Source organism: Mobula birostris, chromosome 15, assembly GCF_030028105.1.
Source record: "Mobula birostris isolate sMobBir1 chromosome 15, sMobBir1.hap1, whole genome shotgun sequence".
NCBI classification, from domain to species: domain Eukaryota; kingdom Metazoa; phylum Chordata; class Chondrichthyes; order Myliobatiformes; family Myliobatidae; genus Mobula; species Mobula birostris.
The window spans coordinates 23060471-23325039 of NC_092384.1; the positions used below are offsets into that span (position 1 = coordinate 23060471).

General features: G+C 41.3%; 1 protein-coding gene across 1 annotated transcript; it reads right to left on the reverse strand.

Moving 5' to 3' along the window:
- Nucleotides 1-56311: 56311 nt before the first annotated feature.
- slc9a5 (solute carrier family 9 member A5) lies at nt 56312-237514 on the reverse strand. Its single transcript, XM_072279421.1, has 16 exons — nt 237471-237514; nt 198300-198602; nt 194406-194569; nt 179347-179425; nt 175016-175193; nt 158626-158846; nt 157465-157667; nt 142973-143062; nt 136217-136287; nt 116514-116643; nt 89724-89809; nt 87961-88087; nt 87030-87210; nt 81423-81482; nt 67529-67666; nt 56312-56853 (listed from the first exon to the last, which is right to left on the reverse strand). The coding sequence occupies exons 1-16, from the start codon at nt 237478-237480 to the stop codon at nt 56312-56314; spliced, it is 2583 nt and encodes an 860-aa protein (XP_072135522.1). The 5' UTR covers nt 237481-237514.
- Nucleotides 237515-264569: the final 27055 nt, after the last annotated feature.

Sequence of the window (264569 nt, forward strand, 5' to 3'; positions counted from 1 at the left end):
GTGAAAGTTGGAGGCAAAGTTAATAAAGTCAACGAGCTCTGCATGCGTGCAGGAAGCAGCGCCAATGCAGTCGTCGATGTAGCGAAGGAAAAGTGGGGGACAGATACCAGAATAGGCACGGAACATAGATTGTTCCACAAAGCCAACAAAAAGGCAGGCATAGCTAGGACCCATACGGGTGCCCATAGCTACACCTTTAGTTTGGAGGAAGTGGGAGGATTTTTAAAATAGCATTAGTTGTGTGTGTTTGTGTTCAAATAGCCAATGAAAAAGATGATCTGAAGGATGCAATTGTCAAACTTATTGTTTGAAGTCAGTCCATTATCTGCACGAGGTGTTTGTGCTGATTTTGTTCATTTACAGTCAGTGAAAAGAACACGGCAGCATACACTGGATAAATTCTTCCATTGATAACTATTAGGAACTGATACATAGTTTTATTGTACCATAATAGTGTCTAACTATTGGTAGTGTTCTAATTTATTCTGTCTTTCACTTAAATACATAATTTGTTATTCGGTTAAACAGTAGTCTGTTTTTTTTTTAACCTTCTCAATTATTTCCATGAAACTTCAGCTAATTGGGTCAGCTGCTTAATTGGACCAAAATGTACTGGTCCCGATGTGTCCCAATTGACCAGGTTACAATAATATGCTCATAAATTCTACACAATATACTGCAAGTTTTAAAGTAACCTAATTAATGCACTATTATCCTGTATATAAAGTGCACATCTCCAATTTCCAACAACTACTGGAAAGAGGAGGTGCTGGATCTAAAAACATTAGGGTAGCTAAATCCCCAGGACCAACTGGGAAATACTCCAGATGACTATGGGAAATGAGGGAAAAGGCTACTACACCTCTGGCAGTGATCATTGCATCCTCACTGGACACAGGAGTGGTACCAGATAATTGGAGGGTGGCAAATGTTATTCCATTGTTCAAGAAAGGACATAGGGATAAACTTGGGAATTAGACTTGTGGATTTAACTTCAGATGTGAGCAAATTATTGGAAAGATTTTGAGAGACAGGATTTATGGCAAAGCGTAGTCTGATCAAGGAAAGTCAGCATTATAAAATCCTCGTTAGTCCATTCTTGGAATAATGTGTTCAGTTCTTATCATCACATTATAGGAAGGTTGCAGAGAGACTTCCAGGACACTGCCTGGATTTGGTACCTTAGGTACCAAAAAGCTTTTCTCTTTGGAATGAAGGAAGATGAGAGGCGACTTGATAGAAGCGTACAAGATGATAAGAGGCATGGACCGAGTAGATAGTCAGACTTCTTCACAGGGCAAAAATGTGTAATACCAGGTGACATAAGGAAGAAAGTCATTGGAAGAAAGTATAGGAGGGATATCAGAAATAATATTTTCTACACCGAGAGTGGTAGGGACGTTTAAGAAACTCTTAGATAAGCATATAGATCAAAAATAAATTGAGAGTTCTGTGGGAGGGAAGGGTTAGATTTATCTTCAAGTAGATTAAAAGGTCGCCACAACAACATGGGCTTGTACTGTGCTATAGTTCTCTATGTTCTACCACATAACTTTGCTTCACTGGTACTGAAAACGTTAACAGAATTCAGAGTCATTGCTGACTGAAGAATTGTTCTTGCTCTGACTGACAAACAACATAACACAATGGTAATTGTATATATATTCCAATGTAGTTGACACCTTCACAATTTCAACTCACAATATTGTTATGCACAAACATATCTATGAATGATTGCTAATAAAGCAGATCTGCTCCACTGTTTCTACATAACAGAGGAATATGATCTACTTTTAATCCCACTTTGTCTTCATTCAATTCAGGTTGAACAATGCAGTGGGAAAACAAAGACTGAATCAAATTCAATAATAATTCTTGGAAGATTGGGTTGTCATTTTCGGTGTTTTGTCTTTACAATTTTATCTGGCTAGTTTTATAACTAAAAATATAGAAAAAATAATTATATACAAAAAATTTTTTGCTTCATTGCAGGTAGAAGGATCAAGTCACAGAGATATGCAAGCCACATTAGCAATTACAATGGAATTCAAATGTAGGGCTTGGCTTATAGAACAGCTTAGTTCAGCTAGTTAGTTGGCAATCATTCCAATCCTCTCAACAATAGAGAATTAGAGGATTAAACAAGTAGAACATCAGACTGACTTTTTCAGCATTCAGAACAGTTAGGACACATACCGCATTCCATCTGTAAAATTTTCATTAGGTTAACTGAGCAAATTTATTTTTGTTTGATTCAGCTTTTTTCACAACTAAGGAAACGTTAACTCTTGATTGTCTCTCCACAGATACAGCCTGACTGGTGAGCATTTCCAGCATGTTCCATTTCACATTTCTAAATTCTGCAGTATTTTGTATTTTCATGATCTTTTTGATTACAGCTTCAGGCCCAGTTTAATTACTCCCAGCAGATAAGAAAGAGTTACAAAACTTCCTTTTATGAAAGCGAACATTTTCACACTAAAGAACTAATTTCTAAATAATTTCTATACTCCATTCTTCAAAAATTGAAAACTACCCATTTTCAAAATACAGAATACATTTCCTCAACACAATATTATTCTAAAGAAATGATGCAGTCTTATGCATAGCGCACTTGATATTGTACAAAGAGAAAGCACTTTCCCTTTAACAGGAAAATGCTAGTAACATTGCAGAAACACCACTATTGAAGGCACTTTCAAGTCACAATCACAAAATGCTGGAGGAACCCAAAGAATCAGGCAGCATCTATGGAAATTAATAAACAGTCAACGTTTCAAGCCGAGACAAAGCCTGGCCTGCTGAGTTCCTCCAGCATTTTGTCTGTGTTGCTCTGGATTTCCAGATTCTGCAGAAACTCCTGTTTATTGTCACAATTAGTCATATTTTGCAAATATAATGTTATTACTTTAAGGTAACTTGGTCACAGAACTATATACTACAGATATATCATCAGCACAGGAACTGGGAATGGTTCAAATGGAAGGCCTGCATCCATCTTTTCAGAGCAACAACGAGCAGAGAGTTATCATAATTGTAAGACAAGACAAAGGAGAAGTCAGCCATTCGGCCCATCGAGTCTGCTCCACCATTTTTATCATGAGCTGATCCATTCTCCCATTTAGTCCCACTCCCCCGCCTTCTCACCTTAACCTTTGATGCCCTGGCTACTCAGATACCTATCAATCTCTGCCTTAAATACACCCAATGACTTGGCCTCCACTGCTGCAAATGGCAACAAATTCCATAGATTCACCACCCTCTGACTAAAAAAATTTCTTCGCATTTCTGTTCTGAATGGGCGCCCTTCAATCCTTAAGTCATGCCCTCTCGTACTAGACTTCCCCATCACAGGAAACAACTTTGCCACATCCACTCTGGCCATGCCTTTCAACATTCAAAATGTTTCTATGAGGTCTCCCCTCATTCTTCTAAACTCCAAGGAATACAGTCCAAGAGCAGACAAATGTTCCTCATATATTAACCCTCTCATTCCCGGAATCATTCTAGTGAATCTTCTCTGTACCCTCTCCAACAGCAACACATCCTTTCTTAAATAAGGAGACCAAAACTACCCACAGTACTCCAAGTGAGGCCTCACCAGCACCTTATAGAGCCTCAACATCACATCTCTGCTCCTATACTCTATTCCTCTAGAAATGAATGCCAACATTGTATTCGCCTTCTTCACTACCGACTCAACCTGGAGGTTAACCTTAAGGGTATCCTGTACAAGGACTCTCAAGTCCCGTTGCATCTCAGAACTTTGAATTCTTTCCCTATTTAAATAATAGTCTGCCCGTTTACTTCTTCTGCCAAAGTGCATAACCATACACTTTCCAACATTGTATTTCATATGCTGTCCAAGTTGCATGCCATCTTGGACAATGTCTCCCATCCACTACATAATGTACTGGTCGGGCACAGGAGTACATTCAGCCAGAGACTCATTCCACCGAGATGCAACACAGAGTGTCATAGGAAGTCATTCCTGCCTGTGGCCATCAAACTTTACAACTCCTCCCTTGGAGGGTCAGACACCCCGAGCCAATAGGCTGGTCCTGGACTTATTTCCTGGCATAATTTACATATTACTATTTATGTTTTAATTACTATTATTTATGGTGCAACTGTAACAAAAACCAATTTCCCCCAGGATCAATAAAGTATGACTATGACCATGACTATTTGCCACTTCTTTGCCCATTCTTCCAATCTATCCAAGTCTCTCTGCAGACTCTCCGTTTCCTCAGCACTACTGGCCCCTCCACCTATCTTCGTATTGTCAGCAAACTGAGCCACAAAGCCATCTATTCCATAATCCAAATCGTTGATGTACAATGTGAAAAGAAGCAGCCCCAACACAGACCCCTGTGGAACACCACTGGTAACCGGCAGCCAACCAGAATAGGATCCCTTTATTCCCACTCTGTTTCCTGCCAATCAGCCAACACTCTATCCATGTATGTAACTTTCCCATAATTCCATGAGCTCTCATCTTGTTAAGTAGCCTCATGTGTGGCACCTTGTCAAAGGCCTTCTGAAAATTCAAATATACAACATCCACTGCATCTCCCTTGCCTAGCCTACTAGTAATTTCCTCAAAAAATTGTAATAGGTTTGTCAGGCAGGATTTTCCTTTAAGGAATCCATGCTGAGTTCTGCCTATCTTGTCATATGCCTCCAGGTACTCTGTAACCCCATCCTTGACAATCGACTCCAATAACTTCCCAACCACCGCTGTCAAGCTAACAGGTCTATAATTTCCTTTTTGCTTCCTTGCCCCCTTCTTAAATAGCAGTGACATTTGCAATCTTCCAGTCCTCCAGAACCATGCCAGAATCTATCAACTTTTGAAAGATCATCGTTAATGCCTCCGCAATCTCCACAGCTACTTCCTTCAGAACATGCAGGTGCATTCCATCTGGTCCGGGAGATTTATCTACCTTTAGACTATTCAGCTTCCTGAGTACCTTCTCTGTCATAATTGTGACTGTGCACACTTCTCTTCCCTGCCACCCTTGAGTGTCCGGTATACTGCTGATATCTTCCTCAGTGAAGATTGATGCAAAATACTCAATCAGTTCCTCCACCATCTCCTTATCTTCCATTACAATTTCTCCAGCATCATTTTCTATCAGTCCTATATCTACTCTCACCTGTCTTTTACTCTTTATATACTTGAAAAAGCTTTTAATATCCTCTTTGATAATTATTTGCTAGCTTCCTTTCATAGTTAATCTTTTCCCTCTTAATGATCTTCTTAGTTTCCTTTTGTAAGGTTTTAAAAACTTCCCAATTCTCTGTCTTCCCACTAATCTTTGCTTCTTTGTATGCCCTCTCCTTTGCTTTAACTTTGGCTTTGACTTCTCTTGTCAACCACTGTTGCATCCTTTTCCATTCGAAAAATTTCTTTTATGCCAGCATTATCCACATCTCAAATACAACTAAAACAAAATAAACATTTTGACAATAACAGTAATGTTCCATAGATACATGATTATAAATGAGCTAAGGGTTTAACAAGTGTTTTTCTTCCTATCTTACAATTAGATGTAAGACACTGCATAAAACACGAAGGTGAAATTCCTTTCTTTTTTTTCGATCCTGGGAATCATATCCTATATGAAATGGACAACACATACAAAATGCTGGAGAAACTCAACAAGTCAGGCAGCATCTATGGAGGTGAATGAACAGTTGACATTTTGGAAAGGAAATAGGCAGCCAGTGCAGAGTACCTCTGTGGCTGTCCCCTCAATAATAAATATACCATTTTGGATGCTGGTTGAGGGAGACAAACTACCAGAAAGGAGCCGCAACAACTTGGTCTCTGGAACTGAGCATACGTTGTGGCTCAGAAGGAACGGGAGAGCAGTAGTGATAGGAGATTCCATAGCAGACAGGGGATTCTGTGGATGTGGAAGAGACACACAGGTAGTATATTGCTTCCCAGGTGCCAGTGGCAGGGATACTGAAATCAAATCCATGGTATTCTAAAGAGAGAGTAGGAACAGCTAGAAGTCTGGATACATATTGGCACCAATTGACATACTGTAGGTAGGAAAAGGGAGAGGTCCTCAAGGCAGAATTTAGGGAATTAGGTAGAAAGCTGAAAAGTGGGACCTCAAGGGTAGTAATCTTTGGATTGTTGCCTATGCCATGTGCCAGTAAGGTTAAGAATAGGATGATTTGCAGATGAATGCGTGGCTGAAGAACTGGTGCAGGAGGAAGGGTTTCAGATTTCTGGATCATTGGGATCTCTTCTGGATAACGCATGACTGGTACAAAAGGAACGAGTTATACCTGAACTCAAGGGGGACTAATATTCTTGTGGACAAGTTTGCTGGAGCTGTTGGGGTGGGTTTAAATTGATCTGGCAGGGGTATGGGAGTGATAAGGCTGAGGGTGGGGCACTGTAAGCACATACAGTGTGTAGTGAGACTGTCAAGAAGGACAAGCAGATGATAGGGCAAAATTGCAGTCAGTGGAATGAGTTGCAGTTTTAATTCAGTGACAAGATCAAAACGGGTGACAAATGCAGGACTGAAAGTGTTATATTTCCATTCATGCAGTATACCGAATAGGTAGATGATTTTGTAGCACAGTTATTGATTTTGTTGGAGCTGGCCACGGTTGACTGGAAGAGGTTACTAGCAGGGATGACAGCAGAACAGTAATGGCTGGAGTTTCTGGAAACAATTCAGAAGGCAAAGAAGAAGCAATATTCTAAAGGCATGATGACATAATAGTGGCTGACAAGGAAAGTCAGAGACAACATAAAAGCAAAAGAGAGAGCATATAATAGAGGCAAAAATTAGTGAGAAGTTAGGGGATTGGGAAGTTTTTAAAAAGACAACAGAAGGCAACTGAAAAACCCATGAGGGAAAAGACGAAATAGGAACGTAAGCTAGCCAATAATATCAAAGAGGATACCAACATTTTTTTCAGATATATAAAGATTAAAAGAGTAGATATAAAGATTAAAAGAGTAGATATCAAAACTGCTGGAAAAGGACACTAAACAGATAGTAATGGGGGACAAGGAAATAGCTGATGAATGAAAAAGTACATTGCATCAGTCTTCACTTTGATAGACACTAGCAGTATGCCAGAAGTTCAAGGGGCAGAAGTGAGTGCAGTTGCTATTACTAAAGTGAAGGTGTTTGGGAAGCTGAAAGACCTGAAGGTAGATAAGTCACCTGGACCAGATGGACTACATCCAGCAGTCAGAAGGAGTTGGCTGAAGAGATTCTCTTTCAAGAATCAATAGATTCTGCCATGGTGCCAGAGGACTGGAAAATTGCAAATGTCACTCCAGTCTTAAAGAAAATTATAGGTCAGTTAGCCTGACCTCAGTAGTTGGGAAGATGTTGGAGTCAATTGTTAAGGATAAGGTCTCAAGGTACTTGGAGGCACAAGACAAAATAGTCCAAAGTCAGCATGGTTTCCTTAAGGGAAAGTCTGTTGGAATTCTTTGAGGAAATAACACACATGATAAATAAGGGACCGAAATAAATAAATTAGTGGATGTTCTATACTTGGATTTTCAGAATGCCTTTGACAAGGTACCACACATGGAGCTGCATAACAAGGTAAGAACCAATGGTATTGCAAGAAAGATACTAACATGGAGAGAGTATTGGCTGACTGGCAGGAGGAAAAGAGTGTGAATAAAGTGAGTCTCTTCTGCTAAGAACTGGTAACTAATGGTGTCTGCAGGGGTTGGTGCTGGGACCGCTTCTTTTTATGTTATATGTCAATTATTTGGATGACAGAATTAATGGCTTTGTGGCCAAGTTTACAGACGATACGAAGATAGGTGGAGGGACAGGTAGTGTTGAGGAAGCAGGGAGGCTACAGAAAGGCTTAGACCGATTAAGAGACTGGACAAAGAAGTGACAGTTGGAACATTGGCAGGAAGCGTATGATCATGCACTTTAGTATATGGAATAAAAGCATAGGCCATTTTCTAAATGGGGAGAAAATTCTAAATTCCAAGGTACAAACAGACTTGGGGGTCCTCACGGTGGATTCCCTAAAAGTTCATTCGCAGGTTAAATCAGTGACGACGTGGGCATCAATGAAGGTAAATTCAATGTTAGCATTCATTTCAAGAGATTTAGAATATAAAAGCAAGGATTTAATACTGAGGCTTTATAAGGCACTGATGAGGCCTTACTTGGGAATATTGTGAGCAGTTTTGGGCCCCTTATCTAAGAAAGGATGTTCTGACATTGGAGGGGGAGGTTCAAAGAATGATGCTGGGAATGAAAAGGTTATTGTATTTGACAGCTGTGGGCCAATACATGCTGGAATTTTGAAGAATGAGGGGTGTATCTCGTTGAGCCCTATCGAATGTTAAAAGGCCTATATAGAGTGGACGAGTAGAGGATGTTTCCCCATAGTGGGAGAATCCAGGACCAGGGAGCACAACCTCAGAATAGAGGGACATTCATTTAGATAAGAAATGAGATTTTTTTTTTGCCAGAGGATGCTGAATCTGTGGAATTCACTGCCACATGTAGCTGTGGAGCCAGGTTATTGGGTGTATTTAAAGTGGAAGTTGATAGGTTCTTGATTGGTGAAGGTATAAAAGGTTACAGGGAGAAGGCAGAAGGATAGGGTTGAGAGGGAAGATGGATCAGGCATGTTGAAATGGCAGAGCAGACTCAATGGGCTGAATGGCCTAATATTGCTCTTACTTCTTATAGTGTTACGATGAGGGATCTTGGCCCAAAACATTGACTGTTCCTTCCACTCCATAGGTGCTTCCTGACTTGTTGAATTCCTCCACAACTTTGTGTGCTGTTCATGAGTTTCAGCAACTGCAGAATCTTTTGCATGTACATACAATGGGCTGCCCGAACTCTGCACTGTGCTCCTTGGGCCAATAACTATTTTACATACATTTCCCCCCCCCATTGTATTTGTTACTTGTAAAACAAAAAATGTTGTTATATCTTCAGAGACTTACATTATTTTGTATTTGACTTTTCCCTTCACCTTGTACATCTTTCCATTGAATATCTACTTTAAAATTATTTATCCTGCAACTTAACACTTTCTCATGATCAAAAATCACACTAATAACTTTTTTCTATAGGAGCAATTTTGCTGAAATCAAGTTGATGAAACACTTGTCACTAACCCACCTGTGTCTTCTCCATTTCCCACACATCTGCCTTCATCCCATCCACTCACCATTAAAAAAAAAGGGATAGAGCTTCCCTTATCCTTACCTACCACCCCACCAGCCTCCATATCCAGCACATCATTCTCTGCAACGTCCATAATCTCCATAAGATCCTACCTCTAGGCACATCTTCACCTCCTCCCCCAACCCCACTTTCCATAGGGACCACACTTTTAGGGACTCCCTTGTCCATTCGTCCCTCCTTACTGATCTCCCTCCTGGCACTTATCCCTACAAATATGACAAGTGCTACAACTGCCCCTACACCTCTTCCCTCACTACCATTCAGGACCCCAAAATGTCCTTCCAGGCGAGATGAATTTCACCTGTTAGTCTGTTGGGATTATCTATTCTTTCCAGTGTTCCCAGTAAAGCCTCCTCCACATCAGTAAGACCTGAAGCAAATTGGAATCCACTTTGTCGATCACCTTCACTCTGTCCTCAGCAAAAGCCAGGATTTCCCAGTGACCACCCATTTCAATCTGACTTCCCTTTTCCTGGCCCTGTCTGTCAATGGTCACCTCTACCGCCACAATGAGGCCAAACTCATGCTGGAGGGGCAACACCTCATATCCTGACTGGGTAGCATTCAACCTGATAGTGTGAACTTTGATTTCTCTAACTTCCTGCCAGATAATACTCCTCTGGCACCGTTTATGATGTTGAAGACACAAGCTACTTGTCATGGATGAAGAAACTGGCTTAGAAGAATTTGGATCAACAGAAGACTACAGAGTCAAGTGCATTGAACACTGCCAATTGTACAAAAGACTACCAGACACAATCCTTTGGCAGGATATACATTAAATATTTATTATTCACTTTTGATTTTGCCCAGGGCAAAACAAAACAGGAATGTATAAACATGTGAAAGTCTTCAGGTGCTGGAAATCCAAAGCAGCACACAAAATACTGGAGGAACTCAGCAGGCCAGACAGCATCTATGGAAATGAATAAACAGTTGACATGTCAGGCCGAGACCCTTCTTCAGGACTGAGAAGGAAGGGGGAAAAAACCAGAATAAAAAGTTTAGGGGTGGGAAGGAGGTTAGCTGGAAGGTGATAGTGAAGCCAGGTGGGTGGGAAAAGTCAAGGGTTGGAGAAGAAGGAATCTGATGAGAGAATAGTGGACCACAGGAGAAAGAGAAGGAGGAGGGGGATGTAATAGGCAGGTGAGAAGAGGTAAAAGCTCAGAGTAGGGCATAAGGGGAGGGGGAAGATGTTGAAAGCTACCCAGATGGAATATAAGGTGTTGCTCCTCCACCCCAAGGGTGGCCTCATCTTGGCACAAGAAGTGGCCATGGACCAACACATCAGAATGGGAATAGGAATTAAACTGTTTGGCTACCAGGAAATCTTGCTTGTGGCAGATGGTGCAGAGGTGCTCCACGAAGCAGTCCCTTAGTTTACAAAAGGTCTCACCTCAGGTGGACCGTACACAATAGACAACCCCAACAGATTCGCAGGTGAAATGTTGCCTCACCTGGAAGGATTGCCTGGAGCCCTGAATGGAGGTGAGGGAGGAGGTGTATGGGCAGGCGTAATTTTCAGGCTGCTTGCAGGGATAAATGCCAGGAGGGAGAGGTAAAAATATGTTTAGTGGTAGGATCCCTTTGGAGATGGCGGAAGTTACGGAGGATAATATGTTGGATGCGGAGGCTCACAAACATGAGAAAATCTGCAGATGCTGGAAATCCAAAGCAACACACACACAAAATGCTGGAGGAATCCAATAAGCCAGGCAGCATCTATGGAACAGAGTGAAAGTCAATGTTTTGGGTCGAGACCCTTCATTTGTCCTGATGAAGGGTCTCAGCCACAAATATCAACTGTTCCTTCTTTTCCATTGGATATAGAGGCTGATGGTGTGGTAAGGAAGGCCAAGAGGAACTCTGTCACTATTAAGGAGGGAAGATGGGGTGAGCACAGATGTTTGGGAAATGGAGGAGATATGGGCGAGGCCAGCATCAATAATGGAGGGAGGGAAACCCCATTCTTCATAGGAGGTAAACATTTTTGATATTCTGGAATTGAAAGCCGGGAACAGATGTGGCAAAAGCAAAGAAACTGAGAAAAGGGAGCATTTCTACAGGAGATAGGGTGGGAAAGGGTATAGTTGAGATAACCATGGGAATCAGTAGGTTACTGAGCCAATAGAAATTTATATTTTTCTTTAAATCTGTGTTCAACTATTCTTACAGCACCATATTTACTCAACATTATTGTTAGGGCAACATCTCTCCTCATATGTTATCAGAAATGAGAAAGAAGGTGACCAAGTTGGGTAATTCTGCAAAAAGCAGTGGGAACTTCTGAAGTGACAGTTTCCCACTACCATTTGCAGAATTAACCACCAGAATACTAAAATTAAGGACCAGTAAGCATAGAGAGTGAGAAAAATAAACCAGAAAACGAGTAAATACAATCTTATGAACTGGTCCTCCTGCTTCTTCTGATCCTTGTCCTTCTAAGGGTATTAAAACTTTTCTGCCACTTCTTCTTGACTAGTGTCTCTATTTACCAAGATCTCTCCAATCTTTTCAGGAATAGCTTGTGCAGCCTCTCTGGCATAGGTGACAGAAACAGGCCTGGCTTACTTCTGACTGGAACGGTGCTTGTGCCCATCCCCTGGTTTATAAGATCTTCAATGAAAAGCGCAGCCATGCCATGTAGAATCTCAATCTGTAGAATCTCAGAAGTGATTAGTTCTTTTGTTCTGCTCTATAGATAAGTTGCAAAGGCTTGATTATGCCTTCAAGTATCTTCATTCATTTAAAGAGACTGATGTTTCTAACTAGTCTTGGGATTACTGCAGAACAACGCAAGCCTAAAGAACCAATGTCTATCATTCTCTCTTTCCCTACTCCGCATCCAAATCCTTGAAAGACCTTCAAGATGTGCAGACAATATAATTAACTTTATAGCAAGTACATATCCTTTACAATTTAAAATATAAGAAAAATTTATTCCCCAAACAGTAGATTAAAAGATTATACAAAGACATGATTTAGTGTAATATCAACTGTTATGCTTCGCTTATAGTGGTCACACCTGATCTGAAAATAATCAGTGGACTACTGTATGTAAATAGGACAGAAACTGAAAACTTCTACATTTGTCTTTTCATGATTTCTGCCCTCAGATTTCCATGAGGTCTATTGAACTGCAAGGTTACCAATTTCAACATAAAAACTATTTGCTGAAGACATTTCAGAATGTTTAATATCAAAACAGCATTTGTAATCAACTTAAATTCATATTTAAAGATCTCAAATGGTTTTATTAAACTTTCATGAATTAATAGTTTGTAACCATGGAGAATAATATTTCTACGTGAACTGTCAAATGAAACCAACTTTGATACTTATTATTTAATAATCTATAATTGTATATCATCTTACCTCAATGCCAAATTATTCTGCATCACATCAGCCCTGTCATAAATTGAAATACTACACCTGCTAGCAAACATCAAAGAGTTGGTACATTTCAACATGGTAGGGGATTAGTTAATCTATCCAAAGGAAGGAATGTTTCAGTAATGCCTCAACCCATCTACCATTCTGAAACTCAGAAATTGTTCGGAACCTTCAGATTCTCAATAGCCTTCCATCTTCCAACATTCATAAGTCTGAAATAAGACTGCAAAGCCTCCAGAAATTTACAATTATGGTCTAGAAGCATGCTATAAGCACACAAGGACAAAATGTGGCATAACAAAAATAATGTTTATTTTCAATTTTCTTTAGATGCTTTAGTATAAATTTTAAACCTATTGCGAATAGTGAGTAAAGACTATTTGACTGAAAGCATCATCTGTCCAGATACCATAGAATCTATTCAATTTTTATTTGGAATGAGAAGGTGGAACCTTATGGGAATGGGCAGACTCCATATAGCATTAAAACATCTGAGCAGATGTTTCAATATACCTTGATAAACATACTTTTCTCATTTCTGGCATTGTAGTGGTGAATATTTTGGAACTACCTTCAATGCTTCAATACCCTTGTTAAAATACAGAGAACAAAATAACACATTATCCCACTATGGTTCAATCAAGGTCCTAAATATGTTTGTGATTTTTCTAATTAATTTCATAGGGAAGGAGTGAAAGCTGTGAGTCCTAAAGTGATAAGAAAATATATACCTGTTGGAATGAAAAAATTAACATAAAGTATAATATTTTGTACTTCTTAAAAGTGACTTCAGCAACTTGCTGTCATATTTTTCACTCGGACCTCTGCCATCCGTTCACTTGAGTAAAACAAGGTGCAAGAGTATGCTATAGGGAGATACTGAGCTGAGAATGTCAGGGTTTTACCACTCGGAAAAAAAACATATCAAAAGTCAAACATGCATGGAGTTCCCCAGTGCATATTTTCCAAATGAATACTGTGCTCTTAAAAATATGCAGAACCACATATTTTGATCCTGCCATAAATTTTCCACTATTTCAAACAACATTTATGTATGAAACATCAAACTTGTAATTGTTATGATTTTGAAATAATATAGATTCTATTTTCAGTATATGGTGTAAATTAATATATTAACACATTCATTCTGTAACATCTTAATAAATGAGTTATGCAGTAAATGAGCTCAGAACGTCAAAAAAGGTTTTAATTTTTAACTACCAGAAAAGATCTAGTGTTTTCTTGCTGTATATGACAAATAAACCACTTCTCAGGCTGGGTACAGGTATCGATTATAACCAATGTTTTGATGACAAACTCTGCCATCTTCTTCAGGGATGATGTCTAGACACATCTAGTCCAGTGGTATTTATACTCCCATAGTCCGTCCCTCCTGATTGGTTGAGGATGAATCAGTCAGGTTTCCACTCTCCCATCTTGTTTACATGTGGCGTTTAAGTGGTTAGGACATTGGACTAGCGATCTGAAGGTCGTGGGTTCAAGCCTCGGCTGCGGCAGCGTGCGTGTCCTTGAGCAAGGCACTTAACCACACAATGCTCCAGTCTACCCAGCTGAGAATGGGTACTGGCAAAAATGCTGGGGATTAACCTCGCGATAGACTGGCGTCCTATCTGGGGGGGGGGGGGGGGGAGAGGCTCGTACTCCCAGTTGCTTCACGCCACGGAAACTGGCATAAGCACCGGCCTGCTGGGCCACAAGGCTCGTGACAGACTTCTTAAAAAAAAAAAAATCTTGTTTACAATCAAATTCTAGTTCTTACTCAGAGTGAGACCTTTGCCTTCATTAAAATTTCTTTTATTTCATTGGCTTCCTTTACCAGGCAGTACCAAAAGCCTATTGGTGCGGCACAGTAGTTTTGTGCCATTGAAGTCAATCCTATGATCACTGCGAATGCAGTATTCTGCTACTACCGATTTCTCTGGGTAACCATGGATGGCTTCCAGACCGTTCCAGCTGACCGGAAGTGCACTGCAAGTGGTAAGCGTAAAGGAGTTGGGTGCTTACTGTTCTGGCTAACAACAGATGGTACAATCCGGGTCACATTACGATCGAGGAACGTGTTTGTAGACCAAATATTGAACTTTTTAAACTGCTGGACTTCGGCCACATTCCACCGAGATACAACACTGGGTGGCACGGGAGGTCATTCCTGCCTATGGCCATTGAACTTGCCGCTCCTCCCGTGGAGGGTCAGACACCCTGAGCCAATTGACTGGTCCTGAGCTTATTTTCCATCTGGCATAGTTCACTTTTTGTTGATTGTTTGCGGTTTTTGTATTGCTATATTTACGCTCTATTCTTGGTTGGTGCAGCTGTAACGAAACCCAATTTCCCTCAGGATCAATAAAGTATATAGAAAACATAGAAAATAGGTGCAGGAGTAGGCCTTTCCGCCCTTCGAGCCTGCACCGCCATTCATTACGATCATGGCTGATCATCCAACTCAGAACCCTATACCTGCCTTCCCTCCATACCCCCGATCCCTTTAGCCACAAGGGCCTTATCTAACTCCCTCTTAACTATAGCCAATGAACTGGCCTCAACTGTTTCCTGTGGCAGAGAATTCCACAGATTCACCACTCTGTGTGAAGAAGCTTTTCCTCATCTCGGTCCTAAAAGGCTTCCCCTTTATCCTCAAACTGTGACCCCTCGTTCTGGACTTCCCCAACATCGGGAACAATCTTCCTGCATCTAGCCTGTCCAATCCCTTTAGAACTTTATACGTTTCAATCAGATCCCCCCCCTAAATTCCAGTGAGTATAAGCCTAGTCGATCCAGTCTCTCATCATATGAAAGTCCTGCCATCCCAGGAATCAATCTGGTGAACCTTCTTTGTACCCCCTCTATGGCAAGAATGTCTTTCCTCAGATTAGGGGACCAAAACTGCACACAATACTCCAGGAGTGGTCTCACCAAGGCCTTGTACAACTGCAGTAGAACCTCCCTGCTCCTGTACTCGAATCCTCTTGCTAGGAATGCCAGAATGCTATCACCTACCAGCTTGTACTTCTTCCCCTTCTCCCACCTTCTTGTTCCAGCTTTTGCCTCCTTTTCTAGAACTAAAGAAGTGTCTTGGCCTGATACGTTGACTGCTTATTACCCTCCATAGATTCTGCCTGACTTGCTGAGTTCCTTCAGCACATTGTCTGTGTTGCTCAAGATTTCCAGCATCTGCAGAATCCCTTGTTGATTGCTGCCAGCAGCCTTACACTGCCTCGTCTGATGTTAAAATTGTGTGTAAAACCCAGATAGATATCTATCTATTGAACCCAAACGGATACACCTCCTGTGCTCCTTGATGGGAGTTTCCACCATGCGTCACATCTGGTCGACATACACTGTTCTACATTCACAGAGAATCTTGTAATTGCCAGGCGACCAGAGCCCAGGGTCATCTATAACCTGCATGATCTATGATTTGAGCTTCATTATAGGTTTTTGGATGGTATTAATCCAGTATTTCTGCAGGATCCTGGCGATCCTTCCCAAAACCATGGAAATATAGGGAAGACAGGTGGTAGCGATGGGTTCCTCCTCATTGTGAGATTCCCTATTTTATTCATTGGCCCTTTTAAGGGCCCGATTGATTTCCTTCACCTAGTAGCCATTCTGTGAGAAAGTGAGTGTAATCATTTTATTTCCTCAGGGGGACTCTCCAGCTCCAAAATAGTTTTTGCACAGTTAATCAAGTAGAAAGAACTGGAATTCAAATGTAAACAAGGTGGGAGAGCAGAAACCCGATTGAATGAGAACTAACCAATCAGAAGGGACAGACTATGGGGGTATGAGTACTACCGGACTAGACATGCCAGGCATCATCCCTGATGAAAATGGCAGAGTTGTCATCAAAACATCAGCTATAATCGAAACTTGTACCTGGATGGAAGCCAGAGAAGGGTTTATTCGTTTAATGACCAAGTTAAATTTTTAGCAGATGAAACATTGTACACATTCAACTTGTCCATCTTCTGAAAAGAAAAATTTAGAGATACAGCACATTAATAGGTCCAACCAGCCAAACAAGTCAGCACCACTCAATTACACCCATGTACCGAATTAACCTAACCCATATATCTTTGGAACGTGGGAGTACCCACAAAGCACCCAGAGGAAACCCAAGGAGAACATACAAATTCCTTACAGACAAGTGAATTGAATCAGGTCCCTGGCACTGTAGTAACATGATGCTAACCACGACATCACCATGCTTCCCCCCCCCCCCCCCCACCAAGAATTCAGAATCATAAATTTATGAATATACCAGATATCTCAAAAAGCTGGGAATCACTACTAGGCCAGTGTACTATATGCAATTAGGATATTATTATTTTTTTTAAATGGGCTTTTACAAAACAGCATGAAACTTACAGACAAGCCGACAAAAATGAACCCAGCAGCTTCTGAGTGTGGCCTCTGCTACAGTAAGCCACAGTATAACAGAACTACTGTTAGCACATACCTTGTTTGGATTAGCTACAGACACCCTTTCAATTTTGTCAACAGCAAAGAACTATTTAACTATTAAACAGAATTAAATGTTTAACTGCGTCACTTTTCCATCGCTTTTATTTTAATATGGGTAGAAGACGTGGGCTAATTCACTCTTTACGTGAAGTTTCCTATGAAGGCAGGAATTAAATACATCAGAATCCTTAAGTCATCTAGTGTGGCTTACTGAGGTGGGGGCCAATCCCTCCATTTTCCTCCACTTCTGGAAAATGGAAATTTGCACAACAGCCAATTTTTTCCACCAAGGAAACTAAATACTGTACCTTCTATTGAAAGTGCAGTCAAATTTAGACACTGAGTCAGAAGTTGGAACGAAACAATTTGAATTTAGTCCTGAAGAAGGGTCTCAGCCCAAAACATCGACTGGTTCTTCATTTCCATAGATGCTGCCTGACCTGCTGAGATCCTCCAGCATTTTGTGTCTATTGCTTTGGATTTCCAGCATCTGCAGAATTTCTCACGATTATAACTTTGAATCTGTACAGCATTACTAATGTCAAAAAATTGTACTGAAGTGCTTAAGGTAACTGTATCATTTGAAACTTAACCAGATTAGAAAGCTGAATATAGATCTAGAGATGGGTTTAAATGAAGTCTTACAAAAGAGCTGAAGTAATGTGGATTTAGAATCTAAATGGTTGCAGTGAAGGAGTTTTCAGAGGTTTTAGGATTGGATGCTTGCAGAGATGAGAGTGAATTGCAATTGTATCTGATGTTTGGCCAAGAATCAAATGGGGAGTACAGGGCAAGAATATTCTGATAAGTAAATGAAATAGAAAGGAAATGGAACTGGTGTTCAGAGAAAGGAAGTCAAAGTACTACTGCTTTTATCACACTGCTGAAATATAGTATACTTGTAACTATAAGTATTAACCACCAAAAGGTCCACAACCTCGTTGTTGGGTTTGGAGGTTTGTGTGCCTCAATGTCCCAGACATGTTCCAGCCACATTGGCTGGAGTCAAGGCTTTATTCTTTGGTAGGGTCATCCATGCCAAACAGGTCAAAGGGTAGATGCCAGACTAAGAGTGGCCCACCAGTGCTTCAGGTTTGAGGGTTCATCTCAGCGCTAACAACCTTGACTGGTATAACAAAATTGTTACAGAAACAGCATGTGACAGTATTCCTGAGCCTCCAGCCCGGACTTGCGTGACTGGCAGCAGTGAAAGCAGAGAGGAAGCTACTGACATGATGAAGGAAGCCCTAAACACCATCGGAGATGGAGGACCTTCATCGCTGCCCTAAACGCCAGTGGCGTAATGGGAAGTATAGATACTAAACTTTGTAAAAAGGGAATTGGTATTTCATTGCATGAAAGCAAAGTCCGAATTCATTTAGTATCATCAGTACTTATAAATTTAAATATAAACAAAATCTAGAAGAATTAAAACATTTTCAGTATTTCTCATTCTGCCCTGTAGGGCATCTTCAAGAAATCAGCACAACTTACTAAAATTTGAAGATTTCCTTTGTTCATTGAAACCACTTACTTATCGGGAAAATGCATGCACGGTCAAGAAAGCTCACCAACAACTCTACTTTCTGAGGAGGCTGAACAGAGCTGGACTTTGTACATTCATCATTAGTAGAGAGCATCCTAACAATCTGCATAACTGCTTGGTACAGAAAGTACACTGCAATGGACAGGAAGGCTCTGCAATGGGTAGTCAAAACTGCTCAATGCATCACTGGCACCAGCACAGCTGCCAGTAAGGATGAAAAATAAGTAGTAACATCATGAAGGAAAGCACCTACACTCCATCCACTGGAAAAAGCAGGATCTCCCAATGGCCAACAATTTAATTCCACTTCCCATTCCAATACTGTATGTCTATCCATGGCTGCCCGCCTCCTCCCTCATGATGAGACCACACTTAGGTTGGAGGAACAACGCCTTATATTCCTTTTGGATAGCCTCCAACCCGATGCCATGAACATCGATTTCTCAAACTTCCAGTAATTCCCCTCCCCTCACCAATCCCCTTATCTCCGTGCCCACCTATTGCCTCTTTCTGGTGCTCCTCCCCCCCCCCTTTTTTTTTCCTTCCCTGGCCTTCAGTCTCTTTCACCAATCAACTTCCCAGCTCTTTACTTCATCCTTCCCCCTCCAGGTTTCATCTATCACCTTGTGTATCTCTCTTCCCCCTTCCCCACCTTTTAAATCTACTAGCTTTCATCTCCCATCCTGCTGAAGGGTTTCGGCCCAAACCCTTCCTAGATGCTGCCTGGCCTGCTGAGTTCCTCCAGCATTTGTGTGTGTTGCTTGGATTTCCAGCATCTGCAGATTTTATCTTGTTTGTGAAACTTAAGCCATATATGCCCATTGTAAAGCATGCACAAGAGTGCGGCTGACAATGGTGGTAATTGGTTGATGACCTGCATTGGCTGTGGTAGGCAAATGGCCAGCAATGGTAGTGATGGCTAAAGAAAAAACAGATCAAAATAAAATTGGACACATTTGCTTATCTGCAATCAAATCATAAAGGAAACCATCTATACTAATTCAGTGCAGTAGCTCCATTCTCTGGTTCTAAGTTTTTGGTAGGTTTATGAAAATAATGGACTGCAATGTTTTTATTTTATCATTAATATAAATACTTACAATACACTTATATATAACGTTAGAAACTAGTAGAAGTGAAATCAGTTCAGACTTTACTTTCCAAAATCTCAGTACTATGTAATATGCCAAAGGAAGAACCAGTGTGGAATTATCTCCTGCAATGGATATTAATACAAGTTTGTAGAAATTTTTACAAACATACAAGATTGATTTCATCATGACCTTGAAATAGCCTGTTCAAGAAATGATTTTATAGCAGAGAAACAAAGTATTTAGTTAAAATGCACATAATTTTTTTGAGATTATCTGTTGCTATTTTAAGTCAGTTTTAACATTGCCATAAGCCATTCTCATTGTTTAGTAAGCTTTCACCATTAAAACTACAAAAGAACAGCAAAAGAATTCAACCGCCACTATTCCCCTTGAGACTATCACTAAACTTTATTTCACTTTTATACCATTATTACTCCTCAAATCACAGGCACAGATATTACTTAAGTAAGGCAACCATTTAATTCTATTTTGAGCAAGTTCATTATAAACTAATTGAATTCATTCTCTACTTGCTACTATTCTGCATTCAGAAGCCAAAAAATTGTACCTTAAATACTTTGGAAATGCTGCACACACTCTGCATAAAATGCATAAACTTACTTGCCATTGTGTAACCCGTGTATACTCCTCTTGGGTCTGAAAATAATCTTTTCCCTCGCCCCACCTCTCCAGCTAAAAAAGGCTGAATATCAAACTGCTGAAGTTGAAAATGTTTTTCAATGCAATGCTAAGAAACTTAATTATCAGAAGTCCAACAAATAAATTTCCAGATGTACTTCAGCAAAAAGTCATAACCATGGCATATAATAAAGATTCAATAAATGACTAGAAACACCGATAAACTATAACCATTTTATGTACTCTTCAGCAATGAAAAAGTAAAACAGACATTCTAGTTTACAATATACTTGAACCAATTCACAACAACAACAACTAGCTTTTGTGCCAACTTTGCACCTCTAAAGAAACAAAAACCTATTTCATACCCAAGTTATGAGGGCAGTAATATCACATTCCCAAACTCTACAGTAAATTTACCATAAGAAATTATTCACTTGTAAACACATTCAGAATAATAAACTTTGAACAATACATGCATAATTAAGAGTATAGGTAAGTTAGAGGGTGAAAGTTAGTTTGCATGCTATAAAGAATATCCTCAACTATGCAATCCAAAAATTCAAACATTTCTTATTTAATAAAATGATGCATCCTTTAATGCAATTACAGTAGTTTAAAATAACACTTCTTAAAACAAAGCTCCTTTTTGTTAAGCAGTACACTGTTGTGCAGAAAGAAAACAAGAATAGAACAGCAAAGTATACTATCAGCTGTTGTTGGAAATTTATAATCCCAAAAATAACAGAACCAAAGTAGCTTAGTTAATAGCAGCAAAGCTTAGCAGCAAAATAGTACAAGTATAACAGGTACAGCCATACTTACAAAAAACAAAGTTCAAATTCCACTCCACTGATTTGTCTTCCTATCCAAGCAACAACATATATTTAGTTGAAGCTGAGGTATAGCAAAAGTACTGCTACAGCTCGTAATTGCACTTTGTTCCTGGCTTTGGGACCATAACAAAAAAAAAACACAAGGAAGGATAATTACAATCAGAGCTCTGAGATCGAATTTACTCTTGTCAGTCTTGGGCTCTTTTAATGCTGAGTTATATATGCCTGTCAATAGACTTGAGAAGTTAAAATAGACATTTGGCTAAAATCCTTTAACTACTTAAAAATTTAAAGTAGTTATTCTGTTAAGGTACTTCAGAATTCAAGCTAATGTAGTTAAGTTCAGTGCACAATTGCTAAAGTCAGGATCTGAATTTTCCCAGAGTAATGACTACTCTCTACTCTCATCTACTCAGGAGCAATTAAAAAAAAACTCCAAGTTTATTGATAGTGGCTTAAGCTTCCTTCACAGGAAGCACTGTATGCATCCTTCCAAAAGGTATCGAAACAAAAGACTTTATGTGCCAGAAATCTGAAACAAAAAAAGTGCTGGAAACACTCAGCAAGTCAAATTGCATCTGTGAGAGGAAAATAGTTAACATTTCAATTCAATATCCTTCAAAAGAACCTGGCTTGATGCATTTCACTATGTCTAGCATTTAAAGGTGGCACTGTGTCATCTTTATGAATGGTCAAGTCCTTGCAAAGAAAATGCTTCCACATTGCTTGTAAACTTAGAATTCCAGCACCAAACAATAATATTATGGCAAATAACTTGAAGAAGAACATACAGAGGTGATAGTGATTGCAGCTTTTGGAGAAGCTGTTGAAGAAGTCTTTACATAGCCGATCCAGTTAGGTTTCTGTTCAATATAACTTTGGAACATTTACATCAGAGAATGTGACAACCATAATGCTACGGAATACCAAGGGAGGTGATTAAACTTTCTCTTGTTGGAATAGGTCACTGTTCAACAATTAAGTGTCACAAAAGCTATAGTCACTTATCGGCCATGCCTAGCAGCCTGGAAGAATAAGCCATTTTATTATCTTGTGAATTAATAATAACATCGAACACTGAGCACTCAATGATGAACTGGATGACACCTGATGAAACAATTGAAAGGTCAACTATCTGAGTAATTCCTACAACTGTATTAGGGTCAAGATCACTGGCCTCCAAAAGACACAATCATCTTCCTTTGTGCTTTGTAAATCCCCAGCTAACAGTGAGTTTTACTTTCATTCACATTGATGTCACCTTTATAAGAGCACTTTCCTAGCACTTCCTGTTAAAGTTTGCCTTGAAATTAGTCAATCCCATCTCACTTTTGAAAATTATCTCCTTTAGTACATCTGGACAAATGGCAGAAACCAAACTATGAGTGAGTGATTAGTTTTTTAGCAAGTAGGTATCTTTGTGGAATATATGGATCAACTTTTGTTTCTGGATTTGTCTTTCTCAGGAGATAAGCGAACCACAAACATCCATGCTGAGTAAAGAGTAAATGTTAGTTAATAATAAAGGCTAGGGCTGAAAAGGTGTAAGTAAAGAGACAAGAATTAGAAGTAGCCATAGTGCATTTCAACCTTTATTTGCTCCTCAATTCATCAAGATCTTTCTTGATCTTTTCCCTCACTATCACTTTCCTGCACTACTCCTTATTCCATTTCTATTTAGAATGAACCCAATAGCTAACACTCCACAGCCTTCTGAGATAGAGAACTGGAATGAAGAAATTTCTCTTCTAAGTCCCTGATGGTCCTTATTCTGAAACAGTGAACTGTAGTTCTGTATCGGTCAGCCAGAGGAAATATTCTCTCTACATCTATCCCTTCAAGGCCTGTAAGAATTTTGTAAGAATCTCTACACAACTTCAATAGGGCCCCTTCACTACTCTGTCCAAAGATTTTCACAATAAACATACCATTTGCCCTCCTAACTGCTAGCTGTACATAGATACAAATTTCAGTGACTTGAGTAAAGTGTACCCAGGCCCCTCCAAATATCAACATGTCACAATTCAATGATATTTCTGCTTGTTCCTTACTTTACAATATTTTTCTTTTGTGACCTCACATTTCTTCCACATTATATTCATCTCCCATGTTCCTACCCATTCACTTAGCCTTCTATATACTTTTGAAGCCTTACATGTGTAAATCTTGGCTCTCAATGCACCTTTTGTATCACTGAATGCAATCATTTCCAAGTTTTCCAAAGACATATCGAATACACCAAAACATAAAAATAGAAGTCTATATGAAAATTGGCAGATTACCCCTGATTATTCTTGAAATATAATAATCAGATTCAAATGATACACTTCTCCGATTGCTCATTGTACAACGTGCTGCAGTGCTAAAGGAAAAGGAAAAATAAGCGGAGCCAAACCTGAGAGAAATAATTTAGGGAGTAAGAAAGGGAAGGAAGGAGGAAGTTATAAGGAGAAATGGTACCAATGATGAGGAAAAAGGTTACTGAAATAAGTGAAGGGAAGGGAAACACAGACAAACAGGAGCACTGAGAAAGGAGAGACAGAAAACAGAACTTAACATGGACAAAATGCATTTAAAGAAATAAAGAAACAGACACAAAGAAGAAATTTTAAAAAATCATGAGTGCAGGAGAATAAGAGGAAGAAAAGCAGCAGGGATGATGCAAGATGAATCTCAAATCTGAAGTAGAGAAGTATTAAAGCTGTAGTATGGTCATTTTTGGTTGGGTACGGAGATTATAGTCGATATTTTGAAAAGCTCAATAATGGCTCCAAGAAGCACATACACAACTCTAATGAATGAATTAACAATCTTCTTTATTTCATGTAGACTAGAAGAGGAAATGGCAATAAGATTGGGGGTGGCAAAAGCAAAGATACAAAAACAATTTTTAGAAAATGCACATAAAGAACAGGAAACAAATACCTAGAAACAGGGCTAAGTTATTCAGGACTGAGATGAGAAATTACACAGGTGGTAAAATAACTGGAGGCTCAGTTATTGAATTTATTCAAAACAATGATTGATAGATTTCTAGATCTTAAGAGAATCAAGGGATATGGCGATAGTTCACCAAAATAGCACTGAGGTTGAAAGATCTACCAAGATCTTTATGAACAGTGGAGCTAGCTCAAAATGCCACCTAGTCTATTCCTGCTCCCATTTCTTAAGTTCTTGCAGGTTAAAAGCAGTTCAATGACTCGTGTATAAATCTAAAATCCTAGAAACTTAAGGTTCCCTCCACTGTTTCCTGAATAGGATGCAGACAGTCGATGAGAGAGAATACCAACGACGAACTTTTATTACACAATCTAACAAACACTTTTTTGGCAAACAAGTAATTTGGTAGGTTTTAACCTCTAGGGAAAAAAATACAGAAATAGTTATAAAGATTAATGGCAGAGAACACAAACTACAAGAGAGAAAATGTTAAAAGATCATGCAAGGAAAACCAGGTTTCAAGCCAATTTTCAACCAGCCAGGACTTTGTTTCCCATATAATCATACAGAATGTATTAGAGAATTGCTAGCAAAGAAAGTTGCAAAAATTGTCTTGATTTAAGGTCTGTAGTACAGAAATAAGTTTTAATAGCTGCAGAGGATCCTTCTTGGGTACCTGAAGCTTCCACCATCTCAGAAGGCATTCTTCAACCAACAGAATTCTGTGCATGTCATTATTAATAAATAGCTAATGAACTTGCCATTCTGCCATTAATGGATATCATATGCTCCCTGCTAAGGACTTTGACAGACACAGTACACTGCCAGAGTAAATTCAAAGTATAACAATATTTCAATTTACAAGGAGCTAATCAATGAATCAGATCATTTTAGGCATATGGAAGTTGAAAATCGATTTGCTCAGAGACTTATGTGCATGGTTGAAAGCAGATTAGGTTCAGGTTTCTTTTTTTGGATGAACCACCAGATGTATTTCTGGGTCTGGCAGAAGCTAGATTACAAAAATTGATCAATATTGCTGTATTATGCAAGAATCAGGAAAGTAAGAGGCAGGCTTCTTGGATTTTCATCTAACAATTCCTTTATTCCCAACGTCATTTTTTTTCCTTGACTCTTTACCTGCGATGTGTCAAGGCACTTAGCTAATAAACAAAAATATTCTTGATTTGAACAATGACCAATACAAGGAATAAAATCCCACATAGAACATAATGACAGAATATTGGAATAATTTCAGCAATAATTGGATTTTGTAATGGAGGGACTGTGTTTGCTATTAGATGGATGAATTAATTTTGGTTGGATGACCTGATCAACTATTATCTTGTAATCTTATATACAAGACGAGCTATGTATGACATTGGATACAGGATAAGATCTGAACTGTAAACCATTGTATTGCACAGGATGTTCAGATGATGTAATAAAACAGTCAGCTAAAGTATTTATTCCTTTCAAACCTTTGTAATACATTCAATACATCTTTGCTGTAGTGAGTTATTCTCAGAAATATCAGGTTAGCAACATAAAATGATTCAGTACCTCATCACATTCCTCTTCCTACTTTGCCTCTTTTCAGCATTACAAAGGAAACAACCTTCTATGTTTTATTGTAATATAAATCTTTCTGCAAATACATCGACTGGTTGGGTACATCCCACCAAACAAAAGAGGATGGATGGGGAGGTGCTTTGTAGAGGTAAAACCCAGCTCACTATGGGCGGGCACTATACCCAACAATTTCCATTGTTCAAGAATCTAGAAACCCTGCATTTTGTGAAACATTCCTACTATGACTCAAGGCACGACAGAAGGGGAAAATACTGACAAAATATTATAAAATTGCAAGATAGCCATATGTAAATTACTTCAAAGATCAGCTGGTTTTGCCTTAAAGGTCGATTCATTGGGTATGCAATAATGCTTTATCTCCCTCAATTTCTTTTCAATTCTTTTGTTACATACAAGTGAAGCAATATAGATTATGTTCATTCAATATTTTATTTGGTTATTGATTTCAGTTCAGCAAAGATGAAAATTATCACTTAGCTGTATTGGAACAGTGAAAGCAAACTTCTCACAACATACTAGCACAGTGATTAAGTGAAAACAGACTTTTTAAATCCCTTCAAAATCCCTTTAAATCATGGAATGACAGCTTGTTGCAGCCATGCAACATCACTTGAAAAACAACATCAATAACTTACAGTTTAAACTTAAATGCATTCCATATAGAATACACCAGAATTTGGATCAACTAATATTCTGCATGAGTTGGGATTATTAATTAAATGTCAGCAATATCCAACGACCAAAATCTAAATCCCACTGCTGGATCTATATACCCCACTTTTGCTGTAACTGGGGACAAATGTTTCATTTTACAAACTCACTAATTTTACATCTGAACAACATTGCCCATATCTATACATGTAGAATTCTACAATTACACGATACAGTATATCATTTCTAAAAGTTAAAAGTTAACAGGCATAGGGAACCTTGGTTTTCAAGGGATATTGGCAATCTGGTTAAGAAAAAGAGAGGTGTATAGCAGGTATAGGCAACAAGGAACAAATGAGGTACTTAAAGAGTATAGAAAATGCAAGAAAATACTAAAGGAAGAAATTAGGAAGGCAAAAAGACATGAGGTTGCTTTGGCAGATAATGTGAAAGTAAACCCGAAGGGTTTCTACAAGTATATTAAAAGTAAAAGGACAGTAAGGGACAAAATTGGTCCCCTAGAAGATCAAAGTGGTCATCTATGTGTGGAGCCTCATGAGATGGGGGAGATTTTTAAAAAGGCTCCAAAAGTAAACCAGGTAATTACAGGCCAGTGAGCCTGACATCAGTAGCACATAAATTATTGGAATGTGTTCTGAGAGATCGGATATACAAGTATTTGGACAGCCAAGGGCTGATTAAGGATAGTCAGCATGGCTCTCTGCGTGGTAGATTGTGTTTAACGAATCTTGTAGAGTTTTTCGAGGAGGTTACCAAGAAAATAGACAAAGGAAAGGCTGTGGATGGTGTAAGGCCTTTGACAAGGTCCCACATGGGAGGTTAGTTCAGAAGGTTCAGACACTAGGTATCAATGGAGAGGTTGTAAACTGGATTCGAAATTGGCTGTGTGGGAGAAGGCAGAGATTGGTAGTGGATGATTGCTTATCAGACTGGAGGCCTGTGACTAGTGGTGTGCCTTGAGGATCTGTGCTGGGACCATTGTTGTTTGTTGTCTATATCAATGATCTAGATAATAACGTAGTAAATTGGATCAGCAAGTTCGCTGAATAGACTAAGATTGGAGGCAATGTGGGCAGCGAGTAAGGCTTTCAAAGCTTGCAGAGGGATCTGGACCAACTGGAGGGGTAGGCCAGAAAGTGGTAGATGGAATTTAATGCAAACAAGTGTGAGATGTTGCATTTTGGAAGGACAAATCAAGGTAGGACATACACAGTAAACGGTAGGGCACTGAGGAGTGCGGAGGAACAAAGATCTGGGAGTTCAGATACATAATTCCCTGAAAGTGGCATCACAGGTAGACAGAGTTGTAAAGAAGGCTTTTGGCATCCTGGCATTCATAAATCAAAGTACTGAGTATAGGAGTTGGGATGTTATGGGGAGGTTGTACAAGACATTGGTGAGGCCAAATTTGGAGTATTGTGTACAGTTCTGGTCACCTAACTATAGGAAGGATATCAGTAAGACTGAAAAAGTGCAGAGAAGATTTACTAGGATGTTGCCAGGTCTTCAGGAGTTGAGTTACATGGAAAGATTGAACAGGTTAGGACTTTATTCCTTGGAGCATAGAAGAATGAGGGGAGATTTGATAGAGGTTTACAAAATCATGAGGGGTATAGAGAGAGTAAATGTGAATAGGCTCTTTCCACTTAGATTAGGAGAGATAAATGCAAGAGGACATGGCTTTAGGGTGAAAGGGGAAAGGTTTAGGGGGAACTTCTTCACTCAGAGTGGTGGGACTGTGGAACCAGCTGCCACCTGACATGGTAAATGCAGGCTCACTCTTAAGTTTTAAGAATAAATTGGACAGGTACATGGATGGGAGAGGTCTGGAGGGTTATGGACTGGGTGCAGGTCAATGGGACTAGCAGAATAATGTTTCAGCACAGACTAGAAGGGCTGAATGGCCTGTTTTCTGTGTTGTAGTGTTCTACGATTCTAATAACATACTGTTTCCTCCTCTAACCTGGTCTGAGATCAGCAAATATCTAAATACATTATCTGCATATTATACTTTCTACTTTGATCGCAGTCTCCTAAATGTATAATCCCTGCTTAGTAGATGTCAAAATACAACTATCTGCCATCTCCCACCCATCCTACACTAATTTTAACTTTTCATTTTGCATATCCCTTTACTTATAAGAAAGTTAATTAGTAATGTCCCCAGACCTTCTCAAATACGTTTGGTAAAACCACCACGAAAAGTTTCAAGCTGTTGTTTGGATATGACAGGAATCTTGGAAGAAGTAACATCGGTTTAAGAAAAATTGTGATGCTCAGAAACATCTCCCCTCTTTGCTTTCAAATACAAAATGCGTTCTCATCAGAACACAGCAATGATTTCAACTCAAGAACCTATATTTATCTTCTGATATAAAATTGAACTTAAAACTGAAGTGCACTGTACAAACGCCAACGATGGAAGGGTATTGATCTAAGTCCCAGGGAGTCAGCAGCGGGGTCGAATCGTGCATGTTTGCGGTTGGACCGGCCTCAAACGGGCAATGGTGGGATTTGAAGGACATTAATCCAAAATGAACGACGGGTGAGCGACAAAAAGTGTGTTAGTGTAGGCACGCCACGTCCAATATTAAAGGTGTTTAAGGTAAGAAGTGAAAGTAAGATTTCATTTTGATTAAAACTGCACCGAGATGCATTAACGGAGGCTTATCCCGCAGCCCGAATTTCATCAGCTGCCAAGTCATTACTGAAAACCACCGAGGCGAGGCATTTTCCAACGAGCGCCAGACCGCGTGGCTCCAACACATATAGACATCGGGCCAGACGACACCTTCCCGGCCAAACCCAAGTGCTACTTTAACCGGTTTTATTCGGAAGAAAGCACACCTACCTAGGGTAGATCCGCCATTCCCGGACGACGACACCAACCGCCTCAGGACGGACAGACTCCCTTCCCCGCGTCACGTGGCAAACAAGCGGGAAAAGTGAGCGAGCTCTTACCTCAGGTGCTCAGGCTCAGGGCTTGCTTGTTGGACAGAGTGTACCTCATCCTTGGGTTCTTCTACTATAGACTTACTTAAGTAACTGCATACTTAAAATACTTTATATCTGATAGTTACAGACATCCCACCCTGCAAAAACTCATTTCAGGGAGGTAGCACCATCAATTTATGGAGAGGTGGGATGTTTGCAATAGAGTAGATCCTTAGCAGCTAGCCAGCTAGTTTAAATAGCGTTAGCTATGCTAATGAACGAATGACACCTGTTAAATTCACCTCAACATGTCTTTTACAGTCTTAACCCACCATGGGCAATAGAAAAGTCATTGTTGCAAACAGTGCTGCAAACATTGTCATTATTTTTGACCCCTATTAGGCAGGGGTGCACTTTAGTGTAGTCTGGGGTGCAGTACATCTTATATTTTCTTTTTTTTTGGAACACTCTGCCATGGTGCGCGCTCTCTCGCTCTCTTTCTTTCTCTTTCTCTCTCTCCCCCTTCCCTCTCTCCCTCCCTCAAAAAAAAATCTATTTCTGGGCACGGGCATCAGGGAGCCACTATCAATATGCGGGAGACTCCAGGAACTTCCGCGAGAGGTGGGATATCTGTAGTTAATTTTCAAACATCTTCTCCACATGGCAAGCTATTGGACCAATTGACAGGGAATGTGAATTTTATTTTTGGTGTATTAATCCAAGTAGGGCCGTGGCATCTAATCAGGTAACCCCTCAAAATTAGGAAAACTGCAAAAAAAAATTTGGCAGGCTGTATTTTCTCCTGAAGTACGTGCAAAAACTTCACCTGTGTTTTCTTCACTACCAGATTTATAGCATGACTATGTTTATTTCATAGCAGCAAGACAAGGAAAAAGTAATTTTAATGACTTACATGGTACACAGGCATAAAAGTATGCAGTGAGATTGAGAAAAGGGGTAGGATGGGGAGACACTGTGCATTTCTGTGTGACTGGACAGAGACATTTCTGTGTGAACCCCCTTCATTCCATGGCCAAGCCTGAGCAAACTTCACAATATTTGTGAGATGTAAGCTCAAAAATGTGATCACAACATCACACACTAGGGTACAATCTGAGGAACATTGTAATCATTTTCTGTGATGCCAATGGACAAAATACAACACAGGCAGATGAATCTGGCAGAAGCAGTAGTCTGATATTTATCTCTTTTACTTTTCATTACTTCGCTGATTTATATTCTGCCTGTTCCTTATTTTATTGTGAGTAAGAGAAAATGGGTCATGGCTCACATGCTGAAGGTGCATTTTCTGTCTCGAATTGGGCACTGGACATGGGAGATGTTAGCAGCTACACCACTAGCACCAGACAATGTCAGCTGTGTTAGTGTGGATCACATCTGGAAGTGTCCTGCCTAATTTCATGATGCCTGGGAATTCAAGAGGAACAGCTTACTTGTATGCCAACCATAAGACATAGGAGCAGAATTAGGCCATTTGGCAATCAAGTTTGCTCCGCTGTTTGATCATAGCTGATTTATTTTCCCTCTCAAAGCCATCTTCCTGACTTCTCCCTGTAGCCTTTGATGCCCTGACTAATCAAGAACCTATAAACATCTGCTTTAAATATCCCAAATAACTTGGCTTCCACAACCATCTGTGGCAATGAATTCCATAAGATCACCACCTTCTGGATAAAGAAATTCCTTCTTATCTCTGTTCTAAAGGGATGTCCTTTTATTTTGCAGCTGTGCCCTCTGGTCCCCAACAGTTTCCACAATAGAAAACATTCTCTCCATGCCCACACTATTTAGGCCTTTCGATATTCGGTAAGTTTCAATGAGGTTTCCCCCCTCGTTCTTCTAAACTCCAGTGAGTACAGGCCCAGAGCCATCAAAAGCTCCTCAAACATGGATCCTTTAATTGCCAGAATCATCAGGCCAGGCAGCATCTATGGAGAAGACTAAACAGTCAATGTTTCAGGCCAAGACCCTTCATCAGGACTGGAACAAAGTGATGAGAAGGTAGACTAAGAAGTTGGAGGGAGGAGAGGGTGAAGTACAAAGTGGTAGGTGATAGGTGAAACCAGGTGAGGGGAGGAGTGAAATAAAGAGCTGGGAAATTGATAGGTGAAAGAAATAAAAGGCTGGAGAAGGAGGAATCTGATAGGAGAGGGCAGAAGTGCATACTAGAAAGGGAAGGAGGAGAAGCACCAGAGAAAGTTGGTAGGCAGGTAAGGAGATAAGATGAGAGAGCTAAATGGGAATGGGGAATGATGAAGGGAGGGGGTGCAGTTATCAGAAGTTCAAGAAATCGATATTCATACCATCAGGTTGGAGGCTACCCAGGTGAAATATAAGGTGTTGCTCCTCCAACCTGATTGTGGTCTCATTGCAGCAGCAGAGGAGGCTATTGACTGACGTGTCAGAATGGGAATGGGATGTGGAATTGATATGGGTGGCTACCAGGAGATCCCACTTTTTCTGATGGACGCCACATAGGTGCTTGGCAAAGCAATACCTCCCTTCCCTTTCTCGATCTCTCTGTCTCTATCTCTGGAGACAGTTTATCTACTTATATCTTTTATATACACACTGATTTTCACAGCTACCTGGACAATATCTGTTCCCACCCTGTTACTTGTAAAAATGCCATTCCTCCTTCTCTCGATTCCTCCATCTCTGCCGTATCTGCTCTCAGGATGAGGTTTTTCATTCTAGAACAAGTGAGGTGTCCTCCTTCAAGAAGCTTTCCTTCCTCCACCATCAGGATCAATAAAGTACGACTATCAATGCTGCCTTCACCTGCACCTCTTCCATTTCACGCAAGTCTGCCCTCACCCCATCCACCTGCTACCCTACCAGGGATAGGGTTCCTCTTGTCATCACCTACCACCCCTCCAGCCTCCGAATCCAGTGCATAATTTTCCATAACTTCCGCCATCTCCAATGGGATCCCACCAGCAACCTTTCCCTCCCCCCTACTTTCCACTTTCCGCAGGGATTGCCCCCTTTGGGACTCCCCTGTCTATTCATCCCTCCCTGCTGATCTCCTTCCTGGTACTTATCCTTGCAAACTGAAGAAGTTCCACACCTGTCCCTTCATTTCTTCCCTCACTACCTTTCAGAGCCCTAAACAGGTGAGGCGACGCTTCACCTGCAAAACTGTTAATATCATCTACTGTATCCAGTGCTCCTAGTGTGGCCTCCTGTGTATCAGTGAGATCAGTAGATTGTGAGACCACTTTGTCGTGCACCTACGCTCCATCTGCCAGAAAAAGTGGGATCTCCCGGTGGCCGCCCATTTCAATTCGACTTCCTGTTCCCATTCTGACATCTCAGTCCATTCCCTCCTCTACTGCTACAATGAGGCTACACTCTGGTTGGAGGAGCAACACCTTGTATTCCATCTGGGTGGCCTCCAACCTGATGGCATGAACATCAATATCTCAATCTTCCCATAACTGCCCCCCACCCTTTAAATATTCCCCATTCCCATTTCCCTCTCTCACTTTATCTCTTTACCTGCCTATTACCTTCTTCTGGTGCTCTTTCCCGTTCTCTTTCTTCCATGGCCTTTTGTCATCTCCGATCAGATTCTCCATTCTCCAGCCCTTTATCTCTTTCACCTATCAGCTTCCCATCTCTTTACTTCACTGCTCCCTCTCTCCCAGTGTTACCTAGTACCTTGTACTTCTTCCTCCCCTACCCCCCCCTCCACTGACTTCTCATCTCCTTTATTCCAGTACTGAAGAAGGAACTCAGCCCGAAACATTGACTGTTTTCTCTTTTCCATGTATGCTGCCTGGGCTGCTGTTCCTCCAGCAATTTGTATGTATTTGATTTCCACATCTGCAGATTTTCTCTTGTTTGTGATTGTCGTAATCATTCTTGTGAACCTCCTCCAGACTCTTTCCAATGCCAGCATATCTTTTCTTAATTATGGGGCTCAAAACTGCTCAAAATACTCCGAATGTGGTTTGCTGGGCTTAGTAGCTAAGCCACACATGAACACCAGGAGCTAGACTTCGTTGTCAGAGGCTGTTTGAGACTCAGGCTATTGAGAGCATTTAATGGGTAGTGGGATCTTATCCCCACTTTCTTCCCCGCTATGACAACCTTAATCATAGGGCCAGTCCAAACAAAAATATTCTTACACAAATGTAGCTGCAAAGATCAGTATGCAATTATGTAATTGCATCTAAGAAACATTATCGCATTCCAAAATACCGTTATTCAATTACATGATAAAGGCTGTCTAGTCCATTTGCCCCATATGGTACCTGTTCTGTGCCAGGAAGTATCAAGAGAGCAGGAATCAAGAAGAGAATTAATCTTTTGGTTGCGAGTTCAAGGATGATAGGTAAAACTTGGAAGATAAACCACATTGTCATCTTCATCAGGAGATAAAGAACCATGGAGGTTCTCTACTTAAAAATTATTTTCATATAAATTGTTAATGTGTAGATTTGTTAATTTCTGTTTGCAAGTAAAACCACTTAATAGGTGATAATTACAATTTATTTAATGTGACAAATCATATTTCATTGTTAGATTAATACATTTGTATGTTCATAGGATTTGACAATGACGATGTGAGAAATCAATTGTGAAGTTTATTGAAAATCCAAAGTTACATAAAACACTTTATAGATATGACATCTGTTGTTAATAAGATAAAAATATAAAGTGTTTAAAATACGTATCAGGTCAGAGTAAATATTTCAGGTCAATGACCTTTCATTTGATGCAGCCTGACCAGGTGAGTTTTTATTTTAGATTTCCAGCAATGCAGTTTTATTTATCAAAACTTAGCATGCCCATTTTCAAAAGTTATTAGAATGCTGTTTGATGTAGTAATGGGGAATTCCTTTTACCATTTAATATATTCCAAATGTGCAAGTAGTGGCACAGTAGCGTAGTGGTTAGCACAAAATTTCACCATACAGGCGACCCGTGTTCAAATCCAACTCAGCCTGTAAGGAGTTTGCACCTCCTCCCTGAGACTGTGTGAGTTTCCTCCAGGTGCTCCGGGAAAACTGTAAGAACTAAGTTAGAGTTTCAGAAAGTGGAATCAGCTCCATAAGGGAATTCACATTTGCTGGGGGGGGGGGGAGCGTGGGTGAGTAAGGGATTGGGGGATTGTGACCAGGTGAATGGATTGTAACAGTCTGGAGGCATGTGGCAGACCTCTTCCTTAAAATCCACCTACCCAAAGCCATTTCTCAGTGCTTAACCCCTTGGGCTGAGCACTCCCCTTTTAATTATGCCTTGTCAGGCCTTTCATGTTGCTAAGTCCCTCATGAGCATATACATACGTCAATTAAAATTGTGGATGTGGCTTTCAGCCATGCACCCAATTGGTGATCAAACTTATAACAAGGATTCATAAGCAAAACTGCAACTGAAATATTGCGTTACACAATAGAACTTTGAAACAATTGTAAAATTAATTGTTTACCAAATAATCTGCTTTTCATTCCCATTTTACTGGTGGATCATTTCTCAAATTATATACATGGTTCAAAAAATTGAGTTGACTTATATTTTTCATTTATTTCATACAATTTACAAAGAGGTCATTAATCCCATTTTGAGGCTATTTTGGTTTTCAAAGCATCCCCAATAGTCCTATTTCCCTACTTAGTTCTCTATAACCTATTCTCTTTCACATGCCTGTTAATCCCTTCCTGATTCTCCTGCTGACTTCTTACGCTCCAGTAATTTACAGTAATTAACTTACCAGCATTTCATCAGGAAATGGAAGAAATGAGAGCACATAGACCACCTACCCTGACAGTCAAAAGATCTAAAACAAAGTGTATGGAAATGAAAGGGCTTTCATTCTTGTCTCTGTATCCTGAAAATCTGTTCAAAAGCACCTTATAACCAATATAGTGCTCTTTTTGATATATTCATTGTTATAAAGTGAAGCATATTATAGAATTTTATTATAAATGTATTCTTCATCTCCTCGGTGCACTGACAGAATTACTTTAGAGAATGAGAATGGACAATTAATAATAGGAATCCTGTTAGTGTGCTTTCTCGATCTTTAAAGGAATTGCTGCAGAGATGGATGTGTTGAGTGTAATCTACCAATATTCCCTAGATTCTGGAGATGTTTTACTGCAGGTTATTGGAAAACCACAGTACCTGCAAAAGAATATGGATAGGAAGCAGATCATAGATGGAATATAGGAAAACTAAATTTGAATACAAGGGTTAAGAAGAGCAAATTTCTGTTTCGAGTAAAACTGCAAAATGTTATAGTTTCACTCCCTTTAAACAGAATTACAGATTCTGGAGGTCCCACGTAATGAAGGAACTGGAAGTAATTAAGAAGGATAATGAAATGTTGGCCTTTATTGCAAGAGGTCAGTAAAATAAAAGTAGGGAAATCTTGATGCGATTTTACAGAATGCTAGTATGTTGGTGAGATAGCACCTGGAGTACCGTGCACACTTTTAGTCTTCATCTGGTACGGAGAGGCCACTGCACAGGACTGGAAAAAGCTGCAGGGGTTTGCAAACTCAGTTCTGTCATGGCACGAGCCTCCCTAGCATCGAGGACATCTTCCAAAGATGATAGCTCAAAAAACCGGCAATCTGATTCTTCATACTGATGGAATGATATATTTTCATATGAGGCAGTTTGGAGAAGGTTCACTGAATGATGTATGAAGATATTGAAGACTTCATATCTTTATTCACTGGGCTTCATAAGAGTTTAGAAAAACAGGTGAGCTTATTGAAGACAGAAAATTCTCAGAGGTATTGATGCTGGGTGGATGCTTCCATTATTGGGGTATCCAGAAGTTGGGGCATAGTTTCAAAATAAGTAAACTCCCAGGTAAGATGGAGATGAAAGTGAATTTCTTTGGAGGCTGTTAATGTTTGTAACATTCACCCACTGAGAGGTGTGAGAAATCCTTGAATGTCAATAATGAGAGACCAACAGATGGTTTAAATTTAGGGGATTAAGGGTTTTTGGGAGAGAGTGCGAAGTGATGTTGAAGGCAAAACTGAATAACCCATGATCTCAATGATGGTTCAAGTCGTCAAACAGCTGACTCCTATTCCTTATATTCTTGTTTTGTTCTTTATTAAAAAGCTGCAGTTGTAATTTGTGATTGAATTAATTGCCCAAAGTTACCAATTTTCTCAAGAATGGAATAAACATCCTCAGATAATATCAAAGAAAAGCAATAAAACGATAAATGAAGTTCTGCTTTATTTATATAATGGCATTAAGAACAGCCCTCCAGATAGACTGTTGACACTTAAATTTTATATTAAGTGTTGTGATATAATCTTTTCTAATGTTGAATAATATAAACATACAGCGTACAACATCAAATCTCCAGAAAAGATGTCCTCACTACTACATATGAGACACTTTAATCTAGTTTATTAGTGCCTTTTTATAATATTAACAGCATAATGAAATTACTCATTAATAGCATAAACAAGCAACACCTACTTGTTGATAAACTGTTCAGTAATTCCCATTTCAAGTACTGTCCGAAGTGAGATCTCATTACAGCCTAGATCCATGATCTAAATACCCGAGAAATGAAGGAAACTGCCTTCAAGGCAGATCAATGTTCAGCCAAGAACCTTTTAACTGTTTTGTAATGTGTTCTTGGGAATATTTATGGAGAATCTTTAAATTTTAACATGAGTAAAGCTTTGACTTTTTTCTCAGAGTAATTTCCCTCCCCTTTGAGTGATCCAGATTCCTTCCTCCTAGACAGAATTTTTGTTTTTGCCTAATTCTGTAATTTGGTCTCCTTCCAACCATAACTCAATTTCGCATTCACAAAAGCTTTAATCAAATTTATTGACAACTTTAGTAAAACATATACAAATTATGTACTAGTTTGTCTGTGCAAACTATACAATATTTTACACTTTATCCTGGACTTACCCAAGCCGCCTCCTATCTGAGTGTCAAATAATTATCCTAGTGCTGTTTGTATGGCTTTGATCTGCTACGTCAGCTGTGAGTCCTGTTTTCAAACCACACAAGGTCTCTATGTTAACTAATGGCAATAGGGTCTCTGTGATAACACAGCCTGCAGCTACTCTAAACTCCAAACTTTGGCATCAGTCTGGAGGAGAACTTAAAGCCTCCAAAAAGTACGAATAGTTACATGAAGGATATTATTTATTTTGATCACATATAAACACTAGATAACTAAATCTTAATTCAATGATAATGATATCACTATTGAGTCAAGATTATAAGTCCAATTCCTACTGTACACATTATTTAAACTGTCAGTTTAGTGTATAAAATGGGCAATGAATTGTTAGTGTATCATCTTTCAGCTGTAATGTTAAACCAAGGTTATGTTTGCCTTCCCATGGGGATGTGGCTTTGGCCATTGAAGAACAGTATTCAGAGATTTGTGGAATACCTGTTGGCATAATCCCGGTAGTGGTGACATACCAGCTATACGAGGCACCCCAGAGTACTGGAGGGGTGTCACTTTTATCTGCGCAAAATTCTGTAAACCCACTAGAAGGATACGTGAACCAGACTTCGAAAACAGGCACTCTACTCTGAATTCTGCTCAAGATAAGAGCTTGTAAGATGGGGAAAATGATTCAAGAATGTTCTTCAAATCACCCTGAGAAAACATGGCAACAACTGAGAGGACTTGCCCTCTCTCATACCATCAACCCATCTTGTCGAACAGCTCCTGCTCCGTTAGTATTTTCCACAATGGCCTTATCTGCCAACACGGAACTAGTGTAGTACCAAATCATCCTCAAACCCAAGGGACTGGTTAAAAAGAAGTGGGAGAATTCTCCAGTGAATTGTATAGATTTTACCCCAATAAACCAGAGAAACATATTACATTGCATTTGCAGGGAACTTCCCGCACACAAATTAGCTATCAACATAGCATCTCTAAGCAATTCATCAGCTGTGAGAATATCCCTAGAACATGAAAACCACTACAAAAATTAGGGCACCTTTTTTTCTCATCACAAAAGAAAGGTCATTTGAGAATCACTATAAGTTTCTAAGTACAGAGATCAAATACTGGTAAGATGTCATTTGATTCAACTTTTTATTTTGGCTGGTGGCCTACTCTGCTCTACAGCACAAAGCATACTCAGTGCTTTATAAAGATAAAGGGTGTTCCTTGAAGCCATTGAATAAGTCAAAGATTAATAAAACTTTCAAAGCTAATAGTGATGCAAATGTTTTATCACATAGCCAGTGACAAGCATAGCCTATCTGCTTATTTAATGTTAAGGTTCTAAAAGGGTTCTAAAAATCCTCATACTCTTACCTACCTGCCTGCTTTTCTTATATGTAGTGTTTTTTTTAGGGATATAATACTGATAGTTGAAATGTTAACAACTCTCCCTGCTTTATATGACGAAAAGGCGTATCAATTAGACTAGTTATGCAGTACATTTATCTTTTAGGTCACTGTCACAGAGAATGGCTCTGTTTTAAGTAGCAGAAGCATATATTGGTGCACTGTAGGAAAGATTCAGATGCTCGCAAATAATTAATATGTTTTTAACCTGCAGCGTCAGATTGCATCTGGATGGAAGATGGCTACAAATACCCTATATTACTAGTCATCTACTAGATACCTTGTGACTGGATTTACTTAGGAAGTCTTTCTCAAGCTTTTTTTTTCCTGCATTTGCTTTCAGTTGTTCTACATGCTGAGGTAAAATTCACGCCGTTACTTACTTCCAGATGTATTTTATTCAGAGTGCAGATTGTCCTCTTCAGAAAATTGTGATGATTTATTCTTTAGGGCAGCATTTTCTTTGCTGCACTGCCAAAAAATAAAGCCCTTGAAGTTCAAATTAGAATAAAAGTGCATATGTGTCACTATATACTAGCCTGAGATTTATTTTCTTGCACGCATTCACAGTAGAAATGCAATAGAGTCAATGAAAAACTGTACACAAAGACTAAACAAACAGCCATGTCCAAAAGAAGACAAACTGTAAATACAAAGAAAAATAGTAGTAATAAATAATACTGAGAACATGGCTTGTAGAGCCCTTGAAAGTGAGTCCATAGGTTGTGGAATCACCTCAGCGTTGAGGTGAATGAAGTTATCCATGCTGGTAACTTGTTAAGCATTCACCACAAACTTCTTAGGACATACACATTTTATCCTGCCTCTACTACATGTGCTATTCACTAAGTTTCACATATCACACAATCCAAGACAGAGGCTTGTCACAAATGATTGAATGGACCCATTAGAGGAGATTCACAGAATTAGGAGTGTAAATTTACTGAGTGGTATATTTTCTACTTCAATGTTCTGTTCTATTATTGCTAAAACTGGAAAATCTATGTAATTACTAATACAAATAGATGACTTGTCATAAATGACAAGTTCAAGAGAGTTAGATAAGTGCCTGGAGAAGGTATGATAAAAGACAAATGCAGTATAGTAGAAGATGGGTTACAGTGTTTTTTTTCATCTGCCTTGTCTATATATTAATATGATGTATCAAATGACTAAAAGTAAAAAGATTCCAGGAATTAAAAATGCAGAACATAAATGTTAATTGTATGTAACTATTGAAAGAGGTTGGGGTAATTCTTTGAATTAATCATGAAGTCAAGCAGAAATTTGATACTTCATACGTATTAAAATGAAGTACAAAGTACTTGAGAGCAACTCACAAGATATAATTAGATGTATTTCTTCAGGTCCTATAAAAAAGACAAATGTATTAATCAATTTTAGTTATAGTGCTTAACTCAGGTACTATTTTCCAAGGTAGAGTTCACAACACAATTTAATCGTGTTTCATAATATTTTTGCAGTGTTGTGTGAATTTGGTGGTGGCAGAGATGTTACTTCTAAGAGGAAGGATGAGTCACAAATTATTCTCCAGGATCCAAAGGCATGCATCATGTGACAGGAAACTATTCATTTCAAGGCACGGTGCAAATGCTTCACTGCATTTCACATCACTGAGTTATGGGTCGCAATGTTCTATTCGCAAGCAACTGTATAGTTCTGTGTAATAATTTTAGCTTCATAACACACGATCTGATGATTGATATAGTAAGTGAAGGACTGAAAATAATGGAATTCTGATTTCACCAAAACCACAAGGTTCGTATGTTCTATATCAGGCAGAGTGCAAAGTATTATTTCTCGTATTTCATATTTTCGTATGATGTAGAAGACTATTCATCCCTCTGAGATTCGCCAGCCCTAGAGCAATCTCAACAATCCCATTTATTTCCTTGCAATCCAACCTCATTCACATACCCATCAGCTCCACCTTGATTTCTTCTTCACCCATGTACACCAGGGACAAGTTACACTAACTAATTAGCCCATCAACCAGGATGTGAGTAGAAATTGGAGCTCCGGACGAAACCCTCGTGGTCACAGGGAGAATGGGCAAACTCTTCACTGACAACAGCAAGTTTGAACCAGAGTTGTTTCAGCTGTGAAGTGGCAGCCTTACCTGCTATATTATCGCTGTCCATCTTACCTCTGGTTTCTGAAGTATTTGTGCTTCACTAATCTAAGTTTTTTTTGTTAGGGGTAAGTTCTTTTTAAAACGCAGAGTGGTGAGTACGTGGAATGAGCTGCTGGCGACGGTGGTGGAGGCGGATATGACAGGGTCTTTTAAGAGACTCCTGGGTAGGTATACGGAGCTTAGAAAAATAGAGGGCTATGGGTAACCCTAGGTAATTTCCAAGGTAAGGACATGTTCGGCACAGCTTTGTGGGCTGAAGGGCCCGTATTGTGCTGTAGGTTTTCTATGTTTCTATCTCACAAAGGGACATTTCCCAATACAACCTGGTCACTGATGAGAACTGCCCCTGAATGCTGCACTGATGAAAGAAAGGACGGAATTGGTCCTAAACATTCAGAGTACTGGAACAGGCTTTTGAAAAATAACGGCCACAAGAAGCATATTCTTTGTTTTAGAAGAATCTTGGAGGCCCACCAGGGCTGTAATTATGTTCTCCTGGCAGCAGTTCCCTATGGGTGGAGACAACCTACGTCTCCCGGACATGAGTGCAGTCTTTGAAAGCTTACATTTTGGAGCAGTCATGGACCGAAGGATAGGTTGATGAAGCCTGTCGTATGTAAATATGAGGGTTGGGTACCTCCATAATACAGCAGTGAGCAACAAACAGATGTGGCAGAAATCAGCAGCAGCAGGTTGGACTGATCCTGAGGTTAGCAAGCTGAGTGTGATCACGGACCCCCAATTCCCACAGGCAAAATAATAAAAAACAAATATGAAACTGTATTGAAGATGTTGCAGGTTACAGTCTCCAGCGAGGACAAAATAAAAGTTTGCCTGTTGACCCGTCATGTAACTTTGTTTTCAGGAGAAATGTGATTAGCAAAACCCCATAATTCTTCAAATAAATAAGAACCTTTGTTTGCAGGACTAGTGAGTTTGAAAATTTAAGTGATTAATTTTGCGTGTTGCACTACTGTTGACTTCCACCCAGTTAGAAATGGTAGTCAGGCAATAAAAAAATCCACTGAAAAGTCAGTGGTTGAATTTCAGAATAAAACAAGAAAACCCAGAATGTGTGCATTGTTCCAATATTCGATAGCACAGTACCAGCTTTTGGCATTATGTGAAAGAATTAAGGCCAACCAGTTAAGAGTTTGAGGTGACATTATAAGGACTGTCCACCAAGGGAAGCAGATTTCATTTCCTGAAGGGTACTAGTTGTGTTTTTGCAGCAATCTGGTAGTTTTTCTGTCACCATTACAATACTGTTTAATACCAATTTAGTTAATTAATTGTACTTGGCATTCTCTATCTAACATGATGTCTATAAATGATCAGTCAAAATTTCTGGATTACTGGTCGAATGATACAAGGATAATTTTACCATAGCATGCCTGCAGTACAGTTTGTATGTTCCTCTAACCAATGAACTATTGTTGATTTAGTGCAATATTCTTTTATCTTTAATGACTGTATAGTTTAGACACAAGACAACTATGTCCTACAGCGAATAAAAATCACACCTACTTCAACACCATTATGGAAAACATTTTAGCCCCATTTTGCAGTGGTAATGAGCTTGACCAATCATACATTTTCCCATTTATATACAATAGTTTTACCTGACATTTCTGGAAACTTTGATTTAAAAAAAGGAAAATATAATGACAGAACAGAGATTCAACAAATAATTATTTTGTCTCTAAATCCTGGATTTAAGCGTACCCTCAGCTTGGAATGGGAGCCCCATTTTGTTTCACAAAGGGAAGAATCTTTGCTTAAACATCAGATGTCTCGCGTTTTAGTGCACTAATCATATGCTGTGTATAGCAAAACTGCTTAATCAATATTCACACAACAATGTGTAATTGTCTAAAAGACTTTTTAAATAATACTAGGATGCCCAACACAGGTTTAAAAAGGACTGATCCAGTCCTCAGTGAAACCTAAGCCAATTTAGCACGGCTAGAAATAGTTTGCTGCACAGCAAACACAAATCATCAACTCTATAAACAGACTGCAACGACACACAATAATAAATATGAGGGATAAGAAAAACAATGCATGTGGGAGAGAGCTCCAGAACTTTGTGCCATGAACATTGTTGGAATGTGTATATTTAAACTCATTTTTGCCACTTTTCTGAAGTCAAGAATTCCACTGTGATGATAATGTAAAGGTTACTTAATTTCCTCCAGTTAGAACTTCAATCTAATATTGTGGGGGCACGGGCAAGGAGATCAGGCATGTAGGAAGAATATCAAAGGGAGACACACTGAGCACTGGAGGGCTGCAGTCTATCAACAAGTAAAGGGGCTTGGAGTGGAGATGCATCAAAATTATCCTGTAAAATTGTTCACAAAATGGTGTGAAGTTGCCAAGATAGGCTGGTACATTGGAGCTTTTGTTTTGATTTGGATTAAATATTGCAGTAGATAGGTTAGATGAGATTTACTCCCTGCAAACTGCTTCATAGTTAAAACAGTAGCAAATATTCATCCAGTCAGCGTAGATAGAAGTCATAGGGAAATACGGCACAGAAACAGGCCCTTTGGCCCATCAAGTCCATGCCAAACCATTTAATCTGCCTACTCCCATCAATGTGCACCAAGACCATAGCCATCCATATCCCTACTATCCATGTACCTATTCAAACTTCTCTTATGCATGGAAATCGAGCTCCAATGCAGCACTTGATCTGACAGCTCATTCCACACTACCACGACTCTCTGAATGAAGTTTCCCCTCATGTTTCCTTTAAACTGCTCACCTTTCACCCTTAACCCATGACCACTTGTTATAGTCCCAGCCAACCTCCGTGGAAAAAGCCTGCTTGCATTGATCCTATCTATACCCCTCATAATTGAATATACATCTATCAAATCTCCTCTCAATCTTCTATGTTCTAAACACTACAGTCCTAAGCTATTCAACCTTTCCTTAAAACTCAAATCCCACAGTCCTGACAACATAATTGCAAATTTTCTCTGCACTCTTTCAGCCTTGTTTATATCTATCCTGCAAGCACGTGACCAAAACTGCAAACCAGATTCAACCTCAACGTAACATCCCATCTCCTGTACTCAGTACATGGATTTATGAAGGCCAATGTGCCAAAAGCTTTCTTTACAACCCTATCTACCTGTGACACCACTTTCAATGAATTATGTACCTGTATTCCCAGATCCCTTTGTTCTACCACACTCCTCAATGCCCTACCATTCATGGTGTAAGACCTACCCTGGTTGGTCCCACTGAAGTGCCAAACCTTGTCGCACTTGTCTGCATTAAATTCAATCTGTCATTTTTCAGCCAGTTTTTCCAGCTGACACAGATCCCTTTGTAAGCCATGATAGACTTCCTCACTTTCCACTACACCCCTATCTTGGTGTCATCCACAGATTTGCTGATCTAGTTAACCACATTATCATTCAGATCATTGACAGAGATGACAAACAACAAAGGACCCAGCAACAATCCCTGCGGCATTTCACTAGTCACAGGCCTCCAGATAGAGAGTCAACCCTGTACCACTACCCTCTGGCTTCTCCCACAAAGCCAATGTCTACTCCAGTTTACTACCTGATCCTGTAAGGCCAAGCGACAAACTTCTTGGCAACTCTCCCATGCAGGACCTTGTCAACTGCCTTACTAAAGCTGTGGTATATCCAGGGCTGGTTTAACTCTTGAAAAATCTCACACAAATTAAGAGTCACACACAAATAAATTTTCCTTCTGAGTAAAGCATAATCAATGTGATTAGTCCTGACGAAGGGTCTCGGCCTGAAACGTCGACTGCACCTCTTCCTAGAGATGCTGCCTGGCCTGCTGCGTTCACCAGCAACTTTGATGTGTGTTGCTTGTATTTCCAGCATCTGCAGAATTCCTGTTGTTTGCGTTATCAATGTGATCAGGGCAGGTTTCATAACTTGTGCTGATTTGAAGACATATACATAAATATTTATTCTGTTAATGCATTATGCCTCAACATTTTTGGGTGTGTTTCCATTTATTGGAATTAGAACTATAATGCACATCACATTTAAGATTAAATCAACTGAGACAATATGCCATTCCTGGGAAGGTTTAATAATGTTCAGATATTGGTATCTGTAGGAAGCAAAGTATTGTTTAAATTCATTATTGCAAATAAGTGCTTTTACAATGCTAATCATATTTATTTAGTAATTATTACAAGATGATATCATGCGTTGCTAACATTTAGTTTTCCATTAAAACAGTTCACATCCACATTTGTTTGCAATGCTCTTCAGATATAGTACAATTAGATAAGCAAGTATTAGCTTGAATAGAATCCAATGAGAAAAATCTGATATAGGTTTTTATAGCTGGAAGTAATAAATCCTATAAAAGATCTACAGTTATAGTACATTGCTTTGGAATAAAAATTGGAGAATAGTATCTGGAATTCAGAAAGATCTTTGTAATACGGTGTCTTCATGCACTTGCTCCCCCAATAACAACCTGTAGTAATTGGCAATATTGCGTTCTGCAACAGAGGTAGTTGTTAACAATGAGCCTATTGAGTTTAAGAATGGGTTTAATACTTGTATCAGGAATTGTTGCTCATTATTCTATCATTTCTTATTATCACATTACTTTCCATCTCAGTTGTATCAAATTAACTTTCCAAAACACATCATCTCCCTCCTTTGCCAAAAAGATAAACTCATGCTAGGATTCACAGAAGCATTTGCAGAGCTTCTGGGCAGAGAGGGACTGCAGGTAGCCGGTTGAAGGAATCATTAGCACACTGCTTTAGCCAAACCTTGTCAGAGTTTCAGACAAACATGACAGGACCTTTCATTCCACCTGTAAGGACCAACCCAATTTTTCTGCTTTTTCTGTTACTGCCACTGAAACAGACACAATTTACAATTATGTTGTCAGTAGACCATAACGTTTCAAGACAGCATCTCCTCTTTAAGCCAGCACCACTAACGCAATGATGACTCAAGCCAAATAAAAGCCTGAAATAAACATTGTAGGACCAGATCATTTGGAGATATTCTTAGTTTTCAGACTAATTTTTCTGTATTTTGATGTGATAGTGTATACCACTACTAACCTTTGTAACATAGCAGCAACACACATCAAAGTTGCTGGTGAACGCAGCAGGCCAGGCAGCATCTCTAGGAAGAGGTGCAGTCGATGTTTCAGGCCAAGACCCTTCATAGCATAGCAGCAGTAGGCTTTGGGTAATGATTAAGATCTCCTTGGAGGCTTGTTTACATACCAGATGAATCCTTCCCAGCTCACGAACATAGATCAGGTTACAAGAGGGTAGAAGTTCTGTCTCATTTCTACTCCAACTTAAGAATCCATAAAGAGTTCTCGCTAGTAAATATACTTCCAAGAAAGCATGTAATAAGGCCTCCTTAAAAAGTTTCCACACTAGATTAGAATGCACAGATTTCACAAGGATGGAGGAGTGGTTAACTGATAGAAAGCAGATAATCAGGATAAATGGGTCATTGTTACATTTTTCTATTTCAGTAACTGAAATACCATAGAGTTTAGTGCTGGGGCATCAACTATCTAATCACTATACTGATGACCAAGATGAAGGAATTGGGTATATTGCAGTCAATTTGCTGATGAATCAGATTCAGTTTATTACTGGGATATGTCGTGAAATATGTTGTTTTAGTGGCAGCGGAACATTACAAAGCAGTAATAAAAACTATAAATAATAATATACAGTAGATATAAAATTAAATAATTAGTGCAAAAGGAGAACAGAAAAAGAAGAGAAATAGTGATGTAGTGTACACAAAAATCCAATGGCAGGGAGGAGGAAACCGTTCCTGAAATCTTGAACATGAATGTGTGTCTTCAGGCTCCTGTACCTCCTCCTTGATGGTAGCAATGAGAATAGGGCATGTCCTGGGTGATGGGGGTCCTTGATGTCAGACGCCACCTTTTTGAGTCATCACCTTTTGAAAATTTCCTCGATGCTGGGAGGCTAGTGCCCATAATGGAGCTGGTTGAATGCAACTTTCTGCAACTTTTTCTAATCCTGTGCAGTGGCCCCTTCATACAGATGCAACCAGTTAGAATGCTCCCCATGCTACTTGTGAGTTTTTGGTGATATAGACGTCTCCTCAAGCTCCTAACAAAATATTTGTAATTGCATTAATATGATGGACCCAGGATAGATCTTCGGAGATGTTGACACCCTGGAGCTTTAAACTGCTCATCCTTTCCATTGCTGGTGCCTCTAAGGACTGGAGTGTTTTCCCTTGATTTCCCCTTCCTGAAGTCCACAATCAATTCCTTGGTGATTCTGGTGCTGAGTGCAAGGTTGTTGTTGCGACACCACTCAACTAGCTGATCTATCTCAATTCTTTACATCCCCTCGTCACCATCTGAAATTTTGCCAAACACAGCTGTATCATTGGCAAATTTATAGATGCCATTTAGGCTGTGCTTGGGCACACAGTCATGAGTGTAGACAGAGCAGAGGAGTAGGCTAAGCATGCGTCCTTGAGGTACACCAGTGTTGACTTACAGCAAGGAGGAGATGTTATTTCCAATCCGCACTGAACGTGGACTCCCAATGAGGAAGTCAAGGATCCAGTTGCAGAGGGAGGTACTGTACAGAGGCCCGGGTTTTGGAGCTTGTTGATTAGTACTGAGGGTATGATGGTATTGAACCCTGAGCTGTGATCAATAAACAGCAGCCTAACGTAGGCATTGCTCTTGTCTAGGTGATCCAAGGCAGAGCAGAGAGCCAGAGTGATTGCATCAACCGTAGATCTATTGTGGTGATAGACAAATTGCAATGGGTCCAGGTCCTTGCTTAGGCAGAAGTCAATTCCAGCCATGAACCAACTTCTCAATCACTTCATCACAGGAGATGTGAGTGCGTGTGGGTGATAATCATTGTGGCAGCTCACCTTGCTCTCTTGACAACTGGTATGATTGTTGCCTTTGTGAAGCAGGTGGAAATCTCCAACTACTGCAGTGAGAGACACTTGGTTGACACAGATTTTCCAGGTACACCATCAGGGCCTGATGCCTTGCCAGGGTCATGAAAGGTGATCTGATATCAGTCCCTGAGACAGAGATTACAGAGTCACCAGATTATTTTCCCTTGCAGATCATGTATAAAAGACATTGAGCTCATCTAGGAATGAAGTAGCACAGCTAATTATGATGTTAGGTTTCGCTTTGTAGGAGGTTATGGCCTGCAAACCCTGCCAGAGCTGGCATGCATCCGTTTCTGTCTCTTATCAATTGGAATTGTTTTCCCGCACTTAAGATAGACTTCCATATGTCATACTTGGACTTCTTGTAAAGTTCTGATCACTGGTCTTGAATGCCACAGATCTAGCCCTCAGCAGACTATGAATCTACTGGTTTGTCCACAGCTCGTGATTTAGGTATATCTGGTATGTTCTCAAAGGCACACACTCACCCACACAGGTCTTGATGAGGGAGGTTAACACTGTGGTGTATTCATTCAGATCTAAAGATGAATTCCTGAATATCATCCAGTCCACCAACTTAAAGCAGTCCAGTAAGTGTTCTTCCACCTCCCTTGAACATACCTTCTTGGACCTCACCACCAGTGCTGCGGTCTTTAGTCTCTGCTTATACACTGAGAGTAGAAGTACAGTCAGTTGATTGAACCTTCCAAAGTGCAGGTGTTGGATGGCACTGTAAGTGTTTCCTGGATGGTGGTATAACAATGGTCAAGTATCTCTGGTTCCACAGGTGATATGTTGGTGGTAGTTGTTCAGAGACTTCTTCAAGCTGGCCCAGTTGACATCCCTCACAATGATAGGGAAGGCATCAGGGTGCTCTGTTTTGTGACTCCTGATTACGGTGCTCAGCTCCTCCAGTGCCTGCCTGACATTGGCCTGATGTGGAATGCAGATTGCTACCAGGATGATGAGAGAAAACTCCCTTGGCAAATAAAATTGATGGCACTTGACCGCAAGACATTCCAGGTCAGGTGAGCAAGACTGAGAGAGAACCATTACATGTGTGCACCACAATGAGTTAATCATGAAGCTCTCCCTCCTCCACCTTTCAAAGACTCAACAGGCCTGTCGTGGAGAATGGTGAAGCCACTGGGCTGCAGTGCTGCATCCAAAATTGAAGAGGTTAACCATGTTCCTGTGAAGCAAAGTAGACAACAGTCCCTAATATCCCTCTGGTACAGCAATCCTGCTCTGAGATCTTCGAATTTTCCAGAGGCTATACATTCCCCAGGAGAATAATCGGGTGGGGGGGGAGGGGTCTATGCATCAGAATTTCAATTTTACCTGCAGCCTAGAGAGACTATCCCACTTCCATTTTTTAATATATGGGGAACAGCACTTGCAACCTGAGTCTTCCATCCAGGATTCGTCGATTTTGATGATTAATAGATTCCTTAAACATCTTAAAATGATATTGCTTACTGAAATACCCATGGCTGTGACTGTGGATTTCCTAACCAGGAATACTTGAAGATTGCCATTGGAGCTGCACTCAAAGAATCGCCACTTATCGGCGCCATCTTCTTAATGGTGGTTAGCAAGTTGAGAGAATGGCACAAAGAGCCTGAAGACAGAGAATCCCATACCGATGAATTCAGAAAATGGATGGGTGGTTGGTGATTGGAAAGCAAGGTGGGAAAATCAGAGGGTTATCTACTTTGGAAAGAAACCTATTCCAATAATCTAGGGATTTGTTTTGCCAACCTACTAGATTTTCCAGTTTATCAAAGGTCACTCCCATTAATATCCAAACAGCCTCTCAAAATCCAGTCCTGTGTCCCCATCACGAGAGGTGGAAATGGGTAAGGCTGGCTCAGTAGAGCTCCGATGCAGGTGTGTAGGCTAATCTCCTGTACAGTGGATTTCAGAAACATTGATGGACTCCAACGATACCATCCACTTTGGAAGATGGAAATGGGAGGTTATCAATGGCCTATGGGAACTAAAGGTCCAAGAAGAAGAAGAATATCCAAATACAATTTTGTTTCATGTGTGTTTTAACATGGTACATAGCATTATAACTTTTCCAGTGTACTCAGTGAGTAAAAGAACAGGAAACATACAAGCGTTCCAGATCCTGGCTCTAGCTGCAAACTACACCTTTTTCTGATTCCTGCTGGTTTGGATCCCAATCCTAGCCACAACCACAGTCCATGTCCCTGACTCTGGCCACACATCTCAGTTGCACTCCAGACCCCTAGTCACATGCTAAACCATCAAGATTCCCAATATATCGATGTGAGACTACAAAATTTTGGTATACAGTGGGATCAAGTGGTCACAGTACACAGAACACCACAAGATAGTAGGTAGGTAGTTTAGAATGATAATAGAATGTTGGCCTTTATACAAGGAGTATGGAATGAAAGAATATAGAAGTTTTGATGATGGTGAAAGCACACCTGGAATACAGAATACAATATTGTCTCCATGTTTGAGAAACAAAGTGCTTGATTGGAGGCAGTACAGAAGATTCACAAGGTTCATTCCTGGGATGAACTGGCTGACCTATGAAGACTGGACTAGTCAGAATCATATCAAATGGTGAAGCTGGATCAAGGTATCAACCATGTTCCTGGTTCCTTATGTAACAAAGAAAGTTCCAAAATATCTGATATCAATGTTTAATTTACTTTAAAATATTGTATTTTGTTTCTCTAGACAGTACAAATTCAAAAGGTAATACATTTCACATTATCAGTAACATATCAGCAAGCTTTCTAGCGGGGATTCTCAAACATTTTGATGTCATGGACCGATACCATTAAGCAAGGGGTCCACGGTCCACAGGTTGGGAACCCCTGCTTTACTATACTATCTATGAAATTGAATAAATAAACAAATTACTATCAGCCAAGCCAGGCAAATAACTTGAAAATTTGCCAATAAAGCTAATTAAGTAATGTATAAAGACAACAAATACCAATAGGTTTTTTAAAAAACCAAGCAACACACACACAATGCTGGTGGAATACAGCAGGCCAGACAGTATCCATAGGAAGAAGCACAGTCGATGTTTCAGGCCGAGACCCTTCGTCAGGACTAACTGAAGGAAGAGTTAGTAAGAGATTTGAAAGTGGGAGGGGGAGGGGGAGATCCGAAATGATAGGAGAAGACAGGAGGGGGAGGGATAGAGCCAAGAGCTGGAAGGTTGTTTGGCAAAAGGGATACAAGGCTGGAGAAGAGTGAAGATCATGGGACAGGAGGCCTAAGGAGAAAGAAAGGGGGAGGGGAGTGCCAGAGGAAGATGGAGAGCAGGCAAGGAGTTATTGTGAGTGGGACAGAGAGAGAAAAAAGAGAGAGGAAAAAAGGGAAATAAATAAATAAATAAATAAATAAATAAATAAGGGATGGGGTAAGAATGGGAGGAGGGCATTAACTGAAGTTAGAGTAGTCAATGTTCATGCCATCAGGTTGGAGACTACCCAGACGGAATATGAGGTGTTGTTCCTCCAACCTGAGTGTGGCTTCATCTTGACAGTAGAGGAGACCGTTTCGCTGAACACCTACGCTCTGTCTGCCAGAGAAAGCAGGATCTCCCAGTAGCCACATATTTTAATTCCACGTCTCATTCCCATTCTGATATGTCTATCCATGGGCTCCTCTACTGTCAAGATGAAGCCACACTCAGGTTGGAGGAACAACACCTTATATTCCGTCTGGGTAGCCTCCAACCTGATGGCATGAACATTGACTTCTCTAACTTCCGTTAATACCCCTCCTCCCGTTCTTACCCAATCCCTTATTTATTTATTTATTAATTATTTTTCCCTTTTTTTTCTCTCTCTGTCCCTCTCACAATAACTCCTTGTCTGCTCTCCATCTTCCTCTGGGCTCCCCTCCCCCTTTCTTTCTCCCTAGGCCTCCCGTCCCATGATCGTCTCCCTTCTCCAGCCTTGTATCCCTTTTGCCAATCAACTTTCCAGCTCCTAGCTCTATCCCTCCCCCTCCTGTCTTCTCTTATCATTTCGGATCTCCCGTCCCCTCCCACTTTCAAATCTCTTACTATCTCCTCTTTCAGTTAGTCCTGACGAAAGGTCTTGGCCCGAAACTTCAACTGTGCTTCTTCCCATGGATGCCGTCTGGCCAGCTGCATTCCACCAGCATTTTGTGTGTGTTGCTTGAATTTCCAGCATCTGCAAATTTCCTCGTGTTTTCATTTTTAAAAACTAATGTTTTATTGTGTCTAAACCTCAGAGGCAGCATCAGGGCAAGTTCAGCAGTTGCCAGGGCTGTTGCAATACTTCCTGTTATTCATGGGGTCTTAACTGGAAACCAGAAGTTATGAAAGGAAAACACATTTTTCTTCTGGTGAGAGCCTAGAGGTTGGGTTACACTCTTTCCTGGTGCCATGAACTTGCACTGGATAAAGGTAACATTTGCACAGAGTCCTGCACTAATACAGGAGCTTGTGGATCCTAATACAAAGCCTCAACCAATTGGACACAGTTGGAAATAATTTGCTGTGCACATTCCCTGCAGTAACCAGAGAGCAGCAACACACGTGTTTGACATTGACGGGAGCTTTTCAATAGTAGAAATTAAGGTTGTGGTGAGTGAAATAAATGCCAGAAGGGAGACACTGAGTGTAGTGTGTGTAGTCACCTGCCAGAGTCTCCATAATTACAGGATAGAACAGATGGAGAGGAGCAGGAGGAGGGAGATGATCACTGTACCAGATATCCCATAGCATGGGACGTCTGGTAAAATGAGGCTGGCACCATGAGAGATACAAAAATCATGGAATGCTGAACCATGGGGAGATACATTGGTATTAATGATTCTAGTGCTCAGAGAATGCATGCTTAATTTGTAAACACTCTTCCAAAGAGTCCCTTATTGCCCAGGGAGTCAATACTCTCTCTGCTGTGAGTTGAGACTGATGGTCTCCCCATTTGCCATTCCCATCCTCCTGCACATTTTCCTGCTGTTATTTATATAGTTATACAGTGTGGAACGCCTGCTTTACTACATTACCTATGAAACTGACAGCTCTTTCCTTTGAGCCACACCGCCTCAGAAACCCCCAACAAATCCAATTAACCCTAACATAATCACAGGACAGTTTACACTGACCAATTAACCTAACTGGTAACCCTTTGGACTGAGGGAGAAAATTGGAGAAAACCCACGTCCACGTTTTCCACGGGAGGACATACAGAGGCTCCTTACAGGACTGCACTGGAATTGAACTCTAAGCTTCAGAACACCCCAAGCTGCAGTAGCATCGCTGCACTACTGTGGTGCCCAGTACCACCACTCCCCTGTTCTTCAGCCTTTGCCTCGTGGCCTTGCTGCTCCTCCTATGGTGTTAGCAGCTCTCTCTAGGTAGCAAAGTAGTATAGTCGGCAACACATGATAACAAGGTTCTCAAAACTTTTGCAAAAATATCAGAGGGTGCCCCCAGACTAACTCAGGCACAGCAATTACATTTTCAAATGACTGTTTGCATTTTTCTCGGTGATGCTGGTTCCAGTATGGTACACAGCTGCAGCTTTGAACAGGCATTTTAAACAAGGGAAATAGCAAATTGCCCTTTTCCTTCTGAGGACAGTCAGTGTTGGCTGCTGAAAGTAGCAGGCAATTTGATCTCTCCCAGGATGAAGACATTGCATATATTCTCTGCTTCTGTTGCACTGACCATAATGATAATCTTCTGATGATCCACCATGACTTGAAAACTGTGCGAGTGGAAAGCAGTGCAGTTAAGAAGATCCAGTTTTATTAAAGTGAGCCACAATGGGCACGTGAATACATCTCCAGTTGTTGCACTTAAGAAAAAAATGCAGTGGTGACAAGTCTCACACTGCCCAGTATTCCAGCTGTTCCTCAATTGAAACTGATGAGCTGACTTTTATAGGAACGCAGTACCTGAGCAAGTTCCCTAATGCAGTGGCGAGCAGCAAGCTAGGAGGCATGACTGAGATCAGCTGCCACACTTGGAAAGGAAGTTGAGATTAAAATCTTGAACCTGAACTCCATGAAGAACATCATTTACCTCTGTTAATAAAATCTAAGCCTGCGAAAATGTTGTTTAAGAGAATTGTTACTTTTGCATTTGCATCTTTCCTTAAATAAGATCAATACTGTATATAGCACTTCACCAATGCCCTACAGAACTGAAGTACAGGCTTCTTACATTTGTATTCAATATTCTGTAAGTACTATAAATGAGCATTCCTAATTATTAGCTCTGTCTACGGACTGGGCTTTTGTGAACCACAGACTTGCACACCCAAATCCCTCACCTCCCCAGTGCACTTCAGTCTCTCACCATTTAGATAATGGTGTTCGTATATTTCACTACCCTTTCAGAGAGCTACAGATTTCTTTGATGCTCTAGGTGAAACATTTTTTTCCTCATTAATCCTGCTACCAGTTACTTTAGGTATGTGCCAATAACAGAGCCGAAAACACAACTTTGCAGAGACAATACAAGGGCATGCTGATGTGTGGAGATATATTTATTATGAATGGTTATTACTGGAGTAAGTGGGTTAATGGTGGTCATGCATTAACAAGTTAGTCATATTGCTCCTCATTTGATGATCCCTCATTTCATCCTCCTCATCTCAGTCAGAAATGCAGAAGAATACTTATTTGCATGCTGGAGCATCAAATCCAAGAGCAGCCAGGAATAATATAGCATGGTAATGATAGGAAAATGGATTCAAAATCTACAAAGGTTACACTAAAAAGCAAAACTGATGAATTAATGGAACAGTGTAGAAAGGGGTATAATAAAATACATTTCAATCATAGAAATTCACAAACAGGTGAGGTAATTCCTTAATCATATTCATGTAAACCAATAAAGGTCAGTGGAACAAAAGAATTCTCAACTCAATTTCAATTTTTCTATATTAACTTAAAACTATGTAACCTACTTATTGACTATATGGCAAAAGCCCTTCAGATCACCCCAGTCTCATAATTCAGTATTTTGCTATTAAATTTCCTCTTTGCCTTCTTGGCTCCAAAGAAAACAACCTCAGTCTTGACAACCTTTCATTATAATCAAATTTGTCAAACTCTTGGCAAGTTATTTGTAAATTTCCTCTGTACTTTCTTTTTAGTTCTGTCACATCCTTTATGCATAATAGGCTATATACACCACCTGAGCTGTGGTTTAACTAGTGTCTTATGCAATTTTAGCATTAAGTCCTCAATATTATACTCACTAACTCAGCCAATAAAATCAGGTAACCCATATGCCTTCCTCACCATTATATCTACCTTCATTAAATACTGGACATTCACTCTGTTCTTTCACAATATTTAATACAGGTGTTCCTCAATGTACAAATGTTTCAAATTCTCCCTAAAATGCTATTGACTCTTTGAGGTACATATCTTCAACTTCCAAACCTATGATTTTTAATTACAATTGACACAGAACCCTCCACCCATAGGAAGTATTAAAATGTCCATTTTATAAATCAAGGAATGGCTATACTCTAAAGCAAAATACTGACGATGCTGGAAATCTTTTAAAAAAACAGAAGTAAATGCAATAAATATTGAAAGTCATGCAACATCTGTGTAAGTAAAAGAAAGAGTTAAGTGCTTATGCATGAATATCTTGCTATGGATTCAATCATTTATGGTGCATCATCTTGCCCCATCAAAATGCATCACATTTCTCTGGAATGTATTCCTTTTGCCATTTTTGGGCACCAAACCACTTCATTGTTGCTTTCCTACTGTCAACAGATTTCTTTCTCTGTATCAAATACATTCTCTCATTAAATAATAGAGCTCCAGCATTACCCTCTGCTCTGTTTAGTCGAGCAGATTCTCGCCTAAGGAGCTCTATTGTACTGAAGCTTTGAAAGGAGACAATGCCTTCCTCTGGTGCAGACTCAATTTACTTTCCAAACTGCCCATTGCCAAAAGGAGAGTAACAAGCCCATGGAAGGGTAACTACATGCTTAGTTAGACCATCTCCTCACTTTTATTGTGACTTTATGTAAAAGGATCCCAACCAATTAAAAGGATCAAATCAGTCTCCCTATAACTGGGTTTGATTGGGAAGACAATAATCTCTGACATCCCTTGTTGATCATTCAGCAGCCCTTTATGGTTTGTCTCAATCCTTGACTGTTATTTCATATAATTCCACCTGCTTGAGGCAGATGCCTTGCGATCTCTTCACTCTCCCCACCCCAGAAATGGGTCGCATAGAACTGGAAACTATTTTGCATTCTGTGTAACCACATCAAGGAAATGTCTCTGCAGCATTCAAATCTGAAGATCAAACACTTCCATTTCCATCGAAGTATTAGAAACTAATCACATAAATGTAATTCAAATATATACTTGTTTGCTAACATTTTCAGAGTTTCAAGCCTCAAAATGGCTTAAGATTCTCCAGTATTTCAAAGCACATGCTCAATGGTTTATGAAACTAAAGTGCCATGGTCCTTTTATATTCCTCTTTCTAGCTTGAAATGAAATTAAAGTTCTGTCTGTTTATTACCAGGCTTCTCAGATTGTTTAGTGATGTATTGTGTCGAGGTAACCAAAGATTTCAGTGCTGAGACACAGGAAGGCCTGTTGAATGAAGTGGACCATCTGGTACTTACAAACCCAGCTGACGGTGCTGGTCTGCTATCATCCTCAGTGAGCATAAGTGGCTGCAGCTCCTGCTGCTGAACAAACTCAACGGTATCCTCATCAACACGCCTTTCACCAGCTGTACAAACATCAGGAAACTGGAAGTGGACGCGATGCCGTGGCAGGTCAGCTGAGGCCGACTGCATGAAGTTCAAGGTCCTTGGCTGAAACACTACATCAGACATAGTAGGAGAGACTAGGCTCTCAAGCGATGATATGCTGTGATCCCAGGCATTCTGCAAGTCGACTGGCACAATCTTGGTAGTTTCCACAGAGACACAGGCTGACAGGTTACTTGTGTCACCTTTCCAGGGAAGCTCTTTCTCAGCAGAAGTGGGAGATAGTGGGATAACGCTTGGGCTTTGAAGATATTCAGAATTACCTGAGATATACAAGTTTAGAATAGTACAATTTTATGTCACAAATATTTTCAAAATACATTTACTATAAAACATGAAATATACAACAGCATGAGAGTAAAAACAGTGCAAGATTTACTAACAGGTGCAAGTAAGATGAAAATTAATAGTTGTAGGATTCAAGTTAACTTGGAGCAAATTAAATTTAGCAAGCAAGAGTTTAGGAGTTTCTGGAGAAACCATCACCATGTTTCATGACAACAAGAAGATGTTACTGACATGTAGAAGTCTCTAAGCTTCATGAGTAATTACTTCAATAGCAAAATAAGAGCAGGTTTAATCGTATTGTGTTCTTAATGACCAAATCATCCATTAATTTCTGTGGGTGAATTTTATCTCATTGTTACATATCAGCAGAAATTTGTCTATTCACACTGGTGAGTTTTCCAATAGGTTACCCTCAACCTTCTTATGAGTTTATGCTGTGCTCACTCATTAACATCCCAATAAAATATATGCTGAAATTGGGGTTAATATTTAACTGCCTACAGACTCTTTTAATATTGAGATTAATGTTCCTGCAATGCATACTCCACATTGAAAGTGACAGTGGAACTATTGACCCTTCTCTGCATGTAGTAATTGTTTGTGTTTTTTCAGATTTTTTAAAAAACATTTTTCCATCCTCTCACTTTTATTAATTGTTCTCCACAATAGCTCATCCCATTTCCTTTCCTGCCAATCCTCTATTTCTTTCTCATTGTTTAATAAGTAAAAGCCATGGATCCCATTATTCAGCAACCAGAAGCCCTGTTGCTTGCTATCCACTTGCCCTACATCTGCCTTCTCCTAGACTCTACACACAGTTCTGCTCTCTGACATGGAAGATATTAAGGTAAGGAAAATACACCTTCAACATTCATTTTGCAGTAATTTCAAAGGAGTAAATTAAAAACTGCAATCAATTTTTCTAAATGCTGCATTCATAGAACCAGCAAGCTGATCCCTGTAAAGAATTATATTTATACATTAACCATGGACCATTCTGAGTTACCTTAAGCACAATGAGTGGATTAATAATGTATACAATTATTCATAATCAGGGTGCTTATTCATCTGCAATTGGACCATCACGCAAGTAGTTAATGAATAGTCACTCTATGCTGCTAAGAACTGCTCATTCCACACTGTTTTCATCATTCCAAATTCCTCCGGGAATCACCTCTCATAACCCACCACAACAGTTACATTTTTGTAAAATCTTTTCAGTGCTTAAGCTGGCCCGTTTCATTCATATACTAGTCAGTGCACTATACATAGCTTTCCTGATTGAAAAGCACAAGCTCCCACACTGACTACAGACTGAAATACTGAAATGAACCATCAAGGTTGTTTGAGCTGCTGCTGTGATCCAGCATGTGTCCCGGTACAAACACAGAAGCTGATCACCAACAGCTTCCAAAAAAAAAATCCTGATAGAACCAACGTGAGTATAAACTTAGGACATGGAAATAATGCACTCATCTGTAAACATGTCACAATCTGAACTACAGGCTCTCCAATATTCCTTGATTTATTTATTAATATTTAAAAGTTTTTCAGATTTTATTTATGATATTCTTCTAGAGAAATTACCTGCTATTAAGGATATGCATTGCAAGTAGTTATTGAATCTCAATATTACATTTTCTTAAAGGACCATATTCAGTTCATGCAGTGGGATAAAGATAGCATTTTCCCCATTTTTGTGATTTCCACATGCCCTATTCTTAAGTCTCCATAAATTAGTACTCTTTAATACCTAGTTCACTCTGGTTCCCTCTCATCTTTCACCTCTCATTTTGCACTCTGTTGCTTCATCTCTCTTCACACTATCACATTTCGTTACTCAGCTCCCACCATTCCTCAGTTCACATCATCCACCTTTCTCTTTTCCCGTCAGTCATGCTGCCACTTTCCCACCCTCTTCACCTCAATGTATACGGCAAATTCCATTCTTCTCCCCCCCCCCCACCCCTTTCCACATTTCCACAGGGTCAATTCTGAACTTTTAAATTACATTTTTGTACTGAGCCTTAACTATATTGGAACAATGTTCAATTTCAACAAGGGGTCTGGGAATTCCTTTTTGCAAAAATTCTCACACCAACTGGCAATGTAACTGGGGCTTGAATATTAAGAAAACTTGCATGTTTAAAATACTTTCAATACAGCACAATGAAAAGATGAATGCATACTATCTCACTGGACCAGTGTACAAACCACGAGTAAATCCAAAACGGCCTTCATTTGCTATTAGCAGAATATTTGAGCAGTCTGTATGCATACCATCAGACTCAATGCTTCAGGGAATTAAATTGCCTGCTTAAACAGAAAAAAAAATGCAAACACGCTCTACTTTTAATATTGACTATTGAAGTTTGTCTCAGAGTTGAAGAAAAAAAGGAAGGCAAGTATTCCAGATTGAAGGAAAGAAAGAAGGAGGGCCAGCAGCAGAAAGTAATCGATAACTGCATTATTTACTGTTAATTGGTGTGTTGCTCTTTTGCTTCAGAAGCCACTCGTGGGTCTGCTGAATTAGTTTTGAGCTCGTGGAGGTGAAGGTATCCGGGCCGCACTAGCTGAGCGCTCTGTGAAAGGATGGGTTCATCATTTTGAAATTTCCAAGGTGGATCCTTCTTGCAAATCTCCGATTCTGTGCCATCACTGATTTGACTAGTGACTAAAACAAGACGTGAGTTATCCTAAAAAGAACTTAAAATTAAAAAAATAAAATGTGAGGCCTATTATTTCATTTAAAACAAAAAAGCAACATTAATTGATGGCTGTGGTATAAAACTGCAAAGGAGCTAATTTGGAAAAGTGAGAAAACGTATGCTGGAATAGGGAAGTATGAATAAACTGTGTCCTTTTAACATGGCATTAGACTCACACAAAATAGAAGGAGCGGATGAAAGCTCTCATTAAAGAGAACCACCATGTGGCTGTACCTAACGGTGGCAAGTCATTAAAAAAGTCTGAGAACTTGTTGGAAGCCACAGCAGATCACAGGTGAGACAGGGCAGCCTGACCGTCAGATGCATTCTGAAGGCCTTAGTAAGGATGAGGAGAGAAATTCTCTTCCCTCACAGATTTGGAACATCCCCCACGAGATGGGGAGGAAGGAATAACAGTGGGACCAACGTCAAGAGGAAGGATTCAAGCACATGTATGCATTGGCATTCACAAGTGTGGTCATGGATTGTGTAATCATTACCAATTTCCATTTCTCAAAAATTGTACCACAATTTCAATGTACCTACCAACAGTTTCTGTCCATCAAGACTGCGACCTAACGTTCAGATGTCTTCTTCTGGCCCCTGGCCCCCTTGCCAATTTCACATGCTTACCTTTATTCCAAATTCCATTTTCACATCTCACAGATTTTACACTTCGCCAGTTATTCAGTTGCAACAGACCAGATAAGGCATTGCCCAGAGATGAGTGAGCTAGCAATTATCGATGTGCCGCTCATTGCTGGAATGTCAGGCACAGCCTGTGGGCAGCAGCAGCAGCACGGAGATGTTGGGGATGATGAAATATTCAAACACAATGCTCCTCCTTAATTCCCTCTCCTTTCTTTGTCAGCAACACAGCCCTGCAGGCCCTGGAGTGTCTGTTGCAAGGAGTGGCAGTGGGTAAGTGATTGGACTAGTATCTACGACTCCGGACTGCTGAGCTTGAAACATGATTTACATCCCCCTTGAGGACTCAAACGTATGCAGTGTACTACATCCGTGAAGGGTCGCAGTCCTTGATACACAGTCAAGGTACAGAGAAGGCTTACTCGGATGCTGCCTGGACGAGAGGGCATATCTAATGAAAGTGGGTTGAGTGAGCACAGGAATTTCTCATTAGAGCTTAGGAGGATGAGTGGTGACTTGATAGAGGTGTACAAGAGGCATAGAAAGGGTGGATAGCCAGAGACTTCTCCCCAGAGGGGAAATGGTTAATATAAGGGGATATAATTGTAAGGTGACTGGAGGGAAGTATGGGAATTGGGGGTGGGGGGGGGGAATGTCAGAGGCAAGTTCTTTACACAGAGATTGGTGGATGCGTGGAATGCCCCGCTAGGGATGTTAGTAGAGGCAGATACATGAGGGGCATTTAAGAAACTCTTAGAAAATGGTGAGTTATGTAGGAGGAAAGGGTTAGATTGATCTTAGAGTAGATTAAAAAGATGACACACCATTGTAGGGCAAATGGCCTGTACGGTGAGATAATGTTCTATGTTCATATGGCCAATTTGGATAGCAATGACCATCTCCTGTGAAAGCATAAATGTACAAAAATGCTATGCAGAAATGATGATGCAGCTACACCAAAAGACACATGAGAAGTATCCATTTTCTCTCTCTACAAATGCTGTGTAGTTTCTGATTTTGCTGTGGGTTTTCCACAACTGATGTTCTTGGGTTTTCAGTGAACAATGACTGCCAGGCCTATGCAAAGTGCTAAGGGCTGTGCAGGTGCCAAGTAAAACCATGCACGTGGCTTCACGGAGTGCTTGGAAACCTTCAAAATGGAATTCAAGTAGTGGCTGGCTCCATTTCTATACTTGCAGACCCAACCGTCACCCAGTATCTGTGTTGAGAATGGCAGCATATTGTTTACTGAGCACATACTCTCTTGTCATTGGTACGATCGGGAAGGAGGTACAGAAGTCTTAGGTCACTCAACCACCTGGTTCAGTAACAGTCATTAACCCAGATCCATCAGGCTTGTGATACAGTGTGGATAATTTCACTCATCTCAACTCTGAACTACAGACTCGCTTTCAAGGACTTTACAACCAGTGTTCTCAGTATTATTTAATTATTCTTTTGCACATTGGTTGTCTTAGTCAGTCTTTATGTATAGTATTTTCATAAATTCTATTGTATTTATTTGTTCTCCTGTAAATGCCTGCAAGAAAATTAATTTCAAGGTAGTAAATGGTGACATACATATACTTTGATAATAAATATGCTTTGATGGAGAAGTGTGTGTCTGTGTAGCTGCCTCCTTCATTACACTTCTGTTGCACAGCTTTCTTCATGTGGTTATTTGTTCACAGGAGGTAGACATCACTGCAAATGCTAGCATTTACTGCCTCTCCTTAATCGCCCATGGATGGGTTTGGAGTCACATATAATCCAAACTGCAGAATTCATTCTCTCTATGGGATTTTATAATATTTAGATAATTTCATTGCTATTATTATTGAGCTGCTTTAAAAAATCTGATTGTTAATTATTACTTGAATTTAAATACCCCACAGCTACTTGGACAAAGGATAGCCCTTGTCACCATGTAGGCACATGCTAGTCTGGATTGGTGGCAGGAAGGTAGATGGACTATGGCATGATGAAAATGTTGTGAGATCTCCCCAGACTGACCACAAGCTCACACATGGACTAAGCGCTCACTGACTGGATATTGAAAGGCTGAAACCAGTGGAGGGTGGAGTACACTCTGGAATCTGACATGGAGCCCTCAAGTTGACATGGGCGCCATCAATACCGCACTGCACCTCAAGGAAGCCCACAGATATGATCTTTGTAAAGCTATCCAAAATAGAGGCCCAGTTAAGCTCCAGTTGTGACAGGAATCTTATGCTATAACAGGCTACAAAACAAAGTTTTTGCTCTTCACTCTCCCAGCAGATTCCCCTCTCCTGGGTGTTCTGTCTTTTTTCTTTAATCAAAGTACATAACTATTGAAGTAGGTATACTATATCAACACCACAAAATGCTGGAGGAACTCAACAGGTCAGGCAGCATTCATGGAAATGAATAAACAGTCGATGTTTCAGGCTGAGAGACTTCGTCAGGACTGGAAAGGAAGAGGGAAGATGCCAGAATAAAAAGGTAGGGGGAGGGAAAGGGGGATAGCTAGAAAGTGAAGGCAGGTGGTGAGGAAAGGTAAAGGACTGGAGAGGAGAGTGGACCATAGGAGAAAGGGAAGGAGCAGGGGACCAAGGGGCAGGTGATAGAGAGCAGAGAAGAGGTAAGAAGCCGGAGTGGAGGATAGAAGAAGAGGGGAGGGGGAGGGATTTCTTTATAACCAGAAAGAGAAATCAATATTCTTGCCATCACACTGGAGGCTACCCAGATTGACTTAAAGTGTTGCTCCTCCACCCTGAGGATGGCCTCATCTTGGCACAAGAGGAGGCCATGGAGCAACATTTTGTAATGAGGATGGGAATTGAAATTAAAATATTTTGCCACCAAAACGTTCCGGATTACACAGATGGGGCAGAGATGTTTCATGAAGCAATTCCCCCAATTTTCAACAGGTCTCACTAATGTAGATGAGGCCACTTTAGGAGCACTGAACACAATAGATGACCCCAGCAGATTTGCAGGTAAAGTGTTGTCTACCCTGGAAGGTCTGTTTGGGGCCCTGAATGGATGTCAGGGAGGAGGTGAATGGATAAGTGTAGCATTTTGGCTGCTTGCAGAGGTAAGTGTTAGGAAAGCAATTAGTGGGGAGGGACAAATGGACAAGGGAATCATGGAGGGATGATCCCTGTGGAAAGTGGAGAGAGGGGAAGATGTGTTTTTGATTCCTTTGGAGATGACGGAAGTAATGGAGAATGATGTATTGGGTGCGGAGGCTCATGGGATGGTAGGGTAAGCACAGGGGGAACTCTATCACAGTTAAGGCAGTGGGAAGATGGGGTGAGCACAGATGTTAAGGAAATGGAAGAGATGCAGGTGAAGGCAGCATCAATGGTGGGGGAAGGGAAACCCTGAGCATGGAAGGAGGAGGACATCTCTGATGCCCTGGAAAGGAAAGCCACATCCTGGGAACAAATGTGGCAAGGACAAAGGAACTGAGAAAAGAGAATAGCATTTTTACAGGAGACAGAATGAAAAGAGGTATAGTCAAGACAAGCGTTGGGATCAGTGGGTTCATGAAAGACATCGGTCAACAGAAAGCAGCACCAATGCAGTCATCGATGTAACAGAGGAAGAGTTGAGGAGCACTTCCAGGCAAGGCTTGAAACACGGACTTTTCCACATAGCCAACAAAACAGCAGGCACAACTAGGGCTCATGCACGTACCTATGGCTACCCCTCAAAAGTGGGAGGAGCCGAAGGAAAAATTATTGAGGGTGAGGACCAATTCTGCCAGAAGGAAGAGGGTGGTGGTGGAGGGGAACTGGTTACTTGTATACCATGTACAACCTCGAGACTCATCTTCTTGTAAGGCAGCCATAAAACAGAGAAATGATGAAAAACCCCACACCACAAAGACCATCAAACATCTAATGTGCAAAAATAAGAATAAAGCTTGCAAATGATAAAGAATGTTAAAGACTCAGAGAAATGGCCAATGTTCTCAGGCAGGACAAAGGTGCAGTAGTTAATGAAAGTCCAAAACTCAGTTACCACAATCTCCAAAAACTTTTGTAACTTTCCCTACTTCTGACACTTCTCTCCAAACAGCTACCCCTTTAATTAGTCACTTACAAATCAATGATGAGTCCTGATGATGGTTCTTTTCCGGAAACGTTGAATCTTTATACCTTTCCATAGATGATGCCTGACCTACCCAGTTCCCCCAGCATTTTGTGTGTGTCACCAACAAATCAATGATCCCTTTAAATTGTTTCAGAGACGGGTTGGGGGTTTGTGGGAATGGATGGTTAGACTTGGTTCTTCCTGCTTATGAATATCAGGTTGTCGATATGGACTAGGGGGATCATGTCAGGATTTGCCCACTCTTTATTGGCAAGTGTGCCAGTCTATCATACAGTCAGACTAACACCAAGAACTTGTCCTTATGATCTGCAGAGAAAAATTCAAGTATACAGTGGTGAAGCAATAGAAGTGCAGAGTCCAGTTCTGTGGACTCTGAATAAACCCAACAGTCAATTACTGTTTAGCGTCTGTTCGCAAAGGTAAATCATAAGCAAAATTAAAGCTCAGGGTTGGGGATGTTTCGATTGCACCTCGTGGTTGATGTTTCAGACATGTTTGCACACACTGAAGCAAATGGTGAATCAAGAGTTTTTGTTTCAGGTGGTTATTTGTTGCTGTCATCACAATTTTGAAAATGTGACCACAGCAACACTGTATTTAGTTTTAGCTAACACTGCAATCAACACGCAAGTAGCAACTTAAACGGTATTGCACTCTATCCCATTCTAACTTCCTTGCTCCTAAATTTGAAAGCTTTTGCTAATAATATCCCATTTGTGTCTTTTTAATGACTTTATCTATCTGTTTTACTCTCTTTAAGGATCTGTTCCTCTTTTCATATCCTGGAGTTGAATACATTTACTCTTGCCTTTTTGAAACTCCACAAATGCATAATTTCACTCCTGTATCAACACTTGCTAATTTTCTTCCCAAATGACCAGACCATCTATATGTGCCTGTAATCTAAAGCGTATCTCCTCCCAGTGAAACGCAGCCATTTTTGCATCATTGTAAACATCCTTATTATGGCCTTCACACTTAATTTTAAATGATTAGTGTATAAACAAAAAATAGCAAGGGACCAAGCACTATACCTTGTGGAGCACCATTGTAACAGCCTTCCTGTCATATAACCACAAATCTATCTGCCATATTGTTTGCTATAATTAAACTAATTCTGAATCCAGTTTACCATTCTTCTTTGGGTGCATTTGCCTTTCCTTCTGGAAAAAAATCTATCATTTTGGATATAGCCAAAACCCTTGGTTAAAATTCATGTAGATTAAGTTGGAGAAATTAACCTCATCAACCCAATTTACTAATCTTCAAAGAATTCAAATTATTCAGACACAGCCATTCCTTAACAAATCCATGGTGTTTATCTTTAATTAGACTGTGCCTTCCTAAATTAAGGACCACAATGTTCCCTGGAATTGATTCCAATAGATTTAATGGGCAGTAGTTAAACAACCTGATCCGGATTACTCTTTTTATCCATTTCTCACTTCCCTTCTAATAATACAATGTTAACAGTGGTCTACTCTTTTACAAAGGCGTTTGAATCCGACAGAGGTCTTTGGCAATTTTATCCTTTATTAGTTTTAACATCCTGAATAACATTACATCCAGTCCTGGAAATCTTTTTTCTTCTTAAAGATGCTACTCTTTTGCTCTGTTACTATGTTTCACACTCTTCCTCTTAAATACAATCTCACCATCATCCCCCTTTTAAAAAGCATTCACAAAGTAATAAGTATTTTACACCTCTTGTTCTACATGAGCTCTAATCTGCTAATTAAATTTGCCGATGACACCATATTGATTGGCCTAATTTCAAACGATAACAAGGTGGCCAACAAGGAAGAAGTCAAGAAAACAACCTCACCCTCAATGTCGCAAAAACAAAGGAGCTGGTTGTGGATTACAGGAGGAACGGAGATGGGCTAACCCCTATTGACATCAATGGATCTGGGGTTGAGCGGGTAAAAAGCTTTAAGTTCCTTGGCATCCACATCACTGAGGACCTCACATGGTCTGTACACACCAGCTGTGTGGTGAAAAAGGCACAACAGTAGTGGTGCAGGCAACCAAATGCATCTGTAGTTGCGAACTTCCCATGGTTCAGGACACTTCAAAAAACAGGTGTGAGAAAAGGGCCCAAAGGATCACTGTGGCCCCAAGTCAAACCAACCACAATCTATTCCAGCTGCAACCATCTAGGAAACGGTACCGTAGCATAAAAGCCAGGACCAACAGGGTCTGGGACAGCTTCTTCCATCAGGCCATCAGACTGATTAACTCAGGCTGATTTGAGTGTATTTCCATGTTACATTGACTGTTCTATTTATTATAAATTACTATGATTGCACATTGCACATTTAGATGGGGACGTAATATAAAGATTTTTACTCAAATATGTGAAGGATATAAGAAATAAAGTCAATTCAATTCATGAAGTCTACCCTTTTAGTTCTTAAGAAGTGCTTGGTGCTCTTCCTAATATATCTGTAAAATACCCACTGAGTTTCTTTGATTTTATCTATTGCATATTCTGATGCTTTCTCTTCACTTTCCTAATTTCCCTTTTAATTTCACTCCTACTTTTTTCTATTTTAGTGGAGAATAGTATTTCAGAACAGATAAGTTATATATTCCTGTTTCATGACAGTTTGGATTATTCATCAACATCAGAAATTTGCATAGTGACATGCCCTTATTAAAGGCCTACAATGATGGGAGAAATGGAGAATTTTGCCTCTAACTATGGATGTGCCTGCTACATTTGCTTGGAAGTAAATAATGTATTGTCTGACTGTCTTGTTATTGAAAAGTGGGTTTAGACTGTGCTCTCACACAGTCCAATTGGAAACTTGGCATTGCCGCTGCATGGATTCTCCAGTACTTGAGAAATCTGGCTGAGAAAGGTTTATGGGTAATGTCAATTTCACAAAAGATGCATTCTTATCAGCCCCTCCCGTGAGCCAGATGAGCTTTTTGAGGCCTCACTCTTACCCCAAACATCAATCCCACTTTTCGCTGCCTCAATTCCCTTGTTGATGGTAATCATCTGAACTAATCTCCCCATCGGGTGTCATCCTGGGTGCCAAGTGGAGAAAAACAAAGTGAAAATGATTCTGTAGATCCTCCACACCTGACCTTGGTGGATTATTCATCCATTTCTAGTCTCCCTTTGATGTTCCTTGTAAATATCAGAGCATGTATCTAATTTGGTTTTCAAGTCCATTTGTACCTGAGATTTTTCTTTCTTGTAAATTCACATCCCGTGTACGTGCCATGAAGGTGATGCCCTCGTCATCCTCCTGCTCATTTACCTTCACAGGGTCATCCTTTTCCTCATCTTCAGAGTCAACTTCGACAAAAACTGGAACTAGGGCCAATAGAAAGGAAACATTAAATGCTCCAGTGTTCTGTACATCAGGAGAAAAAAATCATAATTTAGTCACTTATTTTTACCATGGAAAAAAAGAATAATTAATGCCCCTTAACTGCTTCAATTAGATATCACATCAGTGATAATTCTGCTGTTGTATGCCACATGGGTGATTGCATCACCAGGAAGTTGGGAATTTGGTGTTTAGCTGTCCAATGTCAGGAGTGTAGTAGAATGCAAGCACTGATCTCAAGAACTATGGGTCATGGAGGAATGGAATCATCAAACTTTATATCCTGACTGGCATGTAACAATACATGTTGGAAGGTGTATAAACCTGCTATCAAATAAGTATCAAACTCATCAGTAATATTCCACTAAGTGAACTAGCTGCAAATGCATTTACTTAAAGAAGGTCAATTAAAGTCAGCTTCAAGGGATATTGAAGCTGCACCCTCATCTTTTCCAATGCCTGAGGAAGGAGGCGGAATCTTGGAAAATCACAGCATTAAGAGCAGAATTTTGTCGTTTGCCGCCGGTGATTCTGAAGGTCACTAGCAGTTTTGGCATAATAGAATTTGGGTAAATTTGCTGAATGGTAGGCAATGTCAAATCTGACACTATACTCTGTCACAGGGCTCCACATGGAGTCCAGCAATGGATCCAGCTTTGTTGCACTTTTCCTGCATTGCACAAGAGAACTTCCCCTCCAATCCAAACCGTGGTAGAGAATTAGAGATCCCATTCACTTAGACGGGGATTCTAAACCTGTGGAATAGTGCAAATCATCACTACACATTTTATAAACAAGAGAAAATCTGCAGATGCTGGAAGTCCAAGCAACACACACAAAATGCTGGAGGACCTTAGCAGGCCAGTCAGCATCTATGAAAAAGAGTACAGTCAACGTTTCGGGTCAACACCCTTCAGCAGAACATATTTTATGTTAAGTTAATGTTTTATATGATGGGTTTGGTTGAGCTTTTATTTGGTATTTTTAAAAATAAGTAGTTTTTATTTTTAAAATTATTAAATTATAACAGCATCTATAATTGTCACACCTTCATAGATTTGACACAAAAGTGTTTCACCCCTGGCTTTCTGTTGTCCAGATGGTTTCAGTGAAGTTTCTAGGATCCATACTAGCTGACATCTGTTCAAAGATGAGATCTCGCTGCACAATTTTTAGGTAGCAGAGATCTCGCTACATAATTCTCAGGTGCTAAAGGCCAAAGGAATGGCATCCAGTACTTTACAGAAGGGATTGCAGAACATAATTCTGGGCAGCAGGCAGCATCCATTAAGTTCCAGTATTTCCTCCTTCATGAACACTTCACTATGGATTAGGAAAGTTTAAAAGAATTCTTTCTAAAACATTCAGCACTTCTGAGATTTGCTACTAGCTATTTCTTCTTCTTCTTCTCCTTCTTCTTCATCATACAGCACCCTCGATGGATAACCATAATATGTGAATCTGCAACCTTTTGTCACAGAACTCAACCCTCTTTTTTGCCTGTTACTGAAGAAGGCTGATACACATGCTTAAGTTATAGGCTTAAATAATTATCATTCATTAAAGCTTCTTCTTTAACAAGTTCAGCCAACAACTTGCTAACAGTCACCCATAATTCCAACATGTGGAGAAACCTCATTCTTTATGGATGAGAAAATGTGGATCTGTTGCTTACAGCAGTTTTAGACCTGCCACAGCAATGGCTTTTGCTGAAAGATGAAGATTTCAATAGTACAGTGTTCAGCAGGGCAACAAACAGGGCTGTGACTGTTATCCAAAATTAAAATGAGATGTCAGCTAGTCAGTGACATCAACTTGAAGAAGATGGGTCGAATCCTGGAAAAGGCTACTTTTGATGATTATCAGGACATTCTTTATAGAAAAAGGAATCCATATTCATAGCAGAGACAATCTAGAATTGTTATGATTAAACGGTGTACAGAACATAGAATAGTACGTAGAACAATATGGACCCTTCAGCCTAGGATGTTGTGCCGAACTTTAAACCTAGTCCATGATCAACCTAATCCTTCCTTCCTACATAGCCCATACCCCTCCATTTTTCTTTTATCCATGAGACTATCTAAGGATCTTTTATATGTCCCTAATGGTGTCTGCCTCTGCCACCACCCCTAGAAGTGCATCCCAGGCACTTACCACTTGTTGGGCAAAGGAACACCTCGGACATCTTTGCTATACTTTTCTCCACTCACCTTAAAATAATATTTTCTTATATTAGCTATTGCCACCCGAACTTCCTTTCTATCTATTTCTTCTATAATTTTGTACACTCTATCAAGTCGTCTTTCATCCTCTTTCTCTAAAGAGAAAAGCCCTAGCTTGCTCAACCTTTCCTAAGACATGCTCTCTAATCCAGGCAGCATCCTGGTAAATCTCCTCTTCACCCTCTTTCAAGCTTCCACATTCTCCGATGAGGTGACCAATACTGAATACAATACTCCCAAGTGTGGTCTAACCTGACTTCTACAGAGTTACAAAATTATCTCGCAGCTCCTGAACTCAATCCCTCGTCTAATGAAGACCAACACACCAAATGCCTTATTAAACACCCTATCAACTTGCACAGCAACTTTGAAGGATCTAAGGATGAGGACCCCAGACCCCACCCCCCTTTTCCTCCACACTGCCAAAAATTCTGTTATTAATCTAGTATTATCTGTGACAAGAATACACATAGATTAAGATGTTAGCTGGCCTGTGCTGGCACCAGTGGGATCAGCAGTTGGTCTGCCACCTGTCTTCAGGAGAAAGGGAGATAAGGAAAACAATGGAGCAGCATTTGGAGATGTTAATGAAGGGACGGGAGAGTTTAACGGAAGGAGAGCTGTCAAGATCGGCTCCCCATTTGAACCCTGAACTGTTTGAAGTGATGGACAGGCGATACCCCAGCAGGGGGATAAAAACGGACAGGTTCACTAAGGCAGGACACACACGACACCCCGAGGTAACGAGACCCTGGAAGCAGTGCGTCTCCCACAAGTCGGTGGGAAGTTTTGGAAGGCTGGTCGTGGGACCAAGCCATAGACGCACAGGGTGGAAAGGCACGATCAGCGGGAACCTAGTGTGTGTCCGCCCTTGCCTGGGTGCCAGGTTCACCGCAGAGAAACGATCGAATCTGGAAACGGAGGGGTCATGGTCGGTGACCTCAGAAGACATCACAAAGGGCTCGCCCAAAAGCTGACTGCGAAGAATATCGAAGGTCTGTGTGGAAGCCGCTTGAATATTCATTCGTTTTGCTCTCTCTCTCCTTCCCCCACACTGTCCATCTCCCACGGCAGTGATTACTGCGAACTGAACTGAATTCAATTGAACTGAACTTTGCGTCACTTTGAAACTGGTCATTTACCCCTAGATGACGATAGAGCTTGATTGATCCTGTTATCTTAATTCTGTGTACATGTGTGTTTATCATTGCTGAACTGTTGCATTTATTATCCTTTTGATTAGAGTACTGTGTTGCTTGTTTCTTTAATAAAACTTTCTTAGTTCTAGTAATCCAGACTCCAACTGAATGATCCATTTCTGCTGGTTTGGCAACCCAGTTACGGGGTACGTAACATAAGTGGGGTTCTCGTCCATGATTTTGAACGCTAAATTTGGGACGGAGTAAATTGATTGGGTTAAAATTCCCGAAAGAAAGGAAAGACAAACAGCAGAAATGGAGGTTGAGGGATTTATAAAGGCGCCGACCTTGGAGGCATTAGAGGATGCCAGGAAAGCGGAATTGGTAGCTGTGGCCAAACGGTTGAATCTTGCTAAGGGGAAGTTGATAATAAGGAGAGAGGAGATACACAGAGCTATTGTAGAGCACTATGTATCTAAAGGTGTGTTTCCCCAAGGCGAGCTGGAGGTGGTGTCTATTGAAAAACCTGCTGGAGGTGCAGTACAGGTGCAGCTTGAAAAACTGAGACTTGAGCACGAGTTCTGGGTACAGCAGTTAGAACATGAAGAGAAGCAGTTAGAAAGGCAGGAGGGAGAGTTAGAAAGGCGGGAGAGAGAGAGACAGACAGTTGGAGCGAGAGGAGAAACAGAGGGAAAGGGAATTCGAGCTGGAGAAGTTAAAGATAAGGGCAGAGCAGGGGCCCGTGCCGAACCAAGGTGGAGGGTTCCGGGCGACCCAGGAGGTTAGGCTGGTTCCCCCATTTGACGATACCGACGTGGATCGGTACTTTCTCCATTTTGAAAAAGTTGCTACAAGTCAGGACTGGCCGAGGGATAAGTGGGCTGTTTTGCTTCAGAGTGTACTGAAAGGGAAAGCCCAACAAGTTTACTCAGCTTTGTCCGCAGAAGATGCCCAGAGGTATGAGGTGGTGAAAGAGGCCATCCTCAGGATTTATGAGTTGGTCCCGGAGGCATACCGGCAGAGGTTCTGGAATGCGAGGAAGCAGTGGGACCGCACGTATTTAGAGTTTGCCCGTGAGATGCAGACATATTGTGAGCGTTGGTGCGCCTCGAAGGGGGTAGAGGGGGATTATGACAGACTGCTACAGCTGATCCTGATTGAGCAGTTTAAAGGTTGTGTCCCTGAGGGTATGAGACCCTACCTAGATGAGAAGGAGGCAGCCACGTTAGCCGCAACTGCTAAGTTAGCGGATGAGTATGCGTTGATGCATAAAATGAAGTTTGCCCCGAGTAAAGGCTACCAGAAGGGTAGTCAGGACGGCGGGGAGAGTCCGCCAGAAAAGTCAGAAAGTAAGCCGGGGACTAGTGAGAAGGATAAGGTAGACTGGGAGCAGTCTGGTAGGAAGTCTCCTGGGGTCGTCTGTTATAATTGCGGGAAAGTCGGACACTTTGCGTCCAGGTGCTTTGCCCCAAAGAAGGAGACAGGAAAAGGAAAAACAGAGATTTTGACTGGCTGTATCGAGCTGGTAAACGAACTGCTAGGACAGGACAGGTCTGCCAACGTTCAGGAAGGGCGCGAGAGGTTTATCTCGGCCGGATTGGTGTCGGTGAAGGAGGGGTTAAAACCAGTTCCAGTGCGGATCTGGAGAGACATGGGAGCGTGTCAGTCACTGATACTGAAGAGTGTATTAGAGTTTAGCTCAGAGACCCAGACTGGGGAGGTCAAGGTCAAAGGTATTGGAGAAGGGACAGAGGCAGTCCCTTTGCACCAGATACACTTACAAAGCAACCTGGTCTCTGGACTAGTCACAATCGGGGTGAGGTCTGAATTACCGATGAAAGGCGTGGAAGTCTTGCTCGGTAATGACCTCGCCGGGGGAATCGTGTTCCCAGTCGTGAGATTGACAGGTCAGCCTGCCAGCATTGAGGCCCCGCCCATGGACTCACAGGTTCATCATGGGACTGCGGTAGTAAATTTAGCTGAGACGTTTCTGCCAGCCTTGTACGAGAAGGGGGTAGAAAGTGAAAAGAAGGAGTGTAGTGAAACAAGAGGTAGTGAGGGAGCTGAGACAGACTTGGCATTAGCCAGGAAGGAATTTGTGCAGGCGCAGGAGCGAGACGAGGGGCTGATGGTTTTGGCGGAGACAGCTCTCTCTGACGCAGAATTAACAAGGGAATTAGTAGGCTATTGTGTGGAGGAGGAAGTGCTAAGGAAGAAAGGGAGACCAAGTACCGTACCCGCAGATGAGGAATGGGGGGTGGTGCAAAAGAGTTATGGGGATGAGATTTTTAACCTGGCCCACAAGGTACCCCTCGGTGGACATGTTGGGGTGCTGGAGGAAACAGTTGGTGGAATCATGAAAGAGGTTTACCGGCTGCACCGGAGGAAGGATGTTATTGATCATGGCCGACGCGTACTGAGACGGTCACAGGCTTTTGATATGCTAACAAACCTAGTCGGTGTTAGCGCGGAAATCAATGAAGCTAGGGTCTCCCTGATATGAGAAAAAAACCATTTTGAGAAGATGAGGATGGTATCGACCAGATGGGAGAAGGCTATTGTTTTGGCCAGCTCTGCTGATAAGGTCTCTCCCTTAATCCCTGATCAAAGCGACTCTTTAGGAGAAGTAATTAAACAACTCGCACACGTGTGTTTGATTGTCCTGAGGCGATGCAAAGAACTGGGACGTTGGGTGGTGTTTGTTACGCTAGGCCAGACTAGCGAGCAACAATCCTATAAAATGAGTAATTCAGTGATGAAAGGGCTGACGAACACAGAGATGTGTATTGGCGATGTAATACGGCTGTCTGAAGCCAGCTTGATAGTGAACCTTGAAGAAAATGAGTTCGGCCACACGAAGGTCACTTACCTGGGAATTGTGGTGACACAGGGGCAGCTGGCAGCGACACAAGCTAAAGTGCGGGCTATCTCTGACATCCCAACCCCGACAGACAAGAGGGCCCTCAGAAGGCTCTTGGAGATGGTGGGGTACTGTAGGAAGTTTTGCAATAACTCTGCGGTTACTACCCCTCCCCCTCCTACTAAGCCCTTGCGAGAGAAAACTAAGTCGGAATGGGACGACCCTTGTTATTGTGGTCCGGGACAAAACCCAGTGAGAGGTTACATTGATCGCAATTCATCAGTGTTTTTGGCCACTATGAAGTTTGCTAAGTTGGAGCCTGGTCTAAGGGATTATTAATAACACATATAAAAGGAACAGAAAATGTGATGGCTGACTGTCTGTCAGATGTTGACAACTTCAAATTCGCTGTATTAGCCAAATAGCTGATAAAGATGTGTATTTGTGTGTATCAAATAATGTATTCATGTTTGTAATTTTTACCCCGGTAAAAACCCTTAAAGGTGGGAAGTGTGACGAGAATACACATAGATTAAGATGTTAGCTGGCCTGTGCTGGCACCAGTGGGATCAGCAGTTGGTCTGCCACCTGTCTTCAGGAGAAAGGGAGATAAGGAAAACAATGGAGCAGCATTTGGAGATGTTAATGAAGGGACGGGAGAGTTTAACGGAAGGAGTGCTGACAAGACCGGCTCCCCCTTTGAACCCTGAACTGTCTGAAGTGATGGACAGGCGATACCCCAGCAGGGGGATAAAAACGGACAGGTTCACTAAGGCAAGACACACACGACACCCCGAGGTAACGAGACCCTGGAAGCGGTGCGTCTCCCACAAGTCGGTGGGAAGTTTTGGAAGGCTGGTCGTGGGACCAAGCCATAGACGCACAGGGTGGAAAGGCACGATCAGCGGGAACCTGGTGTGCGTCTGCCCTTGCCTGGGTGCCAGGTTCACCGCAGAGAAACGATCGAATCTGGAAACGGAGGGGTCATGGTCGGTGACCTCAGAAGACATCACAAAGGGCTCGCCCAAAAGCTGACTGCGAAGAATATCGAAGGTCTGTGTGGAAGCCGTTTGAATATTCATTCATTTTGCTCTCTCTCTCCTTCCCCCACACTGTCCATCTCCCACGGCAGTGATTACTGCGAACTGAACTGAATTCAATTGAACTGAACTGAACTTTGCGTCACTTTAAAACTGGTCATTTACCCCTAGACGACAATAGAGCTTGATTGATCCTGTTATCTTAATTCTGTGTACATGTGTGTTTATCATTGCTGAACTGTTGCACTTATTATCCTTTTGATTAGAGTACTGTGTTGCTTGTTTCTTTAATAAAACTTTCTTAGTTCTAGTAATCCAGACTCCAACTGAGTGATCCATTTCTGCTGGTTTGGCAACCCAGTTACGGGGTACGTAACATATCTTATCAAGTTCAACTTCCCATTGTGCTTTTCCGGACTGAGCTCTGTTAGCCACTTCTCAGACTAGCACAGCATTCTATGTCCAGTTGTAACTTACAACAAACTTCTATACTATCCATAATTCCACTATTCTTTATCATCTACAGATTTCCTAACCCACCTTTCCACTTCATCATCCAACTCATTTATTAAAACCACAAAGAGCAGGAGTACCAGAACAGATTCCTGCTGCTCAATGGCCTCCAAGCAAAACATGCGCCATCTAATACCACCCTCTGCCTTCTGTGGGCTAGCTAATTCCAAGTTCATGCTGTCAGGTTTCCATGTATCCTGTTCTTCATGACTTTCTGGATGAACCTTACCGAAGGCCTTACTAAAATCAATATGTACCACATCCACTGCTCTGCTGACTTCAATTTACTTTGACACTTCCTTGAAAAAGTCAACCAGGGTCATAAGGCATGCCCGTCCCACACAGAACCATGTTGATTATCCCTGATGAGACCATGCTTCTCCAAATGCTTGTAAGTCCTGTCCCTAAGAATCTTCTCCACTAGTTTGCCCACCACTAACATATGACTCACTGGTCTTTCATTTCCAGCATTATCCCTATTACTTTTCTTGATCAGTAGTATGTTTTCTATCCTCCATTCCTCTGATACTACTCCTTGGCCAGTAAGGACACAAAGTCATTGTCAATGCTCCAGCAATCTCTTGCCTCGCTTTTGTAGCAACCAAGGGTAGATCCCATCTGGACTCAGGGACTTATCTGTCCTTATGTTCTCCAACACTGCCTCTTTCTTAACACCAGCAAGTTATCTTGGACCTTGGGGAAACCTGAATTGCAAAAAGTCTTTGTTCGATTGTCATTTTGGTATTGGATAGTAAATTAATTGCAAGTGAAATACGCTCTGTCACTCCTCCTTCAATGAAACAAAGCTTGCAAAGGGCATTAGTTTTTCACGTTTTCAAATAATGACACTAATACAAGAATGCTCACTAGAAAAACCTATTTCATAATTGTTAATCACAGTAGAGGAAAGGTCTGGCCATTAAGGTGCTGGTTGAATAGAACAGCAAAATTGTCTTCTATTAGTTATAGAAAAGAACACCATAGGCTGATCGGAATGATTTTTTTTCTCCACTTCCAAATCTCCATTTTGATCTGACACCATCATATTTTTGATACTATCCTTTTAATATACCACATATATATTTTACAGTATTTCATGACATTGAAACATCTGTGTGAGTGATCTTCATTAATGATTTAAAAGAAGTGACTGGATGTACAGTTAAGATAGTTGTTGATGTAGTGAAACAGGTGGGTTAGCAAATTGAAAGGAGAGAACAATGGTTTTCAGAGGAATAGAGAAAGGTTATGTGTGCGGGTAAGAAGTTGGCAGATGCATTTTAACATGGGAAAATACAGTTTAATGTTATCCACATTGCATGGAAGAATGAAAAAAGAAAAAATCATTATGATATGAAACTACAGAATGCTGTGATACATTGGGATCCAAATACATGAAACACAAAAAGTCAGCATATAGAAATTAGAGAATCCCTTGGAATATTAACTTCTATTGTAAAGGGCATAAAGTATAAAAGTAGCTAAGTCTTAATGCAACTTTCCAAGGCACTGGTGAGAACATACCTGGAACACAGTACAAGTTTGGTTTCCATGTTTAAGGTAGGCTGTACTTGCCATGGAGGTATTGCAGAGACGGTTCACTAGATTGATAGCTTGGCCAATTGTGTTAAGATTTGAAGAAAGATTGAGCAGATTAGTTCTTGAGTTTAGAAAAATATAGAGTGAGCACATTGAAACATATATCATTCGTGAAGGGGTTGAAAGGAAGAATATTGAGAGGAAGTTTCCCCTAATAAGAGCACCTAGAATAACGAATTGTCCATTTAAGATGGTGATGAGGAACCTCTTCTCTTACAGGCTCATTACACTTTGGAATTTTCCACTGCAGTGAGCTGTCAAGGTGGACTCATTGATTTTATTCATGGTGAAGACTGATGGATGAAATGATCTGCAAGGGAGTCAAAGGGAGGCAGCAGGAAAGCACTGTTTTGGTCAAGACTATAACAGCCATAATTTTATACAATGGTGGTACAGGTGTAAGGGGTTTCTTCTTTTATGTTACTGCTAAGGCTAATGAAATGGCTTCTTTGTTATGTTAACTGCAGAGAAAGTGCTTCTCTGTCGCAGCTTGTTTGAATTATAATTACTGACAATGAGAATTATATTCATTTGCTAACTTATTGGGATAGATGTTATTCTTTCTTGTGCGTCTGTAAGCTATTGTTTTCGCGGGCTTTGGGACAGAAGGCGCGATGGGGGCAGAGAGAGGAGACGTGATGCTGTAAGCTGGGTGGAGGGACGAACCACGAGCAGGAGTCCGAGGCCCAGGGTCTTCGGCCAGGAAAGGAGACAAAGACAGACTCGTGTGGAGCGTCTGGTCGACCACCGTGGTTGGTCCCAGGTGGCGGGTCGAGGAGGTCGGAGGGGATCGAATGGTGGAAAAAAGACTCCGCTAATTGAGCTCCAATTGTTGTGCACAAAGTGGTTGAACTTTGATAAGTTTGGCACCTTTTACTTTCCTTTTATATTTTATCTCTATTAATTACATGGTTCCAGTAAGATCTATAAAGTGTAATCATTTAATCGCATTTGGTGCATTGTCTGTTATTTGGCGTGGTGGGGTACTTCACACAGCATCCACACAAACTTGATTACCCAGCTTGGCAGGGCCAAAGGCTGCTTCCCCTCGACGAAAGCGAGCTGAGCGAGACTGAGGCTTACCAGGGGGCTACATTGTGGGGTTACTCATCCAGAATATGGATTTTTGTAGGAAGCTGTGTGATCGCCCTCTTTAAATTATGCATGCTGCGGGGACAGAAAGCTGGTGTGGCTCTGTGGGATTGCTGGTTGTTACTGCATGTGTGTTGGGTGGGGTGGCTGTTGGTACCCCGGAGGTCTTTGTTCGAGTTCAGACTAGCGCTGACGAGTTGGTGGTGGGACTGCCAGTGTCTGTTGGTGCCCCAGGTGAGGCGGGACCATGGGCTGTCCGTACTGTTAGGAGAGAGAGGAAAGAATGGTCTGATTTGGAGGTATTGTCTGCGAATAAATGTTCCAGCTATGGCAGGCTCCGCCTGGTTTTTGGGATAATGTCCACCCCTAAAGGGGCAGAGGCATACGAGACGTGGGCAGAACGAATCTCTCAGTTGTTAGATGAGTGGCAGTGCTCGGTTGAGGGAGAGCGACAGGGATTGATTGAAAGTTTGGATAGGCGAGCTGTTGACGTTGTCAGAACTGTCACGTTCAATTACCCCGTAGTGACAGCTGCTAGCTATCTGAAAGTGGAGGAAAATGCGTTTGGTTCGACTGGAAGTAAAATGCAGCACCTGGGAGGCTTTCCATATCTGTGTCAGGAGACTGGGGAAAAGCTTTCAGTGTATCTTTTCTGGCTGGGGGGGGGGTGCAGCTGAATATCTTGCAGTGTCAGGGGGATCATATAAGGGAATCAGCCCCTCCCTCAGTTGTTCAGCTGATCAGAGAGGTGTCAGGAAACTTAGTGGAGGTCCACTGGGGAAACGGCTTGGGGTCTCTGGGAGAGCACGTTCCCAGCAATGTACCAAGGAACTCTTGAAAGGAACAGACCCTATTCCTGAAGGCTTAGAGGGACCACGCCCTCCGGTGTCGTTATGGATAGATGGAAGCTATGCTAAAGCCATCCTGGACACCAGGGTGCAGGTCAAGTTGCTGTACAATTCGTTTTACAACCGGTTTCTGAAGCATTTACCCTTGACAACATTAAGGGCACTGCAGATTTGGGGTACCAGTGCCAGTGATTATCCAGACGATGGTTATTGGTCAGTGAAACTGGAGTTCTTGGAGGCCAATGTGTGGGTGTCAGAGGGTTGTGAATCGTTAATGCTGATGTGTCCAGACCCTGGTGCGAACGGGCAGTGTTTCGATTCTGGAGGGGGCCAACACCCCGCTGGTGAGGAGGTGCATGGGGGCCTGCCAGGAGGAGGCGGGTGAGAGCTGTTTGGGAGCATTGTCTGTGCACCCAGTGTTTCGAGCTGCTTGTGAGGACGTGCGTAGCAGCATTAGGCCAGTACCGAATTTAAACGAGAGCTGATGATGGTACGGCCTGCCGAGGCAAGTATCTGAGGGCGAGACTCTCTTAGTAGACGCTCCGAAATACGAGGGAGGGGAGTTGACCACTGAAGACACCTCGGTGAGAAAGAGGTCGCGGCAACAGGACCCTGTAGCCGTGGAAGACGTAGGCAGCGTGTGTGTGGATTATAGGACTCTGGACAGGTGCACTGTCATTGATCAGAATACAGTCCTGAGGGCCGAAGAGGATATGGTCTGTTTGCGTGGTACGACGTGGTTTAATGTGCTGGATCTGAGGGGTGGATGTTGTCAGATCTCGATGAGTGATGCCGACAAGGAGAAGATGGCCGTTATAGGTCCCCTAGGATTCTTCCAATCCGAAAAGATGCCACAGGGCATATCCGGAGTCCCTGCAACCTTCCCGCAGGGCATGGGGAAGGCCATGGGGGATGTGGATTTGTTTGGAGTTTTGGTGTATATGGACGATCGCCTAGGGTTTGGATTCGCCTTGGGGGACTATGGTACGAGGCGAGTGCCAGAGCCCGGGCGACAAAGAATTAATGAAGTAAAACTTCCTTTAGATGAGTGCCAGGTCTGGAGAAGGACGCAGATCCTGAGTGTTTGGCTGAGAGAGGAGATTTGCATCGCTGAACTGAACACTCAGAAATGCAGGCTGGAGACTGAGTGCTGCATTTTTGGGACAACCACTGAAAAATTGGAGTTCACGCTCGTCAAAGTGGAGACAGGGAAACAGAATTCCGAGCCAAAACTGCGGTCATTTACTGATGAATTAATCCAGAGAGACGAAACAATGACTGACCCTCGAAAAGATCAGCAGAAACTCAAGAAATCGATCCAGAACAGATTGGAAGAAATGAGCTGAGCGAGCCTGAGGCTACACAAGCTTGAATCATTTGGCTAAATGATTCTCATCTTTTCATATGCTACATGGGTAACAAGAAAATGTTGGCTATCTACAGAAAATATTGAGAAGTATTCTCATCCAAAAGAAAATACAGGATGATAATTACTTATCAATAAGAATTTGGCCAAGAACTTCACTCAGCTATAATGCCAGAGATAAGAACAATAGTTACAGAACTTACACAGAATTTGATACTATGTAAAATACTTGTTGTACGTTTGAAAGGAATTTAACTTTAACTGAGTTTCAGATTTGGAAACTTGTGTCTATACTCTAAGATTTGGAGTAGTGAAGGCATTCAATTTTCCAACATATATTGTGCGCAAATTTAAAACCAAGTCTTCTTGCATTTTCAAATGTTAACAACAAAATCTTGGTATGTTTTGTGCCCATCGATTAGTGCTTCGGACTTGAAAGGCTTCAGCTCCTTGTGAGAAAACAATCCTTCCAAAGTTCATTCTGTAATAAATATTGTACTGTATAATAAACATTACTTTAATCCTGTGCTCTTAAAATACAGTGTTAAAACTTCAAGTTTACCTTCAGTCACTCTCGAAGGAAATGAGATCAAGAACGTGTATGTTAATGCTGAGTGCAAATGCTCTCCAGATGTTGGATTATTCTTCAGGCAATAATTGACCTAAGTAGCTCAAGGATCCTGCAAGTCTTCAGTAATGTTTCTACTTCTGGAGAGATAGACCTGGGTTTGTTTCAATGAATCTTTTCCCAAGTTGGATACTAGAATAAGTGGTCTGGAGTCAAGCAGCCTTTCCATTAAAATAGACTCATACGTTCTTATTACAGACCCTGAACTGCAACGATATGTTAGATATATTTAATTACAAATGTCACCTACTAGTTTATTGGTTCCATTTAGTGAAGGTGCATGGTTGATTATCCAATCTCACCATGAGAAAATTAAGGAAAATGTTTCAATGATTAATATCTTGAGTTCAAATATATACATAGGAAGATCATGTGCAGGGAAAGAATGCATTGTTAAATTGTAAGTGAGTTAGTCAATTACAGAACTTACTTGTATCATGCCAGCTGACGTTTCTCCGCAACTTATCATTAGGTACTTGGCCATTTGCACCTTCAGCATTTCTCTGTTGGAAACCACATCAAAGCACTCAGTAATAAAGATGGATAATTGACTTTTCTGAGCTCAACTATTTAACCTATAAATTGAAAGCTCGATTCTATTCATTTGTCCCACCATATGCATACGATACTTTAAACAAACAAGCTTCAGATGGATGTTTTATTTGTTAGTCTTATTAGTCAGTCATAGAGCACTACAGCACAGAAGCAGGCCATTTGACCTATCTAGTCCATGCTGGACTATTATCCTGCCTAGTCTCATTGGCTCGCATCTAGACCTCAAGCCTCCATACCCCTCCCATCCATGTATTTATCCAAACTTCTCTTAAATGTTGAAATTGAATTTGCAGTCACTACTTCCACTAGCAGTTTGTCCCACACTCACATCACCCTGAGTGAAGAAGTATCACCCTTTCACCCTTAACTAGGGAGCTCCAGTTCTAGTCTTACCCAATCTCAATGCACTCAGCCTCGGTGGCAAAAGCCTGTTTGCATTTACTCTATACCGTATTTCTATACATTTACCCCTCATAAGTTTGTATCAAGTCTCCCCTCATTCTCCTACCCTCCAGGGAATAAAGTCCTATTCTATTAACCTCTCCCTATAACTCAGCTCAAGTTCTAGCAACATTCTCGCAAATTTTCTCTGCATTCTTTCAATCTTATTGATATCCTTCATGTAGGTAGGCGACTAGACTTCCAACAATACTCCAGATTTGGCCTCATTAACATCTTACGCAATTTTAATATAACATCCTAATTCCTGTACTCAATATTTTGATGTATAAAGGCCAATGTGCCAAAAGCTCACTTTATGACCCCATCTACCTGAAGTATTGCCACTTCCAAGGGATTATGGATCTACTATTCTCTTTGTTGTACTGCCCTCCTCAGTGCCCCATTGGTCACTTTGTAATCTCTACACTGGTTTGTCCTCCCACGTTGAGCCCTGTCTATCCAAATATTTACATATCCTGTCTCACAGAATACCTTCCAATAATTCGCCTACTTCTGGTTTCAGGCTCACCATTCTATGATTTCCAGACTTATTCTTAGAGCCTTTCTTAAACAGAGAACAGCATTAGCTGACCTCCAGTCCTCCATCACCTCACCATGGCTAAGGACATTTTAAACATCTCTGCCAGGATCCCTACAATTTCTGCACTAACCCCTGACAAGATCCAAGGGACACTTTGTCAGGCCCTGGGGACTTGTCCACCTTAATTTGTCTGAAGGCAGCAAGCACCTCCTCTTCTGTAGCTTTTATCTGGTCCAGGACCTCACTACTGTTTGGCCTCGGTACGAGAGACTCTGTGTCCATCTCCCAAGTAAATACAATTGCAAAAAATTCATTTAAGTTTTTAAGATCTTCCCCCCCCCCCCCCCCGCATCTCTCTTGGCTCCATGCACAGATGACTACACTGATCTCTCAGTGAAGTAAAAGTATCCTTTTGCTCTTAACACAACTACAAAAGCCCTTGGGATTCTCCTTCACCTTGTCTGGCAGAGCAACATTATGCCCTCCTTTAGCCCACCCGATTTCCCTAATAGAAAACCCAGTATCACACTCTCTCTAGCTGAGACCTCTAGATATTGTTTAAGAAAACTTTCTTGAATATATCTGACAAACTCTATCCTTTCCAATCCTTGTGTCAATATATGGAAATTAAAATCACCTACCATCACAATCTGCAACTGTCTTCTAGCTCTCTACAAATTTGCACCTCTAAATCTGGCTGACTTTTGGGGGCTGTATAATACCACCTCAGTTCTACCCATATCGACTCAGTAGATGAGCCTTCCAATCTGTTCTATCTGAACATTGTTGCGACATTTTCCCTGACTAGTAATGCCACTCTCCCCTTTAAAACAATTGAACCCTGGAATATTGAGCTGCTGGTCCTGCCCCTCCTGCAACCAAGTCTCACTAATGGCTACAATATCACAATTCTGTGTGCTGATTGATGCTCCTAAGCTCAGCTGCCTTGCCTATTGCATTGAAATACTGTAGGTGTAACTCATAACATTAGCCCTACTGCTCAACCTTTTGCTTCCTGTCTGTGTATATAGGTTTAACCTCTACGTTCCCACAACTTCTCCACTATCTGCTCTGTAATTCTGGTTCCCATTTCCTGCAACATTACTAGCAAGCCTTCCTACAAAGAGCAACACACACAAAATGCTGGAGGAACTCAACAGGCCAGGCAGCATCTATGGAAAACAAGTACAGTTAATATTTCGGGCTGAGACCCTTCAGCAGGACGGGAGAAAAAAAGCTGAGGAGTGGATTTGAAAGGTGGGGGGGGGAGGGGAGGAGAGAAGCACCAGGCGATAGGTGAAACTTGGAAGGGGAGGGATGAAGCAAAGAACCAAAGAGCTAGGAAGTTGATTGGTGAAAGAGACAGAAAGCCATGGAAGAAAGAAAAGTGGGGGGGGGGGCAGGGAGGAGCACCACAGGGAGGCGATGGGTGGGCAAGGAGATAACATGAGAGAGGGAAAGGGGATTTGGGAAATGATGAAAGGGAGGGGGGTGGCATTGCTGGAAATTTGAGAAATTAATGTTCATGCCATGAGGTTGGGGGCTAGCCAAACGAAATATAAGGTGTTGTTCCTTCAACCAAATTGTGGCCTTATCCTGACAGTGGAGGAGGCCACGGATGGACATATCAGAATGGGAATAGGAAGTGAAATTAAAATAGGTGACCACTGGGAGATCCCGCTTTCTCTGGTGGACAGAACATAGATACTCAGCGAAGCGATCTCCCAATCTATGTTGGGTCTCAGCAACATACAAGAGGCCACAGTGGGAGCACCGAACACAGTATATGACCCCAACAGACTCAAAGGTAAGTGTTGCCTCACCAGGAAGGACTGTTTGGGGCCCTGAATAGTAGTTTGAGAGGAGGTGTAGGGGCAGGTGAAGCACTTGTTCTGCTTGCAAGGATAAGTGCCAGGAGGGAGATCAGTGGGGAGGGACAAATGGACAAGGGAGTCGTGTAGGGAGCGATACCTGCAGAAAGCAGAAAAAGCGGGGGAAGGGAAATATGTGCTTGGTGGTGGCAACCTGTTGGAGGTGACGGAAGTGCTGGAGAATTATGTGCCAGACGCAGAGTCTGATGGGGTGGTAGGTGAGGACAAGAGGAACCCTATCCCTAGTAGCATGGCGGGAGGATGGCGTGAGAGCAGACGTGCGTGAAATGGAAGAGATGTGGTTGAGGGCAGCATTGATGGTGGACGAGGGGAAGCCCCTTTCTTTGAAAAGAGAGGACATCTCCTTCACTCTAGAATGAAAAGCCTCATCCTGAGAGCAGATGCAGTGGAGGCGGAGGAATTCTGAGAAGGGGATGGTGTTTTTTTTTTAACAAGTAGCAGGGTGGGACGGGGTGCAGTCCAGGTAGCTATGACAGTCTGTGGATTTGTAATAGACATCAGCAGATAAGATATCTCCAGAGATAGAGACAATGAGATCAAGAAAGGGAAGGGAGGTGTCGGAAATGGACCAGGTGAATTTGAGGACTGGGTGGAAGTTGGAGGCAAAGTGGATGAAATCAACGAGTTCAGCATGGGTGCTGGAAGCAGCACCAATGCACTCGTCAATGTAGCTTAGGAAAAGTGCAGGAGAGTCACCAGTGTAGGCTTGGAACATGGACTGCTCCATGTAGCCAACAAACAGGCAGGCATAGCTGGGACTCATGTGAGTGCCCATGGTTACACCTTTTGTTTGAAGGAAATCGAAGGAGCCAAAGGAAAAATTATTTAGAGTGAGGACAAGTTCCGCTAGGTGGAGGACAGTGGTAGTGGAGGGGAATTGGTTGGGTCTAGTGCCCAGAAAGAAACTGAGAACTTTGAGGTCTTCCTGGTGGGGGATGGAGGTGTATAGAGACTGAACATCTATAGTAAAAATAAGATGATATGGGCCAGGGAACCTGAAATCCTTGAAAAGATCAAGAGTGTGTGAGGTGTCATGGATGTAGATGGGAAGGGACTGAACCGGGAGGGATAAAACAGAGTTGAGGTGTGCAGATATGAGTTTAGTGGAGCAGCAACAAGCTGAAACAATGGGTCTACCTGGCCAAGCAGGTTTGGGGATTTTGGGGAGCAGGTAGAAACGAGAGGTGCAGGGTTGGGGAACTATGAGGTCAGTGGCAGCGGATGGGAGATCCCCAGAGTCAATAAGGTTGGTGATGGTGTGGGAGCCCACTTCCTACAAAAATATCGGTCCCCTTCCAGTTCAGATGCAAAATGTTCTATTTGTTCAGGTCCCACTTTCCCTGTAAGAGAGCCCAAAGATCCAAAACTCCGAAGACCTCCCTCCAGCACCATTTCCTTAGTCTTGAGTTAAACTGCATTATCTTCCTATTTCTAACCTCACTGATTCATGGCACTGGTGGCAATCCTGTGATCACCACCCTGAAGGTCCTATGTTTTAACTTCGCACCCAATTCCCTGCACTCACTTTACAGTGGGACCTTGTCACCCTTCCTGTTAGAGATTTCAGTGGTAAATTGTCAAAGCATTCTTAAGCACAAAACACACATAAAGTGGGGAGAAAGTAAAGTGATAGACTAACCATGCACATTTCTGAACACAGACTGAATGCAAGATGAATATAGCCATTGGAAAAGTATTAAAGGAAACACCAGAAATAAGTTTGCAGGACAGCTTTAACCCAAATCGACGACTGGAAACTGATGGATTTTAGGTGCTGCCCAATTTCTGTCTCCATAGAAATTAGTGTCAGGCAGTCTGTAAATCCAAGTGATCTATTGGTTTTCCATCAGTGGGTTATGTTAAAATTATTCCTTCATATTTTCTCTGTAGTGGCTCAAAATATGTTAAAATTAGGAATTAGTCTGTCTTGACAGAGCAGCCAAATTTAAAAGGGGGAAGGGCTGATATATTCTTTTTTCTTGGCTCTAGTTTGACCTGTCATGAATTCCCAGAATTTTCTGATTCATATCCTAATCTGCTCAGAGACTTTGACCAAAAAGTAAGACAAACTAAAACATAAACAAAGTCTTAAATTTGCAAAAGATACTTGGTGTCTGCTTTGTTCTTGGAAGCAGAAATTTGCCAGTTGAGGCTATCTTGGGATTATAAAATATTCATTTAGTTATTAACAATAGAAATTCAGCCAAGAGTTGATTAGACTTTTATTAACTGTAGTGCAAAGTCAATGCACCTCATGGTTGGTGATACATTAACGGAGGTGGAGAACGTCTTTGATTAGATCTGTACTCGTATGAGGTCATTTGATAGGAACTTTAATACATGGAAAATGCAGTCCCCAAGAAACATAAACTAAAACTGAATTCAAGAGAAAGCCATTTCGCAATATTTTAGCCTGGAGCACAATTATACACGACCCAGCAAACAACTCACTGAAAGAAAATATGTCTGTAGAGCAGAAAAACAGAAAAGGCAAACCCCTTTCATGTGGATTATTTCTCCTGTAACAACAGATGTGGAAAATATTTTGCCCCGAAAATGTTCCATGGCCTTAAAATATAAAACCAACTTCATGCAACTGTAAAGAAACTTGCCTTTTTCTGACATTTGTACTCCTTTTTATGTCTGCATTTGTTCTTTGAAGGGTAGACATTATGTTTGGTGGATTTGAATGACTCGAGACGACTTCTCATGTTTCGTTGGAAAACTTCCCTTTCTTGCCTTTCTTGTTCGCCTTGAGCAATGAAGTGCCGACTGTAATTTCCCTGGTACTGGTGTAGCATGGGCCAGACATCAATCACAATAAAATCAACAAATCAAGCATACACAGAGAGTGCTGACAGTATAAAAAGTTATTAACTGTCAAACTGCATTAGCTCTACAATCAGTAATTGAACCAGCATTGTGCTGCTTCTCCACTTACACTCCGGGTTCACATAATTACATACATTTCCTTTAATTTTATGTCATAAATAAAAAGGGAGAAATATATTAAAACTGGCCAAAAACATTGGCAGTCGTGTTAGCCATGGTACTGGTCTTTTACACAGCAATCACAAGTAGGAATTCTAAATACAAGCATGAAAAATCTGCAGATGCTGGAGGCCCAAAGCAACACACACAAAATGCTGGTGGAACTCAGCAGGCCAGGCAGCATCTATGGAGAAGAGTAAACAGTTGTCACTTTGGGCCTGAGACCCTTCAGAAGTCATACTCCTTCCCTTCCTTTCCAGTCCTGATGAAGGGCCTTGGCCCGAAACGTCGACCATTTATTCTTCGCCCTAGATGCTGCCTAGCCTGAGTTCCTCCAGCATTTTGTGTGTGTTGCTTAGGAATTCAAAATAAATGTTCTCTTGGTTTCGGGGAAACTGAGGCCAATTGTGCACCCCTATCATTCTCTGGTGCAATCAGCTAACCGACAATCATTCAGAACTGAGCCCATTCTGATCGAGCTGGGTGGTTAGCTTTGTATTTGGGCAAAATATATCTAACTTCCCAGTGTAGTTATAAAAGTGCCTTACCCTTCTCCTTGGTTTGTACAGGTTCTCTCTCAAGACATGGTGCATTACTGTGTCTTCCCGATCTCTGCCACTCCTCACTGTGTCAATCACTTGCAAGTCTAGACAAACTGCACTACCGCTTTCTCTCCTGATCCAAAATTAATACACAAAAATAAAATACCATTTAAAAATATATTGATACCATTTAAATATATAATCTGGCAAATTTGGATCTAGGGATTCTTATAAACACAAAAGATTCTCCAAAGCAATGCACAAAGTGCAGGAAGAACTCAGTAGGTCAGGCAGAATCTATGGAGTGGAACGACCCAAAACATCACTTACTTATTCCCGTCCATAGATTCTGCACGACTTTGTGAGTTCCTCAAGCCTTTTGTGTTGCTCTAAGGATTTTTTTTAAACTCCACCAGCAATTTCATGACTGTAAGTCATAGATCATTTGTATGCTGTAGACATCAACAAAAAACAGCATAGTTCAGGGCCTGCTCTGGCTGTTACCCAGTGAAAGGAGGAGCTATATAACCAGGAGAAGCACAAAAAGGAAATTACTCAAAATGGCAAGTTATGTGATCCAAAGTAATTTACTATAGTAATTTAAATAATCTGGGCTCACCCCACAAGTAAGCCTACTCCTGCAAGTCAGCATAATAATGGCTGAAAATGCTCAGTTCATGTTAAAATAAATCATACATGGGCAATTTCACTCCTCAGAGTTCCATCAGAAGCAAATTAACCTTGACCCTGTTCACTTTTGCTTTGGTTAAGTATACAATGAGGGAAATGTTGCCACACTGAAGCCATGTCTAATAAAGTCACTTGAATAGAAAACGTGGCAAAAATTATGACATTTTTTTCTCTTCTGTTGATGATTAGCTGCTCAGATCAGTACAAAAGCATTAACAACATCACTTAAATACCCCATCAATTGGTATTAATTTCCTATTTCCATTCCAGAAATAACATATCTGGAATGTGTGACATAACCTAAATGATGCACAGATGTACTGATTGCCAGAAGGATCAGCACTACATTAAACCTGCTTACACAAAGTTATGGCAAGACAATGCCACAGCTTCAAGCGGCTTTCTTAAGGATAATTCTCTGAATCATAAAATAGCACCTTAAACTATCTAATCTCTGCATGGTCATCATGAAAAAAGATCAATAAAACCCAATAGTGGTAAATAATTCACTTTACATTGTTCAACAAAGCTTTGGAAACATCATAAGACCAGTGAGTGGATATTGCTTATAACCAGCATTGACGTTAAATCTCAGAATCATTCTGTAGCAGATGCAACGAAAAACACTATATGACAATGACCCCATCCTTACGTTCTCGATATAAACTTCAATGCTATAACATATACGGTACCTTTAATATTCAATACACTTCAGTATTCAAGACCAATGTAAAAGATATCAAAGTAGACACTTACAGAAATCCTGAGATTAAAGTATATTATTTTACATTCATATTATGTACAAATATACATCAGATTTAGTTTAATTATCAATCTAACCAGTCATGTGACTTTATAATTGTTCATGAAAATCTTTGGCAATTAATTGCTTCTTCTCAAGTTACTGGGTGAAGTTTATATCATCCTCTTGTTACTCATGCCAAGGCCAAAGGAAGAAATAACTGGAGGCCAGAAGAGTGAATGTCTAAAATATTCCCGAATGGAAATTGAACTATGGTGCAACTTCCAGCTCTGGACTGCAGAAAGAAATCCATAAAAGCACAATGACTTATACTCACAGGAGGTTTGTTACAGATGTTTCAGAGAAAGATGTTCGACTTGGCATTGATGCAAATGAGAATTTTCCTGATGTCATGTGACCTCCCTTTAAAAAAAAAGAAAGTTATATTTAACATGAAAAGCTGCTAAATGCATTTACTTTGCTCTCAAAATAAGGGCTCCATTGCATTCTCCAAGTGCCTTCATATTTGCTCTGATGAGATGTCCTGCAGAGGTGCCTGTGAAATGCTTTGCTTCCTCTGAGCTTGGGATTTTCCTCTGCCACTGTGGACCTCACGATTGGATCTCATTCATTTCCCACACCTCAGTTCTCACTCCTTGTCCTAAACAAAGCAAGTGCAGAGTTCCCCATCCTCATCTTGTAACCCCACCAGCATCCACATTCAACAATTTTCAACAACATCACAATTTTCACCAGCTCCAAAAGAGTCCACTCTCCCATGGATATACATTCCCCTCCCGTTTTAACGTTTCAGAGGGATGGCTTCCACCTCAACTCCCAGGTCTGATCTTTTGTGCCAATCAACCATTCCCCACCTTGTGGAACTTTTCCGTGCAACTGTAGTGGGTAGAACATTCATCCTTTTGACCTTTTTCCTAATTACCCAAGGAGCCAAACAGTCTTTCTTGGTGAAGCAGCAATTCACTTGTACTTCCTTCGACCTAGTTTACTGCATTCAGTGGTCACAAACTGCAACCCTTTATGTGAATGAAATGAAAGGCAGTTTGTGTGATCACTTTGTGGAGTACCTATACTCAGTCCTCGTCTTCCTGTTGCCACTACACTTTTTGCTAAGACTCTCCCACTCTGACCTCTCTCTGTCTGTGACATTCTGCACAGTTCCAAGGCCCAATGCAAGCTTGAGAAACAAACAATAACTCATCTTCTACCTGCAACCTCTTCAGAACTCAATATTGAATGACTCAACTTCAGATAATTAACTTTCTTTCTGTCTATATCAGAACTGGCCCGTTCTGCTGATAATCATTTTCTGTCATTTTTTTTTATATTAGAAATCCAGCCAGCTGCACATTTCCTACAGCCTTGTTATTAGCAACATATTGCACAGACAAAAGGCATAATCTAACCTTAACTGCTACTCTACCTGCTGATTTAACTTACTTTGTCTTACCTATCTCTCCATTCTCTCCCCTGCTTTTCATGTTACTGACATGAACCTGGTTTCTCTCTTTTGCAAATCTGATGAAGAGTCTCAGACAGGGATCTGTCTTAGGACACCCTGCTTTTTGATTTTTTTTTAATGACTTGGATGAGGAACTGAAATGTGGGCTAGTAAACTTGCAGATGATACGGATGCTGGGGGTGTTGTGGATAGTGTAGAAGATAGCTGTAGGTTGTAGCAGGACATTGACAGGATGAAGAGCTGGGCTGAGAAGTGGCAGATGCAGTTCAACCTGAAAAATTGTGATGTGATTCATTATGGAAGATCAAATTTGTAGACATAATATTGGTTCTTGGCAGTGTGGAGTAACAGAGGGATCTTGGGGTCCATGTCCATCGATCCTTCAAAGTTGCTGTGCAAGTCAGAGTTGCTAAAAAGGCATATGGTGGATTGGTCTTTGTTAGTCATGGGATTGTGTTCAAGAGCTGTGAGATAATGTTACAGGTCTATAGAACCTTGGTTAGAGCATATGGTGTTCAGTTTTGGTCACATCATATAGGAAGGATGTAGAAGCTTTGGAGAGGATCCAGAGGAGATTTACCAGGATGCTGCCTGAAATAGAGGGCATGTCTTCTGATGACAAATCGAGTGGGCCAGGGCTTTTCTCTTTGGGGAATGAGAGGTGACTTGAAAGAGGTGTACAAAAAGAAAAGAGGCATAGATTGAGTGGATAGCCGAAGACTTTTCCCAAGGCAGAAATGGCAGAAGGGGTCAAAATTTTAATATGATTGGAGAAAAGGATAGAGGGCATGGCAGAGGTCATGGGGGTGAAAAACCCTGTCAGGGTGGTGGTAGAGGCAGATCCATTAGGGGCATTTAAGAAACTCTTAGATATGTAAATAGATGATAGAAAAATGGAGGACTATGTAGGAGAGAGGGATTAGATTGATCTTAGAACATGAGAGCACAGTACAGGCCCTTCGGCTCACAATGTTGTGCCAACCTTTTAACCTACTCTATGTTCCATATTCTCACCCCTGGGCTCTCCCAGAATACTTCAGGAGAATTTTCAGCCACCATCCACTTATTCCTGATGTTGACAAATAGATCATTGCCGGTTTGCTGAGTTCTAGCATGTGAGCTCTCAGCAAAAGGAGGCTAATTTATTCTGTGGGCCATATGACCATAAGATACAGAAAAGAAGAATTAGACCTTTTGGCCCAGGAAGTCTACTCCATTACTCCATGAGGGCTGATTTATTATCCCTCTGAAACCCATTCTTCTGTATTCTCTCTATAACCTTTGATGCTCTGACTAATCAAGAACCAATCAACCTCACTTTAAATATACTCAGCGTCTTGGCCTCCACTGCAGGCCATGGCAATGAGTTCCACAGATTCATCACCCTCCTACTAAAGGAGTCTTCCTCATCTCTACATCCTCTCCACATCCACGCTGTCGAGGCACTTCAATATTCGATAGGTTTCAATAACATCCCCCCCCCACTCTTCTAAACTCCAGCGAGTATAGGTCCAGAGCCATCACATGCTCCTCATTCCTGGGATAATTCTCATCAAGAGAGTAGACAAGAGAGCAAGTATTTTTTTAAAAATATGCTTAGACTTGCAACAAAGACCAGAGAACAAGAAAAACAATTTAATTATACATCTGTATATAAGCTTATGTTCCTGTTTCTTTGTATGACTATAGTAATGCTAACTTAATGATAGTGAAACAAATGCAAAGAGGTAAAATGTAAAGTGATTCATTTACATTCAAACTGACTGAAGCATAACTGTACCTTCAAAGAAGTTTTAAATTATGCACAATTCTACTTAATTAGTGGGTGTATGTGTCGTCATTGTAAGAGTTGGTAAGATGAAGCCCAAAAGCTCGGTGTTCCAGTTCCTTGTGCAAATCCTCCCCGCTCTTCAAGCACTTCCAAATTACATAAAAGCATTTTGGTAGTTTCTACCATTCAATGTAATTAACAGCATGTAAAGCACTTTTCAGATGTGGCAAAGCATCATATTAATGTCAGTGTTTCATGTTTCTATCAGCCCAAACTTCAGACAGAGATTTAGCTAACATCTGCTAACGGCATTATGTGTGTCATGGATATGTACTATGGTATTGATTTCATACCCCTTTCTCTTCTGTAGCCTCATTTTTATACTTGCTTCTTTACCCCTCTTGCAATAATGCTAAATGGCAGCAGGACAAATGACCACCAGATGTGTTATTCTATTCCAACATCTGAAAAACACCTTACTCATGTATTTTAATTGCTCTTAGTATACATGTTCTTAGACACTAAACCTTATGTTATTCAGACAGTAACGTTTTGAATAAAACACAAATGTATTGCGTATAACCAATGCCATCTTCACTGTTCGTAGCTATTTACTAACAAGCTATGTTGTAAGTTATTTTTTTCCACAGCAATGAACTAGTACTGAACAATGGCAGGGTTATCATCTGGAACAAAACTAAACAAATGCTCAATGCCATATTTGGGGAGATAAAATAAAGGAATAACTTACAGTGGCATGCAAAAGTTTGGGCACCCCAATCAAAATTTCTGTGACTGTGAATAGTTAAGTCAGTAGAGGATGAACTGATCTCCAAGAGGCATAAAGTTAAAGATGAAACATTCTCTTCAACATTTTAAGCAAGGTTAGTGTATTATTTTTGTTTTGTGCAATTTTACAGTGAAAAAAAGGAAAGGAGTACCATGCAAAAGTTTGGGCACTCCAAGAGATTTGAGCTCTCAGATAACTTTTACCAAGGTCTCACACCTTAATTAGCTTGTTAGGGCTTTGGCTTGTTCATAGTCATCGTTAGGAAAGGCCAGGTGATGCAAATTTCAAAGCTTTATAAATACCCTGACTCCTCAAACCTTGTCCCAACAATCAGTAGCCATGGGCTCCTCTAAGCAGCTGCCTAGCACTCTGAAATTAAAATAATTGATGCCCGCAAAGCAGGGGAAGGCTATAAGAAGATTGCAAAGCATTTTCAGGTAGCTGTTTCCTCAGATCATAATATAATTAAGAAATAGCAGTTAACAGGAATGGTGGAGGTCAAGTTGAGGTCTGGAAGGCCAAGAAAACTTTCTGAGAGAGCTGTGTGTAGGATTGCTAGAAAGGTAAATCAAAACCCCCGTTTGACTGCAAAAGACCTTCAGGAAGATTCAGGAAGGTGCACTGTTCTACTGTGCAGCAACACCTGCACAAATAAGACCTTCATGGAAGAGTCATCAGAAGAAAACCTTTCCTGCATCCTCACCACAAAATTCAGCACCAGAAGTTTGCAAAGGAACATCTAAACAAGCTTGATGCATTTTGGAAAAAAGTCCTGTGGACTGATGAAGTTAAAATAGAACTTTTTGGCCGCAATGAGCAAAGGTATGTTTGGAGAAAAAAGGGTGAGAATTTCATGAAAAGAACACCTCTCCATCTGTTAAACACGCGAGTGGATCGATCATGCTTTAGGCTTGTTTTGCAGCCAGTGGCATGGGGAACATTTCACTGGTAGAAGGAAAAATGAATTCAATTAAATACCAGCAAATTCTGGAAGCAAACATCACACCCTCTGTAAAAAAGCTGAAGATGAAAAGAGGATGGCTTCTACAACAGGATAATGATCCTAAACACACCTCAAAATCCACAATAGACTACCTCAAGAGGCGCAAGCTGAAGGTTTTGCCATGGCCCTCACAGTCCCCTGACCTAAACATTGTCGAAAATCTGTGGATAGACCTCAAAAGAGCAGTGCATGCAAGACGGCCCAAGAATCTCACAGAACTAGAAGCCTTTTGCAAGGAAGAATGGGCGAAAATCCCCCAAACAAGAACTGAAAGACTCTTAACTGGCTACAGAAAGCATTTACAAGCTATGATACTTGCCAAAGGGGGTGTTACTAAGTACTGACCATGCAGGGTGCCCAAACTTTTGCTTCAGGCCCTTTTCCTTTTTTGTTATTTTGAAACTGTAAAAGATGGAAATAAAAATGTAATCTTGCTTAAAATATTAAAGAATGTGTCATCTTTAACTTTATGCCTTTTGGAAATCAGGTCATCTTTTACTCGCTTAGCTATTCACAGTGATAGAAATTTTGACCGGGGTGCCCAAACTTTTGCAAGCCACTGTATGTCATGTAAAGAATAGATAAAGACTTTTTGAACCTCCTCGCTCTACTTTTCCCTTCATCGTTGCAGACAATTTTGGTACTCATTTTCAACAACTTCTCTGACATGTTAACTGTCATTAACGATGCACCAGATTGGAAATTATGATCGGTCAATGTCATTCTGACTACTCACTGCTATATAACGAAGCACTGTATCAGTCCAACTAATACCAGATAACTTGCACAGTCATGTGTTGCAATATTAGGTTTCAGTATAAGAATGAATATGAATCAGTTGTAAGAATTCTCACACTAAGTGTATACTTTTATTTTCTTATTGTGGTCTGTCAACTTCTTAATAGCATGTTGAAGACACTTGACAAACCAAACATGTATGATCATAAAGATATGGCCAGTAGTAATGAAAAGGACGTGAAAACATGAGGATGAAAATGATTAGTTTACCATAGGCTTCGTTTCAATAACCAGCATTTCCATCTGAATAGAAAAACTTCACTCAGAGTTTAGCAAAAGCAAGAAGACTGGGATTCTGCTTGAGCTCAGCAGTTGGACTACTTCAGACTTGCCATTAAAATGATGTTTACTATAAGAAATTTACATTAAAATAGCAAAATACTGAGGGGTTGGCAGTTGTTAAGTGTAAAGAAATTATATGGGATTTAAGCCGTCTATAGCTATCGCAGTATCACTTTACCTCTTACTGATGTTCACAGACTGCTTGGCCAATAAAACCTTATTATTTACGATGGCAAAACAAAATACTAATCACAGCTTTGAAGTATTCCTTTTCCCCATGGCAGTTCTGACAATCAACTTCGAACAATGCAGTTTAAATGTACTAACAATTGACTCTCACAGGCAAAGATGTTAATTCAAAACAAGGGATTTTTCAGAGTTAATTTTGAAGGAAATTATTAAATAAGCACAAAATCCATTTGACAGCTAATAATAAAAATGTATTTGTGAAATTATTTAGGTTGGAGAACAGTAATATCTTAAATCATAGAATAAAATGAATTCTTTGTGAATTTTAACCACAATCAAATGAAAACATATTCCTTCAAAATCTCTGCACTGAATCCGGCTCTGTTGCTGAGAAGGGAAGTTGGGGGAAGAGGAATATAGTCAGATAGGGGACTCGATAGTTCAGGGAACAGAAAAGAGATTCTGTGGATGTAAAAGAGATCCCCAGATGGTATGTTGCTACCAGGTGCCAGGGTCAGGGTTGTCTCAGATAGAGTCTGTAGCAATCTCAAGCGGGAGGGTGAGCAGCCAGAAGTTATGGTGCATCTTGGTAACAACAACAGAGGTAGGAAAAGGGATGAGGTCCTGAGGAGAGAACATAGGGGACTAGGTAGGAAGCTGAAAAGCAGTATCTCAAGTGTAGTAATCTCTGGATTGCTGCCTGTGCCACAAGCAAGTGAGAGTAAGAATCAGTTGACGTTCTATGTGTTACTGTTACGTTTACATTAAATATTCCAATCCTTTAAATTTACCGCACAAGTACATTGCAGATTGATTTTACATGTTACACATGATCTTCTAGAACAACTAAAGCAACAAAAATAATTTTATGTTACCTGCCTTTCTATATGTATAAAATTCTTTTGGTGCATTCAGCAAAGAAGACATAATGCCACTAATTTGTTCGGTTCATTGAGCAGAAAAATGGTCATGCTTACCTCACATCAAACGAAAATTGCAAGGCCATATAAAAGTAACAGGTGTATACAGACATGAGCTAAAACCGGACATTTGTAATCTGTTGCTTGGAATAAACCCTTGTTATTGTAGCAGGAGCAGGTTGTATGCTGCACTTGAAATTCTGTTCCATTAATGTTAATGTAACTGAAATTCAGAAGCGAAGTCCAACCTGACTTCTATTATCATATGACACATTTAGGCTGAGTGAATCACAAAGAACCTCTCTGCCTTATTTTCATTTTCAGATTTACAGCAAACTAAGCACAGGGTTAATCATTCTTAGAAAATCCATCAAAGAATTAGCAGAGAATGTATGGGAAGTCTTGAGATTTGGAAAAGTCACAGTAATGTGCTAGGTGAAATCACATCAAGGTCAAGCTTTACTGACAGCCCAGATGTCAATGCAGTGAGACTCAATAAGAAAGATTTTATTTGTTAAATGCATGGACATTGTAGGATTCAATGCCAAGAAGGTCCATGACTTATTTGCAGGCATTGTCGAAGAAGATGCAATGGACTGGGTGAGAAAGATGGAAAGGAAGATGACAAGGTTAGCAGTCAGTTGACATGCATAGTGGGATGGTAAGTGAGAGAGAAGATGCCACAGTTGAGGTTGGAAACTGATGGAAAATGGAAATTAAGGTGACTTGAAAGAGATATCTAAGATTATGAGAGGCACAGATACAATGGACAGCCAGAACCTTTTCCCCCAGAGTAGCAATGGCCAATACCAGAGGACATCCATTTAAAAGGTGGGTGGAGGAAAGTTTAGGGGAGACGTCAGAGAACTGTATAAGCACAAAGATGTTAAGTGCTGGGAATACACTGCCAGGATTGATAGTTGGGGCTGACAGTATAGGGACATTTAAAAACTCTTAGACTGGCACATGAATGTAAGAAAAATGGAGGGTTATAGGCTGTGTAGGAGGGAAGGGCTAAAGAGATCATGGAGTAGGTTTATATTGGTGGATCAAAGGCTCAATACTGTGCTCTACTGTTCTATGATCCAGTGGCTAGGAGAGATTCAAGCTAAGCTGAAGAAAGGCAGTTAGAGATTAGAAATTAGTTAGATATGTGAGATAGACATGAAGTACCTCTGACAGGCAATAAGATGATGAATTAGAAGTTCAAACAAAATGGTGCCCTTTGTTTTAAACACATTTTGAGAACAAAGAATAGTACAGCACAATACAGGGACTTCATCCAATGATGCTGTGCCAACCTTATAACCTACTCCAAGATGAATCTAGCTCTTCACTCCCACATAGCCCTCTGTTTTTCTAACTGCCACTTGCCATCTAAGAGTCTCTTAAATACCCTTAACATACCTGTCTCCACCAACAGCCTTGGCAGCATGTTCCACACACCCACAACTCTGTTTAAAAAAATATGACAACTCCCCTCCTATAGTTTCCTCTAATCACTTTAAAAGTATTCCCCTCCTATTAGCCATTTCCACCCTGGGAAAATGTCCCTGGCTATCCGCTCTATCTATACCTCTTATCCTATATACTTCCATCAAGTCATCTCTCATTCTTCTTCGCTCCAAACAGAAACGCCTCAGCTTGCTCAACTGATCTTCATGAGACATGCTCTCCAATCTAGGCTGCATCATAGTAACTCTGCTCTGCATCCTCTCCAAAGCCTCCAACATCTTTCCTATAACGAGGAGACCAGAACTGAACACAATACTCCATGCGTGGTCTAACCAGAGTTTTACAGGGTTGCAACATTACTTGTGGCCCTTGAACTCACCTGCCTACCTATCCACTCCTCAGTGTCCCTGTTGCTATTTAGGGGCCTATAAAGTACTCCCGATTGAGTGATTTCTTCCTTTCTGCTCTGACATCCATGCACACTGACTCAGTAGATGTCCCTTCTTGGAAGTCCTCTCTTTCTGCAGCCGCAATACTATCCCTGATTAGCAGTGCCATTCCCCCACCTTGCTTACCTCCCTCCCTACCTCTTTTGAAACACCTTAACACTGGAACCTCCAGCAGCCATTCCTGCCCTTATGACTGCCATCTCTGTAATGGGCACAATGTCGAAGATCCATGCACTGAACCGTGCTTTAAGTCCGTCACCTGTGATTCTGATGCTTCCAGCATTTTGTGTGCTGCTGCTCTAGATTTCCAGCATCTGCAGACCCTCTTGTGTTTCAAGCCCATACAATTGACTGCATTTATGCCCTATCTACCCCTTATCCTTCCTCAGGATCTCTCTACAAGCTCCATCCATCTATCTGCATATCAACAACCCCATCATCTCGCCTATCACACCTGGCTTCCATCCCCCTCCCAAATTACTTTAAACCTTTCCCAACAGCTCTAGAAAATCTGCCTGCAAAGATATTGGTCCCTCTTGCGCTCAGGTGTAACCTGTCCTTGTTGTGGATGTTATACCTTCTCCAAAAGGGATCCCAATAATCGACAAATCTGAAATACTGTCCCCTGCACCAATTGTTCAGCGACATATTTATCTGCCATATCATCCTATTCTTACCCTAACTGGCACATGGCACAGGCGGCAATCAAGAGATTACTACCCTTGTGGTCCTGCTTTTTAGCTTCCTTCCGAGCTCCCTATATCCACTTTTCAGGACCTCATCGCTTTTCCTAGCAATGTGTGGTACTAGTAAGCATTACGATTTCTGGCTGCTCACTCTTCCCCTGAAGCATGCTGTGGACTCTATCTGAGACACCCCTTTCTTTTCTTTCTAAATCTGTTCATTAATTTTCCAAAATTATAAACAGAATAACAATATTGATACAGAGAGATTGGAATAATCTTATTATTGATAAGCATGTACAAAGAAGATTTCAAATAATACAGGTATAATAGACTTCCAAACTCTTAATATAATTAATCATAGAGAAAAAAGAAAAAAAGAGACACCCCTGACCTTGGCACCTGGGAGGGAACATGCCATCCAGGGGTCTCTATACATCCACAGAATTTCTTACCTATTCCTTGAACTACTGAGTCTCTTGTCACCACTGCACTCCTCTCCCTACCCCCACCCATTCTGAGACACAGAGCCAGAGACATGGTCATTGAGGCTTTCTCCTGGTAGGTTGATACCAGCCCCACCCCCCGAACAGTATCCAAAGCAGTACACTTATTGAGGGGAATGGCCGCAGGGGTACTCTGTACTGCCCGCCTATTCCTCTTCCTTCTCCTGGCATCCAGCAGTCATCCAGCTGCCCGTCTCCTGCAACTTGGGCATTATTGCATCCCTATAACTCCTGTCTATCAACCCCTTATTCTCTTAAATGATCCATAGGCCAGCTCCCTAACACAGTCTGTAAGGAGCTGCAATTGGATGCACTTCTCACAGTTGTAGCTCCAAAGGTCTCCCTGATTTCCCACATTATGCAAGAGGAACACACCACCACCCTGGGATCCACTCTTGCCGCTTTACCTATGCAATAATAAGGAAGGAGAAACTTACCAGAAACTCAACTTGGCCTCCGACTCTTCTTGCCAAAGACTCATGAGCCAGTTCCTCAGTATCCCACTCTAACCCTGTCCTCTCACTGCATAGCCGCTCCACAATAGCACTTCCACTTAAACCTAACTTCTTTTCAATGGCCCTTGCCATTTGCCTAATTACGCAACAAATTTTAAACTGAACAAGAAGTCCTAACAGGCACCACTTTTAGAATCCAAGTATCAGCTCCTGATACCTGAAACTGAACTAAATGTATGGCACAATTTATGTTTTCTGTACATCATTGAAAAATCATTTTTAAAAAACAGAACTGTTTAGATGATTCACTTTCCAGCGCTATACAATAGAAATTTGACTTAACTCAGAGTGAGTCACATTTTACACCACTTATAACTTATACCATGCCCATTGTTAAATTTTGATGACCTTGAAAATGCCAGCCTAATCCCTAAATCAGAACTACATAATTTGACGTCATTCTCTGTGCATCTGAATTTAGCCCAATTTGCCCTTGATGCCTCTGTCCTCAGGTAACACGGTTTTACCCCCTGCAGCATTGCACCATGAGTCCTGAAGGCAAATGTTCCTCAAGCTCTGCACCAGTCCTGACCCCAGAACCAGCCTTCTGACTCTGACCTGTATTGTCCGCTTCTGAGGAGTCCATCACAAATACAATGTCTCATTCCCTTCTTATTCCCCAAGCATTATTCCATTTCTTCTTTTCCAGTCCCTAAGCCATGTACCACTTCTTTCTCTATTCCAGATAATATTTCTTCTCTTCCTGACTCCCAGGTTATACAGATTATTTCATTATCTGGGATCTCCCCCACCAAGGAGCATCCCAGCTCTCTCTTTCCAAACATCAAAGTACAATGCTCATCTCCCACCTCCTGTTCACAGGCCCTGGAATAGATATTTTTGAACATGGACCAAACTGAAGTCTGATATGACCAAAATGCTAATTACCTTGTTCTGCAGGGTGCAGTTGAACTTCTGCAAATATACTGGAAAGACTAATACAGATCACCACTATAGAGAAGGAAGGAGTTAATGCTTTGAATTCAATTACATTTTAACACAATGGGGAAAAGTTAGAGATAAATCAAGGCAGAGGAAAGGGGAAGGGAGGAGAGTCCAAGATAGAACCATTATCTTACAGACAGCAATGAACTATTAAAGACACACAACATTTTAGGAACAGCATCTTCTCCTCTGCCATTAGGTTTCTGAATGGACAATGAACCCATTTACACTACTTCACAATTTTTTCTCTTTTTGCACTGCTTGTTTAGTTTTTATATACATTATTCTGATTTAAAGTATATCTATGTATTGCATTATGCTCCGCGGCAAAACCACAAACTTCACAACATACGTCAATGATAATAAACCTGATTCAAATTTTAAAAAACACACATGATCTTATGGACAGCTGGAGTCAATAAGTGGAAATGAGGGTGACGCTGCTATGTGAGAAAGGTTGGTAATGAAATTAATGGATAACAGAAGGTGGTTGTGGAGGAGGGGTAAACTGGGGAAGCAGAATAATTATTTGAAATTACAAGAAAATTACTATGAATCCTGAAGATGTCAAATGAAAACACTGTGATTGATGGTTTTGCTGAATTGAAGAGATGCTTTGTATTCGCCTTTCTCCACTTAACACTAGTTAGGTTCATGATTGCTTCTATACCTTCATCGCATCCTCAACTATCAGGGTCATAGCTACAAACTCTCACAATATTCTTGTGTTTCCTGTAAAAACCTCTGCCCGAATTCGGATGGGAGAGAGCCAGATTCTTGTCAGTTTTTTTCCTGAGCACCAATTTTCTCCACCTGTGGCCAACTGAACATTTCTCATAAAAGCTCATTAAGCATGCGGTTGACGGTCAGCAACAGTAGTGCAAATTGCTTCATGAAACATGTGTGGCTTGATGAGTAATGGCTTATAACCTGTGGGATATGACTCAGTTCGCTGCTCCTGGTTTACACAAACCTAGCCCTTGTGTTTTTGCAAGTGTTATATGTTCTTAATTCTTTATTTTTAGATTTCATAATGGGTGGCCAAGATGGATTGGCAGTGAAATCTTGACCACCAAATAATTAAATTGAAAATTACATTTGTAATGTTACAAATTTCCAAAGGCTGGAATGGATTTTCAACAAGACTGTAACAGCCCTCATGAATAGAGAATTAACTTGATTTACTATTCCATTGGCTCTCCTCCATTATGTCCTGTTTAAGTTTAGAGGAAATAAGAAGTTGGACATTTGATACATCCTTTAAATTTGAGCAAATCTGGCAACCTTTTATCCAATATTTTCATCTAATTTGATTTATTACTCTTTCAATTTTTTTTTTGAAGTTTTAGATTTGATCAGAAAGCCTTTCTTTCTGTTTTTTTGGTCCTGTCCTCAAAATGGACTGCCCAGTCCCCTTTTTTTTGTTTTTTTTTTAAATATAGTATAGTGGGGTTTCTTTTCTCTTCATTTAAAACTTAATGTTTTTTCTTTTTTTTCATTAACTGATAAAGAGGAGAATCGCTGCTTTCAGGTTTTTATTATATATTTTATACTAGTTTAACAATGTCTATCATTTTGACAATGTCTATCTTAATCTCAGTTTGTATTGTTACTGATATCTATATTTGAGATAATTCTCTTGATTGTATTTATGCTCCTTTTAAACCAATAAAAAGATTAATAAAGAAAGATTTACGAGTAAGGTGAGGCGGAGAGCAAAAGGAGGGTAATCATAATCCTTCCTCCTGATTAATTAAGCACAAGAGGAGAATTCAGGCAGAAGCATTAACATAGAAGGTGCTACTTGCACAGGTGTCCAACCGCAAAAGAGTCAAGGATAAAGCAATCTTTGTGGGTAGGAAGGTTTACAAATATTAAACTCATGTTACATAATAACTGAAAAATTATACTAAAAGTCACACACATTTTAGAATGAAATTATTGCAATATGTATATTTTAATTGGGAAAACATTTTGCTTGTGCACTTATTTCTGCTCGGTCAATCCCCAGTTACTCTCACCATTCATTTCAATCATAGGTGCATTTTTGACTTGGTGTTTACAATCTTATTCATCTCTTCTATTTTTCCTCACTGCTGCTAGAATATTTTGTGAATAAAGGTGATCAGTGTATAGACCAAGGTGATGGATATGATCTTTAGCCCTGGTTCATTCAAAGCCTGTTTAGCTCAGAAGAACAGAGGTGATCTCATTGAAATCCTCCTCCTCTTTCTTTCTTTCTTTCTTTCTTTTACGGCAGATATGGAATTTACCAGTCTGGCCCAAACAGGAGCATTGTTCAGTTCTGATTATAGAAAGGAAGGATTTGGAGGCTTTAGGGAAGGTCAGAGAAGATTTATGAGAATGCAATCCCCCATCCTGAAACCAATCAGACAGATGGATTCGTGGGGGTGGTACTCTTTTCTTTGGCTGCGGAAAGATTTAATGTGTGTAAAAAAAAAAAAAAAATTAGGGGTCTGAGCTAACTGAAATTTGGCCAGTTGTTCCTTGGTGAAGAGTTTGAGGCCTAAAGATCCTAGGTATAAACTAAAGGGCAAGGGAATTATGAATGATACAAAGGGAAAGAAAATTCCCCTTAGCTTTGGTCGCAATCTACAATGCACTTTCTGCAGATGTGGTGGAGGCAGATTCGACTGCAGCCTTCAAGTGAGAGCTGGGTGATTTTAATGTGATAGAGAAAAAGATGCTAAGCTGTATCGAAAGGGAACAAAAAGAAAAAAAGAGTCAGTTTGATGGAGAGTTATCATGACTATGATGGGCTGAACAATGCTTTTCTGTGCAGTAATCATTCAGTGATGAAAATTGAGATTGGACTTTTCTTCTACTGTAGAGGCCTGATCACTTTTGACAAACTAAACACAGAAACACATGGGCTTCACAGGAACAAAACCAAATTAAATTTGATAATGGGCTAAATAAGGAGATAGTTAATCAAGTAACCTGAACTCCAATGAAAGAGAAGCTTCAAGGATCAGCTTAAAAGATGGGAGAAATAAACCTAGATAGATTCCAGAGCCTAAAGTGTGGGCAACAATTGTCGAGCACAGATGATCAGGGAAGAACAGAGAGCCAGAATAGAGATACACAGAAACTTCAGAAGGAATCACAGGATTCCTGGGTTTTGGAAATTATAAATCAGTGACTATGGACATGTGAAGCAAATCCCAAGGATGAGTGAAATGTGTGGAGCATGAAAATGGAAGAAAAACACATTACTTAATATTTATTCAGAGAGCAGCATAAAATGCGGCTTTCTGAGGTCTGTAATAATCTGTCTTTATGGTGAGTATACAAATCAAATCTACAGGTTTTCTACATTTTGTGGGAGGATGGAGGAGGAAGTTGTTTCATTGCACACGGTTGTTCAGAGTAATCTTTTACAACATGGAAGAAGAAACCAGTGTTAACAAAACAGTGAGTACCTGCCAAAATATGAATGTAATATTGATAATATCAGTGAATATAAATAAGATCCTAATTAACAGCCAAAGAATTTCATCAACTTGCTGAATTCTTGAGCCTGAAATAATTCGAATGCTACCCTGAGACTCTCTAGAGCTTTCCAACCCATAAATCCAAAATACACCAGGATGACACAGTCAATAGAGGCAGATCAAATACTTATCATTCTCTTGTTGTGTTAGGCCACAAGCCAATAGCTTCTACCCTTTATTAAATATATACAGTACCATACAGAGGTCTTATAAAAGAGAAGGTGCCCAAGACTCTTGCACAAGACTGTATTTGTCAATGTGGAATGGAGAGCGAATTTATAAATCTGATGGGAGCAAAGGATGCTGGGAATGGTGAATGTGGAGCACCATGGGAAGGGAGTGGGACAGGTGGCAGAGAAGGTGTGCCGGGGCGGGAAGTGGTGAGAGTGCAGACACACCTAATCCTGAGCCACCAGGGAAAGTTAGCATTGATCATTACAGAAACTCTCTCTGTAACGTCCTGCTCCCTTCCCTCTCCCTTCCCCTTTTCCCTAACTATGATTCTCTTCTCCCTGTCCCCTTCCCATTCTCAGTTCTCAGTAGAGACCCATATCAGAACCTGGTTCATCATCACTCAAATATCATAATTTTTTTTGCAGCAGCAGTATAGTGCAATACATAATTACTACAGTTAAGGCTAAGGTAATAGTTTCTCTGTAGCAGCCACATTTGGGCTATGACTCGAGATAACGGGGCATGTTAGCCAATGAGCGAGATGTCGTTCTTTCTTGTGTGTCTGGGAGCCGGGAATTGCGGTCTTTTGTCAAGGAGAGATGAAGAAAGAGGACGCGAATGGAGAGTGTTGGTAGACCACTGGATGGAGTGGACTGAGGAGCGAGGAGCGGCTACGCTCGGAGGAGGTCGACAGGAACAAATTGACGACACTGTTGAGCTCCAACATCTGCGCATTAGACTGTTTCATGTGTTTCATGAGAATGGGCCCTTTTTTTTGTTTCTTTACTAACCATATACTCAAATTAAGAAATAATAAAAAAAAATATATATATATATATATATATATATATATAAATACATAAATAAATATATACACACACATTGAATGGTGATTGAATTCTCCTTAATCACTTTTCTGAAACCAGCACAAGGCTTTTATTGCCTTTACCTTGTCATCATTCATTCTAAGCTTAGGTTTTTTGTTGGATTTGTTGAATTGAAATGGAATTACTTCACTCATATGACATCACCATCTGTGGTGCACTGAAGGTCATTCTGGTGTCACAGGAATGCTGGCTTTCAAAATCTAAAATCTGTGATAAGGTTTCAAAACCTCAACAAAAGACCAAGAGCATAACTACCTTGTGAGAGAATGCATTGTAATAAATATTTTTTGAATAAAGGGCTGTGTCTCCCTTGCATTTAACTTATAAAATGTGTGGTTTTGACACACTGGATCAAGTATCCAGCATAGTTTTATTTGAAACTTAACACTTACTGCTGCTAAAGAAATGGTTTACTATTTCAGAAATCTTGTTTTCTGACGCACACCTTCTCTATTAATACCAAATCCATTCATTACAATCAACATTGTATTTGCTGCAAAATTAGTCTAAACTCACAGATCGTGGCAATGCAAGTATTTTTTCCAATTCCCTATCTTCTTACCCCTGTACTCCACCCAAAACAATATTTTTCAAGTGATACAAGATACCATACAGCTGTGAGATCATAGCCAAATTAGACCACCTCACCTTGTGAGCATACCTTAAGCATGATATCAGATACCTCATAATCACCTGCTTAGAGCTGAACCAGATTCTTATCATTGTTATAAACACAAGAGATTCTGCAGATGCTGGAAATCTACAGTAGTGCGCGCGCGCACACACACACACACACACACACACACACACACACACACACAAGATGCTGGAACAACTCAGCAAGTCAGGCAGCATCTATGGAGAGGAATAAACAGTTGATGTTCATTAGGTCTCAGCCCCAAATCATCAACTATTTATTCCTCTCCATTGATGTTGCCTGAGTATTTTGCGTGTGCTATTCTTATACTTCTCAGTGTACATACCAGGAAATTTAGGCTGGAGCCAAATGGATTTACCGTTTCATTTGACTGAGTTGGTCATTTCACTGAAACACAGGTTCAAAGTTTCACGGGGACAGGGAGGAAGCCTTCAGAAAATCTTTGAATCTTGTTTGAAAAGTGAATACAATTGGGTGTCAGGGAGGATTTAACTCAAGCATGCTACATCCTCTATTCATGCCTTATGAAGAACTGCCCTTGATCTTATCATTAGTGAATGGTACTGAGCAACATGGAAAGTGTAAACTCTAAGTATGGCATATAATACAATCTACCATTGTGTACTATTATTCCCATTGAAGCATCCAGGCTTTCTCATTGAAACATACAGTACAAACTTCTTGTGCCATAACATAATGGATGTAGGGATGATATTTGTTCAGCTGGAATGTTGAAAATCAAGAGTCACAGGTGCAAAATAAGGTTTGAACACACAGCTTCAGAACAGTCAGCGGGGGATCATGGGAAGTTTAGCCAAGCTGATTTTAGACTAGTACAAGACCCAGATCCACAAAACCAGCTGGACCACACATTCATTCTGAAGTCACGTGCTAGGAGTACAGTGGCAAGAATAGGTGTAATTGACTACATACAGGCTCAGTGATTAATGAATGAATATTTAACACAAGTATCAGTCCAGGGAAAAAGAAACAATAGAGAGGCAGACTTCATGCATCTCTCTCTTGGAGAGTCACTTTTAAAATTTTCTCCAAGCTCATTATTCTTTGAAATGACCTGCAGTTGATCTTCCAGCTTTCCATACAAATGGTCAAACCCAGAGAAGTTTCTGGAATGTTACAGAGGGATATGACATTCGCAAGCCAGTGCAGCAATACCCTGCCTGGTGTTCAGCGTTGAAGACCACAGATGGTGAAGGCCTGCTCGGAGGTCTCCAACCAAAACCGTGAAGATGGCATGAGGCAGGAGGCCGACCTTCCTGAAGAGCAGAGAGCCTGAACATCTGAAGCCCAACAAAGATCCCAGCATTACGGACACTGTTTGAGACTTGGACAGATATCTACAGCCTAAGTTTTACATGTCTCCACCTGTGTATGTGCAAGCACACGCATACGTGTTTGTGCATATGCATCCACATGTGTGTGTGCACGTGTTGCCAAGCATGTGTATGCTTGCACACGTGTGTGAGAGTGTTTGCGTGTGAGAGTGTGTACATGCATGTGCGTGTGCGTTCATGTGAACCAAGGCTACTTTTGAACTGGGATCCAACTTGTGTCCCTTTTGTTTGCCTTGACAGGGAAAACCAGACTTCAAGGGATGTTGGCCGAAGTGCTCAAAAAGCTGAGCAGCATCGGAGAATTTGGCCATTCAGGACTAAAGTGAAAAGGGATTTATTCATTTAGTGCCAATGAGTCTAGAATTTTCTACTATAAAAGGTCTGTGGAGGCTCAGATGCTGGCTGAGAAAGACAGACCTATCTTTGGTATATAGAAGGAGATCGACAGATCATTTGATATGAAGGGAGTCAAGGACTAGAGCAAGAAGGTGACTCTAAAGGTGAAAGATCAGTCATGATCGTACTGAATGGCAAAGCAGCAGAAGGGCTAAATTCTGTTCCTGTTTCTATCCCTTAAACAGAGCACAGTATAGAGCCTAGTTGGTGTTTAATAAATCACTCACCCGAGTGTATACACACACACACTCTCTCACACACACATTCACTCTCTATCTCTCTCACACACACACACACACACACACACACACTGCCCGAACACGCAATCTCTTAATTGCTTTGTTTGCCCTTAGCTCAACAGAAAATTTCTGAGGTGTAACCCACAGCCTAAAGGCTGCAGAGAAATCAGAGAGTTCTGTGCATAAACTCAGGCTCTAGGTGAGCGCCGTGATATGAAATCTACTGTTAAATCTGTTTGGGCAAGCAGTGAGAGCTGGGAACGATGAATAAAGCGGCAACACACACCTGTGATAACAATGGACTTTGGACCTTAATTGTTCGTGAAGTTAAATAAAATGAGCTCATACTACCCCCAGAGAGAAAGAGATCAAGAGAAATTTGATTTACAAGTGATTTGAAAAGAATATGCCCCTTTTCAACCATGTAAAGCTTCTCTTTCATCACGTACAGTATGTGATGTGGTATCGTGCATTAATCTCAGTCACCTACTGATGTCATAACAAGTAAAATTATATTGAAGCATTTGGCATTAGAAACATTCCTGAATGTTGAATGAAAAGCATTAAATTCTATGATAACTAGAGGCTAATTGTGTATTTATTAATTCTTATTAATATTTCAAAACATGCTCTTATTCACTGTTTTTTTCATGCAGTCTACTGAATAAAATGACACCTTGTATCACATCAAGGGTAAAATGTAATTTTGCTAGGCATTATAGCTGTTCTGTACCTTCAGCTTACTATGAAATAAAGCAGTTTTAATGGCTAGTCCTATGGAGAGGAATGAACAGTCGATGTTTCGGCCGAGACCCTACATTGGGACTGGAAAGGAAGGGGAAGGAAGCCTGCAGAAGAAGGTGGAGGAAGGAAAGCTGGCAAATGATAGGTGAGCACACGGTCGAAGAGTCAGAGAGCATCAGAGTTCACAGAGGGGGAGTCGTGAGAAAAGGTCTCACTCAACTGCCATCAAAGAGAGTATTTACACTTTCTCAGGCTAGGCCTACCTCGAAGAGACTTGGCAGTGGAGCAGCAAGTCATAAACACAAGAGATTCTGCAGTTGCTGGAAATCTCTTGTGATTGTGGACTTGTACCTTTGATTATGGAGCAATACTTTGTGTTTATGATTGCTGATTTTCCATGCTTTCTTGGTCTATTTTTGAAGTGAGTACACAAAGATGCACACAGAAGACATGACGATCACCTTTGGACATTAGGAGACACTAGTTTTGTACACAGACCTCACATATCCTCAAGTCCCTTTCAGCCAATTAAATGCTTTTGTTGTCAGTATAATAAAGTAGTAAACATAGCTGCTGATCTGTGCGTATCAAGCTTCCATGGGTAACAGTATGGTCATAATAAGATAATCAGCTTCCGTGGTGTTGTTTGAATGATAAATATTGTCCAGGATATCAGAGTGAATATCTTACTCCTCTTCTAACTGGGACCATGGGAGATCAGAATCAGATTTAGCATCACTGGCACATGTCATGAAATCTGTTGTTACGCGGCAGCAGTGCAGTGTGATACACAGTAATAACAAAAAACTATAAGTTACAATAAGAAATATATTAAAAATACATTAAGTAATACAAAACAAAAGAAAAATAGTGAGCTAGTATGCAGTACATAGGTTCATTATCAGTGAAAAAATCTGAAAGCAGAGAGGAAGAAGCTGTTCCTAAAACGTTGGGTGTGTGGCTCCTGTACCACCACCTTGATGGTAGCAACGAGAAGAGGACATGTCCTGAATAATGATGGTCCTTAATGCTGGATGCCACCTTTCTGAGGAATTGCCTTTTGAAGATGTTCTTAATGCTGGGGAGGCTAGACCCCATGAAGGAACTGGCTGAATCGGCAACTTTCTGCAGCTTTTCCAGACCCTGTACCATGACCCCTCCATCCCAAACGGTGATGTAACCAGTTAGAATGCTCTCCATGGTACACCTGCAGAAATTTGAGGGAGTCAAATTTCCTCATACCAAGTTTCCACAAACTCCTAATGATGAGCGGTCACAGCTGTGCCTTCTTTGTAATTGGAGTCATAGAGTCATTGAAAAGTACAGCACAGAAACAGGCCCTTCTGCCCATCTAGTCTGTGTCAAACCACTTAAACTGCCTACTTCCATCGACATGCACCCAGATTGGACCCAGGGTAGCTCTTCAGAGATTTTGACATCCAGCAACTTAAAACTGCTCACCTTTTCCACTGCTGATCCCTCTGAGGACTGGTGTGTGTTCCCCCAACTTTCTCTTTCACAAGTCCACAATCAATTCCTTGGTCTTATTGACGCCGAGTGCAAGTTTGTTGCTGTAACACGACTCAACCAGCTGATCTATCTCACTCCTAGACATCTCCTCATCACCAGCTGAACTTCTGACAATAGTTGTATCATCAGCAAGTTTATAGATGGTGCTTGAGCTGTGCCTAGCCACACGGTGTAGACAGCGTAGAGCAGTGGGCTAAGCATGCATCCTTGAGGTGTGCCAGTGTTATAAGGAAGAAATGTTATTTCAGATCTGCACTAACAGGGAACCTTACCCCAAAGGCTGCAAGGACTGCCAGCTCAAACGTCGTAGTATAACATGACGTTGAATATTCTGACCCAGAAATAAATTCACAGGATGTAGCTGTCATTGGGCATGAGGGAAGATTTCATTGTAACCTATCAAATATTGAAAGCATAGATAGAGAGGATGTTTCCTATAGGGAGGGAGTCTAGGACCAGACAGCACAGCTTCATAATACAAGGACATCCCTTCAGACCACAAGGTAGTGAATCTTTGGCGTTCATTGCCATAGACGCTGTGGAGGCCAAATCATTGGGTATATTTAAAGCGGAGGTTGACAGGTTCTTGCTTAGTAAGGGTGTCAAAGGTTACAGGGAGAAGGTACAAGAATGGGGTTGAGAGTGCTTTTAAAAAAAAAATCAGCCAAGGAGGAATGGCAGAGCAAACTCAACGGACGGAATGGCCTAATTGCGCTCCTGCCTTATGGCTGTGTGGTACAGGGACACCAAAGATGAAATGCAGAGTCCACGTATGAGAACAACTGTCCCAACAATATCATACAAGGACATAACAAATAGGAGCAGGGGTCAAGCCTGATCTGCCATTCATCAAGATCTTAACCTCAGTGCCTGCCATTTTCCTGCACTATTCTTCTAACCGCTGATTCAATATTTAGAAATGTATTCATTTTTTAAAAATTTAACTCAGCAACTGAGCTTCCACAACTAACCAGAGCACAAAATTCCAAAAATTTAAGACACTGCATTAAAAAATTTCTGCTCATCTCAGTCCTGGAGAGCCTATCCCTTATTTTGAGATTGTGACTCCTCAACTCAGAAATATCCTTCCTGCATCCAGTCAGTCGATCCCTTCTTCCCTCTGCTATCTGATTTCTGAACGGTCCATGAATAGCACCTTACCATTTTCTTCTCTTCCTCACTATTCATTTTATATTTTTCTTATTGAAACCTACAGGAATTGTTTCACAACACAAGTCAGTGATAATAAATCTGATTCCGATTCGAAGACTTATATAATTTTCTAAAAGATCTTTCATTCGTCTAGAGAATGCAGACCTAATTTATTCAACCCATTTTCATAGTAAGCCCACCATCTCTGAAATCCTTCTAAACAATCTTCGATATAATTCCTTTATCTAGTATGTTGCAATAAAATTGGGCTCAACATGACAAAGACCAAAGAATTGATTGTAGACTCCGGAAGAAGAAGTCAGGAAAGCACACACCAATCCTCACTGAGGGGTCAGCGGTAGAAAGGGTGAGCAGCTTCTTGATCCTGGGTCCGTCACAGTGAAAGCACGCTGCCAGCTTTACTTCATTCGGAGCTTGAGGAGGTTTCGTATGTCACCAAGACTTTTGTACAGATGTACCGTGAAGGGCGCTCTGACTTGTAGCATCACCGTCTTGTATGGAGGCGCCAATACACAGAATTGTAAGCGGCTCCATCGCAGGCACAAGTCTCTCCACCATCAAGGACAGCTTCTAAACGTGGTGCCTCAAGACAGCAGCACCCAGCATTAAGGGCCATCACCATCTGGGACATGGCCTTTTCTTTTTACTACCATCAAGAGGAGTACGGGAGCCTGAAGACACACAATCAACATCTGCGTACAGCTTTTCCCCTCTGCCGTCAGATTTCTGAACTGTCCATTGACACTACTTTTCTCTTCCTCTTTCACACTACTTATCTTGTTGTAACTGAACGTAATTTGTAAAGCCTGCACTGTACAACTGCCACAAAACAACAAATTTCATGACCTACATCTGTGACAATAAACCTGGTTCTAGTTCGTGGTAGATAAAGAAACGAAAACATTTTAAAATACTCCAGCTGCAGCCTTACCAAAGACCCGCACAAGACTTCTTTATTCCTTCTGTATCCAAGTCATCTTGTGATTGAGGTGACCATAACATTTGCTCTCAAAATTGCTGGATATTCCTACATGCTGCCTCTCAGTGTACAAGGAAACCAAGGTCAGTTTGAATATGTAATAATTCATAATATCATGTTGATCATGTTCTCAGCCCGTCCTTTGCAGTGACATGGCCGTTGAGCAACAACTGCAGGAGATATCCAATTTGCATGGGCTTGAAATAGACCTAATTAACTATGAATAAGACCAACTCTTGGTATCGTCTTCATTACCCCACCAAAGGGAATATATTTGATGAGCATCATAGATACAATTTACTTTGTAACTGACACTACAAATGCATGTCAACTCTAGATGTTTCCCTCAGTTCATCTGAGCCACAAGCCATTGGACAGCAAGTTATAGTTTTGAATATATTAAGGTCACCCAGTTAAAACTCCACTTTTGGATCACTCTTGCATGGAAATTGCATTTCACTTTGTAGGTTATGCCTTAATAGTTACATGTGCGTTTTCCGAGATTTCAACCCATCTCTTCACATAGGTTATTATAACACTGTGTAAGAAGCATTATTGCCTGCTTATTGCTTTCTTAGCCTGCAGCAAATAATGAATTGCTGGAAAATTTGACCAAACCCACCCCCTTACTACATCAAAGATCATCTTTGTTTGAAATGCCTGACTGATGACAGGAGAATGAGCAAAATCTGGTAGATGGTGGTCGGACTTTCTTGAGAATGTCTCCCTCTAGAGTCCAAGCCATGACTGACAAAACTCACTCCTTAACTCTGAACAGCTTTAATTGTCTGGGGAAACACCCTGCTGGTTACAGCTATAACTTGTGAATGATATACACTGCAGTGATGTAGGAAGCTGTGGTCAGTGGAAGTGCGATTCCCTTCCTGGATGGGGTCCCAATCAAGCATGCTGTTTTGGCTGGATGTTATTCAGTTTTTTTTTAGTGTTGTTGCAACTGCACTCATCCAAATAAATGGAGAGCATTTCATTACACACTGCACTTGGGTCTCGTAAATATTGGAAAGGCTTTGGGGGTCAGGAAGTGAATAACCTGCCAGAGGACATGTATCCTTCAAACAGCTTTTATTATAGAATTATAGAACAGTACAGCACATTACAGGCCCTTCGGGCCACAATGTTGTGCTGACCCTCAAACCCTGCCTCCCATATAACACAAACAACAGGAATTCTGCAGATGCTGGAAATTCAAGCAACACACATCAAATTTGCTGGTGAATGCAGCAGGCCAGGCAGCATCTCTAGGAAGAGGTACAGTCGACGTTTCAGGCCGAGACCCTTCGTCAGGACTCACGACGAAGGGTCTCGGCCTGAAACGTCGACTGTACCTCTTCCTAGAGATGCTGCCTGGCCTGCTGTGTTCACCGGCAACTTTGATATGTGTTGTTCCTATATAACACCCCACATTAAATTCCTCCATACACCTGTCTAGTAGTCTCTTAAACTTCACTAGTGTATCTGCCTCCACCTCTGACTCAGGCAGTGCATTCCACTCACCAACCACTCTCTGAGTAAAAAAACCTTCCTCTAATATCCCCCTTGAACTTCCCACCCCTTACCTTAAAGCCATGTCCTCTTGTATTGAGCAGTGGTGGCCTGGGGAAGAGGCGCTGGCTATCCACTCTATCTATTCCTCTTATTATCTTGTTCACCTCTATCATGTCTCCTCTCATCCTCCTTCTCTCCAAAGAGTAAAGCCCTAGCTCCCTTAATCTCTGATCATAATGCATACTCTCTAAATCAGGCAGCATCTTGATAAATCTCCTCTGTACCCTCTCCAATGCTTCCACATCCTTCCTATGGTGAGGCGACCAGAACTGGACACAGTACTCCAAGTGTGGCCTAACAAGAGTTTTATAGAGCTGCATCATTACATCGCGACTCTTAAACTCTATCCCTCGATTTATGAAAGCTAACACCCCATAAACTTTCTTAACTACCCTATCTACCTGTGAGGCAACTTCAAGGGATCTGTGAACATGTACCCTCAGATCCCTCTGTTCCTCCACACTACCAAGTACCCTGCCTTTACTTTGTACTCTGCCTTGGAGTTTGTCCTTCCGAGGTGTACCACCTCACGCTTCTCCGGGTTGAACTCCATCCGCCACTTCTCAGCCCACTTCTGCATCCTATCAATGTCTCTCTGCAACCTTCAACAATCCTCTACACTATCTACAACACCACCAACCTTTGTGTCATCTGCAAACTTGCCAACCCACCCTTCTACCCCCACATCCAGGTTGTTCATAAAAATCACAGAAAGTAGAGGTCCCAGAACAGATCTTTGTGGGACACCACCAGTCACAATCCTCCAATCTGAATGTACTGCCTCCACCACCACCCTCTGCCTTCTGCAGGCAAGCCAATTCTGAATCCACCTGACCAAACTTCTCTGGATCCCATGCCTTCTGACTTTCTGAATAAGCCTACCGTGTGGAACTTTGTCAAATGCCTTACTAAAATCCATATAGATCACATCCACTGCGCTACCCTCATCTATATGCCTGGTCACCTCCTCAAAGAACTCTATCAGGTTTGTTAGACACGATCTGCCCTTCACAAAGCCATGCTGACTGTCCCTGATCAGACCATGATTCTCTAAATGCCCATAGATCCTATCTCTAAGAATCTTTTCCAACAGTTTCCCACCACAGACGTAAGGCTCACTGGTCTATAATTACCCAGACTATCCCTACTACCTTTTTTGAACAAGGGGACAACATTCACCTCCCTCCAATCCTCCGGTACCATTCCTGTGGACAACGAGGACATAAAGATCCTAGCCAGAGGCTCAGCAATCTCTTCCCTCGCCTCGTGGAACAGCCTGGGGAATATTCCGTCAGGCCCCGAGGACTTATCCGTCCTAATGTATTTTAACAACTCCAACACCTCCTCTCCCTTAATATTAACATGCTCCAGAACATCAACCTCACTCATATTGTTCTCACCATCATTTTGTAGTCATGATATTTACGTGACCGATCCAGTTTAGGTTTTAATCAGTGGTACCTTTTAAAATGATGATGCTGGAGTATTTGATGATGTCCCTTAAGGTTCAGTGATGAGACGTTCCCACCAGAGATTGTCATAGCCTATCTCTCATGTGGCATGTATGTCACTCACAATACCCTCATATGGATCAAATAAGTAAACCAGAAGACCAGCCAGTACGGAGAGAAAAAACAGCAGTTGATAGAACTTGCCCCATGTGGCTGGGTCCCTAACACAATACAGTAGACAGCAATATTACATTATGAAGACCACCTGCTTACAGAGTAGCCACTCACCTGGATCGTCTGCCTGGTGCAATAAGCAGCTTAGGTATTTTGCAAACTTCTGCTCTGCATTCTTACACAGAGAATGAACAGGATGTGGAATTCCTTATGACATGGAGTGATTGGGGTCAACACATTGATGGGCAGCTGAGATGAGCACATTACAAATAAACAGAAGGGTGTACAAAAAGTTCTCGCTGAGCACAAAAACAACGTACACCATTCGAGCCAAATGGTTTACTTCTGTATCATAAATTCCACATCATTGTTTGCTTGACTTGATACTCCACCTTCACCTCAGAGTGCCCTATGGCTAATTTGCCAAATGATTTCCAGCAGAGGTAGAGCCTGTAATTACCAGGGCCATTAATACACTTTTCTAAAACAAAGAGTACCTGGTCAGCAAAGCTGATAGCATCGCGTATATTCAACTTGTGGTAAACGTCCCAAATATCATCCTTGATCCTGTAGGCCGACTTCCGCATCAACATCTGTCTCAAGTACTTCTTGTCAAACTGTTCCCATCTGCAAGAATAATTAATACAGTGGTCACCCAAATAAGAGTAGCAACTGGAATGATGTCTGCTTGTTTTGTGATACTGATCATAGAACATAGAACAGTACAACACATTACAGGCCCTTTGGCTCACATTGTTGTGCCGACCCTCAAACCCTGCCTCCCATATAAGCCCCCACCTTAAATTCCTCCATATACCTGTCTAGTAGTCTCTTAAATTTCACTAGTGTATCTCCCTCCACCACTGACTCAGGCAGTGCATTCCATGCACCAACCACTCTCTGAGTAAAAAACCTTCCTCTAATATCCCCCTTGAACTTCCCACCCCTTACCTTAAAGCCATGTCCTCTTGTATTGAGCAGTGGTGGCCTGGGGAAGAGGCGCTGGCTATCCACTCTATCTATTCCTCTTATTATCTTGTTCACCTCTATCATGTCTCCTCTCATCCTCTTTCTCTCCAAAGAGTAAAGCCCTAGCTCCCTTAATCTCTGATCATAATGCATACTTTCTAAACTAGGCAGCATCCTGGTAAATCTCCTCTGTACCCTTTCCAATGCATCCACATCCTTCCTATAGTGAGGTGACCAGAACTGGACACAATACTCCAAGTGTGGCCTAACCAGAGTTTTACAGAGCTGCATCATTACATCGCGACTCTTAAACTCTATCCCTCGACTTATGAAAGCTAACACCCCATAAGCTTTCTTAACTACCCTATCTACCAGTGAGTCAACTTTCAGGGATCTGTGGACATATACCCCCAGATCCCTCTGCTCCTCCACACTACCAAGTATCTTGCCATTTACTTTGTACTCTGCCTTGGAGTTTGTCCTTTCAAAGTGTACCACGTCACACTTCTCCGGGTTGAACTCCATCTGCCACTTCTCAGCCCACTTCTGCATCCTATCGATGTCTGTCTGCCATCTTTGACAATCCTCTATACTATCTACAACACCACCAACCTTTGTGTTGTCTGCAAACTTGCCAACCCACCCTTCTACCCCCACATCCAGGTCGTTCATAAAAATCACAAAAAGTAGAGGTCCGAGAACTGATCTTTGTGGGACACCACTAGTGACAATCCTCCAATCTGAATGTACTCCCTCCACCACCACCCTCTGCCTTCTGCAGGCAAGCCAATTCTGAATCCACCTGACCAAACTTCCCTGGATCCCATGCCTTCTGATTTTCTGAATAAGCCTACCGTGTGGAACCTTTCCGAATGCCTTACTAAAATCCATATAGATCACATCCACTGCACTACCCTCATCTATAGGCCTGGTCACCTCCTCAAAGAACTCTATCAGGCTTGTTAGACACGATCTGCCCTTCACAAAGCCATGCTGACTGTTCCTGATCAGACCATGATTCTCTAAATGCCCATAGATCCTATCTCTAAGAACCTTTTCCAACAGCTTTCCCACCACAGACGTAAGGCTCACTGATCTATAATTACGCGGACTATCCCTACTATCTTTTTTGAACAAGGGGACAACATTCGCCTCCCTCCAATCCTCCGGTACCATTCCCATAGACAACGAGGACATAAAGTTCCTAGCCAGAGGCTCAGCAATCTCTTCCCTCGCCTCATGGAGCAGCCTAGGGAATTTTCTGTCAGGCCCCGGGGACTTATCCATCCTAATGTATTTTAATAACTCTGACACCTCCTCTGCCTTAATATCAACATGCTCCAGAACATCAACCTCACTCATATTGTCCTTGCCGTCATCAAGTTCCCTCTCATTGGTGAATACCAAAGAGAAGTGATCACTGAGGATCTTGCTCACTTCCACTGCCTCCAGGCACACCTTCCCACCTTTATCTCTAATCCGTCCTACCTTCACTCCTGTCATCCTTTTGTTCTTCACATAATTGAAGAATGCCTTGGGGGTTTTCCTTTACCCTACTCGCCAAGGCCTTCTCATGCCCCCTTCTTGCTCTTCTCAGCCCCTTCTTAAGTTCCTTTCTTGCTTCCCTATATTCCTCAATAGATCCATCTGATCCTTGCTTCCTAAACCTCATGTATGCGGCCTTCTTCCACCTGACTAGATTTTCCACCTCACTTGTCACCCATGGTTCCTTCACCCTACCATTCTTTGTCTTCCTCACCGGGATAAATTTATCCCTAACATCCTGCAAGAGATCCCTAAACATCGACCACATGTCCATAGTACATTTCCCTGCAAAAACATCATCCCAGTTCACTCCCTCAAGTTCTAGCCTTATAGCCTCATAATTTGCCCTTCCCCAATTAAAAATTTTCCAGTCCTCTCTGATTCTATCCTTTTCCATGGTAACGCTGAAGGCCAGGGAGTGGTGATCACTGTTCCCCAGATGGTCACCCACTGAGAGATCTGTGACCTGACCTGGTTCGTTACCAAATACGAGATCTAGTATGGCATTCCCCCTAGTTGGCCTGTGCACATACTGTGACAGGAATCCATCCTGGACACACTTAACAAACTCTGCCCCATCCAAACCCTTGGAACTAATCAGGTGCCAATCAGTTGAGAGTTAAAGGGCAAAAGGTTAGGGGTAACATGAGGGGGAACTTCTTTACTCAGAGAGTGGTAGCTGTGTGGAACGAGCTTCCAGCAGAAGTGGTTGAGGCAGGTTCGATGTTGTCACTTAAAGTTAACTTGGACAGCTATATGGACAGGAAAGGAATGGAGGGTTATGGGTCTAGTGCAGGTCGGTGGGACGAGTATAGGGTAAGAGTTCGGCACGGACTGGAAGGGCCGAGATGGCCTGTTTCAGTGCTGTAATTGTTATATGGTTATATATGGTTATATGGTTACATAATATTAGGGAAGTTAAAGTTACCCATGATAACAACCCTGTTATTTTTGCACCTTTCCAAATTCTGCCTCCAAATCTACTCCTCTGTATCTCTGCTGCTACCAGGGGGCCTACAGAATACTCCCAACAGAGTAACTGCTCCCTTCCTGTTCCTGACTTCCACCCATACTGGCTCAAAAGAGGATCCCGCTACATTACCCACCCTTTCTGTAGCTGTAATAGTATCCCTGACCAGTAATGCCACCTGTCCTCCCCTTTCTCCCCCCTCTCTATCCCTTTTAAAGCACTGAAATCCAGGAATATTGAGAATCCATTCCTGCCCTGGTGCCAGCCAAGTCTCTGTAATGGCCACTATATCATAATTCCATGTATGTATCCAAGCTCTCAGTTCATCACCTTTGTTCCTGATGCTTCCTGCATTGACCTGACTTGGAGGGAAGGCTGATAAAGAACAGCAGAGCTCTGGATGAGAGCATCTACTGTTATGAGGTCTACCACACACTTGACATGCTTTCCTGTTGCAAAGTGGGTCCAAACTAACTTCTGAATTGCCTTGAATTCCCCGCCCCCCCCCTCACATTGACACACATTCCCAGTGGGGAATAGAAATATAGAACATATTAGAACTGCCAAATCTACTACAGTACTATAAAACTATTCACTCCTAATAGTCATAGATTTAGGAATTTATCCAGCGCATGCAGGCATATTCTTTCGATTGATTATAAGTGAACATAAACAGCGCAGACATCCAGTACATATAATGGACTGCCTTCAAACAATGCTTTTAACAATTGCATCCATTGAACCTTTATTTTCATTGTAACATGAAAGATGATTGTCGATACCTTCAAGTTCTTTGTAGTTCCTAACTTGAAATAGTGAAATAGCTTCATTTTCACTTCCAGCCACGTCTGGCATCTCCAAGCCTGAATGCTTGAAAACCCAGCGAGCAAAATAGTTCCCAGTTGTCTTACTGCTTATTTCTTGCCAACTATCAGTGACACAAATCACTGCATTTTGAACACAAACACACGCAAACGACACTATTTAAAAACTGTTCACTCTAAGCACAGTGCATTGTCTAAAGACCACACGATGTGCACACGACTAACACCATTTAGAAAATGATTGGCATCAGTGCAACAGTCTCCTGTCCCAACTAAGTGGCAAGTGTCCCAAAGAAACAAAGAAAATCCTAGCTCTTTTCGAGTTGTTTTTGCTCCTGAAAAGTTGTCCTAAATAAGTGGCTGCCTGATTAACTGGGATCTACTGTATCTCCTTCTGAAGCAATCCTAGCCTTGCTCTCTAAACAAGAGGGAATATTTTCAGAATTACTTCTCAATCAGGAAATGGTAAAGTAATTGGATTTAGAAGGCTCACCTTTGACTTTCCCGCCATATTAATTTACATTTGCCTCACATGCTTGAACTGTAGATTCACTGCATCCAAGGTCATTTGGCCATTTGAATTCAGAGTCAGCTTGCCCGCAAAAGACAGAGGGTAGGAGTCGAGATGTCTTATTCTGGCTGGAGGTTCATGACTAGTGGTGCTACGCATGGATACATACTGGAACCTCTGCTATTTGTGCAAAATATAAATGACTTGAATGAAAATATTGATAGGCAAATTAGTAACCAGCATCCTTTCCTCAGGATCAAAAATGTCTTATTCTTGCAGGCATGCATTAAAGTGAGAGAGGGGAACTTCAAAGAAAGTATGCCAGACAAGTTTCTTTTTTTAAAAAAAGAAGTGGTGGGTGCCTGAATTGTCATGCCAGGCGTGGTGGTGAATGGAGGGATATGGACCGTTTGCAGTCAGAAGAGATTAGGTGTCATTCATTAGCTTAGTTAGTTCAGCACAACATTGTGGGCCAAAGGGCCTGTGCCTAATGTTACTTACCTCTTCTCAACCCATGCTTGAATGTTGTCTGTATCTTGCTGAATTTGTTGATGAGTTGCAAATGGAAATGAACACTAGCTGGGGACCAGCCATCATCCCCACTTCCGACCATGTGATAGAATTAGGTCACTAATAAAGGTGCTGGTTCAAGAAACTTTCCTGAGGAACCCCTGCAGCGATGCCTTAGAGCTGTGATAATTGACATGCAACAAACACAACTATTCTTCTCTGTACACAGTGTGACTTGTTTCTTCTGGATGCCCATTGATTTCAGTCTTACCACAGTGGCTTGACGCCACATTCAATCAAACCATTCCTTTTAATCAAGATCAGTCAAATCTAACTTAAAAAAACTAGAATTTAGATCTTTGGTTCCTGTTTGGACTAAGACTACGATGAGGTTGGAGGTGGCTCTGGCACAATTCACTGTGTTTCAGTGGTCTGGTTACTGAAGATTAGGTGCGACCCGTTGAGCTCGACTCTTGTCTGACATTGTGAAGAGACATGAGTGGTGTAGAATAAGTGGGAGGCCCTCCGGGGCCGCCAGTGAAACACCAACATTTTGTTGATGATCAAAAATAGACTGAGTGGACAGTTTTTAGTGGAACTAGATTTGACCTGCTTTATCTAGAAAGGACGTTCCTGGCCAGAGTTCCACATGGTTTGGCACATGTAATATTGCCAGAAGAGGTTGGCTAAAGGCCCAGCTAAGTCTGCAGGGAAGGACTTCAGTACTGTGAAGCCCTTGCTGTACATAGTGGTCAGATGTTGTATTCAATCATTAGTCAGCAAGGAAACACCTCTTCAGGTGGCGATTACTGTCACCGGTCAGCAAATGGAAGTAAAATTCACCACCACAACGAACATACCTGTTCCAGGTCAGCTCCACTTGATTCATTTCCAGCCCTTAGATGTGGCAAATATGTGGGGCAGTGAGTTGTGTAACAGTGCACATAACCAGAACACTGAGATGAACAACAGATTTTCAAATAATAGGGAGATATCTAACAGCCTTGGAACATCAAGGGAATTAAATAGAATAGATAAATGACATCAGATATGAGGTAAGAAATATTGTTGAATAAACTACTTGATGTGGTTTTCTGGTTTAAAGATTAAAAGTGAACTTGTGTACACTAAGGCTTTGATCTTATGACACACATATTGAATAAGTCTTTGTTCATTAAAAAGCCACTAATAATTTAAAGTCCCACACCAAGGGAACAGAATACCCATAGATAATTCAAACACAGATATTATTAAGATTATTTATATTCCATGTAGTCCGCACTGTGGACATATACTCAATGGCTACTTCATTAGGTACACCTGTTTGTTAATGCAAATATATCATCAGTGAATCATGTGGTAGCTTAAAGATCTTAAATCTGTAAGATAATGTTTTTTTGAGGCATTGTAAGTGTTGTTACTTCAATGTACTCATGTTATTTTTCCTGTATAATATAACAATAAAAAGATTTGGAAAGAAAGAATCATGTGGTAGCAACTCAATACATGAAAGCAGTCAGACATGGTCAAGAAGTTCAGTTGTTGTTCAGACCAAAAATCAGAATGGGGAAAGAAATGTGATCTGTGTGACTTTGACCGTGGAATGATTGTTGGTGCCAAAAGGGGTGGCTAGAGTAACTCAAAAATTGCTGATCTCCCGGGACCTTCACATAAAACAGTCACGAGAGTTTACAGAGAATAGAACGAAGAACAAAACCCATCCTGTGAGTGGCAGTTCAATGGGTGAAAACGCTTTGTTAATGAGAGAGGTGAGAGGAGAATGGCCAGGCTGGTTCAAGCTGACAGGAAGGTGACAGTAACTCAAATAACCACCTGCTACAACAGTGCCGTACGGAAGAGCATCTGTGAACGCACAACACGCTGAACCTTAAAAGTGGACGGACTACAGCAGAAAGATCACACCAGGTTCCACTCCTGTGGTCACTTTATTAGGTACAGTACACTCCTGTATCTGATAAAGTGGCCGCTGATTGTATTTTACTAATGCATCAAATGCCAGGCTGAAAGAAATCTGAAGCTTATATTTCTTCCCTTACTAAATACTTTACACAAGCCCAAACCCACTTAAATCTATAGGATCACACTTGTTTAGTAACTGGAAAGAAATTAGGCAGTAATGCTACGACAAGACAAAAGGCACGAAAATGCATTTTTTCTATACAGTCGGCCCTCCGTATCCGCGGGTTCCACATCCGCGGATCAAAAATACTCTACAAGTATCCCCGCTATCTGAAAGTAACGCATTCCTATGAAACCTTTCGTAAGCTGAACCCAAAAAATAACCTACCAAATCATACCAAATAACACATAAAACTTAAAATAACACTAACATATAGTAAAAGCAGGAACGATATGCTACTAGCAGAACCAATAGTAACATCGGCAGCTTTCAAGATTCTTTCTCTCTGCCTGTAAATTTGTACGAATGGTGGACGCAGGCAAGTTCAGTGCAAGCACAATGTCTTTATTTCATCCACCACGATCGAAACACTTAATTACGTCCAGCTTTATGCTAAGTGTAACACCCTTACGAGCTCTCTTAGGCTTCTCTGATACCTTAGCACACATCTTGCTAACGGATGCACAAAATAAATGGAGATAAAGCATTCTCGCTGCGCGGGGTGCACGCTGCCTCTATAACGGCTCACTGCAAAGCAAACGCTGAATGCTATTTTCGCTTTTCGTATCACCCTGACGAGCTCTCTTAGGCTTTTATATAAGGGACGAGCATCCGTGAATTTTGGTATCCGGTGCTGGGGGGGTCCCGGAACCAATCCCCCACAGATACGGAGAGCCGGCTGTATTTACAATTATCAAATGCAAGTTAATAAGTTAATATAAAAACTAAGATAAAGCAAAATACAAATACTGAGGAATTTTATGGCTAGAGGAGCTTGAGCAAAGTTTTAATGGCTTTTCCAATCTGAGTTCAACCTCAGTATAAAATTTACAATGTCCACTTATGATGGGTTAAGTCTTCATCAGCAAGACAAACAAATGATTTTGGGAAGGTTTTTGGCGCCATCTACTGTTCAAAGATTGCATACCCATTTAGCCATAACCTGCAGCCGACTTAGCATAGGCACATGCGTATTTTTATAACATTAGATAGATGCTTGTAAGAGGTTATGTATTAGGAAATCAGATTAATTATCAGGTAGAAATTCCAGCTCATGAAGTGATGCATTTACTTTCTTCTGAAGAGCCTGCACTAGGAAATCAGAAACAGACAGCTTTTCTGCTCCCTAACAACCTTGAGCAAATCCCAAATTATTTAACATTTAAATTAGGAAATTGAGACAAGGAAATGTCAGAAATTAGAACTATAAAGCACGATAGAGAGTACAAGGTATGAATGCATCAACCATTCTGTAAAAGGTGGTGAATAAAAGTCGTGGACTGGTGCTCAGTCTGAAAGCAAAGCTCAAATTGATAACCAACATATGGATATGTCACACTATACTAATCTGAGATTCTTTATTTTGCAGGCTTTCACAGTAGAACAAAGAAATATAATTGAATCGATGAAAAACTACAAAGACTGACAATCAATGTGTAAAAGACAACCTATACAAATACAAAAAGCAATAAATAGGTAGATAGATAAATGAATAATACTGAGCCCATGCGTTGTAGAGACCTTGGAAGTGAGTCCATAGATTGTACACTGCTGAGGTGAGTGAAGTTATCCACGTAGTTCAAGAGCCTGATGGTTGAAGGGTAATAAATAACTGTTCCTGAACATGGTGTGTGGGACCCAAGGCTCCTGTACCAACTGCATCTCAGTGAGGTATGGCAATTGTTCCATATCGGACCGCAAAGCACTCCAGCGTGTGGTGAAAACTGCCCAGCGGATTATCGGCACCCAATTGCCCACCATTGAGAACATCTACCATAAGCGCTGCCTGGGCAGGGCGAAAAGCATTATCAGGGATGCATCTCACCCTAACCATGGACTTTTTACTCTCCTCCCATCCGGTAGGCTCTACAGGAGCCTCCGCTCCCACACCAGCAGGTACAGGAAGAGTTTCTTCCCTGAGGCTGTGACACTGCTGAACCTCTCATCACAACGCTAAGCAGTATTGCATCTATACTGTACTGTCTCAATACTTTTATATTTGTGTGCTGTAGCACTTTTTTTATTCGAAGTTATTTTGTAATTAACACTATTCTTTGCATTTCTGGTCAGATGCTAAATGCATTTCATTGGCTTTGTATCTGTAGTCGGCACAATGACAATAAAGTTGAATCTAATCTAATCGAATCTAATTCCTGATGGCAGTAGAAAGCATGGCCTGGATAGTGGGGGTCCTCGATGATGGATACTTCTTCCTTGTGGCAGCACGCCTTGTAGACGTACTCACTGGTTGGGAGGACTTTGCCTGTGATGGACTGGGCTGTATCCACTACTTTTTGTCGGCTTTTTCATTTGTGGGCATGCTGTTACCATACAAGGCTGTGGTGTAACCAGTCAGGATACTCTCCACTGTGCATCTACAGAAGTCTGTCAAAGTTTTAGATGACATGCCAAATCTGTGCAAACTTCTAAGAAAGTAGAGGTACTGTTGTGACATTTAAAAAAAAATGGCACTCACAGCTGGTCACATGATAGATGCTCTGAAATGATAACAGCATGGAATTTAAAGTAATGAGAACCTGCACAGTGTGGCAAGAAATACATTAATCCACGGTGACACAGCAGCTTTGGGGTAGCTCTGCGGCTGAGCTGTTGCAACCGCTGCCTCACGGCTCCAGAGACGTAGGGTTAATTCAGATACCTGGTGCTGCCTGTGTGTATTTTGCACATTCGCCCTGTGAATACACAGATTTTCTCCATTTTGTCCCATATCCCATAAGAGATGGGATGTTATGTTGAAGTTGTGTAAGACATTGGTGAGGCCTAATTTGGAGTATTGCGTACAGTTTTGGTCACCTACCTACTGGAAAGATGTAATCACAGACAAGAGAAAACTGGCAGATGCTGGAAATCCAAGCAACACACACAAAATGCTGGAGGAACTCAGCAGGCCAGGCAGCATCTATTAAAAAGAGGGCAGTCTGATATTTCAGGCCGAAACCCTTCAGCGGATGTAAATAGGGTTGACAGAGTACAGAGAAAACTTACAAGGAAGCTGCTGGGTCTGGAGAACCTCAGTGACAAAGAAAGATTGAATAGGTGAGGACTGAATTCCTTGGAACAGAGAGGTTTGAGAGGAGATTTGACAGCAGTATACAAAATTATGAGGGGTATAGACAGGGTAAATGCAAGCAACTTTTTCCATGAGATTGGGTAGGACTACCGAAGTCATGGGTTAAGGGTGAGATGTGAAAAGTTTAAATGGAACAGGAGAGGAAGCTTCTCTCAGAGGGCCGAGAGAGTATGGAATAAGCTTCCAGCACAAGTGGTGCATGCAAGCTAAATTTCACTGTTTAGGAGAAGTTTGGATAGGTACATGGCTAGTAGGGGTATGAAGGGCTATGGTCCCAGTGCAGGAGGTTTAAATTCTTTTAAATGGACTAAACAGGCCGTAAGCTCATCTAGTGCTGTACCTCTCTATGACTCTCTTTCTTTATCCCAAAGATATGCAGATTGTTCTTAGTGTGTTGGTGATTGACAGAATCCTGGAGGGATTGAAGGGAGAAAATAGGAAGTGTGCAGGTTAAGCATAAATGTGTGTCTGATGGTTGGCGTAATGTATTGTGTGAGTATTTGTAGCGTTAGAGCGCGTATGGCGTCCAGACGTAGAGAAGTAAAATGGAAGTCTGGTGAATAAACTTGGTTGTTCAATTCTCAGCGGTGTCGGAGTCACATCAATATTACGTGGCGTCAGAAGAAATCGCAGGAAAAAAAACGGAAGAGAAGACACGTGAAAGATGTCACAGTTACAGCCACCGTTAAGTTTAAGCCTACAAGAACTGGAAAATATGGATCCAGAAATTTGAGCTGTTTGGCACCGCTACCGGCGTAGCTGAAAAGATGGAGAAAGTGCAATGTGCTACGTTTTCGCACTTGGCGAGGGAAGAGGCAATAAAGGTTTGCAACACGTTTGCCTTCCAAGATGATGAGCAAGATAAAATTGAAGTGTTGAAGAAAAATTTTCAAGCTTACTGCGAACCAAGAAAAAACCTGCCGTACATCTGACACCGGTTTTTCACGAGGGCTCAAGGACCAACGGAGACCATAGACGCCTACGTAACAGATTTGAAGAGCAAGGCAAAAGACTGTGAGTTCGGAAAACTGCATGACTCTTTAATACGTGACAGGATTGTATGCGGCATACGGGATGATCAAGTGAGAGGCAGGCTATCGAGAGAGGTGGATCTTACATTAGAAAAGGCGATTGACGTTTGCCGTGCCAACAAGATCACGTCAAGGCAGGTTAAAGTGCTCAATGAAGAGATTGAAGTGCACAAAGTAAAAACTGTGAAAACTAACAAGAGTAGGACAAAGCCAGCTCCACAGGATGATCAGAAGGAAGTTAACTGCAACAGATGTGGTTATAAACATGGATACAGAAAATGTCCAGCCTTTGGTCAGACATGCAAGTTATGCCAGAAAAGAAATCACTTTACAAAGATGTGCAAGTCGAAGGAGCACGCAAGGAAAATGCATGCTGTGGAACAGAGTGAGGGCAACAGTGACATGTTCATCGGCACAGTTGAAGAGGAACAGGAGGTATGCATCAAGAATATTAACAATGCAGAGATGGAGGATGAAGATGATTGGACTCAAGATCTGATAATAAACAGGGGGAATGTGACACTTAACCTTGACACTGGGGCAAAGTGCAATGTAATGTTAGCAGAAACATTCAACTCACTGGATATCAGAGAAAGACTGAGAAAATCCACCTGCAAACTTTTTGCATATTTCGGCCACAAGGTGGCGCCACTGGGCAAAAAAAGCACACACCTGTGTGTACAAAGGTCAACAATACAAGATCAAGTTTGAAATAGTACAGCAACGTGTTCCGGCAATACTGGGCAAAGCGACATGCACAAAGCTAGGCCTGCTGAAGCGAATCTATGGTGTTGAAAAAGAAAATGACATTCTCAAAGACTTTGATGAGTTGTTTTCTGGATTAGGATGTTTACCAGGGAAACACCATATCCAGATTGATCCAACTATTGCACCAGTCGTGCATGCCCCAAGAAAGATTCCAGTAGCTCTCAGGGATCAAGTAGTGGAGGAGCTACACAGAATGGAACAGATGGGAGTCATAACAAGACAAATAGAACCGACCGAATGGGTGAACAGTATGGTGACAGTGGTCACGGAAGAAAAGACGAGGATTTGCATGGATCCACAAGACCTCAACCAAGCCATCAAAAGAGAGCACTATCCACTGCTCACGGTTGAAGAGGTTGTCTCCCACATGCCTAATGCAAAATACTTTTCAGTGTTAGACACAAATCAAGGTTTCTGGCAGATCAAGCTGGATGAAGAAAGTTCCAATTATGTACTTTCAGCACGCCCATAGGGAGATATCGTTTCCTACATCTACCCTTTGGGATTTCTTCTGCATCAGAGGTATTCCAGAGATCCGTGGCACAAATGATTGAAGGCCTGGACGGGGTGGTCAACATCACTGATGATTTGCTGATATGGGGTGACACAATTGAAAAACATGATCAGAGACTGAGGAAGCTCCTGGAGAGAGCACGTGAGTACAACCTAAAACTGAACAAAAGTAAATGTAAGATCAGAATTACAGAGATCAAATACATAGGTCATGTGCTCAGTGCTGATGGGCTAAAACCAGATGATGAAAAGGTCAGAGCTGTGGTACAGCTACCACCACCCAGAGACAAGCAAGAACTATTGAGGTTCATGGGCATGATACAGTATCTTGCCAAATTCATTCCCAACTTATCAGAGGTCAGCGCTCCACTCCGAAAGCTACTGGAGAGCAACACTGAATGACATTGGGAAGACGAACAGAAGAAAAGTTTTGACACATTGAAGCAGTTGGTTACCAATGCACCAGCACTCAAGTTCTATGATGCCAATAAACCGGTGACGATGTCTGTGGATGCCAGTTCGGAGGGAATAGGAGCTGTTATTACTGCAGGATGGGAGGCCTGTGGCGTATGGATCACGAGCACTTATGGTCTGTCAACGCTGATATGCTCAAATCGAGAAGGAATTACTCGCCATAGTTTATGGGTGTAAGAAGTTCCACCAATATGTATATGGCAAAGAAATCCAGGTTGAGAGTGATCACAAACCACTTGAGAACATCTTCAAAAAGCCACTCCACCAAGCTCCTATAAGGCTGCAAAGGATGCTTCTCAGGCTACAGAGGTACACTCTCACAGTCACCTATACGCCAGGAAAAGAACTGTATACACTGATGCTTTGAGCCGTGCTTACCTCAAAGAGCAAAAGGAAGAGTTGCTAGGAAGAGAGCTGGAGGTCAACTGGGTTACACCTCAGCTACCCATCTCTGAGAAGAAGTTGAACATGTTCAGGAAAGCAACTGCAGATGATCCTGAAATGCAAATGCTAAGAGACATTACAATGAATGGGTGGCCAACAGAAAGAAAAGACGTTCCAAAGGAAATGCAGAAATACTGGACATTTAAAGAGGAAATCAGCTGTGCATCAGGACTAATGTTCAAAACGGCAAAACTCATCGTACCAAGCCAAATGAGACAGGAAATGCTCAACAGAATTCATGAGTCACACTTGGGGATAGTGAAATGTAAAGAAAGAGCAAGGGACATTCTCTATTGGCCAGGCATGTCAACTCAGATAGAAGACATTGTGTGTCAGTGTGCTGTCTGTAATGAAAACAAAAACAGCAATCCAAGAGATCCTCTGCTTCCCCACCCACTACCAGGAAGACCATGGGAGAAGATTGGCACAGATCTCTTTAACTGCAATGGTGCAGAATATCTGCTTTGTGGGGACTACTATTCAAAATATCTAGAGATCACCAAGTTAAGTGACACGTCCAGTTGAGGTGTTATTACCGCAATGATGTCGACATTCGCAAGACATGGTATTCCAGATATTGTCGTTAGTGACAATGGCCACAATATGCCAGTGGTGATTTCAGAGGGTTCTCAGAAAGCTGGGAATTTCAACATGTTAGTCCAGGGCACGCTCAGTCTAATGGACAAGCAGAGAGAACTGTACAAACTGTCAAGAACATGCTCAAGAAGGCACATAGCAGCAACGGTGACCCTTACATTGCTCTGTTTGAATACCGCAACACACCGATTAAGGGTGAGGGGTTCTCTCCTGCGCAGCTGTTGATGAGACGTCGTCTGAAGTCCAAACTGCCAACATCCACAACTCTACTGACTCCTGAAGGTAATGCTCAAGTTCATGACAAGCAAAAGTACAAGCAAATAAAGAAAAAGGACTACTATGACAGACGTACAAGACAGTTGCCAGATCTGCATACAGGTGAAAATAACAGAATACAGAGAGGAGACACTTGGCAACCAGCTGTGGTTGTGAACAAACATCAGCAACCAAGATCCTTCATAGTTCACACGCCGGATGGAAGAGTCTACAGGAGGAACAGGAAGCATCTGCTGAAGACAGGTGAGAGGGAGTTTCCACGTACAGATGCACAGGACATTTCCACAGATACAAACATGGAAACAAACGACAGCAAGAGTGGTGCAGACTGCAAAGACACAGAGGTTACTCGAGACACTGACGCTGATGAAGGACAAGCACAGTCACAGTTGTATCACACACGGTCTGGGAGACAAGTCAAACTTCCAGCTAGATACAGAGACTAGACATACATACAGTCTCACACAATTTGAGGCAAAGTCACACATGTTATAAGTTCCAAGGTGTGAAATAAAAGGTTTATTAGTCTATGTTAGTAAAAGAAAATGCACTGCTGTTAATATTGTAAGATACAATGCAGAATGCAGTACAAGAAGTTAAGAATTTGTTTAGTTTATGTCATGGTTGTTGCACTGTAAGAGGGGCATACCTAGAGGCATTATTTTGGTAATTCACAGTGTTGCAAAAAGAGAACAAAAATCTTGAGAAGGGGGATGTAATGTATTGTGTGAGTATTTGTAGCATCAGAGTGCGTATGACTTCAGGACATAGAGAAGTAAAATGGAAGTCTGGTGAATAAACGTGGTTGTTCAATCTACAGCAGTGTCTGAGTCACATCAGTTTTATAGTTGGTGTGGTCTTATCAGGATTAGCAGTCTGTTTCCAGGTCGAATACATTGATCACCTCAATGCAATTAAAATAGCAGTACCCCCATCAACTTGATTCCTGATTTTCAAATCATTTTTATAAACACATTTTACTCTTTTTCATACAAAAGAGCATTTAGCAGTGGGGATGTTGAATGGCTTCCATCTGAAGCCCATCAGCCACACACGCAATACAAGGTGATTCAGTTACGTATCCAATTCTGTTGTACAAATTGACATTGTTCATTTGTGTACTTAGCAAGACATATATAATATAAACCCCTAATATAATCAGATAACACTGGAAAATATTAAGGCAAATGTATTGAAATAGAGGTAAACAAACCCAAATTAAAATTGATAGGGACCAAGAAGGTCATAAACCTGCAATGGAAAATAATACCACTGCTGCTGTGATTTAATGTGTAATATTGTATTAAGCTTTATTCAACCTAAATGGATCTCCATGCATTTACATTACACAGCAGTGAAAGACAGTTCAGATTCTGTGCAAATTATTTATAGAGCTATTCTCCATTAGGACTTGCATATATAAATTACTTCTGGCTTTTGAATTAACAAAGGCTTATTGAATTCATACGTCATTAGGACAGAGGAAGCAGCATCAGAAGTGTGCAGGTTAGGTGGTCCCTAGAGCCTGTTCCATCATACTTCAGGTATTCTACAATAATATTATTTTTCTGTTTGATCTCCTTATCCCTTGAACCTCTTGCTATTCAGAAATTATTAGTCTCAGTTTTGAATGAACTCTTCCATCATCCTGGGTTAATAATTCCAAATATTCATCACTCATTGTGTAAAGAAAACCTTTGTCCGAAATGACCAGCCTGTTATTCTGAGACTTACAACTCCTCACGCGAGATACTAAAGGCAGGGGAAAAAGAATCCTCCTTGCACCTCATCAGCTGAATCCTGTAAGAATTCTCAATGGAACTTCCTCTCATTCCTCTAAGCGCTACAGAATCCTGACATGGCCTCACACATAAAAGTTGCTGGTGAACGCAGCAGGCCAGGCAGCATCTCTAGGAAGAGGTACAGTCGACGTTTCAGGCCGAGACCCTTCGTCAGGACTAACTGAAGGAAGAGTTAGTAAGAGATTTGAAAGTGGGAGGGGGAGGGGGAGATCCAAAATGATAGGCGAAGACAGGAGGGGGAGGGATGGAGCCAAGAGCTGGATGGGTGATTGGCAAAAGGGATATGAGAGGATCATGGGACAGGAGGCCTCGGGAGAAAGAAAGGGGGAGGGAACCCAGAGGATGGGCAAGGGGTATAGTGAGAGGGACAGAGGGAGAAAAAGGAGAGAGAGGAAAAGAATACATATGACATAGCCTCCATAGTTTCTCCACACATGCCAAACATCTACAGAACTTTCACTGTAATCAGTCCAGTGAATCTTTGCTACACTCCCTCTACATCCTTCTTTAGGTAGAGACCAAAACTGTACAAGTGTTCCAGGTGCAGTCTCACTAAGACATTGTACAACATCTTTAAATCCACACCCAAGATCATCTTTTAATAAAGGTTAACATATCATTTGTTTTCATTATGGCTTTCTGCTGTTTTCAGTGACTTACGTGTAAGAACTCCTAAGTGATCAACACTATGCAGTCTCACCATTCAAAACACTCTGCATTTGTATTTTGTGCACCTAAGCGAACAATGTTACATTTTTTCCACATTATATTCCATCTGCCACATTCCTGTGCAATGACTTGGCTTATCCATATCCTCCTAAAGTCTCTTTACATTCACCTCACTTCCTACGTTCCCACCTAGTCTCACATCATTGGCAACCTTGGAAATATACCTGGTCCCTGTTGATGTAGCCTGTGAACGATTAGCACCCCCACAATATTCTTATAAATTGCAGCTTGTCAACCTGAAAAAGAACAGTTTATTCTGACTCTTTGCTTTCTGTAAACAACCTGTTCTCAATTTTTTCAGCATATTGATCCCAATACTCTATGCTCTAACAATGTAAGTCAGTCTCTTCTGCATCATGTAATTGAAAGCTTTCCAAAAGTTTTATACACCATGTCCACGGCTCCAACTTATTTATTCCACTAGCCACATCCTCAAGGAACTTCAGTACCAAATTCAAACAAGATTTTCCTTTCATAATTTCCTGATTACTCAACTTTATTCTTTTTTATAGTGTCCTATTATGATGACTTAGGTAGTTCCTTGTTTTCTCCTACTTTCTTAAATAGTAGTGTCACATTTGTTACTACCATTCAAGCCAACAGGATCAATTCCAAAATCTATAGAGGTTTGGAAGAAGATAACATGGAAATTCATACTCTCTATAGCCAGCTCTTTCAAAGCTCTGAGATGTAGATCTTCAGGTCCCTGGAATTTATCAGCTTTCAGCCTCACCAAATTATCTTCTGCTTTTTTTTACTAACACTTATTTTCTTCACTTTCTCAATCTCACTAAATCTATAATTCATGGGTATTTGTCATAAGTTCCATGAAGACCAACTTAAAACAGTTCTTTAATTCACCTGGCATTATCTTATTCCCCATTATAAATTCTCACATTACTGTCTATAAAAAGGCCCGCATTTGCCCTCACGCCTTTCTATTTTCTATACCTCTGGAAAATCTACCAGTCCACATTTGTTCCTTGCTGATTTCATCATTATGTTTACTGGTTAAGTATTTTGTTAGCCAATTCATTGAAACAAATAGATGAATGTAAAACAAATGTATTTCCCACAGTAATTTCCAGATTTGTTCGATTTCATGTTTAAAAGCAACTCATGCCGTATAATAATATCACGTAGCACAACCTTAAAGCTCAAGGATGTGATTTTAATAATTTATCAACCAACTGCCCATAATTTGGCTATAAACACTCTGTTATCTCGATAGGTTGTATCTCAGTTTACGCAGAATTGTTGAAGCTTACTTACTGAATTACCAAGACAGTGGGTAAATTTCCACTTCTTCCTCCATCTATATCTACCAGACAATTTGACAATGGCTATCCATTGCTTATTGAAAATTAGGAATGGAGGTGGCTATCAGGTGTAAGCAGTAGCCGAGTTGTTCTTGTTTGCTGTTGGTGTGCTGGCGTTCTGGTTTGGATTGGTAGAAATGGACTTGACTATTAGGAACTCCTACAATGATATCACAGGGCTGGGAAGTTGGTCTCCAACAAGCACAATCGATTTCATTTACGTGAGTTGTGGCACCAAACACTAGAGTGGTTTCCCCTAAATATCCACTGACTTCGGTTCATCTGGGTTTCTTAATGCCACATTTGGCCAGACGTTGCTATGATATCAAGGACAAGCATCCTCAACTCATCACTGATTGGGCCAAGGATGTGATGAGGTGCTGAGGTCTACTTGTTCAGGAAAACCCTAAAATAGGTTTAGTCAGTAGAACATTGGTGAGCAAATGCTGTCTGACAACAATTACCAGCAGTTTTCTGAAGGAAATATTCAGGGCAGATCAGTTAGACAGCACTTATCTAAGTGGTTCTCTTCATGGTTTCTTTTTCCACATTGCTAAGTAGATTCCAGCACAGTAAAGGAAAAGTATCAGTATGCTCAGTTTGCTCAGCCCTTGCTGTACTCATTGCTCATCCCTGATTTCTAATATCATATGGAGTTAATTAAATAGGCTGAACACTGGTATCTGTAAGAGTGGGGATCGCAGAAGGAAGCCAAGATGGATCAATTATTTACCATTTCTGATCACTTGTCTCAGTCTTGATTTTGGCAACACACAGGAACTCACTGTTGTTGAGATCTGGGTTGTTCAAAGAGCCCCATTAGCTCTATCATTGTCCAATTCAATCCAAAACCAGAGGTGGAAGGGCAGTAGAGATTTTACCTTGTTTGCTGATTAGGTGATCACTTAGATCTTTAGACTGCATGCCAGTTCTGTTATTTCAACATCTTGGCTTTAGGTGTACTGTAGCCCTCATGCAGCCTCCTGCAAGCTCTTCTCCATTCCTCGCTAAATCAAAGTTTGTCCCTCTGATTTACGTTAATAGCGGAGTGAGGCCAGACTGCAGTGAAATACCTTTTTGCTGTTGCTGTTGGTTCCAGCTGAAGCACCTGATTGCTAATTTTAAGTTTAACCATAGATCACTATCATCTGAGTGAATACAGAATTAGGCTCAGTGTTAAATATCCTCTTCATTCTGGCATATTAAATATGAAATTAATCAAGAGATTATGAAAATTATATAAAGCATGTTTTCCTTCTATTTAAATAAGGACAATTACTTTCAACAAACAATTTTTTTCACCTAAAATGAATTGACAGTCCCCTTCAATAAACAATTATGTTTCTTAAATAGCTTATTTTAAGACATTAGCCACATAATCAACAAACATTCCGTTGCAAGACGCTGGTAGTCATGAATAATTTTGATGCATAAGTTAGATATAGAAATTAATAATTAGATATATTTACAAAGCAACATGCAATTGCAAACAAAATTCAACAGCAGCAAAACAATGATGTTATAGTGAAAATATAGAATCAAAGGCAATGCAGTTCCCATTCATTACGGAATTACGAGACCTACAGAAAAGAATATTTTACCATAAATGACCATTTATGACAACCTTCCTTACTTGCACTGATTGAATAGAAATAATTGCAAATGTGACTGTTAGCTTGTTACTCACTTATCTCTCCAATAATGGTAACCATGGTGACCTACAATGTCTTCTACAGCTGCCAGAATATGGTCAAAAGCCTTTGAAAAGAAGAAATAAACAATAGCATCAAATTTCCAAGCATGGGTCTGATGCCAGGAATAAATGGCCACAAATCAAGATGGATTTTTTACCCCCCACAACTGATCAAAGAAGATGGAGCAAAGTTAAGAGCAGTGCCCAACTGCTATACTCGGAGCAAGCTTAACACACTAAATATGAATAAATAAATATATGTGAAGCATGTTCCATTAAAGACAGACCCTGATCAACAGGGGAACAAACCATACGGATGGAAAATATGTTTGTGGGTCTAAATGAGTACTGGTTATCATTTGTGATTAACCAGGATGACACCATTTATTCTCTGTAACTTCCGCCACCTCTAACGGGATCCCACCACGAAGCACATCTTTCCCTCCCCCCCCCCCGCTTTCCGCAGGGATCGCTCCCTTGTCCATTCATCCCCCCCATCCCTCTCCACTGATCTCCCTCCTGGCACTTATCCTTGTAAGCGAAACAAGTGCTACACATGCCCTTACACTTCCTTCCTTACCACCATTCAGGGCCCCAGACAGTCCTTCCAGGTGAGGCGACACTTCACCTGTGAGTCGGCTGGGGTGATATACTGCGTCCGGTGCTCCCGATGTGGCCTTCTATAAATTGGCGAGACCCAACACAGACTGGGAGATCATTTTGCTGAACACCTGCACTCTGTCCGCCAGAGAAAGCAGGATCTCCCAGTGGCCACACATTTTAATTCCACATCCCATTCCCATTCTGATATGTCTGTCCACGGCCTCCTCTACTGTAAAGATGAAGCCACACTCAGGTTGGAGGAACAACACCTTATATTCCGTCTGGGTAGCCTCCAACCTGATGGCATGAACATTGACTTCTCTAACTTCCGCTAATGCCCCACCTCCCCCTCATACCCCATCCGTTATTTATTTATATACACACATTCTTTCTCTCTCTCTGCTTTTTGTCCCTCTGACTATACCCCTTGCCCATCCTCTGGGTTTTTCCCCCGCTCTCCTTTTCCTTCTCCCTGGGCCTCCTGTCCCATGATCCTCTCATATCCCTTTTGCCAATCACCTGTCCAGCTTTTGGCTCCATCCCTCCCCCTCCTGTCTTCTTCTATCATTTTGGATCTCCCCTTCCCCCTCCCACTTTCAAATCCCTTACTAGCTCTTCCTTCAGTTAGTCCTGACAAAAGGTCTCTGCCTGAAACGTCGACTGTACCTCTTCCTAGAGATGCTGCCTGGCCTGCTGCATTCACCAGCAGCTTTGATGTGTGTTGCTATTTATTTGAGATTTTTCACTGCAAAGGTGTCCTGGACTGAACTGCTATTACAGCAATCAGTATAATAACAACTATAATATACAAATCTCTGCCATTCACTGTTCTTCTACAAGTTAAGCCAGATGTGGATTACCCCTGAAAGAAGTGTAACTCAATGTCAATTAAAAATGCTATCCTGTCACAGTCTCCAAATTCCTCTCCATAGTCATAGCAAAGAAACAGGCCCTTCTACTCATTTAGTCCATGTCAATCAAGATGTCCCATGCAAGCTAGTTCCATTTGCAAGCATCTGATTCATAACCTTCTAAAACTTTCCAATCCGTGTACCCATAATCTAAACCTTTCCAATCCACAGACCCATAATCTTCTAAACCTTTCCAATCCATACACCCATAACCTTCTGAATCTAACCAATTTGTGTACCCATAACCTTCTAAACCGTTCCAATGCATGGACCCACAACCTTCTAAACTTTTCCAATCCATGATCCCATAGCCTTCTAAACTTTTCTAATCCATGGACCCATAACATCTAAACTTTTCCAATCCTTGTACCTGTACAAAAGTCTTTTAAAAGTTGTCATTGTATCTGTCTCATCACTCAACCGGTGGCTGATTCTGCATAGATACCACCCTTTGTGTTAAAAGGAAAGTTGCCCCTCAAGTTTCACTGAAATCTTTCTACTCTGACCTTCAACCTATGCCTCCAGGCCCTCTAGTTCTTGATAGTCCAGCTCTGGGGGGATGGGGTAGGAACTAAGTATGAATAAAGTCCTAGTTTTTCCAGATTCACACTCTAACTCAGGCCTTCAAGTCCTGGTAGCATCTTTTGCAAAATCCTTTCCAGTTGAATGTCTCTACTATAGCAAAACAACCGAAACTGAACCCAATACTCCAAGGGAAGCCTCACCACCATCCTGTACAACCACAATATGACCTTCTTGTCAACCTGTGACTGTACTTTCACTGAACTATGTACATGAACCCCAAGGTCTCTCTGTTCTATCGCACTCCCCAGGGCTTTACCATTCACTGTGAAAGACCTACTTGGATTTGACTTTCCAAAATGCAGTATCTCACACTTACCCAAATTAAACTCCATTTACGATTCCTTTGCCTACTTACTCAGCTGATCAACACCCTCTGTGATTTTGATAACTTTCTTCATTGACCACAATATCACCTATTTTAGTGCCATCTGTCAACTTATTAACTACACCTTTATGTTCTTATACAAATTATTGAAATTGATGACAAACAGCAATGGGCTCAACACCAACCCCTGATGCACACCACTAATCGCGGCCCTCTAGTTCGAGATCCAACCTTCTACCATCACTGTCTGCTTTCTACCATAAACCCAATTGCATATACAATTAGCCAACTTTCCTTCCATTCCCGGTGACCTAATCTTGTTGAGCAGCCTACCATGTGAAACCTTGTCAAAGGCCCTACTTAAATCCATATAAAACATGTCTACCATCCTAACCTCATCAAGTTCCCCGGTCACATCATCAAAAACTCAGTCAGGTTTGTAAGACATGGCCTTCCATGCACAAAACCATACTGGTGACCCTGCATTAACCTATCTTCCCAGGTGTATGCATATCTCATCTCTCAAGAGTCCTTTCACTAACTTACCTACCACAGACGTTAGACTTATTGCTCTACAGTTCCTAAATTTTTCTTTGCCTCACTTCTTAAATAAAGGCACAACATTGCTACCTATTGGCACCTCACCCATGGTTAACAATAATGCAAGCATCTCGGAAAGGGGTCCCACAATTTCTCTGCAGTCTCCTACAGTTTTCTTGGATAAACCTGGTCAGGCCCCAGAGATTTGTCTACTGTCATAACTTTTAAAACACCCAGAACCTTCTCATTTACTTTTTCGAGTTCTTAAGTCTTCATGTCTTTTTCCATGGTTAAAAACAAAGGAAAAATATTCATTAAGGACCCTCCCTGTCTCATGCAACTCCACACAAAAGTGCAGCAGAGGATGTCAGCAAGTGGAAAAAAAAATTGACACATCTCTGGAGGTGATGATGGCTGAAACCATGTCCAGAGGTAATTAGGGGCCTCAGAAACAAGAAACTGCATGCAAGATTGGTGCAAAGAGCTCAATGCCGAGTCCAAATAGCTCCAGGAAGAATGGTCATTGGGGTAGCCGAGGAGAATCAAACCTCTCACTCCAATAGACATCTATTATCACTCACACTGACACTTGTTTGTTTAATTTATTATAATTTTTTCCTTTCAGTATCTGGATGGCAGAGAGATCCCATTCTCCAAGGAATAAGAACAACTTCAGAATCAGAATTATTATTACCGGCATGTGACGTGAAATTTGTTAACTTAGCAGCAGCAGTTCAATGCAAAACATAATCTAGCAGAGAGAAAAATAATAAAAAATAAAATAAAAATAATAATAAACAAGTAAATCAATTACATATATTGAATAGATTTTAAAAACGTGCAAAAACAGAAATAGTGCATTTTTTTTAAAGTGAGGTAGTGTCCAAAGATTAAATGTCCATTTAGGAATTGGATGGCAGAGGGGAAGAAGCTGTTCCTGAATCGCTGAGTGTGTGCCTTCAGGCTTCTGTATCTCCTACCTGATGGTAACAGTGAGAAAAGGGCATGCTCTGGGTGCTGGAGGTCCTTAATAATGGACGCTGCTTTTCTGAGACAGCTCTCCCTACAGGTGCCCTGGGTAGTTTGTAGGCTAATACCCAAGATGGAGCTGACTAGATTTACAACGTTCTGCAGGTTTTTTCGGTCCTGTGCAGTAGCCCCTCCATTCCAGACAGTGATACAGCCTGTCAGAATGCTCTCCACTGTACATATAAGTTTTTTGAGTGTATTTGTTGATATGCCTAATCTCCTCAAACTCCTAACAAAGTATAGCCGCTGTCTTGCCTTCTTTATAACTGTATCGATATGTTGGGACCAGGTTAAATCCTCAGAGATCTTGACACCCAGGAACTTGAAGCTGCTCACTCTCTCCACTTCTGATCCCTCTATGCGGATTGGTATGTGTTCCTTCGTTTTACCCTTCCCGAAGTCCACAATCAGCTCTTTTGTCTTACTGATGTTGAGTGCTAGGTTGTTGCTGTGACACCACTCTACTAGTTGGCATATCTCACTCCTGTACGCCCTCTCATCACCACCTGAGATTCTACCAACAATGGTTGCGTCACCAACAAATTTATAGATGGTATTTGAGTTATGCCTAGCCACACAGTCATGTGTATATAGAGAGTAGAACAGTGGGCTAAGCACACACCCCTGAGGTGCGCCAGTGTTGATCGTCAGCGAGGAGGAGATGTTATCACCGATCCGCACAGATTGTGGTCTTCCGGTTAGGAGGTTGAGGATCCAATTGCACAGGGAGATACAGAGGCCCAGGTTCTGCAACTTCTCAATCAGGATTGTGGGAATGATGGTATTAAATACTGAACTACAGTCGATGAACAGCATCCTGACATAGGTGTTTGTGTTGTCCAGGTGGTCTAAAGCCGTGTGAAGAGCCATTGAGATTGTGTCTGCCGTTGGCCTATTGTGGTGATAGGCAAATTGCAGTGGGTCCAGGTCTTTGCTGAGGCAGGAGTTGAGCCTAGTCAATACCAACCTCTCAAAGCATTTCATCACTGTAGATGTGAGTGCTACTGGGTGGTAGTCATTAAGGCAGCCCACATTATTCTTCTTAGGCACTGGTATAATTGTTGCCTTTTTGAAGCAAGTAGGAACTTTCGCCCATAGCAGTGAGATGTTGAAAATGTCTTGAATACTCTCGCTAGTTGGTTGGCACAGGTTTCTGGAAACCTGTGCCAACTTCTGGAAATTCGTAAGCACTCTGTTCACTCCAAACACTCTCACTCTCACTCTCTCTCTCTCTCTCTCCCCCCCCCTCCCTCCCCCACCCCACCATGCACAGATCGTTCCGCTGCTCACAGGTCTGAAACATTAATCCCATCTTTCTGTGGCTGTAATGAGCTACTGGCCTTGCTCAGCATTTCAAAAGCTACATTTTAGACTTAGAATTATTTTATTTTAATCCCATCACCTCATAACTCCTCATCTTAAATAACTCTCCTATCTTTTCAAAGGTTCTCAGTTTTTATTCACAACTTAACCTTTTGCTGCTGGTGATAAATTTTATGGCTCAGTAAATTGACCACAATCTCCACAAGTAACATCTTACAGATCTGAAAATTTGATATATTAAAACCGCAGTTATTCAGTTCAACAAAACACAGTAAACTCATACAAATGGGTGCCCTTTGGTATTTATTTTAATGGTTATTGTATGTGTAAGATATTTACAAAGGTAAGTCAGGAAAATGTCGTGTAACCCACTCATCAAACTTAGCTCATTAGCCGACTCAGACAGCCACGGGACTCCGCGGTGAGGAGGTCACCTTTCATAAACAATATTGAATAATATTCATCTAGGGTCGGTATGATTTGGGGTTCAGCCAAACAGGAATGTTGTGATGTTCAGATTAAAGATTAAAGAAACCTCAATTTGATCGAACGCTGCGTAAATACTGCTCATACGCAATTGTCAGTCAGCAAGAAATAACAGATCGTACACTGCATAAAATTATAAAGAAAGTTTATTTACAAATTTCAGCTTTATGGAACAGTTAGTAGGAAAAAGAAATAATGGCTCATTTCAGTTAGCCCAGTCCAAGTGTGCACATAAGTGGAGCTCATCTTGAAGTTGTTCTTCTTACTCACGCACTGGACCCATGGTCTGCATGAAAGCACACACCACATTCAGAAGCTCCACTCGAAATCCATCTCAAACTAACAGACTCTCTTTCGGCAGTATTGGTCCTTCCTCCTTGGAACTATTTATCTGAAGAAAACACTTTCTGCACCAGCATGCTCCTTCCATGGTATTCAGTCATCTTTCCTTCTGTCCACTCTGCAGCTCTCCCCAGAAAGACCATAAACCCCACCAATGTCCATCACAAATCTCTCTCCGCCCAGCTCGCTCTACAACCTTCTCCAAATTCCACCGTCCCAAGTTGAACATCATAGCCCCTTATCTTTAGTTGAAACCAAATCATTCTACCAGCAGGTCGCACCGCTTTTGCAGAAGCAGCTAAAATGAAATATCTATAGTAGAAATCTTAACCAGAGCATTACAGTGGGATGGTTTCATTGTGCAACTGATTGATCGATTTTGTTCCCTGTGAAACATGCAAAACAAACTAGGCTAGTTAAGCAAATGCCTATTTAAAGAACACCTTATGTACCCACATATATGCTTTGGTTGGTAGGTTGTGAGCCAGTGCCTGACAGACTTACAATAGTGGAGGATCAAGAACAATAGCTAACAAGAGTGTAAAAAAAAAAGATCAATTTTAAACCAATAAATAACAAATTAAATTATTAGGTCTGAGTACCTACACGTTCATGTAACTCTTCATTCAATGTTGGCTTATGATGATCACTACGCTTTACCTTCAGCCATTTAATAAGAGGTTTGATCGTCAACCCCTGAAAATAGAGATATGTTAGAAGTGGTTGGTTTATAATCACAGAAAGTACTCAAAGCAATTAAGCAAAGGTTTACTTGGTCCTGGAAACCTCAGTTGACTCAGTAGCCCATTAGTTGCCTACTGTTGACTTCTGATTTCCGGTGCATTCATGTTGTTTAACACCTAAATCAAATTGACCCTCTACATTTTAATGGTCAGTTATTGAATGTCAATGATGAAGGTACAAAAGCATATTATTTATACATTTGTTAATTACTCTTATGTTAATGACAAGTTTAATGTAAGTTAGCTGCAAAGTTAGGAAACTCATCAAGGCAAATTTGCATATTATGTATATCTGATTAACTCAGTAAGAACAACAGCCACTGATCTGAGAAGGAGTATACAATCAGTGGCCACGTTATGAGGTAACCAACAATATCCAGAAAGAGGCAGTTCTGTGGGTGAAAGTGCTTTGTTAATGAGAGAGGTGAGAAGGGAATGGCCATGTGGATTTTGTGGAACTTACTTCATATTCAACCATGTAACTTCACTGTAAAGATCTGAAGAAAGGATCATCCTTCACTGTTACTAAACTGAGATGTACACTCAGTGGTACAAGCAACAGTAACTCAAATAACCACACAACAGTGGTGTGCAGAAGAGCATCTCTGAATGCATAAACATTGAACTTGAAGTGGATGAGCTACAGCGGTAGAAGACCTCGAACATACTCTCAGTGGCCACTCTACTGGGTACAGGATGTACCTAATAAAGTAGCCACTGAGTGTACCTCTCACTTTAGTAGCATTGAAGGATGACCCTTTCTTCAGACCTTTATAGTGAAGTAACATGGTTGAATACGAAGCAAGTTCCACAAAATCAACATAAAGTACAAAGTTGAACTACTACGGTCCAAACATTTAAATCCTTTCCCAGAAATGCTTTATTTGTACAGCTAATCCTTCTGTCATAGCAATATCTGGTTATAATTATGTGGCTGAACAGTCCACAACAACATCACATGCATTCCATTACATCAGATCTCTTGGTAAAATATTTGTTCAAAACTGCAGATTTTGGATGGCTGAAGGGTTTCAACCTGAAATGTTAACTCTGTTTCTCTTCACACAGATACAAGCATTGTGAGTTTTCCATCCCTCTGCTATTGAGTTTTAAGTGTAACTGACAGGAAGCCAGTTCTGACTGCTTTTTCATAGTCATAGTCATACTTTATTGATCCCGGGGGAAACTGGTTTTCGTTACAGTTGCACCATAAATAATTAAATAGTAATAAAACCATAAATAGTTAAATAGTAATATGTAAATTATGCCAGGAAATAAGTCCAGGACCAGCCTATTGGCTCAGGGTGTCTGACCCTCCAAGGGAGGAGTTGTAAAGTTTGATGGCCACAGGCAGGAATGACTTCCTATGACGCTCTGTGTTGCCTCTCGATGGAATGAGTCTCTGGCTGAATGTACTCCTGTGCCCACCCAGTACATTATGTAGTGGATGGGAGACATTGACCAAGATGGCATGCAACTTGGACAGCATCCTCTTTTCAGACACCACCGTGAGAGAGTCCAGTTCCATCCCCACAACATCACTGGCCTTACGAATGAGTTTGTTGATTCTGTTGGTGTCTGCTACCCTCAGCCTGCTGCCCCAGCACACAACAGCAAACATGATAGCACTGGCCACCACAGACTCGTAGAACATCCTCAGCATCGTCCAGCAGATGTTAAAGGACCTCAGTCTCCTCAGGAAATAGAGACGGCTCTGGCCCTTCTTGTAGACAGCCTCAGTGTTCTTTGACCAGTCCAGTTTATTGTCAATTCGTATCCCCAGGTATTTGTAATCCTCCACCATGTCCACACTGACCCCCTGGATGGAAACAGGGGTCACCAGTACCTTAGCTCTCCTCAGGTCTACCACCAGCTCCTTAGTCTTTTTCACATTAAGCTGCAGATAATTCTGCTCACACCATGTGACAAAGTTTCCTACTGTAGCCCTGTACTTAACCTCATCTCCCTTGCTGATGCATCCAACTATGGCAGAGTCATCCGAAAACTTCTGAAGATGACAAGACTCTGTGCAGTAGTTGAAGTCTGAGGTGTAAATGGTGAAGAGAAAGGGAGACAATTCAGTCCCGTGGAGCCCCAGTGCTGCTGATCACTCTGTCGGACACACAGTGTTGCAAGCACACGTACTGTGGTCTGCCAGTCAGGTAATCAAGAATCCATGACACCAGGAAAGCATCCACCTGCATCGCTGTCAGCTTTTTACAAGCATTACAACTTTGGAGACCTTAAACTTGAGTGATTGTAATAAATAAACATCATTAAAAGTTCTTAAACTGTTTGGCGAGACCTGATGCAGACTGGGGGATCGTTTTGCTGAACACCTACGCTCTGTCCGCCAGAGAAAGCAGGATCTCCCAGTGCCCACACATTTTAATTCCATGTCCCATTCCCATTCTGATATGCCTATCCACAGCCTCCTCTACTGTAAAGATGAAACCACACTCAGGTTGGAGAAACAACACCTTATATTTCATCTGGGTAGCCTCCAACCTGATGGCATGTACATTGACTTCTCAAACTTCTGCTAATGCCCCACCTCCCCCTCGTTATCCGTTATTTATTTATTTTTATACACACATTCTTTTTCTCTCTCTCCTTTTCCTCCCTCTGTCCCTCTCACTATACCCCTTGCCCATCCTCTGGGCTTCCTCCCTCCCCCTTTCTTTCTCCCTGGGCCTCCTGTCCCATGATCCTCTCATATCCCCTTTACCAATCACCTGTCCAGCTCTTGGCTCCATCCCTCCCTCTCCTGTCTTCTCCTATAATTTTGGATCTCCCCCTCCCTCTCCCACTTTCAAATCTCTTACCAACTCTTCCTTCAGTTAGTCCTGACGAAGGGTCTCAGCCCGAAACGTTGACTGTACCTCTTCCTAGAGATGCTGCCTGGCCTGCTGCATTTACCAGCAACTTTTATATGTGTTGCTTGAAATTCCAGCATCTGCAGATTTCCTCGTGTTTGACTTAGGAAGAACAGCTTGGGTTAGGGAGCAGTAAGATGCCATGTGGCCAAAGTGAGTCAACATGTTTGCTTTAAAGGGCATGTTGTTAAGTACATGATGAAGAAAGAATATGAAGGGGAGTGAATATACGAGGCTGGGCAGATGCTTATTTATAGTCTAAACAATGGAAAAAGTCTCCTGAGCTTAATTTGTTCCTGTACTCCAAGTTTTGCAGCGTCCAGCAAAAGCTTCCTGGATGTCATCTTTCAAAGCTCAGACTGCAAGGAAGATGGAAGTAGGTTTTAACCCTAATGATGTGAAATAACTTCCTAGCCTGATTAGATGCCCAATATGGAATTCCAGTCTGAAACCACAGGTATTCTGACCTGTGAAGCCAAAACTATTTCATAAAAAAATCTGTATTTTTCTTATTGCATTCTGTCTGAATTGTTCAATCTCTTTTCTGAATGAGGTGGGTATTAAACAAAATAATAGTTGTTCTTGTTTAAAAAAAAGCTGGATAATGAGAGCTACTATTTTAATTTCAGTTGAATCATTCTAGTGACTCATCCATGCTTCTGCAGTGTGACAGCTCCTGGAATACAGGCGTTTGATTGTTCAACACTGCTACCTGCTAGAACAAAGCGGATACAAGTGGTGTTTTAAATGTTTTTATTGCATATTACAAGCTTCATATTCAAAGTAAATGTTGAACATGGGTAGCAGGACAATAAACGCACACACACCTATTTATTTGTCTCTCCATCATCTAATCTATACATTTCATTCTAGAATTGAACAGACCTGGTTTTTGTTATTTCAAAGACAAAGACTAATGACAGTTGGAGCACTTAACTTGAAGTGCGTGCCAGTAATTATTATAATTAATGACGCAAATGGCAAAAACCAAGAACACATTAGATACATACAATACTTTCTGCATCATTGCATTGATCTGGTGTTCTGCATGTCTTTGATGTTTGACACAACTCCCTGGTAAATAAACAGGATGACTTCTCCAAGGCAATGCAATCAAAACCCCAGTTGCAGTAAAATGTCTCCTTCTCACTGAGCTAAGGAAACTACAGTACATTGAGCATAAACAAGAGAGAATCTGCAGATGCTGGAAATCCAAGCAACACACACACACACACACAAATGCTGGAGAATCTCAGCAGGCCTGGCAGCATCCATGGATAAAAAGTACAGTCGATGTACAAAATGTTGACATTGATGTTGCCAGGCCTTCTGAGTTCCTCCAGCATTTTGTGAGTATATTGAACACACCCATTCAGCACCCAATCAACTGCTCCATCGATCTCATGTTGGTAATGCTGCAGTGCCCTTCAATTCATTTAGTCTCCACGCTATTTGACTTGTCCACATCTCCAGGCAATTCCTGTCCCATCTTTTCTCTCTCCTCCTACTTCTATTGTCCCAATCACACTCAGTTCCACAAAAGTGCTTTCCCATCTCCTCTCTATGTTCAGAGACTTATTCAGCTCTGTTGAGATACATTTCATTCCTTCAATGTAAAGATTTTCAGAACATCACAAGTTTAGCCTTTTACTCAGCTTGACAGGCAGCTTCGATCCTCTCCTCTTGTGACATGGCTCTAATCAACAGTGTTTGTTTCTACATTCACATAATCATAAATCTGCTTTCCCTCCATAGGTTTGTTTCAAAAGTTTCTAATTGAGTTTCTGGTCTTACATCCTTGCAATATGTCAGCATTTCCCCACTATCAATTCTGACATGACCGATAATGAATTTTGCCCTTAACATTCTGTCCCATTTTCTATACAACTACATACATCTCTGCTAGCATTTTCTTTTAGGAATGTTGTAGTTCAGCTGCTGTCTTGATTATTTTCTGCAACTTTAGATCAGATCGGATGTTTATATAAATGTTAGTACATATCTAAAATCTGCCTTTGGCTGATAATTTTAAACAACTTACAAATATCAACAACAAACTGAATGCTAAAAATCTGGAATACACATGAAAGCTCTGAAGAACATCAGCAGGCCCAGCAGGGTCTCTGAAAGAGAAAACAGCTGATATTTCACATTGTAGAACACAAAACAAAAAGAATACAGTACAGGAACAAGCTCTACGGCCCACGATGTCTGTACTCATGAAACCAATTAAACTAATTCCATCTGCCTGTGCGTGGTCTACGCCTTTATTCTCCACCTTTTCATGTGCCTATCTAAATTCCAACAAAAACTATTATTATATCTGTTTCCACCACCTCCCAGGAGCACGCTTTAGGCTCCTAAGGTGCAAAAAAAAGGTACCTTATAAATCTCCTTTAAATTTTTACTCCCCTCACTTTAAAGGTGCTCCCTCTGCTAAAAACACTTTGACTATCTAGTATATCTGTACAGTAGAGCTCACATAATTTTACATCCATCTATCAGATTTCCTCTCAGCCACTTGTATTTCAGAGAAAGCAAACTGTATTTGTCCAAACCTTCCTTACAGCTAATACTCTCTAATCAAAGCAACATCCTGGTAAACCTTTCTGCAACTTCAAGGTTTCCACATCCTTCCTGTAATGCTGTAACCAGAATTGCACTTCCATTATCTTCTATTTTTATTTCAGATTCCCAGCTTTTCTTTTTAATCCACTGACTAATATAGGATAACACATAGTATGCCTTCTTTACTATCAATATCCTTGTGTTGCCACGTTCAGGGAGCTTTGGACATGCATCCCAAGGCTCCTCTGTGCACGTGATTCTATTTATGGTATATCTTTCTCTTACATTTGACATAAAGTGCAATACTTCCCAAATTGAACACCATTTACTATTTGTCTGCCCAGATTTCCAACTGGTCTATAACCCACTGCAAGCTTTGACAAACTCCTTCACTATCTAAAACATTGTCTATTTTTGTGCTATATGCAAATTTACTAATCAGCCCACCAACATATCCATCCATTCATTTACAAACGTATATATATTACAAACATTTTATACTGGCCATCTCTTCTCTCTACTCCGAGGGTTTCAACCCAAAATGTCAAACTTTCTTCCTTCCCACAGATGGTGCTTGAATTCCTCCAGCAAATTGTTTGTTATTCCAGATTCCAACATCTGCAATCTCTTATGTCTGGAAGCAATAGAGGTCCCAGCACCAACCCTTGCAGAACACGCTGGTCTCAGATCTCCAGTCAGAATAACACCACTTCACCCTCTGTCTTCTATAGCCAAGCCAGTTTTGAATCCATTCTACCAAGCCACCATGGATTCCACATGCCCTAATCTGCTGAATCAGCCTATCAAGACAGATCTTGTGGAACACCTTACAGAAGTCCATGTAGACAACACCTACTACTCATCAGTCATCGTTGTCACTTCCTTGAAAAATTCAATCAAGTTCATAAGACACCATTTCCCCTGTACAAAGCCACTGTGAAAATCCTTAATAATTCCATGCTTTCCAAATATGATCAAATCTTATCCCTAGGAATCTTACCCAATAATATCCCTGGACTGAGACAAGACTACAATTTAATTGTTTGCGTCCTCTGCTTTCATTTTTAAATGGCAGCTATTCTTTAGTCCTTTGGGACTTCATATGTGGTGAAAGAGAATAGAGATCTCCTTGAGGGTTCTAGTAATCTCCTCCCTTAGCTCCCTCAGTAACCTGAGATAGATCCCATCAGGCCTTGAGGACTTATTCACCTTAAAGTCTTTCAAGAGACCCAACTTCTTGATATCATGGCCTAAAGTATTAACATATGCCTTCCTCCACTCACTGTCCTCCATGTTCCCCTCCCCCATGGTGAATACCAATGCAAAATACTCTTTAGTATTTCACCCTCTTCCACTGGCTCCAGACACAAATTCTTGCAATGGTCCTTACCTTTCCTCACCTTCCATTTTGTTTTTAATGTATTGCTTATATAAAGTGTCCTGTGATCATCATTAATCCTATTCACCAAGGACACCCCATGGTCCTTTTTAAGCCTCTTTAGTCCCCTTTTAAAATTTCATTACTTCCTTTCTATTCCTCAAGGACCTTCTGATGCCAACTTTGTTAACCTTACATATGCTTCTTTCTTCATAAAGAACCTATCTGCACCCAACTTCACATAATCTTCAACATTGCTCTGTATGTTTTACAGTATAGGGGATTAAAGGAGTGGGGGAAGGATGCATGTCAATAAAATAGCAAGATGGCATATCAAAGGCACTGGGCTTCATTCCTGGAATGACAGAAATGAAAGAACAAGTTGTTGGATCGAACAAAATTGTGACGGTGTTTGTGTCTCTGTGATATTATAAAGGGGATTCAGATCACAAATGTACAGAGGGACCCTCACATTCAAGGTTGCTCAGAGCAGAGCTTTAAATCTCCAGCCAGAAGCAGTGAGTGAAAGGGAACCATTTGAAAAAGACAAAACTTGGAAGGAGCGAATTTTATTTGAGCCAATAAAAAGAAAGGAGGTGTAAGCGGAGCAGCCATTGTAGGAGTGAGAGGCTTTGGCAAGAACACACGTGGGCAAGCACAGCCAGAGGTACTAAGTGAGTTTCGAGTAAGCGATTTTTCTTTTTCTTCATCTATCAGTATATACATACTTAGTTCACCGAGAATGGGTCCAGAGTTAGTGGTATGTTCTTAGTGTGAGATGTGGGAACTCTGGAGACCTTAAGTTCCCCTGATAACTACATCTGTATGAAGTGCATTGAGCTGCGCCTCCTTAGAGACTGTGTTTAGGAACAGAAACTGCAGATTGATGAGTTTTGCTCACATGGGAGAATGAGGTGGTGATAGATAGGAGCTAAGAGAGGAGGTCACCCTTAAGTTGAAGGAGGCAGGTACCTAGGTGACTGTCAGGAGAGGGAAAGGGAATAGGCAGCCAATGCAGAGTACCCCCGTGGACATTCCACTCAATAATAAGTAAACCACTTTGGATACTGAGAAGGTGCTTGGGAAGCTGAAAGGGCCGAAGATAGATAAGTCATCTAAACGAGATGGACTACACACCAAGGTTCTGAAAGAGGTAGCTGAAGAGATAGTGGAGGCATAAGTAATAATCTTTCAAGAATCAATAGCTTCTGGATGGTTCTGGAGGACTGCAAAATTACAAATGTCACTGGAAGGAAGCAGCAGAAAGGAAATTATAGTTCAGCTAGACTGACTACAGTGGTTGAGAAGATGTTGGAGCCCATTACTAAGGATGGGGTAATAGGGTACTTGGAGGCACATGACAAAATAAACCAAAGTCGGCATGGTTTCCTCAAGAGGAAATCTTGCCTGACAAATCTGTTGGAATTCTTTGAGCAAATACCAAGCAGGATAGACAAGGGAGAATTAGTGGATGTTGTGCACTTGGAATTTCAGAAGGCCTTTGACACGGGCCTGCACATGAGGCTGCTTAACAAGGTAGAAGACCATGTTATTACAGGAAAGATATTAGCATGGATAGAAGGCTGGTTGACTGGCAGGAGGCAAAGAGTGGAAATAAAGGGGGCCCTTTCTAGTTGACCCACAGTGTTCTGCAGGCGTTGGTATTGTAACCACTTTTTTCCGCATTAAGTATCAATGGTTCATGAAAATAATCCTAGAAATGAAAGGGTTAACATATGCAGAGCATTTGTAGCTCTGGGCCTGTACTTGCTGAAGTTTAGAAGAATGAGGGAGGGGGATCTCATCGAAACCTATCAAATATTAAATAGGCTAAATAGTATGGGGTGGGGGGGAGGGAGGGAGGGAAGATGTTTCCTGTTGTTCAGCCTCAGAATACAGAGATGTCATTTAGAACCTGGATGAGGAGGAATTCCTTTATCCAGAAAGTAGTGAATCTGTGGAGGCCAAGTTGTTGAGGATATTTAAAACAGAGGTTGACAGGTTCTTGATTAGCCAGAGTATCAAAGGTTACGGCGAGGAAGGAGAAGAATGGGGTTGAGAGGCATAATAAATCAATCATGATGGAATGGTGGAGCAGATCTGATGGGCTGAATGGCCTAATTCTGCTCTTATGGCTTATGAACTTTTCCCAATGAAAAGCTGCAAATCATTATATGTACTGATAACTGCCAAGTGTAACACTGCATTTGAATAATAATTTCACAGTTACAGAATGCTTTGATAGCATATATTCTTTTCATAAATTAATCTGAACCACAGGATTCAAGTTACTAAGTGCATTGAAGAAAAAAATCCCGGTCCTTACAGTAGAATTTTGATGAATGCTATAATTCAAAATGTTGTCTCTAATAAGGGCTGTCCTTGACATTCTGTAGGAGTCACAATATCTGGCTGATTACCCATATTGATTTGGTTTGCATTTTAATCTTCTCTTTCCTCTTGTTCAGGTACAACTTGTTATTGTAAACTCTTGCCGTAACCCGACTGTCTGACTCATTAGATGGTGTGAATCATTTGATGAATCATTTCCTTTGATCTTGAAAAGTAAGGTATGCTCTACTCTCTTACTGCTACCACATTATACTTCTTCCTCCCTTCCCCCCCACCTTCTTACTCTGACTTCTGCTCTTCACTTCCAGGTCTGATGAAGGGCCTCAGCCCATAAAGTCGACTGTCTACTCTTCATTCGATGCTGTCTGGCCTGCTGAGTTCCTCCAGCATTTTGTGTGCTGCTTTGGATTTCCAGCATCCGAAGATTTTCTCGTGTTTGAGAAACCTACTCTTTCTACCGCCATCAAAATTTCTGACGAAATCAGAAATGCTGTGGACACTCAGCAGTTCAGGCAGCATTTATAGAGTTAACTTTTCAGGTCAAAGACCCTTCATCAGAGTGGAAATGTGAGGAAAAAAAAAGTGTTTTCAGTGTGTTGTAGGGTGTGGAACAAGGATCTATATATAACAGGGTGGAGTCCAAGGTTAAGCACTTTACAGTGCCAGCGATTGGGATTTAATTCACACTGTTGTCTGTACAGAGTTTCTACATTCTCCGTATCCACATGGATTTCATCCAGGTGCCGCAGTTTCTCCTACGTTCCAAAGATGCAGAGTTACATAGTAAGCTGTGGGCATGCTACATTGGCACTGGAAGTACAGCATCAAGCGTGGGCTGCCTCAACCACATCCTCAAACTGTGCCAGTCATCAATGAAAATGGTGCATTTCACAAATATGTGTCAGTGTACATGTGACAAATAAAGCTAATCTTTATCTTAAAATATTAATCTTCATCCAGGTGTCCAAGATATTGTCTAACCATACTTCCATCATTTTCTTTTATTTAATTTCAAATTCCCAGCTTTTATTTTAATTGACCAAATATGTCCACATATTTTACAACTCTTCCAGATAACCACTTCCACCTTTTCTGGTGGTCAGTTTTCACTCGAACAGTCTAGCTGAATGTTGGGTTTCCTTCTCTAACTTTGTTCCTGTCACACTCTCCTGCTGTTTCCTTAGTTTGTCTTCAATAATGAGACCTCCAGAGGTGGAGAAGGTTGTGAGCTTCACATTCTTAGAGGTAAATATCACAAACAATTAGTCTTGGTTCAGCCACATGGATACTACGGCCTGGAAAGTACACAGATTCCTCTACTTCCTCAAAAGTTTAAAGACATTCAGCATGTCTCTTATAACTCTTACCAAAAATAATAGGTGTACCATAGAAGGCATCCTATGCAGCAGCATCAGAGTTTGGCATGGCAACTGCTCTCCCCAAGACCACATGAAATTTCAGAGAGATGTGAACACAGACCAGTCCGTCACACAAACTGAACTCCCCTCCATCGACTCCATCTACACTTTGCACTGATCTAGAAAGGAGACAACAATCAAGAACCCCTCCTACTCTATTCATTCTCGATTCTCCTCACCGCCGTTGGACAGAAGATACAAGAACCTGAGAGCACAAACCACTAGACTCAAGGACAGCTTCCATCACATTGTTACCACACTCTTAAACACACTTCTCATGAGATGAGAGATGAACACTAGTACTCTTAATCTTCCAGTCTACCCTGTAATGTCTCTTGTGCTCTATTTGTCTCCCTGCTCTGCAGTCTCTCTGTAACCGCAATATATTTCTGCACTGTTGGTGGTCTTCCATTTATACTGTTACGTAACCGGCAACAATGAATATTAATCGAGACTGGTTTTATAAAAACAACCGAACATTTATTAAACACGTATAAACGATAAGGGAAAAAAACAAAGGAAAACTTTAACCGGAGGTTAAACAGGTACGCAGCCATTCATCAACTCCACTCGGCTCTGGTTCTTAAAGCGTTAAATGCGGAAACAGTTCTTAAAGCGATAACTTCGAAAGTCCAACAGTTTTACACATTCCATCGGGAGAGACTTCTCTGGAGGACGATTTCTTCACCGACGTACCTTTACTGCTGGTTCTGTCCACAGGATTCCCGATGCCGAAAATAAAGTTTAAATCGACTGACCTTAAATTCCTTTTAAAGAGAGAGCCTTTTTGCATAACTCATTGCGCTTTTACAAGAGTTATCTCAATGCAGCTTCTCTTCAACGAAGACTCAATAAGGTCGATCCTTTATTAAACTGCCAACCGATGCAGACTTCTCTCGATCCTTCACTTCGATGAATTCTTCACTCTCCCTTCAAAACTGTCGCAATTGAGTAAATTGGCACTTCCAGCCACAAATTTCCAGTTCAATAATACAAATCTTGTAAGAGAACGCACCTTCCGTTTTAAATGAAACTGCGTCACAAAAACAAACACACAACAGAAACGGAGGCACAACAAGTTCTACCTGGAAAACTACAAACTCAAAATCCCACTACGTCACCTGACTCGACCCTTATATAGTCACGGGGGGCACGTGTCATCACGTGACCTCACAATGGCGGGAAAATCACATCAGGTGACCTCCAAAAGACCAGTGCTACCTCAATGTACTTATGTATGGAAAGATCTATCTGGATGCCGTGCAAACAAAGCTTTACACTGCATCTCAAGACATGTGACAATGAAAACCAATTATCAATCTACTTTGTCATACCCTTGCACTTTGTTGATGTGAACTGCACTTTTGCAAATAGAAAAATTGTATTCTGCATTCTGTTTAGATATATAGATCGAAAAAAAATATATAGGCTTTACTATTTCACTCAGCCGTACTTGATAGCAATGATTCAGTATTATGTTCTACATCATTCAGGGGAACCCATTTGCTCATTCTGTGTGCTGCTAGTGACAGGAACCTGGCTCAAACACATTGCCTCCATTGGAACTCTCACAGCTCAGAATTGCCCAAAGCTCAGTGTTGGAAGAATGCCTCCGTTTTGGACAGATTGGGACAAGTAGTGTGGGGTTTAGGCCATCAACTCCAGCCCCCACAGGCATTCTCTCCAGACTGACCGAGGAACACCATTTATTGAACACAAGACATTCTGCAGATGCTGGGTATGCAGAGCAACACAAACACAGACTTCTAGAGGAACTCTGCAGGTCTGGCAGCATCTATGGAGAGGAAGAAACAATGTTTCAGGTCAAAACACTTCATCAGGACTCATTTGCTCCATTTGTTGACAGACCACCCGGATCCTATAGCCTCTCTCGTAACTGGCTCATGGAGCTGATGGACGGTGCTATTTATTCCTCTCGCTGTTTGGCTGCACAGCACATTCATCTCTGACATTTCTCCAGAGTAACAAGCTCAGGGGTGGGCAGCTGGCATTGTATCCACCGGGAAATGAGACGGAGACTGGAAGGTCCAAGCGATCTACCAGTACATGGAACAGGTCCTGCCGTCGCCCAGCACTGGCTGCAGTCACAGTGCTGGTCAGAGTGCAGTGCTAAACGTCCACTTCAGTGCTGAACAGTTGTACCACCTTCCTCAGACACCCAAAACTAGTCCTCCTGGACAGCTTCTCCTCATTGAGCTGCGGGCATATCAGCGCCGCAGAAGCACCAGCAGAGAGAAGCAGAACCAGAAATAAGTTTAATATCACCAACGCGTCATGAAATTTGTTGTTTTATAGTACTGTGCGATACGTAACTTATTACAATCATTTTGCTCTCTTTGCATTAGTGTTTAATATATAGTTCTTATTGTAACTTACAGTATAGGTATTGCATTGTACTGTACAGCTGCTGCAAAACAACAAATTTCATGACACGTGGCAGTGATAGTAAACCAAACTCTGAATAAGTATACAAGAAATACTTAAATAGAGCAAAGAGAGATCAAATTGGTCAGGTGATGTTCATAATTTCATGGACTGTTCAGAAATCTGATAGCAAAAGGGGATGTTTCATAAAGCGTTGAGTGTGGGTCTTCAAACTTCTGTACCTCCTCCTTGAAGGAAGTAATGAGAGGGTGTGGTGAGTGTCCTTCATGACGGATACCACCTACTGAGGCATCTCCTTTTGAAGGTCTCCTCGATGATGGGGAGGCTAGTGCCCATGATGGAGCTGGCTGAGCTTACAACTTTCTGCAGCTTTTTTCCCCGATCCTGTGCGAAGAATACTCTACACCAGTGATGTAAGCAGTCAGACTACCGTAGTTGGTACGGTTGCATCTCCATCTGGGATACACCTGTAGAAACTTACCAGTCTTTGGTATCAGGTCAGGATCAGAATCAGGTTTAGTATCACCGGCCTGTGTTGTGAAATTTGTTAACTTAGCAGCAGCAGTTCAATGCAATATATAATATAGGAGAAAAAATAATTAAATCAATTACAGTATGTGCATCTTGAATAAATTAAAAATTGTGCAAAAACAGAAATCATATACATTTAAAAAGTGAGATAGTGTTCATGGGTTCAATGTCCATTTAGGAATCGGATGGCAGAGGGGAAGAAGCTGTTCCTGAATTACTGAGTGTGTGCCTTCAGGCTTCTGTACCAGTAAATAATAAATTCAATAGCAGCTTTCTTTACCAGGAAGTTGAGAGTTTCTAGGTACCACCTCAGGATGTAGCTGAAGCAATAGGCATATATAAAGGAAAATAAAGATGAATCTATCTAATCTGGAGCAATATGGTCTTAAATTGGTGAGAGGAGATGAAGGGATGAGAGAAAGTTTCTGTGAACTGTAGACCTGATGGATCCAGTGTCTGTATCATAAAAATGATGCAACACCACTATATACATGGTAATCAGAAGTTCAAAGGCAGAATAATGAATGTATAAGATACATGAACCACGTGCTGAATAATTAATGGGATTTTGGTCATTACACTTCAACAATCAGTGAACATTTTAAATGTATCTGCTTTACTTTTCATGGAATTTAGTTCAGAAGTTAAAGTACCAATATATTGTGCCAGGTAAATAAAAATGCACGAGAAGAAAGTGAGGATTTTTTTCTAGGACACAAATGGGTGTATATTTGAATAAAATATTGCATGCCAGTGCAAATATCAAACTGAAGGACTGCATCAAGTATTATTGAACAATATAAAGCAAGTAAACAGCCACACTTACCTGAACAATCACTGTGAAAAATATAACAGTGATCGTTGTTGCAACAAAATAGTCCTTTGCCTTGATAACCTGACCATTGAGAAGTATGACCAACGCAAAAGCCACTGCACCTCTTAAGCCACCATACGTCATAACAACCTGGTCAATTCTGTCCAACGGGACAAGCCGGAAATGATTTACTACCCAGGTCTGTAAGATTACACCTAGGAATGTAAAAATTGGGCACAATAAACATTCTCTTCTTTACACAATAACATGAATCATCCTATGATCAGTTATCAAATTCTTAATTTCAAAAACAGAAATACTTCTATTTATCGTGTAGATTCTAGCTCTTTATTCACAAGATTTAACTTCCTAAAATATTTGAGTTACATACTTGTACTGGAACAGATTTAGGTTTAGATCATATATTACTACAGGCATAAAGCCAGGTGCAGCTTTGGAAAGACACACAATCATGGATACTAATTCAGCTAATTGTCCTCAAAGACCAATGCACATATTTTAAAGACCAACAAGGTTCTGTACAATGTTATTATTGGGGGTGGGGAGTTTCCCCCCTCCCCCTTTTCCTTCTCCCTGGGCCTCCAGTCCCATGATCCTCTCATATCCCTTTTGCCAATTACCTGTCCAGCTCTTGGCTCCATCCCTCCCCCTCCTGTCTTCTCCTATCATTTTGGATCTCCCACTCCCCCTCCCACTTTCAAATCCCTTACTCACTCTTCCTTCAGTTAGTCCTGACGAAGGGTCTCGGCCTGAAACGTCGACTGCACCTCTTCCTAGAGTTGCTGCCTGACCTGCTGCATTCACCAGCAACTTTGATGTATGTTGCTTATTATTAGTCAGTCCTCCTCCTTTGAGATAAGGGCCAACATTCCAACTCCATTTTATTGATTACTATTTGCTATTTTAATGAAGACAGGCTTCTGTGTTGGTGGGAGTAGTAGGAAGAATCTGAAATAATTTATTTATTTGGCCCTCTTAACCTGGGTGTATGTGATCTCACCCAAGCAGGAGGAAGAGGAAATGGTTGAATGAATTAAATCAGGGCATTCACTTATATCAGTCATTTCTAGTTTACTGGCATTGATAGGTCCTTTCTGTCCAGCAGACCTGAAGAGGCAGGGTAGAAAGAAGGGAGGAAACAGGAATACTTGCCTATTGCCCTGAAGACAAATATGAAAAGAAGTGTGAAGAGAACAAGACTCGTGTCCCAGGTCCATTTCGATGTGTCCACAGCAGAGATTCCCAGCAGCATGAAGATAATTGTTTCTGAGCTGCTGGCTAATGTCTTCATTGTATATTTTACAGTTGTGCGTGACTTCTGTGAAATGTTAGCTTCCACATACTTTTTGCAACACAGGCCGCAGAAAGTGACACTAAATAGGATACAAAAATTTGTTTGGGCATGATTTTTAGACCACATGTTTGTTTTAATTTGAGATTTTGATTCTGAAATAATTTTGGATATCAATTCATTACAATTCAATTCAGATTCAAGCAATAAAATATTTAACCAACTTTCAAATGATGACACAGGTAAGTGCAGAAGTGGAAGGCTTGCGGTCTTACCCAACTCACCCTTCAATACAATCCTCAGATCAGAAAAAAACACAATTTTCTTTTGAGTTTTTAGTTTTATCCTTAATATGACTATAGCATCAATCACTCTTTTAGTGTGAACAAATAACTCCTGCCTTTAATTCTCTTACTATTTACGTTTAGACACATTATAGATATGGTTGCATTTGAACTGCTATAGTTTAACTTTTTCTACTCCACGCAGTCTATAAATTATCCTCACTTTTGCTTTGTTCAAATTTTTTTAATTCCAGAAATTTCTTATTTTTCCCCACTACTCAGTGATTTTAAGTGATAAGTCCTGTGGACCTCGTCTGCAGTGATTTTTGCATTAGTTGTTTCTTTGCATCAGAACTAGACAGTGGTTGAAGTCTATCTCAGACTTCAGATACACCCTAGTCCGACTGTGTGTTAAATCCATATAGATCTGGGAATATAGGTCAGGTAAGTTCAAAGTAAATTTATTTTCACGGCACATGAATGTCACCATATAGAACCCTGAGGTTCATTTTCTTGTGGGCATATTTAATAAATCCATAGAATAATAACTAACAGAATTAATGAAAGACTGTACCAGCTTGGGCGTTCAGAGTGCAAGAGACATCAAAATGTGCAAATACAAAATAAAATAAATAATAATAAATAATTAAGCAATAAATATTGAGAACATAAAATGAAGAGTCCTTGAAAGTGAGTCCATTGGTTGTGCGAACATTTCAGTGATGGGGCAAGTGAAGTTGATTGAAGTTATTCCCTTTGGTTCAAGAGCCTGGTGGTTGAGGAGCAATAACTGTTTCTGAACCTGGTGGTGCAAGTTCTGAGGCTCTAGATTCTTGATGGAAGTAGTGAGAAGAGAGCATGTTTTGGGAATTGGGGTCCCTGACGATGGATGCTACTTTCCTGCAACAACATCTCATGTAGATGTGCTCAGTGGTTGGGAAGGCTTTACCCGTGACGGACTGGGCTGCATCCACTACTTTTTGTATGACTTTCTGTTCAAGGGCATTGGTGTTTCCATACCCGGCTGTGATGCAGCTGGTCAGTATACTCTCCACTACACATCTTTAGAAGTTTGTCAAAGTTTTAGATGTCAGGCCAAGTCTTTGCAAACACCTAAGAAAGTATTGACACTGCTGTGTTTCCTATGTAATTGCACTTATGTGCTGGGCCCAGAAAAATCCTCCAAAATAATAACACCAAGGAATTTAAAGTTTCTAACCCTCTCCACCTCTGATCTTCTGATGAGGACTGGCTCATCGACCTCTGGTTTCCTTCTCCTGAGGTCAATAATCAGCTCCTTGGTCTTGCTGACTGAGTAAGAAAGAGGTTGTTGTTATGGCACCACTCAGCCAGATTTTCTATTTGCTGATTCATCACCATCTTTGATTCAGCCAATAACAGTGGTGCTGTCAGCAAACTTGAATATGGCATTGGAGCTGTGCTTAGCCACACAGATTCAAGTGTAAAGTGAGTACAGCACAGGACTAAGCACACAGCCTCATGGTGCACCTGTGCTAATAGAGGTCGTGGTGCCAATCTGAACTGACTGCAGGATACAAGTGAGGAAATAGAAGATCCAATAGCACAAGGAGGTATTGAGGCCAAAGGCTTGGAGCTTATTGATTAGTTTTGAGGGATGATAGTATTGAATACTGAACTGTATTTGATAAAGAGCATCGTGATGTATACATCCTTGCTGTCCTAATGTTGCAGGGTTGAGTGAAGAGCCAGTGAGGTGGCATCTGCTGTGGACTTGTTGCTCCTGTAGGCAAATTGGAGTGAATACAAGTCACTACTCAAGGAGTTGATACTTTTCATCACCAACCTCTCAAAACACTTCATCAGTGTGGATCCAAGTGCTACTGGACGCCAGTCATTGAGGCAGGTCACCACGTTCTTCTTGGGTATAACTGAAACCTGCCTTAAGCAGGTGGGTACCTCAAACTGCTGAAGCAAGAAGTTAAAGATCTCAGTTGATCAGCACAGGTATTTAGTACTTGGCCAGGTATTCAGTCTTGGCTGAATGTTTTTCGTGGGTTCACCCCCCTAAAGGCTGCTTGCATGTCAGTGTCAGAGACTAAAATTACCGGATCATCGGGGGCTGTGGGTGTTTGTGATGATTCCTCCATGTTTTGACAGTCAAGACAAGCATGAAAGGCATTGAGCTCATCTGGAAGCAAAGCCCTGCTGTCGCCAATGTTACTTGATACAACTCTACATAGTATTCAAGCCCTGCCACAACTGTTGAGCATCCTTTGTTGATTCAAGTTTAGTGCTGTATTGTCACCCATGAGACAGCTTTCCAGAGGTTGTCTCTGCACCTCGTGTAGCTTTTTTGGCCATCAGACTTGAATGAATTTGATCTGGCTCCCAGCAGATTGTGAATCTCTTTCTTTCTTTTTAAATCTTTTTATTAAATTAGTACACAAAAAGTAAAACATGTAGACACTAATACACTGTTGCAATATAAATTTGCAAGAGATATTAATATACAAAAAAAAGTTAGTACAAACAGTGCAGTTTAGATATAAAATAACAAGGTAATATAATAGTATACTAATTTTCCATACATATCAGTAAAGAGAAGAAAAACCCCCCCAAAAAAACCCACCGTGCAACTAATCTAAAAAGCAAAGCAAAGCAATGGGCTAACTAGGTAACAAGTAGACTTAAACAACTTAAAACAATCACGTCCTCAAACCCGACCTCCATTAAAAACAGTTAAAAAAGCAAGGAGGGAATGTAAATATGGGCAAAGAGAAAAAAAAATTAAATGAAAATGTTGAATAAAAAGGTCTCCAAGTCTATTCAAATTTAACTGAAGTATCATAAAGATTACTTCTAATTTTCTCCAAATTTAAACATAGTATCGTCTGAGAAAACCAAAAGAACGTAGTTGGGGCATTAATCTCCTTCCAATGTTGTAAAATACATCTTTTCGCCATTAAAGTAAGAAATGCAATCATTCTACGGGCTGAAGGGGAAAGATTACTGGAAATTTTAGGTAATTCAAAGATAGCGGTAATAGGATGGGGAGAAATATCTATATTCAATACCTTTGAAATAATATTAAAAATTTCTTTCCAAAAAGTTTCCAAAGTAGGACAGGTCCAAAACATATGAGTTAAGGAGGCTATCTCCCCATGACATCTGTCACAAAGAGGGTTAATATGAGAATAAAAACGAGCTAATTTATCTTTAGACACATGTGCTCTATGAACAACTTTAAATTGAATTAGGGAATGTTTGGAACAGATAGAGGAAGTATTGACTAGTTGTAAAATATGCACCCAGTCATCCACGGAAATAATAAAGCCCAATTCCTTTTCCCAATCTGACCTAATCTTATCGAATGGAGCTTTCCTAAGTTTCATGATAGTATTATAAATAATAGCCATTATACCTTTCTGACATGGGTTAAGGTTAATTATAGTATCTAAAATATATGTAGGAGGTAATGTCGGAAAGGAAGAGAGTACAGTACTTAGGAAATTTCTAACTTGGAGATATCTAAAAAAATGTATACTTGGTAAGTTATATTTGCAGATAATTGTTCAAAAGACATAAGGGAGCCATCTAAAAATAAATTCAAAAACCGTGATATACCATTAGTCTTCCAAATTTGAAAGTCACGATCCATGGAAGAGGGGGGAAGAATATGTTACCTAAAATAAGAATCGCAAGCCCAAATTGATTAAGATCGAAAAATTTTCGGAATTGAAACCAAATACGTAAGGTATATTTAACTATCGGGTTACAAACCTGTTTGTAGCATTTCAAATTGAAAGGAAGAGAAGAACCTAAAATGGAGCCAAGTGCATAACCTTGAGCAGATTGTAATTCCAATACTACTCATTTAGGAATGGATAGTGTATCTTGGTCAAGTAACCAAAATTTCATGTGTCGAATATTAATTGCCCAATAATAAAATCTAAAGTTAGGTAATGCCAAGCCTCCATCTCTCTTAGCTTTCTGTAGATGTATTCTACCCAATCTCGGGTTTTTATTTTGCCAAATAAAAGAAGAAATTTTAGAGTCAACTTTGTCAAAAAAGGATTTTGGAACAAAAATTGGTAGTGCCTGAAATACATATAAAAATTTTGGCAGAATAAACACCTTAACAGCAATAATATGATCAATCAAAGTTAAATAAAGTGGAGACCATTTAAATGAAAGTTGAGTAATGTGATCAATTAAGGGTAGGAAATTAGTCTTAAATAAATCCTTATGTTTACAGGTAATTTTAATCCCAAGATATGAAAATTAACCAATTTAAACAGGAGGTTCTGATATAAGGGAACTTGCTTATTAATCGGGAAAAGTTCACTGTTACTGAGATTTAACTTATAACCTGAAGAAAGACTAAATTGTGCTAATAAATCTAAAGCAGCAGGAATAGATTTTTGAGCATTAGAAATATATAAAAGTAAGTCATCAACATAAAGTGATACTTTATGAGACTTTGAACCACGTGAATCTCATGATTCATCCAGGGCTTCTGATTAGGGAAGACTCTGAATGATTTTGTGGAATCTCGGCCAAAACATCGACTGCTCACACTTTTCCATAGATGCTGCCTGGCCTGCTGAGTTCCTCCAGCACTGTGTGTGTGTCACACTCATCTACAACTGTTTTAATAAAGTCTGTTACAACGACAGTGTATTCATTCAGATCCAAAGAGGAGTCCTTGAACACGGCCCAGTCCACTGACTTGAATCAATCCTGTAGCTGCTCCTCTGCCTCCTGCGACCACCTCTCTTTTTGTCCTAATCTCTGAAGTTTTGATCTTTAGCCTTTGCCTGTACGCAAATAGAGGGATCAGATTTATCGAAATGCGGTCTGTGCATTGGACGATAGGCATTCCTCATCTTAGTATAACAGTGGTCCAGTGTGTGTTAGGACCTCTGGTGCTACAGGTGATGGTAACTAGGCAGGGTTTTCTTTAAACAGATCTGGTTGAAGTCCACAATTATCATTTGAAATGCATCGGGATAGACTGTTTCTTGTTTGGACACGGCATCATGCAGTATCTCAGTACTTGATTATAGTCCGCTGCTGGTGGTACTTAAACCGCCATCAAGATTATGGAGAAAAATTCCCTAGGTAAATAGAACGAACGGCATTTGACCATTAGGTGATCAAGGTTGGAGGAACATGAGTTTGACAAAACCGCCACATCAGAGCACCATTGAGAGTTTATCAACAAATACATATCTCCACTTTTTGCCTTTTCCAAATCAGCAGCTCATTCCACACAGAAAATCAAGAAGCCTTTCAGTTTGATCACTGTATCTGGCATGCTGGGAGAAAAATGTCTCCTTCAAGCATAGAATATAACCTTCCTCCATTTCCCCTCGATACAGCAATCTTGTCCTCAGGTCCTCAGCTTTGTGCACCAGCAACCGCACATTTGCTAACAAGGTGCTGGGTAGGGGTGGTCTCATTCCTTTGCATTTCAGGTCCCCTTCCTGCCTCGCTTCTGACCATGGCGATGAACCTTCATCTGCTTCAAGGTGATGTACCTGCCTGATCTGCAGAGACCTTCAGATGAATGGGAAATCTGTAGATCACTAAGTTGATTTAAAAGTACAATGCCTAGAAGGAAATTGCATGCTGCAGATTGCACTGAGAAATTCGAAAGAGGTATATTTAGAAGTATTGTCTTCAGCCCACTGAACATCACTGGCACCATCGTGACGTTATTTATTCTGCAGATAATTATTATTGAATTTCCTAAGTCACCACCTTAGAGTTTATTTCCCCAATTCAAAATAGTTTTTTTTTATGATAGATAAGTTGAATATGCTTGAAATATATGAGATTTAAACAGAAAAAAGGTCAGAAGTGCTCAATAGTTCAGGCAGCTTCCACAGAGAGATGAACAAGAGCAGAACCTCCAAGGAAGTAATCTCTGGATTACTCTCAGTGCCATGTGCTGGTCAGGACAGGAACAGAATGACAGTACAGATGAATGAGAGGCTGTGTTTCAGGTCCTTGGATCATTGGGTCAGGAGTAACCTGTACTAGAGCAACAGTTTGCACCCGAACTGGAGATGAGCCAATATCCTGGCTGGGAGGGTCACTGGTGCTACTTGGGAAGGCTTAAACTAGATTGTCAGGGGGATGGAAACCAGTGCACCAGGCCAGAAAGTGGAAGAATGGAGAGAAACGTAAATGTCAGGGCCAGTAAAAACCAACAAAAGCAAGGTAATAGATACAACAGGAAGGCGTGTTTGAAGTGGGAGTATTATGCTAGGAGTATTATGGGTAAAGGTGATTGATTTAAAGCATGGATCTGTACATGCAATTATGATGTTGTGGCCGTTACAGAGACTTGGCTGAGAGAGTGACAGGAATGGGTGCGAAATGTCTGAGGGTTTCAGTGTTTTAGAAAAGATAGGGAGGCAAAAGAGGTAGGGGGAGAGTTGCACTACTAATTGGGGAAAATATCACAGCTGCACTCAACAGGGCACATAATGGAGGGCTCATCCACCGAGTCCAGATGGGTAGAACTCAAAAATAGGTAGGGTGCAATCAGTCCAATGCAAGTACTACGGACGCCCCAATAGCCAGCAGGACATTGAGGAACAGATGTGCAGGAAATTAAGGAGAGGTGTACGCACAATAGAGTTGTTCTCATGGGGAATTTCAACTTCCCCAATACAAACTGGGAACTTCTGCGTACAAGTTTAGACAGGGCAGATTTTGTTAGGTGCGTCCAGAGGGTTTCGTGTATCCATATGCAGATGGTGCAATAAGAGAAAGATGTACTGGACTTTTTGTTGGATAATGAGCCTGACTAGGTGACTGACCTTATGGTGGGAGAGCGTTAGGGGTTGCCTCAAGTTTTAGATAGCTATAGATACTGTAGATATGGACTTGCAGGAGAGTATTAAATTGGAGCAGGGAAAATTACCAGAGCATCAGGCAGGAACTAGGGAAAGTTAATTGAGAACAGCTGTTTTGTTCAAATCCACATTTGACATATGGAAGATGTTTAAAGACCATATGCACAAAGTACAGAACAGATATCTTCCAGTCAGAAGGAAGGACAAAAATGCAAGGTAAAGAACCTTAGATGCTGAGAGAGGTGATGAATTTAGTTAAGTAGAAAAAGGAGCAGTATCTAAAGCTTGGGAAGCTAGAATCTAACAGAGCCTTTGACGATAATAAAGAAACCAGAAAAGAACTCAAGGGGGAAATTAGGAAAACCAGGAGGGACCATGAAAAGTCCTTAGCAATTAGTATTAAAGAGAAGCCCAAGGCATTCTATACATACATCAAGAGCAAAAGGATTACTAGGGAGAAGGTAGGACCACTCAAGGAAAAGTGGGGGGGGGGGCGCATTTGCTTGGATGTGGAGATGAGGTCCTAAGTGAATACTTTACATCAGTATTTACAAAAGAGAAGCACAAAAAGGATAAGGAGATAAGTGCTGAACATATTGATATGCTAGAGCATTTTGAGGTAAAGGAAGAGATAGTATTAGTTCTTTTAAAGAGCATTAAGGTGGATGAGTCCCCAGGGCCTGATGGGATATACTTTAGGTTATTGAGATTAGATTGCTCAAGCCTTGACCAATACTTTTGTGTCCTCTCTAGCTACAGGCAAGGCCCCAGAGGACTGGTGAGTAGCTGATGTTGTTCCGTTATTCAAGAAGGGAACCAAGGATAATCTTGGAAACTATAGACTGGCGAGTCTCATGTCAATGGTAGGGAAGTTTATGGAGTTTGGAGTTCAATTCCAGTGTCCTTTCTAAGAAAGTTTGTACATTCTTCTCATGTGCACTTGGGTTTCCTCCAGGTGCTCTGGTTTCATCCCACAGAACAAAGATGTACTGGTAGTTGGCTAATTGGTCATTGTAAATGTCCTGTGATTAGGCTAGGATTAAGTCGGTGGGTTGCTGGTGGCACGGATCATCAGGCTGGAAGGGCCTGTTTCACGTTGTATCTCTAAATAAATAAAATAAAATTATCTAACTAGGGAATGGTAAGGTCAATGAAGGATAAAGGGGAAAACATTTGCTTGGATTTGTAGGATGCGGGTGAGGTTCTTCATGAGTACTTTACATCAGTATTTTCCAAGGAGAAGGACATTGAGGATGGGGAGATCAGTGCCGAACATATTGTTATGCTTAGGTATTTTCAGATAAAGGAAGAGGTAGTGTTGGGTCTATCAAAGCTCATTAGGATGGATAAGTCCCAAGGGCCTGATGAAACATACCCCAGGTTATTTAGGGAGGCAACAGAAGAGATTGCTGGGGCCTTGACCAATACCTTCATGTTCTCTCTAGTCACAGTTAAGGTCCTAGAAGACTGGCAAGTAGCTAATATTGTTCCATCATACAAGAAAGAAACCAAGAATAATCCTGGAAATGATAGATGAGCGAGTCTCACATCAGTGGTAGGGAAGTTATTGGAGAGAAATCTTAGGGATAGGATTTATGAGCATTTGGAAAACATATTCTGATTAGGGAGACCCTGCATAGCTTTGCGTGGGGCAGGTTGCGTCCTACTAACTTGATTGAGCTATTTGATGAGGTGATAAGTGCAGATCTGTGGATGTTGTCTGCATTGGATGGAAAGGATGTTGAGGCTTTTGAGAGGGTGCAGAAGAGGTTTCCCAGGATGCTGCCTGGATTTGAGGGCATGTACTATAACGAGATGTTGGACAAACGTGGGTTGTTTTCTCTGGAATAGTGAAGGCTGAGTGAAGATCTGATAGAGGTTGATAACATTCTGAGAAGCATAGCTAGAGTAGACAGACAGTTTCTTTTTCCCTAGGGTTGAAAGGTCTAAGAGCAGAGGGCATGCATTTAAGGTGGGAGAGGATAAGTTCAAAGGAGATGTGAGGAGTAAGAGTGGTGGATGCCTGGAATGCACTGCCTGGACAGGTAGATGCTGATACATTAGAGATTTTTGAGGGACGTTTTGATAGGCACATGAATGTGCAGGAAATAGTCATAGTGATAGTCATACTTTATTGATCCTGGGGGAAATTGGTTTTTTTTACAGTTGTACCATAATTAAATAGTAATAATAACACCATAAATAGTTAAATAGTAATATGTAGATTATGCCAGGAAATAAATCCAGGACAGCCTATCGGCTCAGGGTGTCTGACCCTCCAAGGGAGGAGTTGTAAAGTTTGATGGCCACAGGCAGAAATGACTTCCTATGACGCTCAGTGTTGCATCTCGGTGGAATGAGTCTCTGGCTGAATGTACTCCTGTGCCCACCCAGTACATTATGTAGTGGATGGGAGACATTGTCCAAGATGGCATGCAACTTGGACAGCACCCTCTTTTCAGACACCACTGTCAGAGAGTCCAGTTCCATCCCCACAACATCACTGGCCTTACGAATGAGTTTGTTGATTCTGTTGGTATCTGCTACCCTCAGCCTGCTGCCCCAGGAAAGATATGGACATTGTGTAGGCAGAATAGATTAGTCTAGTTAGCCATTTGGTTGGTAATTTAATTGGTTCAACAGCACATTATGAGGTGAAAGGCCTGTTCCATATGATTCCATGTTCTATCTGTGTTCTAAATTCAGAAACATAAGAGATTGTATAGATGCTGGGAAGCCAGAGCAACACATATAAAATGCTGGAGGAACTCCGCAAGTCAGGAAGCATTCATGGAAATAAAGAAACTGATGTTTCAGGTCAAGACCCTTTGCCCAAAATGCCGACTGTTTATTCAGTTCTGTAGATGTTGGCTGACCCGCTGAGCTCCTCCAGCATTTTCTAAATTCATGTGTCAGGTTGTTGACTTTTCATCAGTCCATCAGATGAAAGACCATCACCTGAAACTTTAGTTCTATTTCTCTCCCAAAATGCTTTCTGAGCTGCTGAGTGTTCTAGCAGAGGATCATAGAGTCTCACAACATGGAAACTGGCCCTCTAGTCCAGCGGTCCCCAACCACTGGGCCGCGGAGCATGCGCTACCGGGCCGCGAGGAAGCAATATGATTTGATCAGCTGCACCTTTCCTCATTCCCTGTCACGGCCACTGATCAGCCGTTACGCATGCGAGGTCATGACCCGCGTGTCATTCGTGTCAGGGTGGGAAGGCGATCAACTCCTCGAGCTTGCAGATGATGACGGACTGAAAAGTATGTTTGACATAACATCTCTGCCGGCATTCTGGATCAAAGTCAAGGCTAAATATCCTGAGATCGCCATGGAAGCACTGAAAACGTTGCTTCCACTTCCAACATTTTTCTGCGAAGCGGAGTTTTCTGCAACGAATGCAACGAAAACTAAACTGCAGAATAGACTGGACATCAGGAACCCCCTTTGAGTATCGCTGTCTCCCGTCACCCCTCGATAGGACCATCTTGTTGCCGGGAAACAAGCCCAGAGCTCCCACTGATTCAGCGATATTGGTGTGTTGCGATGATTTTGTATATTCATATGGGGAAAATATTTGCTGTGCGTTTAATAGCCAAATATTACTTAAAATGTTATGACGCTATTGACTTATAAGTGACCTATATAACCATATAACAATTACAGTACGGAAATAGGCCATCTCTCCCCTTCTAGTCCGTGCCGAACGCTACTCTCACCTAGTCCCACCGACCTGCACTCAGCCCATAACCCTCCATTCCTTTCCAGTCCATATACCTGTCCAATTTTTCTGTAAATGATCGTATCGAACCTGCCTCTACCACTTCTACTGGAAGTTCATTCAACACTTACTTACTTCAAGCTCCCCTGCTAATTGACTTATCATTATATTCATGCGAGGAAAATATGCACTGTGTGTTTAATATTAAATTCGTTAGATAAACCTTTTTAGAAACAAAATTGAGTGTATTACCCACTTATCACCTATATTCTGGTCGTGATTAACACCCACCCCCACGAACAGAATCGCCAAAAAGGATTTGCTCCGGGGGGGAAATCGGCAAGTCACGATGCTCATGCGCATTGGTGCCCGCGCAAGGCTTCATGGTCAGTGTAGTCTTTTGAGTAAACAACGCATTTGACTGCTACTCTTGCTCGTTGGCAACCCTACTCCCCCCGGTCGGCCGGTCCACAAGAATATTGTCAATATTAAACCGGTCTGCAGTGCAAAAAAGGTTGGGGACCCCCGCTTTAGTCCAACCCAGCTATACTGACTGTACTGCCGGGTGAGCTCAGCTGAGTTTGATGCGCAGCTCTCTAAACCTCTCCTATCCATACACTTAACTAGATGGCTTTTAAACGGTGTTAATGTGCTTGCTTCAACTACTATTTCCAGCAGCTCATTCCAATACATATCCTCTTTGCATGAAGAAGCTACCCCTTGCATCCCTTTAAAATTTCTTGTGTCTAACTTTGTTTTTAGCACACAGTCACTGGGGAAAAAAAAGACTTTGGGCTTTCACCCAGTCTATTCCCCTCAGGATCTTATATACAGTACCTCAATCAGGTCACCCCTCAATCCCCTCCAGTCTTCCACTATCAGTTTCCATTAAATGAATCTCGAAACATTTCCAGAGCAATTCCATCACATTTGCTCTGTGCCTCAGCTCCCATTACCCACTTCAGCTTTGGTTCTTTAACATTACGTAGCACTTCTTAGTCTTGAACACATCAATTGTGTCTATAGGACCATGAGATACAGGAGCAGAATTAGGCCATTTGGCCCATTGAGTCTGCTCCACCATTCAATCATGGCTGATCCTTTTTTGCCCCTCCTCAACCTCATTCCCTGGCTTTTCTCCCTGTATCCTTTGACACCATGTCCAACCAAGAACCTATCAATCTCTGCTTTAAATAAACCCAACGACCTGGCCTCCACAGCTGCCTGTGGTAACAAACTCCACAAATTCACCATCCTCTGGCTGAAGAAATTTCTCCACATCTGTTTTAAATGGACGCTCCTCTATCCTGACACTGGGTCCTCTTGTCCTAGACTGCGCCTCCACCCCCACAGGAAACATCCTTTCCATATTTATTGTGTCGAAAGGTTTCAATGAGATCCCCCTTCATCCTTCTAACTTTCAGTTCCTCATATGATAACCCTTTCATTCCATTATGAACAGCCTCTGGACCCTCTCCAATGCCAGCACATCTTTTCTAAGATGAGGGGCCCAAAACTGTTCACAATACTCAAGGTGAGGCCTCACCAGTGCTATAAAGCCTCAGCATCACATCCTTGCTCTTGTATTCTAGACCTCATGAAATGAATGCTAACGTGGCATTTGCCTTCCTCACTACTGACTCAACCTGCAAGTTAACCTTTAGGGTGTTCTGCACAAGAACTCCCAAGTCCCTTTGTATCTGAGGTTTTAGGATTTTCTTTCCTTTTAGAAAATAGTCTCATATTTATTTCTACTACCAAAATGCATGACCATGCATTTTCCAACATGGTATTTCATTTGCCACTTTCTTGTCCATTCTTCTAATCTGTTTAAGTCCTTCTGCAGCCTAGTCATTTCCTCAACACTAACTGACCCTCCAGCAATCTCCATATCATCTGCAAACTTGGTGCAAAGACAACTATTCCATTATCTTAATCATTAATATACAGCATAAAAAGAAGTGGTCCCAACACAGACCCCTGCGGTACACTGGCAGCTAACCAGAAAAGAATCCTAATATTCCTACTTGCTACCTCCTACCAATCAGCCAATGCTCTAACCGTGTTATTAACTTTCCTGTAATACTATGGACTCTTACCTTGGTAAGCAGCTTCATGTGTGGCACCTTGTAAAAGGCATCTGAAAATCTAAATATACAACATCAACTACATCCCCTTTATCTATCCTAATAATCTCCTCAAAGAATTCAAACAGGTTCATCAGGCCAGATTTTTCCTTAAGGAAACCACACCCACTTGTCCTATCTTGTCCTGTGTCACCAAGTACTCCATCACCTCAACCTTAACAATTGACTCCAACATCTTCCCAACCACTGAGGTCAGGCTAACTGGTCTATAATTTCCTTTCTGCCTCCTTCCTCCTTTCTTAGAGAGTGGAGTGAAGTTTGCAATTTCCAGTGCTCTGGCACCATGCCAAAGTTCAATGACTTTTGAAAAATCATTGCTAATGCTTCCACAATCTATCTCTTTCAGAACCCTATGGTGCAGTTCATCTAGTCTGGGTGATTTATGTACCCCATAGGTCTTTCAGCTTTTTGAGCACCTTCAACCTTGTAATAGTAACTGCACCCACTCCTCTTCCTTCACTCACTTCATCTGGCAAACTACTGGTGTCTTCCACATGGTTCAACTTTCCTCACATTTAGGAACCATCTAAGCCAAGCATTATTTTGGTGAACATGTACATTAGCCCCTTCAAAGCTTCCCAAAGTATCAGGAACTACAGTAGTATAATGGCAGCTCATCCCTCATCACTTCCTATCACCATGGAAGTTTATCTAAGTGGTTTCCAATTTGAATTGTGCTTATATGTGTGTCTCCTTTCCCATCAGTTGTACATCAAATGATTTTGTTCCCAATAAAAAGCTCCTCTTTAGAAATTTTCAAGAGGAATTAATCCACAATGTTCTAAGAAAACATTGCTGATCATTTCAGGAATAACTAATTTTTAAGCACAGAAAGACTGGAAAAATTAGTTGCGTTATATTTTTGAGGTCACCCCACCACATGCCCATTCCCCTGCCAATCCACTAATGAGTCTCACTTCCTTCCCACTGAATGCTCTATGGCACCAATCATTTCACCTCTGAATTGCTGAGCTCCTCCAGTCTGCCAATGGAGCCCAATTTCCAACCCGATGCATCACCTCTTGCTGATTCTCGCAGGGTGGAAAGTTTCTACCATAATGCTGCCTCCCCTCCCAACTCCAGTCTTAATGCTGGAAGTGGACAATGAATGCCTTTCCCCAACACCTGAGGCAGCAGCCAGGCTTCAGATGGCCAGAAACATCTCAAACAATCCCAGGCCCAATTGGGCCTTTGACTGCTGGATCTCCTACCACCCATCCTCCAATACCTTACTGTGAAGCCTGTGGAAGAAAACAATTTCAATAGCACCCGAGGCCTTTGTCCTTGGCAGTGCTGAAATTTTCAGCAGTAGGCCCAAAAGGAGGTCACGCTGTACAGTAGCCAGTAAAAGATGCACCATCATTTCTGGGCCTCACCTGAAATATGACTTCATTCTTTATGGTTTATAGTCCTTTAGACAGAAGGGGTAACAATTCACTAAAATCCTTGCCTGTTTTTTCAAACCTGATTACTGCCCCATATCTTACCCCATCCTCCTTAATGTGGTACCTCATTATAAGAAGGTCGCATGACAAAAGTTTTTTCTTTTACCTCAGAGCAGAGCAGAAGAACTTCTATAAAGTATCAGCCTGGCTACAAGCTTGTGTTTAACTTGAATGAGATTTGACACAGAATTGAAGTGACTTAGTGCAAACAGTGTTTGAAATAGTGCTGCTCCATCAATCAGACTGTTCCCACAATCTATGGACCCACTTTCAAGGACTCTTCATCTCATGTTCACAATATTTATTGCTTATTTGTTTACAATGACTATTTTCCCTCTCTTTTTGTTTTTGCACAATTTGTTGTCTTTTACACGATGGTTGCCTGCTCTGTTGGTGTTGTCTTTCATTGATTCTATTATGGTTAATCGATTGATTGAGTATACCCGCAAGAAAATGAATCTCAAGGTTGAATATGGTGACATATGTATTTTGATAATAGATTTACTTTGATCTTTGAAATGAAAGTTAGGTGCAAGAGTAGGTGATACGACACTTTGAGCTTGCATCACCACTTATCAATTGATCTTCTACCTCAGTGCCATTTTGTTTCACTATCACCACCTCACTCGATTGCACTAAGATCCAGAGACATATTAAGCTCTGCTTTGCGGAAAAAAAACTGAATCACCGAGCTTCCATAGTCCTACAGGGTACAGAATTTCAAAGATTCACTTTCTCTCTATATAAAGTTTTCATCTTAGCCCCAAGTAGCCTGCCTCTCTAGGAGTCTGAACCCCAATTCTAGGAATTATTTTCGTGCTTTTTACATTCACCATCTAAGAACTGGTTTTGTATCTCTGCTTCAGCCATCCGCATCTCACTGCCGTGACCACTTTGCCTGCATGAAGTAAAGAAGATTGTTAATTCATTCATTAGAGGGAAGTGGATGCTTCTTCAGACCATTACTCAGCTCCTAAAATGCCAACTATAATGCCCCTACGTCCTGAAGGAGCCCCATCAATTTTAAACCTCTGTACCTCAGGAGAATGAGAGATGAAGGAAAGCTGAGATGAGTCTCCCTTGTGCCCATTCTATTTTTGACTTTATTGCCTCTCGTAAATTTTTTATTTCTTTCATTTGAATTTGTCCATGTTAAATATACTCTTTTCATTTATCCCTTTCTTTTCTACTTCTGTTTGTCTTTGATTCCCTCCCCTCACTTCTGTGATTTCCTTTTTTCTCTTTTTCCTCTCAGGCTCTGTCATCCTTCTCATTACTTCCTCCCTTCTTCCCTTTCTTACTCCTGAAATCTGTATCTTGATTAGTCAGGGCATCAAAGTTTACCGGGAGAAGCCAGATGAATGAGCTTGAGAAGGAAAATAGATCAATCACGACTAAATTGTAGAGCAAACTCAATGGGCTGAAAGGCCAAATTGCATTCTTAGTCTTGGCCTTATAGTCTTAATTTGCTTCCCTTCAGATTTATGTCTGTTTCTTTTTTTTTCCCAAAATGTTCTTTCAAAGTTTTCTCTAAAAGCATTTTTTGATGTCCCTTTACCTTTATCCCCACAGCTAACAGTACCCTGCGCAATCAAACCCAGTCCAATGAAGATTGTTATCACAACATGCCCACAGACAACGACTGTGAAAATGGCATATCTGAGCTCCTTGTGCTTAGATTCCATGCTGACTCATCCCACATTCCACTCGTAAAGCTAACAAAGTCATCCTTCATTAACTCCTCTGGGTTCAGCTCCTGATGTCATGGTAAATGGTGAATGGCTGGGGGCTAAAACAACTTACGCCAAGATGGAGGAGAGTGAAATCATTTCAGCTGTGAGATGGGCCAAGTAAACAATCAGGAACACAAAGAGTGGCTCAATGATGCGGACCCGCTTAGTAAAACGGCTGATGAGGGCCAGCAGAAAGGCAAAGGTAATTCCTACAGCAGTTCCACCCAAGCTCACCACGAAGACTGAACCTAAAAAAAAACAAACAAGAACTTAGAGACCTATATGAAGAGCCCATCTCAGAATGTCCTCTCAGTATTCTCTGGTGTACATACTTCCTGTCATCTTTGGGCAAATAATGTTCAGGTTAATGAGAAAAACACTAATTTCATGGTAATCTGTAAAAAACATTATTGTCATGTATAGTATAAATATATAACACTATTGGTTATGCATCAATATTACTAACAGTTTCCAGCTAGTACAAAACAAACTGGGACACGTTTTCCTTTTCTAGTCTCTCCCCAGGACAAAGACCACACTAAATTATTTTTATACACTGTCTCAATATTAGGACACTGATGTAGACATGGCAGGGGCCAAAGTGAAACTTGCAGCAATTGAAATTGGCACCAACTTTAACGTCTGAGAGGAAACTCATTTTGTATGGAAGATCCTGTTAATATAGAGACATGCAGGTGAATGCTTCCCTGGTATCATGGATACTTGATTACCTGACTGGCAGACCACAGTACGAGTGCTTGCAACACTGTGTGTCCGACAGAGTGATCAGCAGCACTGGGGCTCCACAAGGGACTGTCTTGTCTCCCTTTCTCTTCACCATTTACACCTCGGACTTCAACTACTGCACAGAGTCTTGTCATCTTCAGAAGTTTTCGGATGACTCTGCCATAGTTGGATGCATCAGCAAGGGAGATGAGGTTGAGTACAGGTCTACTGTAGGAAACTTTGTCACATGGTGTGAGCAGAATTATCTGCAGCTTAATGTGAAAAAGACTAAGGAGCTGGTGGTAGACCTGAGGAGAGCTAAGGTACTGGTGACCCCTGTTTCCATCCAGGGGGTCAGTGTGGACATGGTGGAGGATTACAAACACCTGGGGATACGAATTGACAATAAACTGGACTGGTCTAAGAACACTGAGGCTGTCTACAAGAAGGGTCAGAGCCGTCTCTATTTCCTGAGGAGACTGAGGTCCTTTAACATCTGCTGGACGATGCTGAGGATATTCTACGAGTCTGTGGTGGCCAGTGCTATCATGTTTGCTGTTTTGTGCTGGGGCAGCAGGCTGAGGGTAGCAGACACCAACAGGATCAACAAACTCACTCGTAAGGCCAGTGATATTGTAGGGATGGAACTGGACTCTCTCATGGTGGTGCCTGAAAAGAGGATGCTGTCTAAGTTGCATGCCATCTTGGTCAATGTCTCCCATCCACTACATAATGTACTGGGTGGGCACAGGAGTACATTCAGCCAGAGACTCATTCCTCCGAGATGCAGCACAGAGCGTCATAGGAAGTCATTCCTGCCTGTGGCCATCAAACTTTACAACTCCTCCCTTGGAGGGTCAGACACCCTGAGCCGATAGGCTGGTCCTGGACTTATTTCATAATTTACTGGCATAATTTACATATTACTATTTAACTATTTATGGTTCTATTACTATTTACTATTTATGGTGCAACTGTAACGAAAACTAATTTCCCCCGGGATCAATAAAGTATGACTATGACTAAATATATACAGCGCCTGTAAAAGTATTCAAATCCCCCCCCTCCCCCCTCAGAGGTTTTCACATATTATTGTTTTACAACATTATCACTGTGGATTCAATTTGGCTTTTTTTGACACTGATCACAGAAAAAGACTTTTGTGTCAAAGTGAAAATAGATCTCTACAAAGTGATCCAATTACAAATATAAAATACAAAATAATTGATTGCACAAGTATTCACCCCCTTTAAATAATACACCAAATCATCACAGTTGGAGCCAATTGGTTTTAGAAGCCACATAATAGTCAAATGGAGATCTGTTTTTGGAGACCTGTGTACAGTCAAGGTGTTTCAATTGACTGTGGTAAAAATAGACCTCTATCTGGAAGGTCCAGCTGATGGTGAATCAGCATCCTGGCAAAATCTATACCATGAAGACAAAAGAACACTCCAAGCAACTCCACGAAAAGATTATTGAAAAGCCCAGGTCAGGAGATGGATACAAGAAATTTCCAAGTCACTGAATATCCTTTGGAGTACAGTTAAGTCAATCATCAAGAAATGGAAAGAATATAGCACAGCTGTAAATATGCATAGAGCAGGCCATCATCAAAAACCGAGTGATTGTGCAAGAAGGGACTAGTGAGGGAGGCCACAGACCTACGACAACTCTGGAGGAGATTTACAGGCTCCAGTGGCTGAGATGGGAGAGACTGTGCATACAACAACTGCTTCACCAATCACAGCTTTATGGGAGAGTGGCAAAAAGAATGCCACAGTTGAAAAAAAATCTCACAAAATCTTGGTTGGAGTTTGCGAAGAAGGCATGTGGGAGATTCTGACAGCAGTAGGAAGAAAGTTCTATGGTCTGATGAAACCAAAATGGAGCTTTTTGGCCATCAGACTAAATACTACGTTTGACATAAGCCAAACACCACACATCATCAAAAACTCACCATCCCTACCGTGAAGCATGGTGGTGGCTCCATCATGCTATAGGGAAGCTTCACTGCAGCAGGCCCTGGACAGCTTGTAAGGTAGAGGGTAAAATGAATGCAGCAAAATACAGGGAAATCCTGGAGGAAAACCTGATGCAGGTTTTGTGACTTGGGAGAACGTCTCTTTCCCAGCAAGACAGCAACCAAGCATAAAGCCAAAGCTACACAGGAATGGCTTAAGAACAAAGTTAATGTCCTGGAATGGCATAGTCAGAGTCCAGACCTCAATCCATTGAGAATTTGTGGTTGGACTTGAAAGGGGCTGTTTAATCATGATCCCCATGCAATCTGACAGAGCGTGAACACTCTTGTAGAGAAGAATGGGGAAAAATTGTAGAGTCCTGATGAGCAAAGCCGATAGAGACCTATCCACACAGACTCAAGTCTGTAATTGCTGCCAAAGGTGCATCTACTGAATACTGACTTGAAGGGGGTGAGTAATTATGCAATCAATTATTGTGTTTAAAAATTGTAATAAATTTAGACTAATTTGTAGAAATTTATTTTCACTTTGACATGAACGAGGCTTTTCTTTTGATCAGTGTCCAAAAAAAAAGCCAATTAAATCCACTGTGATTGAATATCGTAAAGCAGTAAAACATAAAAGCTCCCAAGGGGCGGGGTGAATACTTTTTATTGGCACTGGAGACAGAGAGACAGAATATTATTCTAGAGGTCTCAATTCCCTCTCCAACAACTTGAGAGGGAGGAGATAAATGATAGGGTTTTCTGAGTGCCCCTTTCAGAACTAAAAGGCCAAAGAGAAAGGAGGCATAGTGGAGAGTAGGACATAAAATAATTTCCAAAATACATTGCCAAAAATTTCATACCAACATCAGTTTCAAATTAAGTCCCAACATTGATAGATTGTCCCACTAAAAGAGATTAAATAGTTTGGGCTTATATAAGAGTGTGAAAGTTGTGTGTGAATGTGGAAGAATCTTTAAACGAGGTAAGTAATTACAAGGTAAGGGGTGAGTCATTTAAAACTGAAGCATACAGAAAAAAGAAATCCCTGTATAATATAAATAATGGAGGTAGTCACAGGTTTGTATCATTTTTGGAGAAATTTTAGAATTAGTATGCTGCAATGTGCATTGAGACTTCCTGCTGATGCCCAGGTCACACTCAGAATACATTCACCAGCATAGTTGTAATATTAAAACTCAAGTTTTGACAACAATGCAAGTGATAACTACAGACAATCTGCACTCTTCACTATAAATAGTCTTTTAACATACTGCAAAAAAGTTGTTGATAAGGTAAAAGTGATTTTGAATGCTGGACTAGTTAATATGAATATCGCCACATTCAGATTCCACTCTGAAACAACTCAGGTGGAATAAACTTGCTCTTTAATAATCTTTTTTTTTGTTTTCTTCAGTTCCAATATAGATCTCAATTTCAGATCAGATTTCCTCTGCAACCTGCTCCCAGGTTTGGGACTTGGTTGTAAGAGGCATATTGAACGGTTAAATGATGATTGCCCTTTTGTCTTCACTGCTTCTCCCTCCACCACCCGATTTCCAAATTCCTTACACTGAAGTAATTGCATTCTATTTGCTTTTGTCCCTTCTTCAAAGCTGGCCCCAAATGTGAACATACAGACTTGAAACAACATCTTTAACAGAGACAGCTGACCACATATAAGCACGTGTTCTGAATTTTCTTACCTAAACCCTTGATGTAATCCACAGCCTGTATATTGTCTATACCAATGGTTGTAAAAGAATTGAACATTTTATAGAGTACCTGTAAAAAGAAAAATGATTGAATAAAGATCAAATGTTACTGCTACATTTGTAGGGAAGAAGCAAAATCAACAGTGTATTGATTTTTTGTGATGCATCTTCCAAATGGAGTTGTCCACCAGATGTGAAGAAACTCCACTGAGTTCATTTTCATTCACCCTCCTCAAGCAAGATAAAGTAATTCTGTGTCCTAGATACCATCCTATTCCTTCGATAAAGGTGACCAATCCTTTGATTAAAAAAAACAAATGGGAAGCTCTTTCTTATGGCTCACACAGTGTTAAGCTGAATCTTAACCAGTGTAATACTTGAAATAGGCCCCTGGTGAGCTACAAATTATAGAACATAGAAATAACCTGGAGAATGTGTAGCTTGGGTTGAGTTGTTCTCTAATCTTGGCAATCCATTTGCAAACATTTTGTCACCATGCAACCATCAGTGCACTGCTCACTTCTGGTGTGTCCTCCGAATGCTTGCCCTTTAAGCAGCATGTCCAACTCTCCCTAGACTCTACCCACGAAGATCGAGAGGGTGCACAAATTCAGCTGGGCATCAGTGAAAGTCATGGTGCAAGCAAACACACGGCATGCAAGGGGACTCTCAGAAGCACGGTTTTCCACAAAGAACTCTAGAAACAGACGTGTAGACCTTGATCCTGTTTATAAATCAATGCAGGCAAAATTCCAGACAACGTCTAGAGTTTGCCACGCAACATATCAGCAATGAGACCCCCTCTCTGCGTCACAATTGGATTTCTCTAAAGGCGATCAATAAACTGATTGATAAGTATATAAAGGGCAAGCATTCGGCGGACACACCACAAGTGTACAGCGCACTGATGATGTTTCCTCGTATGGTGACAAAACTTTTGCAAATGGATTGCCAAGATCAGAGAACAACTCAACCCAACCATATAGAGCATATCTCGTGTTTACATAAATTGACCTCATAGAAATCTATACCACTTAAATTCTATAAACTGTAATTTCTGATCACCCACTCTTCATAGCTATTAAAATTGCTTTTAATCTGAGCAATATCTGTGTTAGCACAACTGAATCCTTCCATGACCTCAAAGTAAAATTTGGTTCTCATCAGATCCAGCCCAATGAGCCTTCAGACTGCATATGGCTCCTGGGTCACAATACAGCATTGCTAACATGGTGTGTTAGGATGAATTCAATTTGCTATATAAAATTATAGTCTGCCTTGAGGGGAAGTTGAGAAGTCACTGAATAAAAATGAGTAGAAATTCTTCTTTGCAATTTTTCAGATTCTTTATGTTCTGAATTTTCACATATTGAGAGTACTTTTGAAACAGTCCAACAAACCTGCAGTGTCTCACAATCATTTTTAAAAATGCATGTAAAATCCTGAAGTTTAGGGTAGATGCAACTGATGATGTGATTGACCTCTTAAGTCTCTCTGAACAGGAAATGAGTCATACTTTTGCTTTTAGAACTGAAGTATTAAATAATGTTTTAATTACCTTTCTTATTTTATTAACAAAAGTATGATATAACAAACCGCCCAAGAACCCAGCTAAATTCATTTTAATTTCTTTTCTTTGAGCAGTTAAATTGGTGTCATCTCATATCTCTAGCAGGCAGCACGCTGTTGTTAAACATAAGAGTTATTTGAATCATTAAAGTTTCTAATTCTTTATGGATGTGGACAATGTAATTTTGCACATTTACATTTGTTGTAGTCGATTGGATCTTTGTTTAAAAAGCTTGGAGGCAAGGAAGGATGACTATAACATGCTAAATTTCATTTAGCTGCAGCACTGATGGATGGACCAGAATACATTGTTTTTTGTTCACTTTAGGATTCAGCCTAATTAAATTCTTTGGTCTTGACAATCAACATATATACACAATTGTTGAAGCAGATATAGCCCTGGAGGGGTTAATAGATAACAGTATGTAAACAGGATCATGGATGACAGTAAGCTAGGGCAACTGTGCAACTTCTTCAGCCACATTACTATATTGGACATTGCCATGGACATTCGTCAGTTTCAATTTGGTTGAAGATGGTATCCAAGTCATGAACCTCAACAGTCAAATTGCATTTGGACTAATGTCACTAAGGTCATTCAAGCCTATGTCATCATCTCAATCCTTCCTTCACTCTTTCTTGTTGAGATGTTGCAGCCATCTTTCACAAGCTTCTCAATGGATTGGACCTAATCCATAAGACAAATGGGAAGGTAATAAAATGCTGGAGGAACTGAGCAGGCCAAGCAGAATCCATGGAAAAGAGAAAATACCTGAAGTTTTAGGTCAAAACCCTTCATCAGGACTGGAAAGGTAGAGAAGAAGTCAAAGTAAGAAAATTGGGGGAGGGGAGGAAGTAGTACAAGGTGGAAGGTATTCCTGATGGTGGTGGGTCAAAGAGATTGTGGAACGGGTGGCAGGGATCTTCAAGAATGCTTTGGTCCCATCATTTTTGCTGGACTTCTGTAGACTGGGAAGGTATTCAACCTGCATCACCTGTAGACTTAAACCAAAGTCGTCGCAACTTCAGCCATTCAGCTGGAGTGAGCAGAAGACATTTGCATTAGCACGTTTAGCAGGGAAACTGCAAGTCATGCTTACACAGCTTTATATTTAACATTTACTAGGCAAACATTCCTTTCCAACTTCTCCCGCTGTTCGGCAAAGACAGATGATGATGATGCAACTCCCCATCACCTCCATTGTGCTAGTTCAGACTTTGGGATTTTGAGGTAAAGACCCTCAAGTATTTGAAGATAATGACCTCAAGATGAAGGGTCAGGGATGTCCTCAGAGTCTTCTTAGAAAAGTATAGCATTCCCATAGATCCCTGGGACTCCAGGCCTCAGGCCACTCAAAATGGAACAGGAATATTCCAGAAAGCATCTAAAACCATGTCTATATGCCAGGAGTCCATCGTAAATCATGGGATCAAAGCATTCTTGAGGAACTCTACCACCCATCCCACCATCTTTGACCCACTACCATCAGGAAGGAGGTACAGGAGCATCAAGACTAGGGCTCACAGCCAGACTGGGTAACAGCTTGCTACCCCAGACTGTGAGACCAGCGAATTCTCATTACTAGGACAGCAAGCTGTTTATTGTTTACTGTGCTGTTTACCTGTGCTGCACACTTCACATGCACTTTCAATTATATTTTATTAACTTATTTGTGGTAATATTTTGTGTTATGTTCTGTGTGTGATGTCTGTATTGTGGGTGCACCATGGCCTGGAGGAATGAGATTTTGTTTGGCTGTATAATTGTACAGTCAGTTGAAATAAACTTGAAAGGTGCAGACCACCTCCCAAATTAATCATGCACTTAGCCCATCAAGCACCACTAGCCAGTCTGTAGCAGAGTCTGTAAGTCCAATATTAGCCTCATTGGTAACCTCCAAACCTAGGGAACTTGAGTATTCCTTGGCACTAAGGGATTGGCTAACAACAAGAGAGTTCTATCAGTTCAATCCAAGAAATTGGTGCAGTTGACGTCTCAGGCCAAGACCCTTCGTCAGGACTAACTGAAGGAAGAGTGAGTAAGGGATTTGAAAGTAGGAGGGGGAGGGGGAGATCCAAAATGATAGGAGAAGACAGGAGGGGGAGGGATAGAGCCAAGAGCTGGATAGGTGATTGGCAAAAGGGGATACAAGAGGATCATGGGACAGGAGGTCCGGGAAGAAAGACAAGGGGGGGGGGACCCAGAGGATGGGCAAGAGCTATATTCAGAGGGACAGAGGGAGAAAAAGGAGAGTGAGAGAAAGAACGTGTGCATAAAAATAAGTAACAGATGGGGTACGAGGGGGAGGTGGGGCCTTAGCGGAAGTTAGAGAAGTCGATGTTCATGCCATCAGGTTGGAGGCTACCCAGACGGAATATAAGGTGTTGTTCCTCCAACCTGAGTGTGGCTTCATCTTTACAATAGAGGAGGCCGTGGATAGACATGTCAGAATGGGAATGGGATGTGGAATTAAAATGTGTGGCCACTGGGAGATCCTGCTTCCTCTGGCGGACAGAGCGTAGATGTTCAGCAAAGCAGTCTCCCAGTCTGCGTCGGGTCTCGCCAATATATAAAAGGCCACATCGGGAGCACCAGACGCAGTATATCACCCCAGTGGACTCACAGGTGAAGTGTTGCCTCACCTGGAAGGACTGTTTGGGGCCCTGAATGGTGGTAAGGGAGGAAGTGTAAGGGCATGTGTAGCACTTGTTCCGCTTACACGGATAAGTGCCAGGAGGGAGATCAGTGGGAAGGGATGGGGGGGACGAATGGACAAGGTGCATCCAGTTGCAGCTCCTGTTAAACTGAGTTAGGGAGCTGGAGCTGGAGCTGGATGAACTTTGGATCATTTGGGAGGCAGAGGCAGTAATAGATTGGAGTTTCAGGGAGACAGTCACCCCTAAAAGTCAGGAGACAGGTAACTGGGTGACTGTCAGGAGAGGGAAGGGGAACAGACAGAAAGAGCAGGGCACCCCTGTGGCTGTTCCCATCAACAATAAGTATAATGTTTTGGATACTGTCGGTGGGGATGACTTAGCAGGAACAAGTTGTAGTGGTCACGTCTCTGGCACTGAGACTGGACCCTCAGCTCAGAAGGGAAGGAGGGAAAAGAGGAGAGCAGTAGTGATAGGGGATTCGATAGTTAGGCGGACAGATAAGAGGTTCTGTGGGAGAGATTGAGAATCCCAGATGGTCTGTTGTCTCCCTGGTGCCAGGGTCTGCAATACCTCAGATCGAGTTCTTGGTATTCTCAGGAGAGAGGGTAAGCAGCCAGATGTCGTGGTCCACGTGGGGACCAATGACATAGATAGGAGTAGGGGTGAGGTCCTGAAGAAGGAATATAGAGAGAAGTTAAAAAGCAGGACCTCATGGGTGATAATCTCGGAATTGCTGCCTGGGCCACGAGACAGAGGATAGGAACAGGAAGTTATGGTAGAAGAATGCGTGGCTGAAAAGTTGGTGGAGGGGCAGGGGTTCAGATTTCTGGATCATTGGGATCTCTCCTGTGGAAGGTCTGACCTGTACAAAAAGCATGGGCAGCACCTGAACTGGAAAGGGACCAATATCCTGGCGGGCAGGTTTGCTAGAGCTGTTGGGGAGGGTTTAAACTAGTTTGGCGGAGGGTGGGAATCAGAACGTGAGTGCAGAGATGAGGGTAGAAGACAAGGGCATGATGCTGTGTGTTCTGAGTTGGTGAGAAAGGACAGGCAGGGGACAAAACATACATGTAGCCATTTAGAGGGGTTGAAATGTGTCTATTTCAACACTAGGAGTGTTAGGAATAAAGAGGATGAACTTAGAGCATGGATCAGTACTTAGAACTACGATGTTGTGGCCATTACTGAAACTTGGCTGGAGGAAGGGCAGGATTGGCTGATGCAGGTACCGGGGTTTCGCTGTTTTAAAAGTAATAGGATGGGAGGTAGGAAAGGGGGGGGGGGGGAGTAGCATTACTGATCAGGGATAGTATCATGGCGATAGAAAGGGAGGACGCTGCAGAGGGAGTGTCCACTGAGTCGGTGTGGGTGGAAGTCAGAAATAGGAAGGGATCAATCACTGGGCTGGGAGTAGTCTATAGGCCCCCAAATAGCCCTCGGGACACCGAGGAGCAGATAAGCAGGCAAATTTTAGAATGGTGCAGGAAATACAGGGTTGTAGTTATGGGTGATTTCAACTTCCCTCGTATTAACTGGCATCTCCTGACTGCAAGGGGGATAGATGAGGCTGAATTTGTCAGGTGTGTTCAAGAAGGATTCCTGACACAGTATGTGGACTGGCCGATGAGAGGAGAGGCCATACTGGATCTAGTTCTGGGTAATGAACGTGGTCAGTTGGCAGACTTCTTGGTGGGCGAGCATTTTAGTGAGAGTGACCACAACTCCCTTAGCTTCAGCATAGCTATGGAAAAGGATAAAAACAGACAAAATGGGAAAGTGCTTAACTGGGGAAGGGCTAACTATGAAGGGAGGAGGCAGGAACTAGCGAGAGTAAATTGGAAACAGATGTTCAAGGGTGAGAACACAGAAGTAATGTGGAGGAAGTTTAGGGACCACTTGGGCCGGGTTCAGGATAGGTTTGTCCCACTGAGACGAGGAAAAAATGGTAGGAAAAGGGAACTGTGGCTGACGAAACACGTGAGGCAACTCGTTAAGAGGAAGAAGGAAGTACAGTTAGATATAACAAGCAGGAAGCAAGAGGGGATCATGAGAAATATAGGGTAGCCAGGAAGGAGCAAGAAAGGACTTAGGAGAGCTCAAAGGGCGCATGAGAAGGCCTTGGCATGTAGGATTCAGGAGAACCCCAATGCGTATGTGAAGAACAGAAGAATGACAAGAATGAAGGTGGGGCCGCTAAAGGATAAAGAAGGCAACATGTGCCTGGAGGTGGAGGAGGTTGGGGAGGTCCTAAATGAATACTTTGCTTCAGTATTCACAGGTGAAAAGCACCTTGATCAGGGTGAGGTTGAAATAGAACAGGCCTCTGTGCTGGATAACGTGGAGATTAAGGAAGTAGTAGTGTTGGATCTTCTTAAAAATATCAAGATTGATAAATCCCCAGGGCTGGACGTGATATACCCAGGTTGCTGTGGGAAGTGGGAAGAGATTGTTGGAGGAGTAGCTATGATCTTTGAATCCTCTTTGGCTGCAGGGAAGGTGCCGGAGGATTGGAGAATGGCAAATGTAGTTCCCTTGTTTAAGAAAAGGTAATGGGGAGAATCCTGGGAACTATAGACCGGTGAGTCTTACGTCGGTGGTCTGCAAACTATTGGAAAAGATTCTTAAGGATAGAATCTACAAGCATTTGGAGAAGTACAGTCTACTCAAGGATAGTCAACATGGCTTTGTGAAGGGAAGGTCATGCCTCACGAGCCTAATTGAGTTTTTTTTGAAGAGGTAACAAAAGAAAGTGATGAGGGTAGGGTGGGAGATGTGGTCTACATGGATTTTAGCATGGCATTTGACAAGGTCCCCCACGAGAGACTCATCCAGAAAGTCATGAGGCATGGGATCAGTGGAACCTTGGCTGTTTGGATAAAAAATTGGCTTAAAGGAAGAAAGCAGAGGGTAGTAGTGGAAGGAAAGTATTCTGCCTGGAGGTCAGTGACTAGTGGAGTGCCGCAAGGATCTGTCCTGGGACCCCTGCTCTTTGTGATTTTTATAAATGACCTGGTAGACACAAGAATTCTCACAGGTAAGAAAGATGAACTCAGTATGGATCAACACATGGGATTGTGACATTTTAGCAATTACAGAAAAAATAATTAGGAGGGATGGGTAAGACACTGGGTATGTATTCTGGGGTAACAATATATCTGGTGTGCAGAAGTAAAGGTAAGAGGAGAATGAGTTGCACTGGTGATTGGGAAGATTTATAGTGGCAGTAGTTGGAGAACATATCCCTGGTAAATCCAGTGAGGCCACTTAGGTAGAAAATAGAAATGCAACGTTCTAATTGTGGGCAGGCTAGTTTTCATGACATCAGACAGGAATTCACAAAGTTGACTGGGAGAGGCTGCTGGCAGTTAAGGAGATGTCCAGTAAATGGGAGGCTTTTTTAAAAAAGTTATACAAGGAGAGCTCAGGACTGGCATGTTGCTAGAATGAAGGGCAAGGCTGGTGGGAAAGATATTGGAAGGGATTCTGAGACAGGGTTCACTTGCATCTGGAAAGGCAAAGAGTGATTGAGGATAGTCAACATAGCTTTCTTTCTGGAAACAGTCTCACAAGTTGGAGGGGTTTCTTTTGAGGGGAGAAAAAGGACTAACCAATGTCTACATGGACTTGATCAAGGCTCTGCATAGTAAACCAGTCTGGAAGGTTATAACACGAGAGTCAGAGAGTTAGCCAAATTGGTACAAAATTGGCTTGCTGGTATGTGCAGAGGCTGATGGTGGAGGATTGTTTATTAGATGGACCGTTATGACCAGTGGGGTGCTGTGGTGACTGATGCTGGATCTTTTATTGCCTGTCATAAATATTAATGATTTGGATAAGAACGTAATTGGCATCATTAGCAAGTTTGCAGATGACACCAAAATCAATGGTAGAGTGGACAGTAAAGGCGGTTAGAATTTAACACTCAAGTGCAATGTAATACATTTTGGGAAGTTAAACCAGGGCAGGACATGCACAGTGAATGGCAGATCCCCAGGAAATGTTGTTGAATAAAACACATGAAGGGGTACAAGTACAACAGAAAGTGACAACAGGTAGCCAGGGAGGTGAAGATGTATGGCATGCTTGTCTTCATCAGCTGACATATTGAATGAGAGTCATGACACGTTACTGTTGTACATACCATTGGTTAAGCAAAACCTAGAGTATTGCATGCTGCTCTGGCCACCACAGTACCAGAATGATGTGATTAAGTGAGAGAGGATACAGAAAAAGTTCAGAAGGACTTTGCCCGAATTGAAATGGAGATGGAATTTGAGTTACAAGGAAAGAGAGATTGGATAGACTGAGTCTATTTTCCCTGGAGCAACAAAGGCTGAGCAGTGACATAATAGTGGTATATAAACAAACAAAGGAATAGACAGGGTATATTTTCCATGGTAGGGGTACTTAAAACTGGATACGTAGGTTAAACTGAGAAGGAGGGTATTTAAAGGGGGTTGGAGGGGTAAATTTTTCCCCACACAGTAGTTAATACCTGGGATGGCTTGCCAGAGGAGACAGTGGAGGCAGGAACAGTAAGAACATTTGAGGGATCTGGACAGGTGCTGGAAAAAGCAGAGCACAGAGGGACATAGAATTAATGCAGGTAAGTAGAATCAGTATAGGTAGGCATAATGGTCTTAAGGACACAGTACCCAGCTGTGATAAATCCTGAGGATGTGATGTTCCTCAGATGATAATGGTGGAAAGCTGTGAGGACATCGGACTGAAAACTTCATTTGGTTCAGCAGAAGGGAATGAAAACTCTTAAGGAGTGAAGGGTGAAACAAGACAAGAGGCTCCAAATGTGAAGCTGTCGAACTATCACTGCTTAAAACTGATGGAAACAACACTGATTGTGGTCAGAAGCACCCACGTAGGATACCACAGAGGAAGCGTGGCTGTAAAGCGGGGTTACAGGTGCGTTTAAGGAAACAGGGTTTTAAACTCCCTATACCGACCATCTTGCTGGCGAATAAAATCGATGATCTCAGAGCTACGATGCTGAATCAGAGGGACGTTAGGACCGTGTGTGTCCTGTGTTTTATGGAATCCTGGTTAACCCCTACCGTACCAGATGCAGCGATTCAGATCAATGGGTTTACTATACACCGTCAGGACAGATCTATAGTCTCTCAAAAGCAGAGGTGGAGGAGTACGCCTCATGATCAACACTGCTTGGTGCAAAAGTATACCAGTGCTGTCCCAATTCTGCTCACCAAACCTGGAATATCTAGCAGTTAAGTGCCGTCCTTTTTATCCACCACAGGAGTTCCCTGGGGTCATTTTGGTAGTTGTATACATTCCACCTCAAGCCAACGTTAATCAGGCTTTAGATGATCTGAGCAATGGGATCAACATGCATGAAACAGCACATCCTAACGCCTTCACATTGTTTTGGGAGATTTTAACCAGGCTAGTCTGGGGGGTGGGGGGGGGGGGGGAATCATTAAGCAATTAGCAACAACAGATCACTTGCAATACCAGAGGAAACAACAAACTGGACCATTGCTACAGCACCATCAAGAGTGCCTACTATGCTATTCCACACCCTCACTTTGGTAAGTCTGATCACCTGGCTGTACTTCTACTCCCTGAGTACAGGCAGAGACTGAAGACTGCAGCACCAGTAGTGAGGACCCAGAAGGTATGGACAAGGGAAGCACAGGAGTGCCTACAGGACTGCTTTGAATCAGTGGACCTGACTCTATTCAGGGATTCATCTTCGAACCTGGATGAGTATGCTGCAGTTGTTACTGACTTCATTAAAACCTGTGTGGATGAGTGTGTGCCCACAAAGACTTACTGTACGTTCCCAAACCATAAGTCGTGGATGAACCAGGAGGTACGTTGTCTGCTGAAGGCTAGATCTGTGGCATTCAAGTCTGGCAACCCAGGCCTGTACCAGAAAACAAGGTATGATTTGCGGAGGGCTATTTCAAGGGCAAAGAGACAATTTTGAATGAGGTTGGAGGTGACCTTGGATCTACGACAACTGGCAGGGTTTGCAAGACACTACTTCCTACAAAGCGAAACCCAATAGCATGAATGGCAGTGATGCTTCACTACCAGATGAACTCAATGCTTTCTATGCACGCTTTAAAAGGAAGAACACAACTACAGCTGTGAAGATCCCTGCTGCACCTGGTGTCCCTGTGATCTGTGTCTCAGAGGCTGATGTTAGGCTGTCTTTAAAGAGAGTGAACCCTCACAAAGCAGAAGGTCCTGATGGAGTACCTGGTAAGGCTCTGAAAACCTGTACCAACCAACTAGCAGGAGTACAGGTGTTCCCCGCTTTTTGAACATTCGCTTTACAAAAACTCACTGTTACAAAAGACCTACATTAGTACCCCATTTTCGCTAACAGAAGGTGTTTTCACTGTTACGAAGAAAGGTAGCGCGCGATAAAAAATCACGCGAAAAAAGGCAGCACACGCCCCAAGCAGCTGCTCTGCCCCGGATTCGGAATAGCATGGCTTAAGCACATTGCATTGAGCAGCCGTTAGCAAGATGAGTTCTAAGGTGTCGGAAAAGCCTGAAAGAGTAAGGGTGTTACACTTAGCGTAAAACTAGACAAAATTAAGCGTTTCAATCATGGTGAACGAAGTAATGACAACGTGAGTTTGGCTTGTGGAAGTTGACGAAGGTGATGTTGAAGCGGTTTCGGCATCCCATGACCAAGAACTGATAGATGAAGAACTGATGCAATTGGAAGAGGAAAGGATAACAATCGAAACCGAATGCAGAAAGTGAAGCAACTGCATGAGATTTTCGCTGCAATGATAAAGTACGACTTTAATTTTGAAAGGGTATGTAGGTTTAGGGGATATTTGCAGGATGGTTTGAGTGCTTACAAACGACTGTATGATAGAAAAATGCGCGAGGCTCAGCAGTCAAGCAAGCCTTCCACATCAGCCACAGCACACGACGAACCTCGACCTTCGACATCAAGGAGGGCAGTCATAGGAGAAGATGAGCTGCCTGCCCTGATCGACGATGAGATGACACCCCCGGGCCCCGGACTGATACTGCACCGATTCACGGAGAACGCAGTGATAGCCGGGGGGCACACAGCACGTCTTTAAGAAAAAAGCCGAAATAAACATGCTAATTAATTAGGTGCCCCCTAGCACGTAATTAATTAGCATGTTTATTTCGGCTTTTTTCTTAACAATGTGCTGTGTGCTTCCCGGCTACTGCTGTGTTTTTCACACCAATGTGTCGGGTCGGCGGCCCGGAGGGTGGGGGCCACTGCACCACCCAGCCTGCAATGACTCAGTCTAACACACCATCATCAGTGTGCTTGGCGCTGTTTTCCCAATTCTGGTAAGTGATATTACACAGTACATACATTATTTCTACTTTATATAGGCTGTGTATTTTTACGTGTTATTTGGTAGATTCGGCAGCTTCATAGTTTAAAGGTTACTGGAGAGCGCGTTTATGCCAATAGCACTTGCGTGAGATTTTCGCTACGGAGATCTGTACAGTCAATTGTTGTAGAGAAGTATTTCTACTTTATATAGGCTGTGTATTTATCATATCATTCCTGCTTTTACTATGTTACTGTTATTTTAGGTTTTATGTGTTATTTGGCATGATTTGGTAGGTTATTTTTGGGTCTGCAAACACTCACAAAATTTTCCCATATAAATAAATGGTAATTGCTTCTTCGCTTTACGACGTTTCGGCTTATGAACCATTTCATAGGAATGCTCTACCTTCAGATGGCGGGGGAAACCTGTATTCTAGGACATTTTCAACTTCTCACTGCTATGGGCGGAAGCTCCCACTTGCTTCAAAAAGGAAACAATTATACCAGTGCCTAAGAATAAAAATATGAGCTGCCTTAATGGCTATCGCCCAGTAGCACTCACATCTACAGTGATGAAATGCTTTGATAGGTAGGTAATAAATAGACTGAACTCCTGCCTCAGCAAGGACCTGGACCCATTGCAATTTGCCAAGCACCACAATAGGTTGACGGCAGACGCAATCTCAATGGCTCTCCACAATGCTTTACCATCATTCCCTGATTGAGAAGTTGCAGAACCTGGGCCTCTGTACCTCCCTCTGAAATTGGATCTTCAACCTCTTACCACAATCTGTGTGGATTGGTGATAACATCTCCTCCTCACTGACTGTCAACACTGGTGCACCTGAGGGGTGTGTGCTTAGCCCACTGCTTTACTCTCTATATACCCATGACTGTGTGGCTAGGCATAGCTTAAACACCCACTATAAATTTGCTGACGATACAACCATTGTTGGTAGAATCTCAGGTAGTGACAAGAGGGCACACAGGAGTGAGATATGCCAACTAGTGGAATGGTGCGGCAGCAACAACCTGGCGCTCAACGTCAGTAAGACGAAAGAGCTGATTGTGGACCTCAGGAAGGGTAAGACAAAGGAACACATACTAATCCTCAGAGAGATCAGAAGTAGAGAGAGTGAACTGTTTCAAGTTCCTGGATGTCAAGATCTCTGAGGATCTAACCTGGTCCCAACACATCGATGCAACTATAAAGAAGGCAAGACAGCAACTATACTTCATTTGGAGCTTGAAGAGATTTGGTATGTCAACAAAAACACTCAAAAACCTCTATAAATGTACTGTGGAGAGCATTCTGACAGGCTGCATCACTGTCTGATATGGGGTGGGGTGGGGGGCAACTCCACAGGACTGAAGGAAGCCACAGGGGTTGTAAATCCAGTCGGCTGCATCTTAGGTACTAGTCTACAAAGTACCCAGGACCGCTATAGGCAGCAATGTCTCAGAAGGCAGGGTCCATTACTCAGGACCCCCAGCACCCAGGGCATGCCCCTTTTCTCACTGTTACCAGCAGGTAGGAGGTACAGAAGCCTGAAGGCATCAGTGATTCAGGAACAGCTTCTTCCCCTCTGCCATCCGATTCCTAAATGGACAGTGAACCCTTGGACACTACCTCACTTTTAAAAAAAAAATACAGTATTTCTGTTCTTACACGGTTTTTAATCTATTCAATATATGTATACTGTAACTGATTTACTTATTATTGTTTTCTTCTAGATTATGTATTGCATTGAACGGCTGCTGCTACCATACAAAACCTACAAAGCTGTGCCGAACATGTCCTTACCTGAGAAGTTACCTCAGGTTACTCATAGCCCTCTATTTTTCTGAGCTCCATGTACCTGTCCAAGAGTCTCTTAAAAGACCCTACTGAATCCACCACTGTCGCCGGCAGCCCATTCCATGCACTCAGCACTGTGTGGAAAAACTTACCCCAGATCTCCTCTGTACCTACATCCAAGCACCTTAAAATTGTGCCCTCTTGTGATGGCCATTTCAGCCCTGGGAAAAAGCCTCTGACTATCCACACAATCAATGCCTTTCATTACCTCGTACACCCCTGTCAGGTCACCTCTCATCCTCCATCGCTCCAAGGAGAAAAGGCCAAGTTCACTCAACCTATTCTCATAAGGCATGCTCCCCAATCCAGGCAACATCCTTGTAAATCTCCTCTGCACCCTTTTTATGGTCTCCACATCCTTCCTGTAGCAAGGCGACCAGAACTGAGCACAATACTCCAAGTGGGGTCTGACCAGGGTCCTATATAGCTGCAACATTACCTCTCGGCTCCTAAACTCAATCCCACGATTGATGAAGGCCAATACACCATACACCTTCTTAACCACAGCATCAACCTGCGCAGCTGCTTTGAGTGTCCTATTGACTCAGGCCCCAAGATCCCTCTGATCCTCCACACTGCCGATTGTCTTACCATTAAAACTATATTCTGCCATCATATTTCACCTACCAAAATGATCTACTTCACACTCAACTTAGCAGCTGGAGTTCAACCCAGATAACAAATTTCACATCACATGCCGGTGATAATAAACCTGATTCTGAAGTAGGAGGAGGCAGGAAAAAGATGTGACTTAGTACAGTTGTGGCAATATGGATGGGGAGTGTGTGGAGTACACCCAGACTGAAAAATCCAGTGAGGAATAACATTTCATCATCGATCAGCCAGGTTTGCAAAGCCCACTGGGTCATTTTAGATATTGGCAATGTGAACATCCGTATACCTGTAATGGATAGCACGGACCACTTTCTCAACCTAACCAAGGAAATGTGGAAAGAGCAGTGATAATTGATTCACAGGCAGAATCCACAGGAGTGAAGGACGTGGTCTGGACATGAAGATCAGCCTTCTGTGAGAGAGCCAAGTAGGATGCTCTGTGAGAGGGGAAGATGAGGGATTTGAGTTTTTCCAAGTGAGTTAATGAGTCCTTTTAAGGACATCAACTGCCAGCTGAGAGAAGTCGTAGACTGATCGAAGAATATCACATGCGGGAAGGCAACAGCATCATGGGAAGACTGAGGAATGCTGAAAGGTGGGGTATGGATGTGGAAGGGCAGAAATCTAAAGAGGTAGTTGATGTAAATGAGGTTGGATACTGGACAATAAAGATACTCTTGGGATAGGTAAAGGGAAAAGAGAAAAATGATTGGCAAAAACCAAAGCATAAGTTTTCCTGAATAACAAGAAATTTAAGTAGCAGTTGTATGGTCAGAAGGTCTAGAATTGGTACACCCTGGTGATTGAGAGAAAGAAACAGGAGGATATTCAGAGTTAAAAATGTCCCTTCATGAGAAAGAGTTGATATAGGTCGTAGGACAAAGTCAGCTTAGATAATTGACAAACCAAAGTTTAGATTTCATAGTCAGGTGTGGAATGCAAGTCAATCCAGAAGTTCTTTGGGGAGCAGATCAACAGTCCAATGGAGTGAGTTTCTCTAGATTACGAAGAGCAATATATGAAGTTTTTACTTACAACAGTTATGGCATCATTAAGCAGCGACTCTCCAAACACAATGATGAATAGCGTTTCATTAACGTGGACTTCCTCAAAAACAGCTATTACTGCCACAGGGTCCACTGCAGATATCAAACTGCCAAAAAGCAGAAATTCAAGCAAACCAGCTTCTACTTTGGGATCTGAGGAAGATAAGCGAGACATTACAGAATATCACTAATACAATAAATGCTGCTGCTGTAAAGGATAGTCTAAATTATCTTATTCAATACAAGGACCCTTAGGTAATGCAAGCAATGTCAATCTTCTCAGAATGTCTTATAACCTACAAAAAAAAACTGGGAGAAACTGAACAAGAGTGTAAAGTGTATTCGAGATTGGAATAAATAGTTATTAGACTGCCTATCATTCAGTTGAGTAACAAACATTGTGTGATTTCTGAGAAAGCATTTATTTCTCAAAGGCATGAGAAGTTGCTGTATCACAAGGCAATGTTGTCATCTGATCAATAGATTAAGTGCAAGTCAGGGCTGGAGAAGGTGGAAGAACATTTGCCAACTAGATTGGACAACAGCAGCACGTTACTTTCTCTGCTCATGGTCTTTTTAATGAAACAATTCTCTATAGCCTAGGAGAAAGTATAACATCAACTGAACCTGTTTTTTTTTTTTAAAAAAAAGTAATTTTATTTTGAATGCTGAATTGAATTAAATTTAAAAATACAACTGTAGCCAATTTAAAAACATACTTCATAATTAAGTCTACAATTTTTGGTTTAATTGTGGTTTACAGTAGAGGAGTGCTGTGGCTGTGGGGTTCTCATTACTGCTGTAACCTGGTGCAGTTTCCATGACAGGTTTTTTTTATATACAGCAGACTAAACTCAAAGTACTTGACTATGGAGAGAGCATTAACATCAGTGGGGGCAATGCTAGTGAGGTTGCAGTCATTTAAAGTGCGCAGGATAAAATGAAAATAACTTTAAATCATCTTTCATTAACAGTTTTATCTAACTTCAGATAAAACTGCTAAATAATAAGATTATTTAACTGTTAAATGAAACTCTTGTCAAAAAACAATCTGCCTGTCCAGACTGTTGACAAAATAAATTACACAAGAGGTCCCTGGTTATGTTATACAAAAATATCCATCCATATTGAATCATTTTGACATAATTCAATGATCCACCCATTGCTGTAGGAAAGGAGCTTAATGCTCGATCATGAAGCAACAACAGTTTGGACAAAGACAAAATAAAATTCATTGTATTCCTAGCAAATATGTGAGACAATAATTTTGCAAAAGGCTGACTTCATCTAATAACTTTTAAACATTTTGACATTTTAAGTGCTCTACAATATTGTACACCCATTTGATAATTTTATATTAGAACTGCTTACTGGATTCATGAGATAAGACAGAAAAATGGAAAAAGAACCTGCAATATAAAGAGTGTATCTGCATTCAATTGGCATTGAATGGGAAGGGAGAGAAAGGGAACAGGTTGCTGGGAACATGGTTTGTTTCCATTAGTGGGAGAATCTCGAACAAGTGGACAGGCTAGCAAGATCAGAGGATGGTTATTTAAAACTGAGGTGCATTAGGAATTCTTTTCACAGAGGACAGCAAAAATCTGGAGTTCCCTACCTTAGAGGGTTGTGGAGGGTAAACTATTGAAAAAGCTATTTAAAAAGTAGGCAGGCAATTTTTTTTTGAACGACTGAGGAATTGAGGGTTATGGAGAACTAGCACAGAAAACTGGGCAGATCAGTCATGATTATGACAGACTTGAGAGGCCAAGGGACCTACTCCTCCTGTAGTTTCATGCCCTTATGAGATGAGATTGTCTCAAACCATGGTCATTTAGACGTAGCTGTCCGAGCAAAGTTATATTTACTTTACACACAACCTTTGGAGAAGAAAATGGCAAGACAGAGTGGATAATCTGACACCATTTGGCCATCATTGCTATGTGATAACATGAGTGCAGGAATGTAGGAGCACAAAATAACATCAGATCATTGGTTCCCAAGAAAATAAGACACAGGATTTCCATAAGGCAAAAAACAAAAGTCTCATTCTAACCGATTTCAAGGATCCATTTTATCAACTAAATGAAAGAGACTATTTTTAGTACAGACTTTCTCAGAATATAATTAACTGTAGTACAGTCATCCTTTCATAATAGGAATAGCTCTTCTGTGTTTGAGCTTAATCCAATCTGACTGAGTCATTCCCAGATATTTTCTTGTTCAATATGTCCCTGAACTACATGATTAAATAGATCTGAGCAATCAGAAATTAGAAAAATTGCAGATGATGGAAGTCTAAACTAGAAACAGAAAATACTAAAAATGCTCAAGTCAGGCTGCCTTTGTGGGAGGGGCAACAGAGATAATATTTCAGGAGCAAAGATGTTTCGTCAGAATTGGGAAAGAAAGGAAAGAAACCACAGGGAGAATGGAATTAAGGGGATGTTTCTGGTAGGGTAAAACCAGGTTGACCATGAGGATTTGGACATTCAGTCAATGAATCAGAGGGGGCAGTGAGAGAAGTTCAAGAGTGCTAACAGGAACAAGTCAAGAGAATGAAAGATTTATAAAATAAGATCTGGAGGTGTACTTGACAGATCAGGCTTGGCACCACCTCTACTCCCAGAGGAAAAAAAAAGAGGAAATACAACAACGTGGGGTTATATCACAGATACATTACTGATACAGATAGAGAAGTCAAGTTACCTGAAGTTGTGGAACTCAAAATTGAGACCAATATGCTCAAGCAAAGGTTGAGGTGCTGAACCCAAAGCTTGTAACATCGCAGAAGGCCACAGACCAATAGGTTAGAGTGGGAGTGGGGTAGAGGTTTTCAGTGGCAAGCAATGAGAAGCTCACGGTTGCCCCCGTGGACTGAACTCACAATTGGATTCTCCACTTACAGGAAGCCACATTGTGAGCACTGAATATAGTACACTAGATTGTTGGATGTGCAAGTAAATCACCACTTCATTTGGTGGGTCTGTGTGGGTCCCTGGATGATGGAAAGGAAGAGGTGAAAGGACAAATGTTGCATCGCCTGTGTTTGCAAGGAAAAGTGTTGAAAGAAGGGAGGTGTTGATGGTACTGAAAGAATAGACTAGGGAATCACAAAGGAAACAAGTCCTGGTGAAATGCTCAAAAGGAAAAAAGAGGGGAAATGCATCCAGTGGTAAAATCTCTTTGAAGATATCAGAAATTTTAGAGAATCATCAGTTGAAGATGGTGGATGATGAAGTGAAAGATGAGGACTGGGATCATGGAACTCCCATAGCTAAACTTTGATCTGGAGAAAGTGAGTGGAATTGAAGGTCAAATTGTTCAATATAAGAACAAGTTCAGCCAGGCAAACAAGTGTGCTGGTGGAGGGAAACTAGTTGGACCTCTGCTTAAGGATAAAGCAGAGGTTCCTCAGGCTATCCTGATGTGGAATGGAGGTGTAAAGGAATTATTTAGCTGAGACTAAATATTTGAAAACCATGGATATCATGGATATAGGTCACAAGGGACAGGACCCAAGAAAAAAAAAAGATTGAGTCAAGGTAGAAAGTAGTAAATTTGATGTGCATAGGCAAGATGGAATGACGGGTCTGCCAGGGTGTCCTGCTTGTGAATTTTGGGCAAAAGATTCAAGTGCACCATGCTGTGATGGGACACCACGAGGCTGGAAGCTGTGGACAGAAGATCTAAGAAAATGAGATCCCTGATGGTCTGGGAGATCATGGCCTGCTACTTGATCATAATTGAGGTATCTGGAGGTACCCAAGAGCTGACCTCTGGATTCTGCTTGCTGCAACAGTTGTCCTGTGGATAGTACAGAATTTTTGTATGGTGCGAAATGATTTATAACAATAAATATATCAAGAGGAATGCACCTTACCCATGAGACCTGCTAACTTTATACCCCAAAGTGCCGTTCCTGTGGCAAATGAATTCCAGAGGGTGCCAATCACTGCATACATCAGAATTGCTCCAAAGTTGTCAAAGAACAGTCTGCTTGGCATGAAGTACCCAGAGTCCAACACAATTGGTGGCAGAAGAAAGAGAAAGAATGTGTCTGGTTCCAGTTGGTACTCTGGTTTCTTGGCTGCTGCAAGGACAATGCCCCCAAGGCCCAAACCCAGTAAAATCAGCAGACAGCTTTCTGGCACCACAGTCGTCACCTTGCTTGAGAGATGGAACACTGTAAAGAACACACAGGGAAGATCAACAGGAAATTGATGCTTTTAATTATAAATATAGTCAATTTTAATGCATACAACTAGCAACTGTAGTTTCAGGTTTGAAAGTAAGGACATAATGGACACTCTAACCTGGACCCACAATACCTCCTCACTAGTCAAGGCATCACAGCAGCGTCTACACTTTGAGGAGATTGAGGTGTGCAAGGCTCCCCGACCCCATTCTAACAACTTTCTACAGCAGCACCATTGAGAGTGTCCTGCTTGGCCGCATCATTGTGCGGTGCGGAAGCTGCAAGGCATTGGGCCACGAGATCCTACAGAGGATGGTAAAAACCACTGTTACCTCCCTCTCTGCTATTTGTGGGATTTACCAGAGTGTTGGAGACAAAGTGACAAAGCACTGTTGAGGATCCCTACCGCCCATCCCACAATCTCTTTGACCCACAACCATTAGGAAGGAGGTACAGAAACATCAGGACTGGGACTACCAGTCTGGGTAACAGCTTCTTCCCTCAGGCTGTGAGACTATTGAATACATTGCCACCACTGAGGTCTCGTCACTAGGACAGCGAGCTGGTAACTGTATTGTTTACCTGTGCTGAGCACAACATGCACTTTGAATTATATTGTATTAACTCATTTATGGTAGTATCGTGGTTTACGTGCTGGATGCCATAAATGTTTTGTGGGTGCCCCCTGTTCCAGAGGAATGTTGTTCCACACATACAGCCAAATGACAATAAACTTGAGAAGCAACTGGTAAGGAGGTGTTCAGAGATGAGTGCTGGGCTGAGGAAGGGTGCAAGATGACAGGTAGGTAGTGCCAAGTGGCGAAGGTGAGTGGAGGGTGGTGGGGGGAGTTGGAAGACAGTGGCTGGTGAATGATAGATGGAGATAAAGAGAGAGAGAGGCTGTGCTGTGCTCCGTATCTCCCTCTAGCAGCCATCTACAGCCTTCACACTCCCATCCCCCACCTTGTTCTGTTTCTTTCCCCTTTTTCTTCCTTTAGCCTGCCTCTATTTTTCACCTGCCATTATCTTCCAACTCAATCTCCCACAGACCTCCGCTACCTGGCGCTACATCCCTTTCCTCCCTCCCACAGATGCTGCTGGACCTGCTGACTTGTTCCAGCAGATTGTTTCTTGCTCCAGATTCCAGCACTAGCAGTGCCTTGTGTCTGAATGGCATAGGGAGGACTAGCCCAAGTTATAAAGATTTGTTAGCAGACTGAAAATATAGACAAGAAAGAGGTAAGCATATTTTAATTTGGGGACAAACATGAACTCATCCATTTTGGACCCAGAAGAGATAGGGAACAGTGCTTCCTAAATGGTAAAAAGATAGTAGTGGAGATCCAGAGTCGTGAACATCCAAGTATGCAGATCACTAAATGCCATAAACAGGCATAGAAAATAATTTAAAAAGGATTACGGAACACTGGTCTGTTTCCAGAGGAATTGGGCACAAGGGCTTAGAAGTTGTAAGCCTCGACAGATCAAATCTGGAGTGATAAACAGTTCTAGCTACTGTAATGTTGGAAGGAGAACTTGGCCTTGAGGGAGGGCAACACACATAACCAGAACGTTATTACGACGCTAAATTACATGAAAGGAAAGTAGGGCTGTATCATTCCATGGAGCTTAATAAGCTTTGGTCAATTTTATTGTCTTTCAAGATATTACAAATATCCGATGAAGTAAAAATATTTCTGTTGAGTTTTAAGAGAGGTATCTAGAACTTGTTGTGGAGCTTAATAATTAATGTCAGGTGATAGATCGGGAGATACTTCCATATGTTGGAGTTTGAGAATTTATACAAATGGCATTGATTTCAACTGTTAGCTTTAAATATGAGGTTGGTAAGCCATTGTTAACAAACAGATATGAAGGGATATGGAGAGAGAACAGGCATGTGGAGTTAGAACATTAATCAGCACTTATTCACAGAATGGCCAAGCAGGTTTGAATATTATCGAACCTCCTCCAGATCCCATTGATGGTGGCATGTTTGAAATAATGGAATTCTTCCAGAGATGGGACCTATATTTAGCTTTCAACAAGCACATACAAAAAGATTTGATGTTTTGAAATCTATTGTTCTTTGTGGGAGTTCAATTAATCCAAATCATTTACCTTGTAGAAATGATATCAGCTTATAAAGTACTCTATTGGATGTAAAGTACTTCAGGAATGCTTGAGGCTAGGAGAGATACTAAATCAGTCCACACTGTTCAGTAGTTTTTTCATTTAATCTTTTTTCCACTATGGTGCAACATAATCAATGTACAGGACATTCTGTAATACCAACATGGTCAAAAGTGAAAGGCAGAAATGCAGAAAGTTACCACACGCCTGGCCATCCATAACTCACAATTATCAAGCTCGTCTTTTTTTTTTTAAATCAAGTGAACCTTCTTTGCAGCTATCCAATAAATTTTCAAGACTGGGTTGAGCGATATCAAATACTGGCCTGTGTATAACCAGGTTTTTGACAGCAGTCAGTTAGCACCACAGGAGTGATAGATAATAAAATTTTAAGTTTTAACTTTAAATTTCAGAGGAACGGTGCCATTGTAATGAAGATAATTCTAATCCTCGTCAAACTTCATTGGATAAGTCATTTACGAAACAGCAAATTCTGTTCTGGAGGCTCTGATCTTAAGAATCAATTGAAGTGATTTAAAATGAAGTGGAATATTTTGTTATCTTGGTTACAGAGTTATCATATCACCAAAAGCAGAGCAGACACAAGGTCTGTAGCCACCAATAGAAATAGCACTGCTCTGTTGATGGTGACCTCAGATTCGAAATGCATCCTCTCTCTGCGTCTGCAATCAAACAATGAGAAATATTGACAAATATGTCAGGGGCATATTTAAGATCAAGATACCTATGTTACAACTGCAACAGGGGACTATAGAAGCAGCAGACGATAATCAGAGATAGATGCAGAATGGAGAGCATCCTAACTGATTGCACCACAGCCTGGTTTGGAAGCACCAATGCTGAAAAATGAAAAAGCTGACAAAACGTAGCGGACACAGCCACTCCCCTCCGCACCATTAAGTACATCTACAAGAAGAACTACCAGAAGAAAGCAGCATTCACCAGGGACCTGACCATCCGGGCCATGCTCTCTTCTTCCTGCTATGTCCCACACCATCAGGTTCAGGAAGAGTTGTTACCCTTCGACCATCAAGCTCCTGATCCAGCATGGATACCTTCATTCACCTCAAAACTGAGCTGATCCTACACCCTACAGGCTCACTTTCCAGGACTTCACAACTCATGTTCTCAGTACTATTTATTTATTATTTGTTCTATTTGCAGTTTGCCTCCTTTTACACATTGGTTCTCTGTCAGTCTTTGTAGCTTTTCATTGATCCTATTGTATTTCTTTGTTCTACTGCAAATGCCTGCAAGAAAATGAATTGCAGGGTAGTATCTCATGACATATACGTAATTTGATAATAAATTTACTTTGAAGCTGCTTCACAACAGCCACAGCCCGTTGTGAATAGTCAACGGCAATTAAACAACATGGTCACAGTAAAATTCTCTTCCTCAATAATGGAAATTTTCAGCAATAGAATACCAAAAAAAGGAATATTTGCAAGCTACCTTCAGCTCAAAGTACCAAATGGATTTGACATTGCAGTCTCTTCCTGAATCTCCACCATCACAGATTATTCAGGATTTGCAATTCTATGTCGTCTCTTGCCAGATCCACTCTTTCAGCCAGTCCTAATGCAGGGCCTCAAACCAAAACGCTGACAATTCCTTCCTTAACCCACTTCCCACTGATGCTACTTGATCCACTGAGTTCCTCCAGTGTTGTGTGTGTTTTTGTGTGTGTGTGTGTGTGTGTGTGTGTGTGTGTGTGTGTGTGTGTGTGTGTGTGTGTGTGAGAGAGAGATAGATATATATATATATATAGATATAGATGGATTTAGCCAGCACTGTCTGACTTTGCTAAGATATGGCAGCCCTGAAAATGAGACTGACCCATGTCATTCAGGATCCCATCACTGATCCCGATTGTCAGGGACTTTGTGGCAAAGTAGGCGCTAGTTGGTGAAGAACCTTTGTCTTCCAGATGTTTAGTGAAGATCCACGGTTAGATCTGCTTTGATGATAGATTCTATCTCCATATGTGCACATTCAGAAATGTCATCAGCATACGCTGGCCGAAAGACTGAGGTTAGAGTGACCTTCTATGGAAATGGAGGAAAGCTAAATGATTTGATGAAAGCTGACTTGAAGCAATTAATTCCAGCAGTGAGCTTGTTACAGGTGAAGTGAAGTTTTGATTGAAAGAAGTCCTAAACACAATTATCAGCTTTCTCTCAAACTCCTTTTGGGAATCATTAAGTGTTATCAACTGGCACTTAATCTCCAATAACCTAATCACTGATATTTAGAAACACCCAAGATGGCGCTGAACTGCACCCTTTATTGAGTCACAGCTCAGATTTTGTTGTTATTTACTTTTTAGGAGAGTAAGTAAAAAACAAAGGGGCGTTAGTGGTCAGGTTTGGGTTTTAGGGAGGGGGATGTGGGAGAATTAGAGATCAAGCTGCAGAATGAAGCACTGTTACGCACTCCACATACATTTCACAATATGTTTTGACGTACACATGATAAATAAATAAATCTGACTTTGCATTCTGTCAAGCACACTTGGCTCAACCTCATTTCAACCTTCAAGGGGTAAATGATTTGAAATCCAGGTGAGGTGAGAGCAACTAGCCTGGATGTTAGGCATCATGGAGCACACTGGAAAACTTTTCACATTTGCTTGAAGTTATAGCCATGACTAAAGCAGTTAGATGTGGTAGTTGGAATCCAGTTGTGTTAGCTGCAAAATAGCACAGGAGGATTTATTTTGGGCAGTGCCCCAGGCCCAACCATGTTCAAATGCTTCTCCAAATCACTTGTCCTTTTATGAAGTCTGAAATGATGTGTTTGACAATGATCCCTTTCGTTCATAATCTCATTATTTCAGGCTGATAAGAGGCGAGCAATGTCTGCATTTAGCAAGGATCAAACATTAACCATCTTCAAAAAAAAAAAAGACCGCCTTATAATCTTCTGCTGTCATATATCACTACTTCTGTCATTGCATCCACCAGTATGAACATTCTGGATGTCTTCACTGACCTGGCATTTGACAGGAATTGTCATAATGACACTTTGGCTGCAAAGCCAGATCAGCATCTTCTGCGTGTTCTAAATAGAACTATGTGCTGGTATTTGATCGAAGTTATCTCTTTCTGCTGATGCTGGCCCATTAAGAGAAAAGAAAACTAACCACCAAAATGAGCCGTCCTAGTTCATTGACAACTTTTCCAACACCCTAAACTTCCATTCTCTTCACAATATCATACCCTGGTGTCAGTAGGTATAATCACAAGGTGCAATGTTGCAACTCACCCCTTGAACTTCCCACCCCTTACCTTAAAGCCATGTCCTCTTGTATTGAGCAGTGGTGCCCTGGGGAAGAGGCACTGGCTATCCACTCTTATCTATTCCTCTTATTATCTTGTACACCTCTATCATGTCTCCTCTCATCCTCCTTCTCTCCAGAGTAAAGCCCTAGCTCCCTTAATCTCTGGTCATAATCCGTACTCTCTAAACCAAGCAGCATCCTGGTAAATCTCCTCCGTAAATTCCTCTGAACTACAAGACAGTCATCTTGAATGTTACAATGAAAGTGAGGATTTGCAGGATGCAATTGTCTAAAATATTGTTTGAAGGCAGTCCATTATCTGCACTAGTTGTCTCCTCTGATTTTATTCATTTACACTCAATCGAAAGGACGCGGCAGATGAATATCATCATGTTAGCAACTAATACACAGTTTTATAGTACTGTGCACATATTGGTAGTGTTCGTATCTGTTCTGTATTTCATTTAAATACATAAATTGTTACTCAGGTAACAGAAGTTTATCTTTTATCCTTTTAACTATTTCCATTAAACTTCAGTTAATTGGGGCAGCCGCTTAACTGGGTCAAAATGTTCTGGTTCTGATGAGTCCTAATTAGCCAAAATCCACTATACTTCAAAATTAAATTAAATAGGTAATGCAAAAAGGAGTGGTAAATCTGTGGAATTCTTTGTCACAGGCAGCTGTGGAGGCTAAGTCTTTACGTATATTTAAGGCAGAGGTTGATCAATTTTGGTTGGTCAGGGCATGAAGGGATATGGGGAGAAGACAAGAGACTGGGGCTGATTAGAAGGAAAATTGGATCAGCCATGATGAAATGGTGGAGCAGACTCAATGGGTCAAATGGCCTAATTCTGATCCTATATCTTTTGATCTTATGGCGGGGGGGGGGGGGAAACGGTAGTGTTTATGGGTTCAATGTCCATTCAGAAATCCGGTGGTGGGAAAACTGTAGTTCCTAAAATGTTCACAAGATCACAAGACAAAGGAGCAGAAGTAGGCCATTCGGCCCATCGAGTCTGCTCCACAGCTCCCCCATAAGTTAAACTATTCACCCATCCAGTTCCAATTTCTGGCTTTTTCCCCATATCCCTTGATACCCTGACTAATTAGATACCTGTCAATCTCCTCCTTAAACACCCTCAATGATCGGGCCTCCACAGCTGTATGTGGCAACGAATTCCACAAATCCACAACCCTCTGGCTAAAAAAATTTCTCCTCATCTCTGTTTTAACTGGGTACCCTCTAATTCTAAGACTATGGCCTCTTGTCCTGGACTCACCCACCAAGGGAAACAACCTTTCCACATCTACTCTGTCCAACCCTTTCAACATTCGAAATGTTTCAATGAGATCCCCTCTCATTCTTCTGTACTCTAATGAATACAATCCAAGAGCCGACGAACGCTCCTCATATGTTAGCCCCTGCATTCCAGGAATCATCCTCGTAAATCTTCTCTGAACTCTCTCCAATATCAGTACATCCTTTCTAAGATAGGGGGCCCAAAACTGCACACAGTATTCCAAATGAGGTCTCACTAATGCCCCATAGAGCATCATCAACACCTCCTTACTCTTATACACTATTCCTCTTGAAATGAATGCCAACATACCATCCGCTTTCCTTACCGCCAATCCAACTTGATGGTTAACCTTTAGGGTATCCTGCACGAAGTCCCCCAAGACCCTTTGCACTTCCGATTTTTGAATTTTCTCACCATCTAAATAATAATCTGCCTGATTATTTCTTCTTCCAAAATGTACAACCGTACATTTGTCAACTTTGTATCTCATCTGCCATTTCTTTGCCCACTCTCCTAAACTGACTAAGTCTCTCTGCAACCTTTCCATTTCTTCAACATTTCCTGCTCCTCCACCTATCTTGGTGTCATCCGCAAACTTAGACACAAAACCATTTAATCCATAATCCAAATCATCGATATACATCGTAAAAAGAAGCGGCCCCAACACCAACCCCTGCAGAACACCACTAGTAACTGGCAACCAATCAGAATAGGATCCCTTTATTCCCACCCTTTGCTTTCTGCCTATCAGCCAATGCTCCACCTATTTCAATATATCTTTCCTATAATTCCATGGGCTCTCATCTTATTAAGCAGCTTCATATGCGGCACCTTATCGAAGGCCTTTTGAAATTCCAAATACACAACATACACAGCCTCTCCCTTGTCAATCTTATTCGAGATTACCTCAAAAAATTCCAATAGGTTGGTGAGACAGGATCTTCCCTTCATGAAACCATGCTGGCTTCGGCCTATCTTGTCATGCACCTCGAGGTATTTCATAACCTCGTCCTTGAGGATTGACTCCAATATCTTTCCAACTACCGATGTCAGACTAATAGGTCTGTAATTTTCTTTTTGCTGCCTCCTTCCTTTCTTAAATAACGGAACTACATTTGCGACCTTCCAGTCCTCCGGAACCATGCCAGAGTCTATTGATTCCTGGAAGACCATTTCCAATGCTTCCACAATCTCCAAAGCCACCTCCTTCAGAACCCTTGGGTGCACCTCATCCGGACTGGGAGACTTATCTATTCTTAGTCCACTTAGCTTCTCAAGCACTTTCTCTCTAGTAATCTTGACTGTACCTAATTCTATTCCCTGATACCTCTGGCTATCAGGTATATTGCTCATGTCTTCCACTGTGAAGACTGATGCAAAATACTCATTCAGTTCCTCCACCATCTCTTTGATATCCATTATAATTTCTCCAGCATCATTTTCAATTGGTCCCGTATCTACCCTCGTCACTCTTTTACTTTTCATATATTTAAAAAAAACTCTTAGTATCCTCTTTTATGTTAATTGCCAACTTCCTTTCATAATTCATCATTTCTTTCCTAATGACTTTGTTAGTATCCTTCTGTAAGTTTTTTTAAAGTCTTCCAGTCCTCATTTTTCCCACTAATTTTTGCTTCCTTGTACGCCGTTTCTTTTGCTTTTATTTTTGCCTTAACCTCTCTCGTTAGACACATTTGTGCCATTTTTCCATTCATGATTTTCTTTTTTCTTGGAATATATTTTTCCTGCATTTTCCTTATTTCTTGTAGGAATTTCATCCAATTCTGCTCTGCCGTTCCTCCATTTAGCTTACTTTTCCAATCGACTTGGGCCAGTTCCTCTCTCACACCACTGTAATTTCCCCTGTTCCACTGAAATACTGATACACCTGATACCAGCTTCTCCTTTTCAAATTTGAAACTGAACTCAATCATATTATGATCACTACTTCCAAGAGGTTCCTTTACCTCCAGCTCCCTAATCACCTCAGGTTCGTTACACAGCACCCAGTCCAAAACAGCCGGTCCCCTGGTGGGCTTCTGGACAAGCTGCTCCAAAAAGCCATCCTGTAAGCATTCTATAAACATTCTGTAAATGTTGAGTGTGTACATTCAGGTTCTTATACCTCCCTTCTCATTGATAGTAGGAATGAGAAGAAGGCAAGTCCTGGGTGACGAGGCTCCTAAATGATGGGTGCCACCTTCGAGTCATCACCTTTTGAAGGTGTCCTCGAGGCTGGGAAGGCTAGTGCCCACGATGGAGCTAGCTGAATTTAAACCTTTTGCAGCTTTTTCTGATCCTGTGCAATGGCCCCTCCACACCGGATCGTGATGCAGCCTGTAAGATTGCTCTCCATGGTACACCTGTAGAAATTTGCAAGCGTTTTTGGTGACATACCTCCTCAAACTCCTAATGAAGTGCAGCCGCTGTTGTGCCTTCAATATACTTGCATCAGTATGTTGGGCGCAGGACAGATCTTCAGAGGTGTTGATATACAGGAACTTGAAACTGCTGACTCCTCGATAAGGACAGGTGTGCGTTCCCACGACTTTCCCTTCCTGCATCCGCAACCAAGTCCTTGGTCTTATTGACGATGAGTGCAGGGTTATTGCTGTGACACCACTCAACTAGCTGATCTATCCCACTCCCGTACGCCTCCTCGTAGGCACTTGGAATTCTGCCAACAATTGTTGCACTGTCTGCAGACTTACAGTGTGAGCTGTGCCTAGCCACAAGAGTCATGTGTATAGAGAAAGAAGAATAGTGAGCTAAACACGCATCCTTCAGGGGCACTCGTATTGATTGTCAGCGAGGAGGAAAAGGCTTTCCGCTACCTGGTCAACAGCACACAGGGACGGTCAATGAATGCTAACAATACTACTAGTGTTCTCATCCTGTGACTAAAAACAAAGCTACTAATAAATGTATATTATTGAACTTCTGAAAAGACCAGCCAGAGTCCTTGCTCTGAATTGCCTTACAACAGAGAAGGCAAAACAAAAGCATTTAAGGATCTTAGGTGAAGACAAACTCAGGTAGTGCACTGTCAAATGACGAATCAGCACTGTTTCAGCTTCTGTATTAAGAGTGTTGATAATGCATTTAGAAACCCATCACTTTGCAACTTGGGTGTCATATAAGGAATTAAATCCTTCTGAAGGCAGCAAGACTGGGAAGGTGCAGAGTTTCCTAAATGGCTCATCATAACACTGAACTATTTACTTTTACCTGCAGGAAATTTGGCCTGAATTGCACACCCAGCAGTGTCTGGATCCTTTAATAGGTTTTGAAATCTCTCAGTACATTCTTAGACAGGAGAAAGTAAACAATTAACAGACCTACAATTCTGTGGAATTCTCTACAGGGGAGAACTCTTAGTTACTGCTCTGTGACAATTTATCCTTTTTCTTATTTGATCATTCAGTTAAAACAAGGTTACATCCATTGTTGCAAAGTTTGCAGATGATATGAATATAGGTGGAGGGGCAGGTAGTTTAGAGGAATAGAGTGGCTAGAAGAAGGACTTCGATTAGGAGAATGGGAAAAGAAATGGCAGATGGAATAATACAATGTTGGGAAGTGTATGGTCATGCACTTTAGTAGAAGAAATGAAAGGGTTGACTATTTTCTAAATAGAGAGAAAATACAAAAAACTGAGGTGCAAAGGGACTTGGAAGTCATTGTGCAGGATTCCCCAAAGGTTAATTTGCAGGCTGAGTCTGCGGCAAGGAAGACAAATGCAATGTTAGCATTCATCTCACGAGGACTCGAATATAAAAGCAAGGCTCCAATGTTGAGACTTTATAAAACACTGGTGAGCCCTCACTTGGAGTATTGTGAGCAATTTTGGCCTCTTATCTTACAAAGGATGTGCTGAAACCAGAGAGGGTTCAAAGGACGTTTACAAAAATGATTCCAGGGTTGAATAGCTTGTCATATGAAGAGCATTTGATGGCTCTGGGCCTGTATTCTCTAGTATTCAGAAGAATGAGGGATGACCTCATTGAAACCCATTGAATGGTGAAAGACCTTGATAGAGTGGATGTGGACAGGATATTTCCTATGGTGGGACAGACCAAGACTAGAGGACACAGCCTCTGAATAGAGGGGTGTCATTTTAAAACTGAGACAAGGAGGAATTTCTTTAGCCAGAGAGTGGTGAATCTGTGGAATTCTTTGCCACAGGCAGCTGTAGAAGCCAAGTCTTTATGTACATTTAAGGCAGAGGTTGATAGATTCTTGATTGGTCAGGGCATGAAGGGATATGGGGAGAAGGCAGGAGATTGGGGCTGAGAGGGAAAATGAATCAGCCATGATGAAATGGTGGAGCAGAATCGATGGGCCAAATGGCCAAATTCTGCTCCTATATCTTATGGTAATGATTTCTCATTAACAACTTATTCCTTTTTTTGCATCCTTTAACTGGGTAAAGTGAACAATAATTTGATTTCATCTTATATGTGAATGCAGGTGCACATATCACTCTGACAAGGATTTAGACATAAAATTAGGAGATTCACTATGCAAATTTTATCATTCAATCTATTGTGGGACAAAATGCTTTTGAAGCAACTGAAGAATGAAGATCTTTCTCTTTCCCCAAGTATGGCTCAGTGACATTATTACAGCTCGGGGCATCGGAATTCAGAGTTCAATTCCAGTGCCATCTGTAAGGAGTTTGTACGTTCTCCCTGTGACCGCATGGGTTTCCTCTAGGTGCTCCGCTTTCTTTCCTTAGTCCAAAGATGTACCAATTAGTAGGTAAATTAGTCATTGTAAATTGTCCTATGATTAGGCTAGTGTTAAATACGTGGGTTGCTGGGTGGCCTGGCTTGTTGGTCAGGAAGAGCCCAAATAACTAAATAACTAAAATGAATAAATAATCTTCCAGTATAGAGCCTTAATTATCAAGAATTAAACAGCTCCCTTGCTCCGTTTAAACCACAAGATAGTTTTTCTTATGGAATTGGATGAAAGATGGATTTAGCTAGGGCATCAAGACAACAGAGCTCCTCAAGAAAATAGCAAGAGATCTATTAACTCTTACTAAATCTAACAGTCAGCATATAGGGCTTTTTTCTTTTAATAAAGGAAATAGCAACATCCAATAATATTGTTGGACCTTACTGTTTCCTTGATACATTACCCCAGGCTGCATGCTCAAGTTTGGGTAGCGGACTACACCCAGGTCCTTCTTAGGCTACGTCTACACTAGACCGGATAATTTTGAAAACGCCGGTTTCGCGTAAAAAACGATAGGCGTCCACACCAGGCATTTTTCAAAATATCTCTGTCCTCATTAGAACGGATATTTGGGCGAATCTCCTCCTATTGGGCATGTGCAGGACACACAGAAAACAAGTGAAGAGGAAACGGTATACATGGTGCACGTTTGTCCAGTTACAGACTAGAAAAACTTAACAAGAATTGCTGTTGGCTCTCACGCAGGAGGACTTAAAACTAAAAAAAAAAAAACACAAATACTGGAGCATATGGAGGCAACCGACAGGGAGTTCACGGACAGTATGACCCGGCTGATGACGAACATTGACAAACTGAGCAACTCTGTTGCATTAATAAAGCACCTTGTTAAATGTATAAAACATGCCTGCATCAGTGTTATTTTGTATTTCCATACAATGTTAGATTAGGCTGTTACACATCTATTGTCAGAGAAGTACTTGCATAAATAGGTAAACCACCTTCATACAAGCAAGGACAGAAAACAGGGCGAAGTGAGTATACTTATTTATTCAGTAAGCTATGGGTCAAAGTCTTTGGTGAGTACATTTCTAACTCTTCTGGCTTTGGTCTCGTTGCCGTCTGTTCTGAATTTGTTAGGTTGTGTAGGGGGTTGCGTTCAAGAAAACAATGAAATGCCGCACTGCCACCATCTGTTTCGGCATGTCAAGACAGTGTTTTTAAAAATGTCCGTTTACCTCGTCCACACTGCTCTGCACAATTGGCGTTTTCAAATTTACCCACTCTGGAGGATGTTTTAGAAAATCTCCATTTTTGGGGAGGAAAATGCCGTTTCAGTGTGGACAGAGGGTCAAAATGAAGAGAAAAAGCTTCGGTTACGGATTTATACTGTCTAGTGTGAACGTAGCCTTAGTCTCAAAGGCTGCTCACTGATCAAACCACACCCTGTAAAGATAATTTTAACCCAAGATGCAAGACAGGAAACCCATGGGATCAGGATTGTTGGTGATAGAGCCTGACAGTGTTCCCAGTTAATTTCAAAAGACAGTAAAATTTGCCGAGATGAAAAATAACCCTTGCATCAGAACCTTCTAATTTTCCATCGGGTAGATTAAAAATACCTCTAAATACTTCACTCTCATTGAGTTGTTTCGTACATTTTGAAAGCTAGAAACACACTGTCACAGGAGATATTAAGTGCTGTGAGATTAGAACTGAAATACATCCTACACACCATGCTAAGTAAGCTATTAAATGATTCCTAACAGCAGTGACATGTAGAATGCAGGACAGAAACAAAAGGAAATTGCTGTATTCTCAATTAGAGCTTTTCTCTCTCTCTCTCTCTCATATTAACTTAAACACTTAAAGACCTTTACCTTTAATCATCAGCCTTTTCATGTTTCAAGAACCTAAACACAATTGCTGAACCAACAGCTATGACCAACTCAATTTCTACAACAGAGAACATACAATATTGGTATAACACAATACAAACTGTATTTTCAAATATGAAACATTCCCACATTTACATCTTTCATGAGAATGAACCGATCACTTTTCATACAGATGTAGTTCAGTGCTTTACGATGGGATAAAAGTACAAGCATGAAAAATGAAAATAAAAGACAATGCTAGTTAAAAACAATGTTAAATAAAAGGGTTTCGAGCCAGCATTTAGATGTGTCAACCGGGTCTGCATGCATCCCTTATAGTTTTAGGTATTGAATTTCACAGTTTAGGAGTGTAGCTCAAAAAGGTTGACCTGCCAATTATCTTTGAGGGAGATAGTTTAAATTTAAGAGACTGGCAGAAGAAGACCCGAGATCTTGAGCAGGACTTTTAAAGAAAACGATTCTGTGATGTACTCCAGTCCCAGGCCATTAAGAACTTCAAAATCAATTCCCAAAGGTCCAGGAAACCAGTGTAGATTAGCTAGAACTGGAGTGATGAGTTTTCTCAGATGGGTTTTAGTTAAAAGTCCAACAGCGATGGTTTGAATGAGTTGAAGTTTGTCAATAGATTGCATTAGAAAGCCAGTAAAAAGTGCATTGCAGTAATCTGGTCTATTCAAAATAAAAGTGTGAATTAGTTTTTCAGCATCATTACGTGACAAAAATGAATGTATCTTTACAATATTTCTGAAGTGTAGAAATGCTGATTTACTGATTTTTTTTGCGTGATCTTTGTGAATCAAAGATAACACCCAGACTAGTTACTTCTGATTTTACAAGGGGAGCCAAGTTCCCAAATTTATCAAGAAGTTTATCTCTTTTGGCTTGGGACAAACCAAAAGTATTTCAGTTTTATCGTCATTTAGTTTTAGGAAAGTATTACGCATCCACTTGTTTACTGCAGCCGTACGAGGTCAGAGAAGATGGGATGCTATCATTATCATCACGCTCAATCAAGACATACAATTGCGTGTCCTCTGCACAACTGTGGAAATCAAATTTATACTCTTTAATGATGTCTCCTACGAGGAGTGTGTATAAGAAGAAGAGTAGGGAACCAAGACAGCTTCCCTGAGCAACACCAAAAGGTACGTCATATCTCTTAGAAAAATGGTCTCTAGCACAGACAAAAAAAAAGTCTCTCTCCAAGACAATATGAATGAAACCAATTAAAGGGATTACCAGAGAGGCCAACCCAGTTCTCAAGGCGACCTAGGAGAATGCTGTGATCAATTGTGTGGATGGCAGCACTTAGTCTCAGCACTGATGCAACAGGGTCACATTTCTAATCCTTCTAGATCTAAGGTCACTGATCATTTTGGTAAGGGCTATCTCCATGCTGTGGTTTACTCCAAAACTTAATAAAATAACATTCAGACTTGTAGGCAAGCTTGTTTCAGATATGAAATGCCATTTCACAATCATGGACTACATAACTTCATGATGGAGACACTGTAATAGGTGTATAGGTTCTCCTGAACAGCGGCCAATATCATGCACTCTCAGCAGAAGCAACACTACAGCACTGTGGAACTGTGCAATAACTGGAAATCGTGCTGATCACAAGACACTTCTCCAATATCCAACCGCACTATCTTCACTGAGGAACCAAAGCTAAATACTAATCACTTGCTGCTCTTTAAATAAAGAATACTGAGATCTAAAAATTCATTTGTGAAACACTGGGAAAACAGCTCTATCCTGTTAATGTGGCATGAGGCAATTTTGCACCCGATTTTAGAATTAATGGCAAAGGTTAATTTCAACTACAATACCTTTTGGTTGTGAGGTTTTGTTGCAAAATGAAGTTCAAAATTAGTTTACTATCAAAGTAAATATACATCACCATACACAACACTGAGATTCATTTTCTTGTGGGCATTGACAGAAAATACATGAAGCACAACAGAATCAGTGAAAAACTGCACCCAACAGGACAAACAACCAACCTATGTACAACAAACGGGAGAGATGCACACTGACACAAAACTTGTGACATGCACCAAGATCCAGTGAAAACCTTTTGTTTATATGCAGGTCATTCCATACATAAATGTACTGAGAAGGCACAAAAAAAAAGAATGCAGAAGATAGTGTTAAAACAACCAAAAAAAGTTCAATGCAGGTAGACAAATGATATGCAAGGGCCACGAAAAGGTTGACCGTGAGATCAAGAAGCTATCTTTGTTTGTAGAAGATCTCTGAGGTTTTATAACCATGGGAGGGGAGCAGTTCTTCAGCTGAGTGATACAAGGTTATGTATTTTCTGCCTGATGAGTGGGGAGAAGGCAGACAACGATCAGGATGGGAGAGGTGCTTGACTATGTTGGCTGGTTTTATGAGGCAGCAGGAAGTGTAAAGAGAGCAAATGGAGGGGAAGCTGGTTTTTATGATACATTGAGCTGTGTTTACAACTCTCTAAGGCTTCTTGTGGTCCTCAGCAGAGCGGTTGCCATACTATCCAGAATGGATATTTCCATCTCCTTCCTATACTCTGTCATCATTGTTTCAGATCTGGCCCTCCACTGTGGTAGTACCAGCAAACTTCTAGATGGCGTTACAGCAGAATCTGACCACACTGCCCTGCCATGCACTGGTACTGAGGATACTAATGGAGAAGGTGTTCCAGTCTGTGCTTACTGATTACTGTCTACTGGTCACAAAGCCAATATGTACTTGCGGTGGAGGGGAGAGGGGGAGAAGAGGGTGGTTGGGGGTTCCAATTTCCAAGTATAGGAGTAATGAGATAAGGCAGGTTAGATAATATAATAATGAAGTTACCACTGTCTATTTTTAGATGAATTTGCTGAGGAGCAATTAGTGAATAGAATATAGGGGTGGCCAGGTACAGATTGGGGGATTTCAGAGGAGATAGTGGAGGTACTGCATGAAGCCATTGTAGGTAATTTTCATGATGGATAACAATGGAATCAGACGTGTTGGGTTTCATCTAGTTTTGCCAGACAATGATGTAGACAACTGCGTCACAGGCTGCACAGTCATGAAAGACGGACTATGATAAATTACTTTGTCACGGTCGACTAATTAGAGCCATTTCTCAAGAAGCAGGAAGCTAATTGAAAAAGGAACTGTAAGAGGATGTCCACTGTTTTAGGAGAATATTACTTTACAGCTGGGACTGAATTTCTTACTGGTGAGCATAATATAAATGGAATTAATGATGAGTGATGATTTGTATAATACTAGACAAATGTTCACCAAAAGCTATCACTTTTTACATGCTGCAATCTATACAAGAGTCAAGTCCACCCTCTGCAAACAAATACTGCAACATGGCTCAGTCAAATGGACAATAGCTGTTGTCCTTAAATAATCTTCACATTTGAACTGGACCATACTGCTTGAAAACACCAAGCATTTCTCCACATAGCCAAATTTCTCTCCCTGAAACCTGAGGATACTGCAGACAATTGTTTTCAGTTCTAAATTCGATCATTTAATGGAGGGCTAAAGATGCCGCCAGAGGTTCATGTCTCCCAGCTCATCAGGGAAACTGATACATTCTTCCTATTCTAATGTCTCTATTTTCCTTTACAGGGTTGCTGTGTTCTTATCGGGTCCTTTGATCGACAGTAACACTCAAAGACTGTGGTTCTGCACTACAGCGCGTTGCCGTTCTTGAAACTCCCCGATTGGCCGCATTTTGGCATGTCCGGGTTCGGCCTGAAGTGGGGCGCCTTTGGGGCCTGAAGTGGAGCACCTTTGGGGCCTGCGCGGCCCTGTGAACCAGTATTGCGTACTGAAGCAAAGCAGGTGCTGGAACATTGAAGACGGCGCGAGTGGCTGTCAGAGGGCTCTGCACTCGCTAATCAATTTGCTGATTATAGTCAGGGAACTCAAAATAGAAAAGCAACAGCTTCAGACTGCAATGTCGAAATTACGACTGTTGTCTCCCCTACCACTGTGAAGAGCAATACCCGTCTCTCCCTTGTTAGTGAGAGAGAGCTCAAGCCCGTGAGATGTTGAAATGTTGGAGTGAACAGATAGTTTTTGATCCACTTGTAGACCATCTCTCTTGGGGGGGGAGGGGTTGCTTTTGTTAGCATGGTGGGTGGTGGGATTGCTGATGCTTTATGGTAGAATAATTTGTGGGATGGGGCAAGGGTGAGGGAAGGTTTGATGACACTTGCATGTGGGAGAGGGGCAAGGCGCCTTGGGGTTCTTGCATTTTTTTTTAATCATTCATTCTTTGGGGAGGGTTTCTTCTGTTTTGAGGATGGCTGCAGAGAGTAAGAATTTCAGGTTGTATATTGTATACATTCTCTGATATTAAATGGAACTACTGAATAGCCAATAAGGTTAAGGTAAGTATCAGACACAATCCTAGTGTTACAGGACAAATTCAATAGGTTGACTGTCTTCTTCCAATGTTTTCTCCCCCACCCCCTCCCAAATGAGAATAGTGGGTCCAACACTTGTCCTCCGTAATCCATCTTACTTATTCTATAATTATGCTGATGCATATAGCTCGTTCAGATCCCATTCAACTTGCTCTATTTCGGAGCTTCCCAACCTTTCTTTATGGAATGGACTAACACCATTAAGCAATGGGTCATGGACCCCAGGTTGGAAAATATGGTCTATTTATTAGTCACAGCACAATTTCTCTGAGGCACATTTCATTCAGTAGCCTAGAGCTAAAGCACCATCTGTTTATTGGCCATATTAGTGAAGATCAATGTGTCGGATGATGACAGCTCACATCAAGACAAAGACCACCTTCTGCAGAAATGAAAGGATTTGCTCCATTATTCCTCTGTGTAACCAGTGCAAAAATTAAAGTCTTCATAAAGGCAGAAAATGAATCTCGACAATTGACAGCATAGGAAACACAATGAAAAAGGGCTCTATGGATCACAACTTAAAACTTAACATGCTGGACCAAAGGACACCTCTGGAAATTAATATATACGGTTTTTTAAAAAACATCTGTATACTGTTGTGGTGAGACCAGATCTAATGCTCCAGCCTGTTAATCAATTTACTATACATATTCATTAGTACAAGGATGCTGCTGAAGTAATTGTTTAAAGTTACCAAATCAGATTTAGCCTTCTACTTCAAAAATTCAGAAAGACAGTTTATTTAATTTTCTAGGTTTGGGCACATAACAGTAAAACAGCATACAAGTCATTTTATAAAATAATGGAAACTAAGAAGATGAAACTGCTTTATTGTATTAACACTAAAATTTTAATGGTGGACTAGCTGCTTTCAATACCTTCCCATAAATTTTCAATACAGTGGATTCCGATTAATTCAGACACATCAGGACCAGTACATTATAGCCCAATTAAGCCTCTGTCCCAATTAGCTGAAGTTTTATGGAAATAATTAAATGTTATCTTGTCTTTTTGTTATATCTTTAACAGAGTAAAAAATTACGTATTTAAATGAAATACTGAACAAATTAGAACACTATTAATACTACTAGAGTACTGTAAAACTATTAGTTCCTAATAGTTAGGACTGCAATTCATCTATCATGTTCTTTTGTTTGACTGCAAATGAACAAAATCAGCACAGACACCTAGTGCAGATAATGGATTGTCTTCATACAATGCTGTAATCGATCGCATTCTCCAAATCTTTGTTTTCATTGTCACATTCAAGGTCACGTTGATACCTTCAAATTCTTCGTAGCTCCTAACTTGAAGTGAAGTAGTTTCATTTTTAACTCCTGGCAGTTTTCAGCCTCTCCAAGCCTGAAGACTTGAAACTGCAGTGAGCAAAGTAGTTCTGAATTGCATTGTTACTCATTTCTTGCCAACTATTAGTGACCAAAAATCACATTTTTTTTTTAAAAACATAAGTGCACGCAATTGATGCTACTTAAAAACTGTTCACTCTAACCATGGTGTAGTGTCTAACACCCACACAAGTGCATTTGACTGAAACGAGTTAGAAACTGTTCAGCAACACTCTCCTACCCTAATTAAGTGGCATAGAGCACCAAATAAACAAAGGGAATCCTGGCTATTTTCTTGCTTAGTTTTTGTTCTTTAAAAGTTGTCACAAATGCAACTGCCATGATTAACCAATGGCTCAATTAACCTGAATCCACTGTATATAGATTTGAAGTTAATACAAGCAATTCTCTTTCACCCTCGTAAGCCTGTCTTTTATCAAGAACAAACACAAGTCATTCTCCAGCTGATATATTAGTTGGAAACAAAACACAAATTTGTTCTAAACAGGAAATAGGCTGCTTAATTTAAGAATAGGGCCAGAGAAAGTTACATCTCTTGCTCTGCATAGTGTTACAATTCCAAAAATGAAAGTTTTGTGGTAATTCGTCCATGAAAAAAAAATCATTCCCACTATTGCATCTCTGTGTCATCTTTTAGCTTAGCATTTTGTACACTACAATGGTTGACCGGAGGCTGTCAGGTGTCCATTATTATATTCAAACAAAGCAGAGGCTTCTTGGACCTTGCACAAGTTGAACACATTTATTTTGTGCCCGTTGTTAAATGGTGCACCTAATAATAAAGAACTGATCTCTCTGCTGACTGTTATGGTGATGCTTCCTCTGTGATACTTAAGGGCTGCCATCAACACAACCATAAGTTGTATCAGGTGTTAAATGTATACTTCAATGAACTGTACATTTGATAAATAAATGAATGTAAGTCTGAACCAGGGATTGAAAGATACTACTGTCATATCTTCCCACTCTAGCACATCTGACTATAACCATCAGCATAACCTTCTGCCTTGCACTCCCTGGTGTATTAATTTAGGATTTCCCTAACCCCAGCTATGCATTTCACCTCAATAATTCCATATAGAATTAACCAAGGATGCTTTTCTGGAATTATTAATGATAATCATATTCATGAGTCTTCATCTTAAAAATCATTCCACAAATTTTTAAAGAAAAAATTAAAATTGAGAAGCAGTGAAAAAAAACTGCAAATGACTCAGACTATTTGTATATGTTAATTCAATAACTTTGTTTCACTAGTTCTCTTTAATAATTAACATTTAAAGCACAACAGAAACATGGAATCTTTTATCAACCCCTGTAAAGGTCACCCATAAATATCAGCACTTTTAATCGCTGCTCTTGTGTATTTAATTTTTCAGTAACATTTGAGTAATATTATAAATATATTGTTTGAATAAGCATTCTGTTTGTTTCAACAATTCCAGGAATATGTAAAAGTACGTGAATAGCATATATAATTACACCAATCATAAAATGCGCATCTTCTGAGAGTAAAAATAAAACTAAGACACACATCTCCTGGCCCCATGCTTTACTTTCAATTATTTTTTGGTTTTGGAGTTACAAAACACAAGTGGCACTGAGGAAGTTTAAAATGAAGCCATATATAAATAAATATAAACACAGTCTTTGGGAAGGGACCAATACAACCCAGCTAAAAAAAGGATAGAAAACAGTCAAATTCACAGGTTCATGAACACTGAGTACCTGGTGATAATAATCATAAATTTTTAAAAAATCAGAAATAGCTGGCTACATCAGAAAGATAGAAGAGTTCAACTGCACACAAAAATGACTGGCTGGTGAGCAAACTGAGCAGTATTGTAAAGCAAATTGAATAGCTGATAAGAAACGAATGTCAGTTGATGAGTGCATTCAGTGGAAGAGCATGCAGTTTGCTTGGAAATGTAACTGTTCCAACCAAACCAGCCGGAATGAGCATTGCTCGTATCATGAAAGTAACACAGGAATATTTAGAACCAAAACCATTGCTGATTTCAGAATGCATTGGGTTTCATTAAGTGGAATCAAAAGGGAAATCCATTTCAATGTACATGGCTGAACTGGAGAGATCACCTGAGCATTGTCAGTCCGGTCAGATGGGCTTAATGATGCACTGAGAGATCATTTAGTTTAACTCACATATAGGAGAGCAGTTGAAATCACTGTATCAATGGAAACTGCAGACAGATACATAATTGAGTTGCAGGCAGAAAAAAAAGGGAGTGTGAACAGACCTCCCGGACAAACAAATTGTGGCAAGGGCTCAGGTGCACCAGCCAAATTCAGTTTTAAAGGCAAAACTTACAGAAAATGGAAAAAGTAGGACACATACAAAGGACACATTGGGCAGACAAAAATAAATGGACTGCACAGGGAAAAGAAAAAGAAAGTCAAGTTGCAGTTTTAAAAAGAGCAGTAATCTGTACTCTGATAATGAGAAAAATGACACCGGACTGTGTGTGGCCTTGAATGTGAAAACTAGCAATTGACAAGAAACACACACACACACACACAAAATGCTGGAGGATCTCAGCAGGCCAGGCAGCATCCATGGAAAAAAAGCACAGTTGATGTTTCAGGCCAAAACCCTTCAGCAGGACTGGAAAGAAAAAATATGAGTAGATTTAAAGGTGGGGGGAGGGGGGTGAGGGGGGAGAAATACAAGGTGTTAAGTAAAACCAGGATGACGAGAGGTGAAGTAAAGAGCCGGGAAGTTGACTGGTGAAAGAGATATAGGTCTGGAGAAGATGGAATCAAATAGGAGAGGACAGAAGGCCATGGAAGAAAGAAAAAGGGGGAGGAGCACCAGAGGGAGGTGATGGGTAGGCAAGGAGATAAGGTGAGAGAGAAAAGGGGGTGGGGAACGGTGAAGGAGATGGGGGGGGGGCATTACCGGAAGTTCAAGAAATTGATGTTCATGTCATCAGGTTGGAGGCTACCCAGATGGAATACAAGGTATTGTACCTCCAAACTGACTGTGGCCTCATCACGACAGTAGAGGAGGGCATGGGTAGACATATCAGAATGGGAATTGGAAGTGGAATTAAAATTCCCCTCAGCCCGAAATGTCGACTGTACTCTTTTCCACAGATGCTGCCTGGCCTGTTGAGCTCCTCCAGCATTTTGTGTGTGTTGCTTGGGTTTCTAGCATCTACAGATTTTCTCTTGTTTGCGAGTAGGCAAGCAATATGGCTTACACCAGAAATGAATGGCATATTAATTAAAATGGAATTGGACACCAGCTTGGCTGTTTCAGTCATTCTACAAAATGAGTTTGAACACCACTTCAGTGATACTGAACTGAATCTGCAGATATCCAACTAAGAATTTATACCAGAGAAAAGATAACCACCGTGAAATACAACAATCAACAAGCCACATTGAGCTTGTACGTGATAAAAATAGAAGGGCCAGTATTGTGGGTCGTCAGTGGCTGAGACAACCACAGCTTGGAGATCCATTTACCATTTGTGTCCCACATCCCTTGTAACCGAGTCAATTGAAAGCAAATTAAAAAAGGTACTTGATGATGCCACAACAAGTGTTCAAGGATGGCATTAGAAAATTTAAACATACCAAGCTCAAGATAGTGTTAAATTAAAATGCCACACCAAGTTTTACAAGGTCCATCTGGTTCATTACATCATTTGTAATCAAAGTACACAGTGAGCTAGATTACATGGAGGCTGAAGGAATTCTTTCCAAGATTAAAGGAGCCCATGGGCATCACCAGCAGTCCCAACAGTCAAGAAGAATGGGTCTGCCAGGGTCTGTGGTGATTTTAAGGTTATCGACCCTGTACTGAAAGTAGATCAATATCATCTGCCCAGGATGGAGGATAGCTTTGCAAACTTTTCTGAAGGGAAACACTTCAGCAAAGTGGAATTACTCGAGGCCTACCTACCTAGAGGTAGAAGAAGAATCAGGTTGGCTAGAGTTGTTCAGGTGGGTTTAAATTAACTTGGCAGGGGGATGGAAACTGGAGAGATAGTACTGGTTTACAAACAAAGGCAATGTGTAGCGAGGAGAGGCTGATAATAGGGCAAAATTGCAGTCAACAGGATGAGTTGTAATGTAAAAGGTGGACAAAAATTAAAAAGGGTGAATACAGGCCTGAAGGTGTTATATTTGAATGCGCACAGTATACAGAATAAGGTAGTTGAACTTGTAGCACAGTTACAGATTGGCATGTGTGATGTTGTAGGCATTACTGAATCATGGCTGAAAGAAGATTATAGATGGGAGCTTAATGTCCAAGGATACATATTGTACTGAAAGGACAGGCAGGAGGGTAAAGGGGTTGAATCAGTTTTGATAGAGCCAACGAACTGCAAGGGCAAAAAGACATTGATGGGAATTATATACAGACCCCCCCCGCCCAAACAATAGAATGGATGTGGTCTACAAATTACAATGGGAGATAGAAAATGCATGCCGAAAATGCAATGTTACAATGGTCATGGGGGATTTCAATATGCTGGTAGATTGGGAAAATCAGATCAGTGATGGATTTCATGAGGGGGACTTTCTAGAATGCCTGCGAGATGGCTTTTTAAGAGTAGCTCATAGTTGAGCTCACTAGGGGATCAGCTATTCTGGATAGGGCATTGTGCAATGAACCAGAATTGATTAGACAGCTTAAAATGAAAGAACCCTTTAGGGGCACGTAATCATAATACGATTGAATTCACCCAAAATTTGAGAAAGACGACCAAGTCAGATCCTCCCCACCGATCTCCCTCCTGGCACTTATCCTTGTAAGCGGAACAAGTGCTACACATGCCCTTACACTTCCTCCCTCACTACTATTCAGGGCCCCAGACAGTCCTTCCAGGTGAGGCAACACTTCACCTGTGAGTCGGCTGGGGTGATATACTGCGTCCGGTGCTCCCGATGTGGCCTTCTATATATTGGGGAGACCCAACGCAGACTGGGAGACCATTTCACTGAACACCTCTGTCTGCCAGAGAAAGCAGGATCTCCCAGTGGCCACACATTTTAATTCCACGTCCCATTCCCATTCTGATATGTCCATCCACAGCCTCCTCTACTGTAAAGATGAAGCCACACTCAGGTTGGAGGAACAACACCTTATATTCCGTCTGGGTAGCCTCCAACCTGATGGCATGAACATTGACTTCTCAAACTTCCGCTAATGCCCCACCTCCCCCTCGTACCCCATCTGTTATTTATTTATATACACACGTTCTTTTTCTCTCTCTCCTTTTTCTCCCTCTGTCCCTCTGACTATACCCCTTGCCCATCCTCTGGGTTCCCCCCCCCTTGTCTTTCTCTCCGGACCTCCTGTCCCATGATCCTCTCATATCCCCTTTGCCAATCACCTGTCCAGCTCTTGGCTCCATCCCTCTCTCACCTGTCTTCTCCTATCATTTTGGATCTCCCCCTCCCCCTTTCAAATCCCTTACTCACTCTTCCTTCAGTTAGTCCTGACGAAGGGTCTCAGCCTGAAACGTCGACTGTACCGCTTCCTAGAGATGCTGCCTGGCCTGCTGCGTTCACCAGCAACTTTGATGTGTGTTGCTTGAATTTCCAGCATCTGCAGAATTCCTCGTGTTCAAGTCAGATCTATCAGTATTACAGTGGAGGCAGGAAAGAAGGGCTGGCCAGAATTGATTGGAAAAGAACACTGTAAGGGATAACAACAGAGCAGCAATGCCTGGAATTTCTGGAAGCAATCGGAAGGTACAAGACATATACATCCCAAAGAGGAAAAAGTATTCTTAAAGCAATTTGGCACAACCGTGGCCAACAAGAAAAGTCAAAGCTGCATAAAAGCCAAAGAGAGAGCATAATAGAGCAAAATTAGTGCGAAGTTAGAGGATTGGGAAGCTTTCAAATACCAGAAGGCAACTAAAAAGTCGTTAAGAAGGTAAAGGTGGAATACGAAAGTGTAAAAGAGAGGTGAGAGTGGATATCAGACCACTGGAAAACAATGCTGGAGAGGTAGTAATGGGGGACAAGGAAATGGTGGATGAACTGAATAAATATTTTTGGCATCAGTCTTCACTGTGGAAACTGAAAAGGTCTGAGGGTAGATACATCACCTGGACCAGAGGCTGTACACCCCAGGATTCTGAAAGAGGTGGCTTAAGAGATTGTGGAGGCAGTTCAAGAATCACAAAATTCTGGAATGGTTCCAGAAGACCAGAAAACTGCAAATGTCACTCCACTCTTCAAGAAGGGAGTGGGGCAAAAGAAAGGAAATTATAGGCTAGCTAGTCTCACCTCAGTGGTTGGGAAGATGTTGGAGTTGATTGTTAAGCATGTGGTTTGGGGTACCACAGATAAAACAGGCCATAGTCAGCATGATTCCCTCAAGGTGAAATCTTGCCTGACAAACCTTTCAGAATTCTTGAAAGAAATAACAAACAGGATAGGCAAAGCAGAATTGGTTGATGTTGTGTATTTGGATTTTCAGAAGGCCTTTGACAAGGTGCACACACAAGGTTACTTAACAAGCTATGAGCCCAAAGTATTACAGGGAAGGTTCTAGCATGGATAAAGCAGTAGCTGACTGATAGGAGGCAAAGAGTGGAAATAAAGGGAGCCTTTTCTGGTTGGCTGCCAGTGAATAGTGGTGTTCCACAGGGCTCAGTGTTGGGACTGATTCTTTTCAAGTTATATGTTAATGACTTAGATGATGGAATTGATAGCTTTGTGGCCAAGCTTGCAGATGATATGAAGATAGGTGGAGGGGCAGGTAGTTTCAAGGAAGTAGAGAGGCTATGGAAGGACTTGCGACAGATTAAGAGAATGGGCAAAGTAGTGACAGATGGAATATAGTGTTGGGAAGTATATGGTCATGCAATTTGTAGAAGAAAGGGTTGACTATTTTCTAAATGGGGAGAAAATACACACACACAAAAAAAATTAGGCACAAAGAGGCTTGGGAGTCTTTGTGCAGGATTTCCTAAATCCCTAAAGGTTAATTTTCAGGTTCAGTTTGTAGTGAGGGAGGCAAATGCGATGTTAGCATTCATTTCAAGGGGACTAGAATATAAAAGCAAGGATGTAATGTTGAGTCTTTATAAAGCACTGGTGAGGCCTCAATTGGAGTACGGTGAGCAGTTTCTGGCCTTTATGTTAAAAAGGATGTGCTGAAATTGGCGAGAGTTCAAAGGAGGTACACAAAAATTATTTCAGGTTTGACGGCTTGGCACATGAAGTGTCTGATAGCTCTGGAGTTCAGAAGAATGAAGGATGATCTTATTGAAACCTATTGAATAGTGAAAGGCCTTGATGGAGTGGATGTGGAGAGGATGTTTCCTATGGTGGGAGAGTCCAAGACCAGAGGACACAGCCTCAGAATAAAGGGGCGTCCTTTTAGAATGGAACTGAGGAGGAATTTCTTTAGCCAGAGGGTGTTGAATCTGTGGCGTTCATTGCCACAACAGCTGTGGAGGCCAAGTCTGTATGTGTATTCAAGGCAGAGGTGGTTGGATACTTGATTGGTCAGGGCCCGAAAAGATATAGGAAGATGGCAAGATATTTGAGCTGAGAGGAAGGTTGGATCAGCCATAATAAAGTGGTAGAGCTGACTTGATGGCCTATTCTGCTCTTATGTCTTATGATCTAAGAGTCCAAAGTATTTCTCACCATTAACATTCAAAGAGCTTTATCACTAAAGTAGGCTTGTTTTTGGTGTAGCATTTCCAAAGGCACTCTGGCACAAAGCTATGGACTAGATGCTTCAAGACTGCCCAGATACTTAGTGTTACCGGGATGACATCATTGTTACTGGTGAGGATGACAAGAAGCAAAGTCTTAAGATAATTAGAAGATTATGGGCTTAGAGCACAGTAAGTATGAATTATTTAAAGCAAGCATTACTTACTGTGGTCACACCATTGACATACAAGAAATATAGAAGTGTGCTGAAAAAATTCAAGCAGCATTGGATGCCCCAAGGCCAAAGGATGTGTCACAGCTGTGGTCCTTTTTAGGATTTGTAAATTACTATGACAAACTATTACTACAAATCAGGAAGAAATTGCAATGGACAAGGCAGTGTGAGGTAGCTTTCTAAGAGGCAAAGGAAATGATAATGTCAGATACTGTACTCACACATTGTGATCCACATCGTCCAGTGAAGTTTGCCTGCCTGAGATGCATCACCTTATGGTATAGGTGCAGTCATGTTCCACGGTTGATGGAAGGGAATGCCCCATATCTTTTGCATCACATTCCCTTACTACTACAGAGAAAAATTACACACAGATTGACAGAGAGGACTTGAGTTTGGTTTGGGGTGCAAAATGTTTCAACCAGTAATTTTCTGGACAAGAGTTCACCCTCATTGCTGATCATCAACCACTAGTGCCCATTTTCAATCAGCAGAAGGGTGTTCCACTAAGAGCAGCAGTACGAATGCAGAGACGGAGGACACAATTACAAGAGGGCAACTAATCACGGAAATGCTGATGTCCCATTTACCCTTGGAAAGGGAAATACCTGAAAAATTTACAAAAGAGGACATTCCCTTAGACATATTCTCCCTAATCCAAATTGAAAGTGTCCCTGTTACAGCAGAGATAATCCAAAGAGAAACCAGAAAATACCCCACACTGTCTCAGATATACAGAGAAAAAAAGAAATGGCTGGAATGTGCAGCAGAAATTCCCAATTCCCCATTTTAACCAGTGCTGGGATGAACCTGCCCTTGACGGGGGTTGCCATGTGGGAATTGAGAGTTGCTGTACCATCTAAGCTGAGCACTAGAGTGGTGGAGGACCTACATGCCAGTCATCTAGGCATGGTCAAAAAAAAAAAGGTATTGGCTCGAAGCTTAGCCTGGTGGTCTGGGACAGATCAGCTACTCGAGCAACTTGCCATGCACTGTTTGGGTGCCAACATGTCCAGAGCTGTCAGGACCACTTCCTGCAATCTCAGATTCAACGGTACAACCACTATGGCAGAGGACCTAGTACTTGAGATTGTTTCACAGCCATCAAGTCTCACCTGCCAAGCAAAGTGACCCCCCCCCCCCAACCAGGAAAGACATTACCCCATAATAGTACAAAATCCTCCACAGCAATGAAACCTTTAAGGTCACCAGAGGTCCATGAGGCAGTTCTCATCGGAGGATCAGAAATGGAGAGGGTTAGCAACTTTAAGTTCCTCTGTTATTATTTCAGAGGACATGTCCTGGGCCCAGCACACAAGTGCAATTACAAAGAAAGCACAGCAGCACCTCTACTTCCTTAGGATTTTCCGAAGATTCAGCATGACATCTAAAACTTTGACAGACCTCTCTAGAGCAGCGGTCCCCAACCACCGGGCCGCGGACCAGTACCGGACCGCAAAGCATGTGCTACTGGGCTGCGAGGAAACGATATGATTTGCTGATATGAGTCAGCTGCACCTTTCCTCATTCCCTGACACGCCCACTGTTGAGCTTGAACGCACGCGAGGTCATTACCCGCACGTCATCCATGTCAGCACGGGAAGGAGATCAACTTCTCGAGCTTGCAAATGACAGCGGGCTGAAAAGTATGTTTCACATAACATCGCTGCCGGCATTCTGGATCAAAGTCAAGGCTAAATATCCTGAGATAGCCACGAAAGCACTGAAAACGTTGCTATCTCTGCAATGAATGCAACGAAAACTAAACTGCGGAATAGACTGGACATAAGGAACCCCGTTTCAGTATCGCTGTCTCCCATCACCCCTCGATGGCACTGTCTTGTTGCAGGGAAACAAGCCCAGGGCTCCCACTGATTCAGTGATATTGGTGTGTTGCAATGATTTTATATGTTCATACGGGGAAAATATGTGCTGTGTGTTTAATATCTAAAAGTTACTTAAAATGTTATGATGCTGTTGACTTACTTATATAACCATATAGCAACTACAGCACGGAAACAGGCCATCTCTGCCCTTCTAGTCTGTGCTGAACGCTACTCTCACCTCGTCCCACCGACCTGCACTCAGCCCATAACCCTCCATTCTTTTCCTGTCTACATACCTATCCAAATTTCCTTTAAATGATAATATCGAACCTGCCTCTACCACTTCTAATGGAAGTTCGTTCAACACTTAACTTCAAGCTCCCCTGTCCTCCCCTGATAATTGACTTATAGCTATATTTATGCAAGGAAAATACGCACAGTGTGTTTAACATTAAATTCGTTGGATAAACCCTTTTAAAAACGAAATTGAGTGTATTAGCCACTTATCACCTATATTCCAGTCATGATTAACACCCCCTCCCCCCATACAGAATCTCCAAAAACTATTTGTAGAATAAAATTGGCGCGTACACGCATGCGCAAATCACGCATGGCACTGGTGCCCGCGCAAGGCTTCATGGTCATTGTAGTCTCTCGGGGTAAACAACGTATTTGACTGCTACTCTTATCCGTTGCCAACTCTATCCCCCCCCCCCCGCCCCCGGATTGGCCGGTCCGCAAGAATATTGTCAATAGAAAACCGGTCCGCAGTGCAAAAAAGGTTGGGGACCCCTGCTCTAGAGTATATTGACTGGCTTCATCACTCCTTGGTATGGAAACACTAATGCCTTTGAACAGAAACTCCTATGAAAAATAGTGGATATGGCCCAGTCCATCATGGGTAAAGCCCCCTCCCCACCACTGAGCACATCAGCACAAGATCTTGTCACAAGAAAGTAGCATTCATCATCAGGAACCACTCAGGACATGTAAATATATTGTCTGATTAAGAACTCTTTGTTTATATGATTCATTACCGGTTATATCCAAGTACATAAATGACATGTGTCATTAGGCCACCACATCATATGTGCGTATCTTGCTAAAGTAAAAATGAAACTAAGACATTCATCTCTCAGCTCTGTGCTTTTCTTTCAATTAGTTTTATGTTTTGCAGCCATCTTCTGCAATGGCAGAATTCTGAAAGTGCATTTGTCCTTTTACTTTGGAAGATGCTATGAGATTTGCCACCAGATATGCCATAGTTAAATAATTCCTCCCACTTATTTGTAACCTGATGATGGTGGTGTTTTCATGGCCATTTTGGTATTTGCTGCCTTGTGTTAAACTGGCAATAAAATAGTTTATCTAACTTTCCCCAAAACTATCAAAACACAGAAAACAGAAGGGGGAGTGGGCCATTAAGATTCTGAACCATTCAATGAAATGGTGGCCAAGAAGCCAAATTGAGTACCATGCTCCGGCACTTTGTGAATTCAAAATTTTTGGCATTAAATTTCACGGGCTGCAATAGTCGAAAGGTGGAGAACCAACACTTTGAGTTTACTTTGAGTCGCATTTGAAACATCACAGGTGGTCAGGGATAGAAAGGGCAAAATAAGATTGAAAATAACGTAGAGAATTAAATAAACAAGTAATTATACTCTTGCAGTAGTCACCCAATGCAGAAGAGGAGCCATGAATGCAATACAATAATAATATAATGAAGATCAGGGCTGTGTGTAAAAAATGAAGTACAGTGGAGTCTGGTTAATTGGGACACACTGGGACCGGCACATTTAGGCCTAATTAAGCCACTGTCCCAATGAACTGAAGTGTCATGGAAATAGTTAAAAAAGGTATTACAAAAAGATAAGCTAGCATTTAACTGAGCAAGTATTTAAATGAAATACAGAACAAATGAAAACATTGCTAATACTATTACAGTACTGTAAACCTATATTAGTTCCTAATAGTTATCAATGGAGGAATTCATTCAGTGTACACTGGCACGACCTTTTACTTAACTGTAAATGAGAAAATCAGCACACACACACCTTCTGGAGATAATGGACTGACTTCATACAATACTATCGACAATTGCATCCTCCAAATCTTTGTTTTCATTGTAACATACAAAGATGATTGTCAACACCTTCAAATTCTTTGTACTTCTTAATTTGTCGAAATAGTGAAATAATTTCGTTTTCACTCCCAGCCATTTCTGGCATCTCCAAGCCTGAATGCTTGAAATAACAAGTAAACAATTCTGAATTGTCTTACTGTTTATTTCTTGCCAACTATCACTAACTTCTGAACAGAAATATGTGCCACGCACACTATTGAAATACGTGCCACTATTGAAAAGCCTGTTCACTCCAAGCACAATGTAGTGTCTAACGGCAAAACAAGCGTACATGACTAACGCTAGCTAAAAACTGTTTGGCAACAGCCTCCTGTCCCAATTAACCAGCAGTGTCCCAAATAAACAACAGGAATCCCAGTTATTTTCTCAATTAGTTTTTGTTGTTTAAACATCGTTCCAAATAAGTGGCTGCCCCAATTAACCAAAATCCACTGCATTTCAATTGTGTTTACAAGCATCACTCAAGATTGGCTTGGATTTCAAGTTGGCAACATATTTCATTTGTAAATAACAAAAAGCTACAGATGCTGGAAATTTGAAACAAAAGTGAAGGCTAAACGTGTCAAGGTAGCATCTATTAGGAGAGAAAGAAAGTTAATGTTGCAGGTTTCAAGTAAAGGTCTTCAACCAGAAGTGTAAACCTATTTAATTATCCTCTGCATTTGCCTGAATCATGAAAGGTGCTGTATGAAAGGAAGTTATTTTTGTGGTTAGTGGTTAAAGATCGAAGGTAAGCTGGCTGCAAGTAGGTATGATTCAATACACTTGTGCGATAGTTCTCGTCTGACCTATTGTGTTTCTTCAAGAAACTTTCAAAACTTTACAGACCATTGTTCTGCCAAATTACAAGCTTAGTGCACTGATGCACCCAAGCACAAATGACACAGGGGTAGACAGGATAAATGGGGATACAACATTCAACGTCTACTGAACAAGAGATAAGCAGCGGATGGACTGATCCCCACTTCCGCCAGAAATACTGACACTACCTCATTATGATCTTGCACTTTACTTTTTTCTTTAACCCGCTCTGCCCTTTCTCTGCAGCTTTTCACTTTATTCTGCATTATTATTTAGAAATATAGCATGGTACAGGCTCTTCCAGCCCGTCGAGCCTGTGCTGTCCAATTACACATGTGACCAATTAACTGAGGAACCCATGTGTCTTTGGTATTCAGAAGGAAACCAATGCTGTTGGGAAAGAGAACAGCAGTGGGAAATGAACCCTGGTCGCTAGTATTGTAATAGCATTACACCAAATTGCCACACTATTGTGCCATCCTGAAGATATTATTTTATCTTGTCCGAACTCAGCGCACTGTGTAGTGATTTGATCAGTATGACAAGCTTTAAACTCTATGTGGTAGATGTGACAATAACAAACTAATACCAATACCAAGGACTGCAGAGCCTGCAAATCCCAGGATTTCTCCTCCATCTTCTTCTCACATATGCTACCTGTCTGCTTCATTTTTTTTTCCAATGACCTTTCAACAAAAGCCATCGCTTCCAAAATCCATTGATAAAATACTGCAGGTGTTGGAAGTCTGAAATAAAACTGGAATATAGGGTAGCAAGAAAGCAGCTTAAGGGGCTGAGGAGAGCAAGAAGGAGGTATGAGAAGACCTCGGCGAGTAGGGTAAAGGAAAGCCCCAAGGCATTCTTCAATTATGTGAAGAACAAAAGGATGACAGGAATGAAGGTAGGACCGATTAGAGATAAAGGTGGGAAGATGTGCCTGGAGGCTGTGGAAGTGAGCGAGGTCCTCAATGAATACTTCTCTTCGGTATTCACCAATGAGAGGAAACTTGATGACGGTGAGGACAATATGAGTGAGGTTGATGTTCTGGAGCATGTTGACATTAAGGCAGAGGAGGTGTTGGAGTTGTTAAAATACATTAGGACAGAAGTCCCCAGGGCCTGACGGAATATTCCCCAAGCTGCTCCATGAGGTGAGGGAAGAGATTGCTGAGCCTCTGGCTAGGATCTTTATGTCCTCGTTGTCCACGGGAATGGTACTGGAGGACTGGAGGGAGGCGAATGTTGTCCCCATGTTCAAAAAAGATAGTATGGATAGTCCGGATAATTATGGACCAGTGAACCTCACGTTTGTGGTGGGAAAGCTGTTGGAAAAGATTCCCAGAGATAAGATCTATGGGCATCTACCATAAACGCTGCCTGGGCAGGGCAAAAAGCATTATCGGGGATGCATCTCACCCTAACCATGGACTTTTTACTCTCCTCCCATCCAATAGGCGCTACAGGAGCCTCCGCTCCCGCACCAGCAGGCACAGGAAGAGCTTCTTCCCTGAGGCTGTGACACTGCTGAACCTCTCATCACAGCACTAAGCAGTATTGCATCCGTATTGTACTGTCTCAGTACTTTTATATTTATGTGCTGTAGCATTTTTTTTTATTCACAGTTATTTTGTAAATATCACTATTCTTTGCATTTCTGGTCAGATGCTAAATGCATTTCATTGGCTTTGTATCTGTAATCGGCACAATGACAGTAAAGTTGAACCTAATCTAATTTAGAGAATCATGGTCTGATCAGGAACAATCAGCATGGCTTTGTGAAGGGCAGATCGTGTCTAACAAGCCTGATAGAGTTCTTTGAGGTGGTGACCAGGCATATAGATGAGGGTAGTGCAGTGGATGTGACCTACAAGGATTTTAGTAAGGCATTTGACAAGGTTCCACATGGTAGGCTTATTCAGAAAGTCAGAAGGCATGGGATCCAGGGAAGTCTGGCCAGGTGGATTCAGAATTGGCTTGGCTGCAGAAGGCAGAGGGTCGCGGTGGAGGGAGTACATTGGGATTGGAGGATTGTGACTAGTGGTGTCCCACAAGGATCAGTTCTGGGACCTCTACTTTTCGTGATTTTTATTAACGACCTGGATGTGGGGGTAGAAGGGTCGGTTGGCAAGTTTGCAGACGACACAAAGGTTGGTGGTGTTGTAGATAGTGTAGAGGATGGTCAAAGATTGCAGAGAGACATTGATAGGATGCAGAAGTGGGCTGAGAAGTGGCAGATAGAGTTCAACCCGGAGAAGTGTGAGGTGATACACTTTGGAAGGACAAACTCCAAGGCCAGAGTACAAAGTAAATGGCAGGATATTTGGTAGTGTGGAGGAGCAGAGGGATCTGGGGGTACATGTCCACAGATCCCTGAAAGTTGCCTCACAGGTAGATAGGGTAGTTAAGAAAGCTTATGGGATGTTAGCTTTCATAAGTCAAAGGATAGAGTTTAAGAGTCGTGGGGTAATGATGCAGCTCTATAAAACTCTGGTTAGGCCGCACTTGGAGTACTGTGTCCAGTTCTGGTCGCCTCACTATAGGAAGGATGTGGAAGCATTGGAAAGGGTACAGAGGAGATTTACCAGGATGCTGCCTGGCTTAGAGAGTATGGATTATGATCAGAGATTAAGGGAGCTAGGGCTTTACTCTCTGGAGAGAAGGAGGATGAGAGGAGACATGATAGAGGTATACAAGATATTAAGAGGAATAGATAGAGTGGACAGCCAGCGTCTCTTCCCCAGGGCACCACTGCTCAATACAAGAGGACATGGCTTTAAGGTAAGGAGTGGGAAGTTCAAGGGGGATATTAGAGGAAGGTTTTTTACTCAGAGTGGTTGGTGCGTGGAATGCACTGCCTCAGTCAGCGGAGGAGGCAGATACACTAGTGAAATTTAAGAGACTACTAGACGGGTATATGGAGGAATTTAAGGTGGGGGGGTTACCTGGGAGGCAGGGTTTAAGGGTCGGCACAACATTGTGGGCCAAAGGGCCTGTACTTTGCTGTACTGTTCCATGTTCTATAATTTACTCCACAAGTGGGCAGCACCTATGGGAGGAGAAATAATGAATGTTTCTGGTCTATGGCCCTTCATCAGGACAGAGAAAAGTTAGAGAATGTGAGGTGGTGCAGAATAAACAAGGGAAATCTCTGATAGGGTGGAGAGCAGGAGTAATTAATTGACATAAGTGGTGAGAGAGCTGGTGTTAAAAAACAGGTTGATAGAGGGATTAATAAATGAAGGTCAGAAATCCCTTCGCCTGGTAGCTTGTTCCATACAAGACACCACTCTGTGTGTAAAAAGATCCCCTTTAATTCATTTTCCTCTCACTAAAATTATGCCCTCTATGCTCTGAGGACAAGACTGGCTAATCACCACATTTATGCCCCCTCACGATTTTACAAACCTTGATGAGGTTATCCCCAGCCTCTGATCTCCTAGCCTATTAAGCCTCACCTTCAGACTCAAACCCTGCAATCCCAGGAATGTTTCAGTGAATATGCTTTGCACTCTTTCTAGTTAAGTTACCAGAAGAGTGTATAGTACTCCAGATGTCACCTCACTGACATTTTGTACAGCTGCAACATGCCCCAACTTCAGTTAACAATATCCCAAATGATGAAAGCCAACTGTGCCAAATGCTTTCTTCACCACCCATTGTGTGTCACACAGTTTCAAGGAACCATGTACCTGCACCCCTAGGTCCCTTTATTCTACAACACTCCCTCAGGCCCGAAGATTCACTCTGTGAGAGTCTGTCTTACTAAAACGCCTCACACCCATCTGAATCAACCTCCAACAGCCACTCCTTGTCCCACTGGCCAAGTTATAATCAATGTTGTCTCTAATTTTATTGTTTACAGCTGCACAGGCCAACCATTACTCCGAGCAGGAAATTTCTTTTTAGACCGCCTGAGGACTGTGCAGCACTTTAAATGCTCATACTAAAGAAACTTCCAGCTGTGTGGCAACAAAAGCTACTTGTGTGGCAACTACACAGCTGTGCACCCATAGTTTAGAGGAAACAGTGATTGTAATCTCAGATCATCTTCTCTATCCACTATACAAACAATTTAAATGTCCATACCACCTATATTCTCATTCAAATCACTAATATAAATGACAACCTAAAGTGAGCTCGGTACTATTCCTTATGGCAAACTGCTGGATACAGGCATTTGATTGGGGGGGGGGAGGGGGAGAAGAAACACTCCACTACACCCCTCTCCGACCATCCAGCCAACTTTGTATCCAATTGGTGAGCCTGACTAGGGCTCCATATGACCTAATCTTGCAGAATGGTCTACCATCTGGTACCTTGTCACAGGCTTCATTAAAGTTCACATTAATAATGTCCATGTAGCCTCCATCTAGTCACTTCTTCCATACATTGAAGAGACACAGTATCCCACAAAGCCATACTGATGATACCATTCTGAGAGCATTGTGGCTATTTGAATCCAGGCGCTTAATTTACTGGAGACGCTAATCCAGATAAACCCACTTCCTTAAGAAGTTATTTTGTAAATCATCGGATTTGTTAACATTCTTGTTAATTGTCTGCTTATGCTGGAATACTTGGTGGCTATTGGGTGGATATGGAAATGCTGCACCAACAGATCTACAAATTGAAGTTGCTATGGTTCCCAAGCCCTGAATACGTACATCTTGTGAGCAATATGCAGAACCAATTAAATTAGGCCGTAATTTGTTCTATCCCTGTTGTAGATCAACTACACCTTAGAAAAGATTAAAATACACACTATAATAGTTCCTATAAATATAAAACCATACATTATGACTCTTCATAGATTTTTCCCAAGTTAATTTTCCTTATTTTTCTACAATGCTTTACAGACTCATGGTGTGAGCCTTTAATTGTAGGCACACTGTTGGCACACTTTTACTTTCAATAATAACTAAGATATAGAGTATTAATACTAGGGTTTTTCCTATTGGCTGTGGTTTAAAACTGAAAGCCATTGTAACAGCAGCAGCTACACATAAAACAGGTGAATTTACATTGAACGCATTCAATACAATGTTCATGATATATTTGGAAAATAGCATGCATGATCCACAAATTATATTATATATTGTATAATATAAATATAATACATTTCAGAGTTTAAAATGGAAACAGTAACATCTTTGAAAGCAAAACCCAACCAATTTAGTTGATTTTATGACATGAAAACATTAAGTATGCTATTAAAATTGGAAATAAATATTCATGAGGACCACTTATTTCTCGGAGGTGAAACTATTTTCTCACCCTACTCTGCACCTAGTTAGATTTTACACCCAATTTTTATTGTATACTCTCAGTGGCTATGTTATTAGAAACATAGAAACATAGAAAATAGGTGGAGTAGGCCATTCGGCCCTTCGAGCCTGCACCGCCATTTATTATGATCATGGCTGATCATCCAACTCAGAACCCCGCCCCAGCCTTCCCTCCATACCCCCGATCCCCATAGCCACAAGGGCCATATCTAACTCCCTCTTAAATATAGCCAATGAACTGGCCTCAACTGTTTCCTGTGGCAGAGAATTCCACAGATTCACCACTCTCTGTGTGAAGAAGTTTTTCCTAATCTCGGTCCTAAAAGGCTTCCCCTTTATCCTCAAACTGTGACCCCTTGTTCTGGACTTCCCCAACATCGGGAACAATCTTCCTGCATCTAGCCTGTCCAATCCCTTTAGAATTTTATACGTTTCAATCAGATTCCCCCTCAATCTTCTAAATTCCAACGAGTACAAGCCCAATTCATCCAGTCTTTCTTCATATGAAAGTCCTGCCATCCCAGGAATCAATCTGGTGAACCTTCTTTGTACTCCCTCTATGGCAAGGATGTCTTTCCTCAGATTAGGGGACCAAAACTGCACACAATACTCCAGGTGTGGTCTCACCAAGGCCTTATACAACTGCAGTAGTACCTCCCTGCTCCTGTACTCGAATCCTCTCGCTACAAATGCCAGCATCCAATTCGCCTTTTTCACCGCCTGCTGTACCTGCATGCCCACTTTCAATGACTGGTGTATAATGACACCCAGGTCTCGTTGCACCTCCCCTTTCCCTAATCGGCCACCATTCAGATAATAATCTGTTTTCCTATTTTTGCCACCAAAGTGGATAACTTCACATTTATCCACATTAAATTGCATCTGCCATGAATTTGCCCACTCACCCAACCTATCCAAGTCACCCTGCATCCTCTTAGCATCCTCCTCACAGCTAACACTGCCACCCAGCTTCGTGTCATCCGCAAACTTGGAGATGCTGCATTTAATTCCCTCATGGAAGATTAGGTACACCATACACCAGCTTGTTAATGCAAATATCTAATCAGCCAGTCATGTGGCAGCAACTCAACGTATAAAAGCATGCAGACACGGTCAAGTAGTTCGGCTCTTGTTCAGACCAAATATCAGAACGATGGGAAAAAAAAATCTCATTTGGCCTAGCTCGAGCCTTGTATCCAATCATAAAACTTTGGAACAAGATTAGCCAATAGAATCTGCACAGTCATTCCATCATGGCTGATTTATTATCCCTCTCAGCCCCATTCTCCTGCCCTCTCCCTGAACTCTGACACCCTATCACCCCATCAACAACCTATCAACCTCTCCACCTCTCCAATGACTTGGCCTCCAAAGCCATTGGAGACAGAGATTCACCAGCCTCTGGCTAAAATTCATCCTCATATCTGTTCTAAAGGGATGTTCTTCTATGTCAGGTTCTGCCCTCTAGTCCTAGACTAACCCACTACAGAAAACATACTCTCCACATCCACTCTATCTAGGCCTTTCAGTATTTGACAGGTATTACTGAGATCCCCCTCATTCTTTTAAATTCCAGTGAGCACAGGCCTAGTAGAGCCATCAAATATTTTTCATGCATTGATCCTTTCATTCCCAGAATCACTCATAAACCTTCTCTTTGCCATCTCTAATCAAGCAGAGTGCCTGTGGCTCCTTTACCCTTGCTGCCAACGTCTTTGCAATGTCTCTCCACCTCATGCACCATATGGTAAGACCCCACTCCCAGAACCTCCTGGTAGTTACCTGACATCATGAGCTGTCAGAAGGCCTTTTCCACTGTTTCTAAATATCTGTCAATAAGACATAGTTACAATGGGTGAAGTATGCCCAATCCATGAAATATTTTTGGAAAATATTAACCAATAGTTCATTCAATTTCTGTACTCATTAAACATTAGTATTTATTAAAATAGAGAGAACACTTTGGTTCATTTCCATTTCTCACACAGGTCCAATGGCTGACTCAAGGTGAGAGGAAGGATGTAATGCATGCCAGCCCCATTTCAATGCCTGACAGTCTGTGCTGCAGAGCACAGCACCAAAAACAACACTGACACAAACTGACACTTATGTGAAACCTTCAATTAGTGAGCCTATTTAACAGACACTTAGATGAAAAATAAATGTTAATATTGACGAGCATGGGGAGGGGTGTTACATTTTGCAGGAAGCATAAGGAGCTCTGTACCATTGGAATTATGCAGTCAAAATGGGATAGAACAAAGAGATTTGGCATTCAAGAAGCAGTTCACGTTAATACGTTGATTTCATTCAACTGATTAAGTGCCGTGTAAGACCTGTTCAGCAAACCTACTGCCTGCCAGATATGAACAGCTGAAACATGAAGGCTGCAGCCCTCAGGGAAAATCTAGAACTAAAATACATCACTTAACACTTAATTCCAGTTGATAGTTTAATAGTCGGGAAAGAGACACAATAGCAGTAATGATTGAGTAGAGTTAATCCTGAAAGCTCCCCATCCCCACCCTGGATCTTGCTACTGTTTGAAGATGATCAACTAGTCTATTCTGAGGGAGTTTATCTTTTAGATTTGTTTTCAGTAACTTATAAATAATCTTAACTGGGCAATACAGGCAACAAGAGTTTGAAGTGCAGAAAAGCTTGTAAATGGTCAATGAAGATCAAAAACCTACGTTCTCATGGGAGTGTTAATTTAAAAAAAAGACTCTGGGCAACATATGAAGAAATTGGTGTTTATGATAAGGATATAGAAGGGAGTTAAGAGAGTATGGTCCCAATGTGAGCAGACAGGATCAGTGTAGATGGGAAAAAGGTTGGCATGGACACGATGGGCCGATGGGCCTGTTTCTGTGTTTCATAACTGAGGGAATTGCAGAGCCCAGACACTGGGCAGCTGCAGATACCTGCAACTGAAGGTGTGTAAAGATCTCAAAAGATTATAGGCCTGGAAGGAGATTAAACAAGATGACAAAGTGCATCTTGGAGAGGTTTGATAAGGATGAGAATTAAAAATCAAGGTATAGCTTAAACAGTGGCCACAGTTCAGCAAGCAGTATTATAGGACAGTGCAAAAATGACATGAGCAATGGAATCGTGGATAATCTCAGTGCATTTTCATGGTGAGTTTAGAAAGGCGACACAGAGTGAAGGTTTCAGCGACAGATGAAACGAGAAATGTGGGAAGTCAGCAAATGACATGCAAGGGCAAACAGGTAGTCAAAGTGATATTGTGGATGAACAGTCTGAACTGCACCTCATTATCAGCAAAACTGTCAAACCTGGATTGCCAGATGTACCAGGGAGAGTAATGGAGTTGTTGGATATGCAGTGGAGTTTGTGGCAGGGACAAAACCAGTCATATTGAGCTTAACTGTGTGTGTAACTGAAGAAAAACTATTCATTTGGTCCTTCGTGCAAGGCAAGCACTGTCACAATTCAAAAACCAGGGAGAGCAAAATAGATCTGAAGTTTGGCATGGGTGGAGATACAGACATGAGAGAACAGACAGTTTTCTGCCTTTGACTGCTACGTGAGAAGGGAGCTTTTGGATGGCTGTGAAGAAGTGTAAGAGGTTAGTGCGGTCAGCTATGTTCTGCAAATATACAGAAGGGACAGACAATTTGTTACAATTGTATAAGATGTTATTTGATAATTTTTGAAGGGAATAGATTGTACTTGTAAACAGTGTAATCTAACCAAGCAGACCAAGAATAAACAGAAACAAGAGTTTCTGCAGATGCTGGAAATCCAGCGTAACACATACAAAGTGCTACAGTAACTCAGCATCTATGGAGAGGAATTAACAGTGAACGTTTCGGCCTAGACCCTCCATCAGAGCTCATGAAGAGTCTCAGTCTGAAATATCAACTTTTATTCCTTTCCATAGATGCTGTCTGACCTGCTGGGATCCTGCAGCATTTTGTGTTACAAAGAATGAACAGTCTTCATGACCTCCATTTGTGTCAAGGGAAGAACTAGGTCAGATCGTTGTAATGTCTGTTCTCTATCAGAGTGGTGAGATTGGCTGAAGGCTTATAAAGTGAATGATTTATTGACTTCCCTCTGACAAGAAATGGACAGATTTGAAGCAGGTGGTGATTTCAATAGAAACGCTACCTGTCAAGCTATAGGAACAAGCCAGGAATTCAGAATCAAATGTGGTACATAGGGCCATGGAGTATGGGATCAGAGAAAGCAGCGTGGGAAGTGAGGGGGTGTGAAAAGAAATCAGCTACTGGGGGAAAATTCATTTTTCTCTCTTTACTTTTCCTTTATCCTGAGTTAACTCTTGCTTAAGCAAATCATTTGCTCAAATGTGTTTACTGATTTCTTAATTTAAAATAGCCACTCCAAAACAAGAATAATCAAACCTATGTAATCACAAAGGCTGCGCCTGATAATCATCAGCAGAATATTGTGTACACTCACAGAATTACACTGAATAATGCACTAGCTGCTGTGACCGTAGCAACAGTTTTTTTTTGATGTAATGGTATTGACAACCATCTTACTTCAAAAATAGAGACAGCATTCTTGAAATCCAGACCACCGCCAAGCCAAGTAGGAGAATCGAGCAGGAAATTGCTTAGCTGGGATCCTGGGCTCAATGCTGCTAGCCTGTCAACATTGGTTTATGTATACAAGAGTGCCTTAAGTAGCCCCATAAAAGGTCAAGTGGTAATATTACTGTGGGAGTAACAATGGCACTAACTTGTGATCTGAAATCATTTTTATGCTTCTTCCCCACCCCATAGGTATCACGTGGGAAGTGTCAACACTGGCAGATACAGATTCAGGTAGATGGTATGTTCCTCTGCTCTTCGTTCAATGGAAAGTGCTCATGAACTAGAAACCAATTTCACACTACCTTGACCTGAGTTAACAGGATGACCAAAGCTTGCTTTTACCATCCAGCAGTGAAGCTCATGAAATTTCACTTGCACACTTTCGCCAGCACTGTTACTAAATTAATTGCCCAAACCATTCATACAGGAACTATCTTGACAAACCAATCACATTTCAAGTTTTTCTTTTATCTCAGTTCTGTTTGAAGATAAAGGTAGGATAATCCTTTAACCTCCTTCTAACTCAGTCATTCACCAGCAAGTCTGCTAATTAAACTGGATGCATCAGTTTTTCCTGAAACATGGGTTTCAGCAAATCTGCACAACGACCCAATGAACACATAATCCCTATGGTAATAGCTGCTACAGGAAGTCTCTGAAGTCTCAGTGAGGCTGCCAGTTAATTAGTGTCTCCACTCTGAGAAAGGTCAGATCATTAACATATCCAATCCAATCCATGTTTGTTGCTGCAACAAATGACTGAAAACTTAATCCATGTGAAATCACTGATTAGAAAATGCACCATGCGGATGAAACACCTTTCCAAATCGTTCGCATTTTAAGAGGTCAAAATGTAAAAAACACTACCTTTGGTATTTCATAGTATGATTCACAGGGAGAAATGTGAAGTACGCACAACGCAGGTGAACTCTGAGAAAGTTAGTTTAAAGGTGCTGTATACTGGGGAAAGTCCCAGCAATCCATTTGTTAAAATTAAAGAAATGTTTTCAGCTATCAGTCCGAAACTTCAGCTCCTTGTCTTGAGACAGATGCTTGCTCCTACGCTCACTTTATTTTTTTTTAAATGGATGCGGACATAGTTTCCTTCTTTTGATTGTTCTTTCTTTCCTCTCCTTTCTGTAAGAGTATACCTCAGATAAATATCATGTGGACATTTGTGACAAATATGATATGATATACATGTACAATATCTGAAATACATCTTATGGAAATGTTTGTTTGATGATGAAATTCAATAAAAAATAAATTACAAAAAAAAATCAAAATGGATGCAGGCATCACCAGCAAGCCAGCTTTCCAAACAATTGCAGTTACTTTGCAGTCTAATTAGCTACAGATTAGATAAAAGGGTATTGATTTATTTCTAAATCAGGATAGTGTGGTGCTTAGACAGGAATCCACAGGGAACAGTGCTCCTATCTGCTGTTCTTATTATCTGTTATGATAGAGATGTCACAGGTTTAAGATACCTTAAAAAGGTAGCAACTGTGCATTTTATGGATGGTAGTTACAGTGACCTGTGATGAAAGGTAGTTGGATGGGATAGCATCAGTTTGTCCTGGATGGTGCCAAGATTCTTGCATGATACTGGAGTTGTACTCATCCAGGCACATGCACATTACTACATCCTCTTTACAGATGTTGCAATGTCAAGTCAGCTTCTGAACAACAATTTTAGGAATGGCATACATAGGGTTAACATCACAGAACTTCCAGCACATTGGCTGGATATGTTCGTATGAAGAAGCAGTGGTGAATTTCTCCCTGCTTCTTGCTTACAGTGTACACTGTGCTAATAGTGGATGGAGAGACTGTGGTAATGATCCAGCATGCTGCTTTTCCCACAGATATGACCAAGTCTTGATAATAATTGGACCTGCATTTATCTTTTCTAGAAGGGCTTCATCATTACATTCCTGACATGTACATTGGAGATGATGGAAATAGTTTAGGGAGGTAGAGGCACGCCATTCAAAGCAGACTGTCCTCTAATATGGTGTTGACGTCAAAGTATTTATTTACTGTTCCAGTTAAGCTTCTGGGCACTGACGTCAGTACCCACCCACACTAAATATTAGGATGAAAATCATAATGGAAGGTGAAGACAAAGTAGGAATTTCTGCATTTATGTCCTGGACATAATATGAACTGGACATGTTGGAAACACAGAGGAAACTACAAACATTAATTTAAAATCAGTGAGACTTGTGTCATTCCTACAATTGGTCATTAACATAAAGCTTTGACTAACTTCTAGCGAAATAACATCTTCATTATCAGAGCTGTAATACATGGTTTTGTATTAAATAACAATCAGTTGTACATCAAATCAAAATCTGAGCCTAATAAAAACATACACTTTTAAACTATCATTTTATTATTATTCATATACCAGACCGAGTGCAATACAGTAAAAGAAACCAGTGCCATTACAAACCTTAGTTTTTAAACTGGAGAAATGAAAACTTAATTTTGACCTTGAGTCATAATTAGTGAAAGATCCCAGCTACTCACTTTCATAATTCTATAAGGAACGATATCCAGTGACTAGTAGTTTCCATGAACATGAGCAGCTGTGGTTGATTTAACTATTTGATGACTCAGAGCAAGTTACATATCCTTAAAATCCAAATAAATTATATTCTTAAAGATTATTTTGCAGCAGCTGCTTCCTGGTTTGTTTGCCTCCTGTTGTCCAGGTTTCTCCAGTTTCCATCATGTGTACCCCCGGAAACCAATCCAACATCCACATCCAGTGACCTACTCTGATAACAGGAATGTCCTATTGCCCAAATTTCCAGTGCTCACTAACCTATTCCCACTAAGGTAGGCTGCTAATAAGCAGCAGATAGACAAGGCTCACGGTGTGCGTACCAGCATGTCAGGTAACTCCCTGGATGCCCACTGACGATGTTTATCATTCAGAGCTCAGGGGAGACTAGTCTGCACTACATGGGCTCTGATATGGCCTTCCTCTATGACGGCAGCTTCAGTTAATTTTTTTAAAAATTTTGGTTGATACGAATAAGTCATTCATCTTGGAAGCAAAGAACAAGCTATAATCAAATCTTATTGTGTTCTTTGCAGCAGCACAAATCCAGCTATTCAGCCCAACATGGTTGATTTGCTTCCCAACAGGGAATGCAATCAGATATGTTCAACTGAACAGCTCTAGAGTGCATTATCAATCTAGAATGAATCTTAAAAGCAATAAAAAGACAACAGTTCGCAGGAGATAATTGTTGTTCGGTACCATAGTTAATTTATATAAGCATTTTTCATATACTTGTACAATTCCAGTGACAATTAGCAAAGAACCAAATCTTCCTGCTAATTCCAGGCCAATAAGGAGGTTGTAGGACATATAAAGAGATGAAACCAGAGACTTGAGAAAGGAAGCTTGCAGTCCTTAATTGAATAAAATCAACAGATGCTGAAATCTGAGCAACACACACAAAATGCTGGAGGAACTCAGCAGGCCAGGCAGTATCTATGGAGAAGAGTAAACCAAGACCCTGTACTTCTTGCTGCCTCAGTAAAGCATAAAAGCACATCTCAGTAAACAGCCCTCCCACCATGGACATTCTCTTTTCAGTGGGCCCAAGATGCAAAAGTCTAAAAGCTCGTACCAACAGTCTCAAGGACAGCTTCTACCCCAGGTACAAGACTATGAAATTAGTCCTCAGTAAAACAAGATGGTGGACTCAACCTCACAATCTATCTTCTTATGACCTTGCACTTTATTTACCTGCACCATGCTTCCTCTGTAGCTGATGCACTTTATTCTGCATTGTTATTACTTCATCTTGCTCTACCTTAATGCACTGTGCAATGACTTTATCAGAATGAGGAGGATGAAAGACAAGATTAAACGAGAATACTGGAACACTGCAGATACTGGAAATCTCAGCAACACACACAAAATGCTGGAGGAACTCAGCAGGCCAGGCAGCATCTATGGAAAAAGGTACAGTTGACACTTCAGGTTGAAATATCGACTGCACTTTTGTTCCCATAGATGCAGCCCAGCCTGCCAAGTTCCTTCAGCATTTTGTGTGTTGGTTAGTCTCCTTTATTGAAGTTTATTCATGGGTGGAACAGTGGCATTGCTGAAAAGCCACTGTAATCCTCTTGGAAGTGCTTATCCCAATGCACTTCCAAGAGGAAGCTTGAGCCACTGGACTGCTTCAAGTCTTGTTTAGAAGATATTTCTGTTGTGCATTTAATATTTGAATAAAATTGTAAGTCTACTGTCTGATTAAACATTCTTTGTTTAAATAATTTATTATAGGTTTCATGCAAGTAGTACATGAATGGCATACGTCGTTATGCCACCAAGTCATATGTGCACACCTTGCTAAAAGTAAAACTAGTAGACATGCAGAATCTCAACTCCTGTGTTTTTTGATTAGCTTCTACAGTTACAAAACATAATAGTGACAATGAAGCTTTAAAATAAACTTGAGACGACTACCTACCTGTTGAAGTGCAGCACATTTTTTCTTCGCGAGGGGACAGAAATGTTTTTTTTATATAAAAAGTGCAGCCTTCGTTTCTTTGGGGGGGGTAGAGAAACGGTAGTGTTTTAAAAAAAAAGGCAGAAAATAGATAAAGTTTATGGGTACATAAATACTGAGTACCAGGTGATGATGATAATAACATTAATAATAAATAATAATAATAATAATAATAGAGTTGATATGGCTGGCTACATTGGAAAGATAGATACATTCAATTGCACAGCATAACTGGGTGACACACAAAATGCTGAAGGAATTCGGCAGGTCAGGCAGCGTCTAGGAAAAGAGTACAGTTGACACTTCAGGCTGAAATATTGACTGTACTCTTTTCCTAGATGTTGCCTGGACTGCTGAGTTCCTCCAGCACTTTGTGTGTGTTGCTTGGATTTCCAGCATCTGCAGATTTTCTCTTGTTTGAGATAACTGGGTGATGTATACCGAACAAATTGAGCAGTATTTTAAAAGCAGATGGAACAGACGATGAGAAACAAAGTGCCATTTTTTCCTCAGTGCAATCGGTGGAAGAGTATACAGTTTGCTTAGGAGATTAACTACTTCAGCCACACCAGTTGAAACGAGCTTTGCTGATATCATGAAAGTGATGCAGCAACGTTTAGAACCAAAACCATTGTTGATTGCAGAATGCTTTAGGTTTCATAAAAGGAATTAAAATTAAGGGGAGTCCATTTCAGCTTACATGGTTGAATTGAAGAGATTGTCCGACCATTGTCAGCTGAGTGATGGGCTTAATGGTGCATTGAGAAATCATCTAGTTTGTGGAATCTTAAAAAACACCAAAAATGGCTAGCTGAAACACAACCCACATTTTTAAAAAAGCACAGTTAAAATAGCTCTATTAATGGAAATAGCAGATAGAGACACAATTGAGTTGCAGTCAGGAATGAAAGTGGGTGTGAATAAATTTGCAGCATTCAAACAATTCTGTCTCGACAAAGAAGTTGAGTTACGGTTGTGGCCGGTGCTCATATAGACCAGAACGATGCAAGGTTGAAGGCAAAACATACAGAAAATGAAAGTAGTTCACAAAACAAAGAGCATGCTGGGCAGAAAAATAAATGGACTGCACGGGAAAGAGGAAAAGATAAAGTCAAGTTGCAGTTTCAGAAAAAACACTGACCTGCATGCTGTTGATGAAAACTCTGATAGTGATGAAAGTGACGCAGGAATGTGTAGCCTTGAGATTTACAACATGAAAAATAACAGACAAGTAATATGGCTTACACCAGAAGTGCGTGGCAAATTAATTAAAATGGAACTGGACACTGGCTTCAAACAAGAGAAAAATTGCAGATGCTGGAAATCCAAGCAACATACAAAATGCTGGAGGAACTTAGCAGGCCAGGAAGCGTCTATGGAATAAGAGAAAACAGTCGACAGTTTGGGCCGAGACCCTTTAGCAGGACGCTGCTGTTTAAGTTATTACTCAAGAAAGCTTGAATGACATTTCAAAGATACTGAACTGAAGTCTACAGATATCCAACTAAGAACTTATACTGGTAAAAAGACGATTTCTGTGGGAATGACATTTGTAACAGTGAGATACAATAACTAACAAGCTACATTGGGATTGTATGTAGTAAAAACACGTGTGATCAAATAAAATGCAGACAGCAGCTATATTTCATTAGGAGCTTGAGGAGATTTAGTATGTCACCAAAACATTCACAAATTTCTACAGATGTACCGTGGAGAGCATTGTAATGCGTGCACCATGATCTGCTTTGGGGTCATAGCACAGAATCAAATCAAATCAGCTCCATCATGGCACAAGCCTCCTCAGCACCCAAGACACCAAGAAGCGATGCCTCAGAAAGGCAGCATCCATCATTAAGGACCCTCAACACCCACGACATGCTCTCTCCTCATCACTACCATCAGGGAGGAGGGACAGAAGCCCAAAGGCACACACTCAGCAATTCAGGAGCAGCTTCTGTCCCTTTGCCATCCAATTACTGAATGGACGATCAATCTATGAACACTAACTGCTCTTCTGCTTTTTAATAGCCCCTCTTTTTACATTACTTATTTAATTTAACCCTATTCTGATGGCCTGGGATAGATCTGCAGATCGAGCAACTTGCCATGCACTGTCCGGGATGGCAACAAGTCCAGAAGATGCCGAGAGCAGCACATGCTCGTCCCTGGGAACCGCTGGCAGAGTTGATGCTCGTCCCTGGGAACCGCTGGCAGAGTTGATGCTCGTCCCTGGGAACCGCTGGCAGAGTTGATGACCGTCCTTGGGAACCGCTGGCAGAAGATTCATGGGGTTCTTGCCAGACCATTCATGGACACAAATTTCTTGTTAGTAGAGAACACAGCTACAAAAAGTGGCCAGAAGTGTTCCCAATAGCCTCCACTACAGCCTCACACACTGTTGATGTGTTGAGAAGCCTCTTCAAGGACTGGCGCTCCAGAACACTTAGTCTGTGACAATGGATCAGAGTTTGTTGTAGAACAGTTTCACTGAAAATGAGTGGAATAAGACATATCACATCTACACCATACCACCCAGCTACAAATGGTTTGGCGGAAAGATTTTCCCCAGAGTCTAAAAAAAATGCACTGCGAGCAATGGCAGCAGGACACAACGCTGACACAATCAGAAGCTCGACAATTTCTTCCTCGGATATCGCAATGCAGCACACTCCACAACCAACGACTCATCAGCTGTGCTGTTCCTGGTTTGTCTCTTGCACACACACTTGGATCTCAAAGCCAATTTTAGAAGTATGCACGACAAACAGCTGAGACAAATTGAGGGGCTACAAATATGATCAAACGGGGACTGTTTGAAAGGTTAAGGACAAGACTGGACCACCTTCCTACTTAGTGGAGATTGTGTCTGATATCATCTGGAAACAGCACATCGATCAGTTGAGGGGAGCAAAAATCAATTGTTAGTGAAGCCGAGTGTCCAGATCTATCCGAACTACTTCCTATAGTTCCAGGGTCAACTCTTACAACCAGCGACATATTTATACTTTGATAAATTTATTTTTAACATTTAGTGGTGAGTTTTGATTTTTCACACCATTCTCTGAAATTCTAGAGAATGTCATGCATGAAAATTCTAAGAGATCAGTAGTTTCTGAGATACTGAAACTATTCCATGGTCAAAGTCCTTTAGATCATATTTCCTTCCCTTTCTGATGTTTGGTCTGAACAACTGAACCCCTTGACCATTTCTGCTTGCTTTTCTGCACTGAGCTGCTGCCATATGATTGGCTGATTAGATATTTGCATTAACAAGGTGTACAGGTGTACCTAATAAAGTGGCTGCTGAGTGTAGACAAATAGGCTAGTAGAATCTATCCACAGATACACACACTTCTTTCTCATCCCTTTCCCTGTCTCCCTTCCAACCCATCATCCCTTTTCCTAAACTTCTCTTTCCCAGACTCACCAACTCTCCCTCTTTGCCTCCATTATTTTACTCTCCCTTTGCTTTGGATGCATGCCACCCACACCACTATCTTTAGCCACCAGCCACTCTTCCCTGTTCTGTGCGGTGACAAATTCCCTCCCTCCTCCCCAAGTCCACGACCATTTACAAATTCCAGGGCTGCGCCCTAGCCATCTCTCCAATCTCCCGGATGATAGCGGTGCCATAGTTTCCACAGCCAAGCACAAATCCCTCTAAGTCTCTCCCATCCCCAATCAAAATACTGGAGGAATTTCACCTAACCACTTGAGACTAGTAGGTAGGTTCATTGTGTTGTGACAACCAGCAGGGGGAGCTGTTTATGCTGCTGCCATTTGCTCTATACATCAGAGCGATGAAATGAACAGCTTAAAGAGAACACTCAAGTTTTAGGATTACAGCAGGGATGCCCATTGTTCCTATTTTTTTCCGTTGCTATTTGGGCTTTTTGACTTCTGGGCTATCAGGAATGTTAGTAAGGCTAGCTCAATAAATGAGATGTTGTGGGACTGAATCAAGGGCACTCACATCAAGGGCAGAGTCATGATTAAGGAGATGTTCAAAGTGATCTTTGCAGAGGGATTTGACTGCACTTATTTCCACTGATTCACTTTTGGCTCTCATTCTACCCCCCTCCCCCCAAGGTGTTTGGCCTAAGTGGCCATTACAACACTGAAGAATCTACATATCCTAACAGTCATTTAGTTCCTGCACACTCTGCATCCACTTTCTGTTCTTTAAGTCACAGGTTTTCTGCTTGACCTCAGCCTTCAGCTGATAACTGAGATGATTTCCTGAGACAAGGTAGCAGAAAAGTGAACAGAACCATTGCTATTGAGATTGTTCAAGGCTGCTAGCAACAACAGATCAAACTTCACATGGTGGAGAAGAGGTTGCCAATGCATGGTTTCCGTTTAATGTGAGGTAGGAATGGCACACCAGTTACCAGACCGGTTTCTCAGTGAAGAGCCTCAATCCAGAGTAAAGATTATAGGAGACCAACTCAGCTGCAGGGATCTTGAGTGACATGTGAGCAATCTTGCCACTGGAGCATTTTCCACAAGGGAGGGAGCCCACAAGGAACACTGGCATAGCAACCACAGTAGAGCAATACAATTACCTGCCCTAGGGGCAGGGGTAAGCACGGCAAGGAGACGCATAGGAGGTAGAAGAGGAAACCATGTATTTGTGTCCGGTAACCTCACATGATGGATTGACACCAATGCCACAATGAGTTACAGGGTCAAAGTACCAGAATTATGTTTGAGGTGATGTTGAGATAATGCAATCTTTGCCAGTGAAGCACACACAGGTCTGGCAGAGGCTATGGGAAAGGCTTGGGTGAACCACTGTGACCCCGAGTCTCTGATGAATTTCAGGTTTTACTACACTTGGGGGGGGGGGGGGGGGATGAAATGCACGTTGTATCTTTAACCATGAATCTCCCTGCAAACTTGAGTAGCTGCTGTTGTGCACCAGGTGATACTGCACAGAAACGTGCAGAACTGGGTCCAGTTTCCTAGCAAATGTCCATCATCCAGTTTCCCTGCTGGATGTGTGCTCTCCTGTGCTGTTTCTTCCCCACCTGATCAATGGTCTCCATTAAACACTCATTTCTGTCAATTTTGCTAGCCCCACCACTTCTTATCTTCACCAACACTTAGCCCACTGCTTACTTACTACTTGTTACGCTTCAATGCCCAAAATTTGCACTCTTTTTAAAAAAGAATGCACCTTAACTTTCATATTCAGTTCAACAGTTCAGTTGACCAATGCAGTTACAAGAGTAATTCTCATGACCGCAAGATCCTTGCATCTGAAAACAAGCACATTCGAACTGCAATGAGCTGGAAAACAAAACTAAAATTTACCAGCTTGTAGCGACAGTTTATTCATCCAGCCAATATGGCCTGGTTCTGTTGCTTATTCTGACATGCTCTTTAGTTTATCTCCCCCCCCCCTTAGATTATCAGTAATAAACTCATCTTAGAGTTGGAAATTAATGGGCTAAAGATGCCTCTTTGGAGACCTGACCATCAAATCAGCATGACATTTAAGAGGAGTGCAGGAGGATTGCAGTCAGCTGAAATGGCAACTTTAATCATTTGAAACCCAGCCCCATGCTACTGACTTATCATCTTTACAGGGGATCTGAACCTACCAATTAAGTTTTATAAATAAGGCCTGGTGGAAACAAAGCAGATCAAAACAGACAAAATCTGCTTTGCTCCCTTGAGATATTTTTAAATAAAAGCTTTAATAAAATAAAACCTGTACTGCCAGGTAATTTTTTTCTCAATACAAGATGCCCTTGAGGATGAAAATAATCAAAATAAACCAAAATGTTCTTTCCAAAAAAAAAATGGCAACTCTATATAGGTTGGTGATTAATTTAGTATCACAGTGGAAGGCCACTACTGCAAGAATTGTCATTACTGTAGCTCCACTGTTTAGGAGGGTTCATTATCTTCAGACAACCGAGATCAACACTTCAGTACAACACTAGGGAAATGCTCCAAAGCAAAACTAAATGAACTTCTCAGATAGTTGACTGGTTTCCTAAAATGTATACTGCCAGTTATTATCTGTTCAAGGAATAAATCTTCCATACTGGGGAACCAAACAGATTCAGAATCAGAATTGCCAATATGTGAAACAAATAGGAATTGACTGTGGTTCAGAGCCAAGCATAAAGACAAAACAATACCGTAATAGACAACACAATAGCAACCAACAATTTCCAAGACAATAATGCAAACAGCTGTGACCTATTGTGGCTGTTCAACGGCAGACACAATCTCAATGGCTCTTCACACAGTCCTAGACCACCTGGACAATACAAACACGCATATCAGGATGCTGTTCATCGACTATAGCTCAGCATTAACATGATCATTCCCACAATCCTGTTTGATAAGTTACAGTACCTGGGCCCCTGTACCTCACTCCGCAATTGGAAGACCGCAATCCATGCAGATTGGTTATAATGTCTCTTCCTTGCTGACGATCAATATTGGTGCACCTCGGGAGGGTGTGCTTAGCCCACTGCTCTACTCACTACATATCCATGACTGTGTGGCTGGATGTAGCTCAAATACCACCTATAAATTTGCTGGTGATACAAACATTGTTGGTAGAATCTCAGATGGAGATAGAGGGCGTACAGGAGCAAGAACCATGAACAAAGTTAATTAGAAGGCACCACTTAATTGGAAGAACAGACAACACCAGTTTAAATTTGTTATTTGCGTGTATTTGGCTGTCTAGTATGTATGCGAAGAGGGAGGTGTGAGGGTGATGTGTAGTTCAGAGGAAGCATTGTAAATATAGAATTGCCCTCAACTTTTCTTCAATCTTTAGCATATAAAATACCATATAGTGTTGGGTCAAACAGATCTTGCTCTGAAAGGGTCCCACTCATGAATCCAAAAGGTTGTCAGCTCATTTGTGAGTGTGTGCATCAAATTTTAAAATAAGTACTTGATATCTACCAACTGTGTCTCTCCGATGACTTGGTTCATGCAACAACTTAAATAAATGTGCATATGCACTGACTAAATAATTACCAACAGGACAAGGAGAGCAGGAAAGACCATCTGACAGATGCCTTGCTCTTTGCAGAGCATCTCTCTCTTCAGTCCATCAGCATGATCTTTAGCTTCCAGTTGTCACATTAGTTCTTCATCTAATATCCATATCTATCCTGCACTGTTCCAAAGAGGCCTATTACAAATCTGAGGAATAGCACCTCTAAACCTGCAGTTTGCAGCTTTTTGGGCTTAGTATTGAATTCAGCAGTTTGCTAACTTGCTGTGCTGGCAGCGGAACCAGCCAGTTTCCACGTAGGTAATCCACCTGTAAAATTAACTCCCGTTTTGTCTTTCCTGACATCACCTGACTTGCTGAGCCTTTCCCAGCTCCTACATGAACTGTTCTCTTTCTGTAAGTTTTGTTAGCGGATGGCTTCGACAACAGCTTACTACCAAATCAATGCTGACCCCACCTATCAGATATCCCATCTGTCACTCCACACCCACTCTGCAATGTAGAAATTGTTTCCTCTCGTTGCCATGTGCTTCCAGGATGTTCAGTTTTTATTTCAGATTTCCAATATTTTCAGTTATGCTTTTCAAGCAATGAATTTTACTGTCCTGCCCAGTTGCAATGTCACTACTTGGATCATTAGGTGTTCAAATAAATGTTTATAATTATGATTATGAGGACACATAGTCCCCTTTTATTGTCATTTAGTAATGCATACATTAAGAAATGATAAAATGTTTTTCCAGAATGATATCACCAAAAACACATGACAAACTGACTTAAAAACTAACAAAAACCACATAATTATAACATATAGTTACAACAGTGCAAAGCAATACAGTAATTTGGTAAGAACAGACCATGGCACAGTAAAAGTCTCAAAGTCTCTCGAAAGTCCCATCACCTTATGCAGACGGTAAACCTCCAGCACCGCCAACTTGCCGATGCAGCATACTGGAAGCATCCAGCCACAGTCCAACTCCGAGCCTTCGACCACCTATTCGACACCGAGCACCATCTCTGCAGAGCACTTCGACCCCGGCCCCGGCAACAGGCGATATGCAAAGCCGAGGATTTGGGTCTTCGTCTCCGGAGATTCTTGATTGCACAGTAGCAGCGGCAGCGAAGCAGGTATTTCAGAAGTTACTCCAGATGTTCCTCTGCGCTTCTCACGGCTGCCTCCATCAAATCCGGATTGTGCATGGCCCCTAGTTACACATAATCGATATTAATTCGGAACAGCCGCGTGCGCTGTCTTGCGCTGCCATCTTCTCCTCCCTCCTCTTTAGACTCTAAATATTTGTTTAAACTTTAGAGAGTGTGGGCAGAATTCAACAGGAATATCCAAAACCTACGAATTGTAAGATTGATATTAAAACAATTTTAAGTGTTGCAACATCCCATCCACTGTAACCCATGCAAAACAAAAAAGGCTGAGGCTACATCCACACTACCCGTAACCAAAGCTTTTTCTCTTTGTTTTGACCTTCTATGCACACTGAAATGGTGCTTTCCTCCCCCGAAAATGGAGCTTTTCGAAAACGCTCTCCAGGGTGTGTAAACCTGAAGACGCCAGTCGGGCGGTGTAGTGTGTGCGGGGTAACCGGAGCTTTTTAAAAACGCTGTCATGACGTGCCGGAACAGATGGCGGCAGCAGCGCGACATTTCGTTGTTGTCCTGAACACATATAACGTTCTTAATAGCGGGCGAGGATATCGTTGTATTTGGTTTGGCACGACTCCCAGTCCACCTTCTCCACTGCTTTGCTGACTTTGTAGTCATTTGTAACTCGCAGAAGCGGCTCGACTTCATCGTCTGTCCAAACGAAGAAGTCCGGTCTACTTTTTCCAGTGGAGGTTTTCTTTGTATTCCTCAAAGACATTGTTAAAAACTTTCTTTCGCTGTTGTTGTAGGTACTCTAGTTTTTCACCAATGGAAATAGCACAACACCGCCGCGGAACCGGAAATAGTATATCGTTTCCTCTTCGTTTGCTTTCTGTAGATGTGTCCTGCACATGCCCAGTAGGAGATTCGCCCAAACACCCGTTTTAATGTGGATGGAGGTATTTTCAAAAACGCCTGGTGTGGATGCCTATCGTTTTTACACGAAACCAGCGTTTTCAAAATTATCTGGTCTAGTGTGGATGTAGCCTCAGGCAATAAAAGCCTGCAATACAACCACAGTCTGAAAGCCACATTTAACACCCTTGATCATAAGATATCCTTGTTTATAATGCAAGTCATTCAAGAAAGGTAACAAATGATCTTGCATTGTTAGCACTGTTATCACTTCCTTTTCCTGATTGATTACCAAACCTACTCCAAGAAAACCCAACACCTAAATGTGGTGAAGTTCTGTATACTCCACGTAGTGGAAAGCAATTTTTCAATAGCAAATTTAAGATAGAAGATGAACTCATTGTACTACCCTTTGCTCTCAGTTTGATTTACTGATGCCATTTAATAGTGTACATCTCCAATGCCAACCATTACTTTTTTCATTCATTAATCAATGAATTTGCTATTACTAAGCCCGGTTTTAAAGATTTGCTGTGCTTTTAGCTGATCAATTTCCTCCCTACCTTGATGTAACCTTTGTCTGTATTCTTTCTGATGTTTGTTATAAAGTGCAGTTTCCTCTGGATTTTCAGGGTTCAGTTTGCTTGTCAAAGTAATTGTTTAAACGTCTTTGCTGATTATTTTAAAATGTATTGTCATCATGTTCTTTGGGAGCAAGAAGATTTGCTCCCCCAATATCTGCCGAATCTGTGACACAATTTAATTTAAATATAATTTAATTTAAACATACCAATTAAATGTGCATACATTCACTGAATATGTGAACAATTGCTTGGCATTGACAGATCTTATTTACTTAGAGGTACAGCACCAAATAGGCCTTCAAGCCATGCTGCCCCCGATTTAAATCGGAGCCTAATCACGGGTCAATTTACAATCACTAAGTCAACTACAAACCAGTACACCTTTGGACTATGGGAGGAAACTGGAGCACCCAGAGGAAATCCACGCAGTTACAGGGAGAACTCCTTGCAGTTTAAGCAGCTACAGGAATTGAACCCAGGTTGCCTGCAATTTAGAGCATTGTGCTAATCACTACGCTACTGTGCCACCTCAATCTGTTACAGGATTACAGCAAAATATATTACCGAAGAGCAGGCCAATAAGTACAGGGTATATGCTGTGCTTAGATGCAAAAGTAGTTTACTTAATATTTTCATTCTATTGAAGTGGTCTGAATGCTTACAAATGCCCCAATTGTACAAGCAGTTTCGATGGACTGCGAGTTCTCACCAACTCTCTAAGCTCCTGCTGGTAGAGTGATCTTCTGTGCTGAAATAACCCCAAGACTACACCAGGCCACGCTGAAGTGTTTAGAACCAGGCACCCACAGGAAACTGTGCTGGAGATAAATGGGAACAGCATAATCCAGGAAGAGGTTGGCAGCAATGCCAAGGCAACAGAAAGCCTGTTCCACTGTTTCTGAAGGAGTGCACCTCCCAACCATAATTACTATTTGGTCCAATTAAAATTCAAACCAAATCACTCCAAAATAAATTTATCTTCATCTCGCAAACAACAGGAGTTCTGCAGATGCTGGAAATTCAAGCAACACACATCAAAGTTGCTGGTGAACGCAGCAGGCCAGGCAGCATCTCCAGGAAGAGGTACAGTCAACGTTTCAGGCCGAGACCCTTCATCAGGACTAACTTTTCCTTCAGTTAGTCCTGACGAAGGGTCTTGGCCTGAAACGTCAACTGTACCTCTTCCTAGAGGTGCTACCTGGCCTGCTGTGTTCACCAGCAACTTTGATGTGTGTTGCTTTATCTTCATCTATTGGCTGAATAGATTTTTAACAATATGATGTAATATTGATTGATGCAGGAATATTTTCAGTGACGAGTAATTCAGACTTAACATTGAATACATTTTGTTTTTTAAATGTGTGTTCAGTAATTTCAGTTGACATAATTGATGTTGCACAATTATAGTAAAATTACCTTTTCCGGGGGAGGGGGAAGATTTGAATTGTTAACGTTAGAAGGCGAGTGGTTTTCAGAAGACAGCGGAGCAACCCAACTGTTCAACTTTTGAATTTGGTTAGTCAAAACCAATAGAAATAGGAGTAGGTTGAGCCCCACACCTGTTCTCCACCCCCCCCCCCATTTCAAAATCATGTCAGATCTGATCCAATTCCAGTTTCCTTTTTAATCCAAACAACGCTCAAATCCCTCAGTGTCAAAGCTCTTAGCCCTGACTCAGTTTCCAACATCCTTTGGAAATGGAGAATTCCAAAATTCACAGTCTTCAGGAGAAAAGAAACATCTACATCTGTGTGAATTTGACAATTTCATAACGTGAGATTATGTCCCAAATTCTAGAGGAAATATTCTCACAGCATGCCTTGTCAAAGCCCCTCAGACACCTGCAGAAATAACCTCTCCCTTTTCCAAACTGTGGGGGAATATACTCAAATTTTCCTCAGCTAGGAATCATCCAACCCCAGAAATCAATATAGTAATTAATAGGGAGACCATAACCATAGACATTGGGGCTACATATGCTTGGGTTCAATTCCTGATGCATTTTATTCCGTTGACGAAGTCTGTAAAGTTAAATGTGCAATGAAATCAAAAATCTGGGATAGGAGAAAAATTAAAACTTCAGTTTTGCAAAAAGAATTGATTGGTAGTGGCAGCATAAATACAGTGATGTCACCCTCCCCCACCCCCACTGTCTGCAAAACAGAATAATTAATTATATCATTTAATGATTTGGACAGTATAATTACAATAAAAGTCATTTCAGAGAAGGCACACATAATAAATAAAACACTGCACGATTCATTACACAATGGGCTCGCTTGAATCATAATTAAATTGTGGATATTTTAAAGTCTCATTGCTTGAACCCATTTATCTCACTGTTACTTCGCCTTCTTCAATTTCTCATCTACAGCTTTACAGTTCATTTCACCCCCTGCTCACACTACCAATCTGAGACCATCTTGTAAGCACAAGGGACAAAATGCAGCCATTGGCATCCGTTCACTTTTGGAGATCCACCATAGCCCTGGCCCATTCCACACTCAAACATCCTATTTCTAGCATGAATTTCTATCAAGTTTCCTCAAGGAGCTAATCATGCTGTCCATTTTGTATATTGGCCCAGATCTACATCCGCAGCACAAAGGATTTGAATCTTTAGTCAGTCACTTCATAGAAAAGCAATGTTCTAACATTGAAATTGTGCTGATATTGGTGTCATAGGGTCATACAGCTGGAAATAGGCTGTGTAAAACTTATCTGTACTGACTGTGTTTCCTAACAAGCTAGTTCCACCTCACCCATAGTCCTCTAAATCCCTCCCACCCATACACCCATCTAGATGGCTTTTAAATATTGTTAAAGTGCCCACCTCAACCACCATTTCTGGAAGCTCACTCCAAATACACACCACCCTATGTGAAGAAGCCCTGGAGTCCCTTTTAAATGTCTTGCTTCTGATCTTAAGATTATGCCCTCTTGTTCTTAGCACCTCATCCCTAGGGAATAAGACTATGTGCTTTCAGCTTGTTTGTGCTCCCCATCATCGGATAGCAACTCAATAGCCACTTATATACACGAGTGGAACCCTGTGTGGTTTTCTGTTGCTGCAGCCATCCACTTCCAAGTTTGATGTGTTGTTCATCCAGAGATTATCTCCTGCACTCCACTGCTGTAACACGTGGTTATTTTAATTACTGTCACCTTCCTGTCAGCTTGAACCAGTCTGGTCATTCTCCTTTCACCTCTCTCATTAATAAGGCATTTTCACCCACAGAACTGCCACTTATTAGATTTTTTTTTTCTTAATGACATTCTCTGTAAACTCTAGACTATTGTGCATGAATATTCAGGAGAGCAGCAAGTTTCTGAGATACTCAAACCACCCCATCTGGCACCAACAATCATTCTATAGTCAGTCACTTGGATCACATTTCTTTCCTATTCTGACATTTGCTCTGAACAACAACTGAACCTCATGTTGTCTACATGTGTTTATGCTTTGGGTTGCTGCTACACAATTGGCTGATTAGATATTTGCATTAATAAGGTGTACCTCATAAAGTGGCCACGGAGTGTACTTATATCAGGTCACCCCTCAATTTTTTTTGTTCCAGGAATAAAGTCCAACTCTACACAACCTTCTTTCCACATACCTCAGACCCCCTGCCAGAAACAATGGTAAATCTCTGCACTCTAGTTTAGTAACGTCTTTCAACTAACAGGGTGACCAGAACTGTACAGAAAAGTACAAATGCATAACATCCCAACTCCTATACTCAATGACCTGACCGATGAAGTTCAGTGTGCCAAATGCCTTCACCACTCCATCTACCTGTGATGTCACTTTCAGCAATCTTGCAGTCCTTGGTTCCTTGCTCCATGACGCTCCTCAGGGCCTGATCCTTTACTGTACAAGTCCTATCCTAGACTGATTGCCCAAAATAAAACAATATGGATTGGAAGTCAATTGTCAATCCTCAGCCCCCACAACCAAGAAGAGAGAAAAAAAAAGAATTTTTTTATACATCACCTTGAGCACAATCTATTTTAGTATCATCCGTGAACTTACTAAGCATGCCATACTTACCTAGTTCATTCATACAAATTATATATGAAGGTCACAATGCAAACACTGAGGCACACTAGACATGGGCCTCTGTTTCAAGACATAACCCTAAACATAAATTTTCTGCTTCCTACCACTAAGTCAATTATGAATCTAACCCCTCATCTTCCCCTGGATCCCATGGAATCTGATGGTCTAGACTAGTCTGCCATGAAGGAATTTGTTAAAGTTGATATAGACAACATCCACTGCCATACCGTTGTCTACCCTGTTGGTTACCCCTTGAAGAACTGAGATTTGTTAGACATGACTTCCCAACATAAAGTTATAATTGTCCCGAATCAGACCCAGTCTCAAAATGGTTGTTAGATTCCGTCACTCAGAATTCCCTCCAGCAATGTACTGTTTTGATGGCAGACTTACTGGCCTTGGTTTTGCTACTTTAAAAAAAATCCCAGTCGTTTTGGAAACACCTGAAGGAAAAAGCATTCATCCCCATTTGAAAAAGTAAACCAAAGACAATGTCAATATTCCTGAATGACAATGCACTGAAAAGAAACTATGGTAAAGCTGCTGTTTAAAATACAAATGGTAGAACTTTGGTAGTGGACAACAACATAAAAATCTGTTTCATTATTAATAAGTAGAATGATTGTGCATTTGTTGAAATGTGAGTTCACAATTCACTGTTAATCTATCTGAAAATCTTTCAGAACTGAATAGAACTAAAAGGCTGCAGGTGGATGGCTAAAGGCCAGAATGTTGGGATTACAATACCAACATTTATTCGGCTTAATGATGAAGATACTCTTTCAGGAGATGTCTTAATATTTCCACCCAGCTCCTCATCACAGGATTCACAAACTATCATCTTCAAAATAGAGGCCACAGCATAATGCTCTTTAAAAGTATTTTATCAATTCATTATCACCTGATCCAAGAGTTCTGATTAAGTTATTCATTGACCATTAGGAACTGGAAATGCTATATAATATTAATTTAGAATAGTGTTTGAAGGAATGAACATTCACATTTTAAATGTTGTCTCCTCTTAAGCGGAAATCTTAATGTACAATTAAAGTAGTAATAGCTTGAAAACCGGAAAAAAGATCTTCAGATCAATAATTTCAGCTATCAATAGCTGTCATTTCACTAAAAAGATTTTAGTAACTGAGCCCGGTGAGCATTGGAGTATTCAAGTTGTCCAAAGTAATAATAGCATTTACAGAAGAACTAGAATAAACAGGCTGGATTGGCTCAAGCAATTCATTACAGACAACTTCAATATTGGTTTGCAGGAGAACATTTACTTAATTAAAGGAATTGACTTTATCTCCTGTGGTCTTGCTGGTGAATGGCCTATGCAGGAAGAGATCAATTTTGGCATATCAGCAAGAGAATTATTGGCATTACCCATTTTTATTATATTTTTAGCTTCCAACATCAGCATTAAAAATTGGTATTGTTTTATTATTGTCACATGTACCAATATACAGAGAAAAGCTGCTTATGCAGATCATAACATTCTACTGTGCACTCACAACACGCTGGAGGAACTCAGCAGGTCGGGCAGCATCAGTGGAAAAGATCAGTCGACATTTCGGGCCGGAACCCTTCATCAGGACTGTAGGGGGAAGGGGCAAAGAAGGTGGGGGGGGGGGAAGGTGGGAAGGAGAAGGCTGGTAGGTTCCAGGTGAAAAACCAGTAAGGGGAAAGATAAAGGGTTGGGGGAAGACAGGCAGGAAAGGTGAAGAAAGAATAGGGGAAAACACAATGGGTAGTAGAAGGAGGCGGAACCAAGAGGGAGGAGGTAGGCAGCTGGGGGAGGGGGCAGAGTGACATAGGGATAGAGGAAGGATAGGGCCTCTGCCCCTTCCCCCTACAGTCCTGACGAAGGGTTCCGGCCCAAAACGTCGACTGATCTTTTCCACTGATGCTGCCTGACCTGCTGAGTTCCTCCAGCGTGTTGTGAGTGTTGCTTTGACCCCAGCATCTGCAGATTATTTTGTGTTTACGATTCTACTGTGCACTTCGGTAGAACAAGGCAAAACAATAATGCAGAATAAAGTACAAATTCTACTAAAAAGCCCAGTGCAGAAAATTTATAAAGTGCAAGATCATAATGAGGTAGATTGTGAGGTCAAAAGTCTATTCGGGAGCCTGATAACAGTGGAATAGAGGCTGTCCTGAGCTTGGTGATATGTACTTTCAGGCTTTTGTATCTTCTGCTTGATGCAAGGGGGAAAAAAAGAATGCCCAAGTGGTGGGGTCTTTGTCTACACTTCATGCTGCCACAGTAAAGCAGCAGCATAATCCGGGTCCATAGTGGGGTGGCTGGTTCCAGTGAACAGTTAACTATACCCACAACTCTACAGTATCTTGAGGACACACCCAGCATAGTTGCCATACCAAGCCATTATACATCCAGATCAAATGCTTTGTATGGTGCATCAATAAAAATTGGCAACAGTCATCAGGAACAAGCTGAATTTCTTTCGCCTCCTGAGGAAGCTGAAGTGTTGGTGAACTTTCTTAGATGTGACATCAATATGGCTGAACCAGGCTAGGCTATGGTGATGTTCACACCTAGAAATTTGAAGCTCTCAGCCTTAACACTGTCAAAATGTAAACAGAAGCAAGCAGCAACTTCATCACCCTCCCCCCACTTTCTGAAGAAGTGAAGTTGCTTTGTTGATGCTGAGGAAAAAGTTGTCACCATAACACATTACCAAGCTCCATCTCCTTCCTGTACTTCTACTCATCATTTGAGATAATACCACTGTAGTGGGCTATATGTACAAAATTATAGATGGGCTTAGAACAAAATCTGCCCTAGCAATCATGAGTGTACAGGAAGTAAAGTAGGGGACTGAGGATGCAACCTGTGAAGCACCAGTGTTTAGAATACAGAAAATAGAACACAGTTTAATACAGACAAGTGTGAGGTATTGCACGTTGGAAGGACAAACCAAGGTCGAACATACAGGGTTAATGGTAAGGCACTGAGGAGTGCAGTGGAACAGAGGGATCTGGGAATACAGATACAAAATTCCCTAAAAGTGGCGTCACAGGTAGATAGGGTTGTAAAGAGAGCTTTTGGCACAGTGGCCTTTATTAATCAAAGTATTAAGTATAAGTGCTGGAATGTTATGATGAGGTTGTACAAGGCATTGGTGAGGCCGAATCTGGAGTATTGTGTTCAGTTTTGGTCAAATTACAGGAAGGATATAAATAAGGTTGAAAGAGTGCAGAGAAGGTTTACAAGGATGTTGCCGGGACTTGAGAAACCCAGTTACAGAGAAAGGTTGAATAGGTTAGGACTTTATTCCCTGGAGCGTAGAAGAATGAGGGGAGATTTGATCGAGGTATATAAAATTATGAATGGTATAGATAGAGTGAACACAAGCAGGCTTTTTCCACTGAGGCAAGGGGAGAAAAAAACCAAAGGACATGGGTTAAGGGTGGCGGGTGGGGGGAGTTTAAAGGGAACATTAGGGAGGACTTCTTCACATGGAGAGTGGTGGGAGTGTGGAATGAGCTGCCAGACGAGGTGGTAAATGCGGGTTCTTTTTTAACATTTAATAATAAATTGGACAGATACATGGATGGGAGATGTATGGAGGGATATGGTCCGTGTGCAGGTCAGTGGGACTAGACAGAAAATGGTTCGGCACAGCCAAGAAGGGCCAAAAGGCCTGTTTCTGTGCTGTAGTTTTTCTATGGTTTCTGATAGTGGTGGTGATGGTGGTGATGTTGCTGCCTGCAGCAAGTCAAGGTTCCAGTTGCATTAACTCGCAGGTGATGAGATATACAGACTAGATATAACTAGATGCTGAATAAATATCTACAGTTTTAACTTCAAAGAAACTGCACATTTGCATTGTTTTTTTTTACTTCACACATCAGCAACTAATCTGGGCCATATTCTCAGTGATAATTTTGGGCGACATAACCATTCACTGCAAGCAAGACTGTAAAAACATGTTAATTTTCCCACATTCACAGCACCATATAGCGGGTCAAGGATCGGATGTGATCTGCTGTATTCAATTTTCAAAATATACTGCACTTGCTGTTCAGAGCAAAAACATAACTGACCAAATAGTTCTATTTGTTCATTCCAAAACAAAAATTTTTTTTTGAAAAGCAGGTGGTTACATCGCTAGAGAACAGTGTAAAGGACATCAATTTGCAATAGGATTCTGACAACAAAAGAAATTTCAGATGAAATCCAGTAAAATAAAACTATTTTAAAAGCACTTAGTTCATTATAACATAATTACGCAATTGTCTACTTCTGTGGTGATATACAGAGGTGTGCAGAGTGCTTAGAGGATGTGCAAACCAGCTAGCTGAGATTCTCACTGACATCTTCAACATCTCCCTGAGCAGCGCCATCGTTCCGATGTGCTTCAAGGCTGCCACCATCGTCCCTGTACCGAAGTCGTCTTCAGTGTCCTGCCTCAACGACTACCGTCCCATCGTACTCACATCCATCATCATGAAATGTTTCGAGAGGCTGGTCAAGAGGTACATCAAGACCCTGCTGCCCCCTCACTGGCCCCCCCTGCAGTTCACATACTGTCCCAACCATTCAACAGACGATGCCATTGCCATCACCCTCCTCCTGGCCCTAACCCACCTGGACAAAAAAAAGACATGTACGTTTAAATGCTGTTCATAGACTTCAGTTCAGCACTCAACACAATCATTCCTCAGAAAATGACTGGAAAGCTGATCCTACTGGGCCTGAACACCTCCCTCCGCAACTGGATCCTAGACTTCCTGACTGGGAGACCTCAGTCAGTCCGGATTGGAAGCAGCATCTCCAACACCATCACACTGAGCACGGGGATCCCCCAGGGCTGTGTGCTCAGTCCATTGCTGTTCACTCTGCCTACCCACGACTGTGCTGCAACACACAGCTCGAACCACATCACCAAGTTCACCGATGACATGACCGTGGTGGGTCTCATCAGCAAGAATGACGAGTCAGCATACAGAGAGGAGGTGCAGCGGCTAATGGACTGGTGCAGAGCCAACAACCTGTCTCTGAATGTGAACAAAACAAAAGAGTTGGTTGTTGACTTCAGGAGGAGACGGAACGACCACTCTCCGGTGAACATTGACAACTCCTCCGTAGAGATCGTTAAGAGCACCAAATTTCTTGGTGTTCACCTGGCAGACAATCTCACCTGGTCCCTTATCACCAGCTCCATAGCAAAGAAATCCCAGCAGTGTTGCTACTTCCTGTGAAGGCTGAGAAAAGTCCATCTCCCACCCCCCATCCTCACCACATTCTACAGAGGCTGTATTGAGAGCATCCTGAGCAGCTGCATCATGGCCTGGTTCGAAAATTGTACCATCTCAGATCGCAAGACTCTGCAGCGGATAGTGAGGTCAGCTGAGAATATCATAGAGGTCTCTCTTCTCGCCATTACAGACATTTACACCACATGCCGCATCCGTAAATCAAACAGCATTACGAAGGACCCCACACACCCCTCATACAAACTTTTCTCCCTCCTGCCAAAGGCACCGAAGCATTCGAGCTATCATGACCAAACTATGTAACAGTTTCTTCCCCTAAGCCATCAGACTCCTCAATACCCAGAGCCTGGACTGACACCAACCTACTGCCCTCTACTGTGAATATTGTCTTGTTTATTATTTATTGTAATGCCTGCACTGTTTTGTGCACTTTATGCTGTCCTGGGTAGGTCTGTAGTCTAGTGTAGTTTGGTGTTGTTTTATGTAGTTCAGTGTAGTTTTTGTATTGTTCATGTAGCACCATGGTCCTGAAAAACATTGTCTCATTTTTACTGTGTACTGTACCAGCAGTTATGGTCGAAATGACAATTCAAAGTGACTTGACTTGAACAGCACCTGCATTTTGCCAATGGCACTTTCTGAATGTTGACTTGGTAAAGTCGAAGTAAACTTATTACCAAATTATGTATATGTCACAGCATACTACCTGAAGATTAATTTTCTTGTAGGCATTTACAGAGGAAAATACAAAAGACTTTATTTAAAAAAAATGAAGACAAACAACCAATATGCTAAAGTAGCGGTCACCAACCTTTTTAAGCCCAAGATCCCCTACCTCGACCCTCAGTGAAAGGCAAGATCTACC

Bases quoted from the DNA above. Each gene is read 5' to 3' on its own strand.
- slc9a5 (XM_072279421.1), bottom strand. The intron at 194,570-198,299 runs GTAAGGTGCATT...TATCTTCCTCAG, and splicing joins AAAGTTAGCAGGTCTCATGG to ATCCCAAAGTAGAAGCTGGT. The intron at 81,483-87,029 runs GTTTCTTTACAG...GAAATGCTGAAG, and splicing joins CAAATGTCAGAAAAAGGCAA to GTGCAAATGGCCAAGTACCT.